Source organism: Myripristis murdjan, chromosome 14 (assembly GCF_902150065.1).
Source record: "Myripristis murdjan chromosome 14, fMyrMur1.1, whole genome shotgun sequence".
Classification (NCBI taxonomy): domain Eukaryota; kingdom Metazoa; phylum Chordata; class Actinopteri; order Holocentriformes; family Holocentridae; genus Myripristis; species Myripristis murdjan.
The window spans coordinates 14,795,143-15,082,671 of NC_043993.1; the positions used below are offsets into that span (position 1 = coordinate 14,795,143).

Genomic DNA, 287,529 nt, shown 5'->3' on the forward strand with positions numbered 1-287,529 from the left:
TTATAAGAGATGTCCAAAAACTCCTGACACTGCCCTCTCCTCTTCTTTGTGACTCTTGGTGTCAATTCTATGAACTCTAAAACAACTATTGATAACTCATCAAAATCATCACTGCTATTATTGTATCTACATTATGTTTCTAATAAATAATCTGTTGCTTGATTTGTACGGAAAATGCGTTTAACTATAAATTCAACCAACCCTAGTGCAAAGAAGTCTTGACATCATGCAATTGGAAGCATTTTGAGCCAACAATTAATAGCACACATTCAGAAGATAGGAGCTGACGTCAGAGAGAGTATTTTGGTTAAAACATATCCTGAGGTGGAAGATCATTTTGGTCCACATCATTTGATAAGTGGTTACATATTCTTACATTCAACTAAGTCACATCTAGAGTAAGGTATTAAAGAGGATAGGTAAGTGGTCCGTAAGCTCTTCATGGTAGACACCAGGTGATGTTATGTCCATTGAGAGTGTGTCTCAAATTTCCTTTAGCACATAAAGAGCTCCAATCCTTTCATGATTTCATTTTCACTAAACATTTCCTCTCCAAGAAAAGGGAAGGGCTATGACAGCACTCCACACAGAAAAAAACAAAACTTGCTTCCTGTTTTGTGCAGTATGGTGTGTACAATTCCTCCTGTTGCACTGGGACACAAAACGATTGCATTGCATGCTTTGTAATGTCCTCCATGACAGCCAATGAATTAAGAGACAATAAGAAAAAAAAATCACTTTTGATTTTATGATTCCAGGAAAAAAATATTATGGCCTGTTGAAGATGATTCCTTCATGCTTACACAAACCATATCCAGCTGAGTCTCAAAATATTAAAGGTTCTCTGGCATGATAAATTTTCCAGTAATACAAAAAAAGAAAAAAAAAATCACATGTACAGAATCAACAGCAATAGTAAAAAGCACTGAAAAATCACTATATTGTAACTATCAGATGATATAAAACATACAATTGATATCTAATTTTAACTGTCCTTAATGTTGAAATACCTGCACTTACATCATAGAATCAAATGCCATTTTGAATTTTAATACACAAGCCATTTTTTGGCATATTCCCAACACCAAACATAAATATGTGATGATTTTATCTCACTAATGATTATATTATAGTGAAATGAAATTGTGATATAAAATTTTACATCTGCTTTCTCGGCATACCATTTTTTTTCTTCTTCTTTGGATTGTGAATAGTTTGAAACTGAGTTTGAGACCTGTGTCAGTACAGTTTTAAAAAGTTTTCAAAATGCCCGTTTTTGTGTTTCAGTTTGTCAAGTCAGAGACTTCTTCCTTACTCGGCGACAAAAGACAAAACAGCAGCAATCCTCAGGCTGTTTCAGCATTCAGTCTGTCTCAATGGAAGCATATGTGGGAGTACTCAACTATCCACTGTAACTGAGTCAACCTCATCTCAAAATGAGAATACAAAAAACAAAAACAAACTACTTTATGATTCATAATATCCATGTGAACAAAGGCATTGAATAGTTTGGTCCTGTTTGAAGTTTTGTCATTTCAGAGTTATAAAAAGCAGTCAAAAAAGAGAGTTAAGCAGGGACAAAAAGCACACATGTAGAGAGGTTGAGTTTAGAGAGAGGAGGAGCTCTGGCTGTACTGTCTCAGCAGAAGATCGTATTCAGCTTCAGAGCCCGGGGACATGGACGGGGGTGAGTTGCTGTTGGAATCCAGAGACGAGTCTCTAAAGGGCGAGGGAGGTGTCAGAGCAATCAGCTCTTCCATATCCTTGGGTCTCCTGCTGCTCACACAGGCCCCATGATCATAAATCCCTCCTAACTGTCGATTTTCACAATAATTGGAGACAACTGAAACCTCAGCATATGTGGTGACAGTGGAGGGGGCCTGCCTACCCCGGGGCGTTAGGTACTGAGCTGTGCAGGAGCTATTATCTGAGCCCGGGGGCAGACCGGAGGTACCGGTGGTGGCGCCGCCTGGCAGCATCATAGTGTTGAGCTCACTGATGTTGGCGGTAAAACGGCTGACCACAGAGCTGATTTGGTCCATGATGGTGCCCTGAGGCTGGCTACCAATGTCGCCAACACCTATCCCACTAATATCCTCAGCATTAGCCATGCTTACAGTCACTCCTCGACCGTTGTCAGTGCCCCTTCTGCTCACACCAGCACACCCTACATGCTGAGAGAGCTCAGGTGTGTAGGTGGATAGAGCCTGTGTCTCCTCTCCATCTTCTTTCCCCGGTAAACCTCTTGCCTTCTCTGCCTGCTGGCTGACGGTGAGCAGGGGTGACTGAGAGGGGGAACAGGGCGGGTAGGAGCCAGTCGTGTAGGGCTCAGACACCTGTGGCTCTTCATCATACTCCGGTTTGACATCAGTGTCCAGAGATGTGTCAGCTCCCTTAGAGAATGGCTTGATGATGGCTGTCTGGTTGACCTCTACCTCCTCCTTCTTCTTGACGTGGATGGAGATCCTCTTCCACAGGTTGGGTCTGTAGCTGCGCTCATTCTGTGCCCATGTCACTGATTTCCCATTTGAACTGAGAAGACAGTCAAGCATAAAATAATTTTAGTTTAGTTTTCTAAATGTCCAGCACAGGATACTGTGCAATACTGCAAACCTCACAACAATATAATTTGGAACACTGCAATATGTACAATGCAGTGTTTGCTGGATACCAGTAATGAGGGAACTCCACTGATCTACACTAGGCTTCAGGTTCTAACTCTTGTCAATATTGCAGTGTTCTCCCATTCTATTGTCACCACAGTTTCACATCTCCCTTCTCCCTCCTGTCTCTTCCCTAGAAAGAAAAAAATCCTTAAAGGCTGTGTGTGTCCTCTGGGAGTAGTTAACCCAAATGCGGAAGCCTTATCTCAACCTCTAGGAACAGTTTTTCTTGGCTTCTCATCCAGCCTGTTGCATTAGATTCAGCTCTGAGCTATTAAAGGCAGTCTATGAAGGAAAGGAAGATGATGAAGATGCTCAGAGTTCAGAATATATCCCAGCAGATCTCCATTCATGGACTTCTGGACTGAGACAATGAAACTATGATTTTTTTTTTTTTTTTTTAAATGACATAGAGGGCGGCATAGATGGCCTAGAAATCAGTCTAGCAAGTAGTTTCTCTACAGTGTGGTCTATCGTGTTGTATCACTTTGCAGCTTGCCAATGTCCCTCTTCGGCCTTTCCTTCTGCTGCTTAGCATCTTGCCTGTTAGACCACAGCCACCACTATTATATACTGTCTTGAGTAGGCAAGAGCATGGCATTAAATCTGCCAATCTTAGGGGTTTGATGCCTGCTGAAACAATACATGGTAGTGTTTTAGATAAACCAGACCAGGTGCACCTGGCTGAACGCTGGATCCTGATCATACAGCCACAGATTTTCGCAACACACAGACATCTCATAAGAGCCCTTTTCAGATGCCCATTCAGATTTCTTGGGCCTGCCCCTTTCAGGGACCACCAAATGTCCAACAAATGACACTGTGATGTTTATTCATAGCCTAATTTGCATTTCTTTTCTTTAGCTCACACCCAGTAGGGCCCTCTACATACCTGATGTTTTCCTGCCCAGAGCCACGGCGCCTAAAAAGATTGGCCATGCTGCTGGAGGATTTGGCAGCCTTAGCAGCCTTCTTGGCATCGCCTACATGCATGCGCACCACTGTGGACGTCGTGAAAGCACTGCGCACATTTTTCTCTGGCTTGGCTAGCATGATGTATACCTGAGCATGAAAATGAACAATAAATTACTAATAGGATAAAGATTTAAGTAAAGCACTTTTTGAAATAATATCATGTAAATGTGAAAGAGAGGCAATTTTGACAACTTTCTTACCTTTGGTACGAACATACAGCAGAGTGCCACAGTAGCACTGAGGCTGACACTGAAACACATGGTTATGATCTTGTAGTTGGAGCCAAAATAAATAGGAACAAAGGCCAGCCAGATGATACAGGTGGTGTACATTGTGAAGGCGATATATTTGGCCTCGTTAAAGTTGGCAGGGACATTACGAGTCTGGGAGGGAAAAAAAGAAAGAATAAAAAAGTCGGATAATGAAGCGTGAACTGGATGTAGGGGAAAAATAATGAGAAAGGCAGTCCACTGTAGAGAAATAAACTTTGACATCTGAGAGAAAGTACAATGAGACAGCCTGTTATACTGAAGTACCTTGAAGGCGTAGAAGGTGCAGCTGAGGATTAGCAGGCCATTGTAGCCCAGGGGTGCCACCACCCCCAGAGTGGTCAGGTTACAGATCAAGTTTACCTCACGGATACTGGGATAGTCATAGATCACCTAGGACAAGAGAAGATTATGATGCACTGGCTGTATATATAAAAGAATTTCTCCCACTTTGCAACACACACACATGCACTCACCTGTGGTGGCTCTATGATTAGGAGTGCCACAATAATCCCCAATTGCAGCAGTATGAGTAGGAAGGCGATGACCAATTGTGCGCAGGCGGACATGAAACGTGGCTTCTTGGTGCAGATCTTCTTCTTGCTGCCTGCCAGGATCCGTGCTATACGATTGGTCTGGATCAAGAATAGATCAAATGGTTATGCTCACTTCAGTTACATTTACTGCTGATAATACCACTGACACTGATTCATGACAATAATCCCTTTTCTAATACCCACATCTTAAGCATTAACTCTAGCCCCCATACGCAATTTCACACCATAAGTCCTTTCTAACTGTATAACATCCAGTCTCTGGAAGAATCGCCTCCCTTATCCTTAGATCCCCTTTTATCCTTCCACTTAGACAAGCTACTACTGAGCAGACATGGGTTCCTGTTAGTATAAAGGTCCTCTGATCAAATGTGGTTGCAGCAATGTGTGTACTTAGGATTTAATATCTGAGTAGTTATTTCTAAGTTTTGAATATGACAGGACAAAACATCACGTGCAGACTTCATGTACAAACTTCATAGTGGTAGCACTAAGGCATTGCAGGCTTGCCAGCTGGACACAGCCCCGCACTAACATCACTGTCTGTGGGGGAAGATGCTTTTCTCCTCAGCCATGAGTGTGTCAAGATTACATTTTTCAAGAGTGATCAGCTTATATGACAATGACAAAAACACATTTTAGAGACTCATTTGAATGTCAAGTCAGTCACAAAAATGTAAATAGCTTAAAGGCAATCAAACATGTCTTGTGATTAATGTCATCTTGCTTGTAAGGCTACTGACAGGGACATTAAAGATGGAATCAAAGTATCCAAGGGTGCATTAGGGATGTGTAGTCTGATGAAAAAAAGAGAGAAAAAAAAAGAAAATAGCTGGAGGCTGAATGCTCCATAGACAGTGAAACATGACAGCACACTTCTTCAGCTTGCATTACCTAACAAAAAATGTTCTTCAACCCAACTGACGCTCACTGAGAACAGCACCTACCTTGGTGACCAGAGCAGAGTAGCTCATGGCCGGGGAAAGGCCTATCCCGAGCCTCTGGAGGTAGCAGTACACAACGTGGGGCTTGGCGATGAGGCTGAAGGTACACAGGTAGCCCAGACAGATGCCAGCCAGGATGATATAACACAGCTCACGACTAGATGATTTGACCACAGGAGTGTCCCAAAATCTACAAACAAACACATCATGAATTTAGATTATGTAATTTGAAACTGAGTGATAAGTCACAAAACATCATGCAGGCACTAACAGGCAAACCACTAAGCAACCGCTGAAAATTAAATAAATAAATAAATAAATAAATAAAAACTGTTACATATCAGCTTCAGTAATTAAAGCCTGCTCTTCAGCTAAGCAATATTATTAGAGTAGATGTGAATAGTGCTTTTTGTCTGGCACAGTAATGCTCCCCACATAAGCACTCACAGGTGTGTGTTTATCCATTGTTTTGCAACAGCTTTGAACATGAATAAGCCATTCAGAACTAGGGATCAAAGTGATATGTTTCATAAAATGTTTTTTTTTTTTTTTTTTTTTTTTTTTTAAACTGATGGTAGCTTGTCTCTCACTATTCTCACTGGTTTCACTGAAGAGTGCTTACAAAGTTACCAAGTCATTTTTTGGTTTGCTGAAGAGCAAAGAGAGTAAACTTTTGACTCTAAAATGCAAAATAGCCTAGTATTTACTGAAGTAAATATCCTGCAGATAATCCACAGCATGTGTCATGAACATACTCAACACAGATATGTGTTAATGTGTCAAATATGTAGCAACATACATGAAGACTAAAGCTGTAAGGAATTACTTTATGAAAATAGAAGTAACAAAAAGTGTTGCCAGGAGGCCCAGACAGGCAAAGACTACTGCAGCGATGGGCTCTGGATCCCCCCAGCGCACGTACTCCACCGGGATAGGTTCACAACCTGGGGGTGGGGTGGGGTGGGGTAGGGGATGGGGGCAGAAGAAAGACAAATTCATGCAACACCATTTGTTTTCAGCTGTATCCAGGGACGTATGCATGTGTGTGTGAGTATGTGTGTGTGTGTTTTCATGTGTATGTGTACTGTATATTTGTGTGACAACCTCCTCCTAGCAGAGTGTGAAATGTATCATCTGTGTGTGTGTGTGCATGTACATGTTTATGTGAGTATGTGACGGCTTCTTCATAGCCCGTTGTCCCGCTGTGAATCGTGCTTCATTCACATGTAATTCTGGAACATGTACTGTGAACGACAGAATTAACACATGACAGGGTCGGTGAAAACATGAAAGAGTCCTGAGACACATGTATCCATACGAGGCAAGGAGGGACCAGAGAGAGAAAGAAATAGCGAGACCCTGCTGGTATAAAAACAACAACAACAACAACAACAACAAAAACACTGCCACTCCTGGTTGTATTATATGCAAGATAGACACAAAAAAAATGACCTTTTGTGTGCTTGTGCGTACTACTGAGGAATAGAAACACTGTGGGAGACACTTGAAGTGTTTGCAAAAGGGAGAGGGATTGTAACTGTTTTTAGAGATGTTGGAGTTAAGAACGTAAGCTTAAGCCAAATCCTTTTTTCTGGCAAGGAGTTAAAGTCTGTGTGTGTGTGTGTGTGTGTGTGTGTGTGTGTGTGTGTGTGTGTGTTTGTGTGTGTGTGTGTGTGTGTTTAACCAATACGTTTGTGTAAATTTGTCAGTGTTTATGTCTGGGTACAGTGGCAGTGGTCTGTAAGATGTAAGGGGATTCGCAGGGATTGCACTATGAGTCTGTGTGACCCAAATTTGAGACTGTTTTGGTCGTTTTTTGCAATCATGTATCTGTTACAGACATGTTAAGAGACAGAAACAGAGGAATGTGTTTACCTGTGAGGTCATCTGTAGGCCACGAGCCCAGGACACAAGCTCGACAAGTGTACTCATCAAACACATACTCATTCTCCTTACAGGGAGTACAGGTCCAACAGCAGCTCACCTCGCCTTTACGGATTACCTGTAGACATGCAGACACCAATATGCTGTATAAATACCTATCTATATACACTCAGTGGCCACTTTATTAGGTTCAACTACACAATCTAATACAATCCAATACAAATGTTCTGCCATAAAGTTTACTTTTACAATGCCTATAATGCTCAGGTTTTCTTTTCTTTTTGTCACAGTAATAGAGGTGGTCATACATATATATATGTATATATATATATATATATATATATATATATATATATATATATATATAAATTAGACTGAAAGCCTGAAAGCTCCAGTGACACTATTCTGTAGCTATCCTTGCACTCTGACCTCCCAGTAGAGCCAGAGCCAGGAAGTGAAAAGAAAACGTCTTGCTTAGAGAATCAAAAAGACTTATGACACAAAGACAGAGGACACCTCTGCAGAGCAGGCAAAATGGGTAATTAGCATGGCTACATCTGCACCTAGTGTGTGTGTGCATACCATAGACCACGGGTACTGAAGCATGTGCTCCTGAGGGCCAAGGGTATACAGATTTCAAAACCAAAGACTGCAATAGGAAATTTCTCTGATTCACACACCTTCAACCACAGAGGAGGAACTAATCAGTGAAACCATGGTTTAGTTGGGAATGTCCCTGAATGTCCCTGCCATACACCATTAAAAAACCCCAAACATACCAGTGTGGTTGCCTGACATGCACTCAAACAAAACTCAAATTTCAAAAAGTGATGTTGGAATATGGAAAAAACACAATGGCTAATAATTCCTGAATCTATGTATTACTGTCTGGGGCCCCTTATTACAAAACCTGGTATGAAACCATTTGAGAATTTCTCAGTTTTGTTTCTGTGCAGTGAGTGGGCGAATACAAACAAGTTTAAAAAAGCAAGGACAATTTTGAAACCAAGCCAAAAAATACAACAGCCTGTATTTTCAGCTCATCAACACTTTATCATGAAGTACAGAGTTAACTGTAGGCTGGTAGCTGTTTTTGTTTACATGTTTTAAACCACTCAAATGCTAGATTTGTATTTGACATAACCGACATTTGAGCCAGTGATGCATGGGAATAGAATGCATAGGCATTTGAATTGGATGTTGTGATTGTCAGTAGCAGAAATATACAACTAGGAGTCTAACAGGCAAATACAAGTTGCAGGAGAAAGTTTGGCAAATTTAAAGTGGCATTGTGCTGAGTACACCTATATTTACAGATAGAAAATTTGGGTAAAGACATGAATTATTGTTTCTCAGCACAGCACATTACCATAAACTGAAGACACTTGCTTATTTTCAGTAAAAAAAAAAAAAAAAAAAAAAACTCAAAACCATCAACACTAGCAGGCATGGCTGAGTCATATTTGGCCCAGGCTTTGATTTCTCTCCCTGGAGAGAGCCTACAGCAGCAGCCAAGGTGAAGCAACAATTCACCAATCTCTCCACATAGCCTCAGCTGCTGAAGTTAACCCTCCTGTTATGTTCAAATTTTACTAACATCCCTTATGTTTGGGGTCAATTTGACCCCAGCAGTTTAAACCTCAACAAAATTATTATAATTAAAATTGTTACCAAAGTTTATGTGTCAGGTACTTTATGTTTCTTTGTTGACTACCTAAATAGTCCTTTAAATAAAACATAACTCCCCCCCACCCCCACTTATACATCCAGTATTCCTATTACGCGACTATGGAAAAATATGCAAATCACCATAAAATCTCACTGATTGACCTAAAATTGGAAAGAAATGTCTTTTTGGTGTTTTAATGGCTATATATTATTTCTAAGAACAGATTTTTGTTATTTATAACATTTGGAAGGAAAATCTATTTCTATCATCAAGGATAGTAACATGTCTTATGTTCGGGGCCAATTTGACCCCAGGAAAAAGAAACACAACTTCTGAGTGAGTAACCCAATACAGGCCTGCAAATTGGTCACATCCAAGTCTTTCCAGCTGTCCCCATACACACACCTCCCCTCTAAGTTTGTCATTACAAGTATATCCCCGCCTGATGGTGTTACAAAGAGCTCAAATGCTGATTTTATGTATTGTACATGGCTGACAGCGTATCTGCTGGGGCCTGGAACCATTTTGATGACATTAGCAGCACTGAGTCTACCCTATTGTTCATGTGGGGAGAGGGACCATGATACCTCTCCATTTTTGGAAGGTAACGTGTCTGCTGGAGGTTGAGAGACAACAGGAGGGTCAACACTGAGGGTTTCATTCTCATCAGAGGATGCCTCATAACCAGGGTCCTCCTCAACATGATCCTCTGTCTCAGACACATTCTCCTCTATGTCACTTCACTGTCAAAGAGCTGTGACAAAACCTCACTGGCAGAAAACCTTTGCTTCGCGTTCATATTCAACAGAGAGACATGTAACTGTGGTGAAATGTATATGTATGGTGGCGGGTATGCGCCATGGCATTGTATTGGTATGGTATTGTATTGGTTGGTGTTTCCCTCTGTAATGTTGTTTATGTAATCCTCGTGGCTGTACGGAAGTGAAAACAATTATCCTGAAAAAGGACAATAAAATCTATCTATCTATAAAGTGAGAGTACACAGAGCAACAAGAGAAATGATTTAGAAGGCTGCTGTTCAAGCTTCTATATGTTTGCTCCTCCCCCATGTAGTGGGAACTATCAGTGTCCTCGTGGGAACCATATTTCCCCACCCTCACAGCATGGGAAATATCGAAGTTCTTGTAGGTATTATGTTTTCCCCTCCCCAGTATCTCCCCCCATATCCACCCATGTCAGTGGTTCCCGTACTACTTCAGGTATGGTTATGTTAGGTTAGGGCCCTAAAGCAGAGGGAAGTTTTTTGAAGATTATCAAATTGCATGTTACAGTGACCTCATTTTCATCCAAAACAACCAAAAAAAATTGTGTAAAATGGTGTTTTATACAGCTAAAACAGCCTGGGGTCATATTGACCCCAAACACCACCGATGCGTACAAAATGCGTACAGGACACTGAAAACATATCATCATGTGAATTTCATGTTTACCCGGTAGTATCCACTAAATTAGGAAAAGTCATAAAATATGAAGCAGAAAAAATGATGTTAAGTATGTATTTAGAGACGTTAAAAACTGAATGGGGTCAAATTGACCCCAAACATAATAGGAGGGTTAAATTAACTGGATGGATGTTAGGGCACAAAGAAAAAATGGGTTCACACTGGAACGTTTTGAAAATAGGCTCAGCCATGTCACCCCTTTTTTCACTGGAAGCCAAGAGACATGCAGGGGGAATATAGGCTCTGATTGGTTAATTGACAATCGCTGTAACTGGCTTGCTTAAAAACTCCATTAAACGGCAGAGTACCAGAGACATTTGTGCAACTGACTCCCTCCCCTCTCTCAAATAGGCCACAACCACAAGCCATTTGCTCCAGCACTCAAATCTAAGCCAAGATAAATCAGATTTGGTTGACTGACAGCCAATCCTGATACCTGCTGGCCAATGCTAACTGAAATTAGACCATGACGACCAAGCAGGACAACTTTCTGCCAAAAAAAAGCACCATATCTTGACATTCTTGGCTGAAGAGTGTTTACTGAACCACAAGTTTATAGGCTGTGCTTAAAAAGAAAGGTCCAATTAGAATGTCAAATATCATCATATAGGGCCTAATTCATTAAAAAATGTTCTTTGTGCCTTAGTGCCACTTGCATGATGCTTGTAACCTTTTGATGATCATGTATGTAAGAGCATGTGAAAACAAAACAGAATAAAATCTAAGTAGAGACAAAGAAGGGATATTTGTGTTTGTACAGTGGAGTGAAGAACTTCTTGAGATGAGTTTTTTGTCTATGACAGCAAATGGGGGATGGCTGTGCTGTTTTGACAGTGTGGGTGGGTCAGTCCAACATTGTGGAGAGAAGAGGCTGAAGAGAAGACGCGATGATAAAGTGACTACTCGGCACAAGGAGGAAAGAGCCAAGCAGCTGGTGGTGGCAAAATGCAGGTAGGTGACTGCAGATCCCTTCACTGTGCTGTTCACCATCATCAGGGTCTGAATTCCCTGTGAGCAGCACCATTCAGGCAGGCAGGCAAGGAAGAGTAGGTGGATTTCTCCAGGGGAGAATTTGGGAACAATGAAGGGGAGGCAGGCTGCAGTGTTCTCAGTTATTTGGAGGGTCTGGAGGAAGTGTTATGGGAGCCTCGTTGGGAGGGAGTTACAGTAGTCCAGATGGGATATGACTAAAGCTTGCACAAAGAGCTTTGTTCAGTCCCTGATGAGATACTTTGATTGGACAGATGGATTGCAGTCCTGCAGGAATGGGTTAAAGCTGCATCGTGGGCATCACCATTTTCCAGAATCACATCAAGATTCTTCTTTTTTAAATAATAAAATAGATAAAAACAATGTCTTGACAAGCAAAGCATGGGTGAGGTTAATGTTTGAAGGTGGAATTATTTGGTGATTACCATAAAGGCAATAACCACCAATATATATAGAAATTCATTGTTTTATGGAAATATCCATTTATGTTTTGTTTTTTCGTAAAAGTCTAGCTTTGTATTTACATCAGTACCCCTTAATATAATGTGCACTGTGAATTTGTATCATAATGTCAGCCTGAAAAGGTTGTATAAATCAAAAGGTGGCTTAAATTTAAGTGGATTTACTGTATACCACTGGAGAGAGAATGATAAAAAAAAAAAAAAAAAAAAAAATTAAAATGTGAGCTGATTTTGACACAAAGTAAACTTTTCTCCACAATCAAATAGATTTGTAAGCACACAGTACTGTTGCCTGCAGTTTCCTGTCTGTTGTGATGCCTACCTTGATCTGTGCCTTCTGGCAGGGCTCAGAGCAGACTGACTGGATAATTTCACTATCGTTCATCCAGATCTCTTCATCGTCCATCCTGAGGCCACCCTGGTCCCAGCTTCCAACATGGATGTAACTATAATCATCCTCACCAATACGCTTGAAGTTCATAATTTCATACCTGAGAAACAAATTGTACTGTAAAGCAGCAGATGCATAATTTTTTCCCTCTTCATTCCTTTATCCTTTATTTATTTAAGTTCCTCTGTTCTATCCGGATGATATCCCTTACCTGCCAGGTGAGTCTCCGTTCTGGTCAAAGTGGATGGTCTCTCCAGATACACCAGTGAAATTGGTTTTCATCAGAAACTCTAGCAGCTTGCGACCATCAATGGGCCGCATAGCATCACACAGACCCTGACAGCCAAGAAAAAAGTAAACACTGTCAACAATCATGAACACTCTGAAAGCATACAAATGTGCACATCTATTACCTTACCTTATACCCTGGGCAGAGAGCTTGCTGCATGGCATGCAGACCATAAGCCATGGAATATATGGCATTTATGACAAAACCCATCTTGGTGTCTTGGGCATACTGATGGCGCAGAGACTCTTTCACTGTCACAAAAAAAGACCTTTTCTGTAAGGAGATTCCCACTTTCACCATTAGATCCATTTAAAAGCTCATCCGACAATACCATAATCTACTGATAGTAAAAAATGTAGGCTATAAGTGCAGACTAAATGCCTGGCATAAAGTGTGGAGGGATGTGTGAGCAGAGAGGAGAGAGATGAGGCACTCCATCAGTTTATAATGGGAAAACTTGAAATGCTAAAGATGGCAGCTCTGTCAATTGTAAGACATGCTATCAGCTGCACAAATCTGATTTTTACAACAGATTCTACAAATTGGAAGCAACAGCTCAATGACATCAGCGCTGCAAGCCAAGGCCGGGACAAGCTCCGCAAGATAATGACTGTTGGCCTGCTCGACACTGTCAAATTGATATTTTATTACCTCTGCCAACGGAATTGGATAGGGGTTATGTTGCTGCCCAATTCCATTTGTCTGTTTGTTTGTTTGTTTTTTAGTTTGTTTGCCGGATATTTCAAAAAGTTATGAACGGTGTTTTGTGAACCTTGGTGGAAAGGCTAGTCATGGGGTGAGGAAGACCTGATTCTTTTCACATTCATTTTTTACACTGATTGATCAAAAGGGGGCATGATGGGGGCATGATTAACTTTTTGTTGAATATCCAATATTTGGAACTCATATCTTCACAAAGGCATGGTGTGTTCTTAAATATGAAGTGCAAATGATAATATATATATGCCAACGTCAGATATTGATATCTCCCCCTCCAAAGAGATAGGAGTCTTGTCTTGCTGGTCATGATCATACTGCCCAGCAACCCTTCAAAGATGGCGTCCAAGTGCCCAGAGTTCAGGACGTTACTTACAGGTGCAGGTGCGGTTGTACTTGCTGTTGTCCTGTGGGTGTCCCTTCAACCTGCACTGGAAGCGGTGCTGCCAGAACTCAGCGAACCAGGGATTCCTTACGTTGGCATCAGGCTTCAGATTTAGGTAATAGTCATCGAACCACTTCACATAGCCTGACTTCAGTTTTATAGTGATCCCCCCAGCTGCCTCCTGCTGGTAGCCATCAGTCACATCATACCTGTCTGCCCAGCCATCACTGGACAGGGGGAGAGACAGAGGGATTCAGGTCGTGTGGTAAATATTTAATCAGGCTCAGTGGGATGTGTTTGTGTGTGAGCCCATGTGATCAACAAGTAACCTGTTCAGGGTGTTTTCTTGCCTTCTACTCATCACATGCTGGGATAGACTCCAGCACCCTGTGACCCTGATTAGGCATAAGCAGGTATTGAAAATAGATGGATGCATGGATGGATGGATGGATAGAACAACAGATGAATGAATGAATTTATGCTTTAACAGCCCCAATTTACATTTAGAACCTAAATCTTTATCTGTTGTAGTGTGGTTATAGGCAACAACAGGATATGTACTCTCAGCATGGTAACTGCTGCAAAAGCAAAAAATACACCCAGTCCATGATGAATTCTTAATGTGGGCTGCTGTGAAAACTACTGTAGAGACGGCGCTAATGACCGTTTTTTAGGACACTGTTGCACAGATCGAAGGAGACAGGTGGTGTCTTGCGAAATGGACCTAATGACTTCTCTGCAGAGAATTAGAATAAAATATATATTTTGGTGTCCCTCAGCCCTACCAACACAAAACTCACTGGATGGGAGAATGAAAAACATTTGCTTGCTCTACCATGTTGTAGGGTAAGGGTAAACTTGAAAATTCAATGAGCAAATCTGCTGTTAATTTTGTCTGAACGCACTCATTTCTGACGTGTAACTGTGAAATCATGTCTGTGTCGATCCCCATGTCTAACTAAATCCATGTTTAATTTAAATGACATGGGCAGAGGAAGTGAGCAGCCACAGCTTGGGACATCTCTCTGCAAAAATATGAAATCTTGTATTTATTTTAACATGTGATCGGTTGAAACATCTCACCAGTAAACTGTTAATTAGAGCAGATTTCTTCTCCTTCTCTGAACACTTGTGGGCAGTCAGCAGTCATATTTAGATCTCAGTGTTCAGGCATGTGCATGTGCACAAACACACACGGCATAAACACATCACAGACAGGCATGCACACACATACAAATACCATCCTTTTTCACTGACTGAAAAAAATAAGTCATTTTTGAAAACTTGGCTAACCTTTCGATGCTGGAGTTACACAACAGTTGTGTGGGTGGGTTTTGTATGATGCCTGTATTCTCTGGGCGAGGCAAGAGATCGTTTCATAACTCATCCTTAGAGAATCAAGCACGGAAATAGTATATTGGTATAAAAAAAGGCAGGGATGGACATGAGAAGCATGGAGGGCTGTGACTCTGGATGGTTTGAATCACTCTTGAACAAGAGCTCTGAAACCCACACACTGACCTTAGAGGGCAGTATGCAGTATGCAGTGTATTGCAGTACCACCTACAGTACTGAAGACACACACACACACACACACACACACACACACACACACACACACACATACACACACACCAGGCTTTTATTTAACCTCCTTCAGTGTAGTATTAGTCAACCTTTAGATCTTCCCTGGATGGACATGTTGGAACTCTGTAGAGGTCTGTATTTGGAATAGAATAGAATAGAATAGAATAGAATAGAATAGAATAAAATAGAATAGAATAGCATAGAATAGAACAGAATAGAATAGAATAGAATAGAATAGAATAGAATAGAATAGAATAGAATAGAATGGACTAGATGTCACCCGAGGACTGATGAAAATTGCTTTTGGTATGGGGTGATTGAATGAGTGAAACAGCTTGGCAACATGCTGATTGGTGGCTACGATAGATAAGAGCAGAGGCTGATATCCTGCCCCTGCAGCTGTTTGTTTGATTTCTCCTCCTAGCCTGCTGCGTCAAATTGATGGTATTTTTCACAGAGTAAGCAATTCCAAGCTGATTGAAGTGTTGTTGCGTGTGACAGAACAAACCCAAGATATGATAAATGAAGTGAGCGGTTTGCTTTTGCTTCTACTTTCAGGAGAAATTATGAATTGCAATATGTGAGGACAGTTAACTATTTATGTATTATTAACTATTTATTAACTATCTGGTAAAGTAATACTGGCGTGAAGAACTTTGGTCTTTCAGTTCAAGGATGGTCTCCCTACAGACTGTGTGAACTGATTTGTCTGAATGAGCTTCAAGCTTCTTGAGCAGCAAGCGGCACAGAGCAGGTTGGCTTAATCTCAATTTTCATAAATGCATCAACACATAGTCGACTGACCCACACACGGTTGCTCATTGTGTTTGTGTTTGTGCATGTCTGCTGCTGCAAAAAAGAAGTGACAGCACCATTTTGAGAAGCTGAGTGACAGTGCTTTGTGTGTGAATACTGAAAGGTATACTGTAATCTTAGAGCAATTCTGTCTTCCACAATGTTCATTTCTTCCCATGTTTTCAGCCCTCAGCTCTAGCCAGTCCCATAATATTTGATGTCTACCAGCTAACCCTCAGCATGTCAATATTCTAATTTTATAATAATATATAATATAATGCTATGACACATAAGGATTTAGATTGCTATATCGGTTTCGGCACAAGCGAGCAGAACATTGTCACTGGCTTGGGTATTTCGATCCAAAATAGGATTAGAATAAGCAATGGTGGCAAAAATAAACACAAATCATCTGCTGTTCCTGTGGAGGTCTCTCCTCTCCATAAATGAAGCATAAATGCACAGGCTACAATTCTGCTCCCACTGCCTGTGTTTGTGTCTGTCTTCCTCACTGACAGTGAAGAAAATCTACATTTAACAGGTAGATCAAATTCAACAAATATGGACACCTGGTGATGAATCCTTCAGGGTGACATTCAGATTCAGAAGATGGGTTATTAAAGAAAAAAGCCAAGGTCAAATGAGTGGAGGATCACACCAAAGTAACCTGGATGGTTCGATAATATGCATTACAGAGCATGATGTAGTGCAATATGTAGTTCAAGGTTATTTTATGTTTCCTGCTGTCAGATTTGAGCGACAGCCTACATATGTGGCTCCTAATGAGGAAAAGCATTTATAGAACACCAGGGACAAGAATGAACCAGAGACCAAAACCTTAAAATAAAACATGTTCTCAGAGAGACTGAAACCTCCAGCTAAATCAACCCCCTTTCCCACTTTTTCTTCTCCTGCACTCTCAATTCCCGACTTTCCCTCCCTCACCCTAGACAGCCTTTCCATATTTTCTCTGTCTAAATGAAATGGACCTATGAATAGTGTGTGTGATTTCAACTAGTGACTATTCCTATGAGAAAAAAATTCTTAAATGTTCCTTCTTCCAGCTCTGAAAGAACGTGCTATCTGCCACCGTATGATAATTAAGGAAAGATTAGAAATAGTGCATCTCTAATCTTATGGGAAAACCATCACTGCCTAACCTTATAAGACATACAGAGGACACTGATAACCTGGAGATATGAGAGCACTGCACTTGAACTGTTCATCATACTGTAATAGGAAATTGAACTGTCCATTTGGGTGTCCTCTGTGACACTATACTCTTTACTTGGATGCCAACTGTATCTCATTTGTGTTTTCTACTGATTTCTGTTCAACCCTCTGAGACAATGCCAGTACTTTATTGATCCAAATGGGGAAATTGTCTTTTTGTTCCTGTCCTCAAGACTGATGTCAGAGCACTGGGTCAGCTCCAGAAAAGCACCTCCTGCAGGGATTCAATTTCTTGCTCAAGGACACCTCAGACAGGAAAAGAAACACCTGACAGGGGTTGAACTGAGGTTTTTACTCACATCAACATGTACCTGCCCCAGTAACAATCTGCATGAATGAGCTTCATTAGGAAGCTCATTAGGCAGCAGACAGAACAGAGCAAGTTGATTTAGCCACACTTTATAAAATCAACAATTGCATCACGACAAGCGATAATTTGGATTTCCAAATGAGCAAATATCTGCAGTTATGAATGTCTCCGCTCACATCATGTACAATAGGTACAAGACTTTCAGAAAGCTGTGTTCTTGAAAGACAAAGTAACACCTGCATACTTTGCTCCAAGCTACAAATTTTATAAGACACAACATTTTGATCCAAACTGGATCTCTGTCAGGTGAAGAGGAAGACAAACATCCAGTTCAGATCGAAACATTGTCTCCAATGATTTTTTTTCCTTCACTGACATAATATCAGCATCACAAGAAAGAAAGAGTCAAGAAAAAATAAATACAAGTTACCTTGAACATCATGGGCTTGATGAGAGCTGATGGCTGCGATGTAAACAACAATGAGGGTGATGATGAAGATGATGATGATGATGATGATGATGATGATGATGATGATGATGATGATAAGGATCTAACATAGATGAGCCATGTGACAATGAATGCATCCTGTTTGAGGTTTCTGGACATCTAAAGAGAGTACAAACATAAAATGGATGTATATGACAAATAAAACCTGGTACAAGTATTTTTTTTAACCACTCTATGAGTTTCATCTTTAAAAAAAAAAAAATATTTGTGAACAAACTGCTGACTGGCAATGGGAATGTCAAAAAAGGAAAAGCCAAAAGCCCAGGGGTAACAAGTTTCAGATTTCAAGTTTAAGTTTAGCTCAAAATTAGAATGAGAACCCCTAACTTAATATTCATAGTGGGCAAGAATAAAAGCCTCCTCCCAAAAAACACAGATGGAGCAGGAAAAAATCGAAGATTTTTTCAGAAGGGTATATTGCTCGCTAATACTGTGTGCATCATTAAGCACAGATATTTAGAAACATGTAGAAACATACAGTACAGGCCAAAAGTTTGGACACACCTTCTCATTCAATGCGTTTTCTTTATTTTCATGACTATTTACATTGTAGATTCTCACTGAAGGAATCAAAACTATGAATGAACACATGTGGAGTTATGTACTTAACAAAAAAAGGTGAAATAACTGAAAAGATGTTTTATATTCTAGTTTCTTCAAAATAGCCACCCTTTGCTCTGATAACTGCTTTGCACACTCTTGGCATGTATATGTATAAACCTAGATATGTGTGCATACATACACACACAGCTAGGGATTGACAGATGTGTCTGTGTGCTTGTGTGCATGCATGCAAATAAGTGCTGCTTTGGGCACCTTGTTTTACAAAAGTTCAAGAGAATCCTCGACTCACCTCCCAACCAGCAAAAATTCTCCTACCAGGCGTCGTCGTCTCATGGCCATCAGTATGCCGCGGACTGTCATGCCCTCACAGAAGCAGGCCACCACCCTGGCTTTGGGCAGGTGGCCTCGCAGCTTCTCCAAAAGCTTGTCAAAGCTGTGTGCCCCGGCGTTGCTGTAAATCTTGTCAGAGTGGGCGATGCAGATGCCTTCCTTCGCTGCCATGTCTTTAAACGCCTCCATACCACTCTCACCATAATTACCTAGTGAGACAACCACATTAATGGACAAGATAAGTAAGTAACTTTTACAGCACCTTTTGAAGCCAGCACTACAAAGTGCTTCACAACAGGTGGAACAGCAAATATATTATCAGCTTGAAAGTAGGTAGACCGCAAAATCCAACAAATGCATAAAGGAAATACTGACAAGACAGACAATAAAATCAGCTCCAGAGATAAAAGGAATGCCGACTCTCAGTAGAAGGAGGACATGAGTAGGTGAGTTTTGAAATGCCATTTGAAACAATGAATACTTACACTTTGAGGGAGGCTGCTCTATGGTCTATAAAGATGGAAAGTGGTTATGTCATCAATGGTTAGCTGGTGATTTCAGCAGTCCAACAGAAAATATGCAGGGCTACACTAGCCAACACTAGTGGAATCGCTCCTGGTTTAGGCCGTGTTTTAAAAATGTAATATTTTAAGATTCGTAGTTAGTTTGTGTCCACTGACACATGATTACAGCCATTATGCATTGTTATGCATCATTAGATGTAAGTTTGACTTTTCTTAAAATTACCACCATGTTGGAAGTTTGTGGTTCGGTGAATTGTTACTTTGGGTGGATTTGGGTGAACCGACTGGCACATGTCTAACTTATAGTTTAAAAGTGAGTTTCAAGACATTCATTTCTGAAAGGAAATGTGACATACGTACAGGAATTTCAAGAGCATGTTAAACAAAACCTGCTGGATATAATAGTACTATAAAAATCTAACAAAACAGAACACAAACCTACAGTTTACACTGTGACAAAATTAAAGGACCACTGAAAGAGCCCCTTCTGATATTTGCCTGTCTTTTTTGTCTTTGCATTACAGTTTTTTTCATCCGCTTTTTCCAGCATAATGAAACTGGGATCCACTTTGTCGTCATCTTCACCTCCAAACCACAGCAGAAGTTTTCTTTTGCAAATGTGTTCATACCTTTTCATTGGATTCACACATTTTTCACGCTCTTTTGCACAACACTTCTCACATGTGTCATTTGCACGGCCCTGACTCCATTGACTTCACTGTGGTAATCAAAAGCAAACATCTGCTCACAGCTGACAGAAATGACCTGCATCTCTGTGAAATCACTAGTGCACCTGCATCACTACCCTTTCCACAAATCACCATTCACCAATCAATCAGTATGCACCTACAAAAAAGGGGCCTATAAATTGTATTCTCTATTTTTTTTTTCTCAACTCCTTTGAGTTTTTCTGTGTAATACTGTATGTGACTTACCGTATTTCAGTTTTTGCCATCAATACAGTACAATTTCACTTCAAAGTCTTTCTGAGTTTGGATGCAATTCTTTACTGTAAGTTCACATTTGAATGTGCAGCTCACAGGAGAACCTTGTTCAAACTGATAGCTGTATTTTGTATTCTGCTGTCAACATGTTACAGTACAGTAGAGCTGATTGAAGGAATCTACTCATTTGGGTAGAAGTTGAGTTGTTTGAGGGAAATATTGGCTTTTGCTACTTGCTTTACAATATGTAACTATGTAAATTGTCAAAAATATGACTGCAATACACACAGGAAAAAAGTAAGGTTGAACCTGCTCAGACTAAAAAGGGTATATTGCATTTTGGTGTTGAGTATGAAGTGAGTGAGTGGCTGGATTATGTCGCTTGACTGCAAGTTGTATTGGGCGGTGACAAAATGTGCTTTTGCTGCATGTCTGAAATGTTTTGTCATGGTAAGAGCCTTTTGCAAACAAAATGTGTTATTTTGAGAAGTGCGCCTCTCATTAGGCCTATGGATTAACTGTTTTGATACCAGCGTTTCTGAGTTGACAGAGGAGGTAAAGCGATTGAAAAAAACTGTAAAACAAAAAACCATCACTTGACACTACTTACTACTAGTACTAATAATATACTGTGCATGCAGAACATTGATGCAAGGCTATGTAATCACTTATGCTTGCACAAATGCTCACATGTACTCATTCTCTCTCTCTCTCTCTCTCTCTCTCTCTCTCTCTCTCTCTCTCTCTCTCTCTCTCTCTCTCTCACACACACACACACACACACACACACATAGAGTTTAGTCAGACAAACACACTGGTGGAATGCCAGTGGAATGCTCCAGAATATGGTGTGTGTCCCCATTACATGAACTGTCAGGGGTAGACTCCCCTGTTTTCACCGGAACCAGGTCACCTAATTTCTGTTGCTGTGGAAGTCTATGCACACTGTGGGAGCATGGCAGCGTTTGAGGCTCTGAGTCAAAATGATAAGAAGCCATCCTTCTAGTACTATGTGTGGGAGCTAGGGATTATTTATGTGGGTATTGGTGTCAAATGGCATCTCTCCTTGTGTGGAAACACCATAATTTAATTTCCAGTTTTACTTTTGCCTATATGATTACAATTACTATTGTGATGATTACTATAATGATTATAATTTTCCCTCCCCTTTACCCCATTTTCCCCATCAAGAGCCATTCCCCACCAGTGTTGCAGTCACTAAGAATTTGTTCTTTTGATTGCCTGTTTAAATAAGGGTTAAGTAATCAAATAAAAATGTATCCAGTGAAGGTAGACTGAACGTGTATGCTCTTAATAGTCCTGAGAGGTGCCCGATATATCTACAATCTTCTACTAATTCCCCCAGAGCAATGAGAGTGTACTGTTTTACAGAGGGTCACCTCAGGCCAACCCAAAGCTTATAGCTGCTATGTCACAAGCTTGCCTCTCGAACATCTAAGCCGTCATCTATCAAGTGACTCCCACAACTCTGGTAAAAGTAACACTAGCAATAAGTGAGATCATAAGACCTTCTTAGTAATGAGAAGTTCACGTGAAGACTGGAAAACAACATTTGGCATGAAAAAGACCTTTTCTCAAATCCTTTGCCACAGCATGGTCATCCACACACAACAGCTCAGCATATTAATGGAAGAATTATAATCCCGTCAGGAGTTAACACTTATTCTTATGGGAAGGAATTTATTCTGTAAGCACAGGACAAAAAGCCATTGACAGGTTAAGTCAGTAGTAACAGTAAACTGGAGTAAATACTAAATAATAGTGAATATTTATCCTGTCTGTTATACTCCCAGGCCATTTAATTAGTTCCCAAGTAGGTGGAGGTAGCAATGCAAGGGCAAGTAAGGTCTAGCTGCAGACTCAGAGGAGCAGTCCTGGCAGGTCAAGCCTCTGGTGTGCTGGAAGAAGCACCTGGTGACATAGAAGTTAAAGCTATAAGCCCTCATCCAACCATAATCTTAAAGACCCCCTTTACTCAAAAATGTTTTTATTATGTTTACATCCTCTAAAATGTCTGTCTCATTTGTATCTGTGCAAAGTTTGTCACCAGAAAGGTTTTCTTACAATTTTTTACCGAAGGAGGAGGTGTTTCTACAAAATCTGAGATTCAGACATTTCTCAGGTCAGCTAGATTTGGTACATAACCAATCTAACAGCCAATCCCGTCAACTTGAGCTTATACTGCATATCATTAGCACTAGCTCCACTGATCATTTGAGTGTTTTATTTTCATGAAAAACAAAAAAACAAACAAAAAAACAAAACCAACACAAAATAGCTGCTTCACATGAGTAGTGTTTGCATAAGAAAGAGGTTACAAATACAATAGAAGTTACAAGCTGGTGTCTAAGTGGGCATGGGGGTGGGTGGTGCCTATTTCCATATTCATAGATCCACACATCCTTAATGAGTGCAAGGTGTAGAGTTATATCTAAACCGTTTTAAGGCATGAAGGGATGTTGTTTCATTGAAAAACTTCTAAATATATAATATTGATGAACAGAGATGATTTTAATAAGGGTTAAATGAATGGCTGGAGGGGGGCTTTAACCAAGTGGTCATATCTTGTCCAGAACTATGATGGGATTCATAATTTTATCCCTCGTCTTACTTTGAACTAACCAGGGGCTTCTTCTGGCATGACTGTGGCTTGTCCTGCCAGGGGCTTTGTCTCCATTGTCTGCAGCTGGGTGCAGCTGGCAAGGGCTGTTTCCACATAAATAAAATTCTGGTTGAGATCAGCCTCTGGGATGATGTTGATGTGCACAACAAAGAACGTGGCGGAGGATGCTTTGCGGTGTGGGTTTGTAAGGATCACTCTTATTTGTTTATTTCATTATAATCCTTGAAAGATGATTGCATCACTCAGGGATTATGATAAGTTTTGTATGGACATCAATGCCAAAGCCACTTTAGCGGCTTCCTTTCATAACATCTGTCCTTTGCATTTGCTCATTTAACTTTTTTTAAAAGTTAAAAAAAAAAAAAAAAAAAAAAAAACCTCAAGGATATTCAGTGTATTCTCAAACAACACATCATTTTTTCAGATTCATCTCTGCTATGCAAATCTATAAGTTTTAGCTGAATTTATTTTAACTTCACTTGTTAACTTAACTTTAACTTAACTGCACTTGGCCAGCAACAGACAGGACTGATAGAATAAAGCAATACAGTCTGATAATAACATGAGGGACCTCTGTGAAATGCTGGTGAACCACTGAAATTATGAGAGAGAGCACTGTGACACCATGAACCAAAGTTCAAAGCCCATGGCAGATGTTCCCTAGAAAGCCTCGCCAGTGATGAGCAGGATTATAGAGCATATATAATCAGAGCTAATTTCATATCAGTGCAATAGATCTAGTGGCTAATATGTATAATAATCGCTAAAATCACAAGATTCACAAGTGACTGAAAGGCAAGTTATTTACATTTCTGTTCTATTAGGAGAGACAGAGAGGGCAGAGAGAAGAGACAGAAAGATAGAGAGAGAAAGAGAGAGAGAGAGAGAGTTTCTGTGTGTGTGGGTGTGTGTGTGTGTGTAAGGACAGAAGCCTATGTTTACATGCACGATGTTTACTGGGGGAGGTGGCGTGCCCTTCACCTCTGAAACCAGATGGGTGGCCCACTCATAATGATATGAGTGATTATATTTATTATATCACTAGCTAACAGTATAGCTATCCTCTTCTTCACTGAGGTGCCCCTGATATAACGACTGAAAGTGAGAAATCAAAGATGTATATCACAGCATAAAGAATGAACACTTTCTTTTGAAAGTCTTTTAAGTACGAATGTTTTCCTCATCCCACAGCAATCACTTAGTGTGTGTGTGTGTGTGTGTGTGTGTGTGTCTGTGTGTGTCTGTGTGCGTGCGTGAGAGAGAGACAGAGAGAGATTCTCTTCAGCCACTGAGGTCAGGATCATTAATGCACTGTATCAACACAGCAAGCTTTTATGTTTGCATGTGTGTGTGTGTGTTGTACTGTTTGTGTGTGAATCACTGGCAGACTGATACTAATTATCCTGCCTGTCAAGTGCAAGATGGACAACAGTTCTGCATGACCTGACTGCGCTATTTCAATTTGAGGTGAAAAGTGGTATGACTGCATTAGACTAATGACTGGAATGCACATTTTTACACATCCACACATAAATTAAATTTTATTTTCTGGTACTTTTCTGGTACTGAGGTCAAAGTTGCTAAACACACAGCAAATGATCTAAAATCACATGTGCATAAACTGAAATAAGATCATGTGTTATAGGATAATACTGGAGTGCTGTTATATCACAGGGGGCACCAAGCTCCAATTTTGAATAACTTTATAGGTTATAATAATGTAAATGGTGAATTTTTTAGTACTAATACACGAAAATCAATATTTAATTATGTTCTTGCTTGCTATAAACAGCCATTGATAGCATACAGCTATATTTAATTATGTGTTTGTAATTGTTAGAACATAATCAGTCTTAGAAATTACAGATAATTTGTAAAAGCAGCATCACCATCCTCATTTCCCCCCCACTTTTTGGTGCTTTCATCTAAGTAGTCTGCATTGTTAATGTCTGGACAAATACACACTACTACAGCTACCAGGTGTGCTGAAAAAAAAAATGCAGGCATAAACACAAACAGATTAGGAACAGAGTAAAATAGCAATGAGTTGGGGATTAGCATTACAATTAACAATACTTTTAACAGGCTGTGGAAAGTGTGGGTAGTGTGAATGCACAGTCACAGGATTGCAAAGAAAATGCATGAACTGAAACAAACAAATTGCTTATGACATTTATTGCTATGGCAATGTTTGGTGTTTTTTTTTTTTTTTTTTTTTTGCCTTGAACTATGAAAGTGAATGTATAAAGAGGTGATTTTGATGTGGATGGGATAATCCATTGTGTCAGAAACTGAGAGAGAGAGAGAGGAATGAAAACACAAGATACTGGCATAGCCTGCATACACATATACTTTACATACACACTCTTACCCTCTGTGTGTATTGCAGACACATAGCTCCAGTTGTATCTCTTGACAATGTCCACCATGGCTCTTGCCTGCTGGGCATCTGATGGCACCACCCTCATGAAGTATTTATACAAGCTCTAATGACAGAAACAATCAAAATGTTCATTTTGAGCCAGCTGTGTGTTTGCATGTGAATATGAGTCTGAAAATATACTTGATATGCCAAGTTTAAAGTGCATCCCTGTTAATCTCCACTATAACCTTACCCTACAACTGACTTACACTGGCTTCCAGGTGATTTTAGGAACAATTTTAAGAAGTTACTGATTTCTTTGAAAGTAAAAATAGCTCAGGCCCTGCTTATACAATGGGGAATTTTGTTCTTTCTGTAAGAAAGCCTAGTATTAGATCCACAGACAGCTTCATTTAGCATCATTAAATCTAAACACAAGTCAAACACTGAATGAACATTTGCAATCAAATCCCCTAAACTTTGTTAACTGTCTTTTTTGAAGACAAAGTGAAAGAAATCCTATTTATAATAGTTGTTGACCAGCATGGTGGTTCCCTCTCTGTTGGTGCTTTTACTCTTTGTGCAATGCTTGTTTTATTTCATTGTGCTCTTTTTGCATTTGCATTATTTCTTTTTGCTGCTGTGAAACTCTATGTGAAGCATAGTGACTTTGTGTCCACACTGTGCCGTGGCCTACAAATAAGTACTGCTGTTACCTTGTCACTGAGATCCATGCTAGTTGCTGAGTAGGCAATTTGTGGGATGTTGAAGAGCTGGAGGAGATTTTGGACCTGGATGGCCACAGAGCTGGACCCTGGGCCGATCAACCCCACAATTGGCTTCTTCCCCTGCACAAGCATGTTCCCCCCCTCTCCAGTGCACCTGCCCTGGCTTTCTTCTTCCTCATTGGATACCAGTGTGTCCCGGATGAATTCAATGCTCTGCTCCAGTGCCACTGCTGAGTGCCAACACGAGTCCCTTGGGTATATAGATCAAATTCATAATGTTGTATTGGCAAGCAGGGTATTAATGAACATAGATCAGGACACAAGGAGAATCAGGATAAGACAACTGGGGCAAAATGCTTCACCTACACAAAAACAACCCATATCTATTTTATCTGTGTCTCAGATGCTGTTGAGTCACTGAACTGAAACTGCATTTCAGAGCTGAGGGACAACTGGCTGTGATAAGTGCATGTCTGAGGAGGCTGTTAGTCATCTATTAACTGTTGGACATATTCCTGAAAGAAGGAACAGTCATTCTTGCAGTGCTACTGCACACTGGCAGTGTCACAGAATTACATAAAGTTTGGCTTTACTTCCTGTATTAGTGCCAAGTAAAAGGTACAGGACTACAAGCATGAATCCAGCATCTTTCTGTCTGGCTAGATACAGCCTTTGGAAATATGGCAGCAAACACTGATTAGGTAATGTTTGGAAAATAAGTCAAAGCGCACTGGGATCGGGGTGAGGTGGGTATCACTGTGGACAGTCCATATCATTTTTTATAGCATTTGACCAGGAAACATCACTTGGTAATGGTTTGCAGGGAAGATCTGAAATCACCCTATTCCCATGGCAACCAGTTTGAACTTGTGCCACACTCAGAGTGGGAAACTATCCAGAGGAGCAAGTACAGCCCAGCTATGTCCTACTTATGTGTACCAAGATACACATCATACAAATGTCAAGAATCAATACAAGCATTTATCAAGTCACAGAACAGAAACTCTTGAAAGAAATAAATGGACTTCAAAAATACACAGGGATCTAGAAAAAGTTAACATTTTAAGGTATTGCGTTAAGGTATTATTTTGCTTGTTATCAGAATCTACCCAAGGTAGCAGCTTCAGGATCAGAGACAGAATCAGAAATACTTTACTGATCCCCGAGGGGAAGTTGGGTACCTTACTACTTAACTCCCTGATAACTTAAAGCAGTTGTTGTAGTCAAATCATTACCAAGACTGTTAGCTAAGATGATAACTGATACTGCAAGTTCTCATAAATGTAGAGTACTACTTTTACTATATGCCAATCATGCTAGTCTAGCAGTTGCTTAATGGTGCCCAACCCCTGAGCTATATATATACATATATATATATATATACATATATATATATATAATTTGTAATTAAATAAAACAAGAATAAGGTGAGTGGCATGTATTGTTGAGTATGACCACCTGTTATCAATAGACCTCTCCTCTGCAGTAGCAATTTTGACATGAATAGCGGGTAAACACCGGTGTATGACATTGATTGAGGTTCGATGCCATTTGGGTCTAACAGAGCCAGGGTCCTGATTTTGGTCATGCTGGTTCACTGGAAAGACTCTGATTCGCTTAAATGGAATGGAACCTTAATTAATGCTATAAGTAACACCTATGTTTACAAAGGCCAAACTCTTTATGCCTCACCCAGTTCCAAGCAACAGCAAACAAGCTAAGGAGCCTCAATTGGTTGCAACTTATCGCATTTGTTGTCCAGAGAGGAGAACAAGAATTCAACACTTAGAGCAAATATTAGTTACTAATGAAGTATAGCTCTGATGCAAATTATGACATAAGAGGTAGGTTGATTGGTTCCTGACCTGATCTCACAGCCAAGGGTGATATTAGGGAGGATACTAAGATCTGCATTGATCCGGTCCAGAGTATGCATCATGGCCTCCACTCTCTGGATCCCATACTGCTCACGTACTTCACCACACTTTCGTTCATGGACCTGAGCAAAGTGTAAATCAAGTGTATGTCTAACTTAAAGCTCATAAAACATATATGTATAATACTCAAAAACAAATAGAAACACATGAGCATGCACATGTACAAATAGTATGTACCTTGTCTGCAGGAGGTTGGTGGTGGACAGAAAACAGCGCTCCTATGATGACATCACCGGGGATATGTGCCAATACTCTTCTCTCATTGGACTGAACACTGACCCCAGCTTGAGGTCTCAGGCCGAGACAGTTCAGGTCAGATCCCAAGAAGACACTCACTGCCAGTAACCTCACATATAATCCTCCGCTTTTTGCCATTCCTGCATTCCTCCTCAAACCTTCTCCCATCCTCGCACTAGTTAGGGTTAAGGTACAGATGGCTCTGCTGTCTTTGGCATGGTGCTTTCAAAGCCAGTAGGTTAGATTCCTGGAGAAAAGGATCAGGATCTGCAGAAAAGAGCCAGAGTAATCACATTGTGTGGGTGGGTGGGTGGCTGGGTGGATGTGGGTGAATGCGTGTGTTTACTTAAACTGACAAGAAATAACATCACCAAAAAACAGACAGGTTACAACCTATGTATAGAACCTTTAACCTTTATAACCTATTTATATATAACCTTTTAGGATATAAGCTCAATGTCATATGCAAATCACAAGGGTGAGGTTCAATTTTGACTACGAAAATAATAACAAGAAAAGCACACTGGTCAGGAGATGCTGACTATGTTATAAAGTCCATAAAAAGGAGCACTTCTCACTTGGATTTAGATAACTTCGTTTTCCCCATCTTCCCTAAACTGACCACCACCCAGTTGCTGTCCACGGTGCTGAAAGTGACTTGAGCGCTGCATTTCGTAAGTGGTAAAAACAAATGCTGAACTAAACAGAAAAATATATATTTACTGTTGAAATGACATGATGAAGGTCCACTCAAAATTTGATCTCCTCTGAAATATAATTAATCTGCTCACTATTGTGCGCTCTGTATAACAAGATTGACAGACAACTTCAGCCTACCTGTTTTCCTTCAGATTCCTTGAAAATTTCATGTCTTTTGAGATCAATTTGGTCATAGCAAAGCAGTAAAAAAAAAAAAAAAAAGCGGTGCAGGTTGAAGCTCGAGCTCAGCCTGGTGCCTGGCTACAGCAAACTGGAAATAGCTGCAGATAATATAAGCCGTTATTGGAACATGTTTGACTTACTGACGCACACGCCGTAGTCCCCCCCTCCTCCTCCAAACACTGAGGAGAGCACGGACGCTCTGCAAAGCTGATGTAGGCTGCATGTTCAAAGAAGATGCACGGGTAGTCAGAAGAAAGAAAGAAAGAAAGAAAGAAAGAAAGAAAGAAAACACAAAGCTGGCGTTTACAGAGGCTGTCATTTGTGGGCGCTACAAGTTGCTTTAAACTTGTCATTTACTGTGGCTCTCCATCCAGGCTGCTGCTGGATTTCTATCCTACCAGCTAGTCATTTGCAGTTAACTGCCAAAAAAAAAAAAAAAAAAAAAAAAAAAAAAAAAGTTCCTGATTAAATGTCGAAAAGAGCTTTGGATCCGCAGGATTAGGAAAACCACTTAATGCAGCAGATACTGAGAACTTATTCTTCAATTTCCCCTGGTGGCGTTTTGGTTTCCTCGCTGCTTGTTGAGTCAAATGCCTGTTTTCAGCCTTGCTGGAGCCTCAATTTAAATAGCATATATCTAGCCATGCTAATAAGCCCAGAGCTAACTTCTGTTTGGCAGAGTCACGTGCGAAGCCGTTGTAAAACAATGTAAAAATTATTGTGCTAAACAAATACCATTGATAGCGTTTCTGTGTTGCTCATTCATTGTGCACCACTGCTGAAGAACTGCTACTGCTTGTGATTGTTATTTATCATTATTATTATTATTATTGTTGTTGTTGTTGTTGTTGTTGTTGTTGTTGTTGTTATTATTATTATTATTATTATTATTATTATTATTATTATTATTATTTAATTGTATTATTGTTGTTGTTGTTGTTGTTTTAGACTTTGCCTTGACCCTGTTACAGCATGGTGTAATTTTGACATCCTCTATACACTTTGTGTACAGTGATGTTGTCTGGGGTCAGTGGCCATGCCAAACACACAGTCCCCATCACTGAGAAACTTTAAACATCAAACTGTTTGAAAAGCCACAGAAGATTTTCCTCATGATGACCAAAATTGAAGGAAGGTGACTATGTGAGTGCAAAAAGCTTCATTAGACCCATTTGGATCCACTACTAGGTTGGTGATTTAGGCTGTTGTGTTTTGATCAAGAGGTGAAACAAGCCCGTGCTGAAACTGGCAGGGCAATATCACCAGCAGCAATGGCACTTGAGACATCCCAAGTTTTTCCCAGAGTCGTATGCTCTGACGATGACAGACTTGACTTGAAAGACTTGAAATCTTTCTGCAGTAGGAGATGTGGTAAGTGGCTTCATAATCCTGGCCCAGATGACACCATGGGTAATTGCCTGGTTCATTTTCATGGGTGCTGTTGTGTCAAACAAGCCAAAGCAGGGCATAAAAATACAGGTGTCATGTGATGCACAGCCTTGTGAGATTATCAAAAGATCTTAAAGTAATCAGGCCAGCGGACTGAGGTCATGTCAGTATTGAAAAAGACATGGTTTAGGTGCTTTTTAGACTGATTTTTGAGGCTGGCCCATTAAGACTGTATTGCAGAGCTATGTGCCCACACAAGTAAGACATGTGTGCATAATGAAGCAAATGGCATGACTTTGATCAGTCAGTTGTCATGATGGAAAATGGAAAAAAAGGATCCTGGTTGAGAATAGGTGGAATAATCAATTAATTAAACTAACCATTTACTGTAACTACAACTTTGTTTTCTATCAGGAAACTAAGATCTTTCCTGAACTCAAAAAGTGCAATGTTTGCAATGAAAAAGACTTTGGACATGAAAATTCTGTGTTTTGTTGTTGTTTTGCTTAGTATGGCTTTTAAAAATACCAAATGTATTTCTTTTCAGATTGTAATGGAACCACATGAAGAAGGTAAGACATGACTTTCGCTTACATATTCAACTGACTAACCCTGATGAACTAAACTGAGCATAACATGATGATTTGATTTGGTTTTGGTTTTCCTTTGTTTTGTGTCTCCCATGAAAACCCTGTTGTGAAGTGAGAAGAAACAACAGGATTTGAAAGTAAAAAGGAGAAGCGTCACATAGTTTCAGTACAATCGGCGAAACAATGAAACAAATAGCAGACAACATTCAGCTGTAGTTTCACTGCCACTCTCCCATTTGCTTATTCCGTGCAACAGGTAATGATGTGATACCACCAACTATTACATGTGGAAAGTACACATATAAAAAATATTCCATTTAGGGCCATCAACCATCTTTTGCGTGTGTTTGTGTGTGTGTGTGTGTGTGTGTGTGTGTGTGTGTGTGTGCTTTTATCTAATTTTAACAAGAAGAATAAGGACCTTATACTAAACCAATGGCTTCCAATGTGAGCCACAGCAGAACGAGATCATTTCCTTCATTATTTCACTCCCTTGAAGTTAGCACAGAGAGATGATTGTTTTGTTCATTCATATGGGCTCACAGTCAAACTACAGGTGAAACTGCTTGAAGGCATATCATCAACAACGACAACAACACTCTTTTCATGTGATGTTAGTTTGGGAAATTACAGTTAAAAGGGAGCATATATGTGTAACTAACAGGTGGTTCCTCAAAGAGAAAAGTTTGGTTTAGACATTTATTGGTTGATTGAAACAACTGCATCTGAGAGGGGGAGAGAGACAAAGTAAGAGAGAGAGAGAGAGAGAGAGAGAGAGAGAGAGAGAGAGAGAGAGAGAGAGAGAGAGAGAGAGAGAAGGGGGTGGGATCATCTAAAAGCCGGATGATCTTTGCAATAGTCACTTAGCACCCTCTGCTGTAGACTTGGCTCTGCTCACATATGCTTTGCTTCAGACTCGCCTTACACACTGTACAACTGCTTCCATTAATGTTCCATCATGACCTTTTTGGCATCACTTAAAGATGTCTGCCAAACAAAATGTCATTCATGTGAAACAAATGGAAAACAGGAACACATGACCTACTGTAAAGCGTATCAAGACAGGCAAACATTTCTGTGAAGTGTTGTTGTTTGCTTGGAAAACAGGACAATATGACCTATCAGTGCATACCCCATGTTCACTCGGAGTAGCTGAGGGCAACGACTTGATTTATTGACTTGACTTGATTTTAAACTGTCTGTTTTTCAGAGAAGACGGTTCTCTTTTATTCCTAAACTTCAACAGAATCACAGCTGCAGGCAGTGTAGTGAGCGATTTAAGATAAAGTCATGGAAGTGATGAGGAGAGAAACATACTGATCATATTGTTAGTTCAAAGAGATTCACACACAGACACAAACACACACACACACACACACACACACACACACACGCACGCACACACAAAAGAAAAAACATCAAATTAATTCTAATATTATATTTGATAATAGTGACTTTCTATTGATCTTATTGTGGATTATGCTAATTTTTCATATTCAATGATATTATTAGGCTTCTCTGTGGTAAAGTTCACAGACCTCTGTTGCAAAACATTGTTATGTGAAGGGAATACATAGTGAGTTTATGGTATTGTTCCTCTTCTATGACTATAATTACTATAACATTTCTTGCAAGATGCATTCCATCCATCCATCCGTTCAACACTGCATTCCAAGACAATAAATATATCTTGAGATCTATTGTGCAAATTACCTTGAAATTTGGTGAGCATGAAAGTGCTCATCAAATTGGATGAGCATGAACAAATTTGATTAAATGTGGTGACTTCATGGCCTTTCCTCTGGCAATATAGGTCAAAATATCAAGTTTGCACACAAGCTATCACTAAATATTTGCATATTGCACTATAGTGAGTGCATTCATACTCCCCAAAGGAAGATTCATATTGATTTTGATGATCCAATTACCTTTTGTCTAGTGCCACCCTGATGTCAAAATATATTGGGCGGATTGCCCAATATATTGATGTTTTTTAAAACATCAAAAATATTCATGTTGGCTAGCGGATAAATCCCTTCGACTATGGTGACCTCAGGACATTTTCTTTAGCACCACCCTTTGGCAAAAATGTGCAAACCTCATTCTTCAACTACTTGAATTCCCCCAATATGCACCAAGCCACCAGAGCAGCAGTGATAGACACCCACCGCTTGTGAAGTAGTGCAGTTTTCCACATATAGTTTTTCACAGCTGCATGACACTATAAATTCTTAGTGTGGTAGTAGCCTGCAGATGCAGCATCCTCCAGTATGGTCATGGTGATTCTACTTCCATATTCCCTGCAATAATACCAAGACTAGCATTTTTCTTTGGAGGGTTAAGCTCATCATGTTGTTCAAACAATGAGGATGAGGGAGAGCAGGGTGGAGAGGGAGGGGGGTCATCATGAGTAACACGGATGACACATCAAAGACACTATTGTGTGTCATAACTATAACTCAGGGACTTGTCAAGTGTTTGTGGTATTGAATTACTCGCTCAGTTCATTGGAATTTCATCCTAATTCATGGTATTTATAGTCTGTGATATCACTGTTACACTGATATAATATTTATGTGGGCACTTACAGCTAATTTTGGTGTGATATGTGTAGGACTATCATACTTAGTTAATATTATTGAGGTATAACACACTCAAATACAGAGAGAGAGAGAGAGAGAGAGAGAGAGAGAGAGAGAGAGAGAGAGAGAGAGAGAGAGAGAGAGAGATATGGATCTCACATTATCTAGGCCTAAAAAGATGTGAATAAGTCTATGCAATGCATCATGCCTGCACAAACATTCATTTTGGAGATACGTTGGTTGCTTGCAGCTAAAATCCATAATTCCGATCACAGAAATGTATTACTTGTTTGCAAAAAAGAACTTAATTTTATTGTGAAGTTTACATGGAAACAATTATCACAACCACATTTGGCCCCAATACGAACATTGCAGGAATATTATATTGATACTTCAAAAGATGTGGACTATAATCTCAGTGCTGCTTACCATAAGATCCAATTGTGTGACTTTTAAAATGAACTTTCTTATGGATAAAGAACAAAGTGTTTCCCCCCGCAATAGAGACTATTACAACAGTGGGGTACGCCTCCCCCTCACTCCCACATGAAATAAGCTTGGCTTCACCCTGGGGTTATGCGGCATGTGACTCGCCAAACAGAGAGGAGGGGGGGCTGCGGAGGAAACACTGAAGGATTTCAGCCAGTGTGAAAGATCACATGGGTCCTAAACAATATAATAAGTTTCTCAGTAACTTGAAAGTTGGGTTATAATCTTGCTGTGATGTGGCCACTGCTAATCACCAGCTTCACCCTGTGTCTTGCACCCTCCTATCAACAATTTCCCCGCTTGTGCGCTACGCGAGAGGCCTTGCGCACCAAGGAGTGCTGCCCGCCTTGGGATGGGGATGGCTCGGCCTGCGGAGCCAGCTCCGGTCGGGGCTTCTGCCAGGATGTGCAGGTGCCAGACTTTCCTGACGGGCCGCAGTATCCCTTCTCTGGTTTGGACGACAGGGAAAGGTGGCCCTTGGTCTTTTATAACCGGACCTGCCAGTGCGCAGGGAACTTCATGGGCTTTAACTGCGCTGACTGCAAGTTTGGCTACTTTGGAGTGAACTGCAACGAGAGGAGAGAGTCTCTCAGGAGGAACATATTTCACCTGTCCAGAGCGGAGAGGCTCAGATTCATATCTTATCTAAACTTGGCCAAGCATACAGTCAGCGCCGACTATGTTGTGGCCACAGGGACATACAGGGAGATGGAGAACGGTTCCACTCCGTTGTTCGCCAACATATCTGTGTATGATGTGTTTGTGTGGATGCATTACTATGTGTCCCGCAACGCGTTGTTAGGGGGGCCGGGGAATGTGTGGACCGACGTGGACTTTGCCCACTGGGCGCCCGCGTTTCTCCCGTGGCACCGTGTGTACCTGCTGCACTGGGAGCACGAGATTAGGAAGCTGACCGGAGACATGAGCTTCATCATCCCCTACTGGGACTGGAGGGATGCCAGTGGTTGCGATGTTTGCACTGACGAGCTGATGGGGGGCCGGAGCCCCCTCAGTCCTAACCTCCTCAGCCCAGGCTCGGTCTTCTCTTCTTGGAGGGTAAAAACTAACTCTTCCAGTTCCTCGATATATTTTATTCTTCTATATGTCATAATAATTTTACAGACTATTTTATGCATGGGTGGACTGACTGATTTTTTAGGCTTCAGTAGTTAAGTCGGTAACACTTCCCGGTTTGAGAGTAAATGGCTTTACATAATTTCATTATTAATGAAACATTACACATCGACCTTAAATTCGGCACTTTAAAGGGCCACAAACACAGACTCACAAAAAGGTAATGCTACATGTAGGGGAGAGTGGGGTAAGTAGTGCCAATTTTTACTTGAAGTGCCTTTAAAGCGAGGGGATTACAGTAATGCCTCCAACTAAAATATGCACATATAGTTTAGGATGTTGTGCATCCCTGGGAACAATCACTTTGGATCTTATATAAACTGTTTGAGAAATATAGCTTTCGAAAAAAAAGTGGTTTTGTACACTGGGGTAAATTGTGCCATTGATAATTGAAGTAAAACAGATCATTTTAATCTCACAAATGATAATGCTATATAAAAGCAAAGCAAATTCAATACAAAATTATTTATTTAACATTTATTTATTATTTTAACAAGATCACAGGCCACTTTTCTATAACAAGGCCTAGCGCCACATGAACACATACGCAGAACAAAATAAAACTTCCAAAATGAGCACCTGCAAATCATCTTCATCTGAATATGAATAGTTTTAGTGATCAAAGGTAAGAAGACAATGTACAGTAACAATAAAATACAATAAAGTAATATATAGTGTATAATCACAAGTTGTGCCACTGGCACAATTTACCCCAGCCCCTTTGGCACAAATTACCCCAAGCCCACCATTTAGAAAAAAATGCATCCCCTAGCTGTTTTGAGCTAACATCATGCTAACTATATAGACTCATGGTGTAGCTTGCTAAAGTACTAAAACCTGTGTGAACTGTTTTCAAAGTTTTCTATAATTGTTCAAACACAGCAATCAAAAAAACTTGATCATAGAAATTTTACTTTGGAGGGCAAAAAAATGTTTTTTGAACTGAAATGTGCTTACCTCTCAAGCCATGTGTTTCCCGTCTTTGCAGGATGAGTGAAATGGATGCCTCTTCAAAATTATGTGGTCACATCACCAACTTCTTCTATGGTCTTCTAGATAACAGGGGTGGCACTACTTTCCTCTTGGCACAAATTACCCCACTCTCCCCTAATTCAAAAGAATACATGTCTTAACACACTCAGCCTGTATGTTGATAGAACCCCAGTTTTTATTTAATTAATGCATTGTGTATTTTGCTTGCATTGAGTTACATGAGATACCTGTAGCCTACATGCCTCATAATTCATGAACTATTACATATGAATTAATGCTTTTTCATGCATCAGTACATATAGGGTTCAATACCAATTTGGGCAGATCTACCTTGACCTAAAAGTTTTATCCAAAGTCTAACTTGTGAGTTAGGCTGCTGTTTATTTTGATGAAACAGGTTTTGCATGGCTATACAAAACTTGTGATTACTTAATGATTTTTTTAAAAAAATATTTTATTTTTGCTTCATGAGACAGAGCATGGACAAACCCATATAATCGTTAAAACATAAGGCTTCAAAGATAATTAATTTTACAGGTTTCACTGCTTCAAATACCGGGAAATTATTTGAAACTACCCAGGTTATGCCCATGACTATGTATTGGTGGAATTCATGTTGACACTATAATGACCTTTGTTTTGTGTGTGCGTGTGAAAAAGGTACTGTGCTCCCAAGCAGAGGAGTACAATGAGCAAGGCGTGCTCTGCGATGCCAGGGAGGAGGGCCCGTTGCTTCGTAACCCAGGAAACCACAATCGTAACATAGTGGAACGATTACCAACCTCAGCAGAGGTGGAGTTTGCTCTCAGTCTACCCAACTACGACACAGGAGCCATGGACCGCAGTGCCAACATGAGCTTCAGGAACACCATGGAAGGTCAGACCATCTGGACCATGGCCATACATGAATTTACACACTCACACACTTCCACACACTCTCATGCCTGCTACACTGTGTGATACTACTCTGTGTTAAGATGCTAAACATTATTGTGTACAACTTCTTTCAGTCTTCAACCTCGCCAGATATGACAACTGTGACTAAAATGGCTGTGGATTACTACAAATTCAACTGTCCTATGCAAAATATGTAGTTGTAGAGCCACCTGGTGGTTCATGGGATACTTGCATCAATTTTGTTGATCACACATACAGTATCTCACAATCCTTAGAAAAAAGATAATGCATTGTAGGAGACCTAATACAGATTGCCACTGACACAGATTGCCACAGATAAATTGCTTTTTTGGTTGAAGGGTTATATTTCAAAACATTCAGTGCATCCATTTACTGTAAAAACTAAAAAAAAAAAAAAAAAAACTGAACCTTATTGGTCAGTATTTTTTATATATATATATATTTAAGAAATACTGTTCTTCTATCAGTCTTTCAGTCTGATTTTATTAAATGGTTGCATTTTGCAACAACTCTCCTCCTTTCTACCAGATGGAGTCTGAGAAAAGCAGCTGTTGTGAGTGTGTGTGTGTGTGTGTGTGTGTGTCTATCCTGTCTCACACCATAAACACTGCTATGTGCTGGTGCCACCATCTGCACTGCTGATGAAACACTTGGGGTTGCACAGGTTTTGGGGATCCCCAGACTGGGTTGGGAAACAGTCCTCGCATGGGCATGCATGCTGCTCTCCATGTCTTCATGAACGGATCTATGTCCTCTGTGCAGGGCTCTGCAAATGACCCCATATTCCTTCTCCACCATGCTTTCGTCGACAGGTAGGGAGGCAGGGCACATACGGACAAGCACACACTTGATCATGCAGGTGCAGTCACACACAGGTGCTGTTGTATAAATGCCCATTTGTTTTCTTTTTTCGTGGAAGCATCTATGAGCAGTGGCTAAGGAGGCATCGTCCATCTCTGTCCCAGTACCCACAATCTAATGCTCCTGTAGGACACAACAGCGAATACCACATGGTGCCCTTCCTGCCTCTCCACAGGAATAGAGAATACTTCATTTCCAGCAAGGACCTGGGATATGAATACTCATATCTGCTAGATGCTGGTGAGTTCCCTCAGAATGGAAATGTTCTGTATGCTGCATCTTTTAAGCCTTTCATTTGGTTGTTTCCTCCTGTCTCTGCTTATTCATTTCTATTCAGTCTTCATCTGCATTTGAAGAGTTCAATGCTTTGAAACTATTTTGAAAAATAATGTAAAAAATCACTTAACCCACCCTCCATTCAAAATCTCTAAAAATAGCAGATGTTGCCTTGTTTTGGTCTTGTTTTGATTTTTGACTATAATTATAGAGGGCATCACTAAATGGTGGGTGCATCAGCAGCAGAAAACATTTCATCGTCTACTTCCCTGTGATCTCCTCACAAATTGCACAAATTTTCTTTCATCCCCTGTGCTGTACATATGCTAAATTTAGACACAATCTGGCACTGCACAAGTTTTAAATTGCACATTTTGGTAATCACCTCTTATTATAAGACATTGCAGATTAACACACAAGCCTATGTATGAATTTACTTGTGTTTTTATTATTTTTATTGTGTTGTTATTTTATTGTGTTTAGCCACTGGCAGGCAGAGCCTAAGAATGGCCATGTCTTCACTCCAAGCCAACATATTTCAAAATCTGTCAGGCTAATTGCTGTGAAATTTACTGAACACTTTAATGTGACCTTATGACCCATTTTCCAGTGCCACACTCAGGCCAAAGTAAAAGGTGCTTTGAGCACCAGATATCAGTGTATGTAATTAGTGGATTGTCATGATATTTGGTAATCTGTCAACTTTGTTGACCTCATGACCTTTCCTCTAGCGCCACCTTCAGGCCAAAATGTAGCCTACAAATACAATTTTCCCATCACTTGCCGTTGTTTTTTTTTTTTTTTTTTGAGTCTTTCATGTGTTACTTGTATGTCTTACTGCTTTTATTGTTGTATTATTGTGCCTTTGATGTAAGACAAATTTGCCATCGCTAAAAAATTAATATCATGTTAGTAATATACATATGATAATTTAGAGTAAATTGTCCAGCACCTGTTAAATCATTTGTGTCTTTCTATTCTCACTTTGTGTCCCTCCCTCAACGCCACACACACACACACTCACACACTGACAGTGTTGGGAGTAATGCAATAATCAGATTACAGTTACTTCTCTAATGAAAATTGCATTGCCTCAGATTTCAGTGGAGTCATGGCAGATTTAACGCATCAAAAATCACATCACATGTGATCAAAATCACTCTTGCCTGGTTGGATCAGAAACTCTGTTATGAGGAGAGAGAGGTGACAGAGGTGGGCGGATTGTCATGGAGATGATTCATGATCATTCAGAAACCAGGAAAAATCAGTTAGCTAGGTACTACCAGAGTGTGTGGCGGCTAGTTTTTCAGTTCATCTGGTTGCCTTTTCACTATCCTTTATGTGTATTTTTTTCTCTTTGTAGCTACACTTTGTCCAGTTCTGATTACAGACTTTCTCTGCACCTCCTTACATTGGTATTTTGAGTGTTAGTCAGTCGCCAAAACAGATTAAATGCACAGTAAACAAACATGAATCTTACTGATAGCATTATTATTCATTTATTTATTTATTCAGATTTTCTATAGATGTCATGCTAATATCATTATTGCGAATTCTTTTGGTCATGACCGTGTGATGAAAATCTGCTCATGACAGCCTTAATCTGAACTGAACTGATCCTCCTCTCTCTCCTCCTCAGACCAGAGGCTGGTCGAGTCCATGGGCCCCTACCTGGAGCAGCTGCAGGAAGTGTGGCCCTGGCTGTTACTTGCAGGGTTCCTGGGAGGAATCGTTGCAGTAGCCATGACAGTAATTGTCCGGAGTGTAGCTCGGAAATACGTTTGGAAGTGGAAAAGCTTGTTCGCCTCCCCAGAAAGACAGCCTCTACTCTTAATAAGCACCACAGAAGACACAAATCACCACAACTACCAAACTACCATGTGAAGGCACAGCAACTCTTTATTGACTGAGGAGACTGCGGAGCCGCAATGCATGACAGATAACTGTTCATAAAGGATACTGTGTTACCTATTTAATCTTGTTTAATAAAGCATTTATAAATGGATTTCACTATCAAAGCACTGTGAATTAAACTCTTAAACACAGCATGAGAATACTTTGCCTTTTACTTGACTTGTTGCAAACTAGTTACTTTAAACTTTTCACAATATTATGTTTTTATGCTGAATTTGAAAGTGATTATGCAGTTGCACTTTATATTAAGACTATCTTTATAAAGGGTTTATGAATGGCTTGTAATCAGATTATTAATTATGTGGTAAACACTTTATAAATCATTAATAGACAGTTATAAACAAGTTATAACACAGATTTATACATCAATACAAGCTTAATATTTGCAAGATCAAGTAAACTAAGTGACTAGCAAGATTTTAGATTTAACAACATAGATGCAGCACAGTAATTTGATCTTGCCAAATAGTGAGCCTGCTTTGATGTATATATTATTAAGACCTGCATTAAAACTTTTTTTTTTTTTATATAGTTGTTTATCAATTGTTTTTTAAAGTGTTTACAACTTAATTAATAACATAATTATAATTAGAAATAGAGTCATATTGTAAACTGGTAGTGGTACTGATTATCCATTCGTGCTTTGTTACTGCACTGACATGCATGTAACCGGTACCAAAGCTATCTATGTTTCACATCAGTTTCCACAGTACCGCATATCAGACACTAAACATGCAGATATAATGATTTAATATGCTGTATGCAGTCCAACAACCATGCACGAACTTACTGATACTGACGCTGAATAAGCCTTAGTGTTGAATAATTTCTTGAGCATTTAAGTTGGGGTGCAGGATGGGGGTGTTATGCCCTCAAGTCATCCTCCAGACCTTTAAACCTTTGTGACAGCAACTTCTGGAAAAAAGGGAACTGTCTGCATAGATTACACAGTCTTAATCATCTCCCCCATATGTAAGGATAGTTTTGTATGAGCTGTAACCTTGGGGTCTCCAAGTCTCCCGGTTTGAACCTGTCTGTGGCATTCGTGGGAGTCGCTCTAATCCACAAAGTTGCATGTGGTCCAAAAGCCATATGCTTCATCTCAATGCAATCATTATTGACAGCCGCTTTCAGTTATCATATATATATATTTTAAATTCGTCATCATCTGAAATAATATCCAACGAAAGGTATAAATCAGTCGACCAGTTTGAACATTTCAATGCAAAAGTTTATTTTTTGGTAAGATGAGTTGGTTCCTTTACAATTTTACCCTCATTTCAAGGTCTCATTCAGCCACTTTGACTTTGCATACATTCTGATCCTCAACACAAATCACAGAAAACAGCTGACATCTAAGCCATGCTAACTTGCAGATTTATAACTTTATTTAGACAACTCTGCATGTATTGGGCATTCTTGTATATTACATTCTCATTTAACACTGCACTATGTAGTTTTGTCAAGGAAAAGAGATACATAGTGATCAGTCACTAACAAAATTTGTAAGAAACATATTTCCGAGAAAAAAATACCTTGGAGAAAATGCACAGTAATGCCATAAAATTGTTTAAATTAGGGAGTTGGCGGGGTGTTGGGTGTTGGAAAACAGTTGCATGCTGGCTTTAACAAGAGTTCTGTCGATTTTGTTTTCTTCTTAGAGCACAATTTATTCTGTATAAAATCTATTTCACACAACTGTGGAGAGTTCAAAGGTTGAAATTTCCCAACTAAACTTACATAGAGCAGCTTGAATTAATATGTAAAGACAGTTTTGAGTCTGACGTGATACTGGTGGACAAAACATTGCAATAATTTATCTGGACATGTAAAATTGAAATGAATCCAAAGGATGGAATGCAAAAGAGATTAGCAAAAATTCAAAAGTGCTAAACATTAAATATACAAATGGTGCCACGCAGACAGATGCACTTATACAAAATATATATGAAACGTAAAATGGTTGACAACTGTGGTCTTGACATGAGTGGTCCACATGAAATGGAGCTTGATGGGCTCTGTATGCATCTGAAAGCAAGCATGACCACCGCACTCAGGTCATTGAGTGATGTTATAATCCAAAAAGTTACAGTACAACATAACTTGTGTATCATCTGATATGATGGCAGGTTAACAATATCACAGTGCTGCCCCTACATTCATTCAGCAGTTGTCATGTATGTGCATATGATTTCTATTCCTGTGTTATCCAGGCTTTAATTCTGTTGTAATTAAGCACATGACCATGACTCCCAACCCGTTTCGCTACAAAGAATGATAGGGGAAACACTGCGATGCAAGAGGAGTAGGGGCCACAGGTCCCTGTGGGGCAGGATGAGCCACTCCAAAAACCGCCATCATACTTTTGAGAGCAAAAGAGGTAAAGAAGGAACTGTGTGGCCTTGGTTTCAGCTAAAGTATACGTCATGTTCTTTATTTTAATCCCTCATCATTCATCTTCATCCTCACTGTCATCCTCCTCTTTCTCCTTCTTGTTCTCCTTGGGCGGAGGGGCAGGTGGAGGAAAGTCCAGGCGAGCCCACGACATGGGCTCCGACTTCTTCATGGCTACCTCAATCTTGGCCGCCATCATGTTCACTATACTCTTGCTCACGTCAATAACCTACATGGAAGGAAAAGTACAAAAGAGCGCCTAAGCAAACTGGCAGGAAAACACAAGCATAATGCTTAACCTGTCTGTGTTATTCTCCCCAAAGACACCCCGGCACGCTACCTAGTATTTAAAGCACTGCAGAGATATCAAATTACAAATTATAACATACGAAAGCTCCACTGGGCAAGAGCTTTTTTGAAAACATACCTGTCTTAATAGCTTGAGTAATAAAATAGGGCTACATGTAATGGACAAAATGAAATATCACAATATCTTTGATAGAATACTTCAATATTTGTACTGTGACATTTGGAATGGCGATAGGTACTTTCTTGGATTTTTACACACAAGCGGCTTTTAATAAATAATCATTATGTGGATGATGACCAAGCAGGCAAAGCTAAAAAAAAAAAAAAAAATCATCTCTTTGCTATAATGCAGACTTTAAAACTAGAAAGACAACACTTAAGCCATATCACAATATTTCAATATCAAAAATTCCAGATGATATCTAGTTACACATCAGTAGTACAATTTTGATATAAATGGTCAACATGTATGTTCTGTGTTAGTTTACTGACATCATTCTGAATGACTGTCACTACGGCAGCCTCATTATGTAATGTTTAATAGTATATTGTGTATTTTCATTTATCAGTTTCAGATTTCATTTATAGTTCCATTACATTTTTGGTAATTTCAGTAATATGTTTGTGTATAAAGGGTGGATTAAAATTGGTACACTATGTTGAACAGAAATTATATTGTACTTACTCCCCACAAATTGATATCCTGTGTGAATTCCTTCTCTCCCTCAAATATAATATGGATGTTGAGCTGTAGGATAAAGAAGAATCAAACAATCGGTTGGAGGTTGGAGAAATAGCAATAGCAAGAGCAATTTAGAGAGACAGACAGAACTGTGTGTGACAGGCAGGCAGGTGTCCCTCACCGTGGTGCTGTTTGCCTCCACGTAGCTCATCTCTGGGATGGAGTTCTTGGCGTAGATAGAGATGATGACCTGCCCTCCAGTCTGGTGCCAGTCAAACCGACATGGAACCACTTTTTTACCCTGCGAGGACATTTCACATAACCACATCTGAGCCAGTATTGATATATTTAGTACACAGATACAGAATTCAGTCACTCATAATCCCCCAGAAGGCACTCTGTAGACTCAAAAGACAAACAAGCACGAAAACCGTCCAGACCCACGGTGCACCTGCGTGCGTCTTACGAAACATCCCGACTAATGCTGTTTTTCCACGACATGGCACTGGCTCGACTTGACTCTGCTCACTTTACTTTTCCGGATCTTGTTTTCCAGAGCAGACGGTGCCCCCTCACGGTGCCCTGCCAGTCACTTTTGGACACGCTGACGAGTGCAGACCAGAAGAACACCAGTAAACTGCATCTCTCCACCCACACAGAGCAGACTGTAGGGGCAGATTGATACAGTTTGCTGGTGTCCTTTGGTAGGAAATACTTGCCTATGAAACTCTTTGCCCCTGATAACTGTTTGGTTTTTCACGTTTAAAATTTTTGATAGTTTGAGCTCCACAAACAAACACCTATCCAGGCCTGTTTAAACTGGGTTGCTGGGAGACTGGGGAGATGACAGCAGACCAGAAACATCTACAAATCACATAGAAACGAACTGAACAGATAGATTATACTAGAGGTCAGTGGGATTTTGTTTATTTTGAGCGACCTGTCCCTTTAACGCATATAACCAACCACTAGATGGAGTCAACATTGAGACCTCATAACACAGACACGGACATACAGACAGACAGACAGACAGACACATTCATACACGCACACACACACTGGAGTAGCACCTAATAGCAACATACCGTGTCTTTTTTCCTCCATGCATGAGTTCCCTTGGCGCATCCCTCTTGAGACAGGAAGGCGTCAAAATCTGAAGTTTTCCTTTTACAACAGCTCCAGTACTTCATCCTGGAGATGCAGGAAAGTACATTCACTTTGGTCGGCTCAGAGCAATCCATCACTTGTCACTCAGAATAGAGGTAAACAGATTAAAGGGAAAATGCTAGTGTTGTTCTTTAAACCTCTCTTTTACATTATCCACAGAATATCTCCCATTGCATAACCACACACTGGAAACCAAACCATATCGATATTAAAAAGGAACTGCTAGTTCGGATTTCACATTTCTTACTACTAAGTCAACAGCATTATCAGCCCAGTACTGACCCTTCGTGGAAGATGGGGAATCCAGAATGGTAGGAACATACATCTGCATTGGTTGCAGGTCCATCAAAAGTCTGGAGACGACAGCATATGTGAGGTTTAATAGACAGCAGCAGGTACTTTTCAATGGCAAAAATACAAACAGGGCTGTGCAACGGTGAATTGCATATGTATGGCATCATAATGCAAGAGGTTTTCAAAAAATTGTGCAAATGAATTAAGTCCCAGCTGCTAGTTCTACAAATCATCAACTATATGCAATTTTTCACAAAAATGTGACATACAAGGTGGAAGAGTTTCACCTCTGAGAAGTCAGACTGGCGTACGGAAGAAATAGTTCAATTTGTTTGCATCTGTCTCAGCCTGAAAATGCAGGTGGACGTAATAGCACAAACATGGGTGTTTCCAAAAGAGATTAATTTATTTCCCTTAATATAGAACAGATATTTAACTTAATCGGACCAAGTGGTCAGTTAGCATTCACTCCCTTCTTTCCACAAGGAAATCTTGTCAGTCATGTTTATGCTTCAGATTTCCTCTGATTTATTGCACCATGCATTGCAAGTTTTTGATTTTAACTTTGCTTTTGAGAACGAGGCCACAAATAAATACACTCCACTTACTCCCTTTGATTATGAGGACAACACTTTGATCTCAACTTGGGATCTTTCTGAGGTTAACCTGACGAAGATCCCGAGAGGAGACAGAACTGGTCTCATGATAAAAGGGTTTCACTGGTGTGCGGACTTTCTTAAGACTTGATCCCTATCTCAATCCAGCACCCACAAACTGTATTTTTTTTTATTTTTTATTTTAAAATTGCTATAAGCTTTTCAGACGTTTTGAATCAGCAGCTTAACGTGAGCTTAATTTGGTTTATACCCTTTCAAAAGTGGCCAAACTGAGAAGCAAACCCTTATACTCCAATAAATACAAAGATCTTGAAGAATTTAAGTAGCTGATGGCAGAATATAGTCACACATTTGAGCAGCATAAGAATAAATTCACAAATGTTTGCCTTGTATACAACATCACATTCACTTACTTTGGTACATCCCCCGTTTTTACAGGATGTTCCAATCTTGATCTCGTCGCTATCCTCCTCTGGAGAGACAGAGAGGCAGACAGTGTGTGTTTATGTAAACTGACATACTTTTCAACAACATCTAAGAGGTAAGGAAAAGGACATGGACAGTTATGAGGTGCTGCCCTGTCCTTGTCATCTTCTACTCAAATGGCATGATAGGAAAAAGACAGGTGAGGCCAAATTCCCAGTGGCCATCAAGTTCCTCTCTCGTACTTGTCCTTCCTGTCTGCTAGAGCAAGAAGTGAATGGTGGAAAGTAGACCAAAATGAAAAGGACAAAACCAAGAGCATGAAGAGTAAGGAAAGGAGGGAAGCAGGAGGGGAGAGTAGACGTTTCATCCTCACCTTTCTTCTCTGTTGTATTTTCCGACAGCTTCAGTTTCTCCAGAGCCTGCTTCAGAGAGGCAGAGACCTTATGCTGCATTCGCACCATTGGCTCATCGGCACTACAACAACCAAAAGGAGTATTAAAACAAGAGGTCAGAAGGTTTCATTTTCTCACGTTAGCTACATGAAGACTATTGCCCCTTTTCCACTAGTACCTACTCAGCTCAACTCTACTCGCCTAGGTGGTTTTCCATTACAATTGAGTACCAGCTCACCGTGGGTGGAGTTGTCATAGCAAGGCGGCGCACCGCCCAGCTCCCTCTGGATTCTTTGGGCCGCCACCAAGCACAGAAAAGTCTCCACCTCTTCATTTGACCATGGTACCGGTTTGCTTGCCATTTTCCCACTTTGCCAACTTCAGCGATGAGTCGCTGTTGCCGTTTTTTTTTTTTTTTTTTTTTTTTTTAATGCCGGGTTTGGTTTTCGTGCAGGAGTCACTCTCATGTGTCATCGCTCCCTGTCCAATCAGTGGCCTGCACGCCGTTTACGTCACATTTCGACTCGACTCAGCTCGCTTGGAACCCTGGCTGAGTAGGTCCCAAAATAGTATCTGCTACCAGGTACTACCACGTAATGGAAAAGCTCTCAAACCGAGTAGAGTCGAGCCGAGTCGAGCCGAGTAGGTACTAGTGGAAAAGCATACCATATGTGAGTAGATACATAATTGCTACCAGCATTTAAATATAAGTGATGGTGTAGGGAGCAGCAAAGTGAACATTCCTGTAAGATCCACGTTAACCACGGTAAACGTAAGTACCTGGACAAGGACACTGCAGGATTTTACTGCAGTAAAGACCACATTGCTGGTTACATAACTTCAAACAAAAAATGTCCTCTGGTACGAAACCAGTCTCAGACCAATATGATCCTGTACTGGAGCTTCATTATGAACACCGGTGGGTTTAATAATACTTACTTTCACTTTCTTCTGACCCGGGAGAGAGAACTAGAAAAGATATGTCTTTCCTTAAGCTCCTTAGTAGATGTCTGATGCTTTCAGGCTGATTTGGAACCTCAGTTACCCTGATTTATGTATTATTCATGTATGGTACTATACCAGAATAATTCAGAGCCGTATCTAGTCCATAGTTTAATTCATAAGGATCTGCAGTGTTAAAATGGAAGTCATGCTGTTGAATTGACTAGATAAACAAGTGAGTTTGCTCTTCTTGGTACGCTTATTCTTTATCTGTAAGTATGCAGATTTTAAGCAAGTATTTTAATGCCGGCTCAATCTTCATGAGTGCAAAAACAGATCTACCTCATTTAACTTGGATATAATGCACAAAATTGCTGTAGAGCTGAGAGTGGTCTTCTCATATTGACTAAAATATCAAAAAAAGTAATTGCCCAATTACTGTTAAGGGTAACTGTACTACCTTGGTCTGCATATTGCCTCCAGAGGCTTTGGCGCAGAGATGATGTACTCATCGAACTTTGGTCTTTGGTCATCGGCGTCTTTCTTTTCTCCTGACGATGTTACATCAGGTTTCACTGGCTCGGGGGGCTTCTCTTTGTTGTGAGGACCTTTTGTACAACCCTAAGGAGGGGAAAGACCGAGTAACATTGCATCACTGTGTTGGATTTGAGAACAATGAGTGTTAAGCTTGAAAAGGTGGTAGTGTCAATGGAAACAACAGACAATAGAAACATGATCATCTGAGTTCAATTAACACTGTTTTATTTGTACTACACTCCATTTTAAAGAAACAGATTATTGTAAGAACTGAGTGTTCACAATACGGAGAGGATAGAAAGGTTTAAATTCATATTCAAAACATACAGCGATACTGAGGAAGTCTGAAAAGTCAGTAGTTCTTCTCTTGCAGCAGGACCAACCCTGGAAAAGGTTAAAGAAACATGGCATTGAGACATGGTCATGAATAAATGCTGACCAGATGACATGACAAAAAATTAAAATTAAAAAAAGTGTGTATACAGGCCTTTTACCTTCAGTGCATCATGGAATACTGGAACGCCCGGATGATAGGTGCAGGCATCTTTGAAAACACAACACAAGTATGATTAACTTAGAAACAAAACATGCAACCAGTAGTGTTATCTGCACTGGCAGCTGAACCACATTACACCACATGCAACCAAGATGTAGACTGGTTAAAGCAGATTTTTCTGACCCATTTTCATGAATTCCTGTTTCAAAAATAAAACAAAAACTACACAGCTTCCATGAAAGGAATGGTTAAGACTCAACTAGGGCTATTAAATAGAACTATATTATATTTTTACATTTGTGTTGGTATGTATGTATGTATGTTTTTTTTTTTTTCACATCATGTATTCATGAAATTGGAGTTTCATTTTTTGCATCAAGTAGGGCTGGGTATTGTTTGAAATTTTTCAATATCCTAGCTATCAGTTCTGAGTGCTTTGATTTCATTTACAGTGACAAATCAATACTTTTGCGTGATGTACTCAACTTTATTGTAGAGACCAAGTTTGCTAAGTTGGATCAACATCACATGCTACTGTGTAAGAGAATGAGAATTACTTAATGCAAGAAGAAAACCAAAGAGTAAAGTTTTTTCACATTAAATTGGAGAGTGAGATGGGAGAATGGAAAGTTTCAGCAGGCTAACAATACTGCACAGCAACAAGCAGGTACTCATTACCTGTCTTCACAAGGCAATGAGCTGCATATAAACGCAGCGCTTTCATGCATGACACGTTTAGGGCAAAAGACCCACCTAGCTACGATAGATACTATACACATACATCAAAAAATGTCTTTTCCCATACTGTACTGTTTTAATGAATCTTCACAAATGCAGTCATACAACATCTTGCAAAGCCATGCAATGTAACTCTGATGTTACTGCAATGTAACAGTACGGTATGCACGGAAACACATTATTACAGCAGCTTGCATACAATGCTGCTGGGTCTGACTCATCAGGCTAGGCTAGACACAGAATCTACAAAAATGTCAGCTTCAAATTAGTGCCACCGTGCCAGCCAGCACTGTTATTTCAGTGCCACTAGACCAAAATAAAAAATAACCATAGTTTACACTGTTTATTGCGTTTACAGTATTAACCATTAGTCCTATTTATTTGTAATTTATAAGTATGAGGTCATCCTGTAAGATCTGATTAAAGCGTTTTACAATAAAGAAGCACAGAAAATTTCAAATGAATAGGATAAACGGGTCTACAGTACATTAGGGCTATTAAATGATAAATGATGCTGCTACAGCGCCACCTATTGGCCAAATGGCACCAAATTTGTCATAGTCACTTAGACATTATATGTACACGTGTGTACCGCATTTGGGTGCAATAGCACAAATTGTTCAAGAGATAAAACATTATTTGGTGCTAGGGCAGCATTTTTCGACAGGGTGGAATAAAACAACTGAACACCTGCCTTAATCAGTCAGTGCCAAGGAGAAAGTAAGTTAACTGTTACCGACCTCCAGAACCTATCGGTCGTTTAAATTAACTTGATGATTATTTGTATCAAGGGTCAACGAGCAGTCTGTTGATTCAGTAATTTTTCACCACTGTGTTGGGAACAATCCTTTTCTAGGTGAACAATACATTACTGCTTGTGTATTCATCTCTTTTCATACGGAATGCCCCTTTCTCGTTATGGGACTTGTGTCTGATGCTGCCTTTGTGTGTGCCTGGTAAATGTGATTTATTACAAATGGAAGTGCTTTTAATCAGATAATACAATGGCCTATGTACAAAAATAACATTAGTTTGGTGGCTGTTTTTTTTTTTTTTTTTTTGGGAGCGGTGCCTGCTTAATTATGTTGTAAATGCAATTATATTGCCAACAGCACCAATGGAAGACATAAGTCTGCAACTTCAACTTCAATTTTAAGCCTTCGCTGACAGATGAGAATACAGTGACTTGAACAGCTTAGTGAAAATTTGTGGTAAATTATCCTCACAGTTATAGATCGAAATGCTGTGTTTATTGAAGGCCACAATAACATATCAGTGTGTACAGTGTGTGTTCCTGATCTCTGTGTGAGGGCAAATCAGAGCAAAATTGTACACCTAATCAGTATTACTGTAAGTTTGGCATACAGCCCACACCCTTAAAAAAATGTACCTCTAGAGTTGTCCAAAACACATATAGTGTAAAGTAATCCCATATTTTGCTGTGAATTTAGACTACCAAAAAAAAAAAAAATCAGTGATACTGCAGGGAAGCTGAAGTCATTGCTGTCATTCAAAGGAGTTTATTTAGTTTAGCTCCCCAGACGGTATTTTCACTGAATTGGTCAAAATTCACAACCTCGTTGATTTCCAAGCCCAGTTTCTGTCTTTCTTATAGAGGAAATCATCAACTTGAAACAGTGGTTATTTGCTGCCCTGTAGTTTTGTAGCTTTTTTGACCAACGCATCTGCAACTCAGGTGACAACTTCTGCCAGGTGCCCCATGTTGCTTGTTGGCAAACTCATGGAAGTCGTGACCCACCGACCTGCCTCAAAGCTGACCTACATTAGCATTCTTTCTAATTGACGGCTGAGCCCTTTTTAATTGCGATTTAGTTACTTAACAAAAATAAGGCCATTTTTCATGGAAATGAAATTGATTTTTCATTGATTTTCTCCAACCCTGACTTGAGAAAAACTTGCTGCACTGTATCTGGAGAGTCCTTGCCTTTTACATGTGGCTTTGGGCTCCAGTCTAGAAATAATGAAGATAAAGGAATGATGTCTTTCAGTGTCAACAGTTTAAAGCGATCACAGAGTGAGAAACTCTACATTAATGTGCGATATATCCTATTTGGCTAATTAGCATACACTAAACACCGGCACCGCGACTACAGCAAGACTACAGTAGCGAGTTAACAACGCCGCAGTAAATAACAGAAAGCACATGTGGCCATGAATGTATTTGCTCTCCGCGGCTCCGTCCAGCTAACATGAGTTTCACGTCAGTCAGATACGAGCAGAGCTATAGAAATTTCCAGATCAGAGGTTAAGCTAACACACTCGTCATGTTACTGGGTACAACATTAGCTAGGACATTACTCACCATCAGGGTTCTTGTCTGGATCAAATCGCTGCCCGCAGCCTTTATTGTAACACAAAAGTGACATGGTACAACAAGCTGGTGAAGAGTTAGACAAGTGAAAACGATCGACAGCTTAGTAGGAGAACAACCACCCAAAAAATTGCGACAAAGCTAGTTTACGAGCTACACTGCGGGGCCGCTGGACGTCAAACTGGTTTTCAGTGCAGTTGATTTTGCCAGACTTCCGGATGTTGTCGGCTGTTCTCGGCAAAGATCGGAAGTTGCCGAACGACAGTCCTCTCCAGCACGCCCCAAGCACCACTACCCTCCATCCCGTAAGAGCGCACATAGCCCCACCAGCGACAACTGATGCAGACCGCTTCCAAACTTGCGATAAATGTCTGTTATTTATCTCAGCTTGTTGTCGGACTCCAGCAAATATCTATCTGTTTCATTTAACTTGAATTTTATGCTGACAGTTGCTGATTAAGCCAATTTTTTTGCGTCTAATATAGTCTAATGGCTGTAGTAGTGAGTGTATGAGGAATGGGGGCAATATGTTGTTTCGGGATGGTTGTAGCCTAGTTACTTGACAACTGCGTGCCGGGATATGTGCATAAGATTTTTCCATTTAGCGGATCTCCGCCGAGTTTGGAGCGGCTGTGTGGAGCGTTTTTCTTTCTGTCTTTCTTTCCTCAGTTGACAGGCGTTTGTCGGGGAGATAAATATGGGGAAAGCTTCACTTTCGGCGATTGTGGATGTTTCGTCTGAAGGTAACAGTTTGATAGACACTGGACTCTGTGATGCATAAGTGAATTGCAGTGTCTGTACGTCACTCGTGAGGCTTGTGCATGGAGATGAGACCTTCACTCGCCACTGCATGGACATGGGCAAAGAAAGGTACCTCATTATTTCCCCAGGAGCTCTCTTTTGTGCTCGACAGGATGCGGATCAGTACTTTAACCTCAAGACAACACATTGTTTATATAATTATTTACAAGTTTCCGATCCATTTAGTCCAATTTAGTTGACTTAGCCTATTTTTCAAATAAAAGTTCTTCTGTTGTGTAAATATTTTCATTCCTATTATGTTAATTTAAGTTCAAGTTTTTGACTTTGGATGATCTGGGTAAGAAATAAGCTAAATTATGCATGAGGTAATGCAAGCAATATTTCATAAACAGTAATTTTGTCAGATGTTTTATCTCTTGTCTTACTAAAATGAGTCCCAAGGCCCACTTCTAGGCTAAGTTGGAGGTTAACCACCTAAGCACTTTTGAAAGCCATAAAATATGCTGTGTGTGTGCCTGTCTTAGGTTTGTTTTCTCTTACTGAGCCCCATATGCATATATGCACTACAGTGTTGCCAGTGGCTCGAGAAGGTTGCAAGCCTTTGCAATTTCTTAGCTTTTCCCTGTCTTTCTATCTGTCTGTGTATTTACTTGTCTATTCATAGTTATGTCAGAGGTAGTTTGATAGTCATTTGATAATGTTTAAGGTCACATGTGTGTGTGTGTGTGTGTGTGTGTGTGTGTGTGTGTATGTGTGTGTGTGTGTGTGTGTGTGTGTGTGTGTGTGTGTGTGTGTGTGTTTGCAGTCCGTTCAAAGGTTTTATTTGTTTTGCATTTTGTTGTGTTTTTAAATAAATTTTATCCAGGCCAAACAATGTAATGTTAAACTGAGTCTTTGCTGACTCTATGTAATGTTTGTATCACATTTTACATCTAAATCCTAACACCTAGTCTGACTGTCTCCTAATACTTCAGCTACTGAATCCAAATCTGTTTTTCTTTGTCATTATTTCCAAATTTAGGGTGACTGGATGGTGGAATGGTGATGAAGTCTAACCCGTGGGGCATTATGCTACCTCTATCCAGTTTCTCTCTCCTCCTCCATTTCCTTCTCTTGTTCTTCCTTCTTTGTCTCCCCCCAAGCCATGCCCAGTTCCTGCAAGAGTCCCGGGCAGCACCAGGCCTGCTACTCTTCACTCAGCCTGCCTATAATGCTTCCATCTTTGAAAATTCTGCAGCAAGAACCTATACCAGGAGTGAGGTCAAAATGGGCATCATTCTCGGGCCACCTCGTTCTTTAGATATTAAATATTCCATTGAGTCTGGAGACAATGAGGGAATCTTCCAGGCTGAGGAGTTTGTAATGGGAGACTTTTGTTTCCTCCGTTTACGCACTAATGGAGACAGTGGTGCCATCCTGAATCGAGAAGTACAAGACAATTACACACTAATAGTGAAGGCGTCCGCTCATGGAGGCTTAGAGGCTTTAGCCACAGTTTATATCAAGGTCCTGGATACCAATGATCTCCGACCTCTCTTTTCTCCCACCTCCTATTCCGTCGTTGTACCTGAGAGTGCACCTCTGGGAGCCAGTATAGGACGTGTAACAGCCACCGATGCTGATGTGGGCTCCAATGGAGAATTCTATTACTTCTTTAAGAACAAAGTGGGATTCTTTGCTGTTCACCCGACCAGCGGGGTCATCACCCTAACCCGCCAACCCAGGATGGAAAAACAAAACCGTTTTGAGCTGGAGGTGCAGGTCGTCGACAGAGGGATGAAACTTTATGGGAACAATGGCGTCAGCAGTACAGCTAAGTTGGTTCTAACTGTGGAGCGAGTCAATAATTTTGCTCCTATTCTCACTGCAACTGCTGTCACTCCGTCATGGTCAGATAAGGACCCAGTCTATGCTGTGGTGACAGTGGAGGATAAAGATGAGGGTGTAGCTGGGGATATAGAGTGGGTATCCATAATTGAAGGTGACCCCTTAGAGCAGTTTGTGGTCGATCGGTCACCAGTTAGTAATAAGTATATGGTTAAAACATCAGAATTAGTGGACTGGGATAAATTCCCCTATGGTTGTAACTTGACCTTCCAGGCTAAAGATAGAGGCATACCTCCAAAGTTTTCTAATACTGAAGTTGTTCAGTTGTTGGTGAAAAAGCCAGAGCCACTAGCGGTTAAGTTTGAGAAACATGTTTATGTAGTCAAGCTGAGTGAGATAGCTCCCCCAGGCACTATTGTAGAGGTGGTGAAACTCTTTCCGGCTCCTTTGAGTGTCAATTACAGCTTCAGTGGTGCCTCAGATCCAGTGTACTTTGATATAAACCCTTTGACTGGAGTTATCATGACCACAAGGCAGTTGACAACAATATCGCAGAATGTTGTGGAGATAGAGGTGGTGGATTTTATCAGTCAGCAACAAACAAAGCTCCAAATCACCATAGAAGATGCTAATGACAACACACCAGTATTTACCAGGCCATTCTTTGACATTGCCATTAATGAAAGCTTACCAGTCGACACAGTTGTTCTTGTGGTGTCTGCTGTGGACAGTGATAAAGGAGAGAATGGGTATATAATCCACACAATCAGCGGTGTAGAGTCTCTCCCATTCACCATTGACCAGGACACAGGAGAGGTGAAGATCACTAGAGAACTTGACTTTGAGACATCAGCGGATATTTATACATTTGCTGTGCGCGCCTCTGATTGGGGTTCACCCTACAGAAGGGAGAATGAGGTCAATGTCACAATTCGGCTGATTAATATCAATGACAATCAGCCTCTTTTCGAAAGAGTGTCCTGCAGGGGGATGATAAGCCGTGATTTCCCTGTCGGCCAGACTATTGTTACACTGTCTGCTATAGACATGGATGAGCTGGGAATGGTGAAGTACAAGATACTGTCTGGTAACGAACTGGACTTCTTTATTTTGAACTCTGATTCTGGGGCTTTGTCATTGAAAAGATCCGTAGCAGTGGCTAATCCAAAAAGTGGTTTATTCAACCTGAAGATAGTTGCAACAGATGGAGAGATCCCCTCTGACCCTACATTTGTGAATATATCTGTTATAAGGGGTAGGATGCCAACCAGGGGATTTAACTGCAAGGACACCAGGGTAGCACAGCTCCTGGCCGAAAAAATGATCACAAAGGCCTCTGCTATGGCTAAGATGACACTTGATGTGAGCTATACAGACCTTTTCTCACTAAACAAACAGGCTCCACAGTTTGAAGCTTTGCCTACCAGTATTCTAGTGAGGGAAGACCTTGCAGCTGGTGCCAGCGTGTTTCAGGTGAGAGCGCGAGATGAGGACACAGGCTTCAACGGTCGTGTTCTCTTTTCCATATCTGATGGCAACAAAGAAAACTGTTTCAACATCAACATGGACAGCGGTTTGATAACAGTATTACAGCCACTTGACCGTGAGAGATCGGATCGTTACTTCCTCAACATCACTATTTATGACCAGGGCCTCCCTCGGATGTCTAATTGGAGACTACTGACAGTGATAATTGAGGATGCAAACGACAATGCCCCCCAATTCTTTCAGAACAGTTACTCTGCTCTTGTTTCAGAAAACACTGCAGTTGGTATGGAAGTAATCACCGTCACTGCGTTTGACAATGACATAGGTCAAAATGGACAGCTGTCTTACACAATGCTGACAAGTGTCCCGCAGTTTGGCATCGACAGAGAGACTGGAGGTGTATTTGTGGCCAGCCAGCTGGACAGGGAAACCTACCCAATTTTCATCCTGAAGATTGAGGCCAGAGACAAGGCTGAAAGGGGCACGCAGAGGTCGTCAGTAACTACGCTAAGCATTATAGTGGATGATGTCAATGATTGTGCCCCAGCTTTCATCCCCAGCAGCTACAGCGCTAAAGTGCTGGAGGATCTCCCACCAGGGGCTGTGATCACATGGGTGCAGGCTCAGGATCCAGACCTTGGCACTGGTGGGCAGGTCCGATACTCTCTGAAAAATGACTTCAATGGTACTTTTGAGGTAGGTCATTTGTTTGATACAGTCTTTATTGCCTAAGGTATACTCTTGCTGAAACGCTGCTGTAGTTGTAAAATGTAATATGACTAGAACAACAATGTCATTTGCTTTTCCTTAAATGCATTTATTACCAATACAGGAAGAAATTCATATGATACTATATGGCATTGTAATGCACTGTGCAGGTGGATGCTGTGAGTGGTGTGCTGAGGATTGGGAAGGAGCTAGACTATGAAAAACAACAATTCTTCAATCTAACATTATTGGCTGAAGACAGGGGCATGCCCGTTCTCCAGTCTCAGACATTTGTGGAGGTGGAGGTGTGTAACGCAAACATGCACACACTCACACACACGCTTGCACACATACACACACACACACATACATGCACGCACACGCACATGCACACACACACACACACACACACACACACACACACACACACACACACACACACACACACACACACACACACACACACACACACACATTCTCTACTGTGATTTGTCTGACATGGATGTGTCTGATAAGGTTAATATTTTTGTACTGAAGCTTCTGATTGTTGATTCTTTGTGACTCTGAATCGCCATCATGTCACACTTAAACTTGCCACTATATTCCTAGACTATCAACAGTAAATTATTTTAGGTTTAACAGCAGGACACCACACCCCATCTATTCAATTGCAGGGGGATTCTAGGATGCACTGCTGGCTTAAATTGAAGGATTAATTGACAAAAACATTGATGAAATGAATAAAGAATGTGCAAAGAAAATACAAAGAATATTAGAAATGACCAGGAAAAGAGAAAAGAGGTATAGATAAAGAGAAGCCAATGAGTTATAGTGAGATTTTTAAACTTTGAGAGAATATAGATGTGAACTGTGCAACTTAAAATCAGGAAGATCTAACATTTTGCATATGTAGGTTTTACGCATAGTCTTTATGTAGCTGTGGTCAAGGATGAACCTCATCATAGGGCTGGGCGAAATAGCAGTATTATATCAATATTGCAATATTAAATTAGATGTCATCTGGGATTTTGAGTAGTTGTTGTGCTGGACCTCCGTGGTGAAGAGGGAGCTGAGCCTGAAGGCAAAGTTCTTGATTTAGGGTAGAGACAGAAGAATACAAGAAGCTGAAGAGAGCTTCCTTGGTAGGATGGCTGGATTCACCCATAGGGATAAGGTGAGGAGTTCAGGCATCAGATCAGATTGGAGCTTGGAGCTAGTTGAGGAGGTTCGGACATCTAATTAGGATACCTCCACCCTACACCTCCCTGTGGAGGTGCTCTGGCCAAATTTGACTGAGAGAAGACCTCAGGGCGGACTCAGAATATACTGGTGGGACTGTATCCCAGCTGGTCTGAGAATGCCTTGGGTTCACCCTGGAGGAGCTGGTGGACATGATCAGGTAAAAAGACATCTGGGCTGACCTGCTCATCATGATACTGGCAGGGAAGTAATGGCTCAGTGGTTCGATGGATTCTTATAAAGAGGTTTTCTAAAGTTATTAGACTGTTCTACCTGTTCTATTATTTTCCTCTACCTGTGTGGTCATCACATTCATATTACTATTGATTGTTTTGCAGAAATATCTTGTGTGTAAATGTCTCATGAAAGCACCAAAAAACCACCCCTGCAGTTCATCTCAGTATTGATATTGAGGTGTTCAGCCAAATGTATTATGATTATTTTGTCCATAATGCCCAGCCCTAACATTAAATCTGTAGTGGGCGACATAAATAGCTAATAGCCGTTATTAAATAAAAGGCGGATATTGTGCTGATATATCATCAAACATCATTTATCAGTCTAACTCCAGAATTTACAAACACTCATCCGACACAACACTCTCCACCCTTCTTTTCTCAGTCAAAATAAGCTTAATCACTGTGTGTCACTGTAGGTGGTGGATGTCAATGAGAATCTGTACGCACCCTACTTCTCTGACTTTGCTGTGAGAGGCATGGTGAAGGAGAACTCTCGCACCGGCACAAGCGTCCTGACAGTCAGCGCGAAGGACGACGACAAGGGAAGGGATGGCGTGTTGAGGTACTCTGTTGGAGGAGGCAGCAGTCTGGGCACTTTCTCCATTGATGAAGACACAGGTGCGACACAAGATCAATTCTGAAGCCTTTTTATGTAAAGTGAAAATCCATAGCTCACAGTGGCATGCTAGAAACATCAATATCTCAATGTATTGCTAATCTTGGTACATCATAAGCACTTCTTACTCTTTGTGACTGTGAACAAGTCAATGTGTGTGTGTCTGTGTCTTGTCTGTGTGTGTACCTCCCCTGATTCACTTTTTCTTATGTCTGCTGATTGCTTTCCTTTTTTTATTTTTTTGGCTGCAGACTGTAATCCAGCTTCTGTCACTCTCTGTTTAGTGTTTCACTGGTCAAAAATATGGAGACATCATCAGCACTTGTATCTAAGTGTGTGTGTGAGAGCGAGAGATTGAAAGAGTGTGAGACAGAGTCAGAGTCAGTGTGTTGGTGTGTGCCTTACATTGGGTGCTGTGTACTGGGAGATCATTACTGTAATGAGGGCAGCATGGCAGCTACAGTACAAGGGTGGTGGCCAGGCCTCAGGCAGCTCAGTACAACTGATCCAATGCTGTGTGGATAACATTGATCAAGGCTCCCATGCACAGCAGCCCCCTCCCTCCGCTGACATACACACGCCCAATCAGCTATGAAGTGTAGCAGAATCATTCTGACTTATCTTAGGCGGCCTGACCCAGAAAAAAAATGGCGTGCAGTTGTCTCCAGAACTGTCCGCTAGTGTTAAACCACAGCTGAAAACATGTTGATCCAGAGACGGAATGGACGGGCCTTGACTCATTCATCCACTTCACCCAGGGATAAAATGAATCAAATGGCCAGTGTAAAAATAGGCGAGTTCAAATTAGTTCATATTTTGGGAGAAAAAAGATGGTAAAACCATGGAGGGAAAGAAACATTTTTTTTTTTTTTTTGCCAAAAAGCACTCATCATTACCAAAAAGGCAATAGTAAATATGTCATTCCTTGTGACTGATGAAGTCCCCTGTTTGGGCCAATCAATCACAAATGTGTCACCTTTTTAAAGCCGTAATTGTAGCTCCCCCTCTGGCTGATCAAAGTAATTTTGAAAATGTGAAAATGACATGGTGAGATGCATCAGTACGTCAAGTTTTGTCAAGTTCACACTCTGCCATCCATCCTATTAAAGTCGCAAATCATTTCTGTCAAATGGCACAAGTCACCATAAATAGGCATTGGCATGTATTTTTTATTGTACTGTCATTATTGTGCCAGTTAAAGGTAATATTCACTAAAATAGACACTAATAAGCCTCTTATCATTGCAGTTACCCTTCCAATTAAAATACACTATAGTCACTAATTAATTGCCACCAGTGCTTATGTTTTATTTAGCCTGCTAGCCACTGTTCTGCAAGCTATTATTCAGTGGTTTAATTTTACCAATTGTCATACAATAAATACAGTGCTAGGACTAATTTAAGGCTACTACTGACTAATAATTCTTAGTAGTAGTAATAAGTAGTAATAATTCTTTACTCGTGGATGCAACGGACTGTAACTAGCACTAGCCTCTAATTCAGTCTGATTTGGTATTGTACATTACTTACTGTTAATTAAAGACTACCCCTCATTCCATTCTTCAGTAGTTATATGGTTACTCTTTGCTCCTAAACTTGGACTGTTAGCTTTTCAATAATGCCTTGTTTTTATTCCACGTGACATGTGGAACACTAGGTTTGACCGGCAAATCCATAAAATATGCTTGAAAAAAATGAGCAAAAACTTCGCAGTTTTAACTGCAATAGTAGGACTGTTTTTTTAGAAAATTGCAACTTGTGAAATTAGAAGTGACCAAATTAGTTTAGTGGTATAGATTATTGACTAAAATAAGAGCACCAGAGGCTAATCACTTGCGACTAGTGCATTTTATGGAATAAATGATTTAAAACAAAAAAAACAAAATAAAACTGTGTGCTGTATTGTGCTGTCACTTTTACAACCTCTTTAATCACCTTCTGTCACACTAGTCCTACTGTACATGACTTGTAATGGAGGCCTCGACTGACCTTTAACTAGGCTAATTAGTATTGACTAGTTGGGATAGCAAACAAGAGAGAAACAGATAGACAGAGAGAGAATTTCATACTTTGACTCAATAGATAATGTTATGTAGATATGTAAGTTTAGGGACACTGTAGATGTACAAACATTGCACATGGACAGATCCCTACAGGCTTCTGTTCTAGCATTCAGTGTGGTTATTCGCCTCATTGTGAAAACCTTGACAGAGAGCACCAGAGCCAGAACAAAGAACATTTATTGAGTGTGGATTTTCCAGGGGAAATCAGGCTGCTTGTTAGTGCAGAAAGGAGGTAAGGGAGAGGGAGAGGGAAGTGGAAGTGAAGCGAAGACAGCAGGAAGGAAGAGGATGCAGTGGTGTCTTCAGTACATAAGAACTATAAGAAGAAAACTCTCACTCTTCCTCCGTTTTCTTTTTATTGATTTTTCTCCCTTGTTGGTTTTAAAGTTGTATTTTGTTTCTTTATCTTAATTTTTTTTTTTTTTTTTTGGTGATCCCATAAGACATTGAAAAGTCTCTGAATGATGCTTTGGTGGGGCCAGACGAGAAGATACAGCGAGTGCCAACTTTTACCTCGTGATGCGTTCCTCTTCATCTTTTAGTACAAGTCAGTGTTGTCAGGTGCAGCCAGTGAGTCGCACTGCTCTGTCATCCTACCATGCATTAATCTGCCATGTTGAGTGGCTCCTCTCTGACTGCTTGTCACTCTCTGGCTCTTAGCGCCAGACAGAAGTTTGTAGAATGAGAGGAAGAGAAAGAGGGGACAAGAGGGACTGAGAAATTCATTTTGTTTAATCTGTCTTAACTCATACATTCCTCCCCATGTACTTTGTAAGTCCACTCTGAACTCTATAATGCATCATGTATACCCCTTCACACCCCATCGTCTCTCTTGGCATTCTGTTTATGAATGCCCACTTCTCCTACATCCGATATTTAGATGTTTTAGATGACTCATTCCTGGGTGGGTGGAAAGCACAGGGGCTATCTATCACACGAGAGGCAAGATCTTCCTCAGCTTAAATCCTTAGCGCTCCTGCACTTTGAACAAAAATTGGTATTCTTGTCATTGCTTAGGGGGAAAGCAAGCCCAGCAATTTCTCATTGGGCAGCTGTCAGAAGCCGCTGCTCCTCTATTAGTGGGTGTGCAAGCAGGCTGCAGGATTTGTCACAGTCAGGATAAAGCATTCTTTAAGTTACATGCAAACACACTTTGAAAAAGTAATTTATTTCGCATTTGTTAGAATTAACAGACTATATTTTTTATGTGCATTTTACTACCAGACAGGGCCATTCAGTAATGTCTCTAAATACAGAGACGTCTGCACAAGACTTTCTTATCAACCTTGGGATTGATTGTTTGAAATGTGGCATTAATTATTCAGTCAGAGCAGTAAACCTGTTCCTCAGGTATAAATTAAGTGATGAGTAAACATGGCAGATGGATGTAAACTTGAACACGCTGAGAAGTTTTGTATCTGAAAACATGTCATGACCCCTCAACATTTTTCTTACTCTTTGAAGTGTGTTATTTATGGTGAGAATGGATGCTGTCAAATCAGATTTATATTGAATTCACAGAATAGCGCCTGTCGGTCTTAAAGTTCAAAGAGCTTTTGAAACAGCCTGCACTGTTTTCCTCGTCTCTCTCTGTCTAGCTATCTGACAAAGATGAGATGTGGTTTGAAAAGGACATGGTCAAGGACGACAGAGCAAGGATGTGTTTCAGAAAACACTTTACTATGCATTCTGCGTGCTCTGGGCAGCTGCTTAGTCATAATCTGACATATACACACACTTTCTGCTGAAACTGTAATACCCTAACCATGCAGCTGTGGGTAATGTAACAACACTGGCTGTAGACACAAGTGCATGAAGGAGCAGACACGTCCATAACTCCAGTAATTGTGATGTATGCCTGTATGACTGTCACCTGTGCATGTGCTGTCTGTGGTTAAGTGGAAAGTCAAGTCAGTTCATTGGCGCCTCAGGGAACAGCAGCCAATTGTTACAGCAAATCTAGCTCATTTTGTCATTACCTCATAACTGTAAGAAAGGATTGACATTTCCTTGGTGAATAACAATAATAATATGATACTTGATTGATCTCTGTTGTAAAATGGCTGTTCTTCCCAGACCTCCTCCCTCCTCTGGCTGATAGGGGTTCCATGTCTTGCTCAAAGGCATTTAGGCAGGTTGGTTGCTTGCCGACCAGAGATGGTGCCTCCTGCTACTAAGCCACCTTGATACCACTGCATAGTACAACCAATACTAAAGCTAATACTAATGTTATTGTTATAGCTTGTTACACGTCTTAAAATTGCAGTCTGCAAAACTGTCAAGGGTTTATTGACAGAGTCAACAGAACAAAAAATCAAAACAAAGCGTTGAATAAGCGTGGAATTTGACTAGTTGAGTCTACATGGGTCTTATTGGTTCTCATCATGAGCGCTTGGTTCTCGTCACTTACTGCATTTTTTGTAAGTTGAATCTCAAATCAAACTTCAGTTTTACATAGTGCCGCTTTAACAAAGTCACAAAAATACAGCACATACAGTAATGAAACATTGAACAATCAGTCATAATTATCTGCTATAGTATCTACAAAACTATCTATAAATCATACACATAAGTGATTGCATCACCTATATTCCAAACTGATTAAAAATTCTTAATTAACCAGTGCCCTGCCATGTTTTAGGTGCTCAGAGAGTATACATAATTAGAGCGGTATTGAGCAACAGTAAATATACATGTTTGCACGTCCAGTCTGAACGCTATCTAGGGGTCACGCTGGGGTTAATTCTCTGCGTATGTCCTCACAGACACTCAAACGCATCGTCAGACTCCAGCAGCACAAACACACAGAGGCCAGCTCTTATCGAGTTGCTCTAAATTAGTTTAGTTGTCAGGACCATAAGATATCAGGAGCGGGTTGGCTCTTGAGGCGCCATGTGTTGAAACAAAGCGGCTGAGCTAGTTTGTGCAGAAACTCACTGCACAAACTGCTCATTTTGCTCCTTTTATCAGTATAGTTTGCATATCATGACTATTGTCTTTCTGCTACAAGATACATTTGATCTTAACTTTATTGTCAAGATTTCTTTGTTTAAAAAAAAAAAAATGAGTGTGACAAACTCATGACCCTGTACCATCGTGATCCATGGCTCCATGGCTCTCTAACTTTTGAGTTTGCAGTGTGTGTGCGTGTGTGTGTGTGTGTGTGTGTGCGTGTGCGTGTGTGTGTGTGCAGGGGCATCGTATATGGGGGAAAAGTTAGGACAATTCCAAGGGCCCTTGCCCTGACAGGGGCCCCAAAAAATAGGTAAAAACTAATATAAAATGATTAAATCATCATCGGGTAATTTTTTTTTTTCATGGGGCCCAAAATTCCTGGCGGCACCCCTGTGTGTGTGTGTGTGTGTGTGTGCGTATGTCTTTTTGGGACTGTTTATACGGACAGCCCTGCATGACTGATTTAGAAAAAAAAAAAAAAAAACATCCAAGTGTCACCCATTGTGAGCTTTCTCTTTGTCCCTCAAGAGGTCACCCAGACTGTCAGCTGCTCACCTTCCTTAAGGCCACTAGACTCACACCCCAGTGAGTGTTTGTTCATGTGTATGTATGTGCGTATGGGCGTCTGTGTGTGTCTGTGTGTGGGTGTCTGACTTTATTGGCGCAGTGCAGTTCAGGGTGTCTGTTTTGCACTGAGTGAATAGCAGCGGGAGCAGTTTGGTCAGCTGTGATTAGCGGTAGAGAGGCTGAAGCATTGAAGGTGACTACAGTGGCGCTACTAATGCCTGTGAATGTCACTGCAGCCAGAAGAGAAAGTTTACTCAAAATTTTCTGTCTTTGCCTTTGCAAACTTCATTGTATTCAAAGACTTTCCTGGGAGATCTGTTAGGCACATAGTATACTGTTGACACACTGCCACTGCCTACACAGATATTCATAAATCCAAATTAAAAAAAAAAAAAAAAAATGCATTAATCTGTCTCTCTACCCCAACAGGAGTGATTTACACTGCTGGTATCCTGGACTGCGAGACCAAAGACTCCTACTGGCTCACAGTCTATGCTACAGACAGAGGGGTTACACCTCTGTCAGCCTCTATTGAAGTCTTCATTCAGGTACCCACATTCTGCTGCCAATATTAGGATTAAGCTATGCATACCTAACAGGCCTTATGCATAAGAAATGTCTCGATTTTGCATAGGCAGATAACTATAAACATGACGTGCCCTGTAATGATAGACTTTGCAAATTGGAAAATCAGCCTAATCCTGTAATGTATGACATTTGCAAGACAGGGCTAATGTTCTTTTTCTCTGTTTTTACTGATAAAAATTCAGCCAACAACTGAGCACACTTTGGATGTTTATTGTTGACAAACTGACAAACATGTTAGTCTGATGATAACATGCCACTAGTGTAACCTGACAGATTTAATCATTTATCAGTAAAGCCCTTTTTGTATTTTCAGTATACCTAATGTATTTAGACAGATTACATTAAATAACGTAGTTATTTTTTTCATGGTTCAAATGTTTGTAATGCTTCAAACATCATGCAAACTAACCATGTCCTCCGTACTCCCCCACAGCACATTAGAGCACAGTATAGTCACAGTTGAATCCTTAAAGATTTGTCCATTGAAATGCAAAATGGTTGAAAGAGATGCTCAAAAAATGTTTTAAAGCTGGCAGTTTGCCTGTTTTCCTTGCCAGCAGGACAAACATCTAGCTCACTATAGACCTGCCGAAGTCTCTGAGATGCTTCAAGATTTTTGTCAGGTCTTTGGTGATGTTTGAAATGCCTGAGGTAGTTACCTTAGTAAAAAGAAATAACATACCAACGTATGCAGCTGGCTGGCATGCTAGTTCAGTGATCTTCTGTGATCTAATGAGCAGACGGCATCACTAACTTATTCACGTGCCTGTTTCTCTAAATCCCAAGCTACTGCTGCCCCCTTTTTTGAAGTTGTTCACAAAAAAGTAAAAATCATAAGTAAGATCATTTCAGTTGTGATATAATAAGTGATATTATCTTTCTAAATCTTACTATCTCTCTGAATCTTTGTGCATATTTTCTACTATAAATCTTTTGTTGTCCCAAAAGGTAAGAGGTGTTGTCTTTATCCATATCTGCCTTAGAAAAATACTGCAGTGTTACATTCTTTGCCAAGGCAGACCTGGCAATTATTCTTATTCTTATTCTTATTCTTATTCTTATTCTTATTCTTATTCTAATTCTTATTTTTATTCTTATTCTTATTCTTATTGTCATCAAATAAGCTACAGTCCAAAATGCAAAGTCAAATGCACTCCAGTGGTGCTAGAACACTCTTTGCCCTGTTGGGAAAAGTTCAACCGTCTATTAAAAAATAAATAATATTAATAAATAATATAATATAAAAAAATATTCAAGGTTCTGCATGGTCAGGTGTGGTTGTGTGCTCAGGTGCTTCACTCCCAGGCATCCTTTGCTAGCTTTTGCTGAAACACACACACATAAACAGAGAGATTAATCAGGCACAGGTGCTCCTCATTGACCGGCTGAACCTTCCTGGCTCGACCCGCCTCCAGACCGACGCTCAGTCACCGCCCTGCTTGCCACAGTAACCACTCTTCATCTACGCTGTAGATGTCAGATTAATTTGCAGTGCATTTAAAGTAGTAATTTGTGGCATTTCATGCAAACACATTTCCATTTTGCTACTCCTTTTCTCTGATTTGGTTTATTCCCAGTAGTGAATCTAGCCATACCCCCCAGTCCCTGAAAGCTGTTACATTTGCTTCATCTCTGTTCTGCACACCCAGCGGTGGGTGGATTTTGTCAAGGGAAAAATCGTCTAGCACACTAGAGGTGATGCATTTTACATTACCTGCAGCAAGAGCAGAGGTTTGTTTGGGGGGGGGGAAGAAAAGATGAACACAGTATTTAGAATAAGTAGCACTAGTCTACATGGTGGAACCCACAAAGAAAAGAGCACAACACATAGAAACACTTCCTCAAGTACAATTGATAAGCTGTCAGTGCAACTTTCTTAATAGAGATGTAACCCAATTTTGCTTTATCTGAAAGGCAATCCACGTGATTTAATTACATGTACAGTTATATGTTGTAAGCAGAGAAAATATTCTCTCCAAACTAAGCCAAGAGGTGAAAAAAAAAACAACAACAATGTGTCCATCGAATTGAGCAAAATCTGCAGGTAACACAACAATACATTTTCCTCACAGCAGCAGAATACGGCATGCTGTCAAACAATATAAGTCCTTGGGGTGAGGTTGTTGTGTTTTATCAACAAATTTTGCCAATTCAGGTCCCACTCACATACAAAAGGAAAGGGAAAATGATTTATTACTGTCTCTTACTCAGCACCGCCCCTCTTTCTCCCTTCCTCTGTCTCTCTCAGGTAGAAGATGTCAATGACAATGCTCCTCTGACCTCTGATCCTATCTACCATCCAGTTGTCATGGAGAACTCTCCAAAGGATGTGTCAGTCATCCATATCCAGGCACAGGACCCAGACCTCACAGCCACACCTAGCCGCTTGAGTTATCGCATCACTGCTGGCAACCCGCAGAACTTCTTCTCTATCAACCCCAAAACAGGTGAGACACACACACACACAAAGACAAACAAATGCAACGTATCATGTGGATTTTAATAAAGGAAATGTGCCGAGCAACATCACTGGCAGTGTCATGCCATATTACACTGTCTAATAAGCAATGTCCTTTATAACAAAACATTTCAGTATTCTTTAAATGCTGACTGACAAATTGTTTCGTCCCACTCTGCCTACGTTATTTTAATGTATCTTAAAAGGCGTTGGCACTCATGCAAAAATCAAGGGACTTTTGCACCCACACAGACAGACATGTACATTGAGGACATTTCTTAGACACCCAGACACCTTTTTACTTTTGGACAGACTCTCCCGTGGAGGTGAAAACCGACTGCAACGTGCTGGAACAAGTTAGTGCCTAATTAAAAGAGTTTTGTATATGTGAATTTCCTCCTCTAATGTGAGGAACTGCATTCTTGCTTCTCATCAGGAGGTTACATGAATTACTTAAGGAATGGGTGTTGTGAATAATTTCAAAGCCATTTGGTATTCCTTTAGTGTAGGTCCTTAACTAAGGCTCAAAGAGTATATTTTTGTTCTGTAATATGAAGCAAAAACATGATTTTCTCCGATAGTTCAAAGCATCTAAAGAAAAAGTTAAAGCTGGTGTTGTCGACAAATAAGATTTATGAGTAAAAGCTGGAATATGGAATGAGGTTTTCATTGTGTTTTTATTATGAAACACCATAGGGATTCTTCATAACTCCTTCTTATGCATTATTAGGGGTGATATGAAAACACTAATGAACCTCACCTTATTTTTATAGAAATAATTACTTACTCGGGAAAGTTTTGCCAAAGTGATGATTGCATCTGTACATCACACACTCTCTATCTAAACAAATAAATTGAGCATGAGAGCCCGGGGAGATTCATATTTATTCTGAGCGCAATCATTTGTCGAAGCCCTTACTGAAGAGGTGAAATGCTTTACTCAAATAACGACCAAAAAACAAAAAAAAAAAAAAAAAAAAAACACCAAATACATGCAGTATTAAAGATTAGTTTCAAGGAATACTTAAATCTCTTCAGGATAGTCTGGTTGGAGAGATATTATTAACTCGGTGGCTCGTCTGTTTGCACAGATGGGCAAAGGCAGGAGTTCCAGTCCAGTCTTGTATTATGCAATAGTTTAAACTGGTTTCCCTGACAAGAGAAGACAAGAGATAACAAAGCATGTTAATCTAGATATCATAATTTCTAGTTTCAATAATTCACACAACACCGGTAATTTAACTACAAACACACTTACTAGGTAAACCAAGGAATGCAGAAATAACTTGACCACTATTTAAACTTACAAACAATACAAGAAATAAATCATAAACTACTAAAGCTGCTTTAAATGCATTTTAAATGCAAAGGAAACTTGCATGTACATCATATACACAGATCAAACTGGAGAGATGCGCCATGCACATGTGGCCAGCCAGCTTCCTTGTTCTCCTCACTAGACTGGCTCATCAGTGTTTCAGTGAAAACACAAGGTCAAAACCACTGTTAAGCACATGTCAGCTTTTAGTTCACTGGCTGTTACAGGAACTTGCATGCTGATTCAAGGAACTGTAAATGTTGCGATCAAAAACCCATGGCCCATATTCAATATTCAAAATGTCCATAATTAGGTCATTCTGTTTCCCTCTATGAAAATGTCATTGGGTATTATAATGCGATGGTTACAATATTGACAGAGCATATGGAAGCAGGCTGGGCTGAACCACGGTGAAATGTGGAATATTGATCGCAACAGACATATCAGCCCTTGTGCACCCTTGTTACTACACACACTGTACCTGAGACACACACACACTTACACTTACTATGTGACAAACTCTTGACCCCTGATAATACTTGAATATGTCCAGCAATGGCATATGAAATACGGTACGGCTCATGATATTTGTGGACTGTATTGATCAGTTACTGTACATAGTTATGCATAGTCCAGTTGTGATAAATTAATGGAAAGTTATTGATGGAGTAGAAAAATCATATCAAGTTGATTTGTTTTCAACAGCAGTTATGTTCACACATCCAGAAGCTGTGTCTGTATGATTTATTAGTGTGTGTGTGTGTATGTGTGTGTGTGTGTGTGTGTGTGTGTGTGTGTGTGTGTGTAAGGGAGAGAGAGATAGAATATATGTGTGACAGTTTAATCGGTTAATTAATTGGTGGCAGCAGTGTGTTAGAGATGACAGCTCAGTAATAATGAGCTGATGAAGGTGATATGCCACATTATATGAATGCCAGTTGAGCGAACTGTGAGTGTGTGTGTGTGTGTGTGTGTGTGTGTGTGTGTGTGTGTGTGTGTGTGTTTGTGTGTGTGTTTGTGTGTGTACGCACATGTGTTTATGTATGCCTCTGTGTGAACGATGCAGACATCTAACAACTGTATATAAATGATTTATGTGCATGTCTGCCAGCTTGTGTGTCTGTGTGCATGCAAGTGTGTGCTCATTCCTCTGTGTGTGTGTGTGTGTGTGTGTGTGTGTATGTGTGTGTGTGTGTGTGTGTGTGTGTATGTGTGTGTGTGTGTGTGTTTTCTCATTTGTTTGTGTATGTGTGTGTGCCACAGGGGAGAGTTCCCAGCCATCTGAGCCCTGCTGTCTGTCTCTGTCAAAGTTCCACAGTATTTTGTTATCTGTTATCTGCATTAATTCTATGCCAGGGAAGTCTTTGCTACAAAGATTGATGACCCTCCTGTTCTTAACATGATAAATAAACTTTCACTTTTTGCAAAGATGAGCAATTGGTTTTCAGTGTTTCTAGCAACTTTTTCTGGCTCTGAGGAGCCACACATCAGTATCATATAAGCTTCTGTACACATGCACATTGCATGTTTTAATTTTGGTCAAATTTGGTCATATACAAGATACAACTCACTGCTATGATTTTCTCAGTGGTGTCACTTACAGTGCCACTATATCACTGATGTCATTTAGGCATGAATGAACTGAGACATGCGCTCGATATGAATCAATCATCTTACTTCACACATTTCCTCAAATATACCAGAATGATTTCATTGTAGAGATGAATGAACAAACCCGATCTGGGTAATTTACTTTCATGCACTGTGTGAAAGTAAACACACTGAACCCAACTGTGAAAAAGCACGTCCTAGGTGGTCAAACAAGATTTTTTTTTTTTTTTTCAAATTCACACTCTCAACAGAGGTGTGAATTTGATGGAGTCGAGGTACCACAACAGCACCACAGAGGTACTCAAAGCGTATTGAAGCGTAAGTTTGAATGAGTCCTTAGTGTGGAGATGTGCTGTGACAGCGTACAGTGCTGTCTGCTTGTCTGTGGGAGTGAGTGAGGCTCCCCCCCTCTGGGGACAAAAACAGAACAGATACATGTTGACATTGGGTGTTAGATGCAGTGTCTCTTGTTAAAGCAGGCATCTGTACAGAGGGCTGTCATGGAGTCATGCGTCTGTGTGACCTTTTTCACGACCCTCTATTGGATTGTATTTGCCTTGTCATACCAGGACAATAAATTATGTATTGTACATGGGTGAGTCAATATTCATAATCAATGATGAGCGGAAATTTACATTTTTTATTTTGAATCTCTAACACAAATCTTGTTTTTTCTGTCTTTGTTTGTGTATTTTTTATGCCATCTCCTGTTATGAAATGTATGAACGCAGTAGCCTAATTATGCCCCATTGTGGCTGATTTTCAAATATACATTACTCCTAGCTAACTGGGTTAGCTTTATTGATTGATGTAACTCCCAATATGCTATAAATTATAGGAGGAGGACACCAAAGATATAAAATTTAAAGGAGGCCACTCGACCACAATGTTTTTTTGAAGGCTGATATCTTATAATGTTTTATTCTATTAAAATGGAGGATTTTCCAATTTTAGATCTGCTGTGAGCTGTGGATCATTGATTTTTATCAGAGTGGTTACTAGTGGAGTGTTTTGCTGAACAACGCCCCCCACCATCCCCCCACCCTGCCAGTCTCTCCCCTACAGCCTGTGACCGCTGCTCTAGATTTACTCCTAATTTGCTTAATTGAAGTTAGCCTGCATAGCTAGCTCAAGGTGACACCGTGATGTGTGCGTGCATGCGTGTATGAGTCTGTGTGACTGTGGTGTGCACCACGGTTACATTCTATGCACTGACTGTCGACTGCAGACATTTCAAGCATCCAAAACAATCCTGCCTTGCTGAGATGCAGCGCTTCATTACGCCGAACACCGAAACAAACACACTCATACCACCCAAGCACGTTCACTTTAACTGTCCTACATAAAAAGTCAACACTGCCAATGAATTCATAATACACACAAACCTCTGTGAAAACGTGCTTATGCGGGCATGCACGGTTGTTTGTGTGTGTATGTTTTTCTGTGTGTGTATGCGCATGGTTGCAGTATGATTAATGGGTGAGGACATATAGGTTCTGGTTGGGAATGAAACTTGATGAATGAAAACTGAAACATGTCTGTGACCAAAAAAATAGTAGCAAAAAACAGCATGTATCTTTGCTTTTGGATTTAAATGGTAGAATTGGACGGCAAAGGGTGCAGTCTGAACAAATAATTGACCATTTCAGCTTTTATTATGCGTGCACATGCACATAATGAGATTGTGAAAGATGTGACATTGATCAACAACATTCATTCATGTTGAACAACAAAAGTAGGCTTCTAACAGAGTTATTCTGGTTGCCCTCTAAGAGCTGAGGCTAAATCTGCCTGTATATTAAGGTCTGGAATTATTTTTTTCTTCTTCTGCCGGCCACAATAATGTTTGAGGGTTTTTTTGTTTGCTGAACCCACAAGGTTTCACCATCTAAACCCAGCAATTATCGACTAACTCAGACTTAGGTTGAGTGGTGTGTGTTTGTGTGTGGAAGGAGTTGCTGGGGAGAAATAGACAGTGATAAAAAGAAATGGGGCTTCGGTGAGTGCCCGATTAAGTGAATGAATTTCCAGTGTATACATACAGAGAGTGATAACTACTGTAGCATATTAAAGAGAATGACAAAATGAGAAATGACACAGGCAGGCAGAGAGAACAAAAAACATCTGGGAGAAAAGGGAACTGTGCCTGCCTGTGATCTCTAATGCATGCTGTAGCATTCTTCACTTACATCATTTGATTTGGATCAAAGCTAGTATTGACAACCCCAGTGTGCTCCTTGTGCCCTGGTGGCATGCAGGGTAACTGTGACCCTCAACTAAATATTGCAAATGTTGTCTGCACATTGTACTGTGGGCAACTAATATGTGTGTGTGTGTGTGACTCTGCACATGTGTGCACACCTTCTTTATTGGAATTGAAACTCTTAACCAGTTGGAATGTTTAAAAATGTTAAAGGATGTGTGTTCTTGAATAGAGAGACATGGACAAAGAAACACTGATACCCGAGGAATCTCTACACTGAATTGAATTGTCACCTTTGAGGTCTGGGCACAATAAATGGTGAAAAGACGGCAACCAGTGGGTCTTTATCAACTTTTTGCATATCATTGTTCACATTTTTTAATCTGAAATTGCTGTTCTGTGGTCTTTAGGGCTGATCACAACAACTGCAAGGAAGCTGGACAGAGAACAACAGGCTGAGCACTTCTTAGAGGTATAGTAAAAGCTGAACGGTGTTTAGTATTTTATATTATTATTATTTATCTAGCCCTGCCACCTGCCACAGCCCACTATTAACACAGACAGGGTAGAGGACAACCCTGGCAGACCCTCAAGACTCCATAAACCATGATGAATGGCTGTAGTTGAGGCCCCAGGTTTAGGATTTTCTAAATGTAATCATTCATCATTGGTTATCTCCTCTACTCAGGATGGGAGCAGGGAGGAGAGGAGCTGGTCTGCCCAGCATTTGATAAGCCCAGACACTGGGCATACAGATAGCTCCGTGATTACCATTTCTGTTGCTCCCGCTGCTCTGCATGCAGATGAACCCGATAATAAGAGATTCTCGACTTTAGAGACTAAAGCAAACTTTTACTTCCTCAGCCGTTTCTTGCAACTTATTAAATTATGTTGAATCTAAAGGCACCATGCACCGCTACAAAAAGGAATAGAATAACTCTTGGGTTTGAGTTGACCTGCGCTATTTCATCTTGGTGGCTGCAACTGTACTACCAATTGACTTGTCAAGACTCAAAAACACTTTGTACTTCTTCAGCAAGGCAAAGTCCAGTCCTTGTTAAGAACCTGGTTTATGACAATACACTGCCAAATGGGAAGAGCAGAAGTGGGAAAAAAAGCAGTAGAACAAACCCAAGAGAGAAACCAGAGTCTAACAGGATCGTATACTCTGAAAATTTACACCTCAGAGGAGCTTAAAATTGGGGGCAGAGAGGTCTGTGTTGTTACATGGTCCTGTCCTGTCGTGTCAATAGGGACGCCACTTTACCAGATGTCTAGAGTGTCTGTACACGCCACCTACTGCTCTGGCCGCCAGAATGTGCTGCTTGTCTGTGATTAAGAGTCCAGTGAGCAAGTCAGGCTGGCAGCCATAGTGATCTGATTCAATTGATCAGTGATCAGACCTCTGCCTCTGCCTCCAGGGGATCAATATTACAAAGAGATTCCCCGTGAGCCCAGCTCCACGTGGCCCTAAAAACCACAGGGACAGCCAGACAGGGGCACTCTGGATCTTGGCTCTCTGTCCTGACAAAAAATTATCTATGTGTATGAACTTTTGCACTCAAAATTAATATCGAACTAAAATATGTTCAAGGGACTAGGATTTATCTCCATTTACCTGCCTTGTGTGTGTGTATGTGTGTGGTTGTGCAATTTTCGTGTTTCCCAGGTAACAGTGATCGACGGTCCAGTGACCACTCGCCAGTCTACGGTGTGGGTCATAGTTCACATCGAGGATGAGAATGACAACCCGCCGACCTTCCCAGAGGTCACCTACCGTATCAGCCTGCCTGAACGTGACCGCAACAAGCGTGGCGACCCAGTCTACCGTGTGTTTGCCTATGACCGTGACCTGGGAGCCAATGGCAACATCACCTACAGTATTGTGGAGGGAAACGAAGATGAAAAGTTCACCATCGACCCGAGGACTGCCATGGTGTCATCAAAGAAGATGGTTACAGCAGGAAGTTTTGACATCCTCACGGTGAGTACATGCCCGTAGGCTCTATAGCTTGATCTTTCTTTTGATGAGAACAATTGATCTCACTGAAAGGTGGTGCCTGGATAAAGAATTTAGTCAAGTGTGACAGGTTTCATCTAAAAATAGAGTCAGCGAGACGACAATTTAATGACGGAACTGGAAGAAGCTTGCCGTCGGGACAAGTCTTCCACAAGCAAGCCAAAGCCAGTCGGGGTTGTGTTTCTACATCATTTACTTCTGGCAGCAGCATGCTCCGGTGGCATGAATTTAATCAGTGTACTGATCTTCTCCACTTCCATCTTGCTTCTGTGATAGTGGGTGAACAATGTTCTAACTGCATATGACTAAAAAGACATTGTTCTAAATAGTCCAGTGCGTTCTTGAGGGGTAGTGCTTCACAAAGATGTATCAAAAATATAATTGGATCCAATGATATAAAATAAACAAGAAAAAGAGGTTAGGCTTATACTTAGATGGGGTCAGCCAACCTCAATCAAAAAATATCAAGGCACACTTTTTTTTTTTGCAGAGAATTAAAAGCATACCACCTATGTGTTTCAATGTATAGCTTTTGGTAAGGGAGTGTTGCACTACATAATTGATCGTACATGTTGGAATTTACACAAGTGTGCTTTAGAAAGTTTGTGTGTACTACTAAATAAAAAAAAAAAGAAGAAATAGATATCAAGTATCTGATAGCCTATAGTTTGTGTCATATGAGATGTCATAGGCAAATAATTTGTGGAATCTGTAGGGAAGAATAATTGTACTTATGATTCCTAGTTGGTCCAAAGCTCTACTTAGGCTTTATCTGCAAGACAGTAGGGTATTTTCTGCATTAACCTTTAAAACATGTGCTAGATCAATGGCCTACAGAACAGCTGTAGCTTTCGTACATGGAGTTTTTCTGCACAGTGATTAGTTTCCACAATACTTGCTTCTCATACACATGTTCGTCCACCAAAACAGATTCCCACCAACACTGTTCTGAAAGGCTGCTGCTCAGCACCTTGACTTAAAGTGACACAAAGTTGTGTAGCACATTAACATGTATATGTTCTGGAGCTCAGTATAAGTTTATATTCTGACACTCAGGTTCACTGGGAGCTCTTCTGTTTTATGCCTCCCCATTGATGTGTATTGTGTTCACAGAACAGCTCTCAAAAACAGTTTCAACTAAAATATATGAACAAGTCACGAACAGGGCTCAAAATGATTATATTTTTACAATGAGGAAAACCTGGAATGTAAGTCCAGTGAACTGTATCGACACTCTCATTCAGACAGTTATATTTTGAAAATTCAGTGCTGTGTTACAAAAAGTGACCAAAGAAAATGACCACTGCTTCCCTAAGGCTTGTGTCTTCTTAATCATTGAATCATTAAAGAGCTCACTGAATTGGAGCATCTTTTTTCAGTTGTTCCCAATGACGAGAGAGCATCTTTTTCCAGAGTGCTCTGACTTTTTTTGCGGCTGGTCCAAGCACTTCTAGTTGAAAATCTCTGAACTTGCAGAAACAGAAATGCACCGGTGTTGTTACTGTCACTCCTTTTCAGGCAACCAATTAGATTGTCACCCTGGGACCGACTCATCACCTATGTGACAGTTTTAAATTTGTAACAACCACGGAAATGGAGGAGACACATGTTCTGGTCATGTCATCTAATTTTGAGCTATTTTCAAGGTTACAAGGATACAAGGAAGTTTATTTGTCATTATACAACAGGTTGTATAGTGAAATTAAAATGTGGTTCCCTCTTTATTGATTAATTGATTGATTGTGTAGAAAATAGAATTATTAAGCCTGGAGGAGTTCAGATGGTGCATTTAGTAGTCTCACAGCCTGAGGGAAGAAGCTGCTCTGTAGTCTGGTGGTACGGTAGCGGATACTTCTGTATCTTTTGCCTGATGGCAGCAGGGTGAACAGGATGTGGCTGGAGTGGCTCTTGTCTTTTAGGATCCTTTTGGCTCTGCGCAGGCACCTCACCGCTCCGATATCACTGAGGCTTGGTAGATGGGTACCAATGATGTTTTGGGCAGTTTTAACCACTTGTTGCAGAGTCTTCCTGTCCTGGGCCGTGCACATTCCATGCCAGTTTGTGATGTTTCCAGTCAGGATGCTCTCAATCGCTCCTTTGTAGAAGCTGACAAGAACTTGGCATGGGAATATTGCTTTCTTAAGTTTCCTTAAGAAATACAGCTGTTTCTGAGCTTTTTTAACCAGGGCAGAGATATGTGAAGTCCATGACAGGTTCTCTGTTATGTTGATTCCCAGGAACGTAAAACTGCTCACTTGCTCCACCTCAGCTCCATTGATGTAGACAGGGTTGTGTGTTTTTGCCTCCTTTTTTCGAAAATCAACTATCAGCTCTTTGGTTTTGCTGACGTTGAGCAGTAGGTTGTTTTCTGTGCACTATTCTGCAAGATGGTTGATTTCCTCCCGATATGAAAACTCATCATTGTTGGAAATCCGGCCGATGATGGTGGTGTCATCTGCGAACTTCACAATAGAGTTCTCTCCATGTCGGGGGTTGCAGTCGTGGGTGTACAGCGTGAACGGGAGGGGGCTGAGCACACAGCCCTGGGGCGCTCCGGTGTTGAGCACTAGGGTGGAGGAGGAGAGACTGCCAATCCGAACTGACTGGGGTCTGTTTGTGAGGAAGTCCAGTATCCAGTTGCAGAGAGTGGTACTGATGCCCAGAGTGTTCAGTTTTCCAATCAGCTTCGTGGGGGAGATTGTGTTGAAAGCTGAGCTGAAATCAACAAACAGCATTCTGATGTAGGTGCTGCTTTTCTCAAGGTGAGTGAAGACTGAGTGGAGAGCAGTGGAGATGGCATCCTCTGTGGATCTGTTGGTTCTGAATGCAAACTGCAGAGGGTCCAGACTGGCAGGGATGTTGTTCTTTATGTGCTGGAGAACCAGTTTCTCAAAGCACTTCATCAGGATGGGGGTGAGTGCCACAGGGCAGTAGTCATTTAGATCAGACACTGCAGACTTTTTAGGCACAGGGATGATGGTGGCTGTCTTGAAGCAGGTGGGAACACTCTCCTGTGACAGCGATATGTTGAAAATGTCAGTAATGACATCTACTAGCTGGTTGGCACATGTTTTTAGTACACGGCCAGGGATGTTGTCAGGCCCAGCAGCTTTACTCATATTCACTTTCAGCAGGACTTTCCTCACATCCACTGTGGATACTGACAGTGGCTGGTCCTCTGGAGGCAGAGTAGACTTTATAGCTGACTCCCTGTTGAGGAGGTCAAAGCGAGCATAAAATGTGTTTAGCTCGTCTGGTAACGTGGCCTCACACATGATGGGAGCGCTCCTGCTTTTGTAGCCTGTCACACTTTTGACCGCCTGCCACAAGTCTTTGCTGTTGTTGGTGTTGAGGTCTCTCTCCAGTCTCTGCTGATGCCTTCGCTTTGCCCGCTTTGCCAGCTTTCAGATTTGCTCTGGCAGTGTTGTAGGCTTCTTTGTCACCTGACTTAAAGGCAGCTTTTTTGGCTCTACATAGAGCTCCCACCTCTCCATTCATCCAGGCTTTCTCATTAGGGAATGATTTAACTGTCCTTATTTTTACCACATCATCAGCACATTTGCTGATGTATGATGTCATTGATGATGTGTATTCTTCAAGGTCAATATGGTTCTCCTGGGTAGCAGCAACCCTGAACATCTGCCAGTCTGTGCATTCAAAACAGTCCTGTAGAGCCGCTGCAGCTTCATCCGTCCACACTTTAACTGTTTTTACAGTTGGTTTGACCCTTTTTGTCAGCTGGATGTAGGTAGGCAGGAGAAGCAGGGAGATGTGGTCTGATTGGCCAAAATGAGGGACGAGAGAGGGCTCTGTAGCTGCCAGGAACATTGGTGTAGACATAGTCCAGTGTGTTGTTTCCTCTGGTGGAGATGTGGACGTGCTGGTGGAATCTTGGCAGAACAGTTCTGAGGTCTGTTTGATTAAAATCCCCAGCAACAATAATAACAGCATCTGGCTGTTTTGCCATGTGACTGCTGATGACCTCATACAATTCCTGGAGTGCATTTTTTGAACTTGCATCCGGTGGAATGTAATCAGCAGCAACAAAGATGCTGGTGAATTCTCTAGGCAGGTAATGGCCGATACACTATATGGGAAAAAAAGTGTTGAGATGCACCTCTTAATCATTGAATCACTGAATTTGAGCTTGGCACTGTAATAGTAATGTAATAGGATGCCACTGTTGCAAGAAGTCGGTTCATGAAATTTCTTCCCTCCTAGTTATTCCACCATCAGCTGTAAATAGTATTATTGCAAAGTTGAAGTGTTTGGGAACCACAGCAGCTCGGCCAACAAGTGGCAGACCATGTAAAGTTAGAGAGCGGGGTCGCTATTCTCTGCTTCCAACTTTGTGGAAGGCCCTTTTCTGTTCCAGCATGACTGAGCCCCAGTGCACAAAGCAGCTCCACAAAGGCATGGTTGGGTGAGTTTGGTGTGGAAGAACTTGACTGGCCCGCACAGAGCCCCGACCTCAACCCCAACCAACACCTTTGGGATGAACTACAACGGAGATTGTGAGCCAGGCCTTCTCGTCCAACATCAGTGTTTGACCTCACAAATGCTCTTCTGGATAAATGGACAGAAATTCCCACAGACACACTGCAAAATCTTGTAGAAAGCCTTCCCAGAAGAGTGGAAGCTGTTACAGCTGCAAAGGGGGGACCAATTCCATAATAATGCCTATAAATTTAGAATGGAAGGTCAGAAAAGCTCCTGTAGGTGTAATATATAGGTGGCACGATACTTTTGTCCATACTGTGTATGTCAAACAGACACTATCGTAACAATGAAAGAAAAGCCCATCTGTGGGAGCACAAGTCATGTAGAATGGTGATGTTGATATTTCAATATAGTTTCAATATAGATAGTTCAATATAGTTCAGTATAGTCATAGATAAAAACCCTGAGATGAGCAATGTTTTTCTTCTCTCACCACATAGCGCTGAGAAGCTCTTTATCCCAGCACCCTGCCAGCACTTTTCTGCTAGAAAAAACAGGCTAGGTGCACCGAAGCCCTTATGTGATACTCTTTGAGTCATGTTTGTAACTTATTCATATTTCAGTTAGAAGTTTCTTTGAAATTTGTCACAACATAGACTTATATTGAGCTCAAGAACATATACAGCCTCATGTGTTACTAAACCTCTGTGGTGCTCTAAGTCAAGGAGCTGACGGGTGTGATTGTTTTTTTTTTAGAGAAACAAACAGCTCAGGGTGTTTGTCTCCCTTATCCCACACTGGCATCGGGTTCTGCCTTTCTTCTGCCCTGACACAACACTGTGAAGAGAGGCCTAGTCAACCGAGACTAGAGTTATAGCAGTTTTGGGGGAAAAAAAAGAAAAAGTTTTTTTTTTTTTCCCCCCATCTTTCCATCTTCTCTTTTTACTTTCCTGGTAATAACTACACCATCAATTGAAAAAGGAAAATGCTGTCATTTACTTTGGGTTATGATGCTATCTGGTTTCTGATATGGCTGAGCAAGTCATGTCAAAACAGCAAGGTCAGACTCTCCATTAGTCTCTGGCTCTCAGTACAGTGTGGTCCCTAAACTGAACAGGGCATTTAGAGAAAGAAGGGTCAGCAGTCTCATTATCCTGTTATCAATAGTGAAGACAGAGAAATTAGTAATGGATGATGAGATATGGTGAACAATATAGTGAACAAGGTGTGTGTCTAACTCCAGGTGTTATGTCATGTAGTGAAAACAGGTGTGGATCATGTAAGTGTTAAGAGTGCAATATATGTGCATGTGGTAGGCCAGAGTTACTTTAACACTCATGCTCAATTTAAGTTAAATTTAATTTCAGTTTTATTTGTGTAGCGTCAAATCATAACAGAAGTTATCTCAAGGCGCTTTACAGAGGCCCAACAGATTATGGCTCATCCCACGAACCAAAGTCTCCCCCATGAGCAAGCACGTGGCGACGTGTCGAGGACAACAACAACATTTTAAGCCAGAGCAGCCAGAGAGAGAGAGAGAGAGAGAGAGAGAGAGAGAGAGAGAGAGAGAGAGAGAGAGAGAGAGAGAGAGAGAGCACAATGGAAATTTCACATACTAGGTTTCTACCTGAAAGGAATTGTAACATCAGATCGAGTGTTTTTACTTATTATTATTATTATTATTATTATTTTTTTTTTTTTTTTTAAATTTTATTTTACCTTTATTTAACCAGGAAAAACCCAGTTGAGATTAAAATTTCTTTCCAATGTGGTCCTGCCCACGATAGGCAATAATATAATGGTAAATGCAATGACCGGTTTCAAGATGTTCCTTGGATGGTTTTCTGGAATTTAATCCAGTTAATAATTATTTAGACTTTTTGCTTGAGGTTGCAGCTTCACTTTGTTCAAATAGTGGGTTCACTCTCTCCTGGATGGCTGAGCTGCATATATGATATTTTAGTCTTGTTCATCCTGTCCTTCAGATAAAAGCCGAGGACGGCGGTGATCCCCCACTGTGGTCCACCGTCACACTCCAAGTAGAGTGGGTCCGCAAGCCCGTCCCATCGCCTCTGCCCCTGCTCTTCACCCAGAGATACTACAATTTCTCTATTTCGGAGACAGCGGCTGTGGCTCAGCCTGTGGGAGTGGTCGCTGTCCGTCAGTCCAGCACACCTGTCTGGTTCGACATCATTGGTAAGACAGCCGCTGTATGATACTTAGTCAGAAGAGTGCCTTGCAAAAGCATTTGACTGTGATCAAACAGGGTCATAATAAGGCAAAACAATGTGACACACCTCAGATATATGTCAGACACCATGTGTAAAAGACAATGCACTAATTGTGCATGCCATGATTTTTATCTGTAACCCACGATTTGAAAAAAAAAAAAAAAAAAAGGGAAGACATCTGTGAATTAATGCTTTTTACTTTTCATGTAATGTTTCATGCCACTCTGGGAAGAATCTGCTCAACATTTCTTACGTCTGTGACTCAGATTTCACATTTACACTGTATTTAGAAATTCTTTGCAATAGTTTATTTTTAATTATTTAGATTTTTTTTTATTTTTATTTTTTTTATTCATCCTCCTTCTTACCAGATCCGCTGACTAGATCTTAATTGGACCAAATGGGATTTTATTGTACAGGCAGTACACACAGCACCTGATATATGGTTAATTTATGGATGGCATTAGAGCCCAGATCTTGAGGTTTGTATTGAAATATGAATCATTCCCTCACAAACATCATTGTTGAAAATGCGGAAGGCGCAGTTTCAATGGATTGTCCTGCTCTATTTTTTACTATGGAAGTCATCGGAAAAATTGAACAGGAAAAGGCCATAAATATTTGATCTTCTGTATTTTCTCAATCAGTATCAGGAGGGTGATGATTTGCATGTTCTCTGAAACTTTAAGAAGTTAATTCAAATATCATCCATGAATTAACAGATTCCATGCTGTGAGTATTCTAATGGAGAGTCTACTCAGCTAAAGGGTCTGGATATTTTTGCAAGGCACTGTGTATAAATGTTTTAGATCTTCGAACACGAGACTTTACTTGACTAACCAAAGATTTCTCTCTCTTCCAATATGAAGGAGGAAGACTTGCCAAAGATGTGTTCTACATTCCACAGAACGCATGTGGAAGGAACTGCTCACTTGACACAGGTCTGGTCGAAACTAATTTTACACAACCAAACCATCAGCTCAAATGCCGGAGGTCTGGAGACGTTCTTGTCATAAGACATGACTAGCTGGCTATGAGATTGAAATAGGATCCCCACACAAGCCCCCAGAAATGGTGCATCCGCTTTCTTATTCTGCTCAGGCACAGCGAGTTTCCATCGTCAACTTAGCTGAAGTGCTACTTTTCCAAGTAAATGTGACTTACTGTGTTGTTATTATAGTGATCCAACTATTAAGGAAGGAACTATCCACATCAGGGGTTAATTAAGATATGAGTTGCCATATAGAAGCCAAAATAGGCTATTGGCTATAGGCCACATTAGTATCAGCTCAGTTTTATTTCTAGCTAGCTAGATGTAGCAGCTTCCTTGCTGTTACAGTGCCAGTAGACAAGTGAGTGCCACCACCATGCTCCATCCTGGGGAAATTTGACTTTCCAGGGAAAATTTGACTTTGCTAGGGAAAATCAGTTTGGTTTGAATGATGATGACAGCCCACAGAATTACTTTTATGCCATTATTGTGTTTAAGTTTCTCCAGACCTCTCCAGAGTTATGATGCATGTTGGAGCGAAAAAAAAAAAAAAAAAAAAAAAAAAGTAATGTATACACATACTTACTCCCTGTGGAGAGTAATTTATTACGTTGCTCATTACATTACTTCACAATTTGCCTGGGACGCATTGTTAAGTAATTGTTAAGGATTGCACTACAGAAAAGGACAACATTTTCTGTACTTCATACAGTCCAACAAGCCCATTCATCCCTGCTTTTGTTACCCGTTGAAAATCAAATTTCAGATGCTAGGGGTCGGCAGACACTGAGCATCACTTGGGATCTGGGGGTCTTTGGCTTCCAGCTTTGTGTTGCATTTCGGGTTTGGGCACAATCACATTCTTCTCTTTTCGTGCAACAAATTTGAAGTACTGTGCATATCTCCTCTATCTTTGGTCCATTTATATCCTATTTCCTGCCAAATGATATGTTTTTTTTTTTTTTTTTTTGTATCTGCCCATTATGCCGATAAGTGAGGAACTTATGTAACACAAGAAATGACATGATTGTGTGATTAGTAACTGTAATGTGATAATTTAGGGACAATAACACATTACATTGGTGTGTTACAGACAAAAGTAATGCGATTACAGTAACGTTACCTTGTAACGCCCAACACTGGTCGTGACTATGTAAGATTAGGTTGCTCATGTATTTCATCAAACTCTCTGCTGATAGAAAAAGAGGCAGCGGCTCAACAGGCCGAATGTGTGCAGCACAGGTTCAATCTTGCCTCTGTTCTTTAATAGACTATATGTCATCACCTCCCTCTCTCTGCTCAGTCTTCACTGCCCTATCAATAAACGTGAGAAAGCCACTAAAACAAGCAAACAAAAAAACAATGTAAACTGAAACAAAAATAAGACTGTGAAGCAACTAAAACAGCATCTGTATTTGTTAAACTAACAAATACAAATATAGATAAGAGGGTTTTTTTTTTTCCTTTTTTGAGAATAAGCCAGGGTAAAATAATTAATTTTATGTGGAAATAGTAGGCTACTTTTACTTACCACTAATTGAAAAATTAACTGTGACAGAAATAGATGTTTTCTATTTTGCTCGGAATGATCAGACCCTCCAGTTTCACCTCTAAGTGACAGGAAAGGACTAGGATACTCCTTTTTCTTCAGAGCTTATAGACAGTGATTTCTGTTTTTCTTAATGTTGTTGGATCGTTCCCTCTCGATGCAATATTGACCAACCTCCTCTCCCAGAAAAAAAAAAAATAAAAAAATAACCATTGCTTGTTCCAAGCTAAACGCTTCAGTGGTTCTGTGAAAAATGCCCAATCAGTATTCATACGCTGAGGAAAACTCGAGCTCCCCGATATCTCCAGAGAGAAACTGGAATGAGACGAGGGATGGTACTGAATACCGAACACGTATCAATCCCCCCTCTCCCTCTAATCAAACATTAGGCCTCTTAGCTTTACACTCACAGCCCATGGAAGAGACTCGGCTCCAGTTTTTTGATCTTTGAGATGGGTTGTGTTTTGGAGTGATAAGACAGATGTTTATGCGGCTGTTAACAGCTCTTGGGCTGGCAAGTGAGTTTGGTGGTAGATTGCATTGCATTTCAGTTCATTTTATTTCACAGGCCCTCCAGCTCCAGACACAGGCACCTGGCCAAAACAATTACACAGTAATAACTTAGAGCACCTGAGTTTAGGACGTAAAGTGAATACTAAGTGACTGAAACTCTTGGGGCACTGTGTGTGTCCGTGTGTGGGTGTGTGTGATTCTAGGGAGCTTTGACATGCAGTTTGACCTTCAAATGGGGATGGGGACGATAGTCGTGGCCAGGCCACTGGATGCAGAGGTGCAGTCTGTCTACAACATGACTATCCAGGTGACAGATGGGACCAACTTTGCCACTGCACAGGTACACACATTGTTGATTTGTTACATATTGCTACCTACTTACCACAGACACACATCAAATGTATTACCTTTTTCTCAGGGAATATTTTTTGCTTTGCTTTTTGTCTCTCTGTTCTTCCTCCCCCATTTTCTGAGATTATCTGCTACTTACTGTGAAATTTTTGCTGCTCTGCCTTTAAGAAAATGTAGTGCTGCTGCCTTTGCCAGGTCTGCCTTGCAAGGGAATTCCTTAATCACATAGGAATTAATGGGAAGTTTAAATAAATAAAATAAATCAGTATACATTCCTCCAAGGCAACTTGCTGCCCTGTCCAAATTAATGTCATTAATATTCTTTTTACTAAAGAGTTTTAGTGTAAAGGCTGCTTCTTCAACTTTTCCACCTTTCCACAAATAAATATGGGTGAAACAGTACACAACATCTCTATCAAATATTTTCTGTCCACAAGGCTAAGTCTAGACCTTTGTTCCTATCTATTGACACTGAGCCCTGAGCGTATATTTATACGCCTTGCACACTACCCACACAACTCCCAAACATGATGGTATTTTTTAGTAGGTTCTTTTTTCTTTCTGTGTTGTTATATATAATGGATGGTATGGCATAGAAAAATATTTTTTTTGACTTATTTGGTATTCTTCTGGTATTCATGGCCCTGAGCATTTCTAGGTGTTTAGGAGAGAAACAATGGATGAGAGGTGCTTGGAGAGGAGGTGGGAGGACATTGCGGAGCAGACACATTGGCAGACAAAGCCACAAAGCCAACCCCAGGATTATGGCACCTTGACATCACTAACTCGCATCTATTGTTATGGAAACAGAAGATGGATGCACTGAAGTTTTTGTCAAACAATTCCAAACAGGGACTGAACATGTTCAATGAGACCATAGAAGTCCAAACAACTTCAAACAATCCTATGCAAATCTGAACAAAAAGGCCACACTATTATAAATTCAACTTTTTAAAAATTACCACTTAGTCATTAAATTGTCTTAAATTAAAATATATAAGGTCTACATTAAATTTCATGTTTTTTTTTTTTTTTTTAAGTAACTACAATCTGCTGAGGTTACTGCTGAGTTCAGGGTGAAAGATAGTCCGCATCTCCTAACAAACAGGTCCACCATTTGCAGAATTAACAGTTTTATTTGCAGAAAATGCTGACACGTTTTGACAACAGTCTTTTTCATAGCATTGCAGTTAGCATTTTCTGCAAATAAAATTGTTAACTGTGCAAGTTGTGGACCTGTTTGTTTGGAGTTGTTGACTATGTTTAACATTTTTTGGTAAATGTAATTTCATTCATCCATCTTTTTTTTTTTTTTGTCAAAATTAGTCAAGTTCTACTGCATAAGAATCAACATTTCTAATGTCATAAAATTAACCCAACTCACTTTATCACCTGTAATACTTAAATGTACATGTAATACTTGTACTTAACTGTCTAAGGCTCTGTGAAAGAAAAAAAAGATTTCATTTATTACAGTATTTGCTATCTAACCTAAAGGAAATTGATATGTTTGTTCATCAAATCATCTAGTTAATTAGATTCATATCTAAAACTACTTTGAACCAATTATGTAGTACTTACCTGCCTTGCTTATTCAAGTAAGAAAATGATGATTTGTTCAAACATCAGTCCAAAAGTTTGTTAAAATGTTGTGTTAAAAGCATTAAACTTAACTGAAAGTTAACTCAATAACTCAATAACTTAACTTGATAACTTAACTGATACTTGTAGGCATGCTCTAATCTATATCTTGCTTGGTGGGTCTTTTTTTTTTTTTTTTTTTTTTTTTTTTTTTACCTCTGTCCTCTCTCTCAGGTGTTCATTCGAATCCTAGACAGCAATGACAACCCTCCAATCTTCTCCCAGCCTGCCTATGATGTCAGTGTCTCAGAGGACATACCAGCAGACATGGAGCTGCTGCGTGTAAGAGCGTCCGACATGGATGACCGTTCTCGTTTGAGTTTCTCCATCTATGGCAGTGTGGACCCAGCCAGTATGAGACTGTTCAGGGTCAACCCTGGCACGGGAGTTGTTTACACTGCAGACAGGCTGGACTATGAGGCCAGAACACAGCACATCCTCACTATTATGGTGAGAAAGGCCAGAGGGATGAAATATGTGTTGATGTGTGTGTGTGTGTGTGTGTGTGTGAGTGCTTGTCTGAGCTTGTGTGAGTGTGTGTTACTGCCTGTGTGTGTGTGTGTGTGTGTGTGTGCCTGTGCTTTCCTCCAAATTGCTCTGTTCTTGGCAACTCTGCCTGCTTTACTTAATTTAGCTGATTTCTTTCATTTTTTTTCTGCTTCCTACATCACTATCCATATTCATCTCTCATTTCACTTTCTGCCCCTCCAGGTCAAGGATCAGGAATTTCCATTTAACCGTGACCTGGCACGCATCCTAGTGGCAGTGGAGGACTCCAATGATAACATCCCCTACTTCACTAGCACTTTGTATGATGCTGTGGCCTATGAGTCATCTCCCGTAGGCACCTCTGTAGTGCAAGTGACAGCCCTCGACAAAGACAATGGAATCAATGGACTTCTCTCCTATACTATAGAAGCAGGTGTGGCACTGTCTGAAAGCATAAAAATGTCTTATGTTTAAAACAGTGCTTTGAGCTGTGGCTGGCTTTATAAGCTTTGTTAGATGAGATGAAATGCAGCTTTGTTAAACATCCAGGCATTCATATCCACTGGTGTAATGGTGTCTGTGACATTTCGATCTTTTTCAGGTAACACCGGTGGTGTGTTTGGCATAGATAATGCTACCGGCCTTATCTTCATTGCCCGGGATCTGGACCTGACCTCAGTGGGCTTTTACATCCTCACTGTGCGGGTCACCGATAGTGGATTTCCTTCACTAATGGCCACAGCCTCCGTCCGCATTTCATTGGTGCTCTCTGACATCTCCAAACCCAAATTCTCTCAGAGAGAATATCAGGCTGAGGTAAAGAAATGGATTGGTGGGTGGGTGGGTGGGTGGGTGGGTGGGTGTGTGGGTGGATGAATGGATGGGTGCTTAGATTGTCCAGAAGGGTAGGAAGGATGATAGATGAAATGAGGGCTGGCTAAAGAAAACAGGGATGGATGGTAAAGTGATACACGTATACAAATAAATCACCTAAATAAAATTCTGACAGCTGCATATCAAATTGCCATTTACCATTTTTACCTGCGATATCTTGATAGATAATGGAAAACAGCACCACTGGAGCACACGTTATGACCGTTAGCGCCCTCAGCCGTTCAGCACTCATTTATGATATCACCAGAGGCAACGAGGAAAACTGCTTCTCTATTAACCATCATACTGGTGTCATCAGCACACGCAAACTACTTGACTTTGAGGTTTGTTTGTCCCTGACTAAAGCATGCAAATGTAAATGTTCACCAAGTGGCACCTTTTCATGTCGGCTTGATTATATGATTAAGTTATATGGGCTCAAGTAGATGTGCATATATAGCGTTTTAAAACAATGTTTTTACTCACTGCATTCCACTTTTTTTTTTTTTTGACTATCAGCAAACTGCATCCTATTTTCTGGTGGTGCGCGCTTTGAGCATGGCAGGAGTGGAAGCCAGCACCACTGTCATTGTCCAGGTGGGGGATATCAATGACAACCCACCTGTCTTCCAACAAATCAGGTATCTGTAGTGGTGGAAGCTTGCTTACAGAATAGTAGAGTTGTGGCACTGACAGGTTCTTGTGGTGTTTATTTATTTATTTATTAATCCACATATTATTAAATGTAAATGTCAGGAGCGATTTAAATGCATCCTTGTCATTCTATAACATCCATGAGTCCCATCCTCACTTTACAGATATGTGGGTGTGATCAGTGAGGCTGCTCCAGTCAACAGTGTGGTCCTAGGAGAGGATGGCAACCCTCTAGTCATCCAGGCCTCTGATAAGGACCGCAACTACAACGCCTTGTTAGTGTTCCAGATCATAGATGAGACTGCTCGCATGTTTTTTAGTGTCGATTCAGGAACTGGATCGATTCGGTAGGTGCCACTGTCATTCAAATTGGACTGAGTGCATCAGTGTTGACAGTTAGGCCTTGTTCAGACTGCAGGCAAATCGGTTTTGTTTCCCAAATCAGATCTTTAAGACAGACTGTCAGCACTGTTATTTGCATGTGATCAGACTGGATTTGTGTGTCTGGACATCACCAATCTCTCTGCATCGGTTGCTGTGGTAATTACGTAGGTGTCAGTAATTATGTTTGCTGGTGACACAGCTTTCCAATGCAGAAGCGTTAGAACTGTACAGAGGCAGGGGGCGCCCTGGTAGCTCACCAGATAAGAGTGCGTACAATGTGCTAAGGCTGCATGCTGATTGCAGCATCCTGGGTTTGAATCCAACCTCAGGCCATTTACTGCATGTCATCCCCTCTCTCCTCTGCCTGTCCTGTCTCTCTCAACTGTGACTGTCAAATAAAGCAGAAATGCCAAAAAATAATCTTTGTAAAAAAAAAAAACTGCACAGAAGCCTCCCCCCAAAGTGCCAGCGGACAATTTATTTCAGCATCTGTCCATGGACTGTTGTTCTCTGTGCCCTACTGCTTGCCTCGTAGCAGCATGGTTTCTGCTCAGCCACCATGATGCACTTCCATCACTCTGGATTCGATGTCATCATTGTGTCATGTTGCAAGTGACTTGTAAGACAGTTTGAAATCCATTTTTGACCGTCCAGAGCGTCCAGACAGACGCATATTTAGAAATCGAATTGCAATAGCATTTCAGACCACCTACAATTGTGGTTTGGATAAATATCTAAAATCACATTTGATGTGTTTTTTTTTGCGCTCCAGACTTTCTAAAATCAATCTGGATACAATCTGGATGAGCCAAAAAATGGATTTGGGCTGGCAGTCTGAGCACAGCCTTAGAGATTGAACTGTCTACACATGAGTTCTATTCTGGGGAAAATCTGTCTTACACTTATTTGAATGTTTTTTGAATTTTAGAACAATTGCCACTCTGGACTATGAGACCTTCTCTGAGTTCCTCTTCCGGGTTCATGTGAGAGACAGTGGTCAACCTCCTATGACTGCTGACAGCCCAGCAGAGGTGGTTATAAAGGTAAGTGAATAAAATTCACATGAGCTTTCACTGCATCAAGCAGTTAAATATGAATCATGTTTCTTGCACTTTGATTCATCTGTTAGATCTATAACACTTTGATATATTTTTTTCTCCTCTACAAAAAATGTTTTGTGCGTAACCTCTCGTAGGTGATCAACATCAACGATTCGCCTCCAAAGTTCTTCCAGGACTCTTACGAGACAATACTTCTGCTTCCAACCTACATGGGGGTTGAGGTTCTTAGGGTGGAGGCCTCAGACCCTGACCTCAGCATGAACCCTGACATGTCCATTACCTCCCAACTTGTCTACTCCATGGTGGACAACAATTTGGAGTATTTCTCTGTCGAGCGTTCCACTGGTGTTGTGACTGTCATCAACCCGAACCTCAACAAAGACCGGTATCGCTTCAGTGTGAAGGTGAATTAATTGGCAGTATTTGTTCACTGGCCGCCACATGCAAACACAATGTCTAGCTGTCTTTACATAAACAACATAAAGTTTGCTTAGAAAGGATTACATAATAATGATCTACACTGGAAGGTCAAAATACAGGGTCACCCACAGAAGAACACACTTGGGAGTCAGGGATTCATCAGCAGGGCAGACACAGGGGCTTTAACCCAGTCTACTCACCATGCAATCCTGCTGCCCCAGCGTTGTTGCAACATTTTTGTTTGTGTAACAATAGGAAAGTCTTTGTAAATAACCCAATGAGAACTATCTTAACGTAAAGGTGCCTTTATTGCACATTATAAGAATTGAGTGAAGTAACTGCATTAATGCATCACAAACTAGTCTTCCCTTCATCAGGAAATCCAATAGGCAACAATGCATTCATACGATGATTTTAATCTATACCATTCATGTGAATAAATGCATTTATTATTTACTGTAATGCCTTGGAAATGTTTTGCTCGGAGCTACTAGTTTTGACTGGCTCTGAATGTATGCATTAAGACCTAGAGTGCATTGGTCTGTTTTAACTCAGCTATTACCTTGATTCAAACAGCTCCAGCTCATTGTACAATCAGGAGCCAAATGCAGTATTGCTACCCTTCTGTTTTTGTCTATTAATGTTTTTTGGCTGGTTTGTTTCCAGGTATGGGATGGACGTTACTTCAGCATCACGTTAATCACAGTACTTGTCCGAGAGGCTATGGACAATGGCCTCCTCTTCACCTTCCCCATCTATTCTGCCTCTATCCCGGAGAACATAGCCAACATTAGCATAGTGACTGTCATCAATGCAGTTGGCCATCGTCTCAATGAGCCACTTAAGTATGCTCTCTTGAACCCTGGTGGGCGATTCACAATTCGTCCAACCTCTGGAGTGGTGCTGACCACTGGGGTGCCTTTTGACCGAGAGGAGCAGGAGAGTTATGAGCTGGTTGTGGAGGCCAGCAGAGAGACTGAGATACTGAGGGTGGCGAGGGTCACTGTACAAATACAGGTGGGTGTGGGAATCTGTGTTAAAAATTATCTTTGCGTGTGTGTGTGTGTGCGCGTGGATAAATACTTGTGACTTGAAGTTCTATCACTCATATTGTATGCCCATTTTAATATTAAGGGTCTGTGCTTTAGTCTATTTTGTGCGTTTGTGTGCATATTTACGGTCTTCTGTACATTATGTTGTGTGTCTTCTCTTGTGGTAAGGCACAGTCTTCTGATCCTGTCACCAAACATCCAGGATTGATTCCCAAAGCCCTCAATTTCCTCCCAAAAGTCGCCTGTTTTATTCCTTACAATGTCTTGTCTTAAAATAACTCTTTTTCTCCAGGTGGAGGATGTGAATGACAATTCTCCAGAGTTCGTGAACCTCCCCTACTATGCTGCCGTGCAAGTGGAAGCACAGCCGGGATCAGCTATATTCAGGGTCTCAGCCACAGATCAAGACTATGGTCTGAATGGAGAAGTGACTTACCGCCTCAAGGAGCAGCACAAGAACTTTCAAGTTAGAGTTTCACCTGTTGTACTACAGTGAATTGAATAATACAAATGGAATTTTTTCATGTTATGTGCGGTTGTATTGTGTTGTGCTCCAAAGTTGTATTTTCCATACAGGTGAACCCTGTGACAGGAGAGCTGACCTTGAAGAGGGCATTTGAGGCAGACTTATCCAACGCTGAGTACAAGGTGGTCATTGTAGCCACTGACGGTGGCCTCCCACCCCTCTCCAGTGAGGTCGAGCTGCCTGTCACTGTGGTAAATAAAGCCATGCCAGTGTTTGACAAGCCTTTCTATGGTGTCACTGTCAGAGAGGACGTGCTCGTCTCCACCCCCGTCCTGTGCATCAATGCCACCAGTCCTGAAGGACAGAGTGTCATCTATACCATCACAGATGGAGACCCCTCCCTCCAGTTTGACATTGGCTTTGACACAGGAGTCATAAGTGTGATTTACCCCTTAGACTATGAGAGCATCCAGTACTACCGGTTAACGGTGAAGGCTACAGATACATTAACTGGGGCCAGGTCTGAGGTAGATGTGGATATCGCCGTGCTAGATGTGAATGACAGCCCACCATTGTTCCAGAATACTTCATACTCCACGTTGCTGGCTGAGAACTCCATGATTGGAACAGCTGTGTTGCAGGTGTGTGTTTGTGTATAGGTGTGTGTGTGTGTGTATGAGTCACCACAGAAAAACATAGATTAATATAGGATGCCAAATCATTTATTTATATAGTATGATGTTCCCCACAAATTTCCCACCAAAAAGCCTTGACCTTTATCAGACAGACCAGTGCTTCAGAATCAGTTGTTGTGTTGACGCTCACTTTGGCGAAACAACTGTGAATGAAAACAAATCTGGCTTGTAAATCTACTCTCATAGAGTTAACTGGAGTTTCAGATTCAGCATTTTATTTCTTTTGTTTCCTGTATGGGCTCTCCCAGTTAGCGTAGGGCAACTGTGTGGGGTTCTGAAATGCTCATAAATGGTTTCACACTATCACTACCATTAAGCTTTCAAGTGCACAGACTTGCATAGAAAGAAATATAATGACTCAATACTAAGTAATTCTAAAGAAAAAAGCAGCAACTTCTCGCTGAGCCCACAGAGGACGAATCTGAGCTCGAGCCAGAGAGTTTTGGTTGATGCAATTCGAAACAACAGCAAAATAGTTTCAGCCCCTTCCCCTGACATGAATATCTCATTATTAATAAAAATAATTTAAACTTTTTCATGTTTATCCAGTTGATATCCTGATAATGGTTGCATGTGGAATTCTTACTTAAGTTGTTCAAGCATTAAGCCCCCAGACAAAATGAACATGTTAATTGCCCTTCAGAGTATTCTAGAAGTTTGGATTTGGATTTGTGCTTTTGATTTTTTTGATATTGCTCTATCAACATCCTAATCTCTGAAACCGAGAACTGCATTTACCTTTTTCGTTTTGCCTGACTTTGGGTGTAACAGCTATATATGTCAGGAGGAACAATCCGGACCTTGTCTTGAATAATGCATGAAGCCACTAAGTTGAGTGTTTGCTCTCTGTAGGTGTTTGCTCTGGATCAAGACTCAGAGAAGAACGCTGTGGTGACTTACCAGATCCTGTCTGACATCTACAATAGCACTGACTACTTCCACATCGACAGTAACAGCGGTCTGGTGTTCACTGCACGTATGCTTGACTATGAGCTCACCCAGCGCCACAACTTCATCATTAGAGCAACAGACAGTGGGGACCCTCCCCTCAGCAGTGATGTTAGTGTCACTGTAATTGTTACTGACACAAACGACAACCCACCGAACTTCAGCCAAGCGCTGTATGAGACTTATGTGAGTGAGCTGGCTCCTCGAGGACACTTTGTGACCTGTGTTCAGGCGTCGGATGCTGACATTTGTGATGCAAATAGGCTGAGGTAAGCTGAGGTGTACATCTATATCTATATCTATACCCACTATATCTATATCTATATAGGTATATATCTATAGAAACAGATATAGAGAGAGAGACAGATGAAGAGAGAGGCAGGAACTCTGCAGGAAGTCTGTGAAAGTTCTGCGTTTGTTTTTACTAATGCAATATTTACAGCAGTGGTGACTGGGAATTCTGTATTTTGTTGCATGTTGTCCTTGATTTGTCCTTCACTATTCAATATGTTCTCATAGGAAGAGCAATTATTCTTACCATTATGCCATCTGTTTCTGTTTTCGCTGGACAGCTGGATCATTTTTGTTTTACTTATCTTCTGTCTGGCCGTGGTGGCAATGCACTTGCAATGTATATAGAATAGACTCTGGTGTTTCCAGCTGCTGCTGTTCAGAACAAGTAATAAAAACTTTCTAAAACTGTACCATTTTTTTTTATATATATATATGCCCTCAGGTACAGTATTCTGTCTGGAAACGAGAGGATGACTTTTATGATCGAGCCGGATACAGGGGTGCTCAGTCTGTCTAACAAGAGGAGGCAGATCATGAAGCCATCTTATCGTCTCAATGTTTCAGTGTCAGATGGAGTCTTCACCAACACTGCTCAGGTCAGACGACTTCTCTGCAGATACCGTGTGGTTCTGACATTTCCTCAGCGCGTTTTCTAGCCTTGGCAGTAGTTATAGGGTGAAAACTGAATTATAAGTCTTGTTCTTCTTCAGCAACTGCCTCCTTCAAGTTCATTACACACAATATAATCAACTTGATGTCCACTACAACTGTAATTTTCTACTACTTTGCATAGAAAGGAGGCACGGTTTCATGGTGTTTTTTAACACCCAATAATAACAATAAAAATCATTTAAATAGAGAAATGGCATATTTTTGTTTCATATATATATATATATATATATATATATTGGATATGATGAGCCCACTGAGTTTAACACGCAAAGGCGTCCAAGCTGTACTACTGAGACGTCCTCCCATTCTTGTGCTTCCTCTGAAATAATGTGACTAAGTTCCTTGCTCAACGGCAGCTTGACAGTAGGTTAGTGCAATGTTTGACAATTAACTAATGATTATTATTGTGATACATGACAATGACAATAGACATGAGGATGAGGATGAGGATGAGGATGATGATAAATGTGAAAATGCTGGATATTACAGGTGAGTGTGCGAGTACTGGGAGCTAACCTGTATAGTCCAGTGTTCAGCCAGAGGTTCTACCTGGCCGAGGTCAGAGAAAATGCCCCACCTGGCTCACGGGTCATTCAGGTGAGGTCACACTCTCACTAACTAGTTGACGTTCATTTCCATTATTGATGGGTAATTTCTTATATCAACTATAATGTAATGTGTACTTAATGTCATTTAAAAAAAAAAATCTGCTTAACTGATATGCCATGACAATAAGTTGGCCTTTGGCTAGATCTGCGATTATGTCAGCTGCTGCACACACATTTGACTTCATGAATCACTGTTGCACAAACATAAACTTCATATACATATAAATAATCCTCCATATGGAACATAAAAAGAGATCTAAACAGGTGGAGCTGGAGAGAGGGTGAGTTAGAACACTAAATCGTAAATGCACAGAGAAGAGCTATGAGGCGCCTAGAAGCAACCTGTCAATGTAAGCTGACATGTTTTTTTTAGGATTTCAATTTAGGAAGTAAGATGATTGGTTAACTCAGAAAAGTGTGCCAGTGAAAAGACTTATCCATTTACAGTGCCTGGATAGTTTCCTTTCTGAAATGAGCAAGACATTAGCAACTTGCATTGCTCATTTTTTGCATTGTATACAATAAACTGCACTCAGCAGGGTAGAGCCTAAGGAGATCATACATTATCTGCCACTGTATTTCATACATTTCAAACTTCCAGGTGCGTGCAACAGACGAGGACTCTGGGCTGTTTGGCCAGATCACCTACTCCTTCATCAATGACCTGGGAAAGGCTCAGTTCACCATTGACGCCGATGGAGTCATATCCACTGCCCAGAAATTAGACAGAGAGAACCCCCTTAACAAGGACATGGTGCTTACTATTATGGCCCTGGATGGTGGAGGTAAAGTTTAGCATACACTGACCAGACCCTTGAATGGATTCACCAAGCTCATCTTCAAATCTGTCATCACAGGATGTCACAAATGCTAAAAAAAGTAATTCTTCTGAATCTTGCAAGTCATATATTCAGGTGTAATTAAAGCTGCTGCAGGCAATTTTGGTGAATGGGAGGAATTTCACTGAAAATTTAAATGTCAACAGCTCCCCCTTCCCTCCTTGCTGAAGTTAAGTCCTGTTTCAATGTCACTCCCACCCATATGAACATACATGCACGTGCCCCAAATGCCTGTAACCATGACAGAGATACACGAACGATGCCTGATGATCTGAAATGTAAAGTAACAAAGGCACTTTTACCTTCCCACAGACATTATGCTTCCTCAGCGTCACATTTAAAGCCATTCAAGTCCCACAGCTTGCCATTGTTGAATGTTCATTGCAATTTAATTGCTTACTTTAACCAGTTTCTTTTTTGTAAGTTTTTTCCGATTATGTATTCCTTCATTTGGCTCTTTGGCCATGGCAGTTTGGCCATCTTTGGCAATGAAAAAATTGTTTTTTTCTCTGTCTGATGGATTTTTTTCACTATACTGTTGTGAGTTAATTAGCTTCAGACTGAGTACAGCAGAGGCTCACTGCCCTGCACATGCACCTGTGTGCAAAGGACATGACTGACATCAAGGTAGGGATGCCCCCTAGCTGTGATTGGTTGTCTTTATTCAGAACAAATGGATTTTGGCAAATCAGTATACAGCCCAAGGAGCAGGCCAGAGAGAACAGATTCTTTCACAGTACGCTTACTTGATGAATACTTATTGGTAGGAAATGGGGATTTTATCACATATGATGAAATTGTTTTGAAAGGAACTTGCCTACAGCTGCTTTAATACATCAGTTGTCATTATATTTGGTAAATGTACTGCAGATATTGTCCCTTAGATAATATCTTATAATGAAATTCTGCATTTAATATAATTTGTGAGTGCAAATCTTGGTCCATGCACACATCCCATTTTCATGTTATTTGATAGGCATTCAGTGGACTTCCAGAATGACTTACAATCAGCGTACAATTCGTAGCTCAAATTTCTAGACAGCCAACATTATAAGCAAACAGTAGTACAAAGTGCATAGATATGTCTTGACATTTTGACCAAGCTGAATTTTCAACGTGGCAAGCAAAAAGACAAATGTGATAAACCTATACATTTATTCTCTGCCTTTGTTTCAGGCCGTGCGTCCTTTTGCACAGTACGTGTGGTCCTGGCCGATGAGAATGACAATGCCCCTCGGTTCAGAGCAGTAGAGTACCGCATGAGCATCAAAGCTAACGTGGCCACGGGCTCTCTGGTCACGCAGATCCAGGCCAGTGACCCTGACGCCGGACCCAACGGAAGGGTCACCTACTCCCTTTACAGCGAGGCACGCCTGTCACTGGTTGACGTGCTGGAGGTCAGTACGTTTTGTATTTTTAACTTCATCCTTTTGACTACTGTAAAATGGAATTGTTGGACATGAAAAACATTTGACCCACATAGCTGTTCACTACAGCTACAGAAAGGAGAACCACACTCACAAAAAGTTACGTGTCAGAACTGACACGTGAATTCAAAGTGCTTCTTCACAATGTATTATGACTTTGTGTGACATGTTTTAGTTTTCAGAGGTGAAAAAGGATTTCATTTTTTCCCTTGCCATTTCACTTGCCATAAGACAGCATTTGTTTCACATATGAAAACTTAATTTCACATGCATAGAGGCAGTTCACAGGGCCAAGTGTGATCTCTCTCAAAGCAAAACATCAAAACAAACATGAGCAAGCACATGTGCCTTGAATGCATGTGGGTCTTCAAACGTTGCTTGGTTTTTGTAAGTGCAGTGTTCAAAAGAATGAAGGGAGATATTGTAAAACTGATTGGGATTAAGATTTTTCTGGTGCCAAGGTGGAGCCAGACAGCGGATGGATGATGACCAAAAGTGCTGTGGACCACCTCCAGGGGACTGTGCTGTCCTTCTTTGTCAAAGCCACTGACTGTGGTTCGCCTGCCAAGCACTCCCTGGTGTCAGCCTTCATCCATGTCCTCCCTCCAGATGTCTTTGTTCCCTCCTTCAGCCAGCCACAGTACTCCTTCACCATCCCTGAGGACACAGCAGTGGGCACAGTCCTGGGCTCTGTCTACTTGGCTCCTGGACAGACCGGCTTCTTCACCTCAGTTGGAGGGGAGACGCTGGACAGCAACCAGGGAGGAACGTTCCTGGTGGAGAGGGACTCAGGTCTGATCTGCGTGGTCAAGCCTCTAGACTATGAGCAGGTCAACATCTTCCGTTTCAAGGTTTCAGCTACAACAAGAAAAGACCTGATAGAGTCTGTGTCCACGGTGGACCTGGAGGTTAAGGTCAGTCAAAATAAAAGAAGGTATGAGTTGTTGCACTCTTTTATTTAAATAACGAGTTTTCACTTTTAGAATGTGAAGAACCCACAATAATTAATTATATCCTGAAACAACTGTGTCAGAGATATTATGGATTTTTAAAATTTGAGTGTTGGTAAGATCATGTAGCTAATCAGTGTTTACAGGAGAAAGAAGGAGGAAGTCACCAAATTGGTTATGAAGGGCCAGCAAATAGAAATTGTCCAGTCTCATAAATATCGTCTTGTCTACCTGGAAAGTAAATTGGACTGGAAAGAGAACACTGATATTGTATTCATGAAGGCTCAGTCAAGATTTTCTCTCCTGTGGAAGCTAAGATCTTTTGGCATCAGCAGGCACCTCTTCCATGTTTCTTATCAAGGGATTTTAGCAGATGTTCTTTTTTTTATGCTGTGTTCCGCTGAGCTGAGGTGGGCTCCACCACAGTGAAACATAAAAGCAGGATCAAGACAGTGATGGGAAAGGTCGGGCCGGTGATCGACATGACCCCAGATTCACTTGAGCTAAGTCTTGAACAAAGAAAAAAGGCAAAGCTGCAGAAGGTCCTGCATTAAGAGAGCCCTTTATACTCTTGAATGACTGAATGAATGATTGGTTTATTTCAGTTACAGTTAAATTACAAAGTTGAAAAATTTGCAATCAGTACATGCTTGCACAAAACAATTTTCTCACCAAATAAATTTGACAAACTGTAACTGAAAAAGGAATAGGCTGAAGCCAAGGCTTATTTCTTGCCTATCCTAGTACAATAAAACAGCCAAGTATATCAGTGATACAAAGAAGAAAAGAAAAATAAGAAAAAAATAAAAATGAAAATAAACCAACAAAAAAACAAGTAAACCAATCAAAAAACAAACAACATAAGCTGAATTATTCTTCTTAATTTCACACTGCAGTCAGTTTACATTGTAATGCTTTATTACTCTATTTTTCAATATTTTTTTGAACCTCAACAGAGAGATACACAATTTCAAATCAAATCAAATCAAATCAAATTTATTTATAAAGCACATTTAAAAACAACCCAAGTTGACCAAAGTGCTGTACAGTTAAAAATGAATAAAATAAGTACAATGTTAAAAATGCATGAAATAAATACAAGAAGTAAAGTAATAATCACAACAAACAAAATCATCACTTTCAAATCATCACTAAGGCCATTTCATAACTTGACTCCCAAAAAAGAAACACATCTATATTTAACATTGGTTCTCACATTACCCATTTCGAAGACACGCAACCCTCTTAAATTATAATTTTTTTCTCTTAATTAAAAAAAAAATTGAATGCAGATGGGAAGACTTTTATTCTTTACTCGAAATAATATTTCTAGTGTTTTTACGTATACAATATCTAAAAATTTTAAGGTGGAAGATTCTATAAATAATTTATTGGTAGTTTCACGATATGAAGCTTTATTTATTATTCTAATCACCCTTTTCTGGAGTTTAATTATCGGGTCTATGTAAGTTCTGTATGTATTTCCCCAAACCTCAACACAATATAACATATATGGCATTATAAGTGAGAAATATACGCAAACATTCCTTACTCAGCATATCACTTGTTTTGTGAATAATACCAATGGATTTAGATAATTTCTGTTTCATATATTGTATGTGTGGCTTCCAACTGAATTTATGATCTAAAATTACTGATTCCAAGTTAATTTAATTTCACGATTAGTCGTAAAACCACCAAACACCATAAATTTTGTTTTATTTTCATTTAATGATAACTTATTTATATCAAACCATTCTTTTAACATAATCAACTCCCTTTCTACTGTTCTCAACAATTCTTTAATATCTGGTCCTGAACAAAATAAATTTGTATCATCTGCAAATATAATATATTTCAACTTATTAATTACTGTACCATTATCATTCAAATAAAGTATAAATAACTTAGGTCCCAAAACTGAACCTTGTGGAACACCACAAGTTACTTTTCTAGAATGTGACACAGTATTATTAATTGTTACATACTGAAACCTATTATTTAAATAACTTCTTATCCAATCTAGTGTAACACCTCTTATGCCATGACGCTCTAATTTCTGCAGAAGTAGGAATGATTGATTGTGTCAAATGCTTTACATAAATCAACAAAAACACCTACAGCATATTGTTTTTTGTCTATAGCTGTGGCTATATTTTCTACAAAGTCCATCACTGCTAAGGATGTTGATCGATTGCTCCTAAAACCATATTGATGGTCACTCAATAGCTCATATTTCTCCATAAAATCATCCAGTCTATTTACAAACAATTTTTTGAGTATTTTTGAAAACTGAGGTAGCAAAGATACAGATCTGTAATTTGATACAATGTGTTTGTCACCATTTTTATAAATTGGGACCACCTTAGCCATTTTCATCCTGTCCAGAAAAATACCTGTTTGAAAAGATTTATTACATATATAAGTAAATGGTTTGAGGACACAGTCTATTACTTCCTTTATAAGTGCCATATCAAAAGTGTTATCATCAGTAGATTTTTTAATCTTAAACTTTCTGACCACTTCTAATACATCACTTTCACATACTCTGCCAAGGAACATTGAATTACTACAGTTGAATGCAAAATCATGATTATGATCAACCTCACTAATTCCCCTTGCTAAATTTGGGCCAACATTAACAAAAAACCAAAAAAAAACCAAAAAAACATTGAACTCATTAACAATTTCCTCGGTATTTTCAATAGTTGAATTGTCATTATTTACAAAATATGTTGGAAAATCATTTTTACTACGATTTTTTATCATGCCATTGAGCACTCTCCAAGTACCCTTGATGTTATTTTTATATTTTTGCAGCAATTTATCATAATAGTCTTTTTTGTGCAATCTCATAATAGATGTCAGTTTGTTTTTATATTTTTTGTACTTGTCCTCCTTTTCCTTTGTTTGTTCTTTATATTTATATTCTGTTGTACTGTGAATGTAAGTTATCTATGTGTCTGTCTGTCTGTCTACCACCTATATGCCACTCAAATACAATTTAGTCACATCTTTTCACATTTGCTGTGCACATATGACTCCTAGAGGAAGAAACCTGTTGATTCTGGTGAGCCTATGATGTTTGCTCTAGCACCAACATCAAGCCAAACTCATGTCATTTCAGGGTTAATGCTCTGCACATGCCTAGCTCTATTTCACATCACTTTCAGTCATGCCCCTTAAGTGCGCTTGGATGGAGGAGTTGAATCAATTTGTTTGTCATTGCACAGATCCTAGATGTGAATGACAATAAGCCAGCGTTTGAGACTAACACCTATGTTGCCACGGTGATGGAGGGTATGCCAGTGGGGACAAGAGTAGTCCAAGTTCGTGCACTTGATCCAGACTGGGGCTCCAATGGACAGGTGCTTTAAAACTCAGTTTGATATATCAACAATATTTTTCTCTTGTATCTATGTTCTATTATTAATGATTCTCTCTCAGTGATATCTTTCAAAGCGTAGCAGTCAGTTGTTCAAAGACTCTAATAGAAACACTTTTATCATGAGCTGTTTCCGTTAAATTGCAGGTAACCTACAGCCTTGGACCTCTGCTCAGCCAGAACGTGGAGCTGAAAAGCACTACCCCCTCCAGCGGGCCAATCACTACTAGTTCTGTCTTTACCATCGACAGCAAAACAGGCTGGATTACGACAGTGAGCCAGATGGACCATGAGGCCTGTTCCAGCTACAGCTTTGAAGTCGTGGCCTCTGACTTGGGTGAGGTGCTGTCGCTGTCCTCCACCACAGTAGTGACCATCACGGTGTCGGACATTAACGACAACCCGCCACGGTTTGAGAGGGAGTATTACCGGGGTGCGGTAAAGGAGAGCGACCCCCTTGGTGAAGTGGTGGCTATTCTGAACACCAAGGATGATGATGGTACAGATCAGAATCGACTCGTCAGCTTTCACATTACAGGTGATGAGGAATGTTAACATATTTTTATTGTTTTATTCAAATTACTTTTACAGCACTGCAATGTTGCCCTCACAAAGTAATTATTTAATTATGTGTATGTTTGTGTCCATCCATCTATCTGTGTCCAGTGTAATATTGCAGGTATCAAACAGTCAGACACTACTGTTCTGATGTTGCTGAAACTTAGAGGGATAATGAATGTCTGCACTGTGTTTCAGCGTTTCAGACATTACACTGATTGGCTTAATATAGGCACTATAATTAAAGGTCAAAAAGTTTAATTCCAACGTGATATCTCAGCCACTGCAGGTCCGATTTTGGTAAAACTCAGAGGCATGATGCATTCGAGCGCTGTGCTCTGGCATTTAGAAAATTTAACTAATTGGCCTGATAGAAGCGCTATAATAAAAGGTCAGATTCTCCAACTGTGAAAGGCCATAACTGCAAGACCACGAGTCCAATTTTGATTAAACTTGGAGGGATAATGCATTTTGTTACTGACCCTGTGGACACCTGTGTCATGTGTGAGGACAACATGTCTGTTTGCTTTGTGAATGCATAGTTTGTTCACAAGCCGCTGATAATAGATTGCCCTTTGTGTGTGTGTGTGTGTGTGTGTGTGTGTGTGTGTCTGTGTGTCTGTGTGTCCGTGCTAGTTTGTATTTGCATGTGTAAGTGGATATAGCTTGAAGATTGTGTTGTTTGATTTGAGTTTAATTGGATCTCTGACAGTCCATCAGGCTAGTCTCCTCTAAAAGCAAACAAAAGAGAATATTAAACTAATAATGCATGTAGAATTAATTTAAATAATAATAATAACAAAATCATATTGAGAATGAACAAGGCAGGGTGGTAATTCAGTGCTGTCATCTTATTGGACAATCATATTGCGAGGATATGGTGATTTTGCCGGCACACAATTCTGCTGTCAAAACTTGATGAAGAAGTTATGAAAACTTGCATGAAACGTTTTAAGAAGTATTACTTGAAAAAGTTGTATTTGACATTACATCTAACATTATTTGCCTCAGTGGGATGAACATTAATTTGATTATTTCAGATGCAATTTTGATATGTATCATGATAATGAGTTCATATCGCCCAGCCCTAGAATGAAATGTTCTCTGCTAGAATAGCTCACTAGGTGAGTAGAAACTTAAATAAATATAGAACAAAAATTAAAGTTGAGATCCTGGTGGAAGGGCTAAAAAAGGGATGATTACCTCTGTGTCAGTATTTTAATCCCTGTTCAATATGATCTCCAGGAGGAAACCCACGCGGCGTGTTTGGATTGGCCCGTGTGCAAGGGGAGTGGAAGGTGTATGTGAGCGGCCTGCTGGACCGCGAGCTGCAGGACTGGTATCTGCTCAACATCACAGCTAGCGATGGCTTATATGTCACCAGCACTGTTGTGGAGGTTACTGTTATGGATGCCAACGACAACAGTCCCATCTGCAACCAGGTCAGGGATCAATACTGAATGGAAAAATGAAAATAATTGGTGTGAGCTGATGGATAGAGAATACTGTCTCACCAGACCACGGAGTCGAGGTAGATTAACTGTTAGATCGTCACTATGCAGTTTGTAACTAAGTTACAAACAGTTTGTAACAATGTTACCAAGTAACTGCTACCAAATATTGAACAGCACTGAGTTTGTCTTTTAGGGCCTCTTGGTACAGCAATTGCTTCTATTGACAGTTGTGGTCCATACTAACTTTGAAATGAAAAAGAATACTTGAATTAATACATAATATATTAATATATAATAATACTATTGTAAATGTTATATGTAAGGGCACTGAAGAAAAACAAGCCATGTTGGGTGTAATAGCTTCTTTGTTTTGTTTTCCTCTTCCCAATCAGTAGCGTAGCAGGATAGATGAACTTAAATTGAATAAAATTTACTGAAGTGTTTATTGTAAAACATTTTAAATAATAGCTGTCGTCTCAAGACTGTGAGCGATCAGCATTACCATATTATTTTACTGAAAGCCTTTTTTTGATTGATATGTACAAGTGAATGAAAGGACTCGTGCAATTTCATGACATTGGTTTAACAGAAAACTTTGAGTAACACACATTACAAAATTACTGTCCCTGTAGTACAGTCTACACAAGGGACAAACAAGGAATGAAAAAAAGATTAAACCTCTTTTAAAATGTAATCTCTTCCATCTAAATTGGATTACAGTTGAGGATTAATCCTGCCCCACAATACTGTGACAATGTGCCATACATTGTTGATTCTGCAATTAACTCTCCAGGCCCAGGGATGGTGCGATGGTTTCAAATTTTGGCTGTATATCACCAAAGGGCACTTGGGGCACGATTGTTTTGAAGAATGTTAAAATTAGCATATTTATCACTTTATGCTAGGGATGAGCATTTCAAGCAAAAATGCTATTCAGTGATCATAATCATGGGGAACTACTCGACACTTTTCATGCCTCTCTAATTTGTACAGTTGCAGCTATCTATCCAGTCATTTGAACCGAACGTGCCAAACTCACACATTAATACAAGCTCTCGCCTTACTACCAGGTGCCGGTAAAAACAAGGAGAGATGATAGACATAAACTAGAGTTTGTTCAGTTAAAATATCAGTCTTTTGTTCCATACAGTACCGGAGCACTGCAGGGTAATAACTGTCCCACATCTGGATCCCAAGGGATACCATGATTCAAAATGTGGGGTCATGAACTGAAAGTTATTACATAAAACGTTTTCTAAAATATACTTACTTAATATGCCTTTATTTGACTGTAGGTGAAATCTGATTGAGCAGAAGAGCTGACAGTTATCTGGTTAAATATAGAGGTTTAAAGAAACCTACAATCGAAAGCTCATAAACTGAGCCTCTGCCTTATGATCGTCTTCTATTTAAATTTCAATTTATTCACAAATTGCATGAATCAGAATCAATCAACCATATCATTTCTCTTTCCCAGCCCTTGCACTTTTGACTTTAAAAGCCCATCCTAAAGTAAATAAAAATACTATGCTAAAAGCTGATCTTCGCGAGAAAACACTGTGAAAGAGGAAGATAATTGGGTTGTGGGACCTTTTGGGAATATTCCCTTTCATTTAGTATATACTGCAATTCTTCGATTTCACTTAATTGGTTGAGGAAGTTTTATTCTCTTTCTAAACTCCCACAGAATCTCTTTGAAATCAGCGTTCCCTCTTTCCCTGCTCTCCTCTCCTATTCCTTCTGTTCTTAGACAAGCAGGCCTATCTAACTGCAAAGTGAATTGGTCCATTTGACATTGCAGGGTGCGTAGAGGCATCAACTGTTCCAAGAGGCATGAAGAGACACACTCTTTGTTGTCTTTGTTAGCCTTTTGCTTTGATGAGCTCTTTTCTTCTTCTGTTGTCATTACTGGTAGAAGTAATACTAGTTGCTTTTTCATATATGTATTTACTTGTTTATTTGATAGAGACAATGATAGGAAGCATAGTTCCAGTGAGCTATTTGTCATTTTCAGCTCTTGCCTCTAGTCAGGCTTTTACATGTACAGTATAATTTGAAATCGCAATGCATAGTTGCATTAGTAGTAACAGTAGTAGTAGAAGTAGTAGCGATAGCATTAGTGATAGTAACAGTAGTAGCGGTGCCATCACACACAGATTTAAAAACTTTGTATAATCATTAAGTAAACAAAAACTTCCTATAGGTAACTTTAACTTTACATGAACATAGGCTACATTAGAACAAGAACACTGAGTTACAAGTCCCACACTGACCTGTAGTTCTCAAGTTCAAAACAAAACAGCCCATCAAAATGCTCACATTAAAGTATCTGTACAGTATGTCCTAGTATGACAATAAATGGGGCCTAACGGTATTTATTAGCATTATGATAGAGATTGTATCTAGTGTTTAATGCATGACACATGAGTTGACAATGCATCTGACTTCAGTGTAACCGCTCCAATTAAGCAAGTGTCTAACTAATCGGAGAGCCATCTCATATTAGGCAGCACCACTAGAGACTTAGACATAAATTAACACTTGCATAGTGTGCCTATTCTGTTACATTTAAATTCTGCTTAACACACCCAGAAGAATGCTACAGAGAATTGCTCGAATTGCTTGATTGTTCGGCTTTGGTTGAGTAGTCATAGGCCCTCTGAGATGGGCATCTCTTCCAGCAGTCAGGAAACATTTAAACATGCAGGTGAAGGCTGGGGTGGAGGCTGGTGTAAACTGCAGCGCTGTGGCGGTACACTATATACACTGTTCGATACACTGATATGGAAGTGTTTATATAGACTGCTCTGAAGTGACAGTGAATGAGAAGTTGTTGCACAGGCTGATCATCTGATATTCAGCTGATACTCAGTTGATTTGTGGTGTGGATGACTTCATGAACCTACACTGAAACCTCCATTATTGATATCATTTATATATTTTTGGTATTGGCTTGGTACCTAAGTAGCAATTTTTGTGACATCCCCAGGTTTATCAGTCACAGCAGCAGTTGTAGTAGTAGTAGTAGTAGTAGTAGTAGTAGTAGCAGTAGTGTTACAGTGCTAGTTGTTATTGTTGTAGTAGTAGTAATAGTAGCAATAACATTAGCAAAAGTGGCTGTAGTGGTAGTTGTGTTTGAAGTTGTAACTGTTTGATCACAGTTTTGTACGTAAGTACTTTAAAAAATATGCAGTACGTCTCTTTTGTATGAGGATGCCAACAGAATAGCAGCAGAGCAGGGTATGCAGCGTTGCACGTAGACGTAGTTAGCTAATTTTTCCTGTGCGTATTTGGCAAAACAGTCAGGGCACTAGGTTCATTTCTAACGGCGGGAACTGGTTGGAGTGGGGGCAGGGGCAAAGAAGGGCACTTAACTCTGTTGTGCTTGTTCTGTCAGCAGGGATAATGGATGCAGGGCAGAGCAGTTTAATGTGCTTTTTTATGCGATGAACTGATTTTTGTCAGGCAGTGTAGTTTCAGTGTGTACCACTCTGTGTGTGTGTGTGTGTGTGTGCGCTAGGCGGTGTATAGTGCCTCTTTTCCTGAGGACATCCCCACTAACAAGGGCATACTGACAGTGGGCGCAACAGATGCTGACTCAGGCTCCAGCGCAGAGATCCAATATTCACTGTTTGGCATAGGCGTCGAAGACTTCTACATGGACGCAAACACTGGTACTCCTGCACATTAATTGCTTCTCCAGGTGTTGTTTGAACAAAACAATGCAATACACCACAAATAAATCATTCTCTCTTTCGCTTTTTTGTCTCTCTCTGTCTTGTTTGCTTCTCTGTCTCTCCTTCACTTTCTCTGTTTGCACACGAAGGTGAATTGCGGACAGCCACAGTAATGGATCGGGAAAAGACAGCCAGCTACAAACTCATTGCACAGGCAACTGATGGAGGTGGGCTCTTCTGTCGCTCTGAAATTTTTCTCAAGCTATTGGATGTGAATGACAACGCCCCCGCTTTTTCATCCACCCAATACATGACTAGTGTTTATGAGAATGCCAGTCCCAAGGCCCTTCTCACCCGGCTGCAAGCAAGTGACCCTGATGAAGGTAAGCTGGTACCATGCCATCGTATGTGAGATAGATGGATAATGTTTTCTATTGCGTATCATCACAATGAAAATATCAGCATCAGTCATAAACCCCGATGTAGACAAGCATCCACACTGCTGAAGTGTCCTTGAGCAAGACGTTTATCTCTACCAGCCCCAGGGGCACTGTTCTTTGTGAACCAATGGGATCATTAAAAAGTAGAGCCTCATTGACAGTGGGTTTTTGGGGCTAATCTAGATACAAACAATACTGATATTGGCCTAGTTTTTAATGCATAAAAACAGATTTGCAAAGAATCCTGAAACCTTTACCAGAGACATCATGTTTTGTAGCTGAATAATACACTTTTTAAGTTCTTAAAGCTGTTATATATTACTTTGCCAGCTCGCATGCTGTACAAAATAATGTGAAAAATGGAGTCTGCTGGACAAACTATTTAAAAAGTGACTCAGCACTTCATCATATATGGCAAACACTTTTTCTACACTACTCTCTAGGGGAGGAAACATTCAGGTATGTTGCACTCCTGACCACATTCAGTCAGTGATGTCACGGCTGTAGTCATCAGCTGTAAATGGTGAAGTACCGTCCTCAACATCATGGATTGGGTGTGGCAAGAACTGCAACATTTCTGAAAGTTTCAACCTATAAAAAGCAGATGTTTTGCAGTTGTGTTGGCACAGTCTTTCATAGCACTATTTTCAAATTAAATCAAGTGTCAGGTGTCTTTTGTTGTTTTTTCTTTCTTTGTTTGTTTGTTTGGTCATATCAGATAACAAATATTATCAGACCACATAATATTGGCCTGCCAATATAGCGGTTGTGCCCTATCAAAAAGATAATGTGATAAAATGCTGATAATGAATAAGGCCTGGAAAAGTAATGAATTTTGCACTTAACTCGACTGAGAATATAGCAACATAATATACATAATACATGTGCAAAGACAGTTGACCTTTTTTCACAGAAGCCATTTTGACATGAAATAGCAGGTACATACAGATGTTATCCATGACACTGATTAATGATCTGCTCCATTTGAGTGCAAGTGCAGAGCCTTTCCAGGGAGCCAGGGTGCACAACAGGGCCCTGGCTCTGTTTGACCTAAATGTAATGGAACTTTAATTAATGTCTTTAGTAACATCTGTGTTTACCTGTGACTGTATTGCACGTCAAAATGGCTGCTGTGGAAAGGGTTTATTGCTGTGAACAAGATCAAAAGCTTTTCAGCATCATTATTTAATCTCTTTTATTGATGTGCACAAATGTTGTATTCATCTTCTCCAGGTCTGAACCGCACAGTGGTCTACTCTCTGGTGGATTCAGCTAAAGGATTTTTCTCCATTGATTTGGCATCTGGGGTAGTGATTCTGGAGAAACCCCTTGATCGAGAGATGCGAGACTCTTACCGGCTTCGTGTCCAGGCAGCAGACCAAGCAGGGCAACTGGGGTCGCTGTCCTCACAGGTAGCTGAGGAACCAAAATGACTGATCCTCACAGTTGTGTTTCTGTGTGATATTTTATCCTATGTTGCTTTTTGGTCAACAACAGTTAAACACCTTTGTGTCTCTATGTATCTTCTTTTGGAGTCCTAAGATAGCCATCATTGTAATAAAAAGATTTTTAGTTTATTTGTTACTATAGCCGTTAATCACAAATTATGTCTCAAAAATCTTTACAAATCAAACAAGCCTGCATTTATCAAATAGTAAAAAACAAACACATGACACAATAACAAGGATAACGGGTATATATCAGTATCCACAATGACAAGGACATAAAAGCCATAAATATCTTACATGGCCTACACTACCCAGCCTCTCAAGCATGCAAGGAAAACTTCCAAGAAATTCTTATTTCAGTAAGGAACACTTTAGTCAAAGAAAACTTTATTGCTGTTTGCAGAAAATTATATGTGGCAGTATGGCTCTGTTCTGGGACCTTCCTGCACTCCCATGAGCATACATGGCAAGCCATTAGGCGAGGAGAGCACACCTCCCTGCCCCTCCATGTGCCTACATGGAAGGCTTAAGGCAGGGAGAGCAGCAGCAGCAAAGACCCCCCCTTAGGGTACAGAACAGAGCAAGCATCAATGACAATAACAATGACATTGATTAATTCACATACAGCAAGTAATATAGGAGCCGGGGTGCAGGTGGGTTGCAGAAGGGGCTTGCAGAGTAAGCAGCAGAGTACGGCAGGCTGAAGCAGTTTAAACGAGGCGCCCGGAATGAGTTTTGCCAATTGCATGCGTAGCCATCAGCTGATGTGGGCCACTTTGAGATCAGCTGCCATAAACTGATTGTGTGGCCTGACTGAAACTAACGCTATGTTCAATTAGAAAACAAAAATATAAGGAATCTTGGTGAGCCAGGCAGAGAGATCTCTCACCAGGACAGCTTGCAACAGATGCAATAGGTGATCAAGGAACATTTGAACACTTTTTCACAAAAAAAAAAAAAAAAAAAAAAAAGAGGGGGGGGTGCAAGTCATTTTTTAATTAAACCATTAAATTATACACCTGACGTTGGATAACAGGTTACTGTACAACTTCATAGACAGTCATCCATTTGGCTGTATGCATGTAGTGGCACAGGGAAGATGCCAGTAGGACAAAACACAAACACACAGAGAGAGAAGTGTGTAGAACAACCCCTGACAGAGTGATTTATTACAGAGGGCCCAAACAGGGTGAAGGGAGTGAGGAGCCGAACCATGGCCTAAAAAAGGGCGCATCCTGCACTCTGTTTTGAGGGGTTATTCATGGGCACTGGGTTGTCCAGGGACAGTCACGGCAGAGGCGGTCCTGGCTAGTTTTGCGCCCTGGGCGAACCGTCCCCCACCCCCACCACATCAGGCCTATCATTTGTTAACATCCTATTAACTAAGAATAACACACTAGAAATTACTCATAAAGCTATATCACATATAGCTTACAAAATGTCATGTCAGTGTATAGGAAGTTATTTAGGTTACCATAGACCCACGTATAGCAAAAAAAATTTAAAAATTCCACAGTCAGGACGTATTGTTTACCAAATCCACAGACTAACAGGCCAATGTGAACTTGCACTTGTTGTGTTGCAAACACAAACTAGCCTATGGGTGAAATTAATTCCATGACATGATGCCTAAAATTCTAATAGTTGCTAGTTCAGCAAAACTAAAAACCAAAAAAAACAAAAAAACAAACAAACAAACAAAAAAAAGCTTCTGTGTCTAAGTGGCAACATATTAGCAAGAGGCTAATAAATAGGGTATAGGCTACTGTTTCATTACATGCACAATTAACGTCACGCATAGAGACTTGCATACCTTTATCTTTTGAACGTTTCTCCTCTTCTTCTCTCCTTCTCTTTCTGAACTGGGCACCTGATGTTTTTTTTGGCCTTTTGTCCATGATACTCCATTGACTTTTTGTTGTTGTTGTTGTTGTTTTTTGGCATTTTCACATAACCCAATAAATTACATGTAGCTAGAAGGGGTCTATATTAATTTTATGAATGAAATACAATTTATTTGGAAGCAGCAGTTTGTGTTGTTTGGCCTGGGATCTTTCATATCAGAGGTTAGTCTATCCCCCGCCCCCCTCCCCTTTGCTTTTCCTGAGACTCACAACCTGCGCACAGCCTCTGCAGTCGCAGGTTGATCCCCCGCGCCCCCTCCCCCTTGCCTTTTCTTCTGACACACACGACCTGTATACATGACTCTCAGCAGCAAGTTGACGTGATAGTAGGGGCGCCTCAGCGCCCACTGCACCAACTTGACATGAAAAAGGGGGGTTTTTAGTGTATGTATGTGTTTTTTTTGCGGACGCACTTTTTATTTTTGGACGGCGCTTGTGCGCCCCCATGTAGATTGCGCCCTGGGCGGTTGCCCACATTGCCCATAGCAAAAACCGTCCCTGAGTCACGGCATGTCAGATAGCCTCCATTCAGATACCCCGGTCGGTGTCTGTATTGAAACACAGAAAAAAGAGCGTGACACAACCTGAGACAGTGGGTACACTCCATTTGCACACCAGCAGACGCCTCGGCACACCAGGTGGGCGAAGTCTGCATGCCATTTAAAAAACGTCATTACAGATACACCGTATTCCACTCTGAATTTCCTCGGTGCCACTGTCGCTGCAAGATGAAATCATTAGCCTGTCTCATTTTCATTCAAGAGAATTCAAGACCAGCTGTAAGTTGACTTAACCTTGATATGCCCCCGCACACATAAGCCTACACATGCACACTATTCCCCCATTTTCAAACTCCCCTATCTCTTATTAGAGTAATTACATCAGTTATTTGAATCAGACATCCATGTTTTCATTGAGTTGAGTCTGCTAGAATGTAGCTGTATCAGTGGACATATTATGCAAGGTAATAGCCAATGGGGAAAATTACATAATGGAGTATAGAAAAATAATCATTACAGCACAGTGGTCAGAAGGTAATTGCTAAAGTAAGAGTGTTTCTGTGGCACGGCCAGGTCATTCACAGTGATTAATTACCACCAATTCTTTTGAGCAGGGTAACAAGGTGCCCATGCTGTTTTTGTTTACTACGTTCGCCTCCCTCTCCCCTTCCAGGTTGATTTGACTGTTTTGGTCTTGGATGTGAATGACAACGCTCCGGTCTTCCAGAGGAGAGACTATGCTGTCACTGTCCCTGAGGATGTAGCCGTCGGGACGGAGGTGTTGCGTGTATTGGCCACTAGTGTTGATATTGGGCCTAACGCTGACATCACCTACAGCATCCGCTCTGGCAACGAGCTGGGCAAGTTCACCATCGACAGGAGCCTGGGTAAGTGGCTGCACATGTGTATGGATGATTTCTCTGTGGCCAAAATGCAGAGCTGGAGCTGGAACTGGTTTTATTCTACCTAATCCTAGGTTCAAATTTCTAATCCTTTTTCTAATCCTTAACTCCTTGAAGTCTGATTTCCCCTTAGATCTCCCCTCAAGTAGTGTCATTTCGATTTTTTTTTTTTTTTGTTCCATATTGTATCACAATGTCATATGTACTGTATTCTGCACCCACATGTCATAGGACTATGGATATGTCACATTTATATAAAATGAAATACGCAAGTCTAAGATGACATTGTTTTATTGCTGCACCATTGCAGACAAAAATTCTAGATGTATTGTGCATTTTATACACATTTCCCTGTAATTCAGTGTTTGTGTGTTTTTGTGTGTGTCCCCATGCATATCTGTGAATATCATTATAGGCTCTATTTCTGTTGCCGACGATCTGGATTTTGAGGTGTGTAAAGACTACTACCTAACTATTGAGGCTTGGGACAGCGGATCCCCTCCTCTTAGCACTGCTACCATGGTAACCATTGAACTCATGGATGTCAATGACAATGCTCCGGCCTTCAGTCAGGATATCTACAATGTTTTGGTCAGCGAGGATGCATCTGTTGGACAGACAATTACCAGGGTAACACCTGTTATTGGCGTGTTGGCCATCTTTACATTGATCTGTCTATATTTGTTTTTTTTAATTTTGCTTGACTCTGTGTATGTCTTCTCTAGTTGCTGGCAGAAGACCTGGACAGCCAGGTGAACGGACGAATCACCTACTCTATACTGAAGGGTGACCGCAGCAACCAGTTCTGGATTGACCCTGTATCAGGCCTGCTCAAAGTCAATAAGCGTCTCGACCGAGAACTAGTAAGGATGCATCTTCAAGTACAATGTCTCATAAACAATCAATAGCAATTTTCTGGTTCATGAGCACAGCTGAGGCAGAAAATACCAGGTCCTCTCAAGGTCAGCACCCAGTGAAGTCTCACAGTATGCAAACTTAACAGTGTGCCTTTGCTGCCCTTGCCATAATTTCTCATATATTCAGATGCTATAAAACTTTTTAATCTCCTCTGCCCTGTCTAGGTGTCCAGATACTCTCTGTCAGTGCAGGCGTTCGACAGTGGCTCTCCTGCCATGTCCTCCACTGTTACTGTTAACATCGACATCTCTGATGTTAATGACAACTCCCCTGTCTTCTCCCCTCCCAACTCCTCAGCCATCATACAGGTAAGAGTATGTTGTCCCATTGTCCCAAATGACGCTCTCTACTTTGATGTCCTCATTTGAGTACATTCCTCTTGCCTGTAATGTCAGGAAAGGTCAGACCTGTAGTGCGCTAGTCCATGAGGAGGCAAGGATTTAAAATTGGGCAGTCATTGCGATCCTCCACATAAGCTGGTTTCCAAAATACACATTTGCATAGGATTGGACAGCATTCAGGCGTATTTTGGAAACCAGTTTACCTTATGTTGTGAGGGACACCAATGTCCAGTCATGGCTGGATTCTGGCTCTCCAAATTAAAAAAAAAACAAACAAACAAAAAAAAAAAACCTCTAAACTTGGCAATGTACACATGAAATTCATTCAGAAACCAATTTTGATGGATCATTTTTGAGAAATTTGCCAAAGTTTTACTGAACAGCTGCCCTACTGTCTCCATTTTGAATACCTGGAGGTGAATACCAGAGGGAAGTCCACTGACTAGAGTGTTGGACTAATAAAATTGGTCATCACAAGGAGTCAGAGGTAGTAGTCTGTTGTGTAGCCCGCTTTGTGCAGGTTTCACTGAAAGGCACATTGAGAACTCATAGACAGTTTGTGAGTTGCAAAATAAGTAGTGGGACACCCTACACACAAATGTGGATCTGAGACCTTAAGTCTGCCATTGGGGACAGGGTTAATATTTATCTATTGTTGTGGTAGCCTCGTCTTAACTGTTCTCTCTCCTTTCTTCAAGCTAAACCAACCTGCTGGTGCCACCATTCTGAAACTGTCAGTCAGCGATAAAGACTCCTCTAGAAATGGCCCTCCGTTTGAGTTTTGCATTGTGTCTGGAAATGACGGCAATTTCTTCTCTATCGACCAGACGGGAACTTTGAGGTCCAACAGTGTATTTGGACCTGAGGCACCCAGGGAGTTCACCCTAGAAATCCAGGTTAGAGATGATTGTTACTTTAACCACACAAAGTTGCACCTGGGAGCAGCCTCATTCTACAACAATCTTTCACCATTAGCCATTAAGTAGCTGCTGGAGCTGTTAAGGGTGAAATGCCTGCCTGAGGGAGACTTCAAAGGAAGTTGTTGTGGGAGGAGAGACTGTTTCTCAGTATCTGTCCCTGTCCTGATTTTCCCAGCGAGTCTAGGGAATAAAAAAAAAAAAAAAAGAGTCGCCTTCCACAGATTCATTAATCTAACTTTTGTAACATACTGCCACTACTTCCATAGTGGCATCAGGGGAGGAATTTCCTTTACTAATGACTGCATTTAATCAGTGCATAATTTAATGTTCTCAGCTGCACAGCTGTACTCATCCTTTGTTACTGTATTTTTTTGTTTAGCAATGCAGATGCTTAGAGGGTGAAAAACAAATTTGAGTGTGAACAGACAAAACGTAATCTTATCTTCTTTGACGTGACCTTCTACGGTGTACTGTGACTCTGGGCTTCAGTCTCTGAGTTTAGCATTTTTTTTTTCAGTTTTTTCATCTATTAAGTATTTAATTTTTGCTGATGTTTTGTTTTGTTCTTTCAGGCCAGTGACTCTGGTAAGCGTCCTCTTACCTCCTCCACCTGGGTGTTTGTGAGGGTCATTGGGAATAGTCAGTATAAACCCTCCGTCTCTCCCCTGGAGATCTTCATTGTCATGGTAACAGACGACTTCCCAGGTGGCCCTATTGGTCGGATCTACGCAACTGACCGAGACCCTAATGACGTTCTATCATTTACCCAGAAGCCTCAACTGAAGAGCATGTTCAAAATCAACAGACAGGATGGCAGCATTGTGGCTCTGCCAGGACTGGAACCTGGCAGGTAAAATCTATACAACACATTAGTACAAACACACGCATGCTGGAATTTTTTTGAGTTTGCAGAGATAAGGGAAAAACACTTTTTTCAAGTTGCCTGTTACTGTTGTCATGCCAAACTTCATAACTCCAGTTTTGTCTTTTTTTTTTTTTTTTTTTTTTTCATTTTTCACCTCAATTGAAACATTACCTGCCCATCTGTGGGCTGAAACAATTTTACAGACCTTGAGCATCTGAAACCCTTTTGAAACACCCACTGGATAACCTCAAGCCAAACACGAGGCTTTTTTCACAGCTCCTGAAAAGCTGACAATCTGGAGATACAAGGTTTTCATCCAACAGTGACATTTCTTTGATTCATGACTGTGTGCTTTTGTTTGCCTTCTCCCTCAGATACCAGATGAACGCCACAGTGAGTGACGGACGTTTCGCTGTGATAGCAGACGTGTCCATCCAGGTTGAGCAGGTGACAGATGTGCTGTTGCGCAGTGCCCTGACCTTGCGATTCAACTCCCTGTCCCCAGAGGACCTGCTCGCTCGTTATCTAAGCCAGATCAAACTAATGTTACGGGGCCTAGCAGGCTGGAAATGGTCACTAGGGCAACAGGATCCCCTCCACATACTCAGTGTCCAGCCAGTGATGGGGACACCTGATGTGGACTTGCTCATGGCCATGGAGAGGCCAGAGACATCAGGAAGTGGTGGGATGGGTGGGTTCTACTCACCCCAGGAGTTTTCCACGAGGCTGGAGGAGGCTGGAGCACAAGGCCAGTTTCGGGGGGTCCTTGCTGGGGCAGTTGTGGTGAGCCAAGCTTGCTCTGGGGAGCTGGAGTGTGGGGACAGGGTGTGTGAGCAGAGTTTGGTGATGGAGGGTAGCTCTCTGGTCACCTACAGCACAGAGAGGGTCAGCCTGGTGTCACCAAGGTTCAGCCGCACAGAGATCTGCACTTGCCCGGGTGAGCCCTGCACTCACACCAATGCTAGAAATTTCTACAGCTAGAGCTCTAACTGAGGCCAGCTTGTTGTCGTTCAGTGTCTTTGTGGGTTGCCTGTTAGTGTTTGACTTAAACATGAATTTCTGTCTTAAATGCCTTTTGGCGAAATGGCCAGTATTGCCCTCAAATATAAAAATCCTTGGAATCCTGTATATTTGTCATACATGTAGACATTTTTTTCTAAGTTTGATATTGTTACACTATGAAGGTTTTGTATTCTCATATTCATTTAATGCATACCCTCATCGAAACAGGAGGAACATGCCCCACCCCTCTTGAGCTTTGTGAAGGTCAGTCCTGTCCAGCAGACATGCAGTGTGTTCGTTCTGGTCCTACAGCACCATCTGTCTGCCAGTGTCAGCCTGACAGGCTAGACGAGTGTGCAGGTACAATTTAGTTGATGTCCTTTCAGATGCTACTTATTTCAAATGAGTAGATTTGGGCAGATTAATAGATAGATAACATTGCAGTGGGTTGATAATGATTTCTTTGTCCTTTTTAAAATATGTTTAATGATTTTACACCTGTGTCTCTGTGTTTTGTTAATGTGCACTGCAGGCCAAACCTCTCTGAGTTTCTCTGGGAACAGTTACATCAAGTACAGAGTAACAGAGAGTGGCCAGAGCGGAGAGATGAAGCTTGGCCTGAGGATCAGAACACTTCAGAGAAGAGGAGTCATCATGTTCACACGTGCCAACCCCTGCACCATGCTCAAGGTACAAACATGCATATTCACTCACACATAACACTTTGTTGTAGCTCAGTGTTAGATCTGCTCAGGGGACTATGCCTCTGAATTTCAGCAACTGTGTGATTTAGGCTTTTAATGGACAGGATTATTGTTCCTTTTCTTCCTCAGATTGAGGGCGGTCGACTCTGGTTCCAGTTGGACTGTGACAACACCCTTGGGATTATGGGAATCTCTGGCAGACCAATAAATGACGGCCTCTGGCATGCAGTTGCCTTGGAGCTGACTCGCAACTACACTCTCCTGTCGTTAGATGACAGCTATGTGGAGCGCCGCAGAGCAGCCAGAGCTCCTGTCCGCCTGTGGCCACTGGCACCAGATTCATCCTTCTTCTTTGGTGCTCAAGTGAGGCCACTGACTGGGCTAGGTGCGAGGCCCAGCGCAGGGCCAGGGAGGAGCCAAGGACCTGGGGATCGTGGTATGAGGGGCCCTCCGAGGGCTCAGGATGGGTTTCAGGGATGCCTTGGTTCCCTGATGCTGAACGGTAACGAGCTGCCGCTCCAAAATAAGAGAAGCCGTTATGCTGAGATTGCCGGGCTGAGTGAGGTCAAATTGGGTTGCGTGCTCTATCCAGATCCCTGTGTCAGTCAGCCATGCCTCAACGGAGCCATCTGCAGCAGCCTTCCCTCTGGAGGTCTGTGTGGATGTCAGAGTGAATCTGTATGGATGCAGCAGTCTTGTTGTATAAGCAATTGTGATTGCTTCAATAGAAAACACTTTTAATTCTTTTCATTATGTAGTTGAAGTGAAGGTTTACATACGTATTACCTTTTGACCAACTTTTATAAACCATCCAGACACTGACTTTTTTTCAAAGATACATGCATTTGACTTGAGAGTATTTGTTATTTACATGCAAAATCTATACTACTGATTCATAAACCTTGAACTTTAAGTAATTTCTTATGATATTACATAATATTGCATACCACGATACACGTTTGCTATCACATGTCTTTAATCTCTCCCCAACAGGCTTTGTGTGCAGTTGCAGCGCGGGCTTCACTGGGGGGCGCTGTGAAATCGAACTGACGTCCTGTATGCCAAACCCATGCCAGAATGGCGGGGACTGTAAGCCTGTGGGCAGTGCCTTCCTCTGTGGCTGTCCTAGAGGGCTCGGAGGACTTATGTAAGATAACACAGACTTAGTCACTCACTGGGCAGCCAGTACTGATGAATGCTGCAATTCTGCCTGTGTGCGTATGATGTCAATTAGAGTAGTAATGATTTAGAAATGTAATCTCACTCAGCACAAGCAACCGGAGGCACTTATTCGCTTTAACATCTACAATTTTGGTCTGCTCTCTTGCACACACAAATTGACAAACACATAGGTACACATCCAAACACACAGGAACATGCATATGACTCAGGGACACACATCCATGTAAACACACACACACACACACACACAAACAGACGCATTATCCTGCATTAGCCCTGCACCCATTATGTTTTTTGGTTGTTATTGTGTGAGTTAATGTAGTGTTTCTAATTTAATTCCATGTAATTTCAGTTGAAAAGCTTATAATCATTCTCCAATTGCCTTCTTAATTGCAGCTCAGTAATTGCCTTTGAAATCACCTCTCTGCTCATGCCATCTTTAGGTTGTTCAGTAGAGCTACCACTAGAGAGCAGTTCTCCCTCAAAGCAGAAAAAGCTTCTGTTTGTTTTATGTTTTGGACAAAGTGTTCAGTGCCCTTGTTGAAGTCAGATGAAACCAGATTGAGCCGACAGTTAACCAAGATTAACATGAAGAGGGAGCAGCAGATTTTGAATATCATTACCAGAACACTGATTGAAACTGTTGTCACACATGTGACACAAACAAACATCTGTTGAGTGCAATTGGCTATGAAATTGTCTCTCTTGCAAACTGAAAATTATATTGAATGTCACGCTGAAATGTGCATATATACAAAACAGTGGTGTATGGATGTGAAAAAGGCCCGATGGTGCCCCTTTTTCTAAAGCTAATCCATGATGAGAGAAATGCACCGCACTAACATTACACTACTAAATTCATGAAGTTAGTTAATAAATTAATAAAATGATTAATTCATGAGTAGATATCACTGGCTTGGGCTTTTTATGTTAGTTCCATGTGTTTAATTACTGCCTGTGCTTTTTTCATTAAAGTAAAACTTCTGATCTTGTTACAAGGAGCATCTGTACATTCCTCTCAAAATGTTCCTATCAAGAAAAAAAAAATAAAAAGAGAAGGGAAGTGAAGGGACTGCATTTTCTGTCTGTTGTTATACAGGAATGTGCTTGTTTGTGTTTGAGTGTGTTTGTATTTATGTGTGTGTGTGCAACTGTACATCTTTGCATGGAGGCATACTGTATTTCTTTGAGTCAGAGAGCATTTAAATGAGAATAATAAAGAAGACAAGAAAGTAACTCTCTTAACAAAATAAATGCACATTCATTATATATGATCTCCAAAGAATGTATTTTCTCTGTCTTCCTCTATAGTTTTTGACTCAGCATCACACTTTCATCTTCTTCCTGACTTCAACTTTTCTGTTCCTTTGCATGTGATTTATTTATGTCTCTATTTCTGCCTCTGCAGATGTGATGAGGATGTAAATGAGTGTGACCAGGAGGAGTGTGAGAATGGGGGAGAGTGTGTCAACACATTTGGCACATTCTACTGTAACTGCTCAGAGGGATTTGAGGGTCAGTTTTGTGGAGATCTAACCCCTGGAGACATGGGGGATGACACACAGGTACAGTATGAACAACCGTAATGAGCCCTCAGACACAGAAAGAGTGCTGAGACAGTTGAAATATACACAACTCAAGGCACAACATCCAAAATTGCCAAGGGTTTATTTAAGCGAGAACCCCTCTGAACTGACAGAAAATGTGGAATAAGCACACAGTTTATCAGTGCTTATTCCACTTTTTTTTTTTTTTTTTTTTGTCAGCTGAGTCCTGTCTCAAATCCTCACTTAAATTGACCCCCTGCAATTGTGTATAGTACACCTTTAAATTAAATTTTACTTAAGTCATGAGTATATGTTAAGAAATACCTAAAGCACTTAAGTACTTTAAGAGACAACCTTTAAGGAGTTACATATTTCACATTTCCTCCCAAAAAGATTTCTTGACTGCCTGAATTTGTTTGGCAAATGATTATTGATTGCCACAACAAAATTTAAATGGCCTGAAAGACAGTATGTCAACCCAGGCCAGGATGAAGTGCCAGCCTACACCCAACAAACAGCGCTGTCCATGGTTCTGAAACAACAGCTTGGAACCCATCTTACACCCACTTGCACAACTCAAGAGTCTTTGGTAGTTTCCATTTAGCGCAGTTGTCATTTCCCATCTAGCGCCCATGTTGTATAAATAGCAAATGCACTTGTGCCCATCTGTGCGCCCATGGGTGTTTTGCTGTTAAAATGAGGTGTGGTCTGGCGCATTGTTATATTGGGGCAGCTGAAAGCAACTGTGCGATTGACCAACAAAAATATTTCTGAAGTCAATGGCACAGTTTTCACAGTTACTTTAAGAGCGTATTATCAAGATAGTAACACATGCCTACATAGGTGGGTGCCAACATGAACACTCTCTGTACTTGTTATGCCCGCTTCACCTCAAGGGGCCTTGAAGGAATCCTGCTGTTGGCGTAGATGGTCTGCTTTTGAGCTTTCACTTCACGCGCAAGCAGATCCATTGCCTCTGCAAAGTAGTATTCCTTCTTACCTGGTAAATGTGCCAAACCACACCCTTGATTAATTACGAGACTAAGTAGAACACATTTGAACAGTGCACCTGGTGCAACGACCCTTTTTTCTGCCATTAGAATGGAAAGTGGACTTGGACACACCCTAGATGCACATGTGCCATACTCTTCAGACTGTGCACTAACATCATTAAAATAGTGCCCATAGCCCATAGTTTTCTTTTAGTACACATGTTTCATCTAGCCTATTTATCTCATTAACCTAAAGTAAACTCATTACATTGAAAAATGCATTATTTGTGATTAAAATAATGGTTGTTGGTATTGTAGCGAGCCCAACAGACATAGCATTTTGCTGTTTTCATGGGAGCGTAAACCCTTCTTATTGGAGCCTAGCTCCCACTGGTTCCCACATAACATGGTTAATCCTGGTTGCTCTGATGTGAAAATGAAAATCTCAGTGTACTGTGGTGCGGTACTTTTTGTCTTGTATATCTTCAGCTACCACAGCTAGCCCAATTAGTGGTTACATATGGTAACAGGAGGAGGATGGTGCTCTTACTCCATAAAAGCTTGTAGTTAGTTAAAATGTGACCTTGGTCTACATAGCCTGTCAGGCTGCATGCAGCACAGAGTCACAGGTTACCTTTGTTGTTAATAAATAGAAGACTATTGAACTGCAAGTGCAGGTATTCTGTTTGTTTGCTGTTGTTGGTACCTATAAAGACATCTGAAGGCAGGTATTGGTGGAAATAAACAGCTAATTAAAGCTCTCTCTCTTTTTTTAACTGTGTCCTACTTGACACATTTATTTTATTTAAATGTGAAGTTGTAAAATGAATCTCCAATTTGTACCATACTACAAGGCTGCAGGTGTGATTGTTGTAATCCTCTGGAATGATAAGTAGATAAAAGGTTAGGAACACTGCACATTATATATACTACTTTTAATTCTATTTGTTAGTCTGACAAAATGTTAATTCTATGTGTGGGCTAGCTGACTATTAATCAGAAAATGTGTTCCTTCACAAAATTGAGCTCAACTTATCGCAAAGTTTCACATTCACAGGTCTGGTGGTCTTTTTTTTTTTTTTTTTTTTTTTTTATTCTGTGGGATACGCATGAATTTACATACATCTCCTCCACAGGAGTGCATGTTGCTGGAGGCCACTATTCTCCATGCCCAACTTCAAGGTTGGAATGTGTGGAGAGAGAAACGAATTAAGAACCAATAAGTGTGGTTTAAATGAACTTCTGAATCAAACCCTCACCTGACATTGTTATCTTTTGCATACCCCTTGAATAATTTGAATGAGATGAATTTGTACTGCCATGGAAGAAATGCCAGGAACAAGTGAAAAACCTTTGGTCTCCAAAATGTCAACTTTTTTGTCAAATAAGAAAAATAGCCTTGTCTTTCACCTGATGGAAATACATTTTTTAAAAATATATTTTAATGGGTTTTTAAGCAACTTTACAAACCCAAGGGTTGCACAATAGTCTTAGCCTATGGGAGAGCATGAAATTGAAATCAAAACTTGACAATTATTTGGAATTGCTAGGTTTTCACCCAACAGCGACAATGTCTGCATTGCTTCCATTTTGATTAAATGATAGCATCAGTGTTTTCATGTTTCCCAGGCGGAGCCCCTGTCTTATGTCGGACCAGGAGAGATAATTGGCATTGGCGTCCTCGCTTTTGTCATCATTCTTCTCCTCATCCTCTTCATCGCCTTCAGGAAGAAAATCACCTTCAGGAAAGACTCAGACCCAGGCCCAGGGACTCAGGCCGTGATGGGCGTCTCAGCCATATCCACAGAGGCTAACTACATGTTGCACAAGACTGGCACAAGGGTGGAAGGGATTGAATTTAAAAATGTGCGTGTGCCAGGGTCACCAGGGGCCACAAGTAGCTACGGTGACGGGGGCGGAGTCACGGGGGGCCCTCCTCAAGTCATGGTACGTCCCACTACCCACTCACCACTACCTGGAGGACTCTGCAGTGAGGGCATGAGGGCTGTGGATGGTGACAAGACCTCCTCTTGTGAAAGGAGTCAGGTATGATTGAATTTGATGCAATAGGTTGTACTTGTGTTTGTGTGTGTGTGTGTGTGTGTGTGTGTGTGTGTGTGTGTGTGTGTGTGTGTCACAGACTGATCATAAGTGGGTGGGTTGGGCCATAACACATACGGAAGGGGATTCAGAAATATTGGAAATTAAGTGTTATCATTACTGTCTTCAGTTTAATTTTATCATGATGATACAGTGATATTGTTGTATTGGAATACACAGTTCTGTGGATTAAACTGATGACTACAACCACATTTTATTAAACAACTAACAAAATGGACCACAAAAAAAAAAAAAAAGAGCAGAAGAATTTTGTTTGACCTAACACTGAAAATAACAAGACTTTTCATTAGATTAAACTTCAGTTTAATAATTTAACATGATTCTGCATTCATGAGACATACCATGATATAACGATATCTTAAAAATATCCAAATGATTATCACAATAAATATTTCAGCCATGTCACCCACCTCTACTGGAGGATCACTTGCATACCTTGCACGCTTCTGTTATAGCCATTCTTCAAAATTCACAATTTACAGCCACTATGACCAAACATGGTGTGTTAGGGAAAGAAAACAAGGCTTTCAGGGATGAAAATCCAAAAATGTACCATTATTAACATGTTTCCCTTAATCATTTGGAAAGTTTTTATGCATGCCTGCTGTGCCTCTAAAAAATATGTTGCTCTCCAGTAAGTAAATATAAGAATTTCTTTTTTAGCATTTATAGCTAAATCTGCAGTAATCAAAATTAAGTGATTGGTCAATTTAAGTGATGCCATTTAGACCCAACTGGCATGGAATAAGCATGTTGAGTCTACATGGTTCTTGTAGTTTGCCCAACACGTTACATCCTTAGTCCACATTTTCTCTGTTGAGTTGAAATGGTACTCAGTTTTGTGATTTCAGTTATTATAGCTTAAATGTGATGTGGACAATGAGCTAACAAGGAGCAAAAAGCCATTTTTTTTTTCATTTCACTCTTTGCCTCAGTGAGTTGCTGTGTTTCTTTTTCTTTTTTCTTTTTTCTTTGTCTTCATCTCTACAGTTGAGCAGCTTCCTGTCAGACATGTCTCATGTCCGGAGCGGGGCTGGAAGGAGAGGCATTGCAGTGTGCAGCGTGGCACCCAACCTCCCATCAGCATCGCCCTGTCGCTCAGAACACAGCCCCTCCCACAAAGTGTCCTGGGAGGGGGAGGGAGCCAGGCAAGATGGGCAGGAGAGAGCCAGAGATGAGAGAGAGGAGGAATGGGAGCAAAGAGCTTACGAGCTGGAGAGAACACAGAGAGCTAACAGTCCACAGGGTAAGACTGACCATGATGTGCACCATGCACACACACACACACACACACACTCACTCTCACGTTCGTTATATGTCTATAGCTTCTGATTAAAAGACACAGATGACTGGGTACGCAGGGCATGAGCTCTTTGTGTTACACCCATAGCATCAACTTCACTGAGAGAACTAATTTCAAAGTGATCGATGCCTTTTGATCAAACATGAAGGAAAAGGGCCAGAATGAGCCAGGGGGCTTAAATTACCTTGACAGTTTTGCGCCTGTTAAGTAAATAGCCAACACTGTGAAGTCTGCCTACTGTGTGAGAACTGTACTACTGCCAAATCTAGCAGGGTCAGGCAGATCAACTGACTGAGGATAATATTTCACACTATCAAATACACTGCAAAAAATCCATCCTAAAGGACCATGCCAGTGATTTTTGGTTAAAGCACCCACCTAATAATGTTCTGCTTCTGCTACAGCAAAGTTGTCGCCATTCATAAGCCACAGAACATATAATTTGCTGCGTAAAGCAAACATTTCCCTGGGGACTGGTCATCACAATGCAACAGTGCTGCTGCTTTTAGGACAACTAAAGTGGACAACTTAATGATGGTAATTTGTAATTTGTTATACTGAGCTATATACATAAATATAATTGAATTGAATTGAATTCAATTCAATTGATGGTGATGGAAAACTGGTATGAAGAAAGTTTCAAGTCTCTGAAAGTTATTTTTCATGACATAGTAAAATGAATGGAATTCAGTGGCTGGATAAAAAGTAGGAAAAATGATGTCAGTATTCTAGATTTGACTGTTTGCTTCGGGAAAAAAATAGCAGAAACATTAAATATATACATTTTGTAGATATTATGTAATCATACAAAATCAGTGGTATGTTCCTTTCACAAGTCCTTCAGTCTCATTGGTGTTAAAATTGTATTTTTCTTAAAACAAGAAAATAAATCTCCCAGTGGGATGAGATAATCTCACTTGTTTCAAATGGCAATCAACTTATTTTCACAATTCCTTTGAATAAAGTACCATTTTCTTGACTTGAGTGGGCTGATCTACCTTATTATGTTTGTTTGAACACATTTATGCTCGGAGATGTTTGCAGTGTATAATGATCAAGGAGCTGATTTGCCTGTGAAGATTGCCAACGATATCCTTGGCTGCTTGCTTGTGAGGGGTCTGGCTCAACCACAGAAATAATTTGAGATAATTACATTTTGCATGGGAGAAAGAAATAGAGTCTTCTCCTTATTTTGTGTTTAAATAATGGCACACATTCCTCCAGCAGTGTTTTTTTTTTTTTTTCCACATATGAGGCTAATATAAAAAAAAAAAACTAATGCTTTTGATTTTGTTTGTTATTTTGTTTGAAGTCTTCAGTTAGAGTATAGTTTCTGTGCCTGGCTGCTAAGTTAAAGCTTATAGAGACACCTGTTCAGCCCACAAACAACTTCCAACTGGTTGAGCAAGTTTGAATTAAATAGGCTATGTTAATAGTAATTTAAACCTTTTAATAATAATATCATTTTTAAAAATATATTTGTTAAAAGGAATTTTACGTTGTATGTGTAGCCTAAACAGTTCTGCGAGCGTGCCCTAAAATCCATAAGCAGTCATGATACAAAACCAGTGAGAGAAACACCAGAATATCTTTCACAAATCAATGTTTTCCCATGGGATGCAATTCCGACCATGCCGAGTAGCTTTTCCAAACATCTTGTTGACAGTCACAAGTGGGCAAGTGCTCTACTGAAAATATGTCTCCGTCAACCCTGAAGTGTAAATTTGACAACAAAAACCGTCGGTTTAACTGTCTGGACTGGCAAATACTTGTTTATTTTCACTGCCATCTACAAATGCCAAACCACTGTGTTTAAATTGCAATATGTGCGTTGCGGTTGTTTAAGAATACAATATTCAGAGGCACCACTTTGAGAAACGCGAAAGCTTTTGGGCAAATTTTCCCGAGGCATCACGGAAGAGGGACACATAAATGCAGATTTTGACTCTGTCATATTACGGCGTATCTCCCTCGTGTAGAGAGCCACAGCTGCTTCAATTCGTTTATCCTGGATGTCGGCAAAGAAGAAAAAGCCATTCAGAGACTTCAAAATTGTAAAGAATGCAACTTGGCCATCATGAATGAGCTGATCAGGGTCAGGGTCAAGTTCAAAAGTGAAAAAAATTAACATTGCTATTTTTTTTTTTTTTTTTTTACTACATTCATTACCAAAAGCTTAAGAAAAGAAAGGTTTTCAATAGGCTGCTGAAAATGACTGGCCGTATGTACATTTCCTGGCTTTAAAATCTGGCCCAACTCAATTTGTAGTTGAATGGCCCTGCTATAGAGCCTTAAATATGAACTGAAATGTAATTCAGTTTTCACCCCCTTTGAAACTGCCATGTAAGTAGTCATTATATAATTTGGTTAACAAGGCTCTCACAACCAGTGTAGAACTCGTAGCTCTGAAAAGCAATGCCTTACTCATTACCCATTTCAAAAAATACTTATTACTCTCTATTTTACCTTTCATTATGTTACTTTTACATGCTGTGAAAACTGATAATTGTGTCCTGCGGGGGAAAAAAAAAAAATCTGGATAACTCCATTACCTCGCCTGTGCACTTACATGTGAAGGGTCAGTGTAATCAACCAGAATTGATGTGTTATGTTCTTGTCCTATTTTTTTTTCTTTATTTTTTTCAATAAAGTCAAAGCAGTCGGAACACTTCCACCCAGAGAAAGATAACTTTTTTAACTATTTCTCATCTAAGTTAGTTTTGTGGAGGTGGTATATTTTCTTCATATAATTCAACTTCAGTTTAGTACTTGGAGTGGGTGATAACAAAGTATATTTTTGTTATCACCCGGCAGTGTTCACAGTGTGTTCTCTGTTAGTGAAATCTTCATGTTGCTCTTCAGCGTTGTTCGTCAGACGCAGATATTACCCAACATCTTTCATAACTCCATCTCGTTCACTCTTGCCAGTGGGGTTTCATCTCCACCAGGCAACAATATTAAAATCCTATTGTTTGCATAATACAGCCTCCAGTGGGGGCTTCCATGCTATTAATTATTGTTTCCTTCCCGTGGGAATGAAAATGGGTTGTGTCATTCTTTTTTTTTCCTTCCTTCCGTGTGAGTGCGTGTGTGTGTGTGTGTGTTTGTGTGTGTGCGAAAGAAAAACTCATGCCCCAGGGGTAACACTTAGCATTAGTTTTCACTGATTAATACCTAATTAATTAGTATTTAAACATTAAGTAACTATGTGTTAACATGTTAACTATGTGTTAATCACGGTCAACAGACATGCTGAATAATGTATAAATAAATAATAATTAACTATTATTTGCACTGTCAGTTTGTCATCAGTTTACACTGCTAACTGCCATTTTAACCCTCAAGCGACCAACATATTTTGCATACACTAATGTCCAGCTGGGTCAGAACAGCTGGGGCTCTTAGAAAGATCACAGATCATGGCTAGAATTGGTTGCTTTTATATCTAAACATAACTACCCCATTATTCCTTATGAGGGAATAACCTTGTAACAATGGTATGGTGCAGTGGTATGGTATGGATGGTATGGTAAGGATCTCTAAAGTAACCATTAATATGTGAATAAGAATATATTTCTGGTGTCAGATATGACCTCAGTTGCTCACTGGAGGGTCAATTAATTTGAAAAGGTTTTAGTTATTTATTAATGAGTAAAGTGAGTAAAATGCTAATGAGTGGTCTAATATGTATACACTAGTCAATAAGTGACATACTGACTAGCAAGGGAACATATTGCTGGTTAATGTGTCATTACTTGCTGCCTCATGAATAAATGAAATATTAATGAATAATTAAGTACGTGGCAAGCATTTTATGAGCAAACCAGGTCCCACATTATCTGGAGTTTGTGACTGTGATTTCCGATATCAGAATACATATATAAGAATAATGTTCTTCATGATGTTTTGCAAATAAAACTAGTTCAGTTTAAGCTTATTTACTCAAATAATTTTCCGACAAAATCCTCAGGCAGAGAAGTCACAGTATTGGGCCCAGATTGCAGGCAGCACCACCCCCTCAAATTCAAATGAGCTAAACCCGCTGAGTGGAGACTTTCCAGTTCAAATGCTGCAAACTTTCCTAACCAGAATGAAATAGTTAACAAAATTGCTTTTAAGAGGGAATGTTTTTGTTTTTTTTTTTCTATGTGTGAAGATGCAGTTACTATTTGTAATTTGTATTTGTAACCCCAAAAAATAAAAAAAAATAAACAATGAAAAATAATGTTAGCTTGCATCATCTTTAATAAGGAAAATTAGAAATCCAATTACATGATGCTTTAAGAATAAGAACTTAGTTCCCACATCTTGATTGGCTACATATAAATAGCCCTTCTTTTTCATGATACTTTTTCATCATGCTTTATTCACATATTCATAAAAGAACTGAAACCCCATCTCTTCAATGTCGCATATCAATAACCCCATCCACCATTTGTTGTTGTTGTTGTTGTTGTTGTTGTCGTATTACTATGGTATCACCATAACTGAATTAAGCCTTCATAAGAGAATCGTAATGGGAAGTGATGCATGCACTGGATGCACCTTTCCTTAAGAAATGTGGAAGTCGTCACAATGACAGGAGGACTGCCAGAGAAGGGGTTTGGAAACAGATGTACTCACTGACCTGTGTGTGTTTGTGTGTGTGTAGTGGAGGTGTCTGACCTGGTGGAGGAGGTGACATGTTTCTCAGACACCACCTCTGAGGCTCACTCCCTCAGCTCCTACACATCAGAGTCTTTTGATGACAACGGTAAGAAGCAATCCATCACTCTGTCCTCACTGTTCAAAATGAATTAACCGAGCATAGAAACAGCATACTTAGTGGCTTTATTCCAGTGCATTAACCTGTGTGTTAACATATGGAAAAGAGGACAATAATACCAGTGTGAGTGCTTCATGAAAAGTCCCACTAATGCAGCCAAACTAGCATATGATTAATACAAATGTAATGTACTAATGGAATGTTAATGCACAGATTCATTTTCATGAGTATTGCTGCTCTGAATTGTATAACCTGTCTTTGTCGAAGAGCACTCATGTTACATAGTTTTTTTCTCCCCCATGTGGCTAAATATAACTGGGTAGATGCCAAACACACTAATGATTGTGTGCACGTGTGTGGGTGTGCGTGTGTGGGTGTGTGTGCTCAGCTTTGTTTTCTGTCCAATTACTGTGGCTATAAAGGAAGCAGGAGTCCTCCTCAGTCTTGTGCAAATTATCTCTTTCACTCTCCTTGCAGACGCACACACATACACAAACACACACACACATGCACATGCACAGGCACACATTGATCCATACAAATGTGTTGGTGGCGACCCTGTTCTAAACACGTGTGCACACACATGCCCACACACACATTTCCCTTCCAGTCATCTCAGTCACACCCAGTGCATGTAACCGTATCCTATTCATGAATGCACTGACATTGTTTGTTGTTTCTTCTGCTCCTGTTCTCTTTCCTTATTCCACCTAGCCTCCATAGTGACAGTCATACGTCTAGTCAATGATGCTGTTGATAATATTGAAAGTGAAGGTATGAAAGAACACCTTTTCTAAAGATTGTTACTGTCTTTGTTCCACCTGTTTGCCTTTGTGCCCGTCTACGTATTTCAAGGTGTTATTTCAATAGTGTAGATTATACTGAACATAGACAGCAGCCAAGCCTGTATTACACAATGCCCTGTCTTTATAGAAAAAAATGATGTCCTACTTGGCTTTCTAATGTTTAGTGAGCTTCTGACACTGGATCTCTTTGTGTTTCCATCTGTTTCTCTTTTTTTCCTGTGTTTATCTCTTTATCTTCCTCTCTTTGTTATTTTCTCTCCCCCTTTGTAGTGTCAAACATGGGCAGAGAGCAGTGTTGCAACAGCCCCGGTGAGTGAGCTGCAAAACAACTTAGTAAAATTTGCATAACTCCTTATAAACGCACTGGCCCCACTTTTCCTCTCAATCTGTGATCCCAAACCAATTTGAATTCCTTTATCATTTCTTTGGACGTTCAAAAGTCAGTATTTCTTTTTGTCCCAGCTCTGTTTTTGCCAGTTTATAATAATCCAATACTGAGCAATGGACCATGGTGCAATATTACATAGGTTCAAAGCAATTTTGATTTTATATTTACCATGATAAAAACGTCCTTTGTGATATTTTAGGGAACTGCATGAGAGAGTCACTCTGGATACCAAGTAGGCTCCTTACATCACAGATGTTTCATTGAATTAGGCTCACAACACATTTAGAAGGTTCAGTAGGAAATTACAGCATCCTTGAATCAACACTCAACACTAAAAGCTGGTGTGTCCTCAGCAAAGCTATAACTATGCTACTGTGACTACACCTACATGTAGCTATACACTAAGCAGAGTAAAAGCACACACATTTTATTTAAATCTTAACCTGCTGATGAGCAGAAAAGGAAGCACAGAACAAATAGAGCCCACACACAGCAAGTTGCTGTGAAGGTGCATTTATGCTGTACATGTGATGCTTACAGCAAGGCTGCCTCACAGCAACAAAGACCCAGTTTTGACTCCCTCAGATGTTTCTAGGTGAAGTTTGCGTGGTTTCCTTCCACAGTTCAAACACATGCTTCTCAGCTGCACTGGAGACTTAATTGCTCATAGGCTGTCCAGGACATTTCTCTGCTTTTTCCACGCAATGCATGCTGGGATATGCTCTCATGGTTAAAACAATGAATGACATGACTGCACATTCATTCATGGCATTTTGAGCTCCCTGTGATTCATCAGACATTGATTTTACATCCAGTCTACATGCCAATGAAAATTTCCATCCTAGCCTTCATTTTCAGCAATAGCTTCGTGCAACAAATGACCATATTGTGTAGAAACAGCCCACTCAGCTGTTCAGGAAAGGCATTGTACCAATAATATCTAACCCTAAAAGTAGAGCTGACCCTGCTGGCGTGAAACTATCCACTCAGCATTTTAGAAGTCAAGCTGCCTCATTTAACACTAAGTTTAAAACAATTATAAAAAGAACTGGGGACAGTGTAACTACAGTAGCGATGCCATCATAAGACCATAACATCCCACAAATTTGCCTGAAATGATGATATGATATATCTATATGAAGTGATAGATGTGCACACAAATCCCCAACTACCACTTTCTATAGAGTGTACACTGACTTTCCAGCCTCACTGATTGCTTGTCATCTGGCACCACTGACCTTGAACCACAATATTTCTAGAATAAAATGCCTTTAGAGCCCTATTTTTACTCAGTTGCTAGATTGGGCACTCCAGTCTTAAAACAATATTAACTAGGTTAACTAAGCATTAGCTAGATAACAAGTCTGTGTAGATCTGAGCAATATATCAACACTGATTATGTGGTATAAGACTTCAAATTGTCTAGTATTTTGGGTATATTCATTTGATATTGTGTATTTGTTGCTTTTTCCTGGTTTTAAAGGCAGTATTACAGCAAAGGGATACAATTTTTGTGAATCTATTTTGTTATTGACTCTACCTGCTTGGTCATCATATCCACATTACTGATGATTGATTATAAAAAAAATTTCTATGTGTCAATATCTTATCAAAACACCAGTAGTCATCCCTAGAATATGTGCCTCTGACAGCCAGTATTATTTCAGAGGGAATTAAATGCCTAGACAGAATCAGAAATAAGTTATTTTTGTCTAGTAGGTATTTCTAAATAACTATCATTTAGCCTACCAGATGTTTCTGTGTTAATGCAACTCAGAGAACACTAATATTAGGGCAGCTGTCAAAACTCTGTGCTGTGGATTCTCATAAAATAATATCATTGTGTATATGCATCTTTGCTTGTATTTGTATGCTCAGGTCTGCCCATTTTATAAGTTGTATTCATACCTGTTATCACTGGAAATGGGATCTGAAATTATTATTATTATCATTTTCCGTGTGACAAATCAGTAATGCACCTTGTGTGAGTTTGCATTAGACTGTATGCGCATGTGCACGTGCACTCCAGGTGTGTTGTATTTATGTGTATGTTGTTTTGTGTGTGTATCTACTGTATGTTGTTTGTTTTTGCATCCACTGGCAATAAGGTAACTGGACCTCTGCCAGCCTCTCTCTCCAGCTATCTAATGTGTTTCCTTCCATGTCATAATTCACCATGTCGCTCTGCCTTCAGTTATTTTTATGAGAAGTGCTTTTCATAATCAAAGGCCTCCTGTCCCATGAGATATTTTGCTTTGTTTTCCACTTCACTGACAGCAAATCGCCACCTGCGGAGCAAAGATGAGATTTGTGTAGAGTTCGTCAAAGAGTACATTGTGGATTGTAAGAATGTTAATTTATATTTCCCCCCCATCTTCACCTGAACAATTTCTCCACTAACTCAGACACATCCCAGCAGCATGGCATGCAGTAAGTGCTCCCAAATGTTGATGGTTTGTTAAGGGGCCAGAGAGATCAGATAGCAAGGCATTGTAGGTGTGAAGATTTTCATATCCATCATATGCGCAAGTATCTTGCATTATATACCAGGTGCTGGCATAGCCAATGAAGTGTACTCTGCATCCCACACAGACTGTGACCTCTCTGGTTCCCCATACTTAATCAATATGATATTTTTTCCGCTCTCATCTGATTAACCTGCATGGTGTAGTTTGTAGGTAGTGGGGACATTTTTGTTATGCAGTGTGCCCCACACACACACACACACACACACACACACTTTTCCAAATGCCATACATTTGACAGCATGAATTTAGAAAAGGAATTTGGTTGGTTGGTTTTATTTATATCTAGCATCACTTTATTTTAATAGTGCACTGTTAACTCTCAACATTAGATATTTAATACATTCAAGTTTAAGTCAACCAATGTATCAGCTGCCTGTCAGCAAGAATTGTTTCAGCAGACTAGCTGACAGATATTTTCAACTATCAACAAATTGAAATAAATTATCTGTAATTTACTAATACCAAGTTCTCCCCTCTGCTCAGTGGGCACTGGGATAGGCTCCAGCACCCTGCAACCCTAATTAAGATAAGCAGCTTGGAAAATGAATGAATTAATGAATACCTGAAAGTCGATTGTCGAGTACCCCTGATCAAATTACTATCAACAGATGGTTGGTTGGTTGTCAACTTTGGTTAGGATTAATTTCTTCAGAAAGACTTTATTTGGACTGTCGAGTGTTAATATTGACCATAGTATTGACTTTCTATCAACTTCTTTATGTTTTTTTCTATCGATGATAATCAACAAATTGACTGAAGCCTGCTGATTAGCACATAAGATGCATTTATCGTCTGCTAGGAGTTGGTTTAGAACATGGTAGTCGCATGTTGAGGCAAATCTTGTTGACAGTCCTAACCCTGAGTGCAGCCGTTGTGCACACATGCGCATACACGTGTAAACACGAACACATGCAACAACCAATACTTATAGGTAAACAAGTGGCACACACATAAATCCCATGATCAAAGTGGAATAATCTCAGTTTCATCAATGCATTTTAGCAGTGTCAACATTTTGGCCTAATAGCCTCTCATCAGAACAGTGACATGCCCAAAATAACATAGTGAAACTGAGATGAGGTCATTTTGCTGTCAAGATGTGTGTGTGTGTGTGTGTGTGTGTGTGTGTGTGTGATATCTGTTTACCTTTGGGAATTGGATGTTTGAACTGTATGACATTGGTGTTGCACCAAAATACAAATACCGGGCATGTGCATCTGTTCATCGATTAAACCAATACACAGCTCAGATGCAGACAACTGAAAAACTATGTATACATCACACAAAGTAGAAGTAAGAACTTCAAGCGATCAAGGGAGTAAACATAAATAAAAATGATCAGGAAGAAACGCATCAGTTATGTTATTCATTAATGTACAACATTTTTTTTTAACAGATTTTTTATTTTCTTATCTTTTTTGTTTTGTTTTAATAAGTTTGTAAGAAGGTGAAATCCAAGTTTTGGGACCTCTGAATGTGATCCTATTCTGGATTTTGAGGGACAAAGATGCAATCTACAGCAAAGCTTGCATATTGTAAATAGAATATTAGGTATTGTAAATTAATATTAGGTGGTGTTAAAGGTGTTAAATCTTTTTAACACCTTCAGACAGCAACAAATAAATTTGTGAACATTTTAAGCTGAGCCACTCCAGTAGCTGCTACTCAAAAGCTGATTCAGCTGTGCCAACTCACTTACCTCCTCAAGATTAGACTGTGATGATTACTGCCACTTTAGAAGAGAAGTTATTTATTGATTTGATCCTCAGTGTGGCACCTTGCCAGGCTGATCCTGTTGGAAAGTTAAGCAATATGCTCCCCTTGTCACAATACATAAAACAGAAAGGCTGTTTTATTATGTTTTTTTTATAAACCATATTCATCTACTGATTTGGCAGCAGTGGATGAGACTTGTTACAATTCTCAGTTATCTTCAAGGTCGGAAATGGTCAAACCAGAATTGTAATCCTAATAGTTTTGATTAAAACTCCTCTCTTAATTCCTGTTTCGCAGTCCTCAGTTTCACATTTCTGACCTTTTTCTTCACCGCGAAATCGACTTTCTCACTGAAGCTGATCCTTGCATTTTAAAGAAAATGTGTCTTTATTCTGTTCTTGATTTTTTCTTTGTCCTTTTCCTTTTCTGTCCAGCATACCACTGGGAGTCCTCCAGTCAGTCTTCTAGCTGGTTGTCACCATCACGTCTGCGGCCCCCAGAGGTGGGGTCCCATTACGACCTCAGCGACACCCAGCAGTCCATCAGACGGGGAGGTAGCACACGCTCCCTCCAGCTGGACTACAGAGTGACAAGCTATGGCGGGGACAAAGGCCAAGAGCGAGGTCATGAGGCCGGGAAGCGGACCTTCCAATGGGAGAGGAACCAGTCCGGCGAGTGGGTAAAGAGGCACACACCGGACAGAGATGAAAAGAGAAAGCACGTCGGGCAGCAAAACAACAAGAAAAGCAAAGACACGGGGGCACGTGAAGACCACAGAGAGCACCAGAAGGCACAAGAGTATGACAGCTGTGAAGACAGCTCCTCGCCCGTGTACGAGGAGTACCGAGAGCCCAGCCAGGACACACAGCCAAACCAAGATCCGGAAAGCCTTTATGACACTTTGCCCCCAACCCGCCGAGCCTACGAGGGATACCCATCCAGCCCCCCGGGCCTCAACCTGCACCCGGCCCAGCTGCTGCCTCCATTGCGGGCTTGGGATGGACAAACTGAAGGATGGAGAGGATCAGAGGAGGATCATGGAGGCTCTAGTGGTCTTGGGGGGTCCGGGGATGAGCTGGAGAGACTCCTGAACCTGGTGTCTCTCCGGGCCAGAAGAGCCACACGGATAAACCGAGCCTCCACTGGATCTGAACCCACAGCAGGCTGGGACGGATTTTAATCACCAGACAGTTTAAAACAATTCAATATGTATTTATACTCTCATTTAAGAGAAAGAATGACCCTCTCTGGTTATACTTGACATTTATAATACTAGACATTTGTCCAGCATCTAAAAAATATTCAAAGAGAACACTACCATCTGTAATTTTATTATTACACATTATTACCCCACTGGAAACAAGTATTAATCCACCACCAAACCACTGGCTTATTTATAGGATAGGTGAATAAGAAGAAATACATGTGTTCTGCCTCTACCTGTGCTGCATGAGAGTGAGCTGAGCCTGGCTGTGAATAAACGCTATAACATTTATTATTACTGAAACCACTGTGGCGCAGCATCTGTTAACACCCGACTATGAAAGAGGACAGTTTTTCCTCTATTTTATGATATGGTAGCCATGTATGTGCATTGTTGTCACTGCATTCCATTTGATGGCAGGGCAACCGATGCACACACACACACACACACACACACACACACACACACACACACACACACACACACTCTTTTTTTTTTTTTTTTTTTGCGTCAACAGTATAATAGTTTGATTTACTGACACACTAGGGGTTACTGTGGAGCTATTATTGCACGTCCCAGGCTTAGCTTCAGTGTTGCTATTATGATCATGATGCCAGGTGATATTTATTTTTTATGTAATTATTGTATTATTATTTATTTAACTCCCCATTTGTCTAGTTATTTATGAGGCTGCCCATAACCACAAGCACCAGAGGTACCTTGTTCATGTAGCCATGAGTAAGTACTATAAGTAATGTAGCACTTTTTAAAAAATATGTAGTACAGTATCCACAGGGAAAGTCAGCATGCAGAACTTCCAGCTCAGTAGCTTTGTCCTCTGAGTAATATTTCCGCACATTACTCCTATTCCACTACACTTGTATAACCTCTGCACTGATGTAAATGCGATGCTTGTAAGGCTTCACTTTTCAACGCACAATCTGACATCACTGTCAATACACATTATGGCATACCTATTGTATCACAGTGTAAATGCAAATTCATCCCCAGGCTGCATATAACAACTACATGAATCGAAATAAACGTTCCTTTGCTGTTCAGGTGACAGTCTTATATCTCCAAAACTTTTCAGAAACGGAGATAAAACATTGTCTTCAGCTTGAACACCATACATGTTTTAACTTTATCCAAGGGGGGTTTGAAAGCTTTCAGAATAAAGAATTGTGGAATTGTCTCAACCCATAGAGAATTGTGCTTACATAGCAGTAAAAACAAGAAAATCACCTAAATGTTTAACATGACAACAACAATTTTGCATGCAGATTGTTGGAAACAAGCAAATCAAACAGGTGGCAGGCAACTCTGATAGTAACCTGGAAATGTTAAAGCAGGAACTCGATAAAAATGGCTCATCAGCATAATTGCAGACTGGGAACAAGACAGAGCAGGTGTCTGCTGTCAATTTAGTGGGACAGAGTTATTATTAGTAATGATAACAGCTGCAAAACTGCCTGATCCTCCTTTTTTCCAAGGGTATGCATATTACTCACTAACATTACCACTACATCGATTAAAAAAAAAAAAAAAAAAAAGAAAGAAAGAAAAAGAAATCCACCTAATGAAATAATTACCCTGCTTCTAGGGGAAAACTTTCACAGCTTTCATGTAAATGTGAGAAGAAATGACATGCCTGGCAGCCTGTGTGTGGGACACTTTAAGGTCACTGGATATATGAGTTAATACCAGGTGTAAACGCAATCCAGTAAAATCAAATCTTAGGCACAAACATCATATGAGATGAATATTAATGCCAGGTTTGATGGAGTCCTGTAAGGATAGCACCAAAGAAGAGGATAGCACCATAGAAGAAAAGATATTTTTGTCAAATGTATCCAATATGGCAGATTCTTTTTTACACTGGGACTGAAATGTGAGGGATTACAAGAGGATTCGCATTAGTTCTCACTTCTGGGGAAAAAAAAGGAAAGAAATATTCTCTAAATCTATTGTATGTAGCTTAAGACTTTCCATATCCTTGGGATGTGGATAAAAAGCAGTGGCCTTCTAAGTTAGTAACAACAAAAAAGTATCAAGGTTGAAAAAAAAAAAAGAAAAAAGAAAAAACACTTTTTCGGTAACTAGAAACAGACGGAGAGTCTGCTGTACAAGTCAATAGTGTGTTTTTGAAAGTAACTTCAAAGTAATACAACTGTATTGCATTATTATGGGAAACAGTTACAGTCAGGCCCAGTGTCTATCACAGGAAATGGATGTGATTAGTGCATATTCAAGTATTAAACTGTGGTTTATACATAAACCTTTTATACCCGTCCATAGCAGTCAAATCCTCCAACAATAGGTCATAATTTCCAAGGCTACTGTTTTTTAAATTATTCTATAGTTTGCTGATGTGCTGAAGGCTGCATATTTTTTACTTAGTTTAGATACCAGGCTGTATATTGCAGGGTTTGGCAGGTTACAGGGGCTTGGCTGGAGAAATAATTTGTCTTAAGGGTGAATATGTAGCAGGTAAGCTATATCTCTATGCACACATCATGAGATATATAATCCCCATAAAATATTTAATCCTATAAAGTCAGTCTTGTCACACCTCTTATACTGTATGATTTTTCTTTACTTTTTTTTTCCCTCTCAGCTGGAGTCTGGCAGATTCAGTGAGCACAATCTCGTTAAGTGCATATGCAGTTTGATCATTTTAGTTAGCTACATGCGATGAAATTTTATTTGTTGTGAATGTTACAACCATCTCATCACAATGTCTTTTTAGTTACAAGAGATTTTGGTTTCATAGATGGCTTAAGTGTATGTATCACACTTATTCTCTGGTGCCCACCATCCCTTTGAGTTTGGGTTTATTTGCATTCTGACCTACAATGCAATGGCTGAATTATGCACACTGTGCATCTCTAAAACCACATAATTAATATAATTATAATTTTGCTGCCTGCACAGAAATTTGGTTTGCATCTCATCTCATGCTTCAGCCATCAGCCACATGCAACAAAGTGAAAAAAGATACTACACAGCCTTATGAAAAAAGACAGTTTGTACTTGATTTATACATCATACAGCTTCTCGCACAATCTCTCATTGTTAACAGGTCTGCTGCCAGTGGGTATGGTGGCATTTCTTTATCAATCTATCTCCTTCCTCAGAGGGTGACCAGTCATTTGCTCATGATTGGAGGGAAAAGGTTGTGCGGAGGATGATCAGTCTGGTCCGTGTCTGACCGGTCCAACAGCGCCTTGCGATCCTCTGAGGTGCTTTTGTGGTTTATGATTATTTTCTCTCCTGTCCTGTAGAGTTGTCATTCAAACTTTGTTCTTGTTATCATCCAAAACTCTGAGTATTAACACCACCAAGCACACTGTCTGCTCCAAAACATTCCCATGGTAACAAGACATTTTCCTGAGCAGGTTTTTCTTTCTTTCTTTCTTTTTTTTTCTTGTCACATATAACAGATATTGGACAATTAGGCAACATGCAGCTATATACGTGTGTACATGTGTGTACATATGTGCCTGTGCACAGATGCATGTTTATCTATGCATGGCTCTCAGCATGACTGCTTCCAAAGGTTTCTTTGATTCGACTGACACAGCTCTGCAATGCTATATGGGGAGATAGAAGAGCTGTTTGACACACTTTACAAATAATCTTACATTCATACGCAAAAACAAAAATTGTATGTGTAGCACATCAGTGCCACCCACTCTTAAAAACACAGTACAAATAGGCACGGTGTATCAACATCAGTATGGACAATAGGTTTGCATGCACTGTACTGTAGATAAACCACCATACTGTCAGTGGTGACAGGGCAGTGCCTTAGGATTATTTATAGACATTTCAAAATATGGTATGCCATCATGTCATCTTAAATTATAGTATTTCGTAAGCAAAAATCTTGAGGTAGCAAACACTTTCCATAATGGTGAGCTGTATTGTCATGACAGCAATCATTTTGTCATAGTAAGTGCTACATTTCTCAAACGGTGGATATTTCATTTTGGAATAAAACACTTCATATATTTTTTCAGTGCATGTCAGCCTGTGTCACTGAAATAGATGGAAATACAGCTGATAGTGAAATGTTGGTTGGCTCTTGTTCCAGTTCTATTCTCACTCCAAACAGAAGCCATGAATCACAAAAGGCTCAAACAGGTACAAGGCAGAACTTCAGGGAGATGCAACTCTATTTTTCTGCGCCCAGGGAAAAATGCATGCATCACTGTGCGAAATGTAAAAAATTGGAGACTCTTGTCACTGCTGGAGACATTTTTCAAACTTCTATTAGCAACTTTGCACATGTGACTTCTGGAAAATAATCTGCTTGTTTTGCTCTTTAATGGGATCACTACACTAGAGTATTCCTTTTTTCCCCCTCCCTTACCTCTGCCTTTCACAAACAAAAAGACATAGAAAATTAGATTTTGACAATTAGCATAATGTTATGCCATGCATGTCTCAAGTGATGACAGCCGGATGTCCCTAAACTGTGCAGCTGGTGCATTCACTTTCACTGAATCTTCACTTTTGTTTATTTTCTGCTGTGGATTCCCTGCCTCCCTTGCTGAGGGTCAGTAGAGGGACAGAGGGATGAGTCATTATCCATAGGACAATCATCCTTACGGGCACTACCTCTGCCTCAGCCCATACTGTAGGTACTCCCACCACCATCAATGTGAGCAACATAAACAACAACATTAAACAAAAACAGCAACACATGACAAGATACAGTATGTCTGGACTGATACAGTGGCACTCTGATCGAAGCATTGGGGGAAAACAGTGACAAACTTTGTTAACCATATTCACCCCTATTCACAGCTTATTAAATTATTCTGACAAGGATTATGCAACATGCCCTAATAACTGACACTCTTTGTGGCATGCTCTTTTTTATGACCATCTTGCTTGCCTTACTTATTCCAAGCATGCTGTCTGTCTGTCCCAGTGATGGGCACAGGGTCAAATCAAAGGCAAAGAAGAGGATGTGTCTGTGTGTGTGTGTCTCTGTGTGTGCACGGGTGAGTGAGAGTGAGAGAGAGAGTAAGAGAGAGAGAGAAAGAGAGAGAGAGAGAGAGAGAGAGAGAGAAAGAGAGCAATAAACAAAGTGATTGCTGTGTTTACTCATCATGCACAAGAGGAAACTGACGGAGACCTGCTAGTCCCTTTGGCTTTGCTGGCTTTTCATTGGACCAGCTGGCATTTACACCACAGAGTCAGCTAAGCCACTTAAAACCTCTCTCTATCTCCCCTGCTTTTTTCTCCTCTTTTTTCTCTCTTTTCTTTTTCTCTGCTCCATTTTTCACAGCAAAGTTCCTCTAGATCTGGTTGGACGCAGCATGGGAGGGATGGACAGAAGGATGAACGGCTGTTACATAAAAGGAAGAGGGGAGTGAAGGATAGATCATGTAAGAAAGGAAAAAGATGAGTGGAGGGGGAGGAGGAGTGGGGGAGTGGTGGGGGAGTAAGAGAGAGATTACCGTTCCCCGGTTCCTGCTTACTGAGGGGTGGCTGTGTGGGTGATTATAAACCCACGCTGTTCTCAGTAACACCAGGATTACACTCTCAGCCAGACCTAATCTATGTGCCTAACATCTGCCTCTGATACCACATACACACGTATAGGCAATCGCATGAGTGCTCACCGCTGGTACACACGCGTACCGTCAAACACACACACGCGTCCACATGACCATGATGGCACAGCCTATGTTTAATGTCACCAGCAATTTCACCGAATGTATTATTCATGAAGACTTCAATGTTATGAGTGCAATTCTGTTGGCTTCAAACACAACACAACATGCCTTATTACAAAATGCAATCCTCTAACATAATGCCCAGAGGAGAGCTGCCTGTGATTGTTACTCAAGCCAGATGATTTATGCGCTTTAATGCATTTTCTTATGGGCTTGTACACATAGAGAGATAGATAGATAGATAGATAGATAGATAGATAGTTAGATAGATAGATAGATAGATAGATAGATAGATAGATAGATAGATAGATAGATAGTGTGAGTGTGTCCAACACATCTGCAACTGCCATTTTTCCTCTTTAAAGTAAAACAAAGCCACTCACAAGGCATACTGCCATTATTCAGTTGCGACTGAACATGCATTTACATTAGCAGATGTTTAATATCTCGGACCTGAAACATTTATTTGTATGTAAAGCTGAGAAAAATATGTTCAATGTTCAAAATAAAAACAAAGGTCATGTAGTATTCAAAGACATTAATAATAATAAAAAAAAATGTGTGTTTGAGTTTGGTTCAGTTCATCATTAAAAAGCATTCGGTGCCATTCGGTGCCTGTGAACCTCTGGTCTATTTCATAGGTTAACAATGGGGATAAATGTGCCACCTGCTGTGCTGTTTTGTGTGTAGGGGTATATTACACCGAAGAAAATGGCATCGTATCGCCACCTCCTGCTATCTGCACTAAGTTTAATGAAAAGGCCGACTCCCATTACCCAGGATTTGTATATTTTGTTCTTCATGAGTCACGAGGATTGAGCTGTGATATGCTGATGTAGTGGCTGCCAGTGGTGCTGGTGAACTTTGCTAGTGCACTCCCTGGTTTGTTCTGATCTTGTAAATAGATGGTACCAAAAACAGAGGTGAGACAGAATGTCGGATCAAAACTCTGCTTAAAAAAACTGGCTGCAGAGCAGCACTCAAAGCTCCGCTTATTATCCTCTGTTGCTCTGAGGAACTGGTAGGTTGTCATCCTTGAGACTGCTGAGACATGGCTTTGGTGGGATGGAGGCCTGCTCTCTATTGTCCTTTGATCACTGGGTGTTTTTATGCTTGCCGGCAGGGTAAGCATTAACATTTGCTGAAGTTGCTATGAGACTGTAAGATTTTTATTAGGTCCTTGTTGAAGGGTGCAGGTGTGAAATGCCTGTGGCAGTAACCTTTGCAGGCTGCCTGTTGGCTCTCCTGTAAGAACAATCATACGGGGAGACGACACACTGAGGAAAAACTAGGAGACACTCAGAGAGAACAAAATGCCAATTTTGAACAGTTCCTCTGAACCTAAATATATCATTCCTATCACTTTGGATTCTTTTCTCGGCACTGTAAACATATGCTTGAGATTTATCTCTGATAGTGTCATAGTTAGGGGAAAAAAACAAAAAACATAATCATCCAGTTCCAGAAAGTCAAGGTCCAGATCATAGTCTAATCAATTTTTCCTTTGCCTAAGGCCTGTATCTGTCCATCAAATTTAATGGATATTTGTTCATGTATTTGCAAGATATTCTGCTGACAGAAAGACAAAATCACTCTGGAAACTGAATCTTAACTTAACCCTCTTGGCAGAGGCGAGGACATAACATCCCAACAAACACAGTTCCTTAAAATAATTCAAAAGTATTTCTCAGCATATACACTAAAATTAACCAGCTAGAAAATTACTTAACTTGTTAATTAATTTCTTGTTCATTAACTTGTTAGCTAATTTCATTTACCATACCTAAATCGAAAAGTAGCTGTAAATTCTTGTTTGTACTAATTTTAATTAACTTCACCAGCTAAGTAACTTCAATGCAATAATTCAAAACAAATAATTATATTGGTAAACTCCTATATCACCAAATGATATTATAGGTATCTGCTCATGCAAGGTTTGATGCATAGCACAAAAACAAACAAACAAACAAAGATCCTTTACATCAACTAAATTGTAAAACAATCATTCTCCAGTCTTGCCAATGTAAAAAAAAAAAAAAAAAAAAAAAAAATTCACTGAGGGCCCTCCAATCATCTTGAAATAAGATAAGCACCATCCGACACAAGATTAATGTTGCTATATTTGTTTGTTTGTTTATTTTTCCTCGTATGTCATAACTGTAAGTGTGCTATCACTGATCTTTTGGAAATCTTTCTGAACCGTAACATGAACCAATGATGATTTTCTGTCAGATGTAATCTGGCGGACAATAAAGCTGCAATCAGTGCCTACATTAAATGACATCAATGCAAATACTTAGATGCTATAAATGCCACATCACAATTATACATGGCATATTTACTGTTAAAGTGCTGAATGTTAACGTTGTGATGGGAAGAGAAGGCATTTCCACTGCTGTTATTGTTCACAGTCATATGCAAACAAAAGTGCTATCTTGAAGCACCTTAAAGTAGCACAGCTCTAAATGATTATATGTAACCCTGTGCTATTCAAATAACAAACTATAATATCATATCTTCTCATCTAGTATGCACAGTCACCTGTAAATATATCCCATTTGTAATGACTGGCCCACACAGTTACTCAGTCATACCATTTTCACACACACACTTTTCTTACACTTACACTGCAACTATTGCATGTCAGTTACATTGTACTAAATGACATTATTAGGCGTACACGTTGTTCTTTATGTTTATATCAGTCTTAACATTGTCACTCAGCAGTCTGTTAGGTCACTGAAGAATGTAAACAAATGACCTGCAACATCTCTGTGCCTCAAACCCGTATTTGTTTCAGTAAGTGGTGCTGCTTGAAGATTAGAGGTGATTTCTGTAGTGATATGGAAAAAAAAAAACACTCATATTTATTTTATTATTTTGTCAAGATGCTCACAGCCAGCAAACATATAGCATTGTTATGCTGGGTTTCACTTGTTTTCTTTACACTCTGATCTGCAGACAATTGTTTTAGCTGGCACCATCTGGTGATATGAGAGACATCTCTGGCAAAACCCCCTCTGGAAGAACGGTTGTGAAAGAGTCACCCAGCACTGGCTGTGTTTCATCAGTGCTGATAATGTGATGTGACTCTTCGCTGGTTTAGAGGCTAAGGTGCACAGTACAGGACAAAGGCCAAAGTTCTGTGGAACACCTGTGTTGGTGGTTCTTGCAGAGAACAAAAAGAAAAAAAATTCCCCACTTACACAGTGTTCGGCTCACTCCCATACTGATGGGCTTCTCTGCCAGAAGATAATGCTATGGACCTTTTTCACAGAGGTGCCATACCACGATAAACACAGGTTTCATTTAGATATGCCAGAGCACCAGTTATGCACAATACATACAGTATTAAGAAACCATACACTGTCCACTCTGCAAAAATCTCCATATTAGCATCTCAATCCACCAGTGAGATGAGATAATCCCACGTGTTTCCAGTGTCAATCAACTTGTGTCAAGACTTCTCTTAAATCGAGTGTCATTTTCCTGAAACTAGTGGGCTGATATACCTTAGTCTGCCTTGTTTCAATGTACTGTAAGGTACAGTTGTTTAAGCTGCACCAGAAATAAGTGGGATTATTTCATCCCACTGGGAGATTTTTCTTCACTTGATTTAAGAAAAACAAGATTTTAAGACTCAACATGGGACTAAATGACATGTTAACATGGACTTTTTTTTTTTCTTTTGCATTATATACTAATGGACTGGCATACCAAAATGAAACCAGCCCACTGTTAAAGTTATGACCTACACTTGTTATGACACCTCTGAGGAAAAGCTCCACTGAACTTGCTGTCAATGCTGAAGGGCAATACATTCACATTAGCTATAGATTCATACATCTGTGAAGCAAATCTGCCAGAGCCAAGACAGCACACTCGGGACTTTGCTTATTTATTTAATTCATAGTTTATTCTATGGGGACAGACACAATTAACAATGATGAACTGAAAACAGTCATCCAAAATATGCATCACAGTGTTCATAGCTTACACTAATCTGCAAAAAAACTGTTACATTAAAATGAAAAAGTGGTGAATATGCAGGGTGATTTTCCTCCATACATTTTTCATTTCCCGAAGTTATGCCCTTGTATCTTGGTATTTTTTCATTTACTGTACTGTGCTGTGCACTGGAAAATGTTAAAACTGCACAAGTTCAATGGACAAAAATCCTTTGAACCTACCATATGTAATAATGTATAAAGTTATCGTTATAAACGTACAAAAACTATAACATTAATGCAATTTCCCTTGCATTTCAGGGGCCATGTTATTGTTTGCTGGTGTGCTTGAAAACTGACCAAAGTCAGACGATGTCATGTCGAGACATTTAAAGCGCAGCTACAATGGAGTTAGACTGCAGGGAAATGTTCTGCTATCTAAAACATCAATGGTGCACATCAGTTTTTGGTGTCAGTCCCTCAGAATCAAAGAGCAAGCGCTTCTCTCTAGACTCGCCATTTTGTACTGACATTGAACAATCCTACAGAGGGAAAGCCGCTGTAGCAGAGGCAGAGAACCAATTCCTCCACCAACAGTAATCTCAACCAACCAGAATGCAATGCAGCCACAGCTTGCATCTTTGTTGATCTGTCATTGGAAAGGGCAAGAAATGTAACTCTCCTGTTGACAGTTTAATTGTGCTTTGAACACTCCGGACACAACATATCACGGCATCACTCTCTTTCTACTCTTACTTGTCCTTGACTGGACAGACCTACTATGCAATCACTATCAATCTCTCCAGCTGGATGTAAAGTCATTCTGGCAAACGCAGGAAATGACCAACTGAAGCAGAAGATGAAGCAGGTTGAAGGAAAGTGGGTATACACCAAAGACGGAAATTACAAGTCGTCGCCACACAATAAGTCCTGGCACGCGTTGTGTGGGTGTGTATGCGTGAGTGGACAAGGCACTGCTTGTTGTACCTTTATTTACTTTTTTCTTGATGTGGGATATTGCTTGGCATTTATATTGTGCTCCAAGCATTGTTCTGTGTGCACCTATTATTATATCACTAGCAAGTTATTGTTTCAAAGTGGATCAAGATAAAAGATTGAAGTGCATGTGTGTGTCTCACAGCCAGAGCCATGCACATCCACCTGCAGGTTGTCTTATCAGGCCAGTGTAACACACTGCCCTGGTTTGAGGTTGACATGGTGCAGGGCTAATCTGTTTCTGGCACTGCGCTTGAGGGCATCCGCTCCAATAAGCCAGTAGTCAAGAGTTAAGTAACTGAGTGGCACTGGCCTCAATGTGTCAGCACTGGCTCTGACACTATTGATGATATATGAATCCAATGGATCTGATGGAGAGTTTGACTGTACTGTTGTCGCCAGTGAGCAGCCTAAAGAATGAATGGGATTAGGCTGCCACCTCCACTTGCTCTAAATGCGCTGCACTGTCCAACATGAATCATAGTCCATAAATGGCACTCTGATGCAGGCAGGCATACTGCAAAAGCATACTGGTTCAATAAATAATATTATATTGAGTATGTGATTGAAAAACTAATAATATAGTGCTGACCCCACTTGCTACTTTAGCCTTTCAGATATTTTCCTGGAGCAAATGAAAGGTGATACAGCACAGGCTGTGCTTACTCATTAAACATACCAAAAACAAAAAGAAAGGGGTGGGGGTGGGGGGCTCAGAAACCCTTACAACAGCATATTGGCTTAATGGCAAGAAATGGTGGGAAAGCACTTTATTAATGTGCAATAATGGTTACACATGAAAAAAAAAATGTGTTCACACAAGGAGCATCAGGTAATTGATGTGACAAATTGACCTGCATTTTGCCTGAAGCAGTGAAATGCTGGATCTGATTAAATATCAACTCACACTGCAGAGACAGTGCAGACCTATTCTCAGTAATAGTGCTCATTGTTCTGGCACATGTATGGAAGCAAATGAGGGTCATTAATACTTTGAGCTTGCAAAAAGATGTTCACAAATAATTTCACAGCCCCACAGTTGTATATCCCCCTTTATGTACATGAAAAAATCATGCTTGTATCTTGTAAAATAAAACACCAAAAATTTCACACAATTTCAAGTTTGTGAATGTGTAATGTTTTTCAGCGGAGGAAATATATGGTGCATGTGTGAGAAGGTTTTGTGCACAGAGATATATTATTTGTATTTGTGTAAAAGGTTTTTGTAATTGTAGAAATATTTTGTGTTTGCTTATTTAACATTAGTGCAACAGTATTTTCAACAGTGAGCTTTAACAAATTTGATAGCTGGACACACAAATGTTGTGTTTGACAGTGAAGTTATAAGCTACAAGATACAAAATACAAGCATGTTTGACCCTGTTTTTGTGCCTGAGCTGACTAGCCAATCAGCACGCTGCCCACTGATTATCCAATCAGAAAGTTAGTTTTGCCATCCAATCAAAGGAGGTCAAACTGTACAATCAGGGCAAGTGGAGGTCTCTGCAGAGCATAAAAGAGCCTTCCTCAATCATTATGAATGTTCTTACAGCTTCTTACAGCCTTGATGTGTTTAGTTGGAATTTATGTCACTTGCACTTACTGACACTTACTGACACTTACTGTCAAATATGTGTATCCATTTTTAGGATAAATGCTAGCTTCCTGGTCCATCCTGATCTCAATTGTGTTACATTACAAATGAGGCTTCAAACGTACAATAAACAAGTGTGCTTATCAAATCTGCAATACTCTTTTAGTGAACTATAGTGAATACATGTGTTTATCAAGTTATACTTTATGATTGTACATGCATTAAAAAAATAAAGGACCTTTCAAACCTAATGGTAAGCGTACACTGGAGAAAAACAGGGGAGGTCATGCTTTTTTAAATTTTAGTCCAAGGATGGGTACGCTGTTTTATATTTGAGTCCAGAGGAGGGTCATACAAATTTGAATTGATCAAATTTAATTTTTAATTTGTTTATTTATTTCAGCTCTTTGGAATTCAGGAACTATAGAGTTATTTCAGTGACTCCCCTCCTGGTCAAACTGTTTGGTATGATCTTTTCTCTATGGCTGCCCTATCAGTTGATCTTTGTATTTGGTCTGTCCAGTACAGCAATATGTATTGAATCACAGAATGAACAAAAATAGACATGACATCATACAATAAAGAGAGGATGATTCTCTGAGATTAAAGTGCTAAGTTTGTGAGGAAATGTATGCATAGCCCCATTTTCAGAGTCCTTTGCTTCCAAATGTCTTCAAGCGGTGAGAGTTAGCACAGAAGACTTTTCTCTCAATCTGTCAGAGAGGGAAAAGAGCCTCACGACCAGCCAGATTTATTTCTATGCCCCTCTGATGTTTACAAGCCTGTACAGTACCACCAAACACTGACCCTCCTGGCTAGTCATAAACTGAAGTCAAGTGAGCACAGAGGTGAGTGTATGTGTATCCACACATCAGTAATCTGTTATAGATTCTAGGTGAAGATACTCAAAGAACTTTTTTTTCCCCTTTATTCCTTTTTAAACCATGCAAAATACAGTTGCAGTCATTGTTGTGATGGGAAGAGAAGGCATTTCCACTGCTGTTATTGTTCACAGTCATATGCAAACAAAAGTGCTATCTTGAAGCACCTTGAAGCCCACCCCATTGAGCCATTTGTAGGAGCACAACCAGGGCTTTTTTCAGAACCATGTACAGACATCCCCACGTCTCTAGGTGCCTAAATTGCAAAGACAAAAAACTAAAAACTTTGTCCAGGCCTCTGGGGAGACTGCCACGTGAGATGGGGGCCTTCTGTGCAGACAATGCAACCACTGGATACTGCAGTCTTTACTGTGCTATGGATGTTGATGGAGAGATCCACAAGTTTTGTTTGTTTGCTTTTTTGTTTCCTTTTTTTATTATTATAGCTATGGATTTGGACAAATCTGAATCATTATTCATTAATTTATCACAATTCTCTGGAATATTAAGATTAACTCCTATGAGTTCAGCAACAGGTGCAAAAATGGTATAAATACCTAGATACAAGCTATGTATGAGAAACAGAAACTATACAAATAGTGTTAAAGAAGTGCTACACCTACACTAACTCAGTCTTTAAATACATTAAATATTTCACCTCTAAAAGAAAAAAAAAATACTCTAGATTAGAAGTGACAGCTGGTTAATTTCTCAGACAGAAATTTAATTGCTGACTAGAAGAGTGCACACAGTGGAGTGCAGATGTCCACCAGGAGTATCTCCTCTTCTAGGGTGCTCAGACAGGTGAAAAACTAAAAACAGCTGAAGAGTTAGCTCTCAATTTTGGTATGAAATAGTTTTTTGAAAGGTTTTCAATCACCGCATTAGTAAGAGGTCACTGATCAAACAGTCATAACTGCAAAAAAACTGCAACTCCAACTGCAGATGGATAGTATTTGTGCAGTGTCCAAGTCGATTGAACAGGAAATATGGAAAAAAAAAAAAAAAAAAAAAAAAGCTTTTAATATGTTGCGATCAAGATATAAAATCTACCTAATAACGTTTTGCCTGTCACCCTGTGGATGTGCAGCCAATGCAACCACGTCAAATACAAACTTGCACTTTCCAAAAAGAAAAGGTTTGCTGTGAGACCACACGGGTCATGGTTTAGCAACCTTCACTAATGCTCCGGAAAACTACAGATCAGTCACAGCATCACAGTCAGGTGAACTCTGGCTTCAGATGAGAGAGAGAGGACAGTGAGCAGCAATGATGGAACAAGCTGGAGAGTGAATGAAGAGAGGGAGCGGCAGTAGTGAGAACAAAGCTGTGAATCAGAGAAATAAAACATCATTTCCTGATTGTTTCATGGTGGTTGCGTTCTAGATCACAAATAAACACGCCCATACCTCCGCACAACCCTGAGGGAAGCTGCAGGGTTGGCGCATTGCCAGATTTCATGTGAATGCAGTTACCTTATTGATCAAAGGGAGGCTGCTGAGATACACACACATGCATGTGTATGCACGCAAACTCCCTCTCTCTCTCGCTGCCCCCCAACAGACATACACACACACACACACGGTGGGTGCCCCTCATCCCATGTTCACTAGCAACACAGCACCTAACCCACCCAAAGTCAGTGAAAACTATGAAAGCCATTACCTCAGTTTTATTTTTGCCTACTGGTAGAAGGGAAACACGGAGGCTCTGCCTGCATATCTCCCCTTCTCCTGTGCTCATTTTTCAGGTTTCGCATCACTGCAGCCATGAGAGGTCCTTGATCACACAGTCATAACAGCATATCAAGGAAGATAACATAACAGCCTTTTGATGTTGTGATGTGCATCATGTCCCAGTTGCATGTAATGAACTGTTCTTCTCTCACAAATAATGTCAATTTCTTTTTTAGCCCCTACTGTACATAACATACTGATTTTTAAATTACTCAATCTTAATTCATCCTAAACAACTTTGAAAACTTGCTGTTTGGTATTATTAATTAATCTAACAAAATATATAAAGCTCCTATATAAAATTAGCTGAATTAAAATGATAAATGATATCTGTGGATTTAGGAGAGTGATGTAAATTCCAGCCAGCCACATCTAGTGCATAGGAAACTAACCTCCACTTGCCCTGACTGGACAGTTTTATTTCCTCTGATTGGATGGTAAAACTGGATTTCTGTGCTCATAGTCAGTGGGCAGCGTGCTGATTGTGAAATTTCCCCACTGTGGGACTAATAAAGGAATATCTTATCTTATCTTATCTTATTGGCTCCTCAGCTCAGGTGTAAACACAGGGTCAAAATTTGAGCGTGTATTTTGTAGCTTGTAATTTCAGGGTTGCACATAAAAGGGACGGAATTTGTGAGGCCATCTCTCAGAGTTTGTAAAACCTCACTGAAAATGTTTTTGCTCAAAGTTATTTACATATACAAAAAATATTTTTACAACTGCAAAAACATTTTAGCCTATGTGTGCAAATTATATCTCTGTGCATAAAATTTTCACACACATGCACAAAATATTTCTGCAGCTACAAAACTTTATTACATATCCACAAACTTGAAGTTTGTTTGTTTTCAAGTTTACATTCAGGTAGGCTACATGCACACAAAATGTAATGTACAACTGCAGGCTGTTAAATTATTTGCGAAGAAGATCATTTATCAACCTCAAAATATTAAAGACCCTTATTTGCACCTATTCATATGCAACCAAATCCATAGCCGTATGTACAGTTGGAGCTCCTCCGAGCATTGAGGTGAGATCAAAGAAAGACTCCTGAAGTCACGCTGGGAATTGAAAAAGGAAAATTAACGAAATTCGTGTTTGCAAGCCTACCTCAGCAAGGTAACACGAGACGGAGCGAGAAAGTGAGACAGACAGAGCTGAGGAGAGGAGAGTGGGGAAAGGAGAGACAGAAGAGAAGTGGTAAGTGAAAGGCGGTGTGTGGAACAATGTTTGTCTCTGTCCACACTCCCTGGATGTCTCTCGCTGTGTGACTGGGCGCCTCTCGCTTCTCTGTGATATTTGGAGTGTCGCCTCGCCGCTCGGTGCGTCGTACCCTCACATGGTTGCGTTGAAGGTTAGCGCATGGCAATGGTAACACGGACGGAGGAAGAAGACAAGATGTTCGGAGGATGATAAATAAAACCGGAATGATTCCCGGAAAATTTAAACGCTCTGACATCCTTGGAGAGGAATAGCCGTCGTTTCGCCAACGCGGGCGAATGCAGACAGATGGGATTTCAGAGATGTCACCCCACAAAACAAGGACACTCGGAGAGGACGAAGACTTGCCACAAGACATGAGTTGTCGGGACTCTTTGTCATCACATATTCTATAAAACACGGAGGTTAGTAATTGTTATTTCTTTACCGGGGACAAGGTGTGGCACCGCCATGTGCCCTGGCTTTTAATGGCACATGGATGACTTGTGTGCTATGAGGAAGACTATGAGTCCATGTAACTTTATGTAGGTTACAGGTGAACCACTCAGTATCAATTAACTGTATTGGCGTCATAAGCAGCTGACAGTGCGTGCGCTCTTGTGGAAATAGTGGAGGCACCTGGGTGCGCTCCATGTTTCAATTAGGGCACACCAGTACCGACGGTTCATGCGGGACTTGAGGCACTGTTGGGACTTAAGGTGGTGTTGGTGTTTGGGCCAGTGATGCCGGACACATTCACGCTCCTAAAGAACCGGACAGAGCCGCGACTGGGGCAGCTGGAGCGCACGCTGGCCACGGAGGGGAACGCCCGCCCCGCCTGGGTCATAGCAGTCCTGGCCAGCGTGCTGATCTTCACCACGGTGGTGGACGTGCTGGGGAATCTGCTGGTGATCATCTCGGTGTTCAGGAACCGCAAGCTGAGGAACTCGGGTAAGATCTCTAAGCCACAGACTCCTCCATCCCATCTCATCCCATCCCATCCAGTGATGTAATGGTAAACAAATAAAGGTGTGTGAACCTCCAGTTTGTGTCTGACGGGCGCCAGCTATGAATAAATTATCACTGACATTTTCAGAAAGGCTCATTATCTCCTTGTCCTATTAGATTTTTGCCCTACATTTAAAAATTATCCCAGCGTAAAGAGGCGTGTGGATTCTATTCTGCAATGAAAATAAAAATGGAAGATGAGCTGAGTTATAGGTTAACTCTCCACTACATGCCTGACTGCCTGCGCGCACGTCACCCTTTGACTTACATGACTGATGGCCCTTGAAGGGTCTCTCTGGGCGCATCACTGAAACACAACAGGGTTTCAGATCATATTTGTACATTGCTGAGTTTTAGGCATTTAGCCCACACCACAGCTCTTATTCACTTATAAATGCAGACAAGGTTTCATGTCTGAAGAACACAGCGTTGGTCGTTCACTGAGATTTAACTTGTCACTTTCCAGTTTACATGACTTTTTTTTTTGTTGTTGTTAATCAGAATGGCACCCTGCCTCTCAATTAGCTCCTCCCTATTTCAGATTAGTCCACCGTTGGGTTTACGTCCCGAATTATTAAAGCTAACAGCATGGGGTCCGTCTGCTTCCCACCACCGTTTCTCTCTTGTTCTATGATTCAACTCGATTTCGGGAAATATCTACCCTAACAGTAGGTAAACTTTAATGGAATTTATTGGAGATGTGAAAAAACTTCGCCTGAATCACATTTGCTGTTTAAAGGTTGATTAATAACAGCAGGGATGCTCATTTGAAAAGCTGATAGCCCAATGGTGTGGATGAATCTGTGCAGATAGTAATGTATGAAATTACTGGGTTAGTCTCATGCATCAGTACTGAATTATAATAGGCTACAGATTGGAAAGCAGAGTTTTTTCCCCCCAATGATCGCTTAGGTGTTTTCACAGAGAGAAAAAAAAAACAGGTGGTAATCCCACATGCTTCCAGTGCAAATTAACTTGTTTCAAATTGAATTGTGCACCATTTTGGATGCTATAGGGACTGATCTGCATGATTATGTTTTTTTTTTTTTTTTTTTTTTTTTTTTTTTTTTTTCAAGATATTACCACTTTTCTCTGTAAAGCCCTAGAACAAGTAGAAAGGCATTAGAAACAAGTGTAATTATCTTAAAATTATACCTGATTTTTCACTTGCTTTGAGAAAACTTTTAAGAGTGAATATGAGAGTAATTGAGTTGCTGAGGTGGATTTTGTTGAATTGTGTCTAACAACTCCAGTACAGACTGCCTATTTTGAGCTAATTTGTGCTGTTACAACTGGTACAAGACATCTGCAGTTGATTTCTCAGTCGGTGTGTTGTAACAAAGGACCTATTCACTGATGGGAGGATTAACCCATACCAAATTCATTCTCTCATTTCAGCACATTGTGAACCTTTCTTGGCCTATGCATTTGCGTTTGGTATTATGGTATTAATATGCATCTTTTCTTTTATTTGAGTATAGACCTACTTTTCAGTCAGGTATGCACAGAGACCCCTGGAGCTTTTTAATACAGCATTATCTTACACATTGTCTAGGCTACACAGAAAATAAGACACCCAAAACCATGCATACTTGCATGGATGATTTATTTATCGATGTTCAGATATACAGAAATTCAACTTATGCCTAGAATTCTGTGGCCTTGGGTCAAAGTTATTTATTTATTGCTGATGTAAAGTTGAAGAACTAATAAGGAGTCGTAACTGATTTTGTAATTCAACATGTCCAGTAGCATTTCATTTGGGTGTATACCTGAGTAATTAATCTCAGTCCGGATTTCATAAAGCTTAATGCAAACTGATGGTTGACCTTGATGGTTTCATCCACAGAATTGGTCCCACACAAATTCCACTGGCTTCAAGAGTTCATAAGGCACACTTAATGTTTTAGTGAAATGGAATTGGTTGGTCAGCCGATGAGTGATAACAGGAGCGCCAGTTAAACAACTTCACCGTTCTCCATTTCCATATATATCTTATGTGATCATACCTTTATTGTCATTGTCATTGCTTTGGTTTACTTGGCACAAGACATTTGTCTGTATACCGGACCTGATATAAGCATTACTTGTTCTATTTGGGGAACACCTATAGCTTGGATGTCAGAGGAAACGCTTATCAAGTTGACATTTCCCATTGCAGATGTCTTGCTGAATTAGGCCCATGACACCTCCACAGGGCTCCTGCATTCCAGGAGCACACCCGGTACACATGATCTCAACACCGAGCAGACCTGCATTCATTCACACTACATCTGCACTACACTGATATTGCACCTGTGTTTAGGCTTTCTCAAAACATTTTTTTAATGTCAGCTTCAATCTGATCAACAAAAGTCTAGTGGGAGGGCAAACTCTTTTCGTTTGGAACCGCCATTCAGCAGTTTGAATTGCACCGATAATCAGTTGTGGGTAATGTTAAAGCCCCAATCACTGAAGCATCAGCAGCACTGGCACCTGGATGGTTACACAGCAATAGGTAACTATGGTACATCAAATTTTATGTTCCATTCCCTGTCTACAATGTGTCATGTATTTAGAGACTAGCTAGCAGTCTCCAAATACATGACACCTGAATGGTTATAATTTCCAGTCATAGTCTAAGTTATGTTCTTCAGTGTTGTCTAATTTCTTTTTCTCATTCATATCTTCCTGTTGCCTTTTCCTCAATAGAGGCCATGATCAAAACATGCATGGTGTTCAAAAATAGTGCTTTTCTGCATTAAGACTGATCCTTCTCAAGTCAAACAGTGAACTCAGCAGTTCAGAAACCAAGCTGATCCCACATTCATCGATTGTTCACAGATCGTTGTGATTTTCCATTAACAATAATCCGCCTCTACATGCGGCAAAGCTTCGCCACCCAGAATCGCGGGTGGACAGGTTCAAGACGCACATTGTCGAAGCTGTGAGCAGCAGTGACGCCACTGCTGACGAAGGGAGTCAACAGAGCAGAAACATACAAGGGGAGAGAAATAGAAAGAGGAGTGGGGCAAGATGCAGCAGATTAAAATACTTTGAGTAAACATCAAAAGGTGGAGAATTAACTAGAATTGAAATGGTGAAATTAGACATACAAGAAATAGGGTAGTGTATTTTTTCTAATATTTTCAATGCACAAACATAACAGACAAATATAAACAATCAAACCAGAAGCTGAGGATAGCATGTGGTTACCCACTTCAGCTGCCAGAGGTGTGCATCAGTCCATAACTCCGCAAACACACCATTGGGTTTTGGATGGCATTATTAGGTCAGGTTAGTCAGATCCTGCCTCTAAGTTGGTATGTGATGATCATCTGTGCATCATTCTTTCTTACCTGCAACAGTGATGTAATATTCGCAAAGTATTAATGGTATATTATGGTGCTCTGAAGACCTTTATATTTCACACAAATCAAAACTATCATGTGAATTGTTCCTGTAAAGCACACAGCTGGGGTTGCAGAGGGATTGCATGCATTACCTTTCTGCTCTCTCAGTCTTTTTTTCTCATCTTTCTCTTCAAAGACCGCAACCTTTAATTTGAAACTGCTTTCTGTGTATTCATGGGCTATTGTATATCAGCGAGCTCATGCACACACACACATTCTGGCACATGGACACACATTTTTACTTGCTCATGGCAGTGCGTCATAGATACACATATGCACATGTGCACGCACACACGCAAGTGTTTATGTGCACACTCTCTCTCACCCTCTCTCTCTCTCTGTTGAGTGTATAAATTACAGCTAAGTACAGCATCAGCTGTGCAAGTGTGTGTGTGTGTGTGTGTGTGTGTGTGTCTGTGTGTGTGTCTGTGTGTCTGTGTGTGTGTGTAATGGGAGATTCTGTGGAATAGTGTGTCTTGTCCCCTGATATTTGTCTTTAAGGAGCTTTTATTCATACAAACACAGAGCTTGTGCCTCCCCATCTGAATGGTGTGTGTGTGTGTGTGTGTGTGTGTGTGTGTGTGTGTGTGTGTGTGTGTGTGTGTGTGTGTGTGTGTGAGTGAGTGAATGAATGCTATGTACACTTGTGTGGAGCAGAGGTTTTTGTCCCCTGACATTTGTCTTTGAAGGAGCTTAGGTGTTGCAAACCTTCAAAGAGCGTTAGACAGGATCACACATTACAGAGAGTCTCTTCAAAGAGACTTTATTTACATCATCTCTCTCTCTCTCTCTCTCTCTCTCTGTGTGTGTGTGTGTGTGTGTGTGTGTCTCCCTCTCTCTCACTCTCCGTCTCTCTCTCTCTCTTTCCCCCAGTCCCTCTCAAGCTACTTTTCTCAAGAGCTCTCCCCCTCTACACAAAAAAGAAATAACACTCAAAACATTCCGTATCTGCATTCTTGCCTAACACTAAGTAATATAAAATAACAAACTTTGCTCAGTTCAGCATTTCCTTTTTTTTTTTTTTTTTTTGTATTTCTATGGGAAATTCAGTAGTAGAGGTTGGAGTTTGTTCAATCATTGTGAAACAGGCATAGTTCAATAACAGAGTGACCCTCTTCCACACAGCTTGATGGACAGGCTAGATGTGAACAAGAGGTGAAGTATGAAGTGACAAGTCACTGAAAACAATGTTGTGTTCGCCAGGGGGGGAATGAAAAAAAGTTACAGAAAATGTGGGTGGCTGAAAAATGGCACATCAAACTGTCCAAGCAGAAGTAGGATGTCAGGTCTTACTGAGTCATGAAAGGTTAAACATTGTGCTTCAACATTGTAAGATAATAATAAAACTCAGCTTTAGAAGTGACTAGTAAGAAGTGTGGTCACATGTGTCACCAGTTAGAACTGTGGTAGTGGCTTTTGACTGTGTGTGCGCGCGCGCGCGCGCGCGTGTGTGTGTGTGTGTGTGTGTGTGGTTGCAAGACGCAAAGCGAGAAATATGAGGGATGGTCAGTGAGATGTCTCTGGAGCAGGAGTCTCCAGCGGTGTCACATAAATTATCTGCAGCTCTTAGCGGTGTTTCTCACCCTGAAGCGCTTTCTTCTGTTTCTTAGTGGGCATCATGTTCTGATGGGAACAGACAATACGACAATGGGAGCTTATATCACCCATCAGGGGGGCTTGCTCTCCTATCACTTACACACGCTGGCACGTTGACTGATACTGTGGAGCAGCAAACGTCCTCCGTCTCTGAGAGCGACACGGATCCATGGGGTTTTGTGCCAGGGGGAGGATCTGCTGTCCAGGGGCATGCTGCAATACCAACGTCATTCCCAGGCTGTCAAAAGTGATGACTGAATTTAGGAACAGTGATGCATTACATTACACATGTAATGTGATTACAGTAATGCCTCGGCCTCAACACTGATAAACTAACATTTTACACTATTTATTATGATTCTGTGTACTCCCCATATTTTGTACTGCCTTGAGATGTGTTTGCCTTTTTCTTATTGTCCTACATGTTGTCTGTCCCATATGTATGGTGGCACTGAGTTCCTCCCCTGGGGGATTAATAAAGTATTCCGTATCATATAGAAGAGCATACTGGAAGTATAGGATGGTATTTAAAATTGTTCCCCACACAACCTCATATGTGACAGCTGCTGTAGATGACGTGGAATTGCCTGCTGTGACACAGATGATTCAATTGTGATGGTAGGAGCTGAGTTAGTTTGGTGCTCTGTATGAGGCTATGTTTACATGTAGTCGGGTATTTTGAGAAACGAATATTTCCCTCCCTCTGCTTTCCAAAATAACATTGTGCACACGGCATCGTTTTCAAAAAAGTTTACGTTTACATCAACCCGCATAAATACGCCGTCGAGTACCATCATAACTAAGAAGCCCAAGCCCATGGGCGGTGGTGTAGGAAGAAGGAGAAAGCCATGCAAGCCAATTAGAAGCCACACCAGACAGCAGTCCGCCCAAGTCGGACCCAAAACCGGCGATGCTGGCGGTGACTGGCTCTTTGTGTTGGAGGAAGGAGAATTTGCAAAATTGCTGACCTCTGAGCCCTTATTCATCTCTGCTTCTCGATATAAAAAAGCAGCTGTATTTTCAAATGCAAACATATGGAAAGTGTTTGCACCAACAGAAATGCAACTGCTACTGTGAATGCATCCATGATCACCACCATCATAGACATAATATACGTATATCATGTCTATGATCACCATAGCCAAATGTAAACATTGCGCGCACTTTTGGCGCACAATGTGATGTCGGCTGCCTGAAATTCTGTATTTCTCCGTTTTTCTCAGTTTACATGCAAGTTTTCCTAAATCTCCACTTTGGCCGGGGTTTTTTAGAAAGAATCGTTTTCAGAGGTGAGTTCGCAATTTGCGTTTTGCACAAACAAAGGGAGATGCCTCCATTTTTAAAAATACCCGTGTATGTGTAAATGTAGCCTGATACCCACCCAGTGCTTGAGGTAGTCAATTAAACTAGTGTGATCTAGAACCTTAAATAGCACACTGGGGTTCAAATTGTGTAAGATGAGGTAATGGAAATACTGCCTCCAGCAGACATTTGTTTTAATTTTTAAATATAAATTTGTTCTAGCTTAACTGCAAGATTTACATGCTTCAAGGGATGTTATTTTTTTGGTGTCTAATGAACACATTATATTTTTTAAAGCAACTTAGCAGGATTAACAAAGGGCTGTGTAATGATGGGTTTTAATGAAGAAGCTACATTTGTTTACCTTAGCTCTTCGATATTTAAAAATATTGCAAAGTACATCATGAGGCTGCACTAGGGAAGAATGCAAGGAAGGTGGGCTAAAATGTAATTACTTAAAGCGCAGGGTATAATATTTCTGCTTCCCTCAAGCATAATATGATTAGTAAATATTAGCATTGTTTGCTCAGTGGTAGTGAAGGTACAAAGCAAACAGCTCATGGCGTACCTACTCAGCAAAATTTCAAAAACAAAGGACAGGCTGAGGCTGTGTTTTTGTTGGTGTTTGAAGGCCCTCCTAAAACTCAGGTGGGTGCTTTCCCTTGTCCTTGACGCCCACCCTCCGCCAAAAGACTTGCCTTGCACTTGCAGTCCTCTGAGAGCTACAGTTACCGCAGGACTGCTGCTTTGTTCGACTGTGAACGAGTTGGCATTTACATATCTGGAGGCTTTGCCTTTTCTTTGTTATTCCATCTTGATTAATTAGTCCTCTAGCTAAGTTCAAGCTACAACAAGTGGCTCATAAATATGGCATTGTTGAATATGTCAGCTGACCTTGATAGAAACATTTTCTAATTGTTTTATTATTGTGCTCAAAGCCTGTCCTTGTTGTGCCTAATCCATAGACACAGGCGCAAAGGACATCAGGTTTGTTCAGGAATCGGGCAATTAGTGTCTGCCTTATTTGTTGGCAAAACATACCTCAGAAAATGTGGCTTGAGACTTTATTTTTTCCCCCTCCAGTGCATATTTTACAAAATATGGCCCTCATTTGCTCCCACCAGTGTGAAATATGTGGCGGTGTTGCTAATGGAGCATGAAATGGTCACCAAATTCTCATTACCTCCAATAATCATTATTTATGAAACTGTCTACCAAACCACTGTGGTTTAATATACTTTGGGATGGGGAAAAACATAAAAGATCAGACACTTTTTTAATGACCTTAAAGTGCCTACATTGCACATTTTTATGCTACTGTAATGAGCTAAAAACACAAATAAATCATACATTAATCATAAACAATACACCCCCAATGTAAATAGATGTCATTGATTAAAAAAACAACAACTTGCAAATGAATAAAAATAAAAGCAGCTCTTTTTTAAGCTCTTCAGAGGATTCCAAGATGTCCAAGAAACTTTATATTCATCTCTCCATTTAGTGACTTTTAATGTGCATTCCTAAATGTGAAGTACACGACAGTCAAATTCTGTGAATTCTTGACCAAAAAAAGCTACATAAAGGTCAAAGGTTATAACGAAGAATGTGTGATTATGACAAAAACTGGCCTGTGACACTGTCTCCTAAAATCCTTGTTAACCTTTTTGTTTATCTGCCAGAACCGTAAACAGGTGGTAATAAATGATGGCATAGAAGATCTGGGTGTGAAATAATTGTAAATAATATTCTGTGTTGATATAGCTCCTATAGCTGAGCTCCAGGAATCTGATATATTTTTCATTTTAGCTGTTGCTCTGGTCGTCAACCAAGTCAGTTTAATGCTAATGCCAAGTGGAAGGCTTCAGTGGGTGGAAACATTTGCTGGGACGCCCTAAAAGTGAGTGGGGATTTTTTGTGCAAGTAACATTTTATCACTGTGCTGCTTTCTACATACTGTGTAAGTTTCACTTCAAACACGGAAATTCAGTGGGTTGTCTACTTTTCAAATGAACAAAGTCCATGGAGGCATTTTCATGGATTATTTGGCCTGTAGGAAAATGTAAATTATGCTAATTAATTTTGACACAGAGAGGTGTTTATGAAAGAAAATGGAAACGATAAACAGAATCGATTTGCTTTGAGAACACGGTGGCATTTGAAAGCCCCGGAGACATCTGTTTTGCCTCCAATTTGCAAACCTTGTAACTTCTGATATTGCGCAATTCTCATTTTATTATTTATTATAATTATTGTTCATTATTTACTCTTTTGTGATTTGGGCCAGGACCAGCGTGTTTTATAATGATTTCTACAACAAAACACAGTGCTTTACTGCAGAAAATATAGTCTGGATAGTGTAATGCGATGCTTCTGCGTGAAGCAGACAAGGATGCTTGAACAATGGAGCCCTTGTTTGTGGACTGCTGAGTGGAAAAGTAAATGAATAAAATAAATTGTAAGTACTCGACTGCTCAAAAAAAGTGACGTAGTACTTCCAACACTGGGGAAAATGAATAGGCAATAAACTCACATTTCCCTTATTTATTGTGACACAAATCACACACTACATTCCTTCATTATGAGATGTTAGGCTGTTATTTAGGCTTCCATGACTGAAATATTATTCATATAACATTACCATAGTCATTTATATTTGAACTGGAAGCTGTGATTAGGACCAGTTGATTAGGACCAGTTGAGCTACAGTATGGTACTGTGCTGTAGCTGATGTGTTTATGAGAGCGTTTCCTTTAAACCAAGAGTAAATTAGTCTATTTGATGGATTAATAGGCTGCATGTAAAAACAATACCATATCAGCATTGTCTGGTAGGTTTAGCTTTAGTTTAGCTTTCCTGTTTAGCCAGTGATAAAACATGAAAAAGAAAAAAAAAAGATTAACGCACTAATGCAACACAGAGATAAAACACAGGAAGAAGAGGAAAAGTACAAGTTTGTTGCATAGTGTGTGTGTGTGTGTGTGTGTGTGTGTGTGTGTGTGTGTGTGTGTGTGTGTGTGTGTGTGTGTGTGGGTGTGTGTGTGTGTGTGCGTGTGTGTGTGCGTGCGTGTGTGCGTGCGTGCGTGCGTGCGTGTGTTTACATGTCTGTAGCCAGGAATCTGGGAGTGGGAGGGGTGGGAGGCATTTGTGTGACGGTGACAGTTTCTACACTGTCAAATTGCCCTTTGAAGAAGACCAAAAACAAAATCAGCAAAGTCATACCAAAATCACACCTACAAACATTTGGCAGTCTAGGACATATAATCCCATTATTTACAGTTACATATACAGTGAGACGTGTTATATATGTACTTGCAGGTATACTGTAAGATTCACAATTCCTGTCTAGGAGGTTTACATTGTTACCAGATGAAGTGGAGCTTGTTGCATGTTTCACTCATCATGTTGCTAACTGAAGATAACTTGTTATTTCAAAAATGGTACAGTAAAATTTCTCTAAATCAAGTGTGTGCAGACACAGAATGCCATGGTGAAGAATTTAATAGGGAAAAAAATGTCCAACAGAGAAATGTATTGGATCTACGTGCACACCTATGATGTTTTTATGATGCAGCAAATATAAAATAATGTCCTCATAACCAACAAAAGCTCATATAATGTTTACTGCTGCTATGCTGCCATCCAATAAGGACTTTGCTGCACTTTAAAATATGATCGACAGACTTGCAGTACTTATTTATTATTTATTTATTGCCCCACAGTTTTAGTGAATCTTAGTAAATGCCCTGTGTCTTGTGTTTATTTTATTTTATTGGTTTTTTTTTTGTTTTTGTTTTTAATGTCTTTTATGTTTTATGTCAGAAATGCATCACTTGAGTGCCACTACAACTTGCATTTTATTTCCATACAATCACAATGGCTTTCTGATTTCTGATTATATTTTTGTATTTTTCATCAGTTTTTGTTCTTATTTATCTTATCAGTAATTAGCTTTTAAAGTAGGTTTGCTAGTTTGTTTTAGTTTGTCATTTTTGAAAATGATAAGTTTTAGTTTAGTTTTCATGAGTTTCAGTGTCAGTTTTAGGGCCCTATATTGAGTCCCTAAACCCGTTATTTGGGGATTTAGCATTGCGTAAGAGGTATTCCCCCCACAAAAGTTGCTATCTTGCACACCTGCCTTTATCCGTAAAACACTTGCACTACCCATTATATTATGCATAGGCGTGTTTTGGGTGTTACGCCAGTTAAACCAATCAGTGTGCCAGGTGCCATTGCCTTTAAGGCAGGCTGCGCTATACCAAATCCTCGAACCAAAGCCCATGATGGAGAGAGGAAGGTCGCGATTTAGTACTATCTCTGCCATTTTCTCAGGGGTTCAACTGAGGCTAAAGCAAGGTGGCTTTTTATAGGCGAGTTAATTTGGGAGGTGGAGCCGCGTGTGCACGTCCACATGTGTCCAAGTGGATGCGCATTGAAGCCGCATGGGCGCGCTCTTGTAAAAGCCCAAATGGGATAGTGGGTGGTTTTGAGGACCCGCTATCCGCTTTCCCTAACATGTGTGGTCAAGATAGCAATTGTAGGGAAAGCGCATAAACACGCCCACGGGCACACCTCCAGGTGCAAATAAAGGAGTCGACATAATGTATAGCGGGTAGTGTGGGCGCAAGATACTGTTTAGGGATAGTAGCAGCTGCTAAATGCATAATTCACGAGTAGTGGGTAGTAGCAATGGGTAGCGCAGTGTGAAAGATAGAGCCCTTTGTGTTTTTTGTAGTATGGGGTGTCAGGGGCAAGACTCGAAAAGTTCAGAAAAAGTGTTGTGTAATAATACTCAACAAAACATTAAATCATTTAAAAAAAATGGTATAAAACAAACTGACAGGGATGAAAACAAGATACACACACACACACACACACACAATTTTAGTTTATTTTATTTGCTTTTGTAAACAAACAATACAGTTTCAGGTATCTTTTTTTAATTAAGTCTCATTTTCATTTTTATTTCAGTTAACGGAAATGTTTTTTGTTTTTGTTTTTTTTCCCCACAGTGCCATCTCACATAATGCCAGCTCACTTGACCACAGAACCCAGATGGGGGGTGGGGGATGTTGGGAGTTCTAGGTGAAAGGAGCCTCATCAGCACGTTCAGGCACCTCCATACAACAGCAGCACTTAAACAATTATTCATACTGTTATATAGCTCTGATTTTAGTTTTGAATGCGACATAGTTACAAACGTATGGACCTCATTGTCCTTGTAGCTGGCTATGTGTGTGTGTATGTGTGTGTGTGTGTGTGTGTCTGCATGTTTAAAGAAACAAATGAAAAGGCAGGACATAGAAATTGTGTACCCAAGGGAAATCTTCAACTGGTTCAGTTTATTAGACGATTCCACAGTCTACACTCTCTGTGTTTACATTTTAGGCATTGAGCTGACATTTCTAATCCAGAGTGACTTCCAATGAGTAAGCAGGTGGGGATTTCAGTTTCTCGCCCAAAGACACTTTGACAGGACACGTGGCAGCTGGTGCATACATTGGCTGGTGCAGGGATTGAGCCTCTCTGAATGCGGTGCCAACCTGCTGCTAAGTCTATATTGGTATTTGTAAAGAAATTCACACATTGTCAATGTGAGCGGGGGGCACAAAAGCCCATGCTTAACAGTCATTTTGGAGCAGCTAAGGTGCATTGTTGGGTATGGTGCAAAACAGAGCCAAACCTCTGCAGCAAGGCAACACATAAGTACCAATATGAGTGTGATGCAATAGCCACCTCTGCTAACAGGTTGGTTATGTTTTGCCCAATTCAGTTTGTCTGTTTGTTATTTGTTTGCTTGTTTGTCAGCAGGATATGTCAAAAAAGTGCAAAAAGTGTTTCAAACTTCAGAAGTCCAGCCAGATTCAACAAAAAACTTGTCAAGACAAAAGGCCAGAGATCACAGGCTCTCTGTTGTCTAGTGTTACCAAGTTTTAGTATCTCATGATGGTGTAAATGCTCTTTCAGAGACTTTCTTCTGGGGCTGAACAATGAATCAAAATATTATCAAAATCACAATATGGCCAACTGCAATATCCAAATTGCAGGAGCTGCAAGTAAACTGGCTGACACAACATTGTTTTAAATAAAGTATTATGGTGATACAGAGATGCCCTGGCCTACAAATTGTATTCTCCAGATGTAAGACAACATGTTTGTCTGGTACAGAACCCAGCAAAAATCACACCATCATCAACTTAATAACTATCAAAATGAACATTTGTAAAATTAATCGCAATATGTTTTTCTTTTTTTCCCCATATCATTCAGCTCTGTTTTCTACCTCACAAAGACAAAGTTCTGGGAAAAATACTGAGCAAAAATTAAAAATTTAAAGATAATGAAGATGAAGGCACAAATATAGTTAAGTATTATCTGAGAGTGGATTTTTTTTGTTAATTTCAACCATTACTACACCATCTGTTTCACTAATTAGCACTTCAGCCAGAGGGAGGATAAGTAATCACTGAAGTCAGCTTGTGTAGTGTTTGGTTGAAATGAAAACTTACTCCTGGCCTTCAATGGCACATGACAGAACACTTATGGTCTGTAGACTGATAGACTACTATAACTCTCAGTAGCGTCTTGTAATATCATGTAGCTTGTACATAATGCAGAGGCCCAGTGTGCGAAATAAGGGGGAGCAAAGGGGAGCTCAGCTCCCCTAGTAGTGACATGAGCTCCCCTGGCTGGAAACATTGTGAAATTTTGGGGGAGCCTGGAGCCTTGCCTGCTTGGTGCCGGCCAGCACCGCACGGAGTGTGTGGCCACCCGGTCAGGTCTTACGGATCTGGTTGATTATTATTATCAGTTGATTATTGATTGTGCAATGCCGCGATTCGCAGTTAGTCGCGCTGCGTGCATTAAACAATTTTGCAGAAGCAGGAGGATTTATGTTGTATCCACGTTCGCGCGCTGCGTGCATGACTGTGCATGTGCTCGTGCATGAGCGCCCGCACAGTACTGTACAGCACACTGGCACACTGATAACACTGACACATAGGGCCCTATCTTGCGCCAGACTCCCTAAACCCGCTATTTGCGGATTTAGGATTTAGGAAGAGGCGTTCCCCCGTAAAAGTTGCTATCTTGTGCACTTCCCGCTATCCGCAAAACACCTGCGCTACCCGCTATATTATGCATAGGCGTGTTTTGGGCGTTACGCCAGTTAAACCAATCAGTGTGCCAGGTGCCATTGCCTTTAAGGGCAGGCTGTGCTATCCTAAATCCTAAATCCTAAACCCGCGATGGAGAGAGGGAGGTAGATTTTCTCAGGGCTTCTACTGAGGCTAAAGCAAGTTGGCTTTATATACATATTATATATTGTATTATAGACGAGTTAATTCGGGAGGTGGAGCCACATATGTCCAAGTGGACGTGTCACAAGGTTGTACTGATTGAGTAAAATCCCCGGGTCACACCACACACACACAAGAGGCAGAGGTGGAACTATGTGTAAACTAATTTATTGACAAGGTAGATTGGGCAAATAAAATATTAAAAATAAAAATATAGCACAGCTGCTGGCTTATGATAAAGCAATAAAACGTGCTGGCGTAAGTGTCCAATTAAAACAGTCTTTCCTCTAAACAGTCTATATGAGTAATATACTCGGTCCATTCCGGCGGCGTCCTGGTATCAGTCCGACCGTGTGCGTGGCGAGGCTCCGTCGGGGCGCGCATTGAAGCTGCCTGGGCGCGCTGACCTAACAGCCCAAACTTTAGGGATAGCGGATAGCGGGTGGTCCTGACCACCCGCTATCCGCTATCCCTTAAGTGTGTGCACAAGATAGCAACTTTAGGGATAGCGCATGAAACACGCCCACGGACACACCTCCAGGCGCAAATGACGGAGTCGGCATAACAGATAGCGGGTAGCGGGTGGCGCAAGATACCGTTTAGGGATAGCGGAAGCTCCTAAATCCGCAATTTGCGGGTAGCGGGTAGTGGCAGCGGATAGCGGGTGGCACAAGATAGGGCCCATAGTGTTATGTGTCAGTGTTATCTGATCTTTTTGTGGTTTTGTTCTGTCTTTGTTTTACATGTTATCATTTTATGAGTATAATGACTGGAGCTGCTGTGGCTCAGTGGTTAACTCTGTCCCCTCACAGCAAGAGGGTCCTGTGTTTCTGTGGGTTTCCCTCCACAGTCCAACATGCAGCTCAGGTGAAGTTACACCCAGTCTTACACCCAGTACCAAGCGCGATCCAAGTGTAACGCAAGCAACACATTATCAAGATAGTAATTCGCTTAATTTGATGGAATCCTGCTGTTTCCATAGATGATCTGCTTGTGTGCTTTTACTTTGTGCAGGAGCAGATCCATTTCCTCTGCAGAGAAGTGTTCCTTCTTACCTGGCAAATCCATCGTTATAATAGCAATCCGCCAAGGTGCAAGCACACGCTGCTTTTAAAGGGAATGGGAGATGGCACTCTGATTGGTTTATTGAATGTTACACCCAAAACAGACCCATGATTAATTAAGAGACTAAGTATAACGCAACTGAACGATGCACCTGGTGCAACAACCGTTTCTTTCTGCTGTTAAAATAGCAAAAGTGGACTTTTGTTCCTCTGACCATGAGCTTAGATTGTTAAAATAGAGCCCTACTCTTGAGTAATGGTGGTTTTATGTGTATCAGCCATGTGATGCACTGGTGACCTGTCCAGACTGTCTCCCTGCCTTCTGCCCAGTGGTGTAGTCTAGTGGTGTAGCCCAGTGGTGCGTGCGTGTGTGCACGCATGCACGCACACACACACACACACGCATGCACACACAAACACACACACACACACACACACACACACACACGGGCTCCCTCTCTGAAACGTTTATGTCAGCTCCAGCTATAGTGTCCCCCGAAACATCACGCCTGACGGAAGCCCCTATGGTCAAAAAGAGCCCGCTTTGTAACAAAGAGAAGGCGACTTTATGAACGGGAAAGTGAACGTTATGTCAAAAAAAACATGCTGATACGTATCTTTGCACATTTTTAAGTGGTTATACGGAAATTTGGGACCTTTTCTAGTGGGTATACGGCGTATACCTGTGTATCACGCAGACTACATCACTGCTTCTGCCCCATGCATAGTAGACTCCAGCCTTTTGACAATGATTGTGAAAATGTCATTGCAAAAAACTAAACTGATAAATGGAGCAATGTGTTTGCATTTCACTAAAGCTCTTTGTGAACTCTCAATTAGAAATAGATTTATTATTATAATTATTATTATTATTATTGGCCTACATTTTTAAAAGAACACATCCTCCTGCAGGGTTTTGCTTCTTCTGAGACTATACAACTTCAAACAGTTTTTATTCATTACATTCAAAACAGAAGATCATTCCACTGAACAGGTTGTCAGGTCAATCAAATTTTCTTTCATAATAAATAAATAAATAAATGAAAAGAGTAATCCGCCCTCTCTCTCAGCTTTCTGATGTACAGTATTAAAGGTTCTCCAAGCCAGACAGCTGTAGGCAGACTCATACCGGCTAACCAAGAACCCTTCTGGAACCTTTTTATGTGTATAACAGAGTAGATGGAGGAAGGGAGAGAGAGCGAGAGAGAGATCACAGAGCAGGCGAAATGGAAATAGAGGAGCGTTAAGCTGTAGCTCAAAAAGAAAAGGGGAAGAGATTAGACACAGGGGCTCTGTTGCGAGTTTGATTTGAATTAATCCATTTACTTGATATTGAATCATTTTGAATCACGCATGAAAATTGCATTTGACATCCCATTATACATCCCATTGTGACAAATATTAGCCACTTAGTCTAGTTCCATCATGTAGTTCCTTGTAGAATCCATAGGGGAGCTGAGTTGCCACTGATCTATAATGCATGGGGAGAGAGTGTCTATGGGGCGTTGGGGAATTTTCTGTGTGTGTTGAGGCTTGGCCGTATAATTCTTTCATCATCTGGTTTTTCTGTTTTTTGTCTTACTCAGTAAGTATTTAGGCAGAAGTGAAGGTTGGACATGACTGCTGGGGAAGTTTATTTATTTATTTATTTATTTTCGCAATTTTAAGTGCACTGGGACTCTACTCTAGACTGAGCTGTGCCCAGACACTGTCCCGTATCCGTGAGGTGAAGTATGAGTAGTAGCTCTGTAATTCCACTGAAGACAGACAGCCGGATAAAAGGGGAGAGGCAGAGATCGGACGACATAGACGAAGAAGGAGCAGGACCAGAGAGAGAGAGCCAGAGACAACCTTTTGGAAAGTTTAAAAAATGGAAAAATGACAAGCCATAAAAGACAGAATGTTTAGATAAGAGCAGGAAAAGACTAAATTCCCTGGCTATGAAAGTAGAAGAGTGATGAGCATTCATAAAGGGAACAAGCACAGCCGAGACAATCTAAGAACTACTGCCATGTGTCATCAGAATCACCCAGTTGTTATCAGTGCCTTAGTGGTAAGATGGGAATAATTCAGCAGTGCAGGTTTGCACATATGCACAGGCACAGAGCCACTGACAGAGCAATTTTCCTTAATCTTAATAACCAAGAGCATGTTACATTGACCCATTTCATCTGCAAAGCAAGTGATCAGTAATTTTATTCCTTTATTCCTTACCAAATCCCCTTACGCTTGCTATATATCCCCATATCCATAATACATGCATTGTGATAATTTGAAGTGCATTATGTAACCGTTTCTCAAAACCCTCAGGCAACAGTGGGTGAAGAGGTGGAAGAAGCAAGGGATTTGCTGGGAGAGATGGAGGAGAGGCAGAATGAAAAAGAGAGAGGTGAAATAGAGGAGACATGAGAAATCAGGAAAGGGCAGTCAGGGATGAGAAAATTAGAATACAGAAATCAGGGAGGGAGGTGTTGACGGTGTGTGTGTGTGTGTGTGTGTGTGTGTGTGTGTGTGTGAACCTGCATTCAAGCAAAAAAAGTCGGCTCTGTAAACAAGACAAACAGAAGGCAAACACACAGAGAGAGTGATGGCTTGGCAGGATGGAAGAACAGCAGCCGCCTATTTAGCTGACCTAACAGACATGTAGATAAAAGTTGTGGCTGCAGATAAAAGTGTAGAAACCCAAACTGAAGAGCAAAATACTGAGTTTAATTAGATCTGTGCACGCTCTTTTGGGGGGAAAAAAAAAACCGAATTTCTGTGCAAAGTGCATTAATGGCTCTTAAGCTGTGACATGATTAGAATGCCTAGGAAGAAATGTAGGAAAAAAAGAAATTACAAACTATAGACAAATGTGGAGACCAATTTGTGTGGATTTTTGCATGGATTGTTGGATTAATGACATGAGGCAGTGGCACCCACACACAGATCAAGGAGCCATATCTGGATGTGCATCATACTACTCAGTTTTTAAATATTAGTAGTGATGGGGAGTTGACCCTAAAAGAGTCGGTTACTTGAATCTTTCAGTGTCAAGTGTTGGGATCGACTCATTTCCAGAGTCAAGACAAGGCAGGTGGCGGCCATGGTTGTTTGATAGGTACCACACACTGTCACCTGTATATCTAGCACTGCACAAAGTGGAACCAGCTTGATTTCACAGATAAGCAAGGTGGAAAAAGTACTTCAGTTTGGTAAATTACACTAAAGCATTGTTAGTAGTGAGTTTGTGCTCCAGTGAAATAAATGAGCAGGTCCCATTGTTGTTGATATAAGAGTCTAACAGTAATTGAGCTTGTATTCTCCCACAATTCTGTCCTTAAGTAATTTTTGTTGTAAAGGACTGCCTGCATTGTAACAGACTCCCTGCCTGAGAACTTACAGGCTATTAAAAGGAGCCGCAATTCATTTTGTGTGTTCCATTTGAAGGAGTCCCATTTATTCATACGAATATCCTGTTTATTTCAAGAAATGCGAAGTCCCAGTCTGGCAATGGTGTTGCGATTAAATGTAGATATTGCACAAGGCAGCAATAGGCGGTCATTTATTGGGAGCTGAAGAGTAGCAGCGGCTCTAATTGCTGTCATTCTTGGAGTCAAAGTGAGTTCAAAAGTCCCAGAGTTTAACATCATTAAATGATGTTGGTCATAATCTTGACAGAAAAACAAAACAAAACAAAACAAAACAAAACAAACAAACAAACAAACAAAACAAACAACAACAACAACAACAAAAAAACACTTTTGACTGTCTGCTACATGATGTACACCACAGTTGGAGTGATATATTAATTGTTCTAGCCAGCATCAGATTTTGCTTTTGTGTCCTTATTAGTCAACAAACAGTTCACATTCTTTGTTATCCTAGACATTATTATTTTGTCAAAGTTTTGTACATAAAAGGCAAAGGTAATAAAAGTGTGAAGTCTTCAGGACATTTTGTATTCCAAAGTGTGGGAGTAGTAGCGACTTGTCACTGCAGTAATGGAGACTTGTTTACTTCTACTTATTTCCTCAGATTTGTGTATACAGGGTGATGTTTGAGCGGAAAAACCTTATGGTGCATCAGCTGTTGTTTCAGAAAACCCTTTGCAGAAGTCTCAGCTTTACTGAAAAAAGCCTTTATTTCTAGACATTGTTAAAATCATATAGTCAACTATATCAGCACAAGATTGAGAACTTCACTTTGATGTGTTACAGCCTAGCACTGCTTAAATGATTCAAATGTTTGAGTCTTCTTGGGGCCATTTATGCATAAAGCTCCATGGAGCTGAATGGTTTGCTTCAAAGAAAATGGAAAGATAAGAAATTGTTTTTTCAGTTTTCATTCTTTGTGGTAAACTGTCAAATCATGTTAAATAGCTTGGATAGATATTATGAGAGATGGGCACATTATAAGTTGTCTGTTCTAAAAGGAAAAGACGGATTAAAATGGTGTGTATGAAGAGAGCATCTGTTACTGATTGATTCCAAATACCCCACATTGAATATTCAATCAGGGATAACTGATTTAGACTCATGCATAGACAAGTTTTTCCAACAGAAGTGGAATATCCGGCCCCAGACTATTTGGCATGTAATATTAGGTGGAAATAGCCTTATTTCTCAAATTAAAAGGGCATATTTTTCTAATTTTCCCCTCTTCAAAGTTTTTCACCTCCACATTAAACTAACCTCAACTTTTTTTCTGGTTTCCTTTCCACTCGTTTCATCCAGGTGGTTGACTTTGTTGGTAAGTGAGTGCATGAGAGTCCTTAGCACTGACCAGCGTGCACCAAGGTGAGAAGAAAATCTTCAGGACAGTCTAAGAGATTTCCACTAAGACCAGCTATTTAATATATTATGAAAATCATTTTGGCTCATCATACTGCTCTAAGGAAATCATCATTTCAATGAAAAGAGCATATGGAATCAAATGAATTGAGAGGAAGGGGTATTTGTGATTAAAAAAGAGATCCCAGCCAGGCTTGAATACTCAAATACTGTGCATCCAAAATGCCTGGCTTTCTGATCAAATGCAGAATGCCCAGAGACAGTTAAGCCGGCTGCTTCAAAGGCTGCACTTTGGTCAACTGAAAATAATTATACAAGATGTATTATGTGAAAAGACAAGCCAAAGATTTTTACATAATGAAGAGATGATGCCAAAGACAATTTATGTTGGTTCAGTAATCAATACTGCCAATAGTGTTTTTTCCCCTTGCACAGTAGGGTTGTATTTTTTCCCATGGTCAGGGTTATAGTGATGAGCTGGGACAGCTTTCTGATGTAATCATCTACTCTGCTTGCTTTACTGTTCCATGTGTACTTCAGAGGTCAGTCTTGTAGGACTTAACTAGACCTAATTTCTGCATGATATGCTCAGCAGAAAATCCAGTAAGCCACTATATCATAGCATTGTGTGGGTCCAGTGCTTAAATTTGCAAAGTCACAGATAAAGTGTCTGATGTTATTGAGTATCAGCTGGGAAACCTTCTCTCCCAGTGTCTGAATAAATAACACCAGGTTGGAAACATTGTCAGTTTTGTTAATATTTGACAGTGGCCTAAGTAAGAGTTAAACCATTTTTACTTTGCGCCATCATCTGTCACAGATTTGCAAACTGGAGGTTGGGGCATTGCAAATGTCCTTATCTTTGAATTTAAAGATGGAATGAGCTCCAGCTGCTGTTAAACTATACAGCCAGGTAGGCTCAGTAGAATGTGCTGCCCGATTGAGCAGAATGGCATTTTTAATGTGAAGGAATAGAGGGGAAAATGAACAAGGCTGGGTGATGTGCATTCTAAATGTGGGGGATGTGGAGGGATCGGCTTGCCTGAGGCGAAGCGTCCACAAAGTGCATTTTGAATGCGAATCACCCTGACCTGAGTTCATTTCCACGCACATACAACAGCTTACCAACAAATTATACTTTTCATCAAATGTAAGTATAATTTGCAGCCTCATGACCCAGACAAAACACAAATTGTTTCCCCCAAGTTGTTCACAAGATATTAAGTAAGATTTCATTGGCTTGCAAGGCAACATGTTTTGGATTAGCAGCTTTGCAAAAGATAAACACTTTACAGCAACATCTCTGCTACCCTAGAAGCCTGTGAAGGTCTGACTAATAACTTACTTCACTCCTTCAGCTACTAGGCAGGAAGCATACCCCTCAAATCCAGCAATCCATGTTAGCTAGCAAGCCTTGATGCATGCTGAAATTGCTTACAGCCACAGGTCTGTCTTCGAGCAAAGCTGTCCATATAGCGGTTTCATTACTTCCAAAACAATGTCAACACGATGGGCCCTATCTTGCGCCAGACTCCCTAAACCCGCTATTTGCGGATTTAGGATTTAGGAAGAGGCATTCCCCCGTAAAAGTTGCTATCTTGTGCACCTCCCGCTATCCGCAAAACACCTCCGCTACCCACTATATTATGCATAGGCATGTTTTGGGCGTTACGCCAGTTAAACCAATCAGTGTGCCAGGTGCCATTGCCTTTAAGGGCAGGATGCGCTATCCTAAATCCTAAATCCTAAACCCGCGATGGAGAGAGGGAGGTAGATTTTCTCAGGGGTTCTGCTGAGGCTAAAGCAAGTTGGCTTTATACATATTATATATTATATTATAGGCGAGTTAATTCGGGAGGTGGAGCCACATGTGTCCAAGTGGATGTGTCACAAGGTTGTACTGATTGAGTAAAATCCCCGGGCCACACCACAGACACACAAGAGGCAGAGGTGGAACTATGTGTAAACTAATTTATTGACAAGGTAGATTGGGCAAATAAAATATTAAAAATATAGCACAGCTGCTGGCTTATGATAAAACAACAAAACGTGCTGGCGTAAGTGTCCAATTAAAACAGTCTTTCCTCTAAACAGTCTATATGAGTAATATACTCAGTCCATTCCGGCGGCGTCCTGGTATCAGTCCGACCGTGTGCATGGCGAGGCTCCGTCGGGGCGTGCATTGAAGCCGCCTGGACGCGCTCTCGTAACAGCCCAAACTTTAGGGAAAGCGGATAGCGGGTGGTCCTGACCACCCGCTATCCGCTATCCCTAAAGTGTGTGCGCAAGATAGCAACTTTAGGGATAGCGCATGAAACACACCCACGGACACACCTCCAGGCGCAAAGACAGAGTCGGCATAACGGATAGCGGGTAGCGGGTGGCGCAAGATACCGTTTAGGGATAGCGGAAGCTCTTAAATCCGCAATTTGCGGGTAGCGGGGAGTGGCAGCGGATAGCGGGTGGCACAAGATAGGGCCCTTTATCTTCCCAAATGAGAGGTATTTTCAGAGCAGTGGATATTACAAACTGCTTCACCTGTGAGGGCAGTTCCACTCTGTACAGGCAGAAAGGCACACTGGTAAGCAGGCAGTTTTCACAGGGAGAAGAAATTGCTGAAACAATGCAAACAGAACTGCACACCATATACATATTGCATGTCTAAATATATTTCCTTACAACTATTTAAATATTATGAATATGAATACAAGATTTTTCAACCCTAGATATTGTTATTACTGTTCTTGCATTCATTTTTAAGCACAGACATTTGATTAGATTACTGTTAGTGGTGTTTGCTTGCATGCTTACACACATAATTTGGTAACTTGCTCTCATCTCTCATTGATCCAGTGTGAAGTGAAATTTAAGTGCTTGTGGAGCACCTGTGTATTCCACATGGGAAAGTTGAAGCAATTTGATTTTTTTTTTTTTTTTTTTTTTTTTTTCACCCTCCCTGCCACAGCTGAGTGGATTTGTATGTGTGTGCTTCATGGCCATTCAGGTGGATTGTCCATCTCACTCCTGCTGAGGGTAAATTGCACATGTAAGTCCACTGCCCCTTTTGAAAACACCTTAGCCATAGACTACATAATTCAGTCACTGCTAGCTGGCACAGACACAAATGGCACCAGTGCATTTTGGGGAGACTGGATGCAATCACTAATGACAGAATGCAAATTTGTACTGAGGAATATGATAAGTGTTGAAAAGTGTATTAATAGAACCTGTCATCGTATTTGTGCTATTGCTGCTTGTGCACTGAAAGCTGACATCATACTGGCCAGCCAGTTTTGTCAGTAACATAGCCTGCCTCAACTGTACAAACTGACAGTCACTTATAATGGGCTGGAGCAGGTATGGGACGCAAAACTATTAAAGGACAGGTTCACTATTTTGGGACCTAGGCACTATTTACAGATTATCTGTCACCATCCTGAGACATTGAGACCATCATTTTACGGGCCGCTTCAGTATTGAACCTGATGTAGACGTGATGCAGGCTCCCTCACGGCTTCAACGGCGGGCAGTGGGGAAATCATAAACGGCTTGAAAAAAGTAAGAAAACGTTGCTTTTCTGAGATGGGAAGATCAGTCTATACTCTGAGTGATATCAAATTGTTCTCCTGAAAAAGGTATCACAAACAGCATTTTGTCAAGAGTGAGGGGCTTAGACAGTAGTATCCGTCTGGGACTTGTCCTGGCTGCTTCCACATAGAGTCTGGCTACAGTTTGAAAGGTAGAGCTGGGTATGGAAATAAAGTATCTCTATTCCAAACGAAGCAGTTCTGTTGATTTAATGATCAGCTTTCAAACTCTTTCTCAGGAGAACATTCTGACAGTATACACAAAGCTTCCAGTTTTGGAGGAGCAATATTATTTTAGTTTTTCAAAGCCATTTAGGGTTGCCCCATTGACCAATGTTGTAACCGAGCGGGAGCCTGCAGCACATCGATATCAGGATCAATACTGGAGCGACCAGTGAAACGATGCTCTCTACAGGAGCATCTGAGGATGACGCCACATAATTTGTAAATAGGGCCTAGGTTCCAAAATAGCAAATTTGTCCTTTAAGTCCAGAGACTACACTTCCCCTGTATACATCAGGCATTCATGGTGCCTGTTTAAAATTCACTTTAAGGAACCAGAAGGAAATCAACTGTTGACATGCTGATTTGCACAGAGCAGTGATCATACTTTAAATTACACCTGGGGAAAATGTGCACCTTTCAGCAAATCAGAGGCAAACATTCAACAGATGTGTCATATTAGCATTTCCGATTCTCAAGGATGTTTTTATGATTATGCAAGCATGGAGGTGCAACATTAAATTTTACATGCTGCACTCAGAAAAAAATGTAATCATAAAGGCATTCAACAATAGGGAATGTTTTTTTTTTTCCTTGTTGAATACACAGAAAACAGTGCAGCGGACTGTTAAAAACACCATGTCAACATCTTGGCCAATTTGATGAATTCAGGAGCAACCTTTAATGAATTTTGCTTAGAATGCCCCCCCTCCACACACACACACACACACACACACACATACACCCCCCACCCTCATAATAAAATAATTGATCAAGCACATTATCACGCAAATCCTATCAGCAGTCAGAAAGCAATTACGATTTGCATCATTAAGAGTAATTAATAATGCAATTCTAGTGAGGTGTTGAGGAGAATCAACAGACTTTTACTACTCATCTGCCTATTAGCACTAACTACGCTCCTACCACCAGCCGCTCACTTCCAGCCCTCTGGTGAACCCCAAAGACCTGCTTTAATCTCCACTCTTTGATATTATCTCAGCTCAATCCTCTATCACTGAGGGAAAAGAGCGGTAGAGAGATGTGAGTTAGAGAGAGACAGAGATAAACTTAAGCTTCTTGTCTGGCCTACGCTAGTGAGTGTACATGACTTGTGTGTTGCATGAACTTGAACTTCCCAGTGCTATGTCCTTGAAACTTCTGATGCTCAGTTAGTGCTTGTCTTGATTGATAGCACAATTTAACCCATCCTCTTAATTGCTGGATTTCAGAGATCCTTTCTGATTATTCTGAGATCCTTTTTTTCCCTCCTCTGTCTCTCTTTTGCTTTTTCCTATGTCTTTCTCCCTCACTCATATATTTTCACACATGCACACATACAGTACACAAAAACGTATGCACATTTGCACACACTGATACACAGATGCATATCTGCAGCTTGTCATCAGCTTGCCAGGGACACAGTTCACAGCAGGAAGATCAATTAGCATAAGGCAGAATGAGTTCCCATCATAGGTCAGCAGCTACATCTGACATCAGTGCTCCATGCTGTATGTCAATAATTTGTTGGACGGCTGTTTTATTTGTCTGATGCAGCTCGTTTGAAAACTCAGCGAGGCACGTAGTTACAACAGGGGACAGTGATGGAAAAATATTGGCATTAATGAGGGGATTTTTGAATATTTCACACTAAACAAGTAAAGTACTTAACCTTTTCATCTGTGTCTGCTGTCTTTTATGTATTTCCAAAGCACGAGGACTTTCAGATGGCTTATTAGCCATAACGATGGTGTACACTCGGTGTCTATAGTTTGCAAGGTGCCTCCAGAGGCACCCCCACTCAAATTTGTTTCCCCTCAGTGTTCTGATTTCTGAAATATTTTTGGCTTGGTTTTGTGGAGAGAGAAAAAAGAAAGCTTTCTAAATGTTACGTAAGATGAAACAGTTAAAAGCTGGTGCTATCTTATCACCCCTGTTTCTCTGTGAATTGTGATGTCTCTGACAAACCATAAGCAGTCATTTGGCAGCAGGGGCACCGCCAGGAATTTTGAGCCTCAGGAAAAAAAAAAAAAAAAATATATATATATATATATATATATATATATATATATGTTTTTTTTTTTTTTTATATATATATATATATACACTCGATGATGGTTTAATAATTTTATATTAGTTTTTACCTATTTTTTGGGGCCCCTGTCAGTCAAGGGCCCTTGGAATTGTCCTAACTTTTCCCCCATATACGCCGCTCCTGTTTGGCAGCATCCATTTAAGTCTCAATTTCACATGTATTCTGGTTTATAGCAAATTCACAGTTCCTGAAAAAGAACTTTGTATGTGCTGCATGGCACATCCATGAATAGAGATGGGTCATCTTTCCATCTTTCCTTTGGAGTGCATGTTATATTTATGTGATTTATGACATAGCAGTGAAAGAAGTGATCTATTGAGCAAGAATTTGAAAATACAGGTCTCCTGGCAAATCCCTCTTTTAGCTGGAACAACCCCGTAGGTTTAACTGCATGAAAAGCTGTGCTGTGATGCTGACACAGTGCTATCACAAATTATATAAACACTGAAGCAGCAAAGTGTCTGCATTATGTGATGATATTACATGATTAAGGGTGGAGAAAATTATAAAAGGAATCTCAAATTTTACCCAGTGGCATTTTGATTATAGATTGTGACTTTCAGTATGTTATTTTCTTTGATTATTAGTATTATAGTAGTATAGTATTCAGGAGTACTCTGGCTCTCTGTCAGCCTACTTGTAAGACACGTGTCATTCAAGTATCTTTTGCTGAGTTCAGTCTTGTTGCAGTTTGCACATGTAAGACTATGCCAGTGCTGCTACTGTACCAACTATGCCAGAGCCACTATACTACAGTTCTCTAGCTCAAGATATATACCTGATGCTTTGAGTGTACATTTTCATGAGGTCCTCTGACATTTTATTCTGCACTGGGTTTGTAAATCCTGCACTGTGTAACCGTCTTGTAAAGTTTCAGCTACAATTAACTGGGTCACACTCCTTGTGCAGTTGTTAAAAGCAATTAAAGCAATTCTTATCGATGTTAGTGTTGTAAAACTTTTGATTGGCGGTGATGATGATCACAGTGGGAATTGAAAACATAATAATCAGAGAATGGCTAGCATCCTGGCTGGAGATCTCAAAAGGGGAGCTCTACTATAGAAGGCTCCAATGACTGGTGTATTGCCTTGGAAACACATTCAGCACCATGGACAGTGACCATGACACAGGTGGACATATTGCACCAGGATATGTTTCTTAGTTTATATGTAGTCTTTTTTTTCATCATCGTCCCCTCATCAGATAAAAGTTTTTATCACAAATAATTAATTATTGTAACTCTTTGTAAGTCTACACACTGAGTTGCTCTTGCTGTGTAACACCTATATTGGTCAACCCTCAAAATAAGCCTTCAAACATGAGTCGCAACTCAAACAGAAATACATAATGGCACTACGAATTAGGCAGTGAATTTTGTTGCCAATAAACCCAAACTGCTGTCACTAAACAGAGAGTTTTGAAATGATAAAGTAAATGCAATGCAACCCGCAGGACTTAATGGTAATTTTATTTTCAAACCATTCCTCAAATGCAGCTCCTTCTGTGTATGCCCTCATGTATATGGTAATGAGGTTATGTTTTCCGGTCATCACATGGTACAGAACCATCTGTCTACTCATTGAGTTACCCAGTGTAATGTTTACACCATGTACTACACATGCATGTTTTCTTAGTCTTAGTCTTAAAATGTTCATTAATCAACCATTCTGCATCCCTCTTGCTCTGTTGCGGACATCTGGATCTGTCTCAAACTATATAAATATTTGGTTTAGTATCATGTGTTTGATGCTCTGATTATGATTTTTTTTTTTTTTTTTTTTTTTTTGCCAAAGGGAATCACCATGATGTTGGACATCAATAAACATGTGGCATAGTATAATTGGGGTGAAGTCTATTATTTTTTTTTCCAGTCCAATTTTTCTTGAATTTTTTTATGGAGTTGCTGTTAAGCAATCAATTTTGTGCAAACTTGTGTGCAAAATAATCCCAAAGGACTGTATTTCAAAGCAAATTGTATTCCATAGCAAAAGTGCTCATCTATGTTTGCCTTTCCAGTACATTACAGATTATTTTTTTCAGTACTTTCATGTGTACAGCAACATTTTATAAGCACAGTTTTCAAACACACAGCAATTGAGCCCAATACACGCACACAACTGCAAAGCATGTGTTTGTAATAAATTGGGAGCCAGATGAATGAGGGATAAGTAAGATTATCATTAGCACAAACAGCATAGACAGATGCTCACATAAACAATTTTCTCTTTACGTAACAGCCCCATCTATTGTTGAATGCAGTCATTTTGATCTATGATAATGCTCTATTACCATTTACTAATGGTAGCACAGTGTTGATATATACAAACAACAACCCTGACAGAAAATGAGTCATTTTGAAAAACTGAAGAAAAGGAAATGATGAATATTAATGGGTTTAAAGTTGGATAGATGTTCTTTGACAAAGCAGGGGAACCGTTCCTTGGGAGAACTTCTTTGGGAACCAGCTACTGGAGCTGAAAATCAAACTTGCACGTCCAAACTAAGATGGTCAGATCAAAGATTTGTCTCCTCTCTTCCTGAAGCAATTGCTGCTCACTCCTTATTAAAGCCCTAGCCCAGGGGTGTTTATTTAAATTAATAAAACCTGGATGATTTTCCCCCACTGCACTTAATATATGTTTCAGTAGTAATTAATGAATAAATTATCAGAGTATAGGGTGAGATAAATAATGCATCACCCCAACCATGTTAGGATAGGATACCTTTGAAACCTTTTTGGCAATTATTCAACTTATTTACCATTTTTATAGTAAAATACAACTCCCATATGTTATTTGACAACCCCATCCCTTTTCAGCAGATTTCTTTTTCTGGTCAGTTGTCCAGTGTGTACAGTTTACCTCACTGATAGAAAATACATCGAGGACACAGGGATGGCTCTGCTTTGACCATGTGTGCATCATCATAATCCGTTTTACAGCTGCACTAGGCAGTTTTTTTTAATACACACATCTTATGTGGGGCTGTAATAGAGAGAGAGAGAGAGAGAAAAAAAAAAACATCTGCAATAACTGAGACATTGTAGATTGACCCTGTTTGTCCAAATGAAATTCTGGTGACAGGTATGGTCACTTTTCCATCCACAGGAGGTGATGGCTAGAAATCTAAGAACAAAATCTGCAGATGTCTCCTGAAGCAGCTCACCCACAGTAGATATTTTGCCACTCATCCCTTGATTATCCTTTGGTATGAGTGATCACGGACTGGCCAGGTTGGTGGTGTCTTGTTTACAGAAGTAGAATTACGCCACATGATTTCTGGCTGTTGAAGTTCAAACAGTTATCTCTTGTTGTCTCTCTGGGCTGAGGATGTGCAGAGTTGCCTTGTATAGCTGATATCTTGCTGTCTGGATGAAAAAACTGACACTCTTGGATATAATGTATGTAAGATGTTGTAGATACCATAGGACTGTGGGAGTTTAAAGTTTAACTTCAAGGATGGAGCTAATAACAGCACTGTGAGGGGGCATACATACTTTGAACTCTGCATACTAAAGGACTCAAACTTTGGCTGGTATTTCTCCTCTCCCATATGGTCTGTTTAATATGATGGGCCAGCCTGTGACACAGTGCTCTTTTTAAGGTCATTGTCTTGATACAGTAATAACCTGACTTGCTCCCAATTCATTAGGGACTGGCAACAAGACCTAACCGTACACTGAGCAGCCTCAGCGTGTCTTTTGTCTCCGTCTGTCTTTGTTGAAAGTGACATATTCAGCCTCGGAAAAAAGAAAGCAGGGATGGAGCAGAGGAAGGGAGAGATTGGGAGAGAGAGATGGGGGGGTGGGGGGGGTGGGGGGGGGTGGGGGTGGGGGGGGGGGTCATATCCTTCAGACCAGATATCCTTGGTAGAGGAATCTGTACAGCAGCTAAGTGAACAGCCAAAATGAAAAATAGAGAATGGTGGGAGCAGCAGACGTGAACAAAGCCTTGGACAGATAGAGCATCAGAAGCTGGCATCAACAAATGCAAGTTTTGAACTGTGTTCAATGTCGGAGCATCTACACAGGGAGCAAAACTAAAATACAGGGTCTGGTATTCATGAACTGCAGGAGTGACCAGCTAATCTTATATTTGTCTTTGCCGGTGCTGATGCTTCAAATCTCCCACATGCAGTGTGCACTAGTAGGCGTCATATGGCACAGATGAAAAGATGTAGATCTACTGACGCTTCCTATCTGTTCAGGGCTTAAGAGGGTTGCCTTCCCCTTGTGGGGTCAGCTGGCCCAAACTGATACTGACATGTTTCACCAGGCAGTTGGCAACGCAGCAGGGTGAGGAAACATCTGGCATGGAGAAGCTCCATCATGGACACACCATTTTTTCTAGGCAGCTCTGGGAGACACTGATTTACAGTGGATATGACAGGATTATTTATTTGTTTATTTATTTATTGAGTGCCTTGCCTGCAAAACTATGACAATAATATTATATTATTTTACTCACAATTCTATCATCAAATTATTCTCTCTCCTCTTCTCTCTCACAGTCCCATTCTCTGCTGACCTTTTATCACCCTTTATTTTTGCCACCTTGCTAATTTGCCATTCTCAGTTGGCACCTTTGTACCATTTTATTCCATTTAACAGACTTAAGAAATAAGCCAAGGTGACAACCTCATTCCAAAGCAGTGAGGCTGATAATGGTCCAGATCATGTCTTGTGGGAATTGTATTATTTACTCTCCTTTAATGAGATGGGCTCCCAACCTCTAACTCCACCAACCTCTCCACACACAAACTGCAACATTTAATATGCCTATCCACTTTTCTTCCACAGCACTCCCCTCTGGATTCGATCCCTGTTGCCGTCATCATTCACTTCCTCTCTCTCTCTCTCTCTCTCTCTCTCTCTCTCTCTCTCTCTCTCTCTCTCTCTCTCTCTCTCTCTCTCTCTCTCTCTTTTGCATTCGTTCAGTGAAAACAAATTTAAATGCAAACAAGGCAAATCTGCCTGGCATGTCCTCCCACAGGAAAGACATTAAAAAAAGCAAATGAGAGGAAAATCATCACAATCTCTTCCCACAGGGCATTGCTCATAGACATGGAAAAGAAAAAAATAAGACTAAATCGTTTTCAGTTCTAATATTGTTTATTACAGTAATCATTTGCTCATTCCTCTGACAAAGAAGATTACATTTCAATCAACATTTTTGTATGTGTACATGTATGTATATGAAGAAGCTTGTTCAGCACGAGTCATTCAGTCCATCAAAAATGCAGCAGACACTGTTGTGTGTGTGTGTGTGTGTGTGTTTTGTAATTTTCTTGTTGAGTGATGCAGCTAAATCCATTGCCACTGCAAATTAAACAAAGCACTTAAGTGTGTGTCTGCATTCACCTGTCATATGTGAAAATTGAAAGTATTGCAAACAATATTTCCACTGGGTCTGTGTAAGTGAGGCTCTGCTGTAATGGAACTACAGTATGCAGTGATCACTGTGGGTCTTAACCATGAAACAGGATTACCACATTTGAGCTTAGACTCTCATCTATGAATAATTACGAAATGTGATCATCATCATAATCTGTGGCTTACTGAACAGATGGTTCAAAAATTCTCACAGGTGTGTCAGCATGCATGTGTGTGCAGCCCAGATGTTGAACACTTGTTTCCTGCTTTCACTGCTTCTTATCAGGCTTGTGACCGAGAAAATTAAGCGGCCAGTGACCACTCAGGCACACACACTCGCACACACACGCATACACACACACACACACACACACACACACACACACACACACACACACACACACACAGAAACACAGACTCACATTTCCTGGAGTTCTGCCAAATCAGAGCACGTGTGGCAATGGCAAGCTACTTGCTATTAATCCATCCCACATACATTAACAACATTGCCCAGTAAGTGAAGGTCAAATACAGCTACAGTATCTGTCACCGAAAGGATTTTGCTCTTCATTTTTGCTGATACTTACATACTCGTCCTTTAATCTATGCATTACTTGTTTGTGCTTTGTGGCAGCACTACTCAACTATCTACGTACAAAATACAAATTCACTGCCTCACCTTTTGTGTACCCATTTATCACTTTCATTTAAACTTACACTTTCATTTACACTTAAATCAGACACACACACCAATCACCATGCACTGAAACTAGAGACCCACCCACTGCCTCTCAAATAAAATAAATAGTTCTTGCAAATACTGATTCGTCTCCCATTCACAATAATGAATGAAACACAAACCAAATGTAGCAACATTTTACTTGAAATCTGGTTTTGTATGCATACTGGCTGCATAAGAGCTATACAGCAACATTCACGAATACTAATTCAAACTGTAGGTAGGCTTTGCCAAGGTGTTTGCAAAATACTTGTCATTTCTCATGAAGTGTAATGACATGACAATGCAATGGAACCATTATATAAGTCATCCTAATGATTGCCCTTTAAAGGAAAACGTGTCGCACAGATTTGGGATAATGAATAGTATAATTTGAAAACCTTATTCAGTAGGACTTAGTCAAAGTCTCATCTGCAAATTTCCATGCTGTGCTCATTGGGAGGTAATTTAATACAAAATGGAAACTGAAAATGAAACTCACATAATTGTCAGAGAGTCCTCAATCTCAAAAATGTCTTACTACAGATAGGATAAATAATACTTTGATGGGAACGTGATTCCAGCTTTGAAAATATGAAGGTAGATGAACAGATTGTGCATTAATTGAAGTCAAATGACATTGGCCCCACCACTGCTGGATTAGATTTAGCCTCTTTTGACCTACTAACCGTAAAGGACTGTGCTTTTTTTTTTTTTTTTTTTTTAAACTGCCATTCAACATTCTGTCTGATTTCATCTGAATACTGTAACCATCCAAAATAAAATAGTCTCACTCCCCCGGCAGGCTACTCATTGCATAAAATCATTGCAAAATAGGCCTACATTACCAAATGCACTTCCTGCTGCATTAAATTTGAGGAGCCCATATACAAACATAACAAATAGCAAATGATCTAAACATCCAGCAATAATAATTTTATTTTGTTTTATCCATATAATGTACACAAAGGCACATCTGCCTGAAACCATCAGCTAAAACAAAAATGCAAGCCAGTAATATCAAGCCAGTAATATCAATAATAAGGTGGGCACTGAAAAACAGTGTTGTGTTTCTTTATAATGGTGAAAACCTGACACTCATAACAAATGAGAGATGAAGTAATGAATGAGAGCATTTCTTTCGGCATGTTAGTAGTGGTAGGATTTAGAGTGGTGAAACTGCTTTGTGCAAATGAAAAGTAAAGTTTGAATTCTGAATTGCACTGAATCCCAGCAAATGCTGTGGCCTCAAGCTGAGATTATAGCACAAGCTGAGTCTGATCATTTTTGCTTTCTGTATGGCCTGTTTGGTTTGTTGTGTGCATGCATACTTTTATGTGCACACATGAACAGATTTATGCGCAGCTGTGTGTAGGTTCTAAGCTATGTTTGTAGCTTGGTGTCTTTTTTCAATTTCCAGTCCTAATCTTTGCATTGAAATAGGAGACAGAGGAAATGCAGTTTTTTGATGAATATTAATCAACCCTAACCCCATGATTTTGGAGGATGAGGATTAGAAGATGTGTATTAAAGTTTTTAGCTGATATGTCAGTCACTCTTTTTGATGAACAGTATCTACTTTGTTTGTATTGCTCACATGGCATCTGATTTACATGCAGATATGTGGAAAATTAGAAATAGTATTTGATTGCAGATCAGATCATAATTAGAGGTGTCATGGTGCATTTGTCATAATCCAGAAATGAGTGATTATTTATTTATTTATTTTGTAATAACAGGTCCAAAGCTATTACAGCTTTTTGCCCCACTGGCAGGCAGGGACTAAGGAATGCCATGTTGGTTGACCCATGTGTCCATTTGTTCAGCATTTGAAATTTGGTGAGCACATTTCTTCTCCCCAGAGCATGAACCCTGTCAAATTTAGTGGCATCATGACCTTCTCTCTAGTTCCACCGTCAGGCAAAGTCATGGACTGTACACCATACTGCAACATCTATTGGTTGGATTATCATGGATTTCATGCTCCTTGGAGGATGAACCCTGCTAGTTTTGATCACCCCATTACCTTTCCTGTACTACCATCCTCAAATCAATTGCCATGTTATTTGATTGGATGATAGTTATTCTTGAGTTTGATGACTTCTAGTGCCACACGTCAATGTCAAATTTGATATCTCAAAATGTTTTGGGCAGATTGCCGCGGCATTTGGAAAACACATTCATGCTACTCGGACGATGGGCCTTGTCAACTTTGGTGACTTTATGACCTTTCCTCAAGTACGATGTCAGGCGAAAAGGTACAAACCCTATTCTCCCACTAGACACATTCCTTTGACAGGTGCTACTTGTTGATTGTGGAGCAGTATTAGAGTCTGGATTTTCCATCACAGTTTCCATCACAAGAAACACAAGTGTAATTTCCACCATGCAACACAGATACTTGTATAATTTATTTCAAGAGGAAAGTGTTTGCACTTGCTGCTAGTTTCCCACACCCTGATAAAACACTTCGGGCTCTAGTTTTGCAGACCAGGCGAGGCGGGGGCATAGCGCAGATGCGCTTCGCCAACTGGGTGTGGCCAGGCGGATTTTCCAAGTTTGGCACGCCGTTCTCGGTGGCACAAGTACTCCGCCGTCCCTCCTACCGGCGGAGGGGAGGAGAAAAGGCGTGGAGTGGGTTTGACACAGCCGATTCACATGTAACCAATCAAATGAGCCCCTGTCCTTGCCTTTAAAATGTGCTGCGCGAAGGCGTAATGAAAGTTTACACAGCTGACATGGAGGTCTACTGCCGCAGGCGGAGTGGAGCTCAGGAGACAGGCGCGGAGCGGAGACCGGCGAGCAGTGTGGACACGTCACCAAACCTCACAGGCAGGCTTCCGGAATGTCAGGCACATGAACAATGCAATAAATACCGAAAAAAACACTATTCAATGCTACGATCACAATCAGCACATACATATATCTCCATATCAACTGTCCCGTCACAATTGATGTCAGATCAAAGGAGATTGGCACCGTTTGTGCTGATTGTGAGGTTTTGCCAGGCAGCCAAACTTCGACTGCGCCGGCTCCGCTCCGCCTTGCGCTGAAAGTAGACGTGGTTTCAGATGGCGAGCTTTTGGCGCACCTCGGCGAAGCCTTTTGGCACGAAACTGTCACTGCGCCAAGCCGAATCTGTCGGCACCTCCCCCTGCTGCGCCGCCACTCCCATCTCGGCGAACCTCCGCCTGCGAAACTTGGAAACTGTCCGCCTCTGCCGTTTCGCCGGTCGAAACTAGCTCTGCGCGGGGTTCGCCTCACTGCGCCACCCCGCGCTGCGCCGGGAAACTAGAGCCCATCATGTTTTCCAAGTGACTGTCTGTGCCACAGCAAAAGGGTCATAAAGATGAAAAAAGTCTCATTATGTCTCTCTCAGTTTCTCTCTCTCTCTCATACATACACGAGGCACATAAAATACCCTGTTCACATTGTCATTGTTATAAAGTAAATAAATGAGAGCAAATTCAGTTTTATCTCAGTATTGTAGGTTTCATCGTGGATGTTCACATTCCAGGCCTAACAAGTCTCAGGTGGTTTTTAGATGCACAACAAGATGGCCTGGGCATGGATTCTAAATACTGTCAGAAGAAACTTTTCCAAAAGCATAATAGAGACAATTGAGTTACAGCCAACTTTCGGGTGTCACACCGTTACATTTCTAGTGTAATAAATAGACACTCCATGGAAGGTGTTTTGACACAGATAATTGGTGCATTGACACATTGTCCGTGCAATTTTTGGAGGGGTTGTTTCAGAATGTCTTCAACATAACTGCTTTGAAACACTTGTGCAGACTTTAAAACTGTTGACACTTTTCTGAGGTGTCTATGTCCTGTATGTCATTTTTTTCTCTGTTCACCGTGCATAGATAGATACTAGATCTCTACTTCTGTGTATCATTGCGCAGTCAGAGGGGAGTGGTGCGAGAGCACAGGGTGTGGCAACAGATTTTTGGTAATTACATGACCACAGGCATGCAGCGCACCTGCAGCACATTTGGAAACAGACTTGGATTAGAGGGGTACATAATCAGTCAGCGCTCTGGGCCTGGCTTCTATCACGACCAATCAAATCACTTCTTTCCCTCCCCATTAAAAGCAGTGCACTCCACAACACAGCGCTCTGACAATTTTGTGATGGAAGAGAGCAGTCTGGAGTGGTTCCGCTGCAAAAGCTTCTCCCTAAGGGGAAATTGATGTCCATGTACAGGAACTGCAGAATCACTACAAGCAAATATGTGTTGCTCTAGTCCTATAGGAAAACTGTTACCCAATGTAGGAAATGGTTTAATGATATTAGGCTGAGAGCCAAACAGAAATAAGCAAAAACTTTAGGGACAGTTTGGGTACAGGAGGGGGGTATCCAAAAGCTAGATATCTACAGAGGCTGCAGCTGCCTCCACAATCCTCACTCTGTGCATGGTGCCATTTCCATCATGGTGCATACTGAAAGTCTGATGTTGGATGACATTCATTTACACCACAGCCATGTGTAAACACTTTTCCTGCTTTGTCCAACTTCCTGCTGAATAATGTCAAAGATTAATTGTCATAGGATCTGTTCGAGTGCACATTGCCCGGTAAATCCACAAAAACCATAGGACATGACTGTGCTTTGCACCATTCACTTTAGACATTGTTTAATCACGTGGCAAACACAGGCATAAGACCCTGTACTCAGTCAGACTATGAACCAACTGTGCATAGATTTACTTTTTCCTCTCATTCACCTTGTAAATCCTGCAGGTTGAACAAAAAATATTCTTCTTGGTTGCAAATCCATACCATTCAGTTATTGTCAAATCATCCAGTTTTATACAACACTGCTTATGCTGAGTACAAAAAGATGCAAAAAAGAGTTACATTGTGGCTTACATTCAGCAAAAACATAGAACTATAGATGATCACTTTATGTGCATGATTTGATAATCTTTCAAGTTTCTTTAGCAATACTAGCTAACTAGCCTGCGAGTGGCTATTAGCTAAGGACCGCTCAGCATTGCAACCAAGTGGCAAGCATCTTAGCTATCCATGGTAATGTTAGTTTGCCAGTGCCCATAAACATGGTTGAACAATGAGTATAAAGTATTTGTCAAGTACATGCCTTGAATTCTTTTCTCTATATTCAAGTCTATTGGTTTTCATCAAAATTAGACCATCTAATTTTGCCCTTTTTATTACAGAGCCTTGATTTTAGTCATTTTGTGCAATTGGTATGAAAAATTAAATGGTATAGGAGCATACAATTTACAAAATTAAGATGATAACTTTAACATGTATCTTAACTTGTATGTTTTAAGTGGCATTATAATTACCAACATATGTATGTATTTTTTGGATCAAAATTAAAATGAAAATACAATAACTCAATTTGCATTTTCACATACTACTACGGACACTCCACATTACTATAAAATTAAAATGGAAAGCAGTTTATTTAAGGATTTACCTTCCATAATCCCAGAGGACTCGGTTCTTCTGAATGCATGAACTCTCTTCTATTAAATCATTTGAACTTGGAGCAAATATTGACTGGATAATGGAGTTGAAAATTGCCATTCAGTATGAATATTAAGCGAGAAAACTATTGTGGCCTCAGTGTTACCCAATTTGCCCTTGGGGATCAATAAAGTATTTCTGATTCTGATTCTGATTCTGATCCTTCCGACCAAAGAAACTACAGTATATATGTAAACACCAAGTTCACTGCCTTTCTTTTTCTGCTTTTCTAGCATTACCCAAAGTTTACTCCAAGTTAGGCACAATATAGGCCGAGAAATCCATTCTATTACACATTACCTGTCCATTTGATCACGAAAAAGATAATTTTATGGGGTGCAGTTAGATGAGATTGGGCCATAGGGCCTAATCCTCAACTCTTAAATTGCATTGCAGTGTTTACCAGTACTGACACATCACCTACTGTGTTCAAAACCCTGCCGTTCACAAATAAATAAAGGCCAAGTTCATCTGTTCATGGCTTGGTTGGTATTGCTAATTAGACTGTATGTTTTCTAGACAATACAATTACATTGTTGCCGGGCACACTTAACAATTTAGTAGATGGCTGAGACATCTAGTCAGCTTACAATGGCTGAGACTCTCTTTGTCTTCGTCTCCAGGGAATGTGTTTGTGGTGAGTTTGGCGTTTGCTGACCTTGTGGTAGCATTCTACCCGTACCCTCTGGTCCTCTATGCTCTCTTCCATGATGGATGGTCACTGGGAGACACTCAATGCATGGTGAGACCTCATCACAGTGTTTCTATATCCTGCTAATTACCAGCAGAGCATTAGGAACATCACACACATTAACTCACACAGTCACACTTGTCTCTTTCCCTCTGTACAGGTCAGTGGCTTCCTTATGGGGCTGAGTGTCATTGGCTCCATCTTCAACATCACTGGGATTGCAGTGAACAGGTACTGCTACATCTGTCACTCATTCTCCTACAGTCGGCTATACAGCTATCGCAACACTCTGCTGTTTGTTGCCTTAATCTGGCTGCTCACCATAGTGGCCATTGTCCCAAATTTCTTCGTTGGTTCCCTGCGCTATGACCCACGAGTCTACTCATGCACCTTCGCCCAGAACGTCAGCAGTTCCTACACAGTGGCAGTGGTGGTGGTTCATTTCCTGGTTCCCATCGCAGTGGTGACCTTTTGTTATCTACGCATCTGGGTGCTAGTGATTCAGGTCAGTCTTATGCTTTCACTTCTGTCCACAATTACTTTCATCTTTTCAGGTTTGCTAAGGGTGCTATTAATGGCTGTGTTTTTTTAATAGGGGAACAAATACCCCATTTGCAGTTAGCCATTCCATGTGGCTTCAGCTGACGGGTTAGCAATTGGATAGGCCAAATGCAAATGCATACAAGATGCACTGAGGCTGGATTTAAGGCTGTGTGGAGTGAGAGAGGGAGAGAGAGAGAGAGAGAGAGAGAGAGAGAGTGTGTGACTGAGTGAGTGAGTGAGTGCAAAAGACAGAGAGGGAGAGAGAGAGGGTTTGCATGTGTACACATTCATGTGTATGTCTCAGTATCTTCCCTTTGATCAGTCAGGTAAGTCTGAAGCCAGAGTTGACCTGACTGTGGTTTTCTAGAACATTAGCGAAGGCATAGCTACTAGACTGTGACTAAAATGATCGCATAGCCAGCCTTTTCTTTTTGAGCGACAAGCAAAGACTGACAGGCAAAACGTTTTTATCAAGTAGATTTTTTAGCTTGAGTGCTGCATATTAAAAAACTTTTTTTTCCCCCCATATTTCCCATTCAGTCAACTTGGGCACTGCGCAAGAACTCTTAGGCATTGGGCCAAAGTCTCATAATGGCAGTTAAAACAATGGTGGCATTAGAAAAATGGACAGAGTGACACTGTCTGATCCATGTGTGTGTTTGTATGTGTGTGCATGTGTCAGTGTGAGTGTGTGGGTATGGGTTTCTGTGCATCTGTGTGTGTGACAGGTAGAGGGAGTAGGAGAATAAATCATTTCCAGCCTAATTCCTACCCAGTCTGTTTTCATCTTGAACAGGTGCGACGCAAAGTGAAGACTGATGAGAGTCCTCGCCTCAGACCCAGTGACTTACGGAATTTCATTACCATGTTTGTGGTCTTTGTGCTGTTCGCCATCTGCTGGGCTCCACTTAACCTGATTGGCTTAGCAGTGGCCATAGACCCGCACCACGTGGTTCCCCGAATTCCTGAGTGGCTTTTTGTGGTCAGCTACTTCATGGCCTATTTCAACAGCTGTCTGAATGCCATCATCTATGGCTTACTCAATAGGAATTTCAGGAACGAGTACAAACGCATCATCACATCCGTTTGGGTGACTCGGCTTTTTGTGACAGAGACATCACGAGCCGCCACGGATGGCAGGAGCATGAGGAGCAAAGCATCACCAGCGCCTGCACTCAACAACAACGAGTCAGTCAGAGATCGCATTGACAAGGAATGAAATCCGACTTTGAACTCAGGATGTTTGAGTCTGTTAAAGGATAATTCCTGTTTTTTATGTGACATCCAGATTGTTGTGCGGTTTGAGAGTAGTCTAAGAGCCACATGAAACTGGACTACAGGGACTAGGAGAATGTGTTTATTTGGGGTATTTTATTTTTTTATTGTTGTAGGAAATGTTATACAGTTAATATAATGGGTTATTGACAACTTAAGTGTGGGAAGATTAAACCAGACACCAGTTTCATCTTGTTCATAGGATGACTCTCAGATTTAAAAAAAAAAAAAAAAAAAAAAAAAAATCTATATATCACATTAAAAACATGTATTATCCTTTACTGTCTGTTCTTGTTCTTAGATGTATCGGCAAACTGGGTAAGAATTGATAAAGATTCACCTCTCTTAAGAACAAGTAAATCAATACACGTTAACTTCAAAAGCCTCAAATGGTATGAGTCACCTCACTTGAATGCTGGAACAGTAGTAGTGGAGATAAAGTATAATGTCAGTCTGTCTTTCAAATATAATGTCAACAGGGTTGGATGGTGACAGCAATATAGTGAGAATTACATCTTAAGTGTTAAAGATGGAATAGCATGCTGCCTCGTCTGACCCACTTACACCACAAAGAGTAAGCAACAGATCATTTTAAAGGCAATAATGCGACGTGAATTTTGGGCACAGCCAATAAAGATTCAAAGAAAACAGGATGAAATTTAGGTCAAAAACATTTAAAATTTATCAAAAGCATAGCTCTCTCAAAAACAGTTTTAGAGCTCGTCTTGAGTTTGACATAGTAGGTGGAGGATGCCTAATTTACAATACAAACATGTTTTCTTACATTGAACCAAACCAATGCTGTGAGGCAGACAAGGGCTGCAAGCTTTGCTATGCCAGACCATTTTCTTGAATAAGACCGTGACAAGGATAGCAACTTGCAGGCTAGCTGGGAAATCTGAAGTAAAAAAAAAAAGGAGGAGAATGTTGGAATTTAAACAAGAGAATGTTAGTAACTTAGTAATTGCACAAAACTTCTGGAAGCCTCATCAAAGACTTTAGCCAAAGGTGTCAGCAATTTAACACTGGTATGTTGCACGCCTCTACACTATATTTCACGTTGTCTGCCGCTGGGTGGGATATCGCAGGAGATGTGCTAATTTACTCTACGGTGCAAAATAGCAGCCAGGTTTACTTCGCAAGTAATGCACAACTTATTTTCAGTTCCAGTATTAACAGTATAGTTTTAACTTCACATTAGCTGGCCTTGTCTGAATTCATATTCACTGTTATTAAGGTGTTATCCTTTTTTTTCTCTGCATAACAAACACACGAGGAGAAACACAGGTGTAGCAGCGGAGGGGCAATAGCAGTATCATCTTTTTAATGGCAAGGGATTAGGGAAAGTGTAGTCTCAATTTTGAAAAACAAAAAAATTCACCTATCCATCCAGACTGGCCCTCTCTGTGAAGAGTTCACATCTTCTCTCCCTGCTGAGATGTGTTTCTTTCCACATTATAGAGACATGTAAGTCAGGTGGATTGGACTTACCATACATGTGATTAATCGTCTGTGTGTTCGTGCTAGCGTTGTGATAGACTGTCTAGGGTGTTTTTCCTGCCTTCAAACTTATCTATGCTGAGGCTCCATTCTCCAGTGACCATTAAAGAATAAACAGGTAAAGACGTTAATGAATATAAATAAATGTACAGCAGGCAACATAGCATAGACTGTGAATTCAGAGGTTCCTCTGCCTGCTACCTCATTTAGCTGTTTTCAGACCTCTGGTATGAGATTGGGACTCTTTGGAAGTGGTGATTTTTTTTTTTTTTTCCATTTTGAAATATTCATGCAAAATTTTAGGTTTTTCATTTTGAAGTTCATTTCTCAAAAAAAAGGAAAAAAAAAAAAAAAGAAACCTCCAGGGGCATATTCTGTTGCTTTCTCTTTAACAAAAATCAGTTGTGCACTGGGCAGTGGGGGGAGTATTATGTACTAAACTGTCACTTAATTTGACACCAAAGTGACTTTCATTTTCTTTCTCACTTGTTTGAACTGTGTTTGGGGCGATTTAGATTGCTGTGAAGTTTGCTCATATCTCTATTCCCAGCTCAGGGTTCCTGTCAAACATTTAGTAACACTGTCAGAAATGGCAATTTCCTTAAGTAACTGGGTAAAGGAAAGGAGACTGAATACAATTCAAAAGGATTTTCCTTTGTAAATTAGTGTTAGTGTGGTTTTTAATTGTGCTGTATTGTCAATGGAGATGTATTTAAAAGAGAATGTTTTTCCCCTGATCTATGAAGTTCATCTATGACTTACATTAACCCACACAGTAACTGTTTCAGCCAGTTTACAAGAGTATTTTATTAGTGGGCCATATGTAACCTACTCCAGCATTAACCCCACTACTGTTGCAAAATGCATCTAAAACACCATCAGAAGTCTTAGGCATACAGTTTTTTGCTTGTGATTTTTGGTATTGTATAGCATGGTTGCTAACATAGACCTCAGGTGTGATTGTTTTAATTTTTAGTCCCAAGGGATCCTAATCCCATTGTCCTTTTCAAATATGATCATGAGCAGTAATAGCAAAGAACAGGAATAATCCTTTAACATCTCTGTTTAGCTTATTTCACATATTTTAGCAACAAAATGATTGGCAAATCTGAAAGCACCAACATGACATTCGTTTTGCAGAATATTTTAGGCTTTTAGCACTCTTACACAGATCAAAATTGTCTGCAGCCATACATGAAGTTTAAATCCTCAGACCAACAGCAGTACCAATAGTTTGGGATGCAAGACTCTAAGCCATAATTGACTGTATATGCACTGAACCTGCATGAGCATTGCAGGTGGAGGAGGATCATCTGGGAATGAGGGCACAGAGGACAAGAGGGGATAAGAGGACATTTTGTTGCATTTGTTGAAGAGACGAGTTTCAAATCAATATAGGGAGTCACTCTGCTGTCCTGACAGGGATGGGAAGGTTATTCCACCACGGGGGGGGGCAGGAGTGACGGCCAGGTCACCACAGGGAAGGGAAAGCTAAGCAGAAATCATTTCCAAGTAAAAACTTTAAAAACTGCAATACTGACATCATCATTAGAACTTGGAACAAACAAAAACTGAAACTTCTGGAAAGTGTCTTAGGGGCATTTTGGGGCAAAGAGTGCAACGTTTTGAATTTAAATTCAAGAAATGGACATAGAGTTATTCTGTACGTGAAGTTATTGCTGAAAAAAAAAACAAACAAAAAAAAAAACAAAACAACAGCTTTAGAAAACTAGTATGTTCCTTTAAGATTTTATTTCAATTGAAAGTACTGCCTTACACATAAATACAGTAGTGTCAAATCTTAAGATGCCACCGGCAAGTGCCAAATTTTCTATGAAATATCACAGCAAACATAATTTGTCTCCATACTGTTTCATTTTACACATTCATGACAATGGTCTATAGACATGTTTTACTGCAGCATCACAATAGGAGTGCACACACAGACCTGGTCCAGGACACTCAATTTCTAAATCAGGAGTACAATCAAATAAAATATTTTTCTCCTCTCTTTTTTGTCATTGTATGCCCCCAACAGCAAAATTATGTAATTGTCTTCATTTATGTTTCTAATGCTTGTTCATCCATACTTCTCAATGTGAAAGCTATCTTGCCAGCTAAACATTTTCCTAAATTAAACATGATTTGTAAATAGAATTTACAAATCATGTTTAATTTGTAAAATAAATCTCTCTCTTAATTTGTAAATCTCTCTCTCTCTCTCTCTATACATATACATATACATATATATATATATATATATATATATATATACACAAATGAATAAGCAGAGACATTGACATCGCAAGCTCTTGTGTTCAGTCATTCTGAATGCAGTTATTTAGGAGCTGACACATCCCAGAATTTCTATACTGTGCTGTACTAGGGGTTCCCACAGGCCTTGAATGGCCTTGCAAATTTGTGGATATGAGAAAATTAAAATAATGCCTCAATTGTTGTTAGGAATGAACAGATGGCCTTGAAAGTCCTTTTTTTTTTTTTTTTTAATATAGTCATCATTCCAGATTAATCAATATTCTTCAGTTGTCTCTATCAACACTTCCCACTCTGAAGAAAACCTTGTGGTGGAGGTTTATTTTAAAGTGAAGAATTCACCAGAAGAAAAGATCATGACAGAAAAAATAGACCTCTGTGATGCGTAATTACGAGCCACATTATGCCAGTGCCCAAAACATGCCAATATAGCCAGAAAAAAACATGGAAAAGTGTGGGAACCCCGTGTGCTGTTCAGTCCCTCCTGCACCCATCCCAGCTCCAACCCTCCCAATACCCAATGTGCACTAAATAGGTCAAACTAGACTGTATTTGAGCAATCAGCATTGGGTGAATCGTTAAGAAACCAGATAGGTTGGCAGATTAGCGGCAGTGTCTGTGGGCATAATGTGATAAATGTGAATAAGGACATCGACTTCAGAGTTGAGATAAGAACCCCAGTGTTGGGATTTATCTGCTAAATTGTGCAAGTCGGCACTCAGACTTAAGCACTGTTCATGCACCAAAGCTCTAGCTAGGTACCTCTTGGGCAGTTTCCCCAATAAGAGGTATTCCCCGACATCTCTGAGATTCTGTAAGTCAGTCAGTCTTCACTGTATGGTTTTTATTAAGCGGGAATTTAGTACCCTTTTTGGTACCTTTTATTTATTTATTTTTTTTTTTAGCATAACTTACATTGCATTCAATACAAACAACTTCCAAGGCCTTAAGCCATTTTAAAATTATAGGCCTTGATTCTGAAGGCCACCTATGAAAAACCAATCCACATTGCTAATTATAAAATATGTTGGAAATATCGTGCAGCTATTTAGGCCTATTTGAGCTATGTTTGCCTGTTGGCTCCTAGAACTTTTAATTTCTTGAAATCAAAGACAAGTGCCTCTCTGAAAGGTAATTCGACCAGCCTGCTGAAAGTGCAAATCTGCAACCCAGTGGGCAGGTGTGAGAGGTAATTTAAATATTTCCCCTGCAGTACCCCTCCACTGAGCTAGGGCAAGAGTTAGAATGAGAGTATTTTTGCATCATGTTTTTTTTTTTTTCTTGTCCTCGCTGAAGGCATAGAAACATTACTTCGGTATGCCGACTCTGAATCAGAGCCAAAGTGTTACTTCCCCATACCTTCATCTATGCAAACCCCAGTGTTTTACATGTCATCACCTGGTTTTGTAACATCAACTGGATCACTGCTTAACACAGGAAGGGATGAGACACTGATCAAATTTCATGTAATGAATCTCTGCGAAGGTGAAGGTAAAACGAGGACGCCAAGACACCAAACCTCAGGAGCATAACTGAATGCACTTACATTATTAATGCTGTTGGTGGGGGAAAAAAAGAAAAGAAAGAAAGAAACGGTGACAAATTACAGAAAAGGTAATGTGTCGTTTCAGCTTCTCTTAGGCAGGGATGCTACGAGATGCAGAGAACGACAAATTTCTCTCCCCAGGGTTGTGTGCACACCTAGTGTTTACAAACAAGAAAGTGGTCTATACATTTGAAACTGTGAATATGGAAACATGAGTGAAACAACTAGTTCAAAAGAATTTTTGCAAAGCACAAATCTTTGTCATTTGATGAATTATACTCAGTGGCAGCTTTATTAGTTACACCTAGCTTGTACTGAGTGCCACCCCTGTTGGCAGGGTTTGGACAAGGTGCTGGAAATGATACAACAGGGAGCTCTGTCCATGCTTATTCGATAGATTCTTCAGTGGCACATTCACACTGGGGAGGCGGGGGGGGTCGTAAACAGGGAAGTGTACCTAATAAAGTGTGGTAACTGTGTGTATATCTCTGTGTCATAAATGGCTCTTGTGAAAAAAAAAAAAAAAAAAAAGATATTGTAATATTTTGTTATTATCCTGGTGCAAAGAACCACCAAATTATACAGGATGTTGATCGATAAAGGCATTTAGTATGAGATTTGTTGATCCACCTTTAAATATAAGGCATATGGCCAAGTGACTACTGTGTCCTGATAAATGTCAGCTGTTCCAGAGGCTGTGTGAGTGTGCATGCTCGTCTGTTGTTGTTTATGACCATGTTTATTGACAATAAATAAATAAATAATTAAATAAATAAAAATAAATAAATAATCACAGAAAGAGGAGGGCCACAATGCACAAAGGATGGTCTTGGCGACATGAACCAAAGGTATTAATGTGGAATGTAAAGGAATTTGACATTTCAAACTCAGTTAGCTTGGTTGTGACACTGCGTCTCAGCAAAATGAACTTCGTGCAAAAGAGAAATGCATTGTGTGTACATATTTTCTTCTAAAATACAATACTATGGACAATAAAAGTTGATTGATATATCACACTCTGTAATGTATGCTCATTCATGTACTTGTGAAATCAGCACTCCCAAATATATCAACTTCACATAAAGAATAGAGGACAAGTATGTACTGTAAAAGTTATGCATATCAGAGTTGTGCTTCTTATCTCATTATGAGGTTTTGATCAAAGTTCTTACTAATTAACATTTCAAATTGTTGCAAATGGCAGCCCTGGTTTCAACACTTGGTTTCTTTTTTCAGCATGGTGGATCTAATGTAGAGTAGTGAATCTAAACACTTCTGTGGGGCTTTGTTAAATTGACATACTAAACATGTTTGCCAAAACATTTTGAGAGATTTTAAATTTTGATCTGCAAACGTATGTGTCATACTGAAGCATTAGTATTATTCACAAATCAGCTTTACCACAATAACAATGATTGTACAGGTATAAGTCAATATGAAGTTAAGATGGACTAACCGTTAATAAATTTTGGTCTCTTTCAATCAGTGTGAATTTCACAAAGCACAGTGAGGGTGGACGTCAAAGACAAGGAGAGATCTAACAGCATAGCATGAACCAAAGTAAGCACAGTATGTTTACAGTAGGGAACCTGGCGAGAACTTGTGCTCAATCCCCACACTACTTCTCTGTGTACCTTTCCAGCTAAATCCTCTCTTTATCCTGTTGTAAACCCATACCATTCTCTGGTATTGTGCCCATTCAGATAGAGGCCTCTCCATATGCCCCCCTCAGATAGTTGCACTTCTCTCAGACACCTGGATTTGCGTTTTCTGTGCTTAAGCTTAATGATTCTAATTGTGCAAGAGATTATACCTCAGCAATCTACACAGTGCCTCTCCCTCTGTAATTTTTAGTTCATTCTAAAAATAAATTGATGCCACCAGACGTGTCTGTATTTGAAAAATGTAAGTAAACCCAGGCTGCTGATAGCTGTGTTAATAGCAAAGTGCTGTGTGTTTCAGGGAGCTTAAGAAAAATAGTATGAGATTATAAGGTGAAACTCTCTATCCAGTGCAACAGCATACTGTGTACCAAGAATATGGAAACATTTAGATCTTGGACATTACCGTTCTTATTTTGTAAAAATAATGTCATCAGATCTTCAGATGTTCAATTGACCAGTTATATAGATGGAAGCAAAGATATTCAGAAACACTATGTACCTGCCAAATGACGTGTACATAAGTACAAGTCAAGCGTAGTGTGACCAAGCATTAGTATCATCATGATACTAATGCTTGGTCACACTACGCTTGTAGTTATCATGCCAGTGAGCTCAACCATATTCACTGTTCGGTCACGTTCAACCAGTCTGATGCTGGAAAGCTTCGGCCTCCACCCTACCTGGTTTCCTCTTTTGGCCGGTTTTAACCAGCTTATTGCCTATTCTGAGCTACATTTCTTCTTCTTAGCTTCTTTGTGGTCACTAAGTTGCACAGCTATTTTCCAGCTGAAACCTCCATGCAGACATGTCTTAACTAGTCTGACACTTTATTCTCATAATCCTCTTAAACATGTTTCAACCCTTTACCCACTCTAAATGATCATTTCTATATGAAAATACTGACTCAGTCACTATCCTTAGCAGATCATATGGGGTAGTATTAAATCATTTAACTGACAGTCTTGTATAAATTATTACTCATCCCAATTCACTCCATTCCAATAACCTTAGCAGATGATACAGTACCGTACAATGCCAATCATAGTAAAAGCTCATATTAAATAAACACGATTCTAACCATGTTGCAGCAGATTAAAGGTCTGTGGAGGGGGTCAAGACACTAAAGACAAAGAGGCATCCTTTCTTGAGCTCTCGTGAAATGTTCCATGGGAGAAGTGCCTTCCTCAGGCTCTGGGAAATGTTGAATTGTTGCTGGAGAAAACCTCCTCTGGCTGGCTGATAACGTCGCCATCAGCCCTGCTCCCTTGCTGTTCCAGAGTCTGCCCGATTCCTTTATCATCTGGGTGGCAGTGATGAGCTGAGGGTGAGGGCAGGGATTGTGTAGTTGGCAGCCATGTTGCCTTCAGATGGGAAGAAGGTGGGGATGGGAACCGGGTAAACAGTATTTGCCAGGACAGGGTGAACAGAAGCATGTTGGGTCACATTAGGTGTGCTTGCTGAGCTTGCAGATGGGAAATGAAATTTTATCTGCCATTTAGCAATAAAACTGTAATTAGGTTTACCTTCAATCCACCCCCACTCATGACTCTTCCTTCACAATTTGCAGGTGTCAGCACTGCTATTCATTACACATATGCTCTTGCAAGCCACCCTCTTTGAACAGAGTGACATTTTAAATGAAATTTGTTACTGTCACAGTCAAAGTAAAGAGGCATTTGATAGTTGCTTTGAATTCATTTACCGTCACACAGCAAACATAACATTATCTCTCCGTGCATTGTTCCACCAGCCACTGTTGTTGGGTTACCCTCGCACAAAATTGCAAATACCATGTGCTGGGACAAAGTAAACCATTGTGAAATGTAATGTCAGTCCAGGGGCCAGATGCATAAACAATACGTAAGCACAAAAACATGCATTTACTGTTTTCTGCACAGAAATAGGTATTTACAGTATAAACAAGAATGTGAGAGTGTGCATACCTTCAAGCATACTTCACACCATATGTACACAGAGTTTTTGGTTGCACGCTGATGGGCAAGTGGCAGGAAATAACATGAAAGACGGAATTTATGTGGCATTATTACTATAACAATATTATTCAATATGTTAAGTGCCCATAATGTCCAATTTCAGTGTGTGTGTGTATGGTTTTGTATGGCTCTATATATCTGCTGCACTGTCACACATGGTACAGATGTGATTGTGGATGGATTTAGAGGCATGTGTGATTAAATAATTGTCATTATGAGTACTATAAATAGGCAGAGCCATGTGTAATGGCTGTACGCCATGACCTTGCCAATTCAAGATGAAGAAGAGAACGGGTGTTTAGAGACTGTGCTGGAGATGCACTTCTTTGCCTTGCTTGTAGGCACATCATTTCTTTTTTACTTCTCCCAGAGTCTGGATCTCAGAACTTACTGCATTTATGGCTTCAGTCACTCTTTTCCACTCTACAAATTTTATTTTGCTGGTGATACACTTGTTAAGACGTCCAAACAAACTCCTCTTCTCAACCTCTCAGACTATAGTTTCGATTTCACATTCTGTGAAAACACACTTTGTCTTTGATGTTCTTTTTGTTGCCATATCTAAAGAATTACCAGCACTAACCATTTATATAGAATTAAGGCCAATTATGGATGTGTCATCCTCCATGTATGCCTCATTAGGCTCGTGCACGTGCACACAATTCCACAATGACTGAGATGTAAAAAAACAGGACAGTGAGTATGCATGGTTTGCTAAATCTGACACAAAAACGAGTGTGTTTGCATATGTAAGCTTTTTTTTTTTTTTTTTTTTTTTTTTTTTTTTAGATAGATTTTTGGTCTTGAATCTGCACAGAGATTTATGCATCTAGCCTCAGATCTGACCAGATGGTAGGGCATGGACGAGTGGCTGGAGGTGATCCAAGGCAAGGGTGCTGATTCAGAAGTGGGATTTGGTTAAGAGCGATGACTGCTTGCCCATGCTTAATAACTGTAGGAGATGATAACCAAATGATCAGACTGTCCAATAACCAGACTGAATAGACACACTGAATGCATTTTGTTTGTTTGTTAGTTGTGATGCTCTTAAATTTTAAAGGATCTTTGTTTATTGTAATATCTACAAAATGTATATACTTAATTTTTCTGCTAATCTTTTCCCAAAGCAAGCAGTCATATTTTAGAACTCCAATATCATTTTTCCTCCAGCCCTTGGTTCATATTCATTCCACTACAATATGAAAATCAACTTCCAGAGACTTCAGACTTTCTTCACACCAGTATTCCATCACCGTAATAAAGTTGTCCGCATTAGTTTTCCTAAAGCAGCACTGTTAGTGTTTTGACTTGAAATTGGGCAGAAGAAAAGTCTCTGCACCAGAAAATATTTCCTGGGGAAATGTTTACACAACAAGTTATCAGTTTATGATTGGCAACAACTTTATTTGCTGCAGAAGTAGAACATTATAAGCTGGGTGTTTCAACAAAAACTTCAAAAAATGGAGTTTTGATTTTGATTATGCTGTGAAATCTTTAGTACACCCTCATGATTTGCAGAATGTTGTGTTGCAATTTAAAATGTATGTAAATGGGCCAAACATTCAAAATCGCTTATACTGTCATTTAAATTAAATAACAGGGCTGTTACAGTGGTTCTTCCAACCTGGGACTTCTTCATTATGGCCACTGTCCACACTCCATCAAATTCCAATCATTCCCCTGAAAAAAAAAAAAAAAAAAACACTCGGTGTCTATTCCAGATATCTGCTGGCTATAACTTAGATCAGTTCAGACCCAGAGACCATTAAAAATCTCTTCAACACACACATGCCCCAACCTCTGCCCTTCTTCTGGAAGACAAGCTGAACTCCACTGTGGTGAATGGAGTTTCAAGTTGCATCAAATAAGAATCCAACTGATTAGCAAGGACTAAGGTTATTTGGTAACACTTTACAATAAGAGTACAACAATTAACGTTAGTTAACGTTAGTTAATGCCGTAATGGTTAATTAACAGTTACTTAATGATTATTATGGCATTTACTAATGTTAATAATATCTACAATAACCCTTAAATAACATATAAATTAATACCTTAGCATGAACAGCATTAGTACATGATTCTTATGGCCCTTTTCCATTAGTATCTACTTGGCTCGACTCGACTCGGCTCGACTCTACTCGCCTCGACACGGTTTAGGTGGTTTTCCATTACAGTTGAGTAGCACCTCGCCGTGGGTGGAGTTGTTAGCAAGGCGGCGCACCGTCCAGCTCCCTCTGGATTCTTTGGGCCGCCACCAAGCTCAGAAAAGTCTCCACGTCTTTATTTGACCGCGGTAGCGGTGTGCTTGCCATTTTCCGACTTTGACAACTTCACTGACGATCAATGTGCACGGCCGCTGTTGCCGTTTTTTTTTTTTTTTTTTAATGTCGGGTTTTGTTTTCGTGCAGGAGTCGCTCTCGTCACTCCCTGTCCAATCAGTTGCCTGCACAGCGTTAACGTCACATTTTCAGCTCGACTCAGCTCGCTTGGAACCCCGGCTGAGTAGGTGCTAAAATGGGACCTGCTAGCAGGTACTACGACCTAATGGAAAAGCTCTTAAACCAAGTAGAGTCGAGCCGAGTCGAGCTGAGTCGAGCTGAGTAGGTACTAGTGGAAAAGGGGCAATGGACACATTAGTTAACGGTAGGTTAACTGTTACTTAATGTTTATTACGGTATTAACTAACGTTAATTGTTGTACTCTTATTGTTAAGTGTTACCGGTTATTTTGTTATGCATCAACTTGTCACTAGTTTAAGGAATATGTTCTGACTATGACATTAAATTAGTCATAGTTTATCATGCTGTTAATAGTAACTTGGCTGTTATGACCAGATTGGGACAGCACCAAAGAGCAGTAAGTTTGTTTGCAAATGTTAACATTAACTAATGTTGCCACAGCAACTCCATAGCTTTGGTGATACTAACAGCCATAAGAAGGTGTTTATCTTAAAGGAATACGACAACATTTGGGGAAAAATACCCTTTTCCACCTTACCCAGACTGAGATAAATTGTTTTGATACCATTTACTCCTCTGTACATACAGCGCCTCGGTTCTTATGGGTAACATTTCATGTTAGCTTAGCATAAAGACCTGAAGTCTATGAGAGTTGTTAGCCTTGCTCTGTCAAAGTGGAAAAAAAACTTGCTGAGTCTGTCTTATTTACACAATGTATCATATATATATATATATATGTATATATATATATATATATATATATATATATATATCCAGGGGTGCCGCCAGGGATTTTGGGCCCCATGAAAAGAAATCTTACTGGGCCCTTGTCTAGCCGACCTTTTTGTTTCAGGCCTTTTGAGGGCCCCCTCTCCCACTGTGGCCCTGGGTAATCTTCCCCCCCCCCCACTACAATGCCCCTGTATATATCTTAAAAGAATAAACAGGAGTTTTAGGAGATTGAGCTTCCTATACCTTCAGCGGTGCATGGATTACTGTGATAGATGGAAGGATAAATACACAGGAACCAAGCCACTGGACTATACGGAGGTGAAAATGGTATTGAACATCTTGTCTCAGTCTAGGTAAAACAGAAAAAGTCATTGGAGTATTCCTTTAATGTTATCTACCTAGTCTCTTTTTGGTAGATTTTACAACCAAGTGTGAAATGAGCACTTTGATTTGAGGACTCAGTTTTCACATGCTGAACACTCATAACACTGAGCGCTAATTGGCAGCCATCTCCCTTGATCCAAATGTCGTAAACCTGCTCAGAAGAGAAATCCCACATTCCTCCGTTGCCTGACTGCGAGGATTTAAAGACCACATGAAACAGTAATCTGACATCAGTTTTTCACAAGCTCCTCTGATAAAAATGGAAATACGGACAAGTTATGTGAATCCAACAGTGGTAGAGGGTATTTCAATAAAGCTTGTTCAATGGTCCAGCAAAATGTGCATGATCTATTAAGTTTTATAAAACAGCTTTAAAAACATGCCATTCAGACTCTCTTGTAAACTGAAATTTCATTTCCTTTCCTCACACAGTGTAATTGAATGCATTAGTACATGATAATCTAAAAGGTTTAACATGTTTTCTTTGGCACCACTATATTCCTTGGCCATCCAAATATGCAGACGAGTGGCCCACTCCCCCACCCTACCTCCCATTCTGGCACGTGCAGAGGGGGGGGCGGAGGGTGCTGGAGCACCTGCCCCTTTGCCCCTTGATGACCAAAGTGCCCTTTTGTCAAAGTCTTTTTTTTTTTTTTTGTAAGTGCATGTGTGAAAGTCTGTCTGTGTGGCCCAAAATAATAAGAAATAAAACAAAATAATAATAATTTAGATCTACCTTGGTCAGTCACATGATCCGCGACGTGCCCTCACTCTGCCTTCACTGCCCTGACGTGCCCAGACGTGCCATGTAGCTAAGTGCTGCTAAGCAGCTAGAGACGGCCACTGCTAGTCTCGCGAAACCGAAGAAGACCCAAGGGAGTAAACAGCTGGTCCGGTGAGTCGGTTTTGCAGTGGTATTCGTTTGTGTACAGTGTATTCTTGCAAGATGACTGACGAAGTGAAGCGAGCAATGAGCATCCTCTGTGTCATCTGTGTGCAGAGTCAGACGAGTGAGTGAGTAAGTTAACCACACACAGCGGGCTGTGGGGAAAAAGTATGTCAGGCTTCTTGTTGTTTCTGTATGTTTCTCTTATCATGGGCAAAGTGCATTACAGAGATGTCATGTATTATTTTACTCTCAAGCAGTGTTTTTCCTATGTTTCTAGAGGCAATGAGGCATAGACTATATTATTTCACTAAAACAATGCACTATGCATATTCACATAATTTTGGACTATTACAGTATAAATACAACAACTAGACTTTGTAAAGTTTCTGAAGAAGTTTTGATGTGCTTGCCACCCTTGCAACCGCCTGGACATGCGCTGAACCAACAGCCCTATGCTGTTTGTGGGTTGTGTAGTGTTGTGGCTCTTGCCCAGGTGGGGAGTTGAACCCTTGTCTCCTGCATGGCAGGCAGAAACACTATCCACAGTGCCACTGGGGCTTGTGTGGACTGAGAGAGAAATGAGGTTCTATAAAGCACACAGCATGAGTGACAGTGGTGCTTGGGAGAGAATCGCTTAAAAGTAGTAGTCAAACAAATGCTTTTATCTCAATGACAGTAAGTCCAAGCAGAAAATAAAAGGTATTATGAGAAAGGTAAGGCTTTGGGCTTTCAAACTGTGTCAAAATTATGTTCCAACAATTAGAAGAATTTGAATTGTGATTTTCTCAATCTCTCATTTTTGTATCATTACTTGTTTGTTTATAACATTTACACACAAATATAATATGCATACAAAATATATAACTTTTAGAACTCTGGATAGTCAAACTGAATAAAATCACAAAAATATTTAAATACATCATTCAATTATTTTTTACTTCATTATCCGCACTAGGAATAATTGTAGCAAACGTTGCTACAGTTCAACCAGTTATATTGTAAGGTACGTTTCTGTATGGTGTTTCAAATTTGTGTTCCATGTGCCCCCTTTTAACTTTGAGCACCTGCCCCTCCAGATGTCTCTGCACGGCCCTGCTCCCATTCCTGCCAGTTGAGACCAAAGGGAAGTCTTTCATGACTCCAAGACAGTCAGGGAATAACTAAAATATATTAAAGCCAGTCGCCAAAGTACAAATAGTGACACATTTGTTAATGGCATTTTATGTTGCCACTAGTGAGGCAAGGCTAACAACAGGCTGGCTATGGAAAATGACGCCCTAGACCAAAGTAAGGTCACACTGTACTGATTTTGTCTTGATTTGCCTCTTGCCAGGAAGCAAATCATGGGGCAAGGAAGAATGATTACCATTATCTGGAGGACATGGCTATATTATGAATATTTTCCAAAACATGACACATTTCTGAATGGCAATATGCTGTTGTAATAATCAACTATTTTTTTTAAAGTGGCTAGAATTTGAACAGGCAAGTCTCATGTTTCTAGCTGCATCTGATACATGGTGAAAATAGCTGGTAATGGGACATGGAAGAAATTTTTGGTGACACTTTGCCACGTGGAACTAGCATGTCTTGACAACTGCAGAGTGCGGGTGGAAGTATTTACTCTACTGAGTGCCATCTAGTTTGCCATTTGATTTTGGCACAGAATGGCAGGCTTAGCTCCCTTCCTAGAATATCCATAAGCCTTTAGATGATTCCTTTCATCTCTTCCAATGGAAAAAATGTAACAAAAATAATGTGAATAAAACAGTCAGCCTTCCAACAAAATAAAATAAAATACTCTCTTAACCCTCTCTATGGACTGCAGACCCAGAGATCCTGTGCCTACACATATGTTGGTGTTATTGACTATGTATATTTGTGTTTTCTCTCACACAATTATCACAAGCTATATGAGAGCCAAGACATAAGAGTCAACCAAATACACTTTCGATTATATTCTCTCTTTTTTTAAAATAACATTAATCTTCATCACACATACTCAGTTACATCACTTGGCTATATAGCGTTTGGCTGAATCCTTCATTTCTTAAGATATAAATGCTTGATCCAAAGTGCCTATTTACTGCAGACCATTAAAATGGAAGAGGCATGTCATGGATTTTCTGCAGAGCCAATGTATGGTCTTGCAAGAATTTATTTAAACTGTAGCTAGCAGATACTGAAATGTAGACCTAGGTCTCAGTGAGTGTTAATGGTGATGACAGCACTGCATTGGATTTCCCACTGCAACTTTTTCTTCCTCTAGCTCAGTCTTCCTCTTCTGTCACCATTTGATTATAAATGCTCTTGCATGGGTGGCTTCGTAACACCTTCTGCAGGAACATGAATAAAGGCTGCTTGTGCTGTGTTCATGACTGTAACATAGTAAGGACTATACAGTACATTATTTGCCATGGTGGGTCATTCCTGCCATTGTAATGCAAAAGCTGTATTGCAGAACCCATTACATAGAAATTGCAACAGCTGAATTGAACTGATTTATCATCACTGACATTCTAGAATATAATGATGTTACATTTTTACAGTATATGCTTTTGCCTTTTTATTTAACAGTGGACATGACTGTACAATAAATGTATAACAACATATTGAGCAAATATTGTGTCAGTGGAATTGCTTTGAAAGGTTAGGCCAAGAATAATGTCTTGAAATTGAATTACAATAATGATGTAATGCACAATGCTAATGCCTCAGCAATATTCCACTCCCATCTCCTCTACCTCATCCAGTTGGTTTAACTCTCGTGGGCTCAGGCTATTGGCTGACACTTATCCATCTGGTTGGTGAGGAGAAAGAACAGATCAGATTGGGCAAATGGTAAAGAAAGCCTAATGGGAAACAATTCCTGTGTTCCTTGTTAGGTATGGTTGACACTGCTTAGTAACAAGGGTGACCTAGTTATCTCATTGGCCAGCTGGCTCAGAAAGGAGGTTGGCCCAGCTGTTTAACTGGTTGGCTTGCTCAAAAAAAGGTTCTGCTGCCTGACCGACTGATTGGTTCAGAAAAGAGCTGGCGGCCAACTGTCTGATTGCCTGTCCTGCCAGCAAAGACTCGGCTGAATTGTTGGTTGGCTGGCTCAAAAAGGAGGTGGGCCCAGCTGCTTAATTGATTAGGTAGATAATAAAACAGATGGACTCAAAGGGGAAAGGCTCAGAAAGATGGTCAGGCAAGCTGTCTGATTGGGCGTGCTCATTTACAGTAGGGCCTTCCAGAAGCATTGATGTCCTAGCTGGGTCCCAGTCTGCCTGCTTTGAATCAGTGGTGAACACTGGCCGACATCCCAAACAGAAAACCAAATAGTAGAGGAAGAACAATCCAATGAGACAGCATTCTCTAATTCAATGGACAATTGTATCAAAAGTAAATTAAAAAAAAAAAAAAAAGTCTGTGTATATTTCTTTGAGTTGTTGTTGTTGTTTTTTCTCTGAAAACATCATGAATATAACCATGGACTTGATGTGCCATAGACAATATTGATGTTGCTGTTAAGCGGGGCTGCACAATACGCAAATTATGTTAAATTACATGTTTAGCATCAATGTTCTTTCTTTTCTCTCTACCGCCCGAATGTCCTAGACATTATTTGAAAAGCTATTTCAGACAAAGGAAAAGTTTTAGACATATACTCTCAGACAGACACAGATGGGTAATGTATTTATTCATAGTGATTTTGATCTCCAAATATTGCATACAGAAACAGATAACTGGTGAGTGAAGATATGACTGCTCCACTCAGCACTTGATCCACCAGTGCAGAGCACTGCTGTTGCTGCCGGATTAAGAATACACTTGATTAGCCGTCACGTGACCAGGAGGGTACCAGGCACCCTTAAACTCATTGCTACGCTCAGAGGGGAGCTGATCCTTACTTTCTTACCAGCCTTTGGGTAGGGTGAAAGACTAATCTTTCCCATGTCACTGGACCGACTCGCTCTAACATGAACTTGCTGTCCTTTTCATCCCACATCTTTTTCTCCCCTAAGTCCAGCTGCTCTTAAGATGATGAAAATCTGTTTGAACACTCTTCCTGCAAATAATGCTCCGAGGAAACAGCATCTGTGGATGAGTCTTGAAGAGTTGAGCCTAAGGCATATAAACAGTGTGATTATCAGGAACCTTGATGAATACCAATGGTCAACACTGCTGTTTTCAACTGAAGTAAAATGTTTCCCTCTTTGAAATGTTATCCAAACACTGAAAAGGATGGTATGAGTATAAAATAAAAATGTCAAAGGTTTTTGTTGCCAATTTATTTTCTAATTGGGTGAGTATGCACCACCAGGCAATGCAATCTCCTCTTCAGCAAGCCACTTAACGCCCGTCTGCTCCTGTGGAGCTGCTTGTTGGCCAGTAGAAGACTGTGTACTGGGAAACTCCAACCTATGAATATGTCTGACTGAGTGTGAAGCAAGGCGTCGCTTCGAAAAAGCATGTGTGCTCAGGCAGCTCTCTGGATACATTAAAGTTTAAAAAAGTAATGTTCCCAAATCAGTGTAACTCAATCCACTTTCCCCACATTTCCCTTTTCTCATTTAAAGCCCCAACTCATTGACTTTGCAAGAACCACTTAGAGTTTACCAATTATAAATCCATCATCCATGATAGTTTAGATCCCTCATAGCAAGTAAAGTCAAAGGTCAGAGAGATATGTTTTGTCAAAGCTGATGATGCAGTGCATTTCATGCCCACTACTAAGAGACCTAGTAACCCCTTTGAAGTGATGTGGCTACTGCCTCAAAATTTGAAGCAAAGCATAAAAGTGTTGAAAAGAAATTACATTACCATTTCAAAGATATCTGCTTCCATTGCAATGAATGTTATAATTACAAATGTCAGGATTGCTTTGTGACATTCATAGCTTTTTTGAATCCCTTTGAATGGTACCAGTGAAGTGTTCAGTGATCTACAACAGGGGTTATTAAACAACCCTCAAGTTGACTTTTGTTAATTCAGGAATTTTTTTAATTCTGATTCGTGTTAAGTATTTAATTGATTAGATGTCATACTCACGGTGATGACATAAAAACATTTAGCATTTAAACAGTTATTTAAAATAACTCGCACAAGGCAGCAACAGGTACAGTGTTATGTAATGGTGACCCAGGTGTGAAGTGGAGAAGCCATCTCCTCCATCCCCTCATTTACTCAACTGGTTTATTACAGAACAAGCTAAAGTAGGCCAAAACCTGTCGACATGAAATGAAATGCAAGAATCATTTACACTAGGCTTACTCAGTTGGCATCTATGTTTTTTTTTTTTTTTTTTTTTTTTTTTTTTTCTTCTGTATTCAAAGGCGACTTGCATTTTGTTTCCCTTTGTGTTTGGAAAATTACACTGTGTGTGTGTGTGTGTGTGTGTGTGTGTGTGTGTGTGTGTGTGTGTGTGTGTGCGCGTGTGTGCGTGCGTGCGTGTGTGCGTGCGTGCATGTGTGCATGTGTGTGCAGAAGAAACAGACATTTATTGTGTTTCTAGGGTGCAATTTGTTAAACGCTTAGACATTTGCCCTTTGAAGTGCCAGCCTATAAGACAGTAAGACACATCCTCCATGCATGCTACAGGCAGTAAGGGGCATTGTGATAAATTCTTTAGGTTCATGTATTGATTTTTTTTTCCCCCATTTTTGAACAGTAAGACTATGGTTAACTTGACCTTGGGTTCAAGTTCATGACTAAGCCATTGCCTTCTATCAGCCTCTTATCAGAGAAACAACACTTACATCTCCAGTTCCTTCAGAATGCCAAATATAGATTATCCACTTTGCAACATTTACATATTTGTCCTTTTATCTGCACTATGTTACCACTGCTTTTGATGGCATCAATACAGTTACCATAAGTGATATTTGTGGAAATTACTTTATTTATATAGATCTAACCCAGGTTAACGTTTAACGTATGTATTGTAGTGTGCACTGTAGGAATATTTACAGAAATAAATATTTCACTGAGATTTCAATCACCATAAACAAAATATATTTATATCCAAAAATTGTTTCCACTGGTCATTTGAGCCAATAAAGAATGAAGCAATACACTATACACTTTACAAGAGAAGCTGGACTTGGGCCACAGCTGTTAAGCGACCAAGCTGCACTATAAAGGTATAATATGAACCATACATCAAAACAAAAGTTCAAAGGCTTAAAGTCACCCAATCCTATTGCCAGATGAACTTGGTAGCACTGAATCCATGTGGGCGAACACAGTGTGCCACAGATCAGTGTACGCTCCTCTTAGAAATCAAATTATCAATCAGCAAGCAGAAAAATAGCAATTATTTTTAATGCAATGTGATGTAAATATGAGAGAGACAATCTGATGGCGTGGCATGCTGCATATATGCATCTAAAATCCATTTATCACCACTAAAGTCTTAAAGATTTAGAAAAAAAACAAGCAAGAAAGAAGCACAAAACATTAAATCCTGCAAACATTAGTGTCACTGCGTAATCATTTCTTGACAGCTCACTCCAATCATTTGTATAAAATTTTCTCTGTGTTTATGATATGATACGATATGATTCAATATACTTTATTAATGCCCCGAGGGGAAACTGGTTTGCCGCCATACACATATTACACAGCACAGTTACAGTCATGTCATCCTAAAGCAGCATCATAAAGGGAGATCTCAAAGCCTTGTGCAACCATCAATGATATAAACATACCACCACAAGAGATAAATAACATAAATAAAATAACATCACCGCCATCATCATCATTGTCACCAGCACAAAATCAACAACAAACATGGCAATGTCATATTGTTAGAGGTGTTCACTGAAAAAGCTGACTGTTGCAGGGACAAAAAAAAACTTCTCAAACCCTTTAGATGAACACTTTCAGGGGCTGGTTGTTAGAAGTTCTTTAAGTCATTAAAAACACCACACAGAGGGTGGTCGTCACATGGAAGAGTGCACCCGAGCTTCCCTCTCATTCTCTGTAATAGACTCCAGAAAATCTGGGGTCAGCCCAATAATGGATCCTGCCTCCCTGATCAGCCTCTTGATCTTGTTCCTGTCCTCAGCTGTTAGAGTCGCCCATCAGACGACAGCATAGACCAAGATATTTGATAAAATAAATAAATAAATAAATAAATGTTCATCACAATCTTATGAGTAAATAAATACAAAAATGAGTATCTGTTTTCCCCATAATGTTTAATTTTTTCCTAAACCTATACACCACAGTTGGCTCCCATAGCTTTTTTATTGCTGCAGCTCCATGTGATGTTTTGGGTGCCAGCCCTTCCTCAGACAGATCAACCCTCTAAATCACTGGAAATAATTGCAAATAACTCATCTATCACTCTTCATAGTCCTGCCATCCCAGTGCATATCTGAAACATCTTTGTACTGTCAAAAGTGTGTGTTGCTAAAAGATTGGAGGAGATGTTTGCATTCAGTGCTGTTTTAAGGGGGAAAAAATGCTTACATGTGTTACTTAATTGACCAGAGACTGGCAAGCATGTTACTGGAACTGTAAGCTACTTTTTCTTTGTTTAGGGAAAAAGTGAAAACTGAAATTGCTGGATGAAAATGCCTCAGGTTACAGTACAGCATGCCATCCAAACACTAGACCAAAGCCTTGTTTTTCCTTGCACACACTGACTGTCTCAGGTTGGAGATGCTGGGTAGGCAAAGCTATGTAGGTTAGGCAGGCGTGCAATGTCTTCCTTAGAACATATACTGTCATCTGTTTTGGGATTTGTTTGTGCATCCTTGTGTTTATGTTACACAATTTATTTATTTAGTTAGTTATTTTTTCTATGATTGATGATTGGTAAGTAAGACACAATTAGTCTCATTCTTTCTGAAGTCCACATAGGCCTTTTTGAAACCAAAGTGATGAACATTTGATTGTCACATTATAGCTGTGAAGGGACGTTATACTTAAAGATGTATATATGTGCAAAGTTTCAACAGTTTCTGTTACTTTAAACAATAAAATAAAAAAAAATGTTCAAGTGATATTTATATAGTTGATATGCTATAGTTTTATTATTCCTTATAGAATCAGAAAATAGAGCAGAGTAGTTTTAGTATTTTCTTGAAGTTGAGAGCTAACATTATGTGTAAAAAAAAAAAAAACAACAACACAAAAAAAATCGAGAACACAAAAAGGAAAAATAGCAGACACACAGACATCTGAAAACAAGTCATGACCGTTGCACTTACATTACATAATGGTAAATCCACAGCGGAGAGGCTAAGCTATGTAACGGATCAACAATGGCAAAGAGAGATTGTCAGAGAGCACAAAAGCAAGATTTCAACAAACACTATATATATCTCTCAAGAACCTACATTGAGCACCGTCTCTCAATTCCCTGCCTCTCATGAACGAGGTCAGCGTCGAGTAGAGTCATAACTCATTGTACACAACACATACACATCAGCTGCTTGACACTTTGAAATAAATGGTGGTCACATAATCAGATTACACCAGCTGAACTGAACTGAAAACTTGGCCGATGATGAATGCACCCATCATTACTCGGCATTATGCTATTTGGTTACGCTAAATGAACCAGATGTGGAGAAAACCAAACTGTTATGTACACCACCGAGGTGTGGACAGCTACCCGACAGTCTCTGACCCAGCGTCAGCACTCAAAACACCCTGCACCGAGCGCTCGAGCCGAAATATTTTTCTGTGTTTCATCCTCCAGATTCACACCTCCAGATCTAACGGCCGACAGTGTAACATACTGACATATTCATTCTGACGTATTTTTCTCACTGTGGAAGGAGAAACGCTTGTAGCGCTTTGCATGTGTAACTCCCCTGGTGTATATACTTTCATCTGTTCCAACACACAGAGAGAGAAACAGAAAGGGTTTGTCTGCTGTCTGGCCAAGGTGTGCTCATTTACTGAATGCACCGCGCTGTGGTATGATAAATCCCTTTCTGTTACATATAGTGACTCAAACTGAAGACTTTTCTATGCAGCTAGAGGCCCTCAATAGTTGGTTTCTACAGACTCAAGTTTTGCTGGGGATTAAATGCTATACTCTACTCAAGTAACAGTGGAATGATCCAGTCAGAACACAACCTCGGTTTTTATTCCTCCAGCCTCGCGTTTGATCAGCTCAACTGCACCTGATATGCTCTGCTTGGCTAAATCCTCCAGTGTACCCACAATTATTTTACCAATCTAACATGATATCAGAGGAGGCAAGGGCTAGTAAAGTGCTTCAGTCTAGTATGGAGCTTTAGCAAGTGAGTTTCTCACATCAGCTGCACTCCTACTAGATAGTTGGTGTTGATGCTGTCGTTGTTGTTGTCCTCCTGTGTTCTGTTTTAATGTGAACTGGTTGGCTGCAAATTTTCCCTTTTGAGACAAGACAATAAAGATAAGCTTGAACCCTGAGGCTCCAAAGTATAGTTTTTTTTTGTTGTTGTTTTTTTGTTTTTTTTGCATGTGAGCTCTACAGCAATGGTACTTAGATAGATATCAGTCACTCCATCGGTTACCATTAGGAATAGTAGAGGGTATGCATTAAAAAAATCTAATACACATACATTTTGTGCAGTGATGTGGATGAAGGGGAAGGCTGAATTAGCTAGCTGAACAAACTCAGAAACACAGCTTTATCTCTTCAACTTGAGATGTCTTTTTCCTGATTGTGTCATGCAGTGAGGGAACATTATTATTGCTGCATTTGCAAAAGATCAATAAAGGCTAATAAGGGTTCACCATAACAAAGTTTGATGGCTTCAGCTTCAGCTCTGAACCAAAGAAACACACTGTAGTTCCTTGTTTGCTGCTGAAATCCTCACAGCCACAATACACAACCACTTATTCTCAAGGATAATATGTTAATGAGATTGTTTGGTGTTTATTGGTGTCCTGTGTCCTTTAAGTGAGCCTTCTCTGCTCCTGTGTTTGTGCTGATTTTTTTAAATCTATTCTCTAATAATAATCAAGCTAAGCACCTACAATAAGAAGGAATGTATCTGTCAATTAAAAATTAATCAAAATCTCAAACAGAGTGCCATAAAATAAAATAAAGCTTAGAAGTTTTGATGGAAAATGTGTGTGTGTGTGTGTGTGTGTGTGTGTGTGTGCGTGTGTGTGTGTGTGTGTGTGTGTGTGTGTGTGCATGTTGGGGCATATTTATTTCTTGAATAAATTCAAATCCCATAAAGACCAGAACTTATCCAGGCCATACTTTATCTCCATCCATGGCACCTCTAGCGAACATTAAAGTGTGGCCCATGTGAGATATGGTGAAGTCGACGCTCCCTCAGGCCATCTCGCTTCAGTCAGCAAGAAAGGCCTTGCACATATCTGACAATTTGTTACGGCGCTATTTCCAGACCTTTTCTTATGCAACATAGAAGCAGCCTGATGTATGCATTGTCAATCTGATAAACCTCGTTACTCTGAGTGTCTCTGTAAAGTTCCCATGCTCAAATGGCATGAAAGCTGTGTGGTAGCACTTAACACCCACATTCACAGTGTCATAGTCATTGTGTTGCATCCCACTTTTGTGTAAATTGTTGATGATTATGGAAAACATTCAATTTCCTGCGATTCCTCCGCTGAAGTGAAAAACAAATCAAGATAAAGTTTATGCAGATTTGCAGTTTATGCAGAAAAAAAAATAGGGTGTCCACTCAGGTGTGAATCCCTGGCTGCTTCCTACTTCGCTCACTTGATTGTTGAACCAAAGTGCAAACCTAATTAAAACAAACAAACAAGCAAACAAACAAATAAGCAAATAATCAAATTCCCTGTAGAGACTCACATTTTCTGTTTGTTTTTATTCAATTTAGAACACAGATGCTTTATGGGGAAAAAATGAGGTCAGAAAACATTCTATGTAATTATTGAATGTATTTTAACATTTTTGTGTCAAACTCCCCCCCTAAATAAATAAATAAATAAATAGATAGATAAAAAAATAAATAAAGCAGAATTGAATTGAATCTCTTTTTTTAATTAAAAAAAACAACAACATGCATTACAATATCACACTGGTGCTGAAATATAATAAAATATAATAAAAATAAAAATGATGATAAAAGGTAAAATGAGATATATAGATAGAGTGAAGTCCTTTACTACATATTTTATGAGTTCATTATAAAGTCATCAGTTTTTGACCTACTAGTCTTTGTTTAGTTGACCTAATTTTGTATTGTCAGCAGATTGGGACTGTTCCACCTCACCTTCTTTCCCTCCTCTTCCTCACTTCCTCACTTCCTCACTTGACTAGTGGCAACAGCTTTTCCCCGTAGCCCCAGCGTCCTCTCGAATCAAAGCTGTCTTCATGAAGAGCTTGTTCTCCTGCATGTATTTGGAATTCCTGGCCTCTCTCCAAACAGTTCCTATGTAAATGTACACAGTAAAACACATGATTGTGCGCAGGGATCCATCTGTTCTCCCTCTTCCTTCTGCTTGGGAAATGGACTGCATCACTCATGTTGTTTAGCTCCTGTTTGATGTTGGGAGCAAATTTGCCAAAAATCTTAACTGTCACCTCGCTGATATTTTCCTCTTCCAGCAATCTCACACCATTACGTTTTAGGTTCCATCTGCACAAGCATCTCTGTCGCCTGAGGAAGCCTTTCTTCAGCTCTTCCTTTTCACACTGACACAAATTACCTTGTCTCCAAGCCTCTGATATTTGTTTTGTGCACATCCACACTGATGTTGAGTGGAGCGCCGAAGCCGTGAGATAGGCAATTTTCTTTGAAGCTTGCTTTTGTAAATTTGATAGATCAGGCAACAGTGGCACCATACAGGCATGTTAGTGACTGAATTACTGATCACTTTCCAGTGTTTCTGCACCTTTTTCTCTATCAGACTTTTCCATGGAGTTTGAGGTAGAGAGCAAACATGTCTAGCTGCAGTTGCTGTTCTTTCTTGGTGAACTGTTAATCTCTTTGCTGGTGAGGATTTCATAAGATCGGCTTCTTCTCTTTTTCTCCATTACATTTGTGGAGTACTTCAGGCTTTCATTTACAATTCCGCTCACTTATGGTAATCAGAAAAACAACTTGTCAGTTGTTGAGTGCATCCTCTCAAACAGACGCCTTTGTTTCTCTGCTTCTGTAGAATGGCAGTGTTCCTATGAAGAAACAAGGAGATATTCACAGTAATTTCAGTGGAGAAAAAACACAGATCACTTACTCCCCATTGTCACCAAAATTCAACTTCAGGTTCATTTCATTTACCACAGCCCAGAGACCGACCCTAACACACCAGATGGAATAATGAAATAATCTGAGACTGAACAGACGTGATCAGGCCGAGTCTGACAGGATTTAGGTTGAGCATTGCAATCTCCAGTTCCCCCACATAACAAGTTTTAAGCATGACTTTCAACTTGTGCTGTGTGTTTTGTGCACATTTACAGTAGTCAAATAATCACAGCCTCCAGTTCACTCAGTTAATTTTCCTCATCACAATCAAATTGTCCTCATTAGATTCCTAGCTGGCTCCACATGCATTCAACACGTCCCTGCAATTATAATAATATGAAACTTTTTACACATAATAGTCTGTTTAATTTTAAAATGTCAGGCCAGGCTTTCAGACACAGCTACATAATAATAGTAGCCTTTATTTATACAGCACTATTTAATGCAAAGTTCCAGTGCTTTGGAAAAAAAAAAGAAAAAAGAAAAAGAAAAGTCGAATGGAAATGAGAAAATTGCAGATGGGATGGGATGATTTATGACTTTATTTAGAAAAATGTTGTGATTTCAAGGCCTTTAGTGAAAGATGAAAAGAAAAAGCATGTCAGATTTGTATCATATTACAGAAGCCTAGAAAAATGACAGTAATCTCCTGCAGATTAGAAACACATCATAAGTAATTGACAGCACATTAAAAAAGTGATGCTTGAGTAAGCCAGGGTGTCTCATTTTGTTAAACGCCTGTTGCCTCGGCTCCTCTCTTCTCGCATCTCTTCCTAGCCTCCTCAGCTTGAGTTTCTCATGGGCAGGAAAGAAGAAAGAGACGCGAGGAGAGGAAATGATGACGCAAAATAAGCAAATGGGAAGCACCCTTTGTGTTTCAATGTGTGTGTCTGTGGTGTAGGCGTGTATGACTGTCTCCTAATCTCCCCTGTTGTTTCATCAACACACTTGCCCTGCATTCCTTCCTGCCATCACCTCATCAACTCAACAGTGTAAGAGCCCAGCCTTCCCTCCCAGAGTTGCCAGATTGTTGCCTCAGTTACAGTGATGGGTTGACGCTCCAGCCACAGTATTGTGCACACTGTTCTGTTCTCCTGTGTTATTCCTTGTTGCCTGTGCTAACCTGCTTCTCCCTCAGGATCACCTCACCCACCCTCCTGTCCACCTTACACCAATTTCTCATCTGTCAGGAGTGCCACAGCATCCTCGTCAACCATCCCTCACCTGTCCTCCATGCCACGCCAAGCCTGGCTACAGCCATCCTCCATCCTCCTTCTGCCTTGCCTTGTCCTCTCCATGCCACCTCCATCCATCTCCAATCCCTTTCCCCCTCAACAAACCTTCTTTACCTCACAATCCTTTTGTTGGGGTCTTGCATTTTGTTCACTTGAGTCATTATGTAACACATAGCAGGCAAGAAAATATTGTAAAATTATGAAGGAGAACACCTGCAGAGAAAATAAAGACCAAAAAAATCACCATGGGACCTCAACAAAGCCTGGTGACATGGCCACAGCTTAAATGCGTCAAAAGCAAAGGATATGTGTATTGATTCCCCACTCAGCCAGTCATTAAGGAGCAAGGGATTGATCGAGTAACACCACTTCATGTAGAAGCGCTTCACCACAACTATGATGTGAATTCCTTTTAAGTGTGTAAAAAACTGATTACCATGCAGGGCCGGCTCTGGCCTTTTCGGAGCCCTGGGCAAGATCCTGAGATGATACCACCCACCCTCCATAAACAAACACACACACACACACACCGCCCCATTTAGTGTGCCAGAGCACCTCTCTGTGCTTTACCCATGGAGGGTCCTCTATTTCTCAGCTCACCCCACACCACCACACCATACATCACAGCAATCATGTACTATGTTACAACACAGCTAATTAGTTTCATCATCTCCTGCTCCGTCACACACAGAATACTTTTAAATTCTATACTACAAGTAAGACAATTTCATGACTGGTTTGCAACAAAATTTTCTTCATTTGTTTACTCAAATAGTGCAAATATCAAAATTGAATGATTATAATGAATTAATAAATAATTAAATAGTGAATAATAATTAAATGCCATCCACAGCCATTGGAGGAAATGCATGTGACTTCATGGGAATACTATGAATGCTCTGGACTAACTTGTTGTGCAGCAGGGATAGATGAGGTGGGTGTGTCTTCTGCTTGTGAAGAAGGTGCTGTGGATTGGGGTGGGCTTAATGATGCTTCACCTGCAAGCAAAATCAGAGAGGCATAAATATCGTCTGACCACTTTACTTTAGCATACTGCTCAAAACAAACCGGCAGCTGTTATATGGAACAGACTTTGACTGACTTGTTGCAGGCTGTGTAAAGGTTGAACATGGTCCTTTGACTTCCATCCCCAGTGGCTGACTCCCTTGGTTTTGCACATGGGGGTTGCTGTCCCAAATATTTTAAAAGGGAAACTAGAAACTTGATTTTAACAGCTAGGGCAAAAAGTCTCACAATTACACACCCTTTATTATCATGAAAATTTCCTTTCAGATGGCTCTCTTTAATAAAACATAATCCTCTCGCATCTATCCTCTGAACAAGGAGGTTGAGCTTCTACCCTCAAGGCAGAGATTTAGATTACCAGCAGCCAAAACAAATAGGGCCAACAGTACCCTGAGAATATTAAATTCTATGAATTAGAGGCCAGAACTGATGGTTAGATGTGGAAGTCATTTTTACTACTTGAGGATATGAAATGACCTTGGTGTATTGATATCCTCGATACCCAATTTCCTCTTGGGGATCAATGACGTATTTGCGATTATGATTCTGATTCTATCATTGCAGCAAGATAGTTTTCACTGTTTCATCTTTTGCTTGGATATAGAAAGAATTTCCCCATGAAGGGACAACTGCATAACTAGTATACAGGAGTAGTAAGTAAAAATGTGCATATTGACCTTTATTGTTAAAAACTTGTACATTACGATATTTGAAGTTTTTCCTGCTTTCCTCTGACCATTTTAGTGTGAAGGACTAGGCATGGCTGTATTGTGGCAGCTTTGCTCAAAGCAAAAAAAACAACCCAGACAGAAAAGGAAAACAGCCCAGACAGAAAAGAGAGAGAAATCTCTTCCACAGTGCATATGCGGCCCACCTGCTGCTAAAACCCTGCTCATCGTAGACTGAACAAGCAGTTTGATGTGTGTGCTTTTCATGCATACGTTTCACCGAGACTTCATCAGAAGCATTGCTAAAACCCAGAAAGATATAGTGACACAGCAAACGCATAAAGGAAAGTTTTCAAAGATGGTGGTGAAGATGAAACCATAATAATAAACCGTCTTAATTGAGCCTGATATATACTTATGTGGAAATCTCTGCTGCAACGTGTATGTTACATAAACAGATAAGGATAACATGTGTAACAAGGTAAAAACAGGGGTAAAAAAAAAAAAAGAAAAGAAAAGAAAGAAAAACACTGTAAAAGAAGAAACAGCAGATTTCAGTGGCATTTCATCATGGCATGGTTTACCTGAAATAATCTTTTCCTGGATTTTGCCCCTTTTTTTTCTTTCATTTTTTTAATGTCCAAAATTATTTTCCCCATTACATCAGATTAGACCATTATTTTCATATAATTTCTAACTATAAATGTTTTATGTTCTGTTTAAGCTATACATTCGCATTGCTATATGTGACAGAGAACGTGATCCTTACTAGGTTTTGAAATCACCTTCAAGGAATCTCTCTCCTGACATGTCCCTGAATGCAATCCCTGTAGGTCGGTATGGGGAGGTAGCAGCTCCACCCACAAACCCATCCTCCAATTTACAAATCACTGCAGTGTATACAGGCTGTAGTTTGACAGCCAGCGTGCAACATTGTCTCCTTGGCTGCCTTGGGTTGATTTTCCTCCTGTGGGTTGTCAGTTTGAGGTAGGTCATTGTGTTTGATGGCTGCTGAGTTTTATGTTAAGTTCTGATGTTAAGACAGTAACATGTGTTTTCTCTGGCCAGCTCCTCCCTTTGCACTTAAGCTGTTGGACCTCCAGTTGGGTGCATCAAGTAGGTTGAATTCCCTTCAGTCAAGGTAATGGGTTGGTCCTTGGTCCAGAATAAATAGATCTGTAAGTAGGATGCTTCATAGCACCTTAGGTAAACCTTTTTTTTCTCATTTTTATAGCATTGCAGGATAACCAGCTCATTATGTATGTTTGTTCATAGGGCCTGTAGCTGTTGTTTTGCCTCCCTATAGACATTATTATTGTTGGGTCATCTGCAAACCACTGGTATGTCTGTTTTTATTGTATCTGTTTAATAGCTTACTGTTTTAGTGTTTTTATATGGAGCTGAGTGCTACCTGGTGGGGTCAGCCACTTGGGTGATGTCTCCTTCACTGCATGCCGTGACTTAATGGACTAGGCATCATTTGAGGTTGGGTTTGCTGTGACTGTGTGTGAGTATTTGCACCCTCGGACACTTGTCTCCTTAGTCTACCTCTCTTTGGCAGCCTAAAGTACCATATTGTTTTTAACTAGTATTTGCAGATTGGATTTTTATAACCGTTGAAACAGTTAATTTATTTTTTTTTTAAAAATGCATGTTTAATAAAATATTTTCCTAAATATAATACTCGTACTGTAGCTATCTTTTAGTTTAACCCTTTTTTCTCAGCACCTTCAAAGGTCTTTGACTAAACTTATCAATAAAAGTAAGACTTTTATTATTTGGAATCATGTCTGTCTTTCTTGGTGAACAAACTCATGTTAGACTTTGAGTGACATTTTTGAGTGAAATTTCCAGTGTAGTGCTACTGGTTTCTCCCTAACCACTGTGTCACATTCACATTGTAGATATAGTGTGTTGCCTGAGTCTGTCAGAAGCTCTATCATAAACTAACTGTTTATCCTGTTTCAGCCACACAGTTATGGTACACTTTTTAGATGATTTTTTAATTTTCTTTTAACTTGACTTAAGTCCTCAGTCATCTGGATCTTAAGTTATCAGAGGAACATGAGCATGTTGACAGACCTACCCCACCGCATGGTTGTTAAGTCTTGACTTGTGTCATCATTTGCTGACTTGGTCTTCTAGCTTTTGCCTTATGGTGTGTTTATGTGCTTAAGGAGCACAATGGAAATAAGCCTCCAGGCTTTCCTCTGACTTTTCTTCTTAATGCATGTCATGTGTACAGTTCAGTATGTTTTTTGTTAATCACCAAATTTAATTCCTTCAAGTTTACAAGCATCGTCACACATCTCCATCTGGCTGTGAGAGCTGAGCAAGTTGTCTTGAGATAGCAGAGCTATGGAATACAATATCCACTTTATATAAGATTTGGGAGTAAGAGAAGCACCTGAACTCTAATGTATTTTGGCCCCAGCTGCCCTGTTGGGGGATCTGGATGACAGTCCCTCTTCCTTGTGTGGCACAAATGCAGACTGATGACCCTTGGCTTAGCGTATGAGCCAAGGTCCCAATCAGCTTGACCCCACAACAGCTGGAACCCTGGAGGATCGCTGGAAGGCCTGGTCATGGACAAAATGAAAGGAGTACTCCACATGCACCATCAACCCAGGTCATCGAAGGGATGAAACATTTTGGCTTTCTGTGTGAAGAGGACTTTCTTCCACTGACTGCAAAGGTCTGAGGCTTAGCTTCACTAAAGCACACCCGTACTTCACTGCCTCGACTCGTGCTCTTCAGTATCTCCTGGGAGAGTGCAAGGCGCTTTCAGACAGAAAGAAAATATGTGATGCATTCAGTGAACACTTTATTGCACCAGGTTACTTATTTGAAAATGCTGGATTTCTTCACAGCTCTTGCAAAAATATGCCAGCTGATATACAGAGACTTTTTTTTAAGTCATATTGAGTGAAAAGCTAGAAGCCAGCAAGCATTGACAGAACAGAATGGCCCTTTAGGTTTTATGTGTTTAATTTAACAAGTTTTGTGTTTGTCCTAAAGTCCTAAGCTGATTCAAAGTCATTTGCAGTGCTCCTTATCTATCAATACCAAAGGTGCAATATCAGACCCATTCTCTCTCAAATGCAGGATCCAGGAGGCCTGTCTTGCTAGCCCTCTCCTCTTCATTATCACACTCAGTAGACCAGAGACCTCTCCCCCATCACCTCTTTAACTCATCGATAACTTTGGCCCCCTGTCAGGGTACAAGATCAACTGCAATAAAAGTGAAGCAATGCCACTTAATAAGCACACTCTCAAAACAACCTGGGGCTCACTTTGTATGAAAAATAAATGGCCCTCACTTGTTTAAAAAAAAAAAAAAAAAAAAGTAAAGAAAAAAGACATATAGATGGAGAGCCCTGCCTCTCTCTTTGTGGGGCAGAGCTAAAATAATAATAATAATAATAATAATAATAAAAGAAAATAATATATCCCACTCAGACATCTGAGTGGATATTATTTTGCCTATCCCACTTCCTTTTTTTGAAATACCGGCTTAACAATATACAGTCTATTTTATCAAATTTATTTGGAATGGTGGAAAACAGAGAATTGTATAATAAATTGGTTACTGCTAGAAATAACTGTGGATTGGCAGCTCCAGATTCATATCAGTATTATCTGTCTTTTAATGCTAAATATCCCTTGCAGTGGGTCTACAGGAAGGATACTTCTATTGGCAGCTGGAAGTGGATTTAGGAGACCATTGTGTCTGGGCAAATCTCCCAAGACCTACAAAACTCTTTCATCAAATTTTCATGTAGCATTGCTAGGATTATGAAGGGAAAAAAAACTGATATTGAAGATCTCGCTCTCCCATCATGTCCCATATGGTTAAACCCTTCTTCTCAGCAGGAGGCAATCCCCTTAACAATAAAAAATGGCTAGAAGCAGGAATCAAGACCATAGGCTATATCTGTAAAAGAGAAGTGCTTACATTTGAGCAAATAAGAACTACATTTTAAATACACAATACTTTCCTCTTAAAATATTTGCCAGTGAATTCAATCATTAAAGCCAAACAGAAGAGACGGGACATACCTACACCCTGTCGAACCATAGATGAAGGACTGGCTCATTGTTCTAACTCAAGAGGCACCATCTCTTACATATATACGTGCATAAAGTACTCTTCAAACACAAAAACAATGCATATAAAGCCACACAGTGGGCATTGGAGAGAGACCTGAATGTTGAATTTACTGAGCAGCAATAGAATGCTATTTGGAAAACATGTAGGATGTCTTTGAAATGTGTAAGATATGAGATAATTTAATATAAGACACTATGCAGAGCCTTTGTCAACTTATGTTGGCATAACTGTGGAGAAAACGGGACTCCTCTACATATGATCTGGGAATGCCCCCTCATTAACTCCTTCTGGCGTGATGTGATTGGTGTTGTCTGAAATCTTGGACTCTGATTTCACAGTATGCCCTGCCTCAAGTGTAATAGGACATAAGCCTGATGGCAATCACAGATTTGTAGTTATCAAACTCTAGACCATGGGCTGCCTCACTGCAAAGAGGATTACTCTGCTTAATTAGAGGGGAAGAAATGTTTCTTCCTTTACTAAGGAATAGCTCAAAGAGTTGCTTATTAGACTTTGCCATGGAAAGAGCTAAATGCCTGCTGAAAGACTTTGATAAAGGTATGCACAACTACTGGGATACCAGTAAAGTGAATGAAAGCACCTCTTAGGCTTACATGTGTGTTTTGCATTTTTTAGCCCATTTACTAAACTGCATACAAACATACGTTACTACTGTCCTTTTCCCAAACCCTTTTTTTTTTTTTTAATTATGACATTCAGGTGATAAATTTACCTTTAAAATGTAAGCTGCTCCAGCAAACATGGGTCATGTGGATTTCAGAATTTAGTTTGTAAAATAACGTTTTCTTTAGGGACTGTTTTCTGTCATAGAAATTGAATCTGTTGTGCAACAGAGAAACAGAGGAATGATGCATTCATGTGCAATCTATAAATTGCCAAAACAAATTTTGTACTTGGCATTTGGCCAGACTTACCATAGTAACTTGTTTAAAGCAAGAAAAAGTCAAACCTGCATCATCCTTTTCAAGATTATGCTTGCTTATCGTTTGTCCTCTGAGTTTTTCAAACAAATACAGCATGAATGCAGCCGACTTTGAAGTTTTGGATGTCAAAGCTTCTCACCAACATGTGAACACAACAGAAGAATCAGAATCAGAACTACTGTATTGATACTTGAGGAGAAAGTGGACAGTTCAGTTCAGTGCAGGCATTAAACTCAATTATCATGAAATGATGAAGAAGCTTTGACAAGACTAAGTCCTGGCAGAAAATTCTCTGATTGACTGTCTAGCTCAAATTAGATTCAAGCCTATGCAACTTGATTTTCAAACTGTACTGAAGGGAAATAAAAGGCTCCCTGGAAGGTAGCAAAAACACAGTCAAACATCGTAAAACTCATGGAGCGTTTGGGAAAATGGTCAGTTTATCGTATGTTTATCATTATCATTACTGACCTAACAATAGGCAAGAGATTTCAGTGATGACAGGATGTCTCCAATGACCGAAGAAGTCCGTCACTGGAGACACTGATTTCACCATACACCAGCGATGATGATGAAATGGATAGAGTGATGATGAAATCTAGTCAAATACCTGGAGATCATAAAGTATTTGAGGTATCTATTGTTGTTGCATAGTATGTCATGCCGTGCAGGGGAGATGTGGAATGAAACAGGGGGAAAGCAAAATAAAGGAATGGAAAAAGCCAAATAACTGCATTCAACTTCCAAGCTGAGGTGAAGTGGAAATCAAACTGCAAGAGGGGAAAAAAATCAAAAAAAGCTAAATCTGTTCTCCTGCTTTCCTGTTTTTCCACTTGATGCACAAGCCTCTGCAAAACAAGTGAAGGCTCTGTACTGGATGCAAGCAAAACACAAACTATGCAGTGGCAGGGTTTGTTTATCTTTCAAAAGTTACCTAGATGAGCATGTAATTAACTGTCTCATCGAAAAAATGTTTTTCATTTCCCCAGTCTCCACAGTGTTAATATTATGTCCACCCCCTGGCTGGTTGCATTTTTCATTTCATTAGCCACTTGCATGTTAAATGGAGAATGCTGGCATGGAATGGAGATAGATGGAGATGGACTGAGTGTTGAGTTGCTCCACTAGACTTGAATGCTACACGTCTCCGTCAGCAAAGACACAGAAGGTGACACACTCAAGATAGATGTTTAGAACAATATAAGACAAAAGCTTTGGCACTGATCTTATCAGGGCAAATAATTTATAGGGAATAAAAGCCTACAAATGAATGCAACTCTGAGGATATCTGAAGCTGGCAGGGTGATAGTGGAGGGAGGAAAAAAGGACAAACGCTGAAATGACAGCAAGGAGACACGTCAGGTAGGGAAGTTTGGCCTAGGCACATAAGCAGGAGTGTTCACTGGATGACAATAATTGCGAGCCAGACACCCAGTCTGCAAAAGAGAGGAACAAAGTGAAAGGGATTATCTTCCAGCTTGAAACTGCACCAACAGCATAAACGTGTGACATCCTAAAACACGGTTAATCCTACGCCATAAAATCTCAGAGATGTGTGGAAGCAATAAAAAAATTTGGTCATTAAAATATTTTTCAAAGACCCTGGCTAGACAACGTAAAGATCGAGTCTCAGTAATAAAAAAGCAATTATTGAACAAAATCTTTGCCAGTGAGGCAATTAAGCTGAAATGGCACATGGAAGTGCATAATGCACTTTTGCTGACAAGCCATATGAAGCTCTTCTAAAATTACACCCTCGCATACATTTTTAGAACATCTTTAGAAAATTAGGGTTGAGTACATGCATAGAGTTGTCACAGGAATTCGCAAATAAATGTATTATGGGAAGCTACAACTCCAAAAAAAAAAAAAAAAAAGTGCTGAAGGCCAAAGGGAGCATGGAAAGAGGAATATTTCGACTGTGTCTTTATAGCTTAGCACATAACATCATAAAATAGCCCTAGCCAACAAAGCTGCTTCTTTTTGGTTTGGTGTGTGCTACGTGAAAAACAAGAAAACTATTAACTTCACACCATGTGCAGTACAGATCTTGATATACACTTCATTTTCTTCTCAAATCTGTTCCAAAATCAAATTGCATTTTAATACCTTTGCCTATTTGACCATGTTTGATTTTCAACTCAGTCACCTACTGTAGGCGTGTTTCAGGACACTCCTGTGTGATGTATATTATATAAGTGTGATATTCTGGGAGATGAGGTGAATACAAATCCCCAAGAGAAACAGTTGTGGAATAGCATTGTGTTTTCTTTGACAAAGGTTTTTCCACACTGTTCACACCATTTTTATGTTTTTTTGCAAATGGGCATTCAGCAATTTATTTGACTTAATACATTTTTTTTTTTCAACTTTGTATTTTATAGGGTTCCACCGTGTTTAGAGGTGTTAAGAGACCTTGTATAACCTTAAGAGGCCTGCTGCATACTGTCAGCAGACAACATACCTTATTCACAGTTTGAACCTTTAAGAAAGGTGACTTGGTGATCTATTTTAGGTGCTGTTTTTATCTTTTTCTATGTATTCGCCTGTATTTAGCAATAACTTTGAGGTCTTCCCACCGCAGCATGTGACCTATAAAATGAAAGGACAGTTCACGATATTTCCATGTGTGGAAAAAAATCGTTTGGTTACTGAATATCTACAGATGAAATTGTCCACAAGCCCAATCGATAATAGCATTTGACAAAAAAAAAAAATAGTCATTTAAGTGGCAAAAAATAGTCATATAAACACTAAACGTATCTCAGTGCTTGGCAATAGAGCCAACAAGCAGCAAATTAATATGCGCTTATGCAGTGAAAACTGTGGCTGATATATAATCACAAAACCCACCGCTTCAATATAAAATTATTTTTCATCATTCCTTTTCATCTTTGAGTGTTTTTCATATTACAGATTTCATAATACTGATTTTCACTCCTCTTTTGGCTCTGAGATGTTTCCTTTTCCTTTTTAGCATTCCTTCCACTGAGCAATTAATTACTTTCTTTTTCCTTGAAATTTTTGGTGATGCCGTTTTGGTTTCAGTCCGTTCATGCATGCTGGCTATCGCTTGTCAAAGTACTGAGTTCCTATTCTGTTTGCTCCAGGCAACCTGCCGGTGCTGCCTCTTTAAACAAAATGCATCACTTCTCATGAGCAAGAGGATTCTTCCCAAGAAAGAGACACCCACTCATAGGGGTTTTGACCAGCAAATGTAAAAGCTTTGATGCACTGGGTAAGGGTTGAATCACTTCTGTGGGTAGCAATAAGTATTAGAAAGAAGCAAAATGGAACTTTGTTTATATGAAAATATCACAGACTATTACTTTACTCTGGTGGAGAAAAATGTTCTTAAGTCTATTTGAATGTATTGTTTTTTTTTTTCTCCATACTTTGAAATATAGCATACTTAACAAATACATTACTGTGAAATATATCATTATATATTTTGACAATCATTTTATATATTGACAAATGGGGAATATGGATTGAATATGGGGATGGAAGAGAACAGGAGAATTCAAGCAGGGACAGATGAGGAGTAAGAAGAGAGGAGAAAAGGACAGAAAAGTGTGCAGGCAATGGAAGAGAGGAGAGGGCAGAGAACAGAGAAAATGATGGGACAGGCTTCCAAAAAAACAGGAAGTCTGGATGGGACCCAGATTCACCTAATATATAAGAGATTCCAGCCTTGGTGGCAACATAATTCAAATGGTAAGTGTCAAATTCCAAATTACTCTGAAGGTATAATAAACAAATTAAAATATAAATGATTAGCGGTCCGCACCTCTGTAGCACTTTTCAAGTCTAGTCTTGCTCAAGGACACACGCTCTCTGGAGGAACCGGGGAATCAAACCAGGAACCTTCCAATTACCATATGACCACTATACCTATGTATGTAAATGAAAATATTCTTTGTGAACCTATCTATCATTTTATAGGAATGTTCTGCCACTTCTGTAGGCAACACAGACATGCTGCCAAGAGGGGAGTGTCAAAGCGCCCATTTGCTGAAGAGGGCTCACTGCTTTTATCGCATGGACTGTTAAGACAAACACGTGACAAGTGATCACAATAGGGACAGTGTTAAATCCCACGCCATGCTGGCAAAAGGTACAATTCTTCAATCATCAAAATGAAATGTTTTATGTGGAAGAGAAATTTTTGAGTATTTATATATTTGTCAAATTACAATGCACACCCGTTCCTCAGTCTTGCTTGAGCCTGTTGTCCTGGAGCACAAAGCTGTCACAGGGACCTTTCAATGTCTGTACAACCAGATAATGTGAGAACAGCCCCATCACAGCAATTATCCAGCACTAGTGGAGTTGGCAGAGCCACTTGTTTTTGAAAGAAAAGGTTTCATACAATTCTGTGTTATTTTGTTGTTTTCACTGTAACCTAATATGAAAATACTTCCAAAATAAGACATGCCCTCTTTCATTTACAGATTGGAAGAAACACAAACTGCAGATCTCTTTTCATGATCAATGAAATGCTGGAAGTCCTTCCTGTGGTGCTGAATGAGCCCATCCTCAAAGCACTTCAGGCCTCTGTGGCCATAAGCCTTGAGGCTGATGAGAACACGTTGCCATCATGAGGCAGCTGGATCTGCATGTCAGATACTAAAAATAAAAACTGATGTGATCATCAACTGGTATTGCAGTAATCCCTACATGGACCAAGAGAGGAAATTGTGAAGTGTGTTCCTAGGCCTCGTCACGATGCCAGATGGGAGGACAAACTCTATAGTGGCTGCAATTAAGGGGTGCTCCAGAAAAATAAACATCCCAGATACAAACTGTTTGGGCTGAGGACTGATGGAACAGCTGTGATGACTGGGATGAGCATAACAACAAAAAAAACTATTTACATATGTGAGTTCTTACTAGTAGTCTATATTATGCGATACTTGTGTGTATTCTCAGTTAAAGTATTTGCTTGATTAAAGCAGGATGGCATAATGGGGTTGCCAAACAGCTGCAGGGTGCATTTCCATTGATGATGTCTGTTGCATGTGCTGCCCACTGCCTGGCACTGGCATGAAAGATGCATCCGGCATCATGCCACACATGGATACATTTGAGGAACACCTGCAGCAACTTCATGTTATTTCATAAATATCTGCAACAGGACTGCTGCTCCTCAAGCAGCATCAAAGGCCTTAGGTCCTTAGGATTTGACTGTGAAGGTAAGTTTAATAGAAAATGTCAAACGTCAATGATCATTATGAGTTAGATTACATCTGTAGTACATCTCCAGAACTGTCTGACCTACTCAATCCAACTTAATTGTTATCGCTTTAATTTACTTTTTAGGAGGTCAAAGACACTTACTGGCTGTCCCAGCACTAGGCCTTTCTCCGGGTGTGTCTTATTTTGCCATCAATTTCCTATGTATGTAAGTCCTGTTCACAGCTAGGTGTTGGTCAGATCATTGTGTCCACCTGCTCTGCTGCATGTAACAGAATGATCTGACCAAACCTGGACCCAGTGAAGACCAACTTTCAGCCCTCAATCCACCAAGATGACGCAGATGGTAAGCTCATCACTAAATTTTTCCGCTCTTTTCATGGGGACGACCCAGCTCTGCCTCACCGCATAAAGGCAGCTCCCTGGCAAAGGTTTGAGTGTGACAGAGCTCCTTTTGTCAGCTTGCCACCACCTCATCTGTCAGTTCCTGGGTTGCTGGCACCCAAGTTTGCTGTGGCTCTGCGCCCCTGGGTGACAGTCTTCACTCCCCTGCACTGTAAGATCGGAGCTCCCCCAACATCATGGACCCTCCACTGCCCAGCGCTCTGGAGCCCTCACTGCCCAACTTCACCTCTCTAGTTCTGCATGCCCTGGCCAGCCGCCTGGGCACCATGTCCATGATAACTTCCAGCCGTCTGCCAGACCCCTGCCTTGAACTGTTCTGTTTTGACATCGTCCTCCTATTGAAATCAGGAGAGGAATGTTTCTAGCCTGAAGACACTGGCAAAGCAGTTCCTCCAGGAAGCAGAAGGCCCTGTGCAGCCAGAGTGTGTTCTTGATTGGAGCATTCAAAGTCTGGCTGACTTATTACACACATTATAAACACATTTTGTCATCTAGGAGGACAGTTTGAGAGCATCTAAGTATAGTCTGTATTTCTGTCCTTCAGTAATCTTACCCATTCATCCAACTGACTTCAAACTGGCAGGTATGCTGCTGAGGACCCAAGAGAGTGAAATGTCAGCTTTGAGGTCCACTGAATGAACGGTTGTAAAGAAAATCAAAGGACAAATATACACACATAGCTCAGTGGAGGTGAAGGGAGGACTGTGGTCATCAGTAAGTGTGCGGGAAAGGCGGGCCATGATGGTGGGTCTAGCATACACAGCAGGAAATACACATACACACACACACACACACACACACACACACACACACATGCATGCACACAAATACACTCAGCTCTCCCACGCTCCACATGACTCCTGATTATAGTGTGTGAACTCTTACCTGTTTGTCTGCCTCTGCCTCTCTTTCTGCCTCTCTGCCTCAATGACCGGTACATCCTGCATGATGTTCACATTTTAGCAAGATTTGGACCATCATTATTCACACAAGGAAAACAGAGGAAATTGTCTTCGGTTTACCTTGTGACTCCTACAAAGTTCCTGTCGTTATTCATGATGAAAAAATTGTGGAGATATTTTCATACAAATACTTGGTGTAATAACGGATTATCTGTTATCATGGAAAGACCACATCAACCTTGTCTGCAAAAAGACCAAACAAAGATTTTATTTTCTCTGATGTCTCAGAGAAAATGTTCTGAACAGTGAATATGTCCAGCTGCCATCAAACCGGAGATACAGCGTTCCACGTTTCAGTAGGGTCATGGAAAGTATGCTGAACCACCCTGATCTCTGCACTAAGTGTTGTCCTCAGTGACTGTGGTGTTATGTAAATGTATGCATTTTCTGTTTCCTGTCCTAATTTCTTTTTTGTTATGTGCTGTTACAGATGGAGCTGCTGTTGATGCACAAAAAAATAGCCCTGGCTGGCAATAAAGCATTATTGATCAATATGGTCATTTTATCCCTGAGTAGTGCCATGTAATCATAACGCACAAATCAAATGAGAGAGAGAGAATTCTGTTAATTGCTTCAATCACTTCAACTACACTCTCGCTGACTCCTGTGGTACCCCGAAGGAAAGAATTATGAATTACACAACAAATAACTGCAAGTGTCTAACATTTCTCTCTAACATTCCTCTTGTGGTCAGCCTGAATTGAATAAATGCATTCCATATAGGCAGTAGTATACCTAACTCACAAACTTTCCTTCAAGCCTAAAAACATTTTCTATCTCAGATTGCACCAAAATGCCTCACATTCCTGTTGGAAACATCTATTATTCAACACTGCCTCATGAATTTATAATATGTAAATAAATTCCAATTGATGAAATTCAAATGTCAACAAATCACATACTGCCACCTGACATTCATTTGATTGTCTTTGGACAGCTGCTGTGCAGCTAATGCTGGATTAGCTTGTCTGCTGCTATCGAAGCAAGTAACCAAGCTTTCATAGGCAGGCAACATTGCATTTAGATTAGTAAGCACACTAGCATTCAACACATCTAAAAGTAAACTGTAAAAACTTAGTGGCTCACAACTTACTTGGTTTTGAGACTTTTTGTGGGGAAAAAAAATGTCTCAATATTGGATCTCCTCCTCCTTTTCACTTATGACTCCTCCATGTCAACAACATGCCTGCATGCTATGCCACTGCTGACTGAGATCACAACACTGTGTGTGTGGGTGTGTGTGTGTGTCAGGGGGGTTGGGGGTTGGGGTGGAGTGGAGTGGGAGGTAATTATGTTTGCAACAAAAGATTCAGTGGTTGTTTGAGCTCATAATTCATTTTCATATCTTGGGAGTAAAAAAGAAAGACCCATGATCCTGCTGGAAGCATTGTTGCATATGAGTAATGCTATACAGGTTTTTCAAAATAAAAGTCTCTGCTTCTTTCATGTTTTGATTGGAGGGGACAAATGCATATGTTCTAAATAGTGAGGGGGGCATATCTCCGGCCCAATGCTTATGCACACACACACACACACACACACACACACTTCACACCAGGTGGGTGTATTGCCCCCATCCCAAAGCTGTACCAAGTTGCTCTGATATGCAGTCTGATTACAAATGCACTCTGCAGTTGTTATCAGACTGCACTGCTTAGTGCATTGCTATGCTAGTGTTTTGTAACTTTCACTTGGCAGTTTATTATACATACCTTGCCTTTCCTTTTCCTGTCAGATCAGAGTTTATGAAGCACAGCTTACTGTAATCGATCAGGAGGTGGAGATTACAGTAACTCTGACTGTAGTCAGATGATTACATTGATTATGTTTTATGCTCTCCCTCCCCTCCCGAGGCTTTATTTTCCAGATGCCAACATCACAATAGAATAGTCCTCCCAGCCTCCAGTTTACAAACATGCACAACAAACTCGCTTGTGTTGTTTCCAGTACTCTGCACGCCTGCAGTGCTCCGCGGGCAAAATCAGTTTTTAACTAAGGCTTTAAAGTCTCCCTTGTAATACATTTAAGTATTCAATTGCACTTAAAGTTAACCAGAAATGCTCAAGCTGTATGCATAAATATACTAATAGCTTAATGTAAATGTGTTTATAATGAATCTGTAATTGTAATTAAATTACATTTTAATTTAATTTTAATTGTATTTCAAAGAAAAGCATGTGCAATTGCATATTATAGAACGTTGGTAGTATATTAAGTATACTTAAAATACTTTGATTTTAGCATGTTAAAAGTGTACTTAAAGTTAGGCTTTTGTACAACTTGAATACAACTTCATAGTTGTTTAGCGCACTTTAAGCACTCTATTGGTGCTCTACTGGTCTGGATGCTAATATACACTCCTGATCAAAATCTTAAGACCAGTTGACAAATTGCAAGAATTTACATTTTGCACTGTTGGATCTTAAAAAGGTTCTAAGTAGAGCTTCAAAATGCAAAAAGAAGAAATGGGAGTGAGACAAAAAAAAAAAAAGAAAAAAAAAGAAAAAATTGAGTAAGCAATTTATTGCAAACAACCATTAAACTGAAATAGGCTGTTCATCAGCTGATCAGAAGTTTAAGACCACTGCCTTTAAAAGCCCAAATCTTGGCAAATATGTGGATTCAGTGTCATTTTCTGTCAGGTATCCACACTGTCATGATCTCCTGATGGCAAAGGCAAAAAAGCTTTCTCTCTTTGAACGCGGTCAGATTGCTGCATAAGCAAGGCCCAACAACAAAGCCCTCACAGCGTGCCATTGCTGCTGAGGTTGGACGCAGTAAGACAGTCATTTTTAACTTCCTAAAAGATCCTGAGGGTTATAGAACAAAAAAGTCAAGTGGTAGACCCCAAAAAGATTTCACCGGCCCTGAGCCGGAGGATCCAATTGGCTGTCCGTCAAGACACGGGACGATCCTCAGCCCAAATTAAGCTTGTCACTGGTGCCAACTGCAGTCCCATAACCATCAGACGGCATCTGCGAGAGAAGGGTTTTAAGAACAAAAAACCTCTTCAAAGGCCTTGTCTCCTTCAACAGCACAAAATTGCCCGTTTGGAGTTTGCACAAGAGCACCAAACATGGGACACTGAAAGGTGGAAGAAAGTTTTATTCTCTGATGAGAAAAAATGTAACCTTTACGGTCCTGATAGCTTCCAACGTTACTGGCATGACAAGGAGATCCCACCTGAGATGTTTTCTACACGGCACAGAGGAGGGGGCGCCATCATGATCTGGGGGGCTTTTTCCTTCAATGGAACAATGGAGCTTTAGGTTGTGCAGAGGCGTCAAACGGCAGCTGGCTATGTGGAGATGTTGCAGGGGGCATCCCTCATGACTGAAGACCATCGTCTGTGTGGTAATGACTGGGTTTTTCAACAGGACAACGCTGCAGTTCACAATGCCCGCCTGACAAAGGACTTCTTCCAGAAAAATAACATCACTCTTTTGAACCATCCTGCGTGTTCCCCTGATCTAAATCCAATTGAGAACATTTGGGATTGGATGGCAAGGGAAGTTTACAGAAATGGACACCAGTTCCAGAGAGTGGATGCCCTCCATGAAACCGTCTTCACCACTTGGAGCAACATTCCCACTAGCCTCCTGGAAACACTAGCATCAAGCATGCATCAAGCATGCCGAAAATTTTTGAGGTGATTAACAAGAAAGCTTTTTTGCCTTTGCCATCAGGAGGTCACGACAGTGTGGATACCTGACAGAAAATGACACTGAATCCACATTTTTGCCAAGATTTGGGCTTTTAAAGGCAGTGGTCTTAAACTTTTGATCAGCTGATGAACAGCCTATTTCAGTTTAATGGTTGTTTGCAATAAATTGCTTACTTTTTTTTTTCTTTTTTTTATCTCACTCCCATTTCTTCTTTTTGCATTTTGAAGCTCTACTTAGAACCTTCTTAAGATCCAACAGTGCAAAATGTAAATTCTTGCAATTTGTCAACTGGTCTTAAGATTTTGATCAGGAGTGTACTGTAGCATACTTATATCTAGTATACTTAAGTCTTTTTTTTCACTAGGGTAAATTTGGTGAATTCTAAGTCATTTCTAAGAGCAGAGTTTCATAGCATCATCTTTATTTAATAACATTTAAAAACAGACTGCCATTCCTTACTGTGACTGTAAAATGTGCTACTTGCCTATTATTATTCATTATCATTCTTATTAAATAAACATGATTATATTTATTATTTAAAATAAACATACGCAGGCTGGCAAAAATTTGTTCCAGCACCATAAAGGCAAGAGTGAGACAATGCACAGTCTGAAAACTTGTCCTTGTTCTGTGGGCAGACAACACTTTTTTGTTCCACCCCATGTACAAGCTGTGCCAAGACACTGCTGTGTCAGATATTCAGCGCTTGACCTACAGCATGACCACTTAGTTGATGTTCAGCTCACTTAAGGAATGCAAAATATCCCAGACCACTGAAGGATAGGTTCACATTGTCAAATAAGCTCCAGAAAATCAATCAAAACCCCTTGGGCATACCAAATAATTTACTATGCAAAGGGATGCAGAGGCATATGCATCCCATAGATCCGCAGCCTGTGGGTGCATGCACACTGATTTTTAGATAATGCATGCTCTAAGTACAGTATTATCCTTGTATTCAAATTGAGGTCATTTATAGGAGTGCAATAAAATACATAATATATCTTGTTAAAGGACATATTTGACAGCTGTCTGTTCAGGAAGTAGGTCAACAGAGGCAGGGTTGTAGCTTAAAGAACATAGCAGATAAAGGTCAGCAAGTTGACATCACCAACAAGGTGAGATTCTCGTGGTATTTGAAGTCATATTTCAAGTTTCATATACTTTTTGCAATTTTTATTTATTTATGTGCAGTGTTTGTTTATTTATATGTTCTTTATTCTATGCGTATTTCACACCCTTATTGGATGATTAAATTTTCAGTACTGAATTGACAAATCAACACAGCTGTTAGAAATTTGCATTAGTCTGTTCATGACAAACAATCAGAAAGAAAAGGAAGAAAATCCAGCAGTCCCTGAAATCATATCTTTGTTAAGACAATTACAATAAGGGATTTTAAGCATATCTTATGAAAAATACAGATTTAAACCGATAAAAAACATAAATCACATTCACCATGCAATGTAAGAGCGCATATAATATGCATCCATTGAAAGTGTCATTTTAGAAATCCTAAACGTGGCATGATAAAGGAGTAGTGATGGCGTAAAGTGGTTTGTGCAAATCAAAGACTAGTTCCCATTAGTGCTCATTTACATAGTCCCTTCGCATAAAGTAGCTGTAATTGATTGTGAATCTTTCTGAGGATTGAAGCTGTAAGTTGGCTGGGTGTGAGGGGTCCTTCAGTATTTTCAGACCAATGATTTCACAGCTGCGCACAACTCCATCCAGCTATTTCTGGTGTTGAGCTGGAGGTTTGCCACACCACATTGTTACTGAGAAGATGAGCACACTTTCTGTCACAACTCATACTGTGGCATGACCTCCTTGAACATCCCAAACCATTTTCAGCCTCTGATGCACTTTGTTTATTATGAATGTGGAAGTGTCCACTTAATTTAGGTGAAGAATGTAATCCCAAGGTATTTGTCCACTTGCTCCACCTCCTCGACACTAAGCCCCTCCCTGTTTCTCCAAGGTCACCTATCAATTATTTAGTTTAAGGGAGATTCAGTGTAAACTGTTGCCACAACACCAGACAACTAAAAGTCAACTAAGAGACCTGTCATGTGGGCAGTTTCATCATCATAGGAGATCTTTCCTACCATCACAGTATCATCAGCAAACAAACATTTTTCTGTCACATTGACAGATAAAGTCATACCCAGCGAATGCAATAAAAGTGGAAAAAACACATCTTTGAGGAGCACCATAAACCCTGTTGTTGATTGTGACTATTTCTGCCCTGCGGGAAAGGAAATCAAAGACTAGATGGCACAAAGCCTGTCTAACTCCAAGCTGGAGGAGCTTGTCAAATAGCTTTGTGGGTGTGATGGAATTAAATGCTGAGCTGCAGTCCACAAAGAAAACCCATGTATAGGTGGCAGGAGCCTCAAGGTGCTGTAGAAAGAAAAAATACAGCCATTGTAACTATTTTTTCCCCTGTGCAGTTAAATCCATTCATCACACTATCCAACACCCCTTTACTGTTCTCAAAGGCATCCTCTTTGGTAAAGTCCTCACCAAAGAGTTTCTTAGAAATGGTATTTGGTATTCATTGGCCTTCTTACTATTGTTCATGTTTTTCACTCTTTCTGACGTAAAACAGGGGATTTTTTGCTCCTTGAGGTCAAATATCAGTATGTGATTATCCACAACTTGGACAACACACTTCACAAAGCTAAAAAAATCTTTTGAAGGATGCACAACAACACACATTTATTTTAGTTTCACTATCGGTGCTCCTTCCAGCCCCCGTGGCTTCAAAAATGACAGTACTCTTTTCTGTCATAGCACCGCCACTGTATCACATGCAGTGGTTCTCCAGTCCCATATTCAAACACCTGACTGTTTCAAGGTGAATAAACCAGTACTGCACTGTGAGGTCAGCACCGAGGGCTGGGAGCAAAATTAGGCCCTTGCATGTTTTTCCTTCATCAGTCTAATTTTTACATTAACTCCTTTCCTGTCGCAAGAACAGGAGCTTCAATGGAAGTGTACTCCTCCAAAATGAATAAAGTAGATATAGACTAGAAAACAACAAACAGAATAGAAAAGCAATAGAAACTTCTCCTAACTTATTTGGTCAGAAAATTAAGTCTGCTTTTCTTGGCCACTTTGTCAGTAACTCCATTTGTATCCAAAACCATCAAAATGTTGTTTTCCAACTTGCCATCTGCAGGAACATTTGGAGATGCTCCAGTAAAGTTGAACTCCTCTATTAATTTTTGATACATTTTCAAGGTCGAGAAACTTCTCTTGCAAGCCACTTGTTCTGGTTGTGCTTCCCCTAACTACATATTCATCCAAAATTACTTGAACCTGTCCCAGTGGGCAGGCACACTCTGTTGCACTGTCTGCAAGACTTCAGCAGTAGCTCTGCTGTCATTTTTGAGCAGCTATTTACTCAGATCAAACAGTCCTCATGCAAGGATGCCTTTATTTTAGAGTGCAGGCAAGTTTTGCAGGTCATGTCATATTCAGTGTTTGCATCAGATGTGCTCATGCTATCCTCTGCAAAGTGTTAACTCACCTGGAATCATCTTCGTCTCCTCCTCATCCTTCTGCTTGGCAATGCAATTTCCCCTGTTTCACAGTCTTCCCCCTACAGTTTAGCATTTACCCATTCAAACAAGTTAAGCCATTTTTCACTGAGTAGTGTCAAACTACTTTGTTGTTATTTTCTTTTTCTTTCTTATCAGTGCAGCCTTTTTGTTTGTTTACAGCTGTCTTGTTTAATTTTGCACTTTAGTTAAGCAAACCACATATCAAATGTAAATAATAGTTCGGTAGTTCCGATTCACTGATTCATTTTCAATTTGATAACCTTGACGATCCCATGGGCGGGTCGTCTTTAGGAAGGACCACTTACTGATCAGGTTATGCCTCACCTAAGGTTAGATGAACTAGCCCAAGGCCCCAAAGTACACTATTTACACTGAACATTTGTATGCTACCTTCAGTTTCTTCCACATGCCTCCCAGGCCCTGCCACCAAGGAGAATATCAAAACAGAGGGTATAAATTAAAGCTAAGGGTGTAACGCCTCTCATCCCACCTTATGGTACCATGTCTGCATCCTGTATTGACCTGTTGGACAAATCTCTGGCAGTGTTACACAATAATATCGAACTGGTTACATACCAGATGCTATAAAACAACAAAGAAGTCAGAGCCACAGGTCTGTGGTCATTCAAGCAGTCAACACTGTTTTTTTTTTTTTTTTTTTTGCACACGCACTGTAAGGGCAGACTTCAAACATGCTGGTAGCTTGCATAGCTTTAAAGTCCAGTTGAAATGTCAGTAAAAACTGAGGCAAAATCATTTACATACCACTTGAGATTTACTTGGATATAATCAGGGTCTGCTGCCTTCCTATACTGTCCTGTCTATACAGCAGATTCCAGACTTTACACTCCTGTTTGTGTCACAAAAGATGTGTCAAGGGGGGTCAGCTGCTATTGGGTGAAAATAACCAAAGCAGCGATAAAACTCATTAAGACTGTCAGGTAGGCATGACTTGGGGTCAATATAAAATGCTGAAACTGTGGCTTTATAATCTGTAATTTGTTGTAGACCTTGCCATACGCCTCTGCTGTCTATGGATTGGAGCTTGCTTTCTAACTTGCACCTGCAGTTAATATCTTTGTTCTTCTTTTATCTTTCTATTCCTACAGTTCTGCCTGACATGTTTTAGTATACTAATGTGTGTCACAATGTTTATCACCACCCCCACCCACGGTTTGCCATATTCTTATTAACAGTGCACGTTATATTTTGTAACTGCTGTTGCAACATCCCAGTTTCGCCATGAGGATCATTAAAGGTTCATCTCTCATTATCACAACATGCAAATGTCACAATGTCACATCATGAAATACATTACATTTGAGCTAACAGTAACTGAGTGGTGACCCTCTAATGCACTAGCTTTGGAGCACAAGAAGCATTAGCTTGGTAACAGCAGATAGCTAGATTAGTGCCCATTATATAATATTAATTAATCTAGGGTAAAGTACTCTATATTGTACCCCAGATGAATTAAAATATTGAATAAAAAAAAAAGATTTTTTTTTTTTTTTTTCAGGATGGAATCTAACTTCTTTTTTTATTGTGGTTTATGGATTTTATAGCTAATGCCACAAGTGAATTAGTGAATCCATGCCACAAGTAAATGAATATGTAACAAATATGTATTAAAAATATATGCCTTTTGGTGGATGCATTTACCCAACGCACATTACAGTACCATGAGTGCATACATTTTTAACAGTTGAATATTCTGGGAGTCAAACCTCTTACTCAGGCAGTATGAGCTCCATGCTCCACCAATTCAGCAACACAGACCACAGTTATTCAGTGTAGGTCTGAACTGTATGTTTGGGCATGGGCGGCATATACAGACAGTCCATGGATTAAGAACATGCATGTGAACAGACAGGCAGACAAAATGACAAACATGAGGCTCCCCAGTGGCTGATAGTGTAGAGCACATAACTGAACTAACTTCGCAACAGCAGCTTGGGTTCAAATCCGGCCCAGGCCCTTTGCTGCATGTCATTCCCACTCTCTGCACTGTCTTTCCTGTTTCTCTCCACTGTACAAGTCTAATAAAGCAGACATCTTTTTTTTTTTTTTTTTTAATCTTTAAAAATGAAATCACACACATGTACGCCTATTCTATATTTCCATGTCAAGATGGGGATGAAAGAGCTGGCATGTTTAAAGGGTGGAGTTCACACCCGGTATGATGCCTTCCGCTGGCCTGACTGCAATGCACAGATATGTTTATGAGTCACCCTCCCTGCCTCCAGCCTGTCCCTCAAGCACATTCATGTGGCCTACATATTGTATGCGCAACCTATAGAAAGCTTCATCTTGGCTGAATCAGAATTTGTTCTGGAGCTTTTCACGACAGACATACAAAAACAACCGTAGGGAAAATTCACACACAAAACATGGTTGCGTAACCAAAACATAATCACACTTGCACACATACAAAAAAGGCTTGTCTATTAAGACGGACAGGCAGACAAAGAGAAAGAGTGTGCACACACACGCACGCACACACACTTATCTTGTGATGGTGTGGCTGCCAATCTGATCTAGGTAGCTGATAGATCAAGCTCAGTGTTAATTGATGTCTGGAGGTATTTAAAGACATTTCCTTTTTCTTCAAGTACTAAAGGTTCCCTGTGCACCATTCAGATAAAAAAAAAAAAAAATGGCTGCTTTTCAATGCACAGTCTCTGTTGTGGATGCTGAGGGCATCCCCAAACTGAAGCATTATGGGCACCGATTCCAGCCTGTAATGTGAGGTGCTGACCAAGTTAAGCAGAGCTGCTCAGGGCTGCTCAAAGGAACTTCAATTTACATCAAATAATCAAATATGTTTGATATTTATCAGCTCAGCTTGGCTGCTGGCTCCTGTGAAGTAGAAGAGCTGACCTCCAAAACACCACCAGCAAGGTATATAGAGGGTGAAAGTCAGATGTTATTCCTTAAAAACAATAAAAATAAATAAATAAATAAATAACCAAGTTAAAAACAGCATTAACACAATCTAAATTTAAAAGCTCCTGTAAATGTCCATGGTCTCTCACAGCTCCTGGGACAGGACAGAAAGATGCTGCCAGACAGAGAGTTGCTTTTCCAGTATCCATCTTCTCCCAGCTCTTGGGACCTGACCGCACAGCACTGCAGGGCTCTTCTGTCCTGTACTGGAAGGGTTGTGCGAGTGGGCTGTTAATGAAAATCCTGAACTGGATATTAAGAGGTTAATATTATGGAAAGATTTTGATTCTCTATCCCTGCCTTGTTGGTGGTTTTGTGGCTTGAGGCTAGTATCTGTTTTCCGTACTTTGTGACATTTGCTCGGGACCAGCTCTCTGTAAATGCAGTGTGCTGAGTTTGTGAACACAGAATCAGTGAGGATTGTCTTTATGAGTGGGGTCTCCACCTGGGAGCCGATTTCATAGGTCTTATAGCGTGTTCCAGTCTTAAAGCTTATTCATAAAACTAGTCAATAGTAAACTAGAGTCATTTACTCTGATGATTACCTCTGGATGATTGCTGGCTCATCATATTAATAACTATACAACTTTAGTCAGGACACTCTCGTCAAGATATGACAATTTATTTTAGTTTGGCAGTGTGGCTCTGCTCATGTGAAGCTTTAGAATAAATCTCAGCAACAATGGCACAGCTTGGCTGAGCTTACAATCACCCCACCCTCCACCCCCCACCCCCCGCCGGCAGAGCCAAACAGATACACACCATTGAAAGAACATGACAATAGGCAGCAAGCCGCATTAATGAAAGCACATTCATAGCCCACATAGCGAAATTGTAGATGTAATACAGGAGGAAGTTTGGGGTGGGGGAGGGATCTGAATTGTAGACTGAGGTGCAAGCAGGCAGGGTTGCAATGCTGAGGAAAAGTGAGTGCCAAGTCTGTTGAAATGGACCTTCCAGTTCTTCATTAAGGGTCGTGGTCATGTTTGATAGGACAGTGTATGGACATGTGACTAATGGCCCTTTTCCATTAGTATCTACTCGGCTCGACTCGGCTCGACTCTACTCGCCTCGACACGGTTTAGGTGGTTTTCCATTACAATTGAGTAGCACCGCGCCGTGGGTGGAGTCGCTGGCGCACCGTCCAGCTCCCTCTGGATTCTTTGGGCCGCCACCAAGCTCAGAAAAGTCTCCACGTCTTTATTTGACCGCGGTAGCGGTGTGCTTGCCATTTTCCGACTTTGACAACTTCACTGACGATCAATGCGCACGGCCGCTGTTGCCGTCTTTTTTTTTTTTTTAAATGTCGGGTTTTGTTTTCGCGCGGGAGTCGCTCTCGTCACTCCCTGTCCAATCAGTTGCCTGCACCGCGTTTACGTCACATTTTCAGCTCGACTCAGCTCGACTCAGCTCGCTTGGAACCCCGGCTGAGTAGGTGCTAAAATGGGACCTGCTAGCAGGTACTACGACCTAATGGAAAAGCTCTTAAACCGAGTAGAGTCGAGCCGAGTCGAGCTGAGTAGGTACTGGTGGAAAAGGGGCATAAATGACTGCCATGCCTGCCCTGAGCTATTGTGATGCTCCATTTCTGCAATGCAAAACCTCTTTCTTAAAAGCGTGACATCATTTTAGTTAGCTATATTAGTTACATATTTCCTTTTTCATGTAGTGCAGGAAATGTATTAGGTTTCCTGGTGAAAAGTGAAAAGCCTGAAAGAAGGTCCTTGATTACTGTGGAAAAAAAGACACAGACCCAACTCATAAGACCCACTCACAATCCTCTCATTGAGGATCATCATCCGAGCAGGAAAGCCCAACTTTTTTTATCGTTCCAGTGATTTGTTCAAGTCTCTTCAACAGCACGATTGAATCTTGCCTCCCAGACCCGTATTTTGCCTCATGCTTCAGTTTTTTTTTTTTTTTTTTTTTTTTTACTTATACGCTTTCCCTGAGGAAACATATTCGCAAGGGCGGGCGGAAATGGAAACAGACTCTCTCTAAAAATCCTCAATCTGTACTTGAGAAAAAAAAAAGCTAGCTACTCTCCACCGCTGGTTGTCTGTTAGTGTTTTGCTGTTATCCCATTAACACATGAGGCTCCCTGCTTCTCTGTGGCTCTGCTGAGAGTCATTGCTGCATAATCACAGGCAACTCTCCCACATTATAGACAATCAATGTAAGGTGAAAACTGGAGACATCTCTAAAAATTGCAAGTAATTAACAAATTAAAAGTCAACCCATTAACCATTTTGTGTAGTTTTCTGACAAACACACACTTGTTGTATTGTACACGCACAAACATGTGCGCACACGTACGCACACACACACACACACACACACACACACACACACACATCTGTTTGCACTAGCTATCTGAGCCCTCCATAGAGATCTGATTGTAGGCAAGATAAATGATCCTGGGGAAGCTGTGAGCAGTTCCCCTTTGCCCATTAAGGTGTTTCTTAGTCATAGCTGACCCAGGTGTTTTTTAAAGGACAACTCTCCAGAGGGAGACAGCAAGTGGGAGAGAGAGAGAGAGGAGAGGAGGCGCAAGGCAGGGGATATGTTGCTAAATTAAACATATGTAACTTAATTAAAAGCGACACGTCTTGAAAATGTCATTTTGTGTCTGTGTTCAAAACGTCTCTAATTAAGAACTCTAATTAAATTATGGCCCTCTCCTGAAGACTGCAGAATGTATTTAAAACATTAGCCAATTTCACAGTGGTATCTGATGAGAATGAATGACTTGTGGCTCAATTCCAACTTTCTCTGCCAGGCTGCATTCATGTCAGTGAAAAGAAGGGAGGAGATGAGAGAATTGAATGGGGTGAGAGAGAGAGAGCGAGAGAGAGAGAGAAAGGGAGAGAGAGGGAGAGGTCTCTGACAAGGTTAAAGAGATGTTTGTGTCAAACCACATCAAAGGTTTTATGAGTCTGTCAGGCTGTCTTGTTAGTATAATTTATCTTAATCCAAAAACCAAAAACTAAAGTTCTGGCTAAGATACCATCTGGATCTTCCTCCTGTCAGTTTTCTTGTTTGTTTCTCTGCCTCTCTGAGAGTTTATCCGCCATGAGAATTAAGGAAAAGACTCATGGAAGAACAACATGAATGTTTAGAGGATAGACACCGTTAACTGAAAAGGAGGAGGCAATGCTGATATCCATTTTTCTTTAAAGTGAGTTCCAAATAACTGAAATGTGGAAACGTGTTTAATCAACACAAAGAACGTGCTTTGGGTTAATTGCATTAAGAGGAGCTCTTTTTTTAGTAAAGATAGTGGAAGAAAGGGAAGGGAACAGAAAAAAAAAAGTTTTATCTTAAAAAGACGAGAGAGAGAAAGAGAGATTGAGGACAGTTTGTGGGACACAGAAAATGAAGTGAATGTTTGAGAGTGTCTGGCTGACTCAGAAGGTGAATGTGTGTAGGCATAAGTGAGAGAACAACCTGATCTCACAGAAATCCGTGAAATGAGCACGACCTCTTAACAACGCATTGCGTGCTCCTGGCACATAACCTGTTATAATTACGTCTGGCCACCACAGAAACAGCGTCCACTGAAAGTCAATTAGGATCCGTGTCGTATGGCCACCACGCAAACGCTGTCCACTGAAAGTCAATTTCACGTGGGTGGTAGTTCATAGATCCCGGAAGTGCAAATTTAATCAAAATAAAATAATAAAAAAAAAATAAAAAATCGCCAGTTTTCTAGACTAGGCCTACCATATTGACCCGCATAAAAGACGACCCTGATTTTAAGATGACCCCTCTTTTTCAAGACCATTTTTTGGAAAATAGGCTACTTTTTATATGGACAAAATCTTATTTGAATAAAAAAGCCACCGGCCTGCATCAGGCGGGTCGGTCGCGGCACCGGCTGGTACCGCGCCCACCCGGTCAGGTCTGCGGGATCTGACAGGTGAGCGGTCAGTGCCGCGGTCGGCCCGCCTGGTGCCATGGCCGGTAGGAGTAGTATCTAACATGGAAGGGCGCAAGCCAGTAATTTCGCCTAGGGCGGCACATAGGCAGAACCGCCACTGTATAGTTTATAATGTCATCATTTTCATATTTTTCTAGTCCACAAAAATCACATTTTAAGCCATTTTGAAATCAATGAACGAAATTTTATTTTAATCTGAAAAACACCGGCGTTACCAAGGCAACGCGCTTCATGCTACCTGGTGACTCCCGGCTTCTCGGCTTCAAAGACGTCACGCCGTGGGTGGTGGTTCATAGATCCCGGAAGTGCAAATTTAATCGGTATTCTGAAAAAAAGGTCTGATTATTAGCCATAACGTTGTAACCACCCAAGGCAGACTTACCACGAGCTATGAGGATGTGTAACGATGGCATGTGTCCACAAGTCCCGTATAATATCAACTTTATTTTAAGAAAACACGTTTTATTTGCGATATCATATCACGGAGAAGCACTACATTACCCATAATCCTAGTGTTTATCAGCGACGTGTCTGAATCGACAGCTTTCATCAATAAAGTCAATAAAATCTAATAAAGTGCATGAAAGTTGATAATGTGCTGATATGTTACGCCATTGAACACAACCCTTTCAGTCAGCGAAACAGAGCGGGTGGACAAACCGTCGGAACACGTCAAAAATAGCACTAAAGATTTATATAGTCTATATATATATATTTTTTTTCATAACACATCTTTACTCGTGGTATAAACATAGGCTACATGTTAAGGTTATGCTTTTGCTGTTGAAAAACTACCGTATGTATGGTTTTTAAACCTAAATTCACAATGTTTATCCTAACCCGGAAGAGGGGTACCAGAACTACAATTCGTGCAGAGTTGCAACACACAGAGCTGTCCTGCGCCATAGCTTTTGTAGTTCTAACATGTTATGTCTATTATATGAAGTGGTGATCACTAATTTTGCAATCTTAATCAAAGTTTTTGGGTGTGGGAAGAACGCCTGAATGGTCAGATTTTAATTTTTTTTTTCTTAAGATAGTGAAATCATGTTTTTTCCATGTTTTGACACTAGTCGGTGGCGCCCCCTATTGGTTTGCCATCGGACATGATAGTAGAGGTCAAGAGCTTTCCAAAAATGTTGACCCCATGTCTGTGCCATTTTTTGTTGCTGCACTGTAAGCCTTTAAAAGTGTCTCAGGTGCAAGGTTCTAAGGGCACTTGTGGGGAGCAGGAACTGCCCACTGGTCTCACACTGAGATATGTTACTCCATAGGTCAAGACCTTTCAAATGATGTCTTCATTGTTGTTCTGTGACAAAGTTTGATTTTCATCATGCTCCAAGTCAAGGCTGTCTCAGGTATACATCTGCAGACCTCTTTTAGGGCCAAGCTTGATAAAATCAGTCAAACTTCTTTAAGGGGGTATGTAATGGCCAAATTTATTTAGAATATTGATGTTAGTCATATACACAGTCATACTTTTCAATTTGGACCATTTCAAAGCTTTTTTTCCCCATAAAATACTCAATGTTTCATATTTCAGATTTTCCCATTAACTTAATATGGCCACCTGAGACACTTTTAAAGGCTTACAGTGCAGCAACAAAAAATGGCACAGACATGGGGTCAACATTTTTGGAAAGCTCTTGACCTCTACTATCATGTCCGATGGCAAACCAATAGGGGGCGCCACCGACTAGTGTCAAAACATGGAAAAAACATGATTTCACTATCTTAAGAAAAAAAAAAATTAAAATCTGACCATTCAGGCGTTCTTCCCACACCCAAAAACTTTGATTAAGATTGCAAAATTAGTGATCACCACTTCATATAATAGACATAACATGTTAGAACTACAAAAGCTATGGCGCAGGACAGCTCTCTGTGTTGCAACTCTGCACGAATTGTAGTTCTGGTACCCCTCTTCCGGGTTAGGATAAACATTGTGAATTTAGGTTTAAAAACCATACATACGGTAGTTTTTCAACAGCAAAAGCATAACCTTAACATGTAGCCTATGTTTATACCACGAGTAAAGATGTGTTATGAAAAAAAAAAAAATATATAGACTATATAAATCTTTAGTGCTATTTTTGACGTGTTCCGACGGTTTGTCCACCCGCTCTGTTTCGCTGACTGAAAGGGTTGTGTTCAATGGCGTAACATATCAGCACATTATCAACTTTCATGCACTTTATTAGATTTTATTGACTTTATTGATGAAAGCTGTCGATTCAGACACGTCGCTGATAAACACTAGGATTATGGGTAATGTAGTGCTTCTCCGTGATATGATATCGCAAATAAAACGTGTTTTCTTAAAATAAAGTTGATATTATACGGGACTTGTGGACACATGCCATCGTTACACATCCTCATAGCTCGTGGTAAGTCTGCCTTGGGTGGTTACAACGTTATGGCTAATAATCAGACCTTTTTTTCAGAATACCGATTAAATTTGCACTTCCGGGATCTATGAACCACCACCCACGGCGTGACGTCTTTGAAGCCGAGAAGCCGGGAGTCACCAGGTAGCATGAAGCGCGTTGCCTTGGTAACGCCGGTGTTTTTCAGATTAAAATAAAATTTCGTTCATTGATTTCAAAATGGCTTAAAATGTGATTTTTGTGGACTAGAAAAATATGAAAATGATGACATTATAAACTATACAGTGGCGGTTCTGCCTATGTGCCGCCCTAGGCGAAATTACTGGCTTGCGCCCTTCCATGTTAGATACTACTCCTACCGGCCATGGCACCAGGCGGGCCGACCGCGGCACTGACCGCTCACCTGTCAGATCCCGCAGACCTGACCGGGTGGGCGCGGTACCAGCCGGTGCCGCGACCGACCCGCCTGATGCAGGCCGGTGGCTTTTTTATTCAAACAAGATTTTGTCCATATAAAAAGTAGCCTATTTTCCAAAAAATGGTCTTGAAAAAGAGGGGTCATCTTAATATCAGGGTCGTCTTTTATGCGGGTCAATATGGTAGGTCTAGTCTAGAAAACTGGCGATTTTTTATTTTTTATTTTATTATTTTATTTTGATTAAATTTGCACTTCCGGGATCTATGAACTACCACCCACGTGAAATTGACTTTCAGTGGACAGCGTTTGCGTGGTGGCCATACGACACGGATCCTAACTGACTTTCAGTGGACGCTGTTTCTGTGGTGGCCAGACGTAATTATAACAGGTTATGTGCCAGGAGCACGCAATGCGTTGTTAAGAGGTCGTGCTCATTTCACGGATTTCTGTGAGATCAGGTTGGAGAGAAAGAGACTTTTTGTGGAAAGCAAAGAGGAACAAAGTGAGGGTATAATCAAGTGTCGAGTACATGAGTGGTGCGGCAGATTGAGCAGAACAGGGCAGAGCTTGAACAATAGCACAAATGAGCAGAGTGACAGCAAAGACAGAAGTAGATCTGACATTAACGAATTAGTAATCATCCCTGCTGCATATTAAGACTCGTTACTGCATATGCGGTTAGCCCGGCCTATCATCGGAGTGGACAGCTGATTGGCGATAACGGTGTAAATCTGTGCCCTACAGTAGCAGCACTGAGTGCATTTGGGACTGCAGAGGAACAGCAAGCTCCTGTCACACTAAGAGATGTCACATGGTGCTCCAAGGGACTCGGAAACCAAAACACAACGGCGCATTACAGAGTCTTGGCGGAGGCAAGAAGTCAGTAATGTAAAGTCAGCGATACGAAAAACATGTTCCCTGACTGATGGAGGCAAGAGGGCAAATGTTTGGGATGACTAGGGAGTGAAAGTAATCCTGAAACTTTCCTCCAGGTCTTTTGGATCAAGGCGAAAACGGAAGCATGATGCCACAGTTAGTTTAAATCATCGGTTAGAATGGGATTTTTTTTTTTTGTTGTTGGTTTGCACTAGTTTTATTTATTTATTTGCACACACACACATACTCCTACTGTCCTGAAGTTGCATACAAGTTCCAAAATGTGCAGAGTCACCCAAGCCAATAGGGACTCAGGACCCACAAAGCATGACCATGAAATTTCTCCTTTTATCTGGATACTGTACGCTCTCTGCAGTCTGCATTGTGATGGGTGTCAGATCTGCCAAGGTGTCAAATCTGATTGGGAATTGCTGTTGTTGCTGTGTTTTCTGAAAAGCTGGCTAGCTGGCTGTTTGCCTGACCAAGGACAGAGATAGTTGCGTAAGCAGGCTTGACTTGGATAGGGGAGACAGACACTGATCCTGCTTTGTAATACTGAGATGTGTAATGTGTAATCTTCTTTGATATCCCATTTGCTGGCTCTGGCAGCTTTTGAAAGATGAAAAGAACACTCCTTTAACTTGTGTTTTCTTTTTTTTTTTCTGTCCTTTTTTTGTGTGTGTGAGCCAGTATGTGGTGTGTTGTGTGCACACATCTGTCGTACTTGTGGGCATGTTTATGTGTAGTTGTGTTTTGCGTATGTGATTTGCACCATTCCACACCTTTGCATGGTTTAATTACAGCTGAAGAGATGCAAATAGTATTGGTGCAGAGTGTACCTAATTATGCCTCGGTGTGAAAAACCATGGGGTGGTTTCGGTCTTACAAACTTGTTACTTGATACGTAGCAGATACATTTGAACAAGAACCTAATTAAACAGGGCCGAGACCACAGCACAGACTCTTAACAAATACGCTCCATTATTAATAATGCCTAACTCTGTGTTGTCCGACTTTTTCCTTTGATTGTCTCATTCTAAAAGGATGATGGCGCCCCCAGTTTAAGCTCCTCTCTGCCTTCCCCACTAGCGTGAAAAGATGCCAGACATTGAGCACTGAGAGCAGAGGGGGGAGGGAAGGGTTGAGAGGAGCGGCTCTCAAATCAGTCCGATTACGTAAAATATAACTAAGACACCAAGACGTGACATTCACCTGCTTATGACTGTTAAACCGAGAAAAAGAAGAACTGACAATTCAATTCTCCCATCTGTGTCCTTGACCAAGGCGCTGGCTTAGAATTGGAGTCAGTCGCCAGGGGCTGCACAGTGGCTGCCCACTGCTTGTGTGTGTATGTGTGTTTGTGTGTGTATGTATGTATGTATGTATGTATTTATATATATATACATATTAACCCATACATCTACCCTGTTTGCATTGCTCATCCATAAGTACCATACAATCACATACGGTTGTCATCACCAGTTATTATAGTTTTGTATTTTTCATTAATGCTTTTTTTTTTGTTTGTTTGTTTGTTTTTTGCTTTCATTTCAGTTAAGTTTCAGTTTCCAGAGCGGGTTTGCTCATTTCAGTTTATTTATTTATTTATTTATTTTATTGTTTACAAATGTTTAGTTTTATTTTATTTTTTTATTTTATTTTATTTTATTTTATTTATTTATTTATTTATTTTTATTACAATATGAGGGGTATTTGATTGAAATTCAGAGGAGGCATTCCAATCCAAACACACCACTTTGTGAAGGCAGTCATGTCGACATCCCAGTCTCAGTAAACATCAGCACCAATGCCTCTTCGTGCTTGTGTTGATAAATTTGGCCAAACTGACAAAAACTAGAACTAAAGACGTTTCTGTATATTTTTATTTTATTTTAGTTATTTTTGTGAATACACAATATTGTTTCTGTTAGTTTTCATTTATTTTCCCAAACTCTAGTTTTTATTTTTATTTCAGTTAATTAAATGTTTCTTCAACACCTACTTTTATTTTTTAGTTCAGTTTTAGTTAACTGTAATAACCTTGGACATCACAGGTAATATTGTTTCTCCACCCACACAGCATATACATACTTATCACACACACACACACACACACACACACACACACACATACTCAGACATACTCAGGCAGACAGAGTCGCTTTACCATGGACTTTCACTTGCTGGCTCTGTTGTCATGACAATAACTCTCTTAACTAGGCTTCTCTTAACTGGGCACTGTCGCCTGATTCAGGTTGGGTGGAATTTCAGACATTTGAGGTCGATGTCTGACCATCTTTGGTTTCAGCGGCTGGTTAGGCCGGTTTTGCCCTCGGCTACAATGTTTATTTACATGAGGTCCACATTAGAAAATTATTCATTTTGCAGCTATTTTAAAGCTTGCAACTGTGAGGTTTTATTTGATTTGCCAACCAGTCCTCAGCCTCTGCCTCTTCAGTCACTTGCTTACACCTCCCTTATCTATTGTTCCAATTTGTTACCTCCCATTTACCTTCAGTGTGTAAATTGTGCTGGGTGGCCTCATCATCTGATTCAGAGAGCGTTCACCTTCTTGTTTGCAGTATTGGATGATGAACTGAACACATTCAAACTACATGATAATGTTAAGTCTGTGAATAAGTGAAAATCACTCATTCACTGAAGGGGATTAATTCAGTGAAGGAGAATGACTAAAAAGCAGAGCGCTAGTTGTCAATTAAGTGCCCCTGTGTACTGTGGGGCTACTGAGTTCTTTAGTTTCTTCAGCTAAAATAAAATGAGTGCTCATAAATTAGATAAATAACATCAAATAATTTGTTTCCCTCAGGAGAGGCAGGGGGTTCAGTTGGGCAGGCAGGCCAACCCCCCAAGGCAATGGCAGGGGAAACACTGGTGTCACACCACATTTCTGTAATACATCAATACACAGCAGTTTGTAAAGAACTGCACTTGTAACTTGACTATTTTTTCTTGGGTAAAGAGAGCCATTGTTCTCTTTTCTACACTCATTACTTCAAAAACAAGGTGCTGCTACCAATTCCACTACTCACAGAGCACCTGCTAGGACACATCAAGTGACAATCAAGACCAAGAAACACACAGTGGGAGCGAACATGATCTCTCAAAACCTGGCGTCACGACAGAAATGAGCTAGAGAGATGTTATCTATGGGTCCCCTGCACTCGAACACACATATGCAGGCTCACACACACACACACACACACACACACATACACACACAAACACACACACACACACACACACACACACACACACACACATAGACACACACACACACAAACATGTCTGTACATTGTACTGGTGGACATTGATGCACCCTTCCATGGTAATATGTACACTGTGCAAACACTCGTTTAAAGTACAAACCCTGTCAAATGTCATAATACATAATGACAGAATACAGGTATGGCTTGGCGCATTGAGTGTGTGCGTGTACAGTAGGTGTGTGTGTTTGTGTGTGTGTATGTGTGCGTGTGGATAGGAGTGGGCGTGTTACGAATCATGCCTCCGCATCAGGAGGCGTTATTAGTTTGATAGATAGAGCTTTTCACACTATGGGGCCGATACAATTGAGGTGACAATAACAGATGATGGCTAATAAGGAATTCCATGCTTATTTCTGCTGTGAGCCCATCTCCTGTGAGTTATTCTGTTTAAGACACATTCAGTCTAATCAGTGGCTGACACTCAGAATGATTTACAGATTGACAGTAGAACAGGCAGATGGAAAAGCACAGGTTTGAGTGGAGGGCTGGACACAGGATGGAGTTGACAGTGAACAGTTGGAGCCTGAGGTTCTCATCTGTTGGGTTAGTGCTTCCTCGCTGCACTAAATCCCTGAAACCAAACAGCAAATTCCCACAGGGCTGGCATTCAGCAAGAAGCCCACAGACAACAGATTGGAGGCTTTCTATATTACAGCAAAGGTTAACAAGCTCCAGCACTTCAGGATTTTTAAGGCACTTCACGAAGTCAAACAGAGAATCTGGGTCATTATGTGCCTGAGCTCTGGGGTAAGATGGATTGTACTAATAACTGAATAAAATACAACAAAGGACATGATAAAGCCAATGAATTCATGAATAGCAATGGAGTGCCTGAAAGTGAAACCTGTTTGTGCTGTCTGTGCTAGTGTGAGTGCATAAGACAGAAAAAGAGAAACCCGTGTTTTGCTAGAGGGATTAAAAAACAGGAAAAATGTAATAAATACACAAGGGAATTAAAGATAAAGCAGAATTACATGCCTTTCATGTAGACAGAAAATCTAACTTGCAGCTGTCTTCCTGGCTTTCATATTCCGTGGTTTAAGGTCACACCAATATTGTCGAGACCAACAATAAACCATCCTCCAATCAATGGATAAAACTGACTAGAGGACCTTTTTTGGCCAGGGAAAAATTCAATATTTCTGCACCTAAAATTCTGCGTTTGCAATGCACTCGTTTTCATTCACCTTCTATGCTTTGTTTGATACAAACAGATACTTTATTCATCCCCAGGAGGTAATTGGGGATTATAGGCTTTAAACTGGCATTTAGATGGCTTTGAAGGAACACTGATTGGCTCTGACACAAGCAATAGTGCATTTCTAAAAACGGCCTTTTTATTAGCTTCTCCATCTGAAAGGGGGTTTAAAAGCCACCAGGAAGACAAGGGAGGGCACACAGAGCATGTCGAGGGAAAGGGGGAAATGCATTTGTCCGTTCCATGTCTATCCTTCTTTGCGTGTTGTTGGAGAAAGCGGACGCAGAGGTGGACGGGGACAGAGAAGTCGTCACCAGCTCGAAGTTATAGTCAAGATTTTAGTGCATTGCACAGATACAGTAAAATCATTTAATTTAGCCTTGTGTCTTGTCCATTCAACATTCCCCTTTTGTATATTTGAGCTCAAATAGATATCAAATCCATATCTGTTGTGGAAAAAATCATCCTCATTATTTCTTACAATGTCAGACAGCTAGTTTTCTAATGGAGTAAACAATACAGCTTCAGTCTGCCAGATTTTGTTGATGGTAATGTGATGGCACAATGCTTTTGTGTGTGTGTGTGTGTGTGTGTGTGTGTGTGTGTCAATGATAGTCCCGAATGTAGCTGCATTTCAAATAATGTCTCCTTCTGATATGTTTATCACTTGTCATAAAGATATAAAGATGTATCACTTAATATCTCAGCTTTGGTGAGGAAGGTGTTATTTCTTACCCATCTCAGGAGCTGGCTGGTAGCTCTCCCCTGCAGCCATGCATTGAGCTAACTCAATGAGCATGCAGCCTGCAGCCTGTCACTATCTGTCTACTCAAACTACAGGATGAAACAGACAGATATTCTCGTCTGACAGCGGGTAAGATGGACAAAAAGCGAATTACCACAAAAATGCGGCATGTTCCATAATGAGTTTCTCTCAGAGATATCAGCTCAAGTATGAAATTCCCCAAACATGACAGGCATAAATCATTTTAGTGACTACACAGGACACATGAATATGTTTTCACTGGATGTTTTTCACACCATTGTTCGTAAGTTATGATTTGGTAATTAGGGAAGTGGATTGTCTTTTGTTTTGATTAGTTCAATTCTTCAAGTGGTATTTTTATGGTGAAGATATAACAGGTGTGGTGAGTGGATGCTTTTCCCTCTGAGCACCTAATTGTGTTGCGCTCAAACAATCCTGGTGGGTTGTGAAAAGTAATGAATAAAAGTGAATTGTCACATTTCTCTTCCTGCCACTCCACCTCCAACCCCTCATCCCATCCTGCATAATTCTCCATCGTAAGCCATTCATTCTTCTGTCCCATTGTGTGGAAATCTCACAGTTTTAAAACTAATTTTGTACTACAATGTCTCTCTCCCTCCCTCTTTGTCTCTCTCTCTCTTATTCTCTCTCTCGTCTCCAAGCCGCCAACTTCTTAGGAGTTTAAAGTCCCCCAGCTATTGCTGCACTTTTGTATGTCTTCTGCACCTGTACATGCCCCAAAACTCATCAACAGAACCTGCAATCTTTCTTCCTTTAAAATAATAAAAAAAAAATAAATAAATAAATAAAAAAATTAAAAAAAAATAGGGTTACGATGAAAGCAGAACACAGACTTAGGAAGAAAAATCGAGGGAAGGTGACAGAAATGCCACCAAAAAGCAATCACTGTAAATGCGTAATCGATGGGCCAACGATTTCCCGGAAAATAAACACATCTCCCACAATAAAGACTCTGGTACAAAAAAAAGATCCCCTAAAAAGACTCAACATCTTGCTCCTGACTATCTATCTGACTGCCCTCAGTCTCTTGATGCCCTTCAGAAGCATGTATTCATTCAAGCCTTTTATTTTTTTTAACATCTCAGAAAACACAATATAACCCTCTCTCCCTAGTTTCTGAGGGAGATAGACAAGAGGAGACCGGGCAGATAAGATTTCAGTGGGATTTGCTGGCAACCAGCAGGAGGGCATGTGTGTCCATAAGGCAGGGGGTCTCAACCACAATATCCCAGAACATTAAGTTACATGCTTTGTTAGGATCCCCAGGAATACAACGGAACAGTCTGGCAGGGCTCTCAGTGAAGTTTAGTTAAGACAATGAGTACAATGTGCTTAGATTTTAATTACGCGTTGTCTCTAAAATGCATTTGTTCACAGAGATAAGACAAAGCTTGCGGCGAAAATGAACAGCGACTGTGCCTAAATGAGCAATAAAGAATGTGATGCTAACTCTGGCCACACAGCCTCTGGAGGTAACCAAACGCGCACGCACAAACACACACACACACACACACACACACACACACACACACAAACACACACAAACACAAATACACATATGGTTAAATGTCAGGTTTCTGAAAAGCACAGTTTGCTGCAGGTCATAGGGGCATCCAGCAGGCCTGGACAGGCGTGACCTCACAGTGGAATTATCAGTGTGTGAGCGCAGGGTGTAGCAGGTCACAACATTTTCTCTCCTTTTCATCACATCAAAGCGAGCAGAAACCTGGCCTTTCCAGAAAACCACCCAATTTGTTTTTTTTTTCATTACTTCTCCTCAAATGAATTTAATGTGTGTTTACCTTCACTGCTGGCATCATGGCAGGATGATTAGAGGCTAATGCACAGCTCAATGGCCAGCTACCTTACATGCTATTCAGTATAGCTGCACCATGAACTGAGGTCATCACACTGACTTTGCATTGTGTTGGCAACCCCTGGAGATTTCCATCCCTGCCTGGGAAGGGATGCTGCTGCTATCAAATCAACAAAGCAGCAAGACCCTCTTACACTTCTGTAAAAAAAAAAAAAAAAAAAAAAAACACTGACAGAATCCTGATAGAAATCCTGGAAAACAGCCACTTGTCTAAATGGTAATTTAAATTAGAAAGGTCATACTCTGTACCATAAAATTATCAATCATTTAAATGTATCACAGACCCTACATGGAGCAGTGGAGATCTCAAACGCTATATGAAGTGGGGAAATGGAGAGAATCTACAGTGGGTGAGCAACTTGAAGAGTAGGATTTTGTGGTACTTACTCAAAACAATTTGGTAATCCTGCTTTCTCTCTGATTAGCTAACCCAATTACATACTGGAAAAATGACACTCTTACCTTTGAAAACATCAGTCCCCATTCATCAAATATTTACATGAACAGGTTTTATCTTAAATCCCTCAAGAGCAGTTTTTTTACTAGCACATTTGCCTAATTATCAGAGTGGTTTTTATGCTTGGGGCTGCTATTATATATGCACAAAGATATTTTTCCTGTACTCTTGGGTTACAAGATTCAAACAGAATCCACATTTCATTCTTCTGATCTTTGCCAATTCATTATGGAGATGGGATGTCTCCCTCAAAGCTGAAGACAAATGAATGAAAACTCTGAAGTATTCATTCATGCATATGAAATTAAGTGCTGTGATGTAATGTGTTACAGAGGTATTATTATTATTTATTTATTTTTTTTTTTAATTTTTTTTTTTTCTGATGAATGGGTAAAAGAACATTGTTTTAATTGGAGCAATAAAAATTATAATAGCCAGCCAAAAACAATCATTTTTTGGGGGGTGTCCCTTACAAACAAAATTTGTCTGTTTGACTGGAGATGGTTAACCAACTGCATGGTGTTACTTTTCCTGTTTGTAAACCAGGCATTTATTTATTTATTTATTTATTTATTTTCAACATTCCAATTGTCTTTTCAAGTCACAGCTATAACAATCAGTCCGAAAGGTGTACATGTACCTTCTTGTACAGTATTGGGCTCACAGCGTCTGACTCTCTCCAGATGTTCCATTAAATGTCATATTTTCAACCACTAACCACTAGCGCAATAACTTCAATAATAATCCTGTTTGTTTATTTGTTTGTTTGTTTATTATCTTTCTCTCTGTTGTTGGGTTTTTAATCTCAGTTTTTCCAGCACACCCTCTCATGTTTGCTGACTTGGTGCAGACACCTTGTGAGCAAGATTACTGTAAGTGAGGACTTGTTGTACTCCTTCAAATGGCATTTATTCAAGTGCCAAATCAAATTAGTATAATAATTATCTCTGCGACTGCCATCCCTCCAAACCGTCAACAACAGCATTGCAAACAATTATCTGTTTGATGCTTTCGCTTTGCTGGAAGCTAAATCCTGAAAGGGGAGACACAACAGTTACCCAGCTGCTCTTCAATGTAAGAGATGGATGACACTTGGTTATGGGGAGAACTTTGACTTTACAGTATCAGGTGTGGGAGAATTAACTGAACTCTGATGATTTGACTGTTGTCAAATTGTCAGAGTTCAGTATGGGACCTTTAAGATAATGCATCAAATGGTGGATTTTTTAGGGCCGTTTTTTTTTTTTTGGTTTTTTTTTTTTTTTTTGTTTATTTGTCATTATTCCGTCATGAGATTTTAGATGATCCAAAATCTAATTTAGTCTCCCACCGCATTATAGATTTTGTTCTCATCATATTTGTTATGCCTGTTATTTTTGCAGCAGCACAAGAGGAACGGGATATTGATTGAAAGTTGTGTGCGCAAGATACAGAACGTGCACCCAAGTTGAATTTCATCTTGTGCTGATGAACCAGTTATAGCTTTAATTAATCTGTGATGTTGGCATGATTTAATTTAAAGATTACTGTCTAATACAGCAGGTGCACCTGTACCTAAAGCAATTTAATCAACTTGGCTGATGGGAAGAAAAAAAAAAAAAAAAACATTAAGAAAGGTTTAATTAGATGCAGTGAAAGGCTTTAATGAATTATAATGCAACTTTTTCTTTTAAAACAAATCATCATTGGCTAAACATTGTAAATTAATTATTTTTTTGAGCCCATTTGGTCTAACCACAGGACCAAGACTTCATCGCCTTTCTTTTTTGCTTTAGCCATAGAACCACTGGTCCTAAAGATAAAAAAGATAAAAAGGATTGCAGGCCTAAACATTGGTAATATTAGTGTACATGCAGATATTTAACAAATATGTAACTATCAAAAGCAATATTAATGTCTGACCGATCGATATCCAAACCTGAATTGATGAATGAGACTAAAACATATTGGCAGATTTAAACAGTAACATTTGCACATGTCACAAACAACTATTCACTATTCTATTCAAGTATGTGAAGAATGTGTTAAATCCTTAAACCTAAGAAAAGAAACCAGCCTGCAAGAGGCCACAGTTTCCATCCCAAGAGATACTCCATTTTCACATGACTTTGCCCTTTATCAAGATACATGACATTTTGGATTTTATTCTTGAATTTTAGCACTAGTCATATTATGGGATTTGCCCCTTAATAATCCTAAAAAGCTTTCCTCATTGTAACCAATGAGTAATGAAAAGTGCAAGATAATGAGCCGGTTTGAAGCAACAAGTAGCCATTGGTTTAAATGAGGAATGCTTGGTAATGCTAATAAGCCATTTCTCTAAAACCAAAGTGCCAGAGCTCTTCACTGCATTATAATGAGTGTGTGCAAAGAAAACTAAAGCATAAAATTCAAAATGTCAGTGTGGCCCTTTAAGGCTGGAATGCCAGTTTCCTCCGACCAGAATGTTTCTGAAATATATTAAATAATTTACAGTAGCTGTGAAAGTTTGCTTTACAATGACTGCAAATGACAGCGGTCACATTCTTTCATATGGTTCCCCTTCTGTTCAAAACCAGCAGAATCCATCTCTCGCCTCTCCTAAGAGAAGCATTTGTGTGACTGGTTGTTAATATGCACAAGTCAGTCAGGGTCAGTGCCCCCTTATCCACTGCAGAAACTATGGAGGCCTGCAGATCTGAAACCATCTTCTGTCACCCATCTCCACTGAATCCCCAACACTATGTAGAAAATCAAGCGACAGTTTTATGACCTAACCCCCCACCATCCTGCGTCCCTAAAATGATTCCTTGGGTTCTTAAAAGCAGCACCATCAGCAGACTTTCCATTCAGCGTCTTCCAGGCAGGTGGAGTTCTGCACGTGGGTAAGGAAAACAGCGGTAGAGAAGAAGGAGGATCACACCTTGATCCTGCTGTAAGAAACTGCTCAAAGTTGTGTCCTGTGGCAACTGAACAGAATCGACTGGCCAGAGATTCTCTTCAGTGAGATTCATCTGCTGTGGAGATCCTGACAGAGAGACAAGATGGTGTTGTTTCTCTTCCCCGAGGACGTCCCTACCCCTGCCAAAGCATGTGTCCTGTTGCCTGGCAACCAAATAAACAGTCCCATTGCTAGAGCCAGCATGAACAACGAAAAAAACACACCAAGAGTTTGTTTCCACCAAACTCTACGGAGTAGGATTTGTCCAAGACTGCCTTCCACATCTTTGTCTCCTGCATCCCAGACAAACAGAGCATCTGGAACTAAACCGAGTCTGCTCCAAAACGCCAAAGTTGCCAACCTGCTCTCAGCCTGCAGAGAGCCCAGCCATCATCCAGTGCATCTACTGACCTCCAGGTCACCAGAAGTATCTGTGCAGTACTGCAGAGTTGGGCATTCTTCAGTAGCCTGATAGTTGATCTGTAGGCCAGAGTCAACATTTCTGAAGTAAGAATCATTCTATCTGTGCTGGCTCACTGATCACATATCTTGCACTCCCATCTGTTTCTGTGCTGAGTGCTGTTAAAGTATAGGTTGACTTCTGCCAATAGGATGTGTGTGCTATCTCTGACCCAGTCCACTATATATCACATTTAATCATATTTACCATGAACATATATTGTGATGTATAGTAAATGTACTTTGCATGAGAAAAGTTGTTTGCTTTACTCCATCAGCGCCTAAAGGAAGATTAACGTGTTTCAAGTGTTTCAAACACTGTTTAAAGACAAATGCCCGTTTAACCTTGCTGTTGTAATGATGTGTTGTTGTTTCCTAGTTATACGTCCTTACACTGTTCCTGTTAGTGTGCCAGAATTATGATGACATAATTATGAGGATGTAGAATCAAACAGACTAAAGGGAGGATGAAGGGGAAGAACAGGTGTGCCGGGAGCTCAGAGCTCCTTCAAGTCTTACATCCACAATCAGCACAAATTTTCACTATTGTGTTATGTCGTCGCTCTGCCCTCTCAAACAAACTATGCAGCTATGAAGCTCACGTTAACCAATCAAATACATACCTTTACAGCCACCGGTGTGGTGGAGGATCTTGGGAGATGGTGTTTTCTGGTTTCTGATGGATTTCTGTTTTTTGCCGCTGCCTTATTAAATTATTAGGTAGAGCATTTTTTGCATTCTTTGGATGCTAAATAAGTCTGCAAACCTATGAATATAATTCCTTAGGTTTAACAGCATATGTGTTTAACAAATCAAATCTGATGAAGGCACAGGACATCAACTATGACACCAGTTTACAAATCTCTTTACAAAAACTGAATATGGCTGTCAGTGTTGAGAGTCCACCTGTATAGCCAACAGACAGTCTCTGCCTACTATTACATATGCTTGTGAAATGCATTTACAAAACCAGTAGAAACCTCTGTTTTGACAGGGGCTTGCTGACCACTCTGTCCCCATTGGACACAAACAGCTGCTGTGTGCATCTCAGCATAGCTGTGCTCCACTTAGCATACCAATGCATGCACTGGATATGGACGATGCGATCTGTCCTCTCATCTCCCAGCACTGGGAGAAGGATAAAACCAGCCCCAATGAAAGAGTCTGAAACTAAAACAATGATTATGTTTTGTCTGAATTTAGCACAAACCAAATCCCCTCCCACAAGTAAACAACTGAAAGGAATGAATAGCATACACAAGTCACTCAAAATAGACTTTTCTCTATTTTTGCCATATCATTTGTGTTTTGATCGATATTTTATTGTTTTTGATCGATATTTATTTATGTTTTTTTTATATTTATACTAAAGAAAAATATATTATGACATTTACTGTTATTGTTTATTGCCTAGTTCACCTTTATAGCATGAAATGGTTTGTCCATGTGTCTTGTGTAGTCTGTACCACATCCACAGACCAACTATTCCTTGTTCAGCTGTTCAACAGGCAAATTTTGACAGGCTAGATCAGATGGGGTATCATCCCTGTCGCTTCCCAAAACCCACAGAGCCAGGCAGTAGACATGAAGACCTCTCATTTCCACCTCTGGGAAAACCCACACTTTGATGTGAGTGTTCCCAGAATGCCGTCCAAGAGGTGGGCATTCCCACCGCTGGAAATGCCCACCCTGGGTCATTCCAAGAGGTTGGGGTTCCCAGAGGTTTGCAGGCATTCACGTCTACTGCCAGGCCCCTCTTCCGAAAAGTGTCTGTAAGAGCAAAAGTATGCATCCATATTGGCATCTAACCAGTTGCTAGATTGCACCTGTTTTGACAGTTTTACTGTAAGCATGTGAAGCAGGGTCTGTGTGATGTTACATATGGGAACAAAGCTCCAATACAAATCTCACATCTCCATTTATCTTGGGAACCAGCAAATAGCAAGAGAACAGACCGACCTACAGAAATAACCTTTCCCTGTAAGAGTTCCACTATCTCCTCTGCAAGAGACCAGTTGTGCTCTCTGTCTGGCATCGTGCCATCATCCACTGGTCCCAAGAGCAGCAGTGGTGAGCCTTCTGTGGGAGCCCACTGTACCTAATACCCTAACCTGTATGGCTGGTGGAATGTAGGCTGTGGCAGAGGTGACAAACCCGCCACTTATGCTTGTCTCTTGTATGAACAGATACATTAATTAATTAATTTAGTTTTTTATTTTGCCTTGCCTCTGCTTTATGCTGCTTGTCTTCATCAGTATCACCTAAATGAAGGGCTTACATCAACAGAGGAGACAGTCAAGGGAGAGGAAGTGATTTTGAGCAGACCGCACTCTGAGCAGATTATGAGCGCCCCACTCAGCTGTCTGTAGCTGACTACAGAGCTTGGGAGGTCACCCAAAAAACAGTGAGACCTGCTGGCATGCTTTGTTGGCTGGTCTGTGCTCAAATGGCTGTCTTCGCAGAGCAACCCTTTTGAGGATAGCACTGGAGTTTCCCCTGCAATTCTCAAATGGATTGGCACTTTGCCTTCATCTGCTGACTTAAAAGGCAGCAGGGATGTGTACTCTGCGAGAGCTCACTGCACTCAACACTCATGCCTGCTTGGCTGGAGGAGTGTTGGCCCTGAGAGAGATGGTTAACATGCCACTCATGTCTGCCTCTTGTTTTACAGAGATGACAGAGCAAAGTCCGTATCATAAAGATGTTAATTTAAAAAATGCTCTTTAGTGAACAAGTAGGGTGTTTGATGTTACAGAATATGAATACATTAACTCCCTAAACCTACTGCTCATGCCTGTCTCTTGCACAAAGAGATAAGTATCTTTTTTCTTTCTCTTTCCCGCTGGTGGACTGTATCTCTCAGGTCAACAGGTTGACCCTGGAAGGTTGACTGAAAACAGGTGTTGGCCAGCTGTAAGCTCAGCTGTCAACTGGGCCAACCGTCCAAGAATCAAGTGGATTTCTCCTTGCAATACTTGAATGAGCTTGAGCCTACTGAGAGCACCCATTACTCTCAACAGTCAAGCCCGTAGCTACCCAGTTGGTAATCTTTCTTTTTTGTACAAAGAGACAGAGTATGGGTCGGCAACAGGAGATCAGACCATGGCAGAAAGCTTGCCCTCGGGAGAGCTGTTGCAACGCTGCCTTGCTATCATCACATTCCAGCAGGAGCTCTGGGGAGCAGTAGTCACTGCACTCTTGTGGCTCAGCCATCCCCCAAGAAGTGGAGGGATTCAAAACAGTGACCAGTCTGGGGCATGATGGGCAGATAATGCAGTTTTTGTTGTATTCAGGTGCTACAGAAATTTAGACACAGACTATATCTACAATAGGGCAACAAGCCATAGGGTTGTCAGCGCTAATCCTGATTGGTTTAGTGCATGCATTCAAATAATAACAATAATAATGATAACTTGCACTAGCAGTTTTCAAAAACTAGGCTTACAAAGCTACTAAACTTACTACTGTAAAGTGATATAATTAGGTGTCAAACAATGTTTGATAGTGAATATTTTAGAAAGCTCTGCAGCCCTAAGGGATTAAGGTTTTATGCCTCAGTGCTACAATAAAATCTAGTAACAGTGTCACATCTTAGCAGCCATTTGAAGAATGTGGCCAAATTTCAATATCAACCCAAACAAGCAGACTGTTTTTTACAGTATTAGGGTTTGGTAAAAACTGGAAACTGTTTTGAAATGATATTAGAGCTGGTCCCTGGAGGTTGACGAGTCAACACATCAGTCATATACCTCTGCAGTCAACTCAGATGGTGAAGTCGAAGACTGGAGCTTTTTTTGTTTTGTTGTTTTGTTTTTAGATAGTAACTTATGCTTATCACATTGCAATGGACTTTGCAATATTGGAGTGGACACTGCAATATGACAATAACACAAGACACATTCTCTTAACAGTGCATTGGGAATATATTGCAATAGGGAATGGAAAACTGCTGTTTTTATATCCTTTAAGAACTGGTAAATGCGCAATTAATTGGATTAATTAACTGGCAAATTGTGAACAGTGGTGCAGCCCATAGTCACTCTTACGGAGTTGCTGTCACAGGACATAAATCTTTTGTTGTCAGCCAATCTGTCCATAATACACATGAAAACACATCACATGCAAGTATGTGAAATCAAAACATACCTACAGTACCAAACAAAATGATGCCGCCCACTGAGCTGATGGCAGAAAAAATGATGACTTCTGGAAAAGCTGATGAAAGCAGCCAAAGTGAGCCAACAGTACAGCCTTAACAGATATCAGAAACAAATATTTCTGTCCTGATTTAAGAAAACACTGCAGGTAGCACTGCAGACAACTTCCATCTTCTATTTTGGCACTATATTTACACTGATTAACAATGTCAGCGCAGGCCAACAGGCCAGGTCAATATCTTTTCACCATCAACATGTTTGCTGGCAAATAATGTCCCTCTCCAGCTTCATGTCAGACAGAATGTGCAGAGAATGGTCATGAGCTTAGCACAACTCAGTCACTCAGTAAAGCCATTCAAATATCAACAAGTAACACGTATTGAGGTCAAAACAAGGCCAATCACCAATTATTATCAATATACATTTGTATCAGGTCTGCGTCACTACTAGACCAAAGACTTTTTTTTTTTCCTGTACAGTGGGTCACCTTGAAAAGGAGTGTAAGGAAATAATCTGATTTCTGGTTGCAGCATCTGCCAGACAGGTGCTCTACAACCAGCAGATGGCATTGCAAGAGACATAGACAAATACCATACATAGAAAATGCCAATAGTGTGCATGTTTGTGTGCGTGCGTGCGTGCGTGCGTGCGTGCGTGCGTGCGTGCGTGTGTGTGTGCATAGATGTTGGTCTGATGTATCTGTGCCTAGACAAGGCCACAACACATCCCCTCCCTTTGTACCAAATCAAACAAATGCAAGCATGTTGCTGTTACTCTCATCATTTAAAAAAAAAAAAAAAAATATATATATATATATATATATATATATATATATATATATATGGAAAAAAAAATGTGTTCAGTTGTCTCTTTAAAAAACATTGCTTGCTTTTGATAATTTGCGTTAAATCTGCTGGCTCCTTGGGCATCTTTCTTTGCTTGGGGGTGAAATCTGAGAAGTCAGACACATTTGTGAGTCTCCATCATATTTAGCGGTCAAAGGTGTCTGAAACAAAAACATACAGATGCAAACTCTTCTTGAGTCATAGCTCCATTCCTCCATGCTTTGGTGTGATAATAAGCAAAGGGAACAGTTAATAACTGATGTAAATACCCCCTGTATGCAGGAGATATTCACCACAAAGCTACTGCACAGCTAACCCTGTGACTCACGCTGTCTCTTTGAGTTTCTTGATGTCTCTCTCTGTAGCTTCCTGTGAAGATAGGTCAGCATGTACTCTCTGTCTCACTCTCTCCATCCCACTCTGAAACCTCAGTCTAAAGCCTACAGTTTCTGTCTTCTCCAAATCCCTCTCTGGAATCAGCCCTAACTGGAAAAAGAGGTTGGGGATCTCAAACATGGCAGGGACTCGACTGGGGACTGCATTCTTTCCTCTGCTCTTTGCCTCCATTATACAAGGTAATCCTAGAGCAAATGTCCCGTTGTTGTGTAATATACAAGTAAAGATGAGATATTTTATCACAGTTTTGGACTGAGTATTGGCTTGTGGTGTAATGCTATGATTATATCTGTCTGCGTCCCAGTGGACTGCACTCTGTAATATCAACTTCTCAGTATATGTGATTTTGTCTCTTCACAAGTCTGGCTTCCAGTTGCTATCTGATGTGTTTGACAGGGCTCAAGGATGTTGAGGTGCTCCATTATATAACAACGGAAGCAGCAGCAGGCCAGAACATTGCCTTGCTCTGCCTTGTAAGAATAAAAATAAATAAATAAATAAATAAGTAAAATAAAGTCTGATCTCAGCATTGTCCAAATTGAACATAGTAAGAAGGACAATGCAAAATCAAGGCCTTGGAGCCCACCTGTTTAGGCCTAATATTACTGTCATGATAAAGAAAAATGATAGTAATAAGCGGATGGGCTACTATCTGCAGCTGCAGGGACTGGAGAAATGGGACAGTGGCACCTATATCTGTCACATCACAACTCTTCCTCTGGGCAGCATCAAGAGAGAAGCTTAGCTAAAGGTTGAAGGTAAGAGGGAAGCATTTGCATGTGAAGAATAAGAACACTGATCTCATCCAGACTCTGCACTTTTCAAAAGATTTTTTTTGGCTCAGGTAGAGATACACATGTCCAGTCAGAACCGCAATTTCTATCTCCATTTTCCAGGGCATAAATTTCAAATTCTTATCTAGATTGTCACAGGGTTATAATTGTGGAACACAACCAGGAGCTGTTTTTTTTTTTTTTTTTTTTTTTTTTTGGCCGCACATTATGTTTTTTGGAAAAGACCATTATGATGTCACACTGAAACTGACCTTTGACCTTTTGGATAAAAAAAAAAAAAAATCATGACTTCATTTTATCCTATTAGTCATTTGTGTGAAACTTTCTCATAATTAGCGCATGAATTCTTGAGTTATGGCCAAAAATGTGTTTTGTGAGGTCACTGTGACCTTGATCTTTGACCTCTGACCACCAAAATTGAATTAGTTCATCCTCAAGTCCTAGTGGACAAATGTGCCAAATCTGAAGAAATTCATGCAAGATGTTTTTGGGGTATCGCCCTCACAGGAATGGGACGGATGTACGTACATACAAACAGACAGGCAGACTCATGGACAACCTGAAAATTTAATGCTTATCTGCCATTTCCTCTCCTCTTGGAGCCAAAAGATACACAAATTATGCATACAGCCTGGTTATATCATACACAGAAACTAATTTTTTTCCATTTCTGTTACATTATATGCACTTTGGAATTTCAATGCATGGGATGTCAAGAGGATTTGATGACCTCTGACAACAAGATCCTGAACTGTAAAAACGATCTAATTAACATGAAAGTTCTGTATGCTACATAACTTTGCTTTGACCTAGGACATGCATTTTGTGTCAGAGAACGAATCTCTGGAGCTCGAGCGTTTGTGTGATGCTCAGGCAAGGGTTTATCCACTGACTCTTGACACCAAAAAGAACAGACTGCACACAAAGTTTAACATTACAGTACTGACAGCAATCACACAGCAACCACAAGCTTGAGGACAGGTGAGACTCCTTATCTTTTCTGGTGCTATTTCTCTTTTTACGGTTCTCTATTTCAGCCTTTCCTCAGGGCTTGGTTCACAGTCAAAAGAGGACCCAAGAGCTTGAATTAGTTAATAAACTGCAGTGGACCAGAGAGTCAGTAACTGACTTTTGTGATTTATATTTTTTAATATAGTTTTAATTGCTTAATAAGCAGAATGGGTAGAGACATTCAAAGGATTTTGAAGTTGTCACCCATGTTATGAGAGCTTACCAGGCAATCTCCGGCTCCGAGAAGTGAAACTGATGCAAAAGCACAAAGAACTGCAGTTCTGCGGACAGCCACTAGATATGACTTGAGTTGACACATCTATATTTTATGCTACTTTCTGATTTATTATTTTAATTATTCAATCAATTTGTAGCCTACCAATTAATGAGAAATTGCATGGACAAATCACATAATGTAGAATTATATAAAGCAAAAGAGAGAGATTCAACAAACGCATAGCATACTGGTTTCTCTTTTACTTCTTTGAAGAAAAAAACCTGCTCTTTCCATATTTCTTGAAAAACTGCATTCCATGTCAACCTTTACTTATGTGATTGTGAACTGTCAGTGTAAAAACTAGCCTGGTGCTTTTTTTCCGCTGCTCATGATAAGTTAACTTATAAAATAATGCTTAAATTTAATGTACACATTGGTCTATTGCCATCAAGTTGAATGAGCCACAGATATTTTACAATCATTGCAAGATATTTATTATTGGTTCATTTTTAAATACATATGTTTACAGTCTCTTACAGTAAACGATGCAGCTTACTAGATTTAGCACCATAGTCCTTCCTGGTAATAATGTAGTCTTTTAAACACAGCCATGTGCAGGAGCTTGGCTGTTTACACCAGAGGCAATTTTTCAGCACCACTTACACATAAATTCTGTGTGTGTTTGTTTGTTAGTGTGTGTGTGTGTGTGTGTGTGTGTGTGTGTGCTGTGTCTCTCACTGTTTCTCTCTCTATCCGTCCTCTCTCTTTAGGTCTTTCAGTTTAGACACAACTGTCTAATGTGCGGAACAAGTTTATAATTTAATGAATTAGTCTGCATCGTTCTTATGGCTGGACTTTGTTATGAGCCTGAGTTCAGTTATTGTACCTCTAGACATGAAGCTGTTTTGCCACTGACAGAAAACAATGTGTGAGACCTGCCAATAAGGAAGCCAAGCAGACCGTATTTTCTTATGTATTCTGCTGACCATTCAGAGACAGCGGTGAAACTATTTATAACAAGTACAGTGGGTGGGCAAATTCTGAAAAGTGGGAGAAAATCAGGGGAAATGAAACCGCAGGAGAACAGTAGGAGAGGGTTGGCAAGATCACAAGAGTTGGAAAACATGGGATTCATATTTGAAAACCTACAGCGTGTTTTCTTGTGAAATTCACCCACGGCGCATGAAGAAAATAGACTTGACACCAAAACTGGCACTTCAGATCTGAAACCATCGGTGGAGTTCTGCGCCATGGCACATCCGGTCTGAATAGCCTTATTGTTTAATATGGGCATCCTGTCTGAGCCTGGTCTAGATGTTAAGGCAAATCAACTGACTTGATGGTGATTGGCTAGTGAGCGTATTCCTAGAACAAATGGGCAGCATGGCTCATGCACACCCCGAATGACAGGCACACAGAGAGAGCCGGTAGAGTGATAGACAGGGACGGTAAAAACATAATGGATTTTCTGATGGTCCAGCAGCCAACCAGAGCAACGACCCTCCAGGATTTGTCCCAGTGTGCAAATGGCCAGTGTTAAGTTTAGCATTTGACTGTTAACTTACAATGTGAAAATGTGGAAATGTGGTTAAGTAACTGCAGTGAGCAAATGAAGTAATTAAATAAGATTGGGACAACTGTTCACATCATTTTTTGTACAATATATCTTGGTAATAACCTGTTTGACAAGTCGTTAGTTTTCTTATTTGCATGGAAATACATATGTGAAATAGTTATTTGTCTGTTCACAGCCTCCCTTAAGGTGATGTGGGCAGGCTGGAGCAGGTGGTGCATGAGCAGACATGGCTACAATCCCAACAAATCTTCAACAAACAAATCTTTCCCCTCTGTCATGTCTACATCTGCAGATAACAGTTTGAAGGTATCACTAGAAGTTGGCCACAGGGTTTAAAAAATGTGATGAATGATGACACCAAATTGTATCATTATCAATCATAAAGGTAAAAATGAAACACTTAATTGTGTATTTCAAGTATTGTTGAAGTCATTGAAAAGAGACAGCATCAAGGAGCTAGAATTTGTTTTCTGACTGTTTTCTCTGCAATGGTCACAAAAAGTTAAGGATATTTGGCTTTTGGGTGAAATTTATGGAAAATGTAAAAAGTTCACACTACAGTGATATTATATCATGAAAGTAGGGCATTTAAGTAGAAGCATACACTGGTGATTTCCTCATCTCAAACAATTTCTTGAAACAAAAGCCAACAACAGTGGTGGATATACCACAACAAAAAATGTCAGTGTTTCAATAACTTGTCATGTGCCCTTGAGCATCAATTACAGCTTGACAACGATGTCTCATGCTGTTCACAAGTCGACTTATTGTCTGCTGAGGCATGGCATCCCACTCTTCTTGAAGGGCGGCCCTCAGGACATTGAGGTTCTGGGGTACAGAGCTCCGAGCCTCTACACGGCGACTCAGCTGATCCCATAGGTTTTCTATGGGATTCAGGTCTGGAGAAAGTGCAGGCTATTCCATTTGAGGTACCCCAGTCTCCAGCAGCCATTCCCTAATGATACGACCTCGATGAGCTGGAGCATTGTCGTCCATGAAGATGAAATTAGGCCTGTGTTGTTCATGCAGTGGCACAATGACTGGATTAATGATGTTATTCATGTAGCATGGGCTTATCACTGTACCATTCACAAAGTGTAGGGCAGTTCTGTGCTGACGTGTCGTCTTGGTCTCATCATATCAAGATGTGAACAGCATGATGAGGAGGACTGTTTAAATACCAATTCTAATTGAACCAGGAAATTTATTGGTTGATTCATGGATCAAACACTTGATGTGAATTTTGCCGTTAAACTCCTTGTTAGAGAACAACAACTTATGCAGAAAGTACTGAAACATTGAACAGTTGTACATGTGCATTCAAAAGTTTACAGAAGGTCACATTAAGTTCACCTGTAAAGGTTATAATACATTTTAGCTTCATCCTGAAATTTCACCCAAAAGCCAAATATCCCTAACTTTTTGTGAGTCGTGTATATATAAATATATATATAAATATATATATATATACGTGTGTGTGTGTGTGTGTGTGTGTATACATATAAAATATTTCTAACATACTGATAATGCTCATATGTGGAAGGGGACCAATTTGGCACGGGTGAAATACAGATGTTATATATGTACTGGTTCTGTCTGGACAGTGTTTTTAGGGAAAATGCAGTACCATCCATTAGAAACCTGGCTTTCTATCCCCTGGAGGAAGAGGCTGGTGCTGAACAGTTTTTAGCTGTATCATAGCAATTACTTACTCTTTCCACTGAAATTCAGGATTTAATATGTAATAGAGATATTTGTTAGTAGTGAAGACATAAGAAGCAAATATGGGACCAGCTTTCCATCTGCATCTCTGGGTCAGGGCAGGGAACATGATCTTCATGCTGGGATATTGCAGGTGAGAGTGTTGCAGGGTCTCCATCACTGTGCTGACCTGCTGCAGTAAATGAGGAAGACATCCAGTACTGCTCTTCCTCACAGGGAATGAGAAGAAGGGAAGACAGCCTTAAAATCAAGAGACAAAGTCCACCACACCAAAGCAGGTCCCCAGGAGAGAAATTATAGATGGTTTGTGACAGAGGTTATGGAAAATGTGAAATTAACAATTAACTGTGGGCCACTGTTTTATGTTTACAGTATTCTTATGTTGCAGACATGACAAAACAAGGGAATAAGAGACAACACTTGAGTATTGACTTTCATGAATTGTTTTGAGCAAAGCACTGTGAAATTAGTAAAGATTGATAAGACACTCTTGGTTCTTGGTTGCACGTTCACCTTGGTTGCAACTGGTAATAGCCCCAATTAAGGAACGTTACTAAAAGATATTTTAGAACAAATGTTAACATCTATTTCCTGAGTCACATAAGTTACATTTGGTCCTAACATCAGTAAGTTAAATGTGATTAAGCACAGCAGGAACAGTATCACATAAACTTAGTTAATGTTTCTTAGTAAAAGCAGGTGACAACCAAACTAAGCCTATGGAGGGATTATTAAATACATTTCTGGTTGCAGCATCAGGTAACATTAAGCCAAAAAAAAAAAGGGCATTTCTAAAAGTTTGGACAGAATCCGGCATTCATAACACTGATAAAACTTAATTTTACTTAACATTGGTGGTGTAATAGATAATTAACTGATTGACTTAACTTTGATTAACTTTGGTGATTAACTTAACTTTAGGTTGAATTTTGCTTCGGCCTTTCACATAAACTTACCTCCAGCAGCTCCCAGCAGTCCCCGGCTTTAAGCTCTGTGGCCACCTCACCTCAGCTCCACCCCTTTGCACAAAAATTTGAAGTAGCAGTGGGCTGGCTTTGAGCAGTCTGGATACACACACTGCCAAGTTGGCAACCAGGACGTGCAAACATTTTGAGCATCAAATTCTAGGCTATGTCTGCTTGATTTATACAGTCTACAGAACTTACCAGTTGACTGTGATTAAACTGGGAGTTGAAAAACCTGAAAAAATATGAAACTCTCCAATATTTGCTGCAAATCAATCGCCCTGTGGCGGTATCATAAATACTCAACTAAGCTGAGCTAGAAAATATTCACAGTTTTAAATTTTAAGATTGTCAAAACTGTGTGTGGTATGTCCCAGCGGTTATAGTACTTGGTATGCCTGTGAGTGGGCTGCGGCTGTGTAAGACTATAACTAGAAACAGTCACAGCCTGAAGGCCCTTTTACTCAGTAGTCTTATTTCCCCATCCTGTATACATGCTGCTCATGAGAATTCAGTGCTGAGAAACAAACACAACCCACGAAGACGTCAGCAGTCACTTCCTGCTCTTCCCCTCTACCTACTGTCACACCACAAGTTCATACAGACAGAGCAGAGCTTCAGCAGCAACTATAAATCAATACCATGCAGAGTCTGAGGGATGTGGGCACAGTCTGTTGGACAAATTAGAGTAGTGCATCCCAAATGGTAGTCTGAAATGAATACTTTCAATGCAGTGTACCGGTCTGGCTGTTGTTCAATGTATTTGGCACAGTTTCAGCGTCACAGCAACTAGACTTCATGATTGAATAGGTGTGGGGTATCTACGGCACTGTTACATGTCTGTGCCAACATATCACTTTTTGTCAAAAATGATATGTGGCTATATACTGTTCACTCTCACACGGCTTTATAGTTTATAGAAAACACCCCTGACCTGAAACCTCAGAGCAGCCAAGAAAAACTCCCCCAAAAATATCAAAAGCCAAAAATAAAAAATAATACGGAAGAAATCTTGGTAAGGACTGCAGAGAAGGGAAGTCCCTTCGTGGCCAGCCAGGATTGTAATTTGTGCTAAATCTGAGTGGGCAATTATTAGCTCCAAAGGCTTGGATGAATAATATTCCTTGCGATTGGGATGAGTGGCTGTCATTTTGCTGTATGCAGTGACATTAACCCAATGTTCAACTCTTTATACATCAGACTGTGTCTGATGTTACAGCTGCAACAGGAAATAAACTTTTTCTCGCTCACCATAACATAAAGTTATTTGTGATTTAACAGTGACCCAAGTGATCTGACCGTAATCATGTCTGAGATGGTGAGACAGGAGATCAGCAGCACCACCAATATAAACGCAACCCCAGTTATAGACCAGTCAGTGTGCAGGGATCTATCCACAGTCCAGTCAGAGGTGTGTGTGACATGTAAGCAAACAGACTACATTAAGTTGTTATGGGTGAGCCTTCAGCTCAACTCAGCAGATGAAATGATGAGGCACAAGTCCACGGAACCTGAAATGAACCAGACGAGAGAGAGATTCTAGTCATATTCTTATTTTTCAGCACTGGATGGGAACATGGGAGTCTGTGGGATCATGTAATAATAATATAATGCAGCACTTTATTTATTCCTGTTAGGCAATACTCCCTGTACTTCCCCTGAGCCCAATTTGAAAGATCTATCTTGACATGCCAAAACAAAACATCTCCTACCAGAGAAACTGTAATTTCCCAAAAGACAACAAATACACTACATTATACATGACCAGTCTGTCTCTATGGTGACCTTGTGTTTACATCCCTGTTTCCCTGAAATTTGCTTTTCAATTATGTTTGGGGGGCATGTACCATTTGCTGTGGTTGTGTCATGTGGGCAAAGCGTAGGAAAGTTATGGCAACAATAGCAACAGTGGTGTAAAGTGGTAAGAAAAGAGAGAATAGTAAAGCCAAACGTGCCGCAGACAAAACCTGTTCAAAAGCACGGTGAACACAGACAATGCTTTTCTGCCGCTGATCGGCTGTCTTCAGCGTCTGCTTCTTCATCATCTGTGGTGGCTTTACGGATGCAGGTTGCCTCAGCCTCAGGCGAGGTGCCGTCTCAAAGCAGACAGCTCATCAAGATGAGTGACAAGTGTTAGGGTGAGAGCGCGACTAAGTGAGGAGGAGGGCAGGACTAACCCTCTGCTCCATCAAGGCGAGCAGTTGCTTATTGTAGCTTTAACTTTAGCATGATTAGTTGCAGGATTCCATCACATCAATCAGTTCTCCTTTTCATTTACATCTGTAGTGGTATGTCCTGATCATTCAATTCTTCACTTCAACGGAGACAAAAGCTGCTCCTTAGATACTGATGGTGTACAGATGTATTTGTAGTTGATCACTTTTTCCAGTCCTGCTACTGATCACCCTAGCCACGATTCTCTTGAAGAGACAAATTATGAAGAGGAGGTGAGCTTTCTGAGATTTCTCTCATTCTGCTATGGATAAACATGACCTATATGCATAAGCAGGGCAACTCAGTGCTACCAGACTATTTTCTTAGAATTAGGCTTTCTTATTCAGCAGAGTGCTAGCATGGCTAACATCATAACAAGTGAGCGAAAATACAAATTGACGCATGAAATTGGTTAAAATATGATTTGATGATACAAGTTTAGATTAGAATCTACAAGTGTTTGCAACATGGTCTATTCACAGCAGCTTGCTAATTATGATTATTTGTATCTTGTCGTACAGTAACTGTATCTGCTTTAAAGAGCAAGCTGGTTTTCACCTGTCCGATCTGTGTTTTATGGTTTCCTGCCTCAACAAGTCATTGTATTACTGACAACTGACAACCATTGGGCCTCCACACAAAAAAGTGACCTACCACCAATGTAGCTCACCATTACCACAGAGCGACACTGAATTTTGCTGTTTAGGGTTTAAACCACAAACCACAAGGGCTGAATGGCCACATAGTGTTTCTCTCAATGGATGCCCCTCGCATCATTCACACAGACAGCGGAAGTGGGTGTTTTGCTCATGATACTACATAATGGTTATTATTTTTTTTTTTTTGATACTTTGTGTTCCTGTAAGGAACAAATTCTCTGTGGATATTCTCTCTGCAAAGAATAATTTCTGATTTTCTCAAATGAAATACCTGTAATCACATGAAAGAAACCCCAATGCACCTGCTTATCCTTCAGTTTGAAGCATACCCACTGGCTGAAAAAAAGTATTGCATGCATCTGTCTCTGTCTCTGTCTCTTTCTCACACACACAAGTGTTAAGTGTGGCTTTGGTCAGAGTGCAACAAGCACATATTCAGTATAATCCATGTGACTGATGTACATGTACATCTGACATTCACAGGGCTTCAAATTATCTCTATCAAAGAACATGAATTTTCTAAATACGTAAGACATCCTGCTTTCGCTACTGTGGTCGGAAAATCAGAAGGAGAGAAAAAACAACGCAGTACTTTCTCAGCAGTTTACGTGCATGTGTGAGTGTAAGAGAGAGAGAGAGAGAGAGACTGACCACTTAATCAGCCTGTTCTATAAATATATAAGTAGACTGACACATAGCTATATGGGTTAGGGTTAGGGTTAGTTTAGTTGAGTATTATATTTATATACTCATACATACATATATATATACGTAGAAAGACAGATATGTGATAGATAAGCTATAGATAGATATTTATACATACAGCATATACAGATGTTAGATGTTTCCGATCAGTTGATGACATATTTTTCTCATGTCCTTAACCATACAGCTAAACATGAATCTTATAATTCATTGGGCTGTGTTAAGTAAAATTTTTACCTTTTTAGGGGGAAATATATTTTATTTGTAAATTGACTTTTTAAATTTAGAACTCTTTAAAATTCAAAAACAGCCTCATTTGTATGTAATTATACGGTGACTTGTCTAAAATCGTATTTCTCACAGCGGAGGTTTTCAGACAGGGAGCCTCAGAATGAGGTTACCCTGCTTCCTGTTTGTAACTGAAAAGGAGCATGCAGTATTCAAAGAGCTTTGATACGAGAGGGTTAACTAAGGAAAGGTAAAAATAGACTACAGTGCAGCACACCTCACTGACTAAACACTGTGATGCCCTGTAACCCAGGAGAAGCGTGTCAGACAGACAATCCATACAGCTCAAGACGACTGGAATATGACAGATAGAGGTAAGATCACACCATATAACCTTCCACATTTTTAACAAGTATATTAAAATGTTGAAACATAGTTTTGTAGGTTAGGTGATAGTACAACCGGTGTATTAGGTCTTGCAGGAAACATTTTATATTGACGTAATGTTGCAAACTTTTGACTTTACCACAAAAAAACAGAACATAAAGAACAAAATGACTGGCAGATATAAAACACATAAATCATTTTTTTAAAAACGAGTAAAAATACGCAAACTGTTAAGCACATCATCCGTTTGTTGATACATCGTATATTGTTTTTGAGTGTAACAGTTAACTTCATACAAACTGTTTAGCCAAATTATTTACTTGACCTCCCCCAAAGAAAAACAATACTCAATGATAACCTAAATAAATTAAATTATAAATAATGTACCATAGAACTACAGTCACTTTTAGAGGAAATGCGTGTGTTAATCAGCAGCTAGACAAAATGGTAACAATATGAAAACTGAAATTATAAAATAACGGTTCTCTGGAGATTCTTTGGACAGTAAACAATCAATTATCTTCTTTATCTTAATATTTAAAGTTAAAAAATAAATACATAAGTTGCTTCCAGACTGTATCGACAAGTTATTTCAGATTAGCGTGAGTTAGTATGAACTACGAGGAATTTCCATGTTTACAAAAACATCAGAACAAATGCAAAAAAAGAGATACATATCAGTCAAAGGAGTTAATAGTTTCAAGAAGGAATGAAAATTCGGAATACACTTAACATTTAAATATATACATATATATAGATATAGATATAGATATAGATATATATAGATATATATAGATATATATATACAAATTAACAAATTTTAAAAAATGGAGGTATGAACACTATTGTGCATACATATTTTGTTTGGGAATGAGTTGCATAAATTGAAAATGACTGAAACAGACCACACTATTTCAAGAACATCAGTATCTGTATATTATTACCTGAGCAATCATTCAAAGCTCGCTATCATTTCCACTGCTTTTGAGAGCCGTTAGAGGCCCCATACTTCATCATTCTAGGCATAAGTGAGTTTTTGTGATGCTTCAGTGGCCTGCGAGTGGTTCTGTACAAAAGCTGATCTTTCTGTTTTGACTCAAATCGTTTGATACTGGCCTTCACTGGTTGCGACCTTCCTTCTTTCCTCCACAATCCTCATCTGTATCATATGCAGAGCTCTGACCGCTTTCATCCACCAAACTCTTGCTGTTATGTTTCCTACAGGATAAAGGCTTCTCATACAAAACCAATTTGTTTTAAAATAGTGTTTTCTTTGCAGTGTAGTACAATATTTACAGCCACACTTCATTTTGAACTGTCCAATGTTAATATTCACGCTTGTATCAACTTTGTCTCAGTTGTGTTTCACAGTGGAGTCAATGTAGATACTTAAACTCTAATTTTAGTAAATTTACTGTGAATAGAGTATATTAGAGGGATCAAGGACAACAGCAACGGGGACCTATAGGCCTAATCACATGACCTAATGCCTAGTTCACGCTACGCAATTTTAGCCCTGCTTTTCCACTCACCTCACCAACAAAAGCCCAGATCAGAGGGAAATCAGCGTTTGGTCTGTGCTCACAAATCGGTGCTTGAGTGCCGTGAACTGTTCAAAGGTGCAAGCCGAGGGGCTCACCAATGTGTCACCAACGCAGGCTAAATATCTGGATCTGTCGGCGAGGAGCCCCAGCCAATGAGCCAATGAGAGCGCAAGACACGGGGCTCCTCTGCTGTCATCCACAGCATCTCCCCTGAACCCGTCCATTTCTCTCTCTCCCTCTCTCTCCCTCTCTCTCTCTCTCTCTCACACACACACACATAAATGCACATACTCCTCCTCTAGCTTTCTCTTTGTATGCAGGGGCAGAGGGGGCACAGTGATACAGTTTCTGTCAGTACATTGGCATACACACATTTTTTTCAGTATTTTTAACATTGTCATTCTCGCTGAACCATAATACAAGCAGGCAGCTACCTACCAGACAGACTCGTGGCAGAAGATCTTGTACTGCGTGACCCCTTGTCGCCGCTCAGTCATATGCAGTATGCAATATGCAGACAACTTCACCCAAGAACAAGATAACAAATTATATAGTATGAATACAAAGGTGATCTGAAGACATTGAACATGGGATATGAGTTTTCATAGGTTTTTTCTCACACCTGGGAGACCTGGCAGTCTTTGTTTTCCACAGTCTTTCCAGGACACCAGGTGCTCTTGATGGATGATGCAGTGAAAAATGTCTGAAAATCGAGGAAGCGGTCATCGGCTTTACACAGCCGTACAAGGCCATTTGCAGATCCCAATATAGCTGCTGCACCGTCTGCGGCTACTGCTGTTAGTTTTGATGAACGCAAATTTGCCCTCTCAACAACTGCCATGAGTGTTGCCGCTAATGCCACGGGTCCTAGCTTTTAACGGCAAAATGTCAAGCAGCTCTTCCTTCATTGTGCCTTCTTCTGACACAGATCGTACAAATACTGCCAACTGTGCAAGACTCATCCAAAGCAATACTCAATTTCTCAAGATTCATATAGAGCTGTGTTTCAAAGTTCAAAGTTTGCTGTAACAGCTGCATGCCTGACACAAAATGCTTCAAATTGTCATTTTCAGGGGTGAGCACAGCAACAACATCTCTGACTCACGTCTTCACAAATTCCCCCCTCACTGTGTGGCTTTTTAGCACGAGCCATGATCCATGCCAGCCGTTATGATGCTAATATGACTGTCTCGGACTACTGTTTGAGAAGTTCATCGCCTTTGGGAAACTGCTTGGTCATGTTAGTATAGAATGAGGTTAAATGGCGCTCCAGGTTTGAAGCTTTAAAATTCAACATGGAAGTCTAGCATATGAAATAAAAGGGCTTCCCACCTGTTCTACAAAAAAAAAAAAAAAAAAAAAACATCCAGGTAAAAACGCCTAGCTTTATGTTTTCCTGACTCTGCCATGGCCATTCAGTCAGGTAACCTGGCTAACAAAAACAAACTAAAGTATTGTATGCTTTATGCTAGGGCTTTAGTAGCTACACAAATGACACATAACGACAAAATTATTATTTTTTTTTTTAATTTAAAAATCCTGTCAAATATATTGGCAGTGCTGTCAAATACTCAAATACATTCAGTTTATCAGAAATATTTTAAAATGTATAAAAATAAAGGTAACACTTTACAATAAGAGTACAACTACAATTAACGTTAGTTAATGCCATAATAAACATTAAGTAACAGTTAACTAACCGTTAACTAATGTGTCTAAGAATCATGTACTAATGCTGTCCATGCTAAGGTATTAATTTATATGTTATTTAAGGGTTATTGTAGATATTATTAACATTAGTAAATGCCATAATAATCATTAACTAACAGTTAATTAACCATTACGGCATTAACTAACGTTAACTAACGTTAATTGTTGTACTCTTACTGTAAAATGTTACCAAAATAAAAAATAAAATTAATAAATAAGCCGAGAACACTGACGGAACCACGCCGAGCTGCACAGGAGCAGCCAAAGGGCCGTGGGTTCACCACCCAGGATTATATAATATAAACAGCTCAGATTTTAATTAGTATCAATGAGTATTAGTATTAATTGGTTAATTTTGACTATCAGCTTTGTATCAGTTGGAGTTAGGCTGATTCTAAGTGACTATATACTCAATACTAAGTTGAATATTAACACTGAACAATCCACAGGGTTCAACATCAACCATGGCCCCATGACCCAGGGCCACAAAAATCTTAAAAAATCATATTCTGTGAACACCAAATTTTCTGTGTAGGCGGCGCCGTCTGGCCACCAAGTTTTGTCCTCATCCTGTGAGCCTTTGCCAATGCGACATTACAGTCTCACACACATCCTGATTCCTTTGCTCCTTTTAGTTCAACATTCTGTGAACACTACTTGTCGCTGGATAGGTACCGACATGCCATTATGGCATGGCCACAGTGTCCGTCACCTGGCCAGGTGTGTAGAAACGTCCTGGCAGGTTGACAACATTCTCAACAACAGCTGTCATCTTGCTTTAATACACGGAGGAGAGTCTGGAACCACATTGAACATCTCTATTATTTTCATGTTTGAGAAAGTTTGAGAATTCAGAAACATTGAAAAAAAAACAACAAAAAAACAAGAAGTAATGACATGAAGAAGAAATGTTAAAGATTCTGCACTATTTCTAGATCAGCAATCAAATTTAAGCAAATGTGTCGCATCGATCAAATCCTTTCCTAGAGTTGCATCTGTTCACTGAAGCGTGCATTCACATGGCATAAATATGACTTTATAAATAAATAAGTAAATAAAGAAATATAAATAGATAGATAGGTAGATCCAAATAAGTGATTCCAGGGTTAGGTTTATACAAAGCTGTTGATGCTAAGTTGAATATTAACATTGGACAATCAAAGTGATATCATATTTATTATAGTATTTACTGATACAGTATTTATTCTTTAGCTCTTACCAGGAAAACAACATAACAAAATATTAAAGCAACACTTGAATCAAGGTCAAAGGTGGGAGTTGTTTGACTGTGTGGTAGTGTAATGTGATGTTTTCTGGGTGATATGTAATAACTGATGGAAAAACAGCTATATTTCACTAAGTCCTTGTCTTTCAGATGACTGCCGCGCTGTATGGGCAGGACTGGCGTTGACGTCTGTGATCTTACTGATCTCTGTGTGTCTTAACGTCGTCTTTTATGTCCAGAGGCGCAGGGCCTCCAAGTGCAGAGGTAAGCTTAAATATTTTATAATTATTACTAAATATTATTTTAAATATATTTTCAACTCTTAGTCAAATGTGTTTGCTTTCACAGCATTCTATGTTATGGATTTTCACTGCGCTGTACGGCAATTTTTAAACCAAACACTGAGGTGTAGCACTTATTTTTTATTAATTAATTAATTAATTAATTTTTACCTATGGTCTGGACTGATTCCAAATCTCTCCTAGCTTTTACATTAGACATTAGATTATACAGTTGCATACAATAAATTACCAACCATTTTTTTACAGACACTGACCATCAAGAGGATCTGTACCCGCAGAATTATGAAAGAGAGAGGTGTGTATTTTAACACAGCGTTGCCATCATAAAATGTGTGCATATCCTGTTTATAAGTCAGTCCATTATTCAGAGAAATATGTATAAAATATAGATTTTGCAATTTATATGAGACATTTTTTTTCTTAAATTTCATATCCACAAATGACCTTTAAGAGTATAAGCAAACTGTAAAATTGGTCTTCTGTATCTAGTTTCAGCCGGTCTGAGGATGAAGGACATCATTTTCATGCCCACAATCATCATGAGCAGCAGGAAAATCCCATCTATGGGAACATAAACACAGACCGAGGTGAGCCTAGGCCTGCATGCACTGAACACTGGAGTCGATTTACGTACTCATTATATTTTGTTAGGTATTTTACACGGTATAGATAAAAAAAAATGTTTGGGAAATTGGAACACTGACTTAAATCAACATGAAAGAAAAGTGATTTTCCGGGTTACAGATGAACATTTTGTGTATGCTTGGATTTCAATGTGATTTGCACTAATTTTTTGTGTATTTGTAGAGAATATATTGCTTTTGCAGATGTAATGAGGAGCAGCTGCACATTTTTGCCAGGTTTTAGCAATGATCAAAGAGTTAGCAAACAGCACATACTATATGCTGTCAGTTTGTTTTTGCACTCAGCTTCACCATAAGATAAAATCGCATTACTTTCTTTTCCCCTACTTAGTAGAACGGAACAGCAGGGCCCCTGTTGACTACATGATTTGTTTATTTGTACAGGGGAGGTGTGCTATGAGATGATGACCATGCAACGTGCAAAAGACTGCACAAAGGTAACGGCTGTGACCATGTTCATACTGTTAGGTATCACTCTGCAAGTAACAACAGCGGCTTCACTCCCTTTCAGCTCCTAGGAAGCTTCTAGTGGCTAAAATCATGAATTAACCTTCCTCTTTGCTGTTCAGCCAAACATTGCACAAACCGAACTTTATTTCAAATTCTAGTGAAGATACCGCGGTTTAAATAGGCACTAAATATGGCCTGCATACAAAATGATGCAAGAACTTTAGATATTTTCTGCTTTGATGTAATGATGCAGCCATAAAATAAATGCATCTTGGCTTTGAATATTTTGTTCAGTATAAGCATTATATAGCTTCAATGAGGAGCTGCAACCAACAGATACAGAGCTATAACCAACAAAATTTCTAATGCGCTCTCTTAATCATTTCTAATCATTTAATCATCTCTCTCTCTCATATATGTGTGTGTGTGTGTGTGTGTGTGTGTGTGTGTGTGTATAGATAGATAGATAGATAGTTAGTTATAGATATAGATATAGATATATAGATATATAGATATACTTTACAGCTAGCTGAGTTCGCAAGCCATTCAAGATTTAGTGCCCTGACTACTTTCAAAACGGAAGGCAGTCAATACATATAGACATGCTGTGGTCAACCAAACTGTGTTGTGTGTACAAGTAAGCACAAAGTGGTCTAAAAATAAACCTGAACCGTGAAACAGAGCAGAACACCACACATGATATAAAAAATAGCAAGTTGAAAAAATGAAACTCGGCATACCACAGCTTTCTCACAAGCTTAACTACTACCTTAATTCTAAATTGCACGCATTTGAACTTATGTTAGTTTTGTAGGTTTTCATCATGAAAAAGATAGATAGATAGATATTGCTGACACCTAATAATGCCAGCATCACTTTCTTCATTATTTGGATGCAGTCTAGAGAGCCTGACCTCAACTACGCCTCATTGGATCTGAATGTGGCCAAGAAACGCAAGAAGAAGCATCGCCATCAGAAAGGCCAGACGCAGGACCCGAGCCCACCACGCGATCAGCTGCAGGTCCAACAGGCAGCCGCCATGGCTGTGTTCCTGGAGGTGGAGGCGGAGGTGGAGGCTTCCTTGCCTCCCAGAAACACCAGCCCCATGGTTTCCCACAATAGCATCTACCTTAACAGCCAGCAGATAGCCCAAGAGACCGAGGAGAGGCAAAGAGAAAGGGGCATGAACATGGAAAGCACTCACATGTGCTGGGAGGGGAATAGATGGCGGGAGGGAGGGGGAAGTCGGGAATGGAAAGCGGAGAGAGATGTTGAGATAGGAATGGATAGACACGCTGGTGGTAATGTGAATATAGGCGCAGAAATAGAGGACATAGATGGTATCCATGATGGCACAGATCATTTCATCAGCAGCTTCATTAATGATAACAGTGAACAAGACTGAGCAAATTTCATGTAAAGACTAGCTCCTCTCTGCGGCATGAGGAGTGCAACAGAAAACTTCCACCTTTTACAATATTGCTAGACTTGAAAAGTATGTAACCTGTAATGAAAAACGAGTTGTGCTTAGTTGGGCAATTTCTTCTTTGATGCAAAGAAACTACCTCTTGAACTCTCCACCCTCAGCAACTGCTGAACAAAGGTGCATTTTTCTTTGCACCTGTACATGTAATAAACATGGAGGATGTAAAGTGTAGAGGAAGCTCTGTCTGTGACATTTATAGGTTAAGGGTCACGTTGGAAATTTTCAATTTATTGTGAAAGACGGAAATACATCAAAGGACATCATCGCCCAGGACATGTAGAAGCTTTCGCTGTTTTGATGTTACAACCGTAGCACTCCAGATGTCTCATAGTAAAAATGTTAAGGGAAAAAAAATCTTGTCATTCAAACATTTGTTTTCCATGTGGGTGACTGCCAAGCCTTGAGATGCAATGCCTCCTTAAATAAATCTGCTCGTAACAGCAAACAATAAATCTGCTTTTCAGCTAAGTTATAGCTGAACATAAAACGCAAGACATGTGAGGTATGAGTCATGATGAGCTATGTTGGGGTGTCAATAATGTTGTTTAATTTGCGTCACACTGGGCATAGTGCCATGTGAATGTAGCCTACATGGGGCTGTCAAGAGGCTCATTCACATGAAGAGGCATGTAACTGCAGCATAAAGATAACCGTGAAAAGATTTAAAGTTGTAAATAAATGGAGCACCTCATTTCCCACTATAGCAGTAGCTATAAAAACGATAACTATATTTTTGGTTCGGCCTCAGAGCAATTATTTTGGATGCAGAGACAACAATAAATTACAGTAAATCCAATCAAACAGAGGCTGTAAGAAAATCAGGAGAGTCAGTAGAGCTCAGCAGGTCACTGCAGTGATGCTACAGATATCGCTGTAGTGTGAGTACTTCAGTATTGCTCCAGTTTATAGTTATCTTTATAGTTATCTACATTCTAGATGTGAAATCTGTTCTTGTCAAGAGTTTTGATAATGGCCCTTAACTTTCTATTCTGTTGCCCTTTTGAGTTACTGCTCTGTCAGCATACATGATTACTTCCCCCTTCTTGCTTCTGAGGAGAGGCTTACCAAGCTACTTTCAGCTGAAAGGAAATTAAGCTCACAAGGGAGCGGGACACTCACAGGAATGCAAAACCCTGTGTGGCCACTAACCATTTTATGACAGTTTTTCAATAGCCTAGTTGACCATGGCCTAGTTTTTATTATTGATTCTTTTTGTCCCCACAGGCCTACCAAGTGCTCAAGGGTTTTTTGGCTTGAACTCTTGCAAACATAAAAAAAGAAAACATAAAACTTTCCTCTCTCGAACAATGAATGTTGTTTTGGCACACCTATGTGCACATTTTATGACAAAGTACTATACATTGGTGTTACATTGTCCAGACACACAGATGTGTAAAAAAAAAAAAAAAAAAAAAAAAAAAGACATCTGTTTTGTTATTACAAGAAAACCTCGCAAATATTTTCTTTCAAGATCAAGGCAACATCTGCGTGTTGCTGTGGTGACAGTTGGTGGTGCAGAACAAACACGAAAAGTTTTGGAAATAATAAGGTAACTGTTTGACTTTTGGCACTGCTATGTTTTTTTTTTTCTTTTTTCTTTTTTTTTTAATCCAAGGAGCCCTTATGATCTCCTTTCACTTCAGTGTTTCGCCTAACATGAAAGTGAGTAAATAATGACAAAACTTTTTTTTTTTTTTTTTTTTTTTTTGAGTGAAGTTATCCTTGAAAACAAATATCCAAGCAAGTGGAGCCAGAGAATCAGATGAGGCAATTTGTAAACTCTGTTTCAAGGAAATAACAGAGGGAGACAGTGTATTATGTTCATTTCCAGTGTCCCATGCTGTATATCAAAACAAGCCAGATTTATCCAGCAGGAGACATACTGCCCCCTATTGAGTGAAGCCGGTACCAACAGCGTTAAAACAGAAAGCATTACTGATAGTAAAGAGGTATGACGTGACCTCCAGTTACCGTGTAGCCACAGTTTCAACCATGATCTATTTTCTTTATGAAAATCACACCAATGTATGGCTATCCATTTAACAAACCGGGATCTTTAAAATATACAGCTGTGCCTTTAAAGATTAAGACCTATGTCTTCCTTTAGGAGCCGAGGTGTGGCTTAAAGAGGGGCAAAAAGAAAGAGGTCTCACTCCCACCTATTTCCAGATGACCAAGTGTCACAAGTATTACCTAAGCGCGTTGTGAGAAAAAAAAAACAAAACAAAAAAACAATGCAGAGTTCCATGCTATGCTGACATTAAGGTCAACAAGTGGGGTCGGGGATCATGTTAAAACATGACATGTCCTGGTGTGTGCTATGTGTCACATGCAGCAGCAAGCTGTAGGACAAGCACACGTTGCCCTACAATGCCTACAAGTGCTCACATGCAAAAACACCTCAAAGTAGTGCATTTGTTTGGGAAGAACATTTAATGGCAGCATTAATATGGCTATTATCTAGCAATACAAATATAAAGCATCTAAACCATAGCAGTTGCACAGCCCCAGCTTACTAACATAGGGATAAAAATACCGCCTTACCTTTATGGATAAAAATTGTTGGGTTCCCGGAAAAGATGGGGAATGTTTTAATTTCATTGTTATTTCATTGACTAGTCACTAAAAGTTTTCTCAATGACAGAATGAAACTTTGGGGGTCCTTGACATTAAAAAGGTTGAGAACCACAGGTCTACCCGAGAGAGTTTTTGCTAATCGGCTTTTATTTCACACCCTGCTGTTGCTGAGCAGAAAAAAAAAAAAAAAAAAAAAAAAAAAAAAGATCGGCATGGGCATGACCTTCTAACTTTGTGTCAGACTTATTTGTCCGTAAGAGTAGAGGTTACTGTAACAGAGGAATAAAGAATAGTTTGATAAATCTAAGATCCCCGACCCCCAACATTAATGACTCCAACACTATCAGAGCCTATATACTGTTAGACTATGAAAATGACCGGCTGTAACTTATGTGTGTTTTTTGCTTGATGTCACAACAACCAGTTGGTTTTGGTGCCACAGTCAAAGCCGCAAGCTTGTAAAAAATAAATAAATAAATAAAACTGCTCTCATCGCCTTTCATCTGGCGCTGTGGGCAGCACTGTCATCACTGGCAGGGTTTCCTTAATTTTCCAGATTCAAAAAAAAAAAACAAAAATGAACATCTGGTTTGCTGTCTGCCACATGTTCCATGATGTGACTGCAGCATCAGTGTCAGCAGGTGTGAGCTGAAAAGTTGAGAGGTCTGGTGTTGGCCTTGCTTTTTGTATTTGCTCCAGATACCCTGGGCAGGAGGTAGAGCAGTCATCTGGGAACGTGGGGGGTTTGATGCCCAGCTTGATTGTTTGTTATTCTACTGATGGCCGTTTG

The 287,529-nt window shown here is 40.2% G+C and overlaps 6 protein-coding genes across 9 annotated transcripts; 4 read left to right on the forward strand and 2 right to left on the reverse strand.

Annotated features, from left to right (window-relative positions):
- Window positions 1-1,232: 1,232 nt before the first annotated feature.
- On the reverse strand, window positions 1,233-28,525 carry grm5a (glutamate receptor, metabotropic 5a). The gene is made up of 17 exons (XM_030069124.1): window positions 28,298-28,525; window positions 28,049-28,182; window positions 26,172-26,433; window positions 25,465-25,579; window positions 18,941-19,190; window positions 13,646-13,881; window positions 12,682-12,803; window positions 12,475-12,599; window positions 12,195-12,363; window positions 7,281-7,407; window positions 6,232-6,349; window positions 5,409-5,595; window positions 4,384-4,542; window positions 4,175-4,300; window positions 3,839-4,021; window positions 3,556-3,725; window positions 1,233-2,532 (listed from the first exon to the last, which is right to left on the reverse strand). The coding sequence occupies exons 1-17, from the start codon at window positions 28,523-28,525 to the stop codon at window positions 1,608-1,610; spliced, it is 3,636 nt and encodes a 1,211-aa protein (XP_029924984.1). The 3' UTR covers window positions 1,233-1,607.
- A 2,578-nt stretch (window positions 28,526-31,103) lies between these two features.
- Window positions 31,104-40,449, forward strand: LOC115371107 (tyrosinase-like). 4 transcript variants are annotated; one of them, XM_030068255.1, is made up of 6 exons: window positions 31,104-31,152; window positions 34,567-35,345; window positions 37,077-37,293; window positions 37,999-38,146; window positions 38,254-38,435; window positions 40,111-40,449. In XM_030068255.1, exons 1-6 carry the CDS (start codon window positions 31,104-31,106, stop codon window positions 40,353-40,355), a joined length of 1,620 nt encoding a protein of 539 aa, XP_029924115.1. In that variant the 3' UTR covers window positions 40,356-40,449. The 4 variants fall into 4 exon arrangements, with proteins under 4 accessions (XP_029924115.1, XP_029924116.1, XP_029924114.1 ...); XM_030068256.1 differs by having other exon boundaries at window positions 31,104-31,141; window positions 34,559-35,345; XM_030068254.1 differs by lacking the exon at window positions 31,104-31,152 and adding an exon at window positions 33,489-33,526 and having other exon boundaries at window positions 34,553-35,345.
- Window positions 40,450-41,594: 1,145 nt separating this feature from the next.
- On the reverse strand, window positions 41,595-51,944 carry chordc1b (cysteine and histidine-rich domain (CHORD) containing 1b). Its single transcript, XM_030068258.1, has 11 exons — window positions 51,703-51,944; window positions 48,640-48,689; window positions 48,473-48,529; window positions 48,069-48,229; window positions 46,648-46,748; window positions 46,262-46,320; window positions 45,220-45,290; window positions 44,856-44,961; window positions 43,952-44,071; window positions 43,774-43,836; window positions 41,595-43,008 (listed from the first exon to the last, which is right to left on the reverse strand). Exons 1-11 carry the CDS (start codon window positions 51,764-51,766, stop codon window positions 42,835-42,837), a joined length of 1,026 nt encoding a protein of 341 aa, XP_029924118.1. The 5' UTR covers window positions 51,767-51,944; the 3' UTR covers window positions 41,595-42,834.
- A 505-nt stretch (window positions 51,945-52,449) lies between these two features.
- Window positions 52,450-135,795, forward strand: fat3b (FAT atypical cadherin 3b). The gene is made up of 53 exons (XM_030068246.1): window positions 52,450-52,581; window positions 53,495-56,484; window positions 56,667-56,801; window positions 58,391-58,592; window positions 64,604-64,722; window positions 67,011-67,209; window positions 72,763-72,824; window positions 74,022-74,336; window positions 80,798-81,008; window positions 81,913-81,984; window positions 84,300-84,436; window positions 86,263-86,538; window positions 86,800-87,010; window positions 87,179-87,393; window positions 87,636-87,794; window positions 87,970-88,091; window positions 88,269-88,451; window positions 89,417-89,531; window positions 89,684-89,953; window positions 90,636-90,986; window positions 91,314-91,487; window positions 91,598-92,128; window positions 93,035-93,399; window positions 93,867-94,020; window positions 94,586-94,693; window positions 95,306-95,489; window positions 96,720-96,940; window positions 97,432-97,884; window positions 101,154-101,288; window positions 101,453-101,843; window positions 103,109-103,305; window positions 106,838-106,991; window positions 107,144-107,377; window positions 108,668-108,846; window positions 111,960-112,173; window positions 112,604-112,818; window positions 112,914-113,051; window positions 113,271-113,414; window positions 114,146-114,343; window positions 114,940-115,217; window positions 115,607-116,169; window positions 116,466-116,594; window positions 116,767-116,924; window positions 117,068-117,590; window positions 117,932-118,085; window positions 119,529-119,685; window positions 122,289-122,705; window positions 123,771-124,026; window positions 128,735-128,836; window positions 129,563-129,622; window positions 129,925-129,963; window positions 132,320-132,385; window positions 134,721-135,795. Exons 2-53 carry the CDS (start codon window positions 53,512-53,514, stop codon window positions 135,464-135,466), a joined length of 14,364 nt encoding a protein of 4,787 aa, XP_029924106.1. The 5' UTR covers window positions 52,450-52,581; window positions 53,495-53,511; the 3' UTR covers window positions 135,467-135,795.
- Window positions 135,796-152,280: 16,485 nt separating this feature from the next.
- On the forward strand, window positions 152,281-191,916 carry mtnr1bb (melatonin receptor 1Bb). Its single transcript, XM_030068839.1, has 4 exons — window positions 152,281-152,488; window positions 190,087-190,205; window positions 190,315-190,659; window positions 191,494-191,916. Exons 1-4 carry the CDS (start codon window positions 152,281-152,283, stop codon window positions 191,914-191,916), a joined length of 1,095 nt encoding a protein of 364 aa, XP_029924699.1.
- Window positions 191,917-276,690: 84,774 nt separating this feature from the next.
- Window positions 276,691-284,839, forward strand: LOC115371140 (uncharacterized). The gene is made up of 6 exons (XM_030068311.1): window positions 276,691-276,788; window positions 281,431-281,544; window positions 281,829-281,877; window positions 282,072-282,169; window positions 282,611-282,663; window positions 283,575-284,839. The coding sequence occupies exons 1-6, from the start codon at window positions 276,776-276,778 to the stop codon at window positions 284,079-284,081; spliced, it is 834 nt and encodes a 277-aa protein (XP_029924171.1). The 5' UTR covers window positions 276,691-276,775; the 3' UTR covers window positions 284,082-284,839.
- Window positions 284,840-287,529: the final 2,690 nt, after the last annotated feature.

Excerpts from the sequence above, each read along its gene's own strand:
- grm5a (XM_030069124.1), bottom strand. The coding sequence starts at position 28,525 with ATGGGAGAAGGTTTGAGGAGGAATGCAGGAATGGCAAAAAGCGGAGGA. Across the intron at positions 4,301-4,383 it reads TAATCATAGAGCCACCACAG|GTGATCTATGACTATCCCAG; the intron begins GTGAGTGCATGT and ends CTCTTGTCCTAG. Across the intron at positions 2,533-3,555 it reads TCTGGGCAGGAAAACATCAG|TTCAAATGGGAAATCAGTGA; the intron begins GTATGTAGAGGG and ends CTGTCTTCTCAG.
- LOC115371107 (XM_030068254.1), top strand. The coding sequence starts at position 33,489 with ATGGTCATGGTGATTCTACTTCCATATTCCCTGCAATA. Across the intron at positions 35,346-37,076 it reads CGGTCTTCTCTTCTTGGAGG|GTACTGTGCTCCCAAGCAGA; the intron begins GTAAAAACTAAC and ends CGTGTGAAAAAG. Across the intron at positions 38,436-40,110 it reads CTCATATCTGCTAGATGCTG|ACCAGAGGCTGGTCGAGTCC; the intron begins GTGAGTTCCCTC and ends TCTCCTCCTCAG.
- chordc1b (XM_030068258.1), bottom strand. The coding sequence starts at position 51,766 with ATGTCACTTTTGTGTTACAATAAAGGCTGCGGGCAGCGATTTGATCCA. Across the intron at positions 48,690-51,702 it reads TCCAGACAAGAACCCTGATG|ATGCCTGCACCTATCATCCG; the intron begins GTGAGTAATGTC and ends GTGTTTTCAAAG. Across the intron at positions 43,009-43,773 it reads AGGATATCAATTTGTGGGGA|GTTATTGACGTGAGCAAGAG; the intron begins GTAAGTACAATA and ends CCTTCCATGTAG.
- fat3b (XM_030068246.1), top strand. The coding sequence starts at position 53,512 with ATGGTGATGAAGTCTAACCCGTGGGGCATTATGCTACCTCTATCCAGT. Across the intron at positions 86,539-86,799 it reads AGCACATCCTCACTATTATG|GTCAAGGATCAGGAATTTCC; the intron begins GTGAGAAAGGCC and ends CTGCCCCTCCAG. Across the intron at positions 116,595-116,766 it reads CAGGCTAGACGAGTGTGCAG|GCCAAACCTCTCTGAGTTTC; the intron begins GTACAATTTAGT and ends TGTGCACTGCAG.
- mtnr1bb (XM_030068839.1), top strand. The coding sequence starts at position 152,281 with ATGCCGGACACATTCACGCTCCTAAAGAACCGGACAGAGCCGCGACTG. Across the intron at positions 190,206-190,314 it reads TGGGAGACACTCAATGCATG|GTCAGTGGCTTCCTTATGGG; the intron begins GTGAGACCTCAT and ends CCCTCTGTACAG. Across the intron at positions 190,660-191,493 it reads TCTGGGTGCTAGTGATTCAG|GTGCGACGCAAAGTGAAGAC; the intron begins GTCAGTCTTATG and ends CATCTTGAACAG.
- LOC115371140 (XM_030068311.1), top strand. Across the intron at positions 281,878-282,071 it reads CAGAATTATGAAAGAGAGAG|TTTCAGCCGGTCTGAGGATG; the intron begins GTGTGTATTTTA and ends TTCTGTATCTAG. Across the intron at positions 282,664-283,574 it reads GTGCAAAAGACTGCACAAAG|TCTAGAGAGCCTGACCTCAA; the intron begins GTAACGGCTGTG and ends ATTTGGATGCAG.